At 45.1% G+C, this 266,861-nt stretch overlaps 3 protein-coding genes, 2 long non-coding RNA genes and 1 pseudogene across 11 annotated transcripts; 2 read left to right on the forward strand and 4 right to left on the reverse strand.

Moving 5' to 3' along the window:
- The first annotated feature begins 3,930 nt into the window (after positions 1-3,930).
- Shrm (shroom) lies at positions 3,931-187,528 on the forward strand. Of its 6 annotated transcripts, none has more exons than XM_076822153.1 (14): positions 15,087-15,140; positions 43,426-43,490; positions 113,979-114,350; positions 115,505-115,820; positions 116,997-117,257; positions 117,545-117,699; positions 117,905-118,768; positions 118,862-120,574; positions 175,310-175,907; positions 176,149-177,115; positions 178,151-178,298; positions 182,061-182,271; positions 182,846-183,112; positions 184,444-187,528. In XM_076822153.1, the coding sequence occupies exons 1-14, from the start codon at positions 15,102-15,104 to the stop codon at positions 184,693-184,695; spliced, it is 6,228 nt and encodes a 2,075-aa protein (XP_076678268.1). In that variant the 5' UTR covers positions 15,087-15,101; the 3' UTR covers positions 184,696-187,528. The 6 variants fall into 6 exon arrangements, with proteins under 6 accessions (XP_076678294.1, XP_076678303.1, XP_076678268.1 ...); XM_076822161.1 differs by having other exon boundaries at positions 116,997-117,239; XM_076822170.1 differs by lacking the exon at positions 15,087-15,140 and adding an exon at positions 16,712-17,053.
- On the reverse strand, positions 87,830-87,952 carry LOC143378407 (5S ribosomal RNA; annotated as a pseudogene).
- Positions 129,530-132,515, reverse strand: LOC143374520 (uncharacterized). Its single transcript, XR_013086680.1, has 2 exons — positions 131,237-132,515; positions 129,530-129,922 (listed from the first exon to the last, which is right to left on the reverse strand). It is a non-coding gene; the product is annotated as an uncharacterized LOC143374520 (long non-coding RNA).
- Positions 186,254-199,673, reverse strand: LOC143374304 (heat shock 70 kDa protein cognate 4-like). The gene is made up of 8 exons (XM_076822340.1): positions 199,472-199,673; positions 198,834-198,952; positions 197,866-198,195; positions 196,205-196,603; positions 194,907-195,278; positions 192,723-193,100; positions 187,730-187,845; positions 186,254-187,663 (listed from the first exon to the last, which is right to left on the reverse strand). The coding sequence occupies exons 1-7, from the start codon at positions 199,671-199,673 to the stop codon at positions 187,747-187,749; spliced, it is 1,899 nt and encodes a 632-aa protein (XP_076678455.1). The 3' UTR covers positions 186,254-187,663; positions 187,730-187,746.
- A 15,713-nt stretch (positions 199,674-215,386) lies between these two features.
- On the forward strand, positions 215,387-224,497 carry LOC143374536 (uncharacterized). The gene is made up of 3 exons (XR_013086684.1): positions 215,387-215,587; positions 222,843-222,971; positions 224,283-224,497. It is a non-coding gene; the product is annotated as an uncharacterized LOC143374536 (long non-coding RNA).
- Positions 224,498-232,612: 8,115 nt separating this feature from the next.
- Positions 232,613-235,335, reverse strand: LOC143368243 (uncharacterized). Of its 2 annotated transcripts, none has more exons than XM_076810769.1 (3): positions 235,283-235,335; positions 233,783-234,149; positions 232,613-233,139 (listed from the first exon to the last, which is right to left on the reverse strand). In XM_076810769.1, exons 2-3 carry the CDS (start codon positions 234,147-234,149, stop codon positions 232,712-232,714), a joined length of 795 nt encoding a protein of 264 aa, XP_076666884.1. In that variant the 5' UTR covers positions 235,283-235,335; the 3' UTR covers positions 232,613-232,711. The 2 variants fall into 2 exon arrangements, with proteins under 2 accessions (XP_076666884.1, XP_076666892.1); XM_076810777.1 differs by lacking the exon at positions 235,283-235,335 and adding an exon at positions 234,562-234,672.
- Between the last annotated feature and the right edge of the window lie 31,526 nt (positions 235,336-266,861).

The raw sequence follows: 266,861 nt of genomic DNA on the forward strand, positions 1-266,861 counted from the left end.
CCGCGTGAGTCGATCACCCCACTCTGTCGCCTACTTTAATAGCGTCCGCGACAGCGAATCGTGTGGTTGTAAGCAAGGACCTATTAGTCGCGTACCAGATAAGTAAAAAATTTTCTATCATTTTTTTTTTGGTCTATTTCAATTATTTAATTTCGATATTATTGATTTATTCGTTCTTATGGATCAAATGACATTTAAGAACATGGTGTAATAGTGTTTATCGTTTGAATATATGTATAAGCAGAACAGTCTTTGAAATTGCTACATGTGTCGGTAGGGGCTAGTTGTTACCATAAAAACTTGCCCCACCGCAAATGTATAAATTGCTTCTGCTGTGCTTTAAGATGCGAACATATGAATGAAAGGCGGAAAGGGACACGACTTCAATCGAAGTTACTACAATGAGAAAATACTACAATGTGGACAAGAGGCCACAGTAGGCTACAAGCACGAATCTCAATAAGTAGGTACCTACATACAGTTGAATGTAAGACTGATTTGTAGAGTTTTATTTTTATACCAAACATAATGTTTATGGTCCGAACCTTCATAAATAAACATTATTAATAAAATTCTGCTTTATTTCATTAGAAAATTAAATATTTCATTAAAAGGCAACTTTTATATCTTAGTAACAACTTACCCCAATGCGATAACAACTTGCCCCATAAAAGTGTAAGAAGTTCCGCTTCGATCAGCCACAAATAAATTACTTTTTATGAAAAACCTATTACAATATATCAAACACAAGCTTAAAATCAGAAAATATAATAAATTCAACAAGAAATTAGTCAAGAGTGAAGAGAGTAACTACATTATTTTCCAGTCATTTTTTATTTTTAATCGAAATCGGAACTTTTAGCCCCGGTCTCCCCTACACTTGGAGCGTTTTAGTAAACTGCCTCTTCATTTTCCCCTAAAAATGGACCTCTCGGAACGTGTGCCGCCTGGGCCATTTTTCTTAAATCCGTCACTGGTCTTCGCGATGCGATTACGAGTGTAATTTGCACATCAACGGCTTTATTTAGAGCTAGAAAAATAGAAAGATTATTGCCCGCGTGAAAGAGATTGAAAGTACAAACCTTGTCCATAATATCTCAGAGATTTAAAGCCTTGCGAAGGTTGAATCGATGCCTTTCAGACTTCAAGGCATTAACATTGTTATCAGAGGAAGTTGGATTAAATTCTTACGGTCTGTAATTTCAATATCGCTGCAGGCTTTGACGCGGAGCGTTCTAATTGCGAAGCTGGACTTCTCTGGGACACGGTCGCTACGCGCTAATGTAAATTCGTCAGGGAGCCACTTCATCTTAGTCGCGGGAATCCGATGTGATTAACGATAACATTGGATTTGACGGGGAAAAGAAATGTATTTCCTCTCGCGCGCGATACGCAAAGAATTTTTACACGCCCCTCCCGCAGCCCCGATACCGGGTTTCGCCATTAAGCGAGTTTTGCTCTTATTTATCATCTTCAATTTCACATTCCGGGATATGCAAATGAGACGTGGGTTGCTTGGCGAAACAAACGCTACACGAAAAGAAATTCCGAGTTTCGTCTGCCTTCCCTTCCTTCCTTTTTCAACAATTCGCTATACATACTTACTTCGCGGTTCGAGACTTCGCGACGATAAATTGCTTTCACTTGCGCGGACTGAGTCGAACCGGATTACTCTTCAAAATAATAAACCGAATTCAATGGGGAATTAGCTTCGCTGCAGCGGGGCTCGAAATGGAATCGGAACCTAAGTAGCTATTACACTTTCGTCGAGGTAATTTCGCTTCCATTTCATCGAAGCCTCCAAAGGGAATCGAAAGTTCATAGGCAACTACTACACACTTTCTATTTAATCCCTTATAAAAAGCGCAAGTTTCTCCTATAAATTAACAAGTTCAAGGGTTGAGCCACCCTGGAGGTCCGAAAATCATATGGAAGTTTCAAAATTTTTTGCGCGAAATTAGAAAATACATGGAAAAACATTTTTGAGAGCTTTATTCTACATGCCATGTAGTATTTTAAAAATAAATTGTAACTTTTTTTAAACAAAATGGCGTTGCTGGTGCTCTTCCATTTTCGCAGTTTTTGAAAAGAAACTCTCCACGGCTAACAGTAGAAGTCCCGTATACTTTGAGGTAAATTTCATTATTTACATGAGATTTACTACTTTGTCAAAATATTGATTGTTGTGAAAATGCTGGACATTTGAAGAGAATATCAGTTTGGGCCGAAAAAATTGGTCTAAAATTTTAAGCCTAAATTGTATCTAAAATTGCGTGTAGCAAATAAAGTGTTTAATGAATTGTAAAATCCGTATGTACTTCTGTAGATAATCTATCAGGGTATGTACTTCTGTAGATAATCTCGTCAAGGAGGAAATTTGTAGAAAAACAGGCAAAGTTGGTTGATAACTTACAAATATAAGGAATTATTTTAATCATCAAAGTATGCACACATATTGTCTATACCCTTTTGCCATTTAAGCGGAAGCTGGTTCAGGCCGGTGGTATAAAACCCTGGCGGACGAGAGTCAATGAATTCCTGGAAGGCCTGTTTTACAGCATTGTCTGAATTAAATTGTTTTCCTATTAAAAAGTTGTCCAAATTGCGGAAGAAGTGGTAGTCAGTGGGGGCTAGGTCTGGTGAGTACGAAGGATGATGAAGAAGTTTCAACTCCAATTCCTGTAGTTTTGCCACAGTCATTTTTGCAGTGTGTGGTCTAGCGTTATCATGCAATAAGATAGGAGTCGATCTGTTCACCAATCTAGGCTGTTTTTCTTTAAGTTTTTGCATCATTTCGTCCAGTTGGTTGCAGTATGTTTCTGCTATGATCGTTGAGCCGGGTTTCATGAAATCATAATGGATTACACCTGCCCTAGACCACCGAACAGTCACCATCAGCGTCTTTTGATGAATATTGCGCTTTGGAGTGTGTTTTGGTAATTCATCCTTGTCCAACCACTGTGCTGAACGTTTGCGATTGTCATATTGGATCCATTTCTCGTCACAAGTGACAATTCGATTAAAAAATGCATCAGATTTGTGACGAGAAAGCAACATCAAGCAAGCTTCCAAACGTTTTTGTTTCTGTTTTTTTTTAATGTCAAATAATAACCTGTTAAAGTTGGCAATATTCTTAACTAAAAATTTCATCCTTGCCAACCTAATATTATAGCAGATGCTATTAAAATTTCAAGCGAATCGAATAAAAACATTAAAAATTGTTCAAGTTATGCTGCTACCCAATTTGAAAAAAGTGATTCCGAGGAGCTTCACGGGACAACACATAACTCGGAAATATTTCAAAACTTCGGTAAAATATTTACACAATATTCGTTAATACATGCCCTAAACACAACAAGTATATAAATAATTTTAAACCTCACAGTATCATAAAAAAACCCTTCTAATTCGGTGCTGTTCTGAGCGTCTCAGGGTGGCGTAACCCCTTAACAGGGTAGACTGTCCTCCATATTGGCAGCAAATCCGCCCCAATCCCCTTCGCAACTATGTAGAAAACCAACATCGCTAACAAGAGGCCGTAAGGGGAGGGATAGACGACAGCGAGCAAGGTACACATACACAGGGAATAAAGAAACACAGAACGGAGGATAATAGACATAGATTATAGAAGCCGGTGGGGGCTATGCGCGGCGGCGATAGCGAAGGGGGGGGGGACGGGGAGGGACGGAAAGAAGCGAGCAGGGTAGAGCGGTCGTTTGCCTTGGATTGCCTTCGAACCGGAGAGTCCGAGAGCGGGCCCCAATCCCGAGAGGCCGAGAGCGCGAGGGCCCCGAAGCTCGATCCCGATTCCGATCCCGCCTGATTTCCGCCGCGTGCATTCCATCTCCCGGGCTCGGGCCCGCTCGGCTAGCGCCGGGATCGCCCGGTCGCGCTCGGTGCCGCTCGGCGGCGCGGCTCGGCCATGCCGTCGTGGAACTTCGGCTACAGTCGTGTGTGAGCGCTCGCGCGGAGTGGATCGTGGGATCGCGTCTCGAGTCCCGAGCTCGGCGAGATAGAATGACGGTGTCCTTTCCGCCTGTGTCACGGGACGCTGAGAAGGACGCTTGTTCGCGCGCTGACGTTTCGCCTGCCCCCTCGGCGATGTCAACGCGGTGAACACGCCAGCGTTACCCGGCCGTGCCTTGCCGAGGCAGAATTTCGCACGTGGGCCACGGCGGGGGCAGGATCACTAACCGGCGCGTCAACGTGCTGTGCGTGAAAACTAGTGGGTGTGCTCGTTCGGTCTCATTCCCTCCCGATACGTCACGCCACGTTCTGTCCTTGTTCGCTGTGTGCCTTCCCCGCGGACCACTCGTCATCCTGGATAACGCTTGCCACCGCCGGAACCAGGCCCGCGTAGCAACCGCCTCAGAGCCTAGACGCTGCCTCGCGCCGAATCAACAGGTGGGAATCTGCGAACTAACAGGTACACCTATCCGTTTCGATTTTTCTGTTTGGCCGGTCTCCGGCAGCTGTCAGCCCGCTGCCAGGTGGCGCAGGCGCGGCGACTCGCCTTCGGGATTCCTCGGGCCCGCGAACCGACACGCTGCTCCATTCCACGGAGTTGATTTTCTTCCGTTCTTCGTGCTTCGCGCGACTCCCTGTCGTTACGCTTTTATTCGTACACCTGCTCGCAACGCCGACGGCTGTGGCGTACACCTACCATCGGTTCTCGCTCGAGCACCGAAGATAACGCTGTTGACGTTAAATCGGTGCATTCGTCGGGGATTCTAGTTCGATATAATGGCACTCACTGAAGCCGCTAACTGGGGCACTTCTAGACCAGTAATGCAGCCTGTTTATTAATAAATGACCTGCATCTCCAATAGCGTTGTAAGCGATCATTTGCATGCACTTAATTCGCGCAGACAACATTATAATCGACACAACAGCCAACAACGTGTCTGCGGACCTCGTTCCCGTGTGTTACGCACCGCGTTCTCCTTTTTCCTTTCGAAAGCGCAAATCGGAGTCGCTCCACGTGCGAAGTTACGATCGTTGCATAACTCGAACCCGTAATCCCCCGATCGGTTCGTTCGGGCGTTATTAGACGGTTTCGATTACACTGGCGCGGCTCTCCCGTTTATTCCCCTCGCGCGAGGGTTGAAGGAGTTAGGCCGGCGATCGGATGCTGAAGACGATGTTTACGCGTGCACGCTGCTGCGGGAAACTGCTTGGTGAATTTTATTTATGAATTTAACGGGGCTCGCGCTTCTTTCGCAACGAGCCAGCCCCGAGATAACGATCCTTACCGGATCTCCAGCGCATTCGTGTGCTCTCCGAGCGCGATTCAACAGCCACACCGGTATCGAGAACCAGCTCGCAACGGGATACCGAGGTGCGCGAGCCGCGCGCATCCTCGATTGTGTGTACCCGCCATTAACAACACGCTAAACATTCTCAGGGAATTTTTCTCACGCACGGACCTCGACCATTTTTCCGGCTGGCACGTCGCTGCTTCTCGTTACTTTCCCTCGTTTCGCACATAATTGCTCGTAATGCTAACTCTGATAGGAAAACCCTGCTAGTTACTTTAATAGGAACGGGGGTCGTCCAGGCGACCGCACGAACCGTGTTTCTAATAATGCCGATGGTATTCAGCGCGGTGAAACGCTTTTCGAAACATGCAAAGTGTTTTCTGTTGCTCTCGCAGTAGGTACGCTGTTCGAAATAATTGGAGGATCTCACGTGTGGAGAATCAATCATGTGTAAGATAGGCACCGGGGAAGGTTTCAATGAGTAACAGAAAATTGAGGGTACCCTGTAGTTAAGGCGATTTACCATTTCGGTGTTGGAGCTCACCGCTGCTCATGTCGTTTCACCTTGCCTAAGCGTTTAGCTTCTAATGGAATATAGGTATTCCTTTCGTCCGTTCAGTTTCACATCTTCGGAAATGGTAATTCCCAGATTTAATCGCTTCTAAACGACGCCGCACGGATCGATAGATTTTCTACTAAAAAATCCACGCTCGTGTGGATGTCGCTCGCCGTGCACGCCGGCCTTGACATCCCCTCGATATATCGGCCCGAGTGCCTTGACCTTTTCCTCGATAAATCCGTGGGTAGCTTCTTCCCCGCGTCGACGATCGACGCTGCTCCCTCGGCCGCTCTTTCGACACGATCGTTTTTCGAGCGGCTGGCCACCTTGAACATCGCGAATCCACAGAACGAGATTGCGCGCGACGATTGGCATCGGTGTGGCGCTGTTTTTCGTGCGCCCCGGCCTACGTGGATCTCGGGATCCGTAATAATTGAACCGATTCAATACGGCATTGTGAGCTAATGGCAAACGCGTACAATGGGAATTAGTCTGCGTGGCTGAATGGCAAATATCGCGCGGTTCGGTCGACCTTGAAGCTGATACTTGACGGTAGAATGGAGTGAAAAATCGCCGCAGCAAGCCGCGCGGGTATCGAGGATCACAAAACTTACCTACGATTGTGCTCGTTTCCTTGGGCTGTGCGTGCATGCAATTGAAGGCCCCTCTCTCATGAATGAATCATGATCACCTTTAAGAGCCCAACGGATCCTGCCGTATATGAGGAGCTCCGTGCTGGCCATCGGTAGCTACCCTGCGCTTGTTAATTATGGGTTCGAGCAAGAGTCCGAGCACGTACCTCTCGGCCTTACCTGCGCTCCCCCCAAATCTAACGCTCGTTGAAGTACCATTAATTAATATATCGATCGAGCCGATTAGAAGCGGGTCGCGACCCCTCGTGAACGAATTAAAGTGAAAGCTCCTCCACTCGCCGTGGCTGGCACTTTGAACTCACCGGCTGTTCTGTGTTAGAACACGGAGATGTATAGGGTGATGTAGAATAAGGGTTGAAGGATATAGGTGCATTCCGTAATTACCACTACAGTGGCGCATTCAGGGTTTAATCATAAGGAGAGATGAGCTGAACGGAGAAAAATATTTTTAATGCAAATTCAATAGAATTCATTACACGATTATAAAAATTGATTTACCTAAAGGATGAACTTCAGTCTTATTTTCTTTTTACAAAGCACTTGAATTCACTTCAGTCGTAGTTACATTAATCCTTCGTTGACACACCAACTGTTACGATCAATTTTGACATTACTGGGTGGCTCACACCCAGAGAAATTTTTGAACGACTGCCATTCTCATCTAAAGAATCCAATTATTATGGAAAAAATCGTGGATCCATTGCAAGGTCTCTAGAATATATTCCAACAGGTTTTTGATTGAAATTTTACCGCAGTTTTTGTAAAAAAAATCTAGATTACCACATGTCGAAAGAAACGAAGAAAATTTTTAAAAAATTGTAACTTTTACAAATTTCAATATTAGAAGCTACAAATCTACAGAGTTGTTGTTGGGATATAATAGTTTGAGAGAAAAAATAGTTTGTACATTTGAAAATTCCCCTGAAAATTCGGCTATTTTCCGAATTTGTGTTATAACTCGGGTAAAATAACCGGATATTCAGGAGTCAATTACACCCCCTTAGAGTGAATTTGGGCAGCAAACAAAAATTGCGTTGCAACCAGGAGGAAATCCCCTACATATTCACAAAGTTTCAGAATTTTTAGAATTTTCGGGTTCGGGATCTTCCCTTGTGAATCGATTTAAACGATTTAAAGAAAAAGGGCGCATAAGCCTGTGTTCTTTTTCCATCAAATTCCTCCATTTTCTATAAATTACTCTAACGAAACTGGCTCCCGTACCTACGTGAAAAATATTCTCTATTTCACTTTTCTGTGTGACATGTGCCCCATAAATTCTCCCCTCTTTTCTTCGTTCACCGTGTGCATTGTTTATCGAAGTTACGGTTTCGTAACCGAGTAAAAGTCCCGGGCCCGGACGGCTCGCGTCGAATTTTAGATCGAAGGAAAATTTATGCGGGCTGTTACCGCAATTATGGATGTTGTGGAAAGCGACGAAAGTAGGGTAACGAAACCAATCTCTCTACGGCGCGGTTTACACAAGCGGCCAGATAAAATCTGAATTTTAAACGCTCGCGAACCGCTTCGATCGCGCCGGTTGTTGACGCGTGCTCGTCGACGGCCGATTAGCAATTCAAACACGCGGAATCGCCGAGTTTCCGCGACACTCGCCGGTAAATATTTGCGCGGTGCCGCGTGTCTCGTTACACGTTGTCCGCGGCGCGTTCTATCGGTGCGAATTAAAATTCAGTCCGGCGGACGTTGTAGTCCAGTGGCGTTCGGAGACTTGAACGCGTGGCGCGCGAAAGGAACAGCGCGGATGACGTGCAGCGCAAACAGTGCACACATTCCTCTCGTGGCCTCACGGCGACCTTATCACCGAAACGTATTTGGGTCACTACGCTGAGCATGGCTCTTTTTACGGCGGATCGTGTTTCAGCTACTTGAGGCTCTTGAATGGCGGGAGCGTTTCTGGGAAACGTTGCTGCGCGCGATAATTGAATGACTCTGCGGCAGAGCTGTGGAAATACATGCACATATATAGGGTGCTTGAAATTCCAATCGAATGGAATTCCTTCTAACTTGTGCTACATTTAAAATTTGGAGTACCTTGGTAGTTCGAGTTAGTCGGGTATGTAAAGTATTGTAGCTCCAGAGGAAAGTCGTGTGCTTTGCCAAGGTTGTTCTAAAGTTAGTTCCCGAGTTTCGTATGGATTGCTGTGTATATAAGGAGTTATTTTGTGATCGAGTTTCATTGGATTCTAAACGCTGGGGCTCCATTAGCTTTCGTTGCGATGCTAGGCTGGGACAAATACGATTCGCGAGAGTACGCGGGTAATTATTAATGCGTCAACTCTGGCTTGCGCAACCTCTACCTTTCACTTTCTATTTCAGATAAATCCTGATTTTCGCGCGAGTAGAACAGAAAAGTGTTTGAAAATAAACTGCAGCGCCGCTAAGCTTTGATACAATTGCAGCATTGCTGCTTTTCTTTTAATTGCAGAGCCTGCGCATTGTTGCGCAACTTATGGCGTAACGGCTTACGTAAGTTCGAAAAATTATTGTTGTCCTTCTAATGCGGCTATTACTCCAATAAACGAGCACAGGGACCTCCACACTCTAAAATTATCTTTCTTCGAACATACATGCAAAGTAGGTTCGACCATTCGTCGAGATCGTAATCATTGATTAATACTCTTTTTTCTCTGCTACCCTTTTTCGTCTGCTCAGCCCAACTGAGCTCTTGAGTCAATACTCAAACAGCTATTTCATCAATCGCACAGTTCATGCTTAATACGTCGATGAAGCTATACATTAGCGCCTGATACTTGTTGAATTTCCACACTCGTTGCACGTTTATCTCGACTCGATCCAGCACGCTAAATCGCACTCGATTCATCGCGATTTCTATTAAAAATATTATGCAACGCGTATGCTTTCCAAGTGATTCGGAACTACCACACCCTGAGGCGTCGCCGTTCGTTCCCCGAACGGTGGCCAAGTTCCGAGAGAAAGCTCGGGCTTCCTAGCGAAAGAGCATCGCGTACAGAAGGATTCGGGTCTAGGCGAAGGGAAGCTGTCTGCAACGTGCATAGGTGAAACGCCGTTACCTCGAAAAGAGCACGTATTGCCCAAGAGCGTGGCGCGGGAGGTCTCGCTCGCGGATTATGCGAACCCGCGGTAGTTGCGCCGCGGTAAATATAGGTTTCTGGCTCTGTCGGTTGCACCTTTTCTCACCGATTGCCGCTGGAACGAAGATCCAGTTTGACTGGAACACGTTCTAGTTTTCTCACGAAGTTAGGCGCGCATTCTGGGTCACTCGCGCAAAATTGAGCGATATTTTGAGTCCCCGGCCGGCGGCTGCTGTATTCTACAGGACTCATTACCCGGTACATCGACGGCGAAACTGGAGGAGCAGCTCGGGATTCTGCCACCGATTCATATTAGCATGATACGCGAGAAGAGTTATGTAGCATGACGGATAGCTGGGTCATTAGCGACTTGGTAATCTAGGAGCCGCTACGTGTGAGCGCAGATTTTTATGTTCTTAATAAAGTACGATACTTTGGAGCTGCCTTGTAGTTCCAGGCAAACTCTGCTGGATCCTTGCACGTATTACTACTCACTGTGGTGATTCAAAGGTGAACTGTAATGAAAGTAACACATCTTGAGAAATAGTTTCTTCTATTCGTATTGTGCAGAGTGTAGAGTGTATCACTACTCTAGAATAGAGTATTGATACAAATATGATAAATCAAGTCTAGTAGGTACCTACTCCCTGGTTTAAATCGTAATATACCCGAATTATATGAAATATCTCTTTGATAATAAATTACTGAATAATAAGAAATTAACCCTAACCCATCTCAATCTATTAAAATTCTTAAACCACTAAGTAGGTCTTAAATTTATTAAACATACAGATAAAACAAATAAAGAAATATAGATATTTCAAACGACAAATAGTTTTATCAGAACTTATATATTCCATTCCATATAATAATACTATATAGAAGAAATAATTAAAATTACACTTAAAAATGTCATACCTACTAATATAAAAAATATAAATTAATATACTAAAATTCATAGTATTATCTCATCTAGAATTATACATATAATAGGTATGTACACAAATGCATCGGTATCTCTTTGATAACAAATTACCTAACAATAAGAAATCAACCTCAACCCATCTCTACCTAATTAAATTCTTAAAACACTGGGTCATAAAATTATGAAACATATAAATAAAACAGACAAAAAAATTAGATATTTCAAGCGACAAATAGTTTTATCAGAATATTAATATAATAACATTACAGACGAAATAATTAAAGCTACACTTAAAAATATCATATCTACTAATATAATCAATTAATATACATTACTATGCTGCAATTTATAGTATTATCTTATCTAGAATTATGCGCACACAAATATACCTGTAAAAGATAGCGCAAAAATACCAACCTCGAACTTTCCCCTGGCCACCACTGGCTGCAAGGGAGCCCAGTAATTGCAATCAGAACGCGCGGCTTGTATACCACGAGTAACTTTCAAAACGTCCCGTTCCCATTGAACGCGGTGACCCTCTAATTACCTCGTGCGGCGTATGTAGATCGCGAGCACTTTGATGATCTGCTTACCTCCTATGGTCCATCGCCGAGGATCTCGCGACGCGAAACTGGTGAATGATGGTATCTGGACCGGGGATCTGCGATTTACTCGGTCGACGACGGTCTAGATTGCGTATCTCGTAGCATCTTGAGCATTTCTCCGGCCGCTTCTCTATCCGGTCGCGGCCTCCTACCGTTTCGCACGTCTGGGCCGGTTGTTGTGCGAACGGAGAGCAGCGGATGCTAGCCGGACGACGAAACCGGATGTCCTTCGCTCTGAGAAAAGGAGAGATTAAACGGGGAATAATGTTGGATAACGAGGGGAGGGCCACGGGACGAACGGTGAATGCCAAGGAAGGGAAGCAACAGAGCCGTGCAATAACTTTAGCGTTAATACTCTCGCCGGCAGGCGATGGACACCGAGGAGGAGCGTTTCTGGAGCGAGTATAACCAACGATTCGACGGTAACATCGCGAAGCGGGCAAGGTCGAAGGAGGAGATAGACGAGCAAGGATCATTGGCGCGAAACGATCGGCGATACGAAATATAATCCACTGATAAACGCGCCTTTAAAGCACTCAACGCCCCTGAATGGTATTCTAGCTTGTCGGCGGGATGTAAAGAGGCGATGAAAAAGTTAGGCGGTAATATTCGTATCTGGGAAAGCAGCCGCTCGAGATTCCTCGCGATTTCGCCTGGGTACTCTTGTCGTCAGCGGGGAATGCCAAAAGTGGCACGTCGAGTCGCGCGAACGCAAAGAAGATAAGTTATCTCGCGCGGAATACTGACAAAGGGAATTACCCGCGGCAACAATGGCGCGAACTTTTTCCCGGGCTCGTTAAATATTGTCCTTTCCATGGCCAATACGTTATCTGCTCATTTCCATATGATAGGTCAATGATAACGTTTGAGAACGGCGAGAGCGAGTCCGGGTTCCTTTCTTTCGACCGTTTGTTTCGCGCTCGAGCAAACCTGACCGGCGTCGCGGCGCGGGCAAATCAAACTTTATCGATCCCGGTGATCTCGAAAAATTATGGGAGTCCTTGGCGGAAATCAGGTCGCGCCGCTTACGGGGTCCCGGGCACATTCGCCGTGCTTTTCCCCCCGATAAATTCAACGGCAGCGCGATAATGTAGCAACGGAGCCGAGGGGAATTCTTCGGTTATCTGGGAAAAGCGTCGGGCAGAGTGTTGAATGGTTTCTGTTCGCAACAATCCGGGATTTTCTCGGAACGCGTTGCAGCGGATCACGCGCGATCGTTTAAGGCGAAACGGTGGTCGTAGGCGATAACGCTTCGCGTATACCGTTAACGGCGCAACTCTGTTTTCTCGTTCCATGGGATTCCTCTTCGACGCCTGCCGCGTAGTTGATAATCGGCGTGCTTGACGGTTGACTGCATCGAGAGTGCGTCGCTTTATTCATTAGCGGCCGAGTTGCATTGCCGATTGCGTAACGAGGATTCTTTGCCTGCGAGCGGGAGATAACGGCACGACGATCGAAAATCATTACTTATTCATAACAGACTGTTACGATAGGCCGCGCGCTAGATACCTACCCGCGAGATCGCGATTAGAGAGACGTTAATCGCTATCAATCATGATCAGCTGGTTGCACAGAAAAAAAATCGAACGCTCGGGACAAGGTTCCCGCTATTCTCGATACGCTTCGGAAACAGGGACTGGCCGGTGCGTTAGCGTGCGTAGCGCGTGGATCGAAGCCGATTTCCTCGCGTTTCTGTTAGGCTCGTGTCGTAGGCGAGCGACGATGCGTGGACGCCGCTACGTCCATTCGAAACAGCCGAACATAATGGCATTATTACTTTAATTAGTAATTACGCGAGTATGTGACTCTGGGATGCGTCGAAGCGTGCTGTTGGTGGATGGTAACGGTTAACTAGCCTGTGGCAGCTTTCGATTCGCTTTGATTTTTTTCATCATTGACGAGGTGATTCGTTAAATGGATCGTTGAGATCGTTGATGTGTGAAGACATAGTGATTGTAAGATGCGAGGCGGGAGATTACTGTGGCAATGGCGACATCTTCTCACCTATTCCTTTTCTTCTTTATGTACACTGATTAGGGTAAAGGACCCATATACCGGACGGCCCCCTATTACCGGAGACAATATTCAGTTTCATGATTTATAAAATCCAGGCTGTATAAATTAAAATATAATATTCTTATCATAACATTTGACATTATAGTTTTCTAAATAAATTAAGGTTTTTGTAATTAACGTAGGTTAAACGTGTAAAAAATGTATAGAAATTGTCATTCTAGCATTTATCAGGGGCAAACAAGGGAACTTCCTTAACCCGGAAATTAAAAAAATTCTGAAACTTTGTGAATATGTAGGGAATTTCCTCCTGATTACGACGCAATTTTTGTTTACTGCCCAAATTCACTCTAAAGGGGTGAAATTAACCCATGAAAAATCGGTTATTTTCCAATTTTGTGCGATAACTCGTTGACCACTTGGTTTCGTCAACTATCTAAATGAACGATTACAGAAAATAATGTGTAATTAATTACACAATTACAGTTCAATCGTAATTTGCAATTTGTAATTAGATTACATTTTCCCCAACTCTGGCCCTATATCCTACCTATATCTCGTTTAATAGTAATAATAATACTCGCTGTAACGATTTCTAAGCCAAGTTGTTCTGTTTTTACGGGGGATACTTGAAACTTGTGGGTGAAAGTGTTAAGAAAGTGATCTCGTAGGTACATAGATCTTACTGATGAAATTGAATTTAATGTTTTTATGACAAGTATGTCCGTGGTCAGTTAATCACACTTCTCAATTTGGTCGATTTACAGAGATAGCGAGACCTGGGTTTGCTTGTACTTGTGCTACATTTGCGTTTCAATATTCAGATACGTTACGTGTTAATCTCGTATGTAGACTCTTTTGGGGATCACCTCATTAAATCTTACTTTCTCTCAAAAACACCGAAGGCTAGTCACCTCTGTCACCTCGTAAGCAACATTCCGCACAATCTCATTCACAAAACTCCTCGATTTTCTGTTGTCAGCGAAGATCGACGCTGATTGAATGATGAAGACTAATAAACTCCTCAGGATCTTCCACATCTGCACGGGAAAGCCCCTTCACCGCCTCGGCTTCATACATCATTGCATCCTATCGAATGCCCGATCCTCCTTTTTCTTCGTCGAATAAAGAACGTCGGAATTCACGAGAAAGCTCGTACAAATTCATTAAAGGATTGTGTAAAGTCCGTTCGGCGGTTTCTTCGCGCAGACGATCGTCGCGCTTCATCTCACTTGGTTGGTCGTTGGAATCCGTCGTAATTACCAGAGCGAGAGGCACACGTTTGTTTTGCCCTCGAATTCTTCCGATGAAGCGGCGATCACGCGATTCCCAGCGGCCTCGCAGCTCCGAATCTCGCTTTTCCGCTCCTCTCGCCGTAGCTTCCACCCCCTCCCCCGTTTCTCTCAGCCCGCTCGAAGATATCTGCGCAGATAATAACAGCAATAAGGCTGGAATTAAGAAAAGCACGACGAAGCTAATGTTTCCTGCCTGTGTTCCCAGGAATTGCGCAAAGCTGAGCTCACTTGCGACAGGCAATTCCTTGAATGTCAAGCTGAACGTTCCGCGATCGGAATAGCGCGGCGCGTAATAATTCGCGAGCACCCCGGCAAGAAATTCGCGGTATATTCAGCTGCTCTGCTACGGCGAACTCGCGATAATTGTCGTCGTTTATTCGGTTCGAATCGAAAGCAACGTTTCTCCGTAACATTTATTTAAGTGATACTCCGGCGGACTGCTTGTAGAGGATCGCTATACTGTAATCCTCCCCTCTGTCGCCCGATTAGCGGAGCTGGTAAACAGTGTTCGAATACAGGAAGTAACGAATCGACGTAACTGTTTCTCCGCGCCGTGTAGGTAAACAGAAGTTTATCGAGCAATTAAATTGAGCCGGACAGAGGTGTACGTTTCGGTGAATTTACACGCGAAGGTGTCGACAGGCTCTGCACGCGTGTATCTTAACGATAAAACGGTACAGTGGAAGTTGGGAAGAGCGTTATCGAGTTCTGTGTGTTAACGGATGCGCAGCCATAAATGGAATCATCGTGGGATCAGGAATGTGTGTAGACACAGTGTACACTGAAAATTCGATTCGTACAATTTGAATTGGCATTTCAACTAAACTACAAGCAAATTCTAAAAGGAGAATATTTTGTACTACTTAGGAAATGCCAGTGCAAACATTTTATCTTCTAATTAGAGTCGAATAGGTTCGATTAAAATTACCAATCATTTCAATTTACCCGAGCATAAAGGCACATAAACAAGGACACAAGTCCTTCGACAAATACAGGATCGTCGGACTTGTAGATCTTTAATCCTCGGTTGTCACATTTATTTTTTCGAACGTAGTTGCTATACTAGGTCGATTCGAGCCAAGGTAATTTTCAATCAGCTGCTGTTTAAAAACTGTCTGCTAAATTAAGTCGCGAAAATTCTGAGATACAGATTGACCATTGTAAAATACATGTTCATCGTTGAAAATGAGCATTTAAAGTATCATAATGTTTAAACCAGTGATGGGTAAAATTCTATCTAAAAGTTTTAAGGGAAGATAACTTTCGGTTACCCTTTATTCGTACTTGTTTTTCTGAAGAGTATATTCAACATAGTTTATCTGTGAGATTTTATATCAGGAAATTCATTCGTCACCTACTGTTTATTCGAAGCTCGACGTTACGCGTATCCGTATTCGACGCCTCTATAGCGGCGAGAAGTTATTCGAGAAACCCCTCGGATAGACAGAACGAATAAACTCTCTAAACCAAGCTCTGACGGATAAAAGTTGCAGATAAAGTCTCGCGCTACACCCGTCTTCGAATAACGAACAAAAGATAGAGTAACTTTTATCTAAAACGTATTTTAATAATATTTATTTAGATAACGCCCATCTCTGTTAAACAGCTGTACCATTTCCAAGGATGCCTAAAAAATAATCAAATTGCGGATCATTTTCGCCCAATGTGACAACCGAGGGTTAACAATAAGTTGTATTTACCAAGCACTCGCGAAGCGTCAGGCATTTCCCAACATCACATTTACAATGAAGGTGGAAAACATTTCGTCAAGATCCTCCCTCGATCCCCAGCTCTGCGCCCACACTCAATTAACCCACATGTGAAGCGGGGCTGCCTCGAATCCACGATAATGGATTAGAACGCGCCCCAGGAAGTCATTAATTTTCGGTCGCGTTTGTTTGCGTTGGATGTGGCATTGTGCCGGTAATGGAAGAAAAGCGAGACGAGAGAGGCAGGTTAGCTGAATCCCCGACCCAGAGAAGTGACGAAACGACCATGAGAAAGATTTCCATGGGGCACGGGCACCCCGAATACCTACGTGGGGCACGCATTGTTGCCGAGTCGCAGGTACTCGAGCTATTGTTGACTTAGGATTCGAAGCAGCGTAAATAGAGGCAATCGGGGAATCGACAACCGGTTGCTCTCTGCATTCACTTGACGTTTCTCGGTGCCGCGATTCCGATTCTGTAGCAAACGTGCGCGGTTCTTATCTCGAGTTTGCACGACTCAGGTTTCTTTCAAATCTGTGATTTACCTGCGAATCGAAGCGTACGGAATCGCGAGGTCTTGGACTTTTAGAAGCGTCCAGGATGGTAGGAGGATTTCTTTTCGAGGCACGCGACATCCCGACATTCTTAACTCAGAGCACTCTGTTTTGTTTACTTTCTTCTGTCGCAAAAGAACTGGCCGTAATGCGAGCTGTGCCAAGCGGTGTACACTGAGCAGTTTGAGTCGCGCGATGTTTGGAACGGTGTAAAAGGAAAGCCGCGCCAGTGCAAAAGGAAAAGGGGGAAACAACGACCGGAAAGGAAGAGAATTTGTCGAACGCTACGAATTTGGTGTTCGAACGTGTCGCGATTGCTAAAGAGTTTCGACCACTTGGGCGAAGATTTCCAAGCGAGCACAATGGGTTCCCCGCGGTCTCGCGCTCGTGCAGGATGAAGTGCTAATGATGGTAAGGGCGGCGAAAATTCTTTTGCAAAAGGGAATCGAAGTTGCGGAAGGACTGTCTTTTCATCGAATACGCGTGCGCTTGATTGACAAGGGAAGATCGCGAAACCGAAAGTTCAAAAAATTCTGAAACGTTTATGAATATATAGGGAATTTCCTCCTGATTCGAACGCAATTTTCGTTGGCTGCCCAATTCACTCTAAGCGGGTGGAATTAACACCCCTGAAAATTCGGCTATATTCCGATTTTATTTTGTAACTTGCAATCTGTGAGAGGTAGGAAAAAAGTTTCAAGACAAAAGTTACTTCTTTTAATCAGGTCTATCATTTGGTAAAAAATTATTTTACAGTTCACGAGTTATGACACAAAATCGGAAAATAATCGGATATTCAGGGGTCAATTGCACCCCCTTAGACTGAATTTGGGCAGCAAACTAAAATTGCATTGTAATCAAGAGGAAATTCCCTACACATTCACAAAGTTTCAGAATTTTTTGAATTTCCGGGTTCGAGATGTTCCCTTGTAAGAATCGATCTATCACATTGCTCTGTAAACTATTATTCCTATCTCATCTCGATCTTAAAACTACTTGCAATATTACTAGGGGATCAATCTAAGTAGTCAATGATTTGCCCCTGATTAGTTGCTGGGTATCTGCGATGTCAACGCTGCATACTTAGGGTTTTCTACTTTTTTTAATTAAGTCAATTAAACTATTATTATTAATACCCAGACTTACAATTAGACACCTCGACTTAAACCTCACCTGAAATTGCAGGAAAATACGAATCAGATCATGGAATGTTCAGATAACAGAAAATAGCATTAAGCACAATTGGAAATATTTCCCGTCGGTTGACAGGAATTACTTTAATATCCTTACGATTGAGGCCACCGTGTACAGGTGTCCGATTGCGAAATGCATAGAAACGGAAGAATCTGTCGCGATAAAAGTACCGCGCATCTTGAACAGCTGATGGCGGCCTCGAACAGATTCCCTCGGTCTCGTTCCTTAGCCGTCGTTACTTAACGGTACGCTTAGAGAATCTGCGAAGCGTGCTCCTCCGGAGCTGACACAATCGGGTCGTGCTCGCTAAAGAAAAGGCCCCGGTGGATGCAGGGAGAGCGGATATCTGGCATCCGCCGCGGCGCAGACGAGATTTCACGTGGCTCGCGTCTACGATAGTCGCTCCTCTCCGTCAGCAGCTCCGTTTTTCGCGTCCCCGTGAAATTGTATCTGGATACGGGCTGTCAGGTCGCGTTACGCGGACCGCATGCGCTCGCCTCGCCTGTACGCGGGCCCAGATACGCTTTGAGCGAGTTCGCGCCACACGCATCGCGCTTTCGAAGCGACTGGTGATACGACTGCATTCCTCCCAGTTGGTATGTATACAGGCGACGCGAGAAAAGCGGACCAACGTGGTGTTACTTTACGCCGTCTTGAACGAGAAATTCGTATCGACTCGGCGGACGAAGATGCTGGAGAAGCACCGCCACTTCGGTGCTCCTTTTCTTCAGCAATTCTTTGTTTCTCCTCTTGGAGATCTCGAGAGGCCATAGTTGAATCGATTGAATCTTGATGGGTTGAAAATGAAAGAGCCTTTGCCTTATCACTTGTCAGGTATTAGCGAGTAACTGCGTAAAATTAGTTTACATTGCGTATCTATACTTGGTATCGAGATATCGTAAAGCCCCTCGGACTGTAACGTTATCGATTGCTATTCCTCCACGATTTTTCCCCTTTCATTGCCACTGCTTTCGATTTTATTTATTTATTTATTTATTTATTTATTTATTACGGGGCAAGCCCAATTTGTACAATAAATAAAAACAGTGGCATACGTACAAGAACTAGAAAAAATAAAAAGAAGGAAAAGAACTAAGTAAAGTTAAGTACTGCCCCTATCTTAATCTAAGACAATTTTGTGCAGATTGCTTTTGAATGTTTGCAATGATCCCCCGAAAAAATTGATGTGGTCTGAGTAGGAATTGGCAACGCCGACGATCCGACTTACAGGATCGCGAGCACAAAACTTAGATTTGGTGCTTGAACAATAAAAGAGTGTTCTTCCCCTTAAGTTTCTGGATGGTACCTAGAGGGATATTCCGCAAAAGGGCAGGACAGTCGATGCAACCATTAACAATCTTGAATAAAAAACATAGATCAGCAATTTGCCTACGCTCCGATAACGTAGATAGGTTCAGGGATGCAAGAATTTGGTCATAATTGTGATTATCGCGTGACATTGGACGGCCCAGGTTATAAGCGGCAAACCTAAGGAATTTGTGCTGAACTCCTTCTAGCAGTGAGACGTATTTCAACTGCAAGGGGGGCCATATTATAGACGCATATTCTATTATAGGTCTCACTACAGTGATATATAGCAATCTTAAAGTATGAATATTCTGGAAATCCGACGAATCATCCTTTCATCATCCGACGAAAATCTAGCTAACCGAAATTCCTCGAAGCAAGTACAGCCTGTGTACAGTGGAAACTATATCAGAGGGTTTCATAACCCTTGCTCCGCATTGTCCCCGCGATACGGATCGAAAAAAGGGCCGTGATCGATGCCCATCGTGGTTTAATTAGCATCAATCGAGCGGCAGCGGAGCCGCAGTAGAACGGTTATGTAAATGATCGCAGGGTTCGGATTAATGTCTCATTGTGCGCCGATAAATTTCGCCGCTGCTTTGAAGTTTCCAGCGCATATCGTAATTGATGTAATACGCTCCCCGGAGTAGGTAGCGATCTATCTCGCCGCGAGAGGGTTTAAAGGTGTACACGCGGGTCTCGATCGACGATCGAGTGACTGGCTGAACACCGGCCACAGGCGCGCGTATAAATACATAAGCGCGCGCCTGTGTCGTTAACGCGGTTAGAACCATTTAGCACTGTCGCAGCGGTGGCTCGGGAGCACCTTATTCCCCTGCGCTCCGCGCGACGCTATCGTAACTTTCTCCCGATACGCGACTCACCCTCCCGGCGCAACGCACGCGTGTGCGCGTGTTCGATTATACGCCCGGGGCTCTGACATTTGGAATGCTAATGTCGATTAACAGAATCGATAAGTATCGACGGCCGCGTGCGGGTGTACGCGGGGCTGCCCGAGTACCCACGCACTTGATTGTGCCTTAGTGGCCGCGAGGGGACGTTGCATGTGTAACGAGACTCTTAACCTTTCCTTTTGTACGCTCCGCAATTCGCGGCGTGTGTCTCGCCGCAGCCGCGGCGTTTGTTTAGCTTCTTAGCGGGAAAACGCGCCGCGTTTCCTCGGTAGAAAGGAATCGTTGGGCGAGGGCCTGCGGATCGCGAACTTGCGCGTGGGAAGTTGCATTGCAGATTCTGTCTGTTTTCTGTTCAGCTAAACAAGTAGAGGTTTAGAAGATTTCGATGGCACTGAGGAGCTTAGTTGCTGAGATTAGTGTTGTGTAAAGCTCGAGTCTTCGAAGCTTTAAGCCTTAACCTTAATGACTCAGCCTTTAAGGCTAAGGGATATGAAGCTGGAGCTCTCGAAGTTCGAGGTTCAAGCATTGAGGCTCGAGCTTCGAAGCTGAAGGCTCTTGTGTTTAATAGTAATGAAGTTAACTCCAAGTCCTTGATATTATATCTTATTTTGTGCAACCACTATTGTAAAACGTTAAAATTAAACACAGAGAAAGATGCTTTTTGATGGTATTTTTTTGTAAGTGTAGTCATTTGTAATATAACTCTTTGATAAAATTATGATAAAACACAAAAAGAACAACACAATCACTATAATATAAATTTCAGTATATTGTCTGGTCTTGTTATAATACTTGTAGCGTTCCTGCTCACTACATTCTTGGTTTGAACGTTTCTCAACATAAAATTAATTGATCACTGTCGTACAACACCAGTGTACCGACTGAGCTAACCGAGCAGATTATAAAGGCGATTTAACCGATTTTGTTTCAATCGTCAAGGGAACCGAAGTGCATTGCGCTGACGATAACATATTCACTTCACTACTTTACAATTTATACGACTCGAGCCTTCGAGCTTGAAGACTCGAGCTTTAAAGGCTGGAGCTCTCACGGCTACAGGGTTCGAGCCTTTAGAGTTTGAACCGCGACTCGAGCTCTTGAAGCTCACGGCTCGAAGCTCATTTTAACAACACTAGCTAAAATTAGTTGGTGTAGGTATTGGCAGTGTTAGAGGTTAGATTGAAATCGCGACCTCTTCCAGAAATGATATCCTTTTTATAGCTACATAGACCTACTAAGCTCTGTTGCGAGAGGACGTTAACATATGACGGAGCACCTAAACATAGAGCTGTTACTCGCATCGTAAAGTATCGCACCGCGCCATTAAATACATAGATGTGTTTTCATTAAACGATTTTCTTCATCGATGTTATCGGTGTGAAACGATGCCGTTATCCAGGATCTTACGCAACCAGCGCAACTCCTTCATGGGATAGGAATTCCATGGGATTTCGTATCGCCCGCGCTGCGGCCGGCATACGTCGCGCGTGGAAACTGCGCCCGGCGGGAATTAATATCGGTCTCCTTAACCTAATGGTCGCGTAAGGATGTCGTTAACCGGCGTGAATAAATCGATTTCGCCGCGATCGTTCTCCTAAAACACAACCTGCGAGGAATATTGCGGTCGTAAGGCCAGCGAAATTGCACGTTCCGCGTTAATCCCACCCAGCATTTCAACTGTAAAGTCGTTCCTGCGCCTACCCGCTCTCGTGTTTCGGGAAACTAGTCCACGAATAGAAGCCTATCGTTCAGCCGCGGTGTTTGTCGAGCAGCCAGGCGTTTCGGATGGTCTCATCGAGGAAGGAATTAATCTGGAGGCGATGAAAGGTTCGACGACTCGGGTCGATGGACGAAAGTGCGATGGACCATTATTCTTCCAAGAATCTAACGAGATCAACGGCTCGGACATGTGTGCACGGGGAGAGATCCGGTGCGGCGGGTATTAATATCGCACAACACCTACACGCGACGTGTCTTTAATGGGATTTACGTTTACCGCCTTTGGTGTCATAACAGTTCAGGGCCTTGACGCCCGAGCCAGCCTCGAAATTAATTTGTAACCGGAAAACGTAGGCACGTCCGATACCTGCGCCCGAGGTGCTCCGCGCCGCTCGAACGTTACGAGGGAGTGCGATTCTAATCCACTCTTTATTCCAGCCTGCAGCCAATATATCGTGGCCCCTATCTGATATAATGGGCCATTGTTCTTAGAGGGGCCCTATATTTATTCGGAACCTTCGGGCGTCTCGTTAAGGAACTAATTGAAACGATACTTTTATCCACGGCCCCGCTCCGCTCGCGAAACGGCTGATTGATCGCATTATTACGAGGCGAAGGGGGTTCATTAAGGGCCCGAGCGTTGCGATGCAAATGATAAGTGGGAAAATTGGTAGCCTGAGAGAGTTGTATGGAAACTGGTTATCAAGGACACGAGTCTGTTATATTATTAATGCCCCCCTGCGCTTGCGCCGTAGTCGTATTTCATTGTTACGCGCAAAAGGGACTTTTCAGCCGTGATTTTTTATATAAAATTCAAATACGTTACTCTCCGGGGGCCTGTTATAACGAAACAAGGGGGAGGAAGTTCGATATGCGATGAATATTTTCATAAAATGAAAGGAACGCGATAGTTAGGGTAGACCGGGTTGAATCGGATCAAAATAATTTAGTCACACACTGTCATTAAATTAGATTTGTTTAAGTTGATTCTAAAGATTTTGTTATGAAAATTTCAGTTTTTTTCAGAAATTTATTGGTTATCCGATTCGCCCCAAGTTTCAGGGCCAATCGGATATTTCTCACTTTTTGTTTTTTTGTTTGCAGAAGAAACACTTTTATGTTTAATTTTATTTTCTATTATTAATCAGCCAAAGGTGTACTGGTCACGAATATATAATAAAAAATTAGTTTTTCAATGTTTGACTAATATTTTGTTCCCGTCGAACACAAAGTGATCCGATTCGCCCAGGTCTACCCTATTATGAGCGGTTGGATTCCTGGCGATACCCTTTCTGGCGCGTATAGGAATATTCGAATACCTCAAGATCCTTCGAATTGGCCCCTCTTGCCGTTCATCATTTTCTTTCGATGGCCGCGTGGAAAGAATATTTCTCGAGAGAAACCGAAAGCAAGGCGTCCTGTCGAGAGACTGGTTGTTTCTTAAAGCCAAATCTCACGGCGATCCTAGGAAAGACTTTAGTGGTACGCTAAACCGGTCGGTTTCTCGGTTTTCTCACCTCGGTCCTAATGATTCTGTTTGGCTAAAATCGGGCTGGATAAGCGTGGCCTCGTCTTAGGAGCCTTGGAATTTTCTTTACTGTAATGAGATGGAATGTAGAAAGGCAGAAGTGTTTTCTTATATGCAATCATTTCTGCGTGGTGTTCCCTATGGTTGGTGAAAAACCTGTGCACCGATTGAACGGTTCTGAACTGATCTCTGATGTAGAGCCGTCTACACTTTTAGAGTTAGACAAGATGCCTGTGGCATTGTAGGGCCCTACATAGGCAATTCTGAGCCGTGGGACTAGATAGTACATAGCGACAGCTTCAGAATCTTAGAAATTCGTTTATGCGTGTACCAGCGTGTCCCGGTATGTAGTTACTGTGGTAACGAGGTTCCCTTGGGTCACGTTGGTCACACAAGAGGTGTTGGCTTCTAGGACTCTCATGGAACTAGGATCATTAATACTGGACTTCATAGGATTAACGTCGTCAGTGTTACTTTCCATTGGTCATCGGCGTTGCATGCCACAGGTCTAGGACCAACGCTATCAATCAACTCGACTGAAATGATTTCTATCGACTCTCTCGTGTCAGCAGTCCTTATCATCGTAGTTTAAAAGTTTATAGTTTCCCATATCGCGAACCACAAGCGTTGTATTGTCTTCTTTAGTTGCCACGAGCCCAAGGTTGATTTCACATTGACTTTCACGAGCGCTGATAGATTCGTTTCCTATCTCCGCTGATACAGCGCCGAGTGTGACCACCAAAACGCCTCGCGTATCGCAGCAAGTAACCGTGATAAAACCAGAAAGGAATGCCAACGAGCGCAGTGGGAAGTACTTTCGTGTCCCCGGAATAATATCGATAACTCAGGGGGGGGGGGCGAGAGGAGGTAAGAGTCGCCATAGTGGAAGCTTGAAATTCACTGTCGCCGGAATAATCGTATATCGAAACGCCCTCGAACCCACGCATCGGGGCCACGGAATGTGACCGGGGCCCGTGAATCATATTCAGCCGCAAATTCCACGATAATTTCCCTATCGGCGTGCCTCGGCCGACGTGAAATATCGGCGCAATAACACACCGCCATCCGATAAGGCGTCCTAACGGTGCGAAATCTTTGCGAGCGGCGCAGTGACGGGTCGCGGAAGAGCCATAAAATGATCGGTGGCCACAAAATGGTGATACACGGCCGGACGGCGATCTCTCGCCAGGATTTCTCACGTTACACACCGCAACACCATATTTCCCGTGCGGCCGATGTTCTCGTTTCCTCGAGTGCGCTCGAGGACGCGCGGGGATGCATCTGGCGCGCCGCGCAACGAGCTTTACGGCGACCTATCTCTGTATATGTAGCCGCGCCAGAGAACGGTGATAGGAAGATAGCAAGGGGTGCAGGAAATGCATCGCGTTTACGAGGAAGCAGACGACCGACGCGTTTCCAGTCGCGCATTTCCATCCGCAATACCAGCGGACGTACACACTGTTCCATATAAGAGCGTACCAACGCCCCTACCGATTTGCGACCGATCTGCGCAGCTCCCACGGATCTGACACACGCGATTGGTCGTAGCACTTTCGCGATTGGTCGTAGCACTTTCCCTGCCGGTTTACTACCAATCACCAGTGTATCCCTGCGCGAAACTAGTACGCTCTAATGTGGAACGCAGTATACCCCGTGATGGAGACACCGGGTCTCTTTATACAAATGAAAGGCTGCGGTGTCAATAAAAATCTTTATTTGCTTATGGTTAAACGTTCAAAATTAAGCAAGCGCAATAAATTACTAATATGTAAGATGATAATAAGACCAATAATTATCTATGCATCGCCTGTGTGGAGATCCACAGCTAAATACAATATCATTTTGTTGCAACGGTTTCAAAATAAGTGCCTTAGATTAGTTCTTAATAAGGGCAGATATGTTAGAATTAAAGATCTTCATGGAGAAGCAAATATAGTATGTCAATGAGCATATAATAGAAAGTGCAATCAAATTTTATAATACACAATTGAAAGTAAATCGATTGATTGGTGATATTTTTAAAAGTTATCTAATCAGATATAGGGAATCAAGAATAAAACACAAATTTTAATTTGTCAACTGAGATTTAAGTGCAAACAAATGATTACGATATATACTTATATATTCTAAATGTACATCATAAGTCAGACATACAGGTTCATAAACAGAACCTGCATTTTTAGAAAGTAGGTTTTTATAGTATTTTCCTACATAGGGACCAAAGTTAATCTTAAGATATCCTAGCTGATAGAAAATAAGTTACCGCAAGTTGTATACTTAGTAGGATATTATATTATACAATATAATACACCATAGGGAAAAAATTAGACATAATAGTAGGTAAGCTTCTAGTAAGTAGGTACTACTGAAGACTGCAGGCAAAAGTGTTAAATATTTTTACGTATTACTATGTTTATATATTTTGTGTGTATAATTGTTATGTAAATAAAATCATTAAGTCGAAGGTTCTCGTTAGATTACCGAAGTTAATAAGCATCACGGGGTGGGTACTTGGAAAAGATGGGTGAACCACCTTTCTCCCGGTGCGCCGCTGCTGCTGGGACCCGAAGGAGAGAGAGAGGAGGAAAATGATAAAGGACTATAGTTCGTTGGGCAATATAAAGCGATAGATAGGCTTCGAAAGGCCATCCTCTTTAACAGGAAAACAAAAATATAAATACATCCACATAACCCGGGTAGAGTGTGTCAACTTTATGGGTAAATTTAAAATTTTTGAAAAATTTAGAACGACTAGTGACAAAGTAATGCTGTTTTTAATCCTGAATCTGAAAGTATCTTCAGAAATTGATTTCAGTGAGGTTTAGCTACTTCAAATCACAGTTGAAAAACGTGAAAATTAAGTAAGCTTTAACTACAAACTACATATTCAAACACTGCTTAAAGTGAGTCTTGCTTATATAAAAGCATGAAAATGAAAATAAAAATATGTGGAAATTAGTGTTTATTATATTCACATGAAAATGTATGGAAACGTGTATTTATTACAAAATAAAAATATATGTAACTTTAGCAACAGATCTAGCCATATGTCATTTATGTAGTAAATTCAATGCTTCTGTTGCGGTTCATAAGCTCAACTACTAATTTTTTTGTAATAATTTTAATAATTTTCGTATTTTTCTATAATTTCAAATGAAATTGCAACTAGGTAAATAATGCATTACACACCATTTAAAGTTAGTGGTTAATTTTAACCCTGAAATTGTACCGTTTTCTCACTAGTCGTGGTTAAAATTAAAACATTCAAAAAATTGACACACCCTAATAACCCGGTAACCCGTCCGATAGGGGTCCGTTCCATCGACTTGTGTGATCTCGCGCGCCTGTCGGTGTGCTTTAGAGCGCTTGTATTCCCCGTCCGTGACACACGCGTGCATTTTGACGCCGGTGCGCCCGCGTGCCTTCCTGCTACCGTTCCGTTCGACCGTCGAATCCCGTTGCAGCAGGCATTTGCGCTCGCATACGGATGAGAATCGTGAAAAAGTTCCTTGAACCTTGGTGATCAGGTTCCTTCAGATGATTGGGATGTGAACGGTTTAGTTGTTCAAAGTACGTAGCAGTTGTTATTGGTATTGACTAGGTGAATCATTCTGTTGTCATCGCTGTTATTAAGTTCCTCGTGTAATCTAGATCTCGGCGAGGCTGCGTTAAATCAAGAACGTCACAGGCTTCGGTGTTATCGACCCATCAACTCTGGGAGAATCGAGTCCCTTGTATCTTCCTCTTCTTTTTGCTTCATCTACTTTTCAATCGGGCACAGCGAACCATGTCATCCACACATCACTGCTTCTGACGAAATAATTCGAATAGCTGCCGCTCAGTGATGGGGATCGCTCCAATTTAGAGGACTTCGCGCGGGGCGCTTGGTTGCGCAAGAAACGGGCGATTAACAGAAACGAATACCCCTCGCGTTGCAGAGACACTGTGTTAATTTAAAAGCCTATGCATCGATTCGATTCTATCTGAAAATCAATTAACTACACCCATCATTATTGTTTGAGCATAATAAACGTATCATCAACTTAACCCTTCGTGGTCACACTTTCTTAAAATCACACTGCACCCCAGTGTTACTTTTGAGTTACCATTTTCTTATTTCTGAATCTTTCAACTTTCAAGTGATAATTGTACATTCTTAATGCTCCAATACCTAGTGTTTTTCTAGAAATGTAAATTTTTATATGATGTAATATGTAATTGAAAAAATAGTAGTAGAAAGAAGCAAATTTTATAATTAAAATTCACCAAATTATTAAATTGTAATAATAAGATCTAAAAATTTACAGAAACATTGGCGAATAAAAAAATTTGTCTGTAGTGCGATACACCCCGTGTGACCAGGACAGGTTAACAGTCTCCATTTTCATAGAATCCTCGTCGCGCTTCCATTCCAAGAGAAATCCTTGGAGGCATCGACGACCACCCCGTCGCGTTATCGCGATCCACCCGCTTTTCCGCCGAGCCCCTTGAACGACCCACGCCGCGATGCGCCAGTGTCAATGGTGCGTGTCTAATCGGTAATGGACTAATCGGCCCGTTTTACCGCGCGCCGTCCCGAAGAATGGCGCTCTTTGTCTCTCGCGACGTCATCGGGCCGCTAGTCTTGTACCCGCGGCTGACAGTGACCCCGTTGTCTGGCCGAGGGTGTTGCGTGTGTCGTGTATCGATGGCAAATAAAGCGCGTGGTCCCGTCGACATTCCAGCCACTAGTACGGTATCCGCGCACTTACAACCCCTTTCGCGACGCGGCCCGAACAACCGAAGCCATGCAGAACAGCCGTTCGTCGATCTCGTATCTAGTTAGCGAGTCTCTCGAAGGCTTAGCCGTTCTGGAACGCGTTTAGCTGGCGACCGGCCGCGCAAAAAGGGCGCGACACCTAATCCGTCATACGAGCACGGGAATAAATTAGTCGCCTGGATCACGGGCGTGAGCGCGTTGTTCGCCGATTTTTCTCCGCCGGCGTACAACAACACGAGCGCGAAACCAGACACGTGCTCGCCGCTCGGAATAAATTACACGCGTTAAAACCTGTATCGCGGAGTCAAGCTCCGCTGCTTGGTCCCCGATGGAACGTATCCCCCGCCCGGCCATCGGGGAAACGAAGAATCGCGGCAAGTGGTCGCGTATCGACCTGCTATCGAATGCTTGCCGGCTGACGTCATCCCGGCGAGATGCACTCGCCGCGATCGAACCAGCTTCGCGATCGCGCCTCAATTAATATCCGGCCGCATCGCCGAGTTCAGGGACATTCGCGTTGAATTCTATCGGGGCAGATTCGCGTTACCACGGAGGATAGATTGCGAGGATGACCTTGTTTCGCTGGTGTATAGAGATCGCAGAGTGCAACTGTTCACTGCTTCGTAGATTGTTACCGAGATTGAGCTTAGTAATAGACGGAACTGAACGGGAATTGGATGGAGAATAAATCGACTTAGTTCCTAACCGGACTATGAAGCCGAGTCATACTATCTGCAAAATGTACGGAGTCTTTTAAGGAGCCATTCTACTTTGCCGGTCGAAAAAGAGGCACACTTTCATGAATTTTTTTCAAGGACTAATGCACGGATAATGATGTTTTTCTTTTGGTTAAATGTTTATTATTATTTGCTGTATAGAATCATATTTTTCATGCTTCCAAAATATAATTACAAATGTATGGGGTTAAATCGCAATCGTTTGTGCCGCGAAAATAGTGACCCAAGAAATAGCCTCTTTTTGGTCCCACGATTTTGGAACTGAATTTTGTGCCAAACGATATTTCATATTTCATATTTCATATTTCATATTTCATATTTCATACTTCATATTTCATATTTCATATTTCATATTTCATATTTCATATTTCATATTTCATACTTCATATTTCATATTTCATTGTTGAATTAGTTTTAAGTATGTTTAGTATTAGTATATGTAGTACTAATTAATGTTTAGTTTTATGTTATGGTTAGGCCAATGGTTAGGCCAACAGTTTATACTGTGGCCTCACCTTTACTCGCCTTTACTTTCTCCTTATGTACTATACCTTTGTTTTACGAATAATAAAGACGAAATAATAATAATAATAATAATAATAATAATACCTTATGGTGAAACATCAATCACAACAAATTTTCAAGTTGAGGTGACAATTATTAGTTGCTGAGATATGGTAGGTCAAAGAAGTGAAATTTCATTAACGCATCCGCCGATACGCTTCGATGTACGGACTTTTATGTCAATCCGATAATTTAAAGAATTGTTCCCAGGGGTTTTGTTGACTGATAACAACGAATTTGACCTTAGATTTTCAGAATTCACAATGACCGATTCAATATAGCAAATCGTATATAAAAAACATTCTAATTTTCATAAAACTTTGGTCAAATATTCGTAACGTAAAAAGTTATAAAATGAATTTTCGAAACTAAAGTAATATTTATGGTTTTCACAATAATTAATTTTAATTTTGTGGAAGCCGTGTATTCCGATTGATAAAATGTTTTATCGACATTCTCGCAATAGAAGTTATGAATTTTGAAAATCTACGTTCAAATTCGTTGTTAGCAGTCAGCAAAATCCCTGGGAACAATTCTTTAATTACCATATCGGCTGGTGCATTAATGAATTTTCACTTCTTTCCCCTCCCATATCTCAGAAACTAATTGTCACCTGAACTTGATAATTTGTTGCGAATGATGTCTCACCATAAGGTATCATTTGACACAAAATTCAGTTCCAAAATTGTGGGACCAAAAAGAGGCTAAAACAGGCCTCATTTTTGGGTCACTCTTTATTCGAATAATGTTCAACCGTGGAGCTCCGTTTCAACGCTCTGCATTTAAGGTATTTTGGAGTTTGCAGGGACTATTAGCAAAGACAACTGAATGAAAGACTACCAGTGTTGAATTTTTTTAATGCTACCAGGTTTATCTAAAAAATCAAACGGTACCTCAATAATCTCGATACATGCAGACTCGAGTGATCCTAAACTACGCTATGAAAATTATACCTAAATAGATGATGATTCTCCATAATTCCTAAACATCGGTTCCCATAAGCGACGTCGACTTTGCTCAGCTTCATTTTGACAGACTCGATGTTAGAGCTTTTACTGTACAGGCACTAGGATTCCTCGGTCCTTTGCATAAGGCTGCAATAAGGCGAAAGGATTCAGCTGGGACATTCGATTTTCTTGGAATCAGCCGGGATCCTCTGTTAGCGAGGGGCCCGAACGGCCGGACGCGCTTTGAAAGTTGCGAATCTGGTTTTTCTTCTCCGCGCAGCAGGACGTATTAGCAGCCGTCAGCAATTACGTGAGTCCTCGTAACGTCGACCGGTGCGAAAGCCTCGCGTCTCGTGCTTGTCGAGAGTAAATCGAGAAGGAGTCAATGCCCCGTGGCACGTTGTTATACGTACGTCCGTAAGCTCCGGGGCAAAAAGTGGCGATCGCCGGCGACGATACCACCGGTGCCGAAGATAAAGGTGCCAATGTGATATTGACACTGGCGAGAGTGGCGAGCACGCTCCTTCTCGGCCACGTAGTCGAGCCTTCGAGAGGGATACAAATTAATGCAAATTACTCGGAGATCGGGACCTCCTGACCGTCGCTGGTGAATCTGACTCATAATCGGTATTTTAAATGGCTTCCTCCGCCTTGGCGAGCGTTGGAATTTCGGCAGCTTCCTTCGTGTTGGTGGAATTCCTCACGGACCATGTAAGCGCGACATGGCAGAAGTCTGACAAACTACTTGTCGTAAAATTTATCCCGACCTTCGGTTTCTATTAGATTGGTGCATATGAAATCGTCGCCTCGCGTAGGCACGTTTGAATGAAAATATATTTTGCTTTTTAACTAATTATTTATTCAATTTCTCTGAGTTTCTGCGAGTTTTCCGCGACATTATTAAGCCGGGGATCCACCTGGAAGCTGAGCTACGCTATGCTATGATATGCTACGTCTGGCTATGCTATAAAAAATAAAAAAAACACAGCACAGCTTAGCTTAGCTTTTGGTGGAAACGGTTCCAATTGTATTCCCACGATAAACATAAGAACTTTTACGCTACCGGCGATCGATAATTCCACATGCACGACCCAATATATTATTATTCTAATTATTAATCGTCTGTATATCTGAAAAAAGCAGAAACCATGAAAATTATTTCAAGAAGTATATGTAACAACTTAATTGCCCTGTGGTGCTCTCAGCACGAAATCTGAGCACTAATGTGCCCAAGAAAGCAACCGTTCGCTCGAACCATTTGCAGCCACGAGATGCGCAAGCTTCCCGGCAGTTCTACGTATCATCGTATCGTTATTTGTACACACGGTCGCGTTCGTCCGGCACAATCGCGCCCGTACCGTTATTTAACATTATACAGAACGATCCTGAAACCCTGGACGATGCATCGAGCAGGGAATCACCTACACGTCCGTGTCCCGAATGCATGTCAGAAGCGCGCGGCTGGGTATCGGCGGTACCTATCTCCTGTTGTAGGACACGACGCTCTCGTGTCGATCCTCGCTCCGTTTTGTTCGCTACACCGCTCTGGGACCGGCGGCCAGGATCGTCGACCCGCTACCTCCACGCAGGTCACGAGGTGGATCAATCTCACGCGAGTCTCTCCCCCGAGCACGCTTCGACTGCCGTTTCGGTCGCCGAGTGTCTGACACACTGCCGTAAATATGGCACCGAGGAATGTCGCTCCGCGGCACCGTGGTTCCGGTGCGATAAACCGCTGGACTTATTATACGCTACGTCGCGAGCTACGTCGCCAGGATAGCCTCTCAGAAGTAACGACGTCACGTCGCGACGTCCCTCTGCGAGATGGCCAGGTTCGCTGCACTTTTACGTCCCCTCTGACAGGGCACATCGCGAAACGCTGTCCCTCTTGTCTCTCGCCACGAGACGAGCAGTTACCTTGGCACGTGTGGACGTCTCTTGCTTCTGATTTTATCGAACGTCACGTGTGGGCTCTGGAGAATTTCAGTTTCGACGGAGAACACGGCCGGGCGATGTTGTACGGGCTTGTTTATTGGAAAGAATGTTGTTGTGTTTGGTGATGTGGAATTAGGAATTCGTTCTGTAACGTGAGCTGAGCTTGTAGTCCTGTGGAGGCTATTGCTACACCTGGTGAAAATGAGATTCGATGGGGAGTAGTTGTTTATGGCATCCACCATCATGGTCATCATGGTCATTGATGTTCAGTGACGTGGTATCGGTGGTCGGATAACTAGTCGGCGGACATTCCAATTCATTCGCTCGCGGAGGGGACGATGCTAGGCAGCTGGTCTCGATAGCTGTCGGAACGTGATGTCGAGGAAATCACGATCTTCGTGATACGGTGGATTCATTGCATCAATCTCGACTGATTTCTTGGTCAGTTTTTTTTCCTCTGGATGTCACGAGAGGCTGATGCGGTTTAATAGAGTTTAATACTAGATAGATCTGAAGAGTTTCTTCTTCGAGTTTCACACACTTTCTTTCGCTGTACTTGCAGGTCTTCTACTGAACAGTGGGAAGATGTTTGGCGAGAAGAATTAATGGAAATCTTCCTGATTTGTATTTTATGGTTCATTGACATTTCGCTCTACTATCATGCTTATTGAAGCTGATCAATTCACCTTCTTCAGTCTTAAATGTGTGAAAAGGTGTGTCAATTTTCTTGGAGATTTGTTGTTGTTAAAATTCAAACGACCTATATGTAATTGAATTTGTTTTGAATAACTTTTATAATAATATCAAGAAGCAGAGTAGTCTAGGTGCCAGTTCTGTGTCCAGTTTAGTGACATTTTAGACTCAACTTGGTTCCACGCTCTCCTCGCTTTTTGTAAGGACGAGAACTGGCTTGAAGCTACCGGGGTGGCTTCTACCGTTCGTTGTTAAGCGGTTACGTAAGTGCCGCGAATATGACCGGAACGATTCCCAAGGCCAGGAACAGAGAAACACGATCGGTAAACCTTCAATGGTGGTATTTTGTATGCCAACCCGTTCGACTGGCCTCCGATTCTGCGGTGCTTCAAACGAAAGCTAATACTTTGACCCGCCTATCCCGCCAAGAACACGTTAAATTAGCAATGAATACATTAATAGAACTTCTACCTCTATATCTCTTATAGAATCTAATGAGGGAGTCCTCAAAGTCGTTTTTTATACAAAACAAATTCAATTACATATAGGTCGTTTGAACTTTAACAACAACAAATCTCCAAGAAAATTGACACACCTTTTCACACATTTAAGACTCATTTATCCAAAAAGCTAAATTGAAAATAAAACGAATTGAAGTCTCTAAATCTTCATTTTTAATTGTTTAAACGAATTTCCATTTTTCGAGATCTGAATGTGCATAATTATCATTGCGGTATTACACACATTTATTACGTCACCAAATTTGTAAATATATTCTATTGTTAAAGAATAAATTAAGAGAGCTCATTTTACCCCGAGGTTCACTTTGCCCGGGTCTCCCCTATTTTGTAATAAATTAATTTAATTTTCGTCGAACGACTAATTTATTTTTTTCCTGCGCCAGGGGGGAGGGTGGAGCAACCACCCTTGCCCCACCTTGACTACGCCCATGCGCCTTCTATTCATCTTTCTGATTACCTCCCCCAAATTAAAGAATCAATCTCGTCAGCGTGCCTGAATGATTCTCACCGAAACGAACGATCGTGGAATATCTCGGTTTCGGAGGACTCTTGTGCCGAATCTCAGCTATTCGTGGATCGCGCCGCTTCCATTAGCCCACCTGCCTCGCTGATTCGATTACTCATCGATAAATGGCCCTTTTCTTCCCTCCGTGCACCTGCGCGCTCACGATTTCGTGAACGGCCGCCGACAAAGTGCATTTTTGCACGTACAGCCACGTGATAAATTCGCCGAGGAAGCAGGACCTCTAATCTGCCTGCTCGTTATCTCATCGCTGGCGACAACCACGCGGCGCTTTTGGTCACTCGAGGTTGCCGCGGCTCTCTGGCTTCCCTCCCGGTCCCTCGTTGGGAATGTCGCAAAGCAGGCGCGTTTCGAGGATCCTCTGGAACAGAGACTCGAACAAACCTCGCGCTGATACTGAAGCGCGGTGGAAAGTGGCGTGGCCGAATGCAGGCGAGCATGTATTAGCGAAAAGGGAAAGTACCGACGAGCTGAAAACGTCAGAAACTTCTATATCAGTCTCGGTGCTTGCAACGTTATTTCTCCATCCAGCTCCAATTGTCTTACGCAACTACTTTATTATGTAAGGAACGATGGTTGATAGGGAGCACAGCGCGTAGGAGAAACGTGGCGCGAAGCAGAGTTCCTGCGCTCGATGAAAAGGAAGTTCCCACAGGAAACGTTGAATCGAGAGGGCTGTCCTTCCTTCGGGATCTAACTGCTCCCTTCTTCGTGGCAGATTGCATACCAGAGAGTAAAGCTTCGCGTTGAATTTTATAGCATTCTTTGCTGCTTGGCTTAGAATTAAGTACTGCGGGTTGCAGTTACGAGGAGATTACGCGTTAAGGGGCCGATGAATATAAACAAATCTCCATACCAACTAGCACTTTTAGATATTTACACCTTCCTGACTGCACTAAAGTTTCGTTTCGAATGCTCCGCGACCAAATTCTACGCATTTTAAAGCGCGCACTCACCCCCTCCTCCGTTCCACTACACGTCCCTGTTCATCGCATGTAACGCAATAGCAGAACAAATATAAGAGCAGTTTCCCTCGATTATTCTCGCGGAGATCTAGAGAAAGAAAAGGAAAAGGACGTTTCGCCGTAAATTGCGCGTCTAGCAACTCTCTGCTGCATCCCCGTAATTATCGCCGCCGCAGCTTTTCCCCTCGAGTGCGTTCGCGTCCACATCCCGGCGCGGTAATATTCTTGCCGGTCGGGCGTTCTTGAAGTTGATGCATCATCAGGTACGCTGCCTGGTGGGGAGCGTAGCGCTTCAGGAGTCCGAGGGGCGTCGAGCGGAGACAATTGAAGATCCCTGCGCCTTCCAAATGACGCGAGGTGTGCCCACGGCGCGGCTGGCTTCGCAGAATAATTATCATTAGACGAGTCCCTTTTCACCGGCTATTTTTCCGCGCGCGGTTCCGTCGCGACCTTCCCATCGCGGCGGACACATGCCGGCCCGTCATCGGCCGTTCATTTAAAACAATTTCGGAATGGCCCCGCGAGTAATCACACGCGACGCGTCCGTTCATTGAAACACGAGGGTCGGCGTGTACGCGCCCCGGCCGATTACAATAAATTGCATCGTCCCGCGAAGACAATGCTCCGTGGTGGTGGGCATCGAACGCGCGCTCGCGCGCACGAGGCCGAAGGATTCGATGGGATCATCGAGGTTTAATGCGTCTACGGGGTGGCCCGGGTATAGAGATTTTATTACGGCCGCAACGTTGTTCCATCAGCATGAAAAGAACCAACGATCCCCCCTGATTACAGTCTTGAAAATTAATCGTGCCCCACTCTGCTTTATAAATTACGCTGCTCTTAAAAGGCAATAACTATGGCAATGGTCCTTTAACGCACGTAAACGCATCTCGGCAACGATGATGCCACAGATAGCACCGAACGGTTCTACCTCCTCGTTTTGCCCGGCGAAATGGTGGATGGTGTATTAATAAACAGACAGATAAGAAGGTATTGCGAAAGTGAAATGGTTGCGGTAATGTGTTGCAGATTTAGGAGGATTCATTTTGCAGTACCTCTGTCAACTACCAAGGCTCTTTGAAGCAGGTACACACGTTGCTCTGCGTACGGTGCATATGGTGTTATGTCATCGTAAAAGTCCGAAGACGGGCGAATCTTTGAATTTATCGGCGAATCCTAGCTTTTACCGCTATGGGGCGGTAAAAGTGCGAAATACCTTATAAAATGTTTCAACTTCGGTTTTAGATCTGAGGTTGATGTTTCTTCAGACATTTTTCGTCTTCTGACATTTTTCGTCTGAGGGCAGTGATTCCCAAGCTGTGGCTCGCGAAATGTTTACTGGGGGGTCGCTACGGTTTTTTCTCTCTCTCTCTCCCTCCCCTTCTGTCTCTCTTTCTCGTGGAGGCAAAAAGGGAAGTAATGAGGGAAAAAAGATAGCTAAAAGGAATAAAGCAATCTCTCTCTTGTACACTACGTATCCTATGGCTTAAAGATTTAAAGCTGTTTCTTCTTCTCTTTGTTTAATATCATTCAGTTATAATTATATTCTGAAACACCCATTTTTAATGTGTGTTTTACCTTATCAAATTTACCTTGCCTTACACGAGGGAGAGGGTCGCAGGTTATATGAAAATTATAAAACGGAATCGCGACTCAAAAAAGCTGGCGAAACACTGCTTTAGGGTGACAATGTTTTGTGGATTATTTCGGACTTTAACGGCCACGTAGCGGTGAATGCTACGATTTATCGGTAAATTCTATGATTTACCGGTCTCCGAACTTTTACAGCCCCACACGTGCCGCACTGCTATCGGTCCGATTGCATCGACTATTGAACTGTTTCGTCAAGCACAGCGTTCGTTTGCAGAACAAACGGTGTGTCCAATCTTTGATTTGCAGCCGAGGCAATGACCTCCCCCGTTCAATTGAAGTCGATGCCAACACGTGGCTGGATTCCGCGGGACATAAATTCAAATTGCGAAACGGTTTCGGTGTAATCGCTGCGACGCAACAGTCTCCTTTTATCTCGGGCGATCGCCGTTTGCCGTGGCCCTAATTGCAAGCGGAGCGGTTTGTAAAATTATTCTAAGAACAATTTACCTCCGTAGCGGCAAGCCCCGAGCAAATTGGGCCCCGATAATTTCACTGGTTAAACGTTCTCTCACCTACCTGCCCACGTTGCATCGACAGGATGCCTCCTAAATTATCACCGACCGTTCATCAACTTCCACGAAACCGTCCGCCGACATTTCTCCAGGCCGCCTGAAGAATTTTCACGCGGACGCTCAGGGGACGCACTGTCTCGCCGCGCAATTTACTTTCACAAGGAGGTTATTACGTAACAATCGCTGGCGAACCCGGATCGGCGACCCTTGAACCTTTCCTACCCTATAGAGGCCCGATCGACGTAACGTCGAAGGCCGTCGCGCGACGCTCGAGAGGATCACCGCGCGATGGATTTACCGCGACGCGTGCGATGCGTGGGCGAGGGCAGGCGATCCTCAAGAGCCTCTTCATATATGGAGAGAGGAGAGTCGGAGGGCACGATGCACCATTTATTTACGACTGTGTACGCGCGTACGTCTCGGCCAGCGCGCGGTATCGCGCGCGTCGATCATTAGCCCCGGCGCATTTCGGCCCACGGACCTACCTATATGCCGCGCTACGATTCCAGCCGCTGCGGAGAGTTATGCGCCGGATTATTTACAGCTGCCAATTAAATGGACGGTGTAATTGGCGCCAATTAAAATCTTACGTCCCGTCATTAGCGCGTAGTCCGGCGGGAGGGATGGAGAGCAAGTGTTGCGTTCGCGAAAACGCGTCGGCGTCGCGAAGGTGTTTCCGAGAACGCTTTCTTGCATAAGGGAGGTAGATAGGAAAGCGAACGCGAGCCTGGTGCAGAGTTTCCAGAACAATGGCGAATTGGAGGTTTCTATTGTGGAAGGATATGTTTAGTAATCTCCGGCCGAATGGTCGTAAGTTAGAACGGTGGAGGGGTAAGGGTGTGAATACTGTGAATGAATCGTTTTGATTCGCGCATGATTTTGCATGGCGATTAATATCCCGTGGCACGTAACGGAAAGTGAATAGGCAACGGGCACGTTGTTGCTATGCGTTTCGAGTGCCTCTTATTTTGCGCTGCAACCGACGCACAGTGTTTCGCGTAATGCTCAATAGTCAAGAATCTAAACTGTTCGATCCGCAAATTCTTGTATCTTAAAGTGTTAATAAAGGAACGCAGGTTTTAAATTTACCCATAATTTTTCATGAATTTACCAATTTGTTGTGCAAAATGATGCTTGAAATTTATTCGAATTTTCGGTGCGTTTCTTTAAACACGTGCTATTTGCCGAATGTTTATCTGATTAATTTGATTTTTATAAGTTATGTTTAGTATTATATGACCTTCCCAGCTACCGATATTTTTTTTTGCAATATCAACAATTTGTCTCGATTTTTTATGTTAAATGTTTATTATCTTTGACTCGAGGTTTAAAAAAAGTACCAAAAAGTACCTGCGTGATTTTTTGTATATTAATTGAGGGAACATTAAACTTAATATTAACGTCAATTTCAACTGCTTGAATGTGCCCGAAACGGAGAAATGGCCGAAATCATTAAGTTTCAAGACAATTGAATAGTTGGAAGTGGGTTAAATTTGATTGCCAGATTTCAACCATACAAACATACAAACAAACATACATACAAACATACAAACAAACAAACAAGCAGAGGATCGAAGCTGAATAAAATCGTTTAAACCCTGGAACTGCCCCCTTGCTGCAAGGTCCCAAATTTAGGGGCGGAAGAAGTTCTTGGCAATTATCCTCAGCTGTACCTATTTACGTACATCTTGCCGGAATTTCGGAAGCACGAATACTTATAGAATAAATTGAAGTACCTCGGGCAAAGGAGGAAGGTAGGAGGACGAAAGCGGAGCGTCAGCTTGGCGTGCGAAAGGGGATCAGCCGGGGAAGAATTCGCGCGGCGAGCGTTCGTTATGCTTGGTCTTCGATACGGGATTATTTTTAGTGAACGCGTGGGCATAAAAGAGCGCATAAAAATGCGCATACCTGCCAGCTTGTTCGCCTGCCCGTTGGATCGGCGATGGCGTGTACGGGCGACAGAGAGGGCCAGCTGGAGAAAGAGAGGGAAAGTCGTTGTAGAAAGGATGGAAGGAGATAGGTGGCCGATCGGGAGTGGAGGAGAGAAGGAAAGCTGGAGGAACAGCCGCGCACTGTGTATACCTACGTACAGGCTCTCGCGGGTATCGGCTATGAGAGCTGGCCGACACGTTGGCGCCACCGAAGTATTTTATGCATGCCAGATGAGAGTACTCGTCTCGGTTCTGACACTGAACTCACTGCGCGACCCACGCCGGTGCAATCCATTCACTTTCGAGTGGAGCACCGAGCCGAACGCTGTAGAATTTCGGCACAAGTGGGGTTACGCAAGCGTCTTCGTCCCTCCACGGGCGGGTTAGACGACTTGGCGGGTAAGTGGTCTCGGAGCAGTCGATTGTACGGCTTGTGCGGCACCGAGATCGCATCGACTCGGCGAAGCCCTACGCCCCGTGCGTCCTCGCCACTCTGAATTGGTACAAAATGGGTTAAAACGTCGCCAGTCTTGTAAACGGATTAAGAGCTCGATTGTGAACGGAGACGCGCGAGAATGGTTATTCCGTCGTGGTGTTGACACCTCGTAAGTATTCTATCTGGATCGTTTAGGCACCGTTCTGGATGAATATTATATAGACACTAACATATTCACTGTTTAGAAGAATGTCACTGACGAAACTGGGCCCGATCTAGCTCCTCTGCGGCTCTGAGCAAAAATGATTTTTGCCGTCCTTTATATTTAATTATAAATCATTATTTTAAAATATAATCTTTGACAGAGTGTGAAATTTTTTGTAGGTATTTATTGAATAACAAAAACCTTTAGTTTTATAAAAAATTTAATATTCATAAATTACGAATTAACCAATTTCACTGCCCCAAATTTGCCGCTCTGAGCAGTTGTCCTGCTTGCGCTTCCCTAGATCGGGCCCTGCTCTGAAAAAGAACGCTCTACTACCACTTCTTTCTCCCTGGAAAATCGGCGAATCTGTAAACAGAACCAAGTAAACAATCGTAGCTTCTCAACTTCTCTCAAAGAAACACCAGAATCTTACATCTTCAAAGGAGAATCAATATTCTAATCTCGAAAGCCAACGAGTATCTGACGACGCAATTACGCGGCACGTGCTCCACGAGCGATGACTCAAAACTGACCTAGCGCGGCCGATCGTTCGAAATCCAAGATTCTGAGTCACGATCTTTTACAAATTAAATCGGGGTCAGGAAAGGGGCTGCCGGTCCGGTTCTCCGGCTGTACGAATGGGGCTTCCGGTTCACTGGGATGCCTCCGTGCTGAATCATTGGTCTCTGGCGCGAGTTAAGATGGGTTTAGTCATCCAGCCGCATCGTCCCGTCGCGACCTTGCAGCTGGTCTTATTGTCGCTGCATGGAGACGCGCACGGTGCGTTGCACTGCGCCCGCGAACCTTCATTGTTCTCACGGCGATGCACTTCTGTCGATGTCACACGCGCGTTACCCCGCCGCTACCGACGTTGAACGTCAACCGGGCAGCGTCACGTTGTAGTCACCAGGGTATCGATGCCCGCTTTATCGCGCGTGATTCAGATGAACGCTTGTCGTTCCATGTCCGACTAGAACTGATATGAGTTAGACACGGGTAATTGTCTGTATTTTCTTTTGCGTTCTGTTGTACGTTCGGCTAGGATGGTTTTGGTGTGGATGACTGAATTCGAATTCTTGGTTCATTGGTCCAATTGATTTATTGGTTCCTTCGAAGGATGTATAATGTAAGTTCCGTTTCTTTTTATCGAATCGGGGTTCTTTTCTCATCGCGAATATTTTGAGAATCATCGAGAATTCTTTCTCGAGAATTTCTCGAGCAATTTTATAATTGCTTGTTTCTTATTTCTCGAGAAATACTGCTTTTGTCGACAAACTTAAGTCTAGGAAATCGCGAACGCATACACACATCTATAATTTATAATAAATCTTATTAGTAACATTAGAACCTATGTGAATTACAATAGAAAATGTCAGGAGAGAAGATTCAACATTATTGACTGGTGAAGGTGCTCTTAAATTCTTGTTTAACAGTTTAGGAAAATTGTATACCTACTGAATTAAGTAATGATCTTCTTGTGGCTAGGAAAGAAAGAATATCGAAAAGAAGAGACAAAACTATTGTATCCCTTATAAAATTTGTGCATGGGTAAACCAGAATCTCTTCAGAATGATTCAAAAGACGCGTTTTTTTTATTTAATATCCAAGACAGATATGTATAAAACGGCAAAACAAATTCTAAGTAGCTAGACTTTTCGGGAAATATAACAGTAACCATGATTCTCCTGAAAATAGTGAAAAATTTACGGATCCTTAAAATGAAGAATTACCATTAAGAAAAGAATTGGAGTTAGCATTCGCAGAGAGCCTCCAAGAATTTAGTATCAACCAAGAAAGAAAGAAATTGATCAAGCCAACATCCACTCAAAACGAAATAAATTTTTTTACAGCTACAGATTTTATACGCAAAAAAAATAGATTAAAAAATTATTTTAAAACAAAAAAGTAATATTTCGCTTTGCACAAGTTTTGAATTAAATAAAAATCTATGATATTTAATATCTGTTTTTTTTTCATTTATACCTACAAGTTTTGTGCAAATTAGTCAGGAATGAACATAGCTAATAGTTTCTTATGTTTTTGATAAATATTATCAACATTATTCCAAAAATACACATTTTGTAATATTTTCTTTAATTTCTCGAGAATTCTCAAGAATTATGATCTGATTTCTGATTTCTCATCAAGATAAGATTCGTGGTGTCGCACATCTCCTCCACAATATTAATTTGTCATAATTCAATAGTACTATGTGTGCTGAAATCAACCGTCCCCATATTAAAAAAAATGCGATAACTTTAGACAGTAGTGCTCTCAGGATTTAATCTTGAGGGGAGGAAATCTTTTAGTGCAAGTTCAATAAAATATATGAGGTGATTCTGAAACTTTCTTTACAGGATAAAATCGAGTTTACTTTTCTTTTTATAAAGCTCTTGAATTATTTCAGTCGTTGTTACATTAATCCAGTGATTCCCAACCGGTGGGTCGCGAAGTGTTTTCTGGATTCTCGCCACGGATTTTGGGTTTTTTCTTTTAATATTATTAAGTTAGAATTATATTCTGAAATACCTATTTTTAACGTGATTTCGTTAACTTATTAAATTTACCTTAACTTATATGAGGGGCGCAGGGTATTTGAATATTATAAAAGGGGATCTTGCTTCAAAAAGGTTGAGAAAAAACCCTGCATCTCTTCAGAGTGAATTTCCACAGAAAAACAAATTCCTCCTTGCATACTCCAATATACTGCACATTTCTACATTAACACCAAGTGTCATTAAAATCAGAATTTTCGGGTGGGCAATATTTCCCCGTAAATCACCGATCCAGCAGCACCCGCGTGATCACACAGCCAGCAATCGTCCTTGCCAGCTCGGCGTGCTCGTTTTTCGAAATTCCTGGGATATCGAGGAACGCCTATAAGCAGTTCCCTCTCATGAGCGTCTAGAATCGGACATTTGGTGAGCGCACGTTGTCATTACCGCGAGGCGGCTTGATTGCGCTCGCCTTGACGTGCGTGCACGCGCAAGAGGTCGCGCGATAAGTATACACGGTCGGCGCGGCGGGGATCGCGGAGCGGTGCGCGCGGCCACGTCGCCCCTGAGAAGGTGTACGCACGTAACACGCCTACCCCGCGTCATTAGCCACGGCATTATGGCTGTTGCGTACGCTTAGCCGCGCGCTTTCGATAAGCATCGGGCCTCTCACGGGGGTTAGGGTCGCCGCTGCCGCGGGAAAAGACGAGTGCTCATCCGGCTACGATCGCAGACAGCTGGCCGAGGAGGTGGCGAAGGTCGTCTCTTGACATTCCCGCATGGCGTGTCCTCGCTGTCCAACCTAGTCTCGCCACGCTCGAGTTCGTTGATCCGCGTTCGAAGAAGTGTAACAATACTTGGGCCAGCTGGCGTCGCGAAGGCTACCGCGGCAAAAACTGTCTCGCCTTCTTCCCGAGCTTCAGAGAAACATTTTCCCATGCCGCGCACCCGGCTACCCCCTCGCCCTTTTTCCTCCCCGTTCACGCTGCAAGGACACACGATCGCTACCGATCACGCGAACAATCCCGACCTCAATCCCGTCCCTCGATTGCCTACTGTCGTCCTTTTGGAGGCTGGATCGCGTTTCTGCCTCGATTAGACGGGGCACCAGTTGGTACCTTTTTTTGCCGGCCATTACGAACACTCGAGAACGGTAATTTCAGCGCGGGTAGAGATTCGTTCAATGTTGCAAATACCTGAAATACCCTCCGACTAATTCTGTTCTTGTTTCTCTGTTCCAGGTACGTTCCAAGTGTATTTGCAACAGTTTCACCTACCACTCCGTCCTCATCTCTGAATGGGTAACGTATGTACTTACATTACGTATAGACGTCGATCGAAAGTACGAATCTCGCGTGGGGGAAATGAATTCGCAGTCAATTAAGAGGACGCTTTCCTCCCGGGTGGAAACAATCGATTATCCTTATCGGGCTACTCCGACTGGTCGGGGCAGGCTATTAATAGTTCTCTCTCTCGGAATCGGAATGTGATTCAGGACTTTCACTGTCACCTCCTCGCGCGAAGCCCGCAGACACGCGAGCCGCGGTCTCTCCACGCACGGCACAGCAGCCAGGTCCCCGTTTCCCCGTTCCTCTCTCGCGTCGCCCGCTCGATCTCAATCGAACTCATTTTTCTCGTTTCTATCGACTTGTTGCACCCTGGCACGCTCGAGAACCAGAGACACCCGGCCTGTACCGTCTCGTGCGAGCTTATGCAGATTCCGCTTGCACGCACGCGGTTGCGTGCTCGCACTTATGTCACGTCGCTCGGATCGTAATTATTATCTCCCCTCCCCCCGCCCCTCCCCCGGGAGCCGGACTTTCCTCCCGAATCAGTCATTCGTCGCGATCGGCTATGAATAATGCAATTAATTAAAATCGATCTCGCGCGACGGAAAAAGGACGCTTCGATTCCGTTCTAGGCTCTTGTATAGATCACCGCGAATCGGGGCTTCATGGGAACGAGGAAATCGTGATTTTATGGCTAGGTCTTTTTCTGATCGCCTGCGAGGATCGATCATCCCTTTTCTTTTCGGTTTAATCCGTCGCGTTCGTGCTTGCCAGCGCCAAGGACAGTCACGGATTCATTACGAGCAAGAATTAATGAATTACAGCCGTGTGAAAAAGGACCAGCTGGGCGATTTGAATCGTCCCAGATAAATTGAATCGAAGTGGCTGAGATATGGTAATTCATGGTACCGCGTTAATGGCGCTCACTGATTTATAAGGGGACGCGTTTCCGCTAGAAACACGCGAAGCAGAATTCTTTTGCGTTGATTTGTATGTTGATCGCTACGAATCTAATTCCTCTTCTATACTCGTCGTTTTACTTTCCTCGTCTAACATTTCTTCTCAAAGCAAGATACCGAGGCGTTCAGAGATTCATGGTAGAAACTTTTTCTGTAGGCGCTGATATCGATGAAATTTTCAGCAATTATACAACTTGAATCTAGAAAAGGGATTTTTAAAATTTCATCTCAGGCTCAGATAAAGAATTGAAACAACGACCAAGAATTTAGTATCAACCAAAAAAATAAATTGATCAAGCCAACATCCACTCAAAACTTTTATCGCAAAAAAAAGAAATAGATTAAAAAATTATTTTAAAACAAAAAAGTAATATTTCGCTTTGCACAAGTTTTGAATTAAATAAAAATCTATGATATTTAATATCTGCTTTTTCATTTATACTTACAAGTTTTGTGCAAATTAGTCAGGAATGAACATAGATAATATTTTCTTGTGTTTTTGATAAATATTATCAACATTATTCCAAAAATATACATTTTGTAATATTTTCTTCAATTTCTCGAGAATTCTCAAGAATTATTATCTGATTTCTGATTTCTCATCAAGATAAGATTCGTGGTGTCACACATCTCCTCCACAATATTAATTTGTCATAATTCAATAGTACTATGTGTGCTGAAATCAACCGTCCCCATATTAAAAAAATGCGATAACTTTAGACAGTAGTGCACTCAGGATTTAATCTTGAGGGGAGGAAATTTTTTAGTGCGAGTTCAATAAAATATATAAGGTGATTCTGAAACTTTATTTACAGGATAAAATCGAGTTTTCTTTTCTTTTTATAAAGCTCTTGAATTATGTGAGTCGTTGTTACATTAATCCAGTGATTCCCAGCCGGTGGGTCGCGAAGTGTTTTCTGGAGGCTCGCCACGGATTTTGGGTTTTTTCTTTTAATATTATTAAGTTAGAATTATATTCTGAAATACCCCAAGTGGGTCGCGAAGTGTATTCTGGAGGTTCGCCACGGATTTTGGGTTTTTTCTTTTAATATTATTAAGTTAGAATTATATTCTGGCTCAGATAAAAAAAAATTGAAACAACGACCTTCACTATTTTCTTCGCTATTCCGACTAATTGAAATTTTGTTTAAAACGTCGAAAGACGTCACCTATAGTAAATTAATCTTTCTAGCTTCTCAAAAAATTCAAGCCGTTTGGACCAAGTTTAAAATACTCATTCTGTTTTAAAGGGTGTCCCAATACTTTTGTCCACCACTGTACCTAGTTGAAAGATAGGATTACTTGAGAATTTTCAACATAATTTGAATAAAGAATCGTCCAGATTTTAGTAAGAAATAATTCCTCAGAAAAGCCTCCATGTGTGCACTCTTCCTGCATAAAAATTGTGCAGTAATCGGCCAGAGATAATTCGCTAAGAAACCCTTCTTCCATTCCGTGTTGCCAGGTATTACGTGGCGGGTTCGCACGATTAAGCGCGCAGCACACGTAGATCAGTTTCTCCAGGAGAAACTAGAATGAAACTCAGCGTCGCGGCGCATTTAAAAGAGAAACGAAGGCGGACTTCATCAGCGTAGGCATGCGGTAATCTGTAACAGCGATTCCCCTGTCGTCGGTGTTCCACGACAGAGCAGAGCGACTCGTTCCCTCTCGCTTTCTAACTCACGTTCGAAGGCGTGTGCGTGAGAGAGGATACTCGAGTGTCTTTAAGCAGAACGCGTATCGGTACGCTGGATCGTTTACCAGGAACGCGCGATTATTCCGCAGCGTCCGGCCCCTCGCTCGTTTCCTTTTTCCAAATTTTTCCCTACGCGTTCCTCTGGCATATACCAAGAGGTCGCGTGCAAGCGTGTCGTTTCGAGTGTCCGATCGAGAGTCCACCAGTCGAGAATATTTAATGTCCTCGAAGCACCTCGCAGAAGGTACTAGGAAGGTACCTGGAAAACGCTGGGCCCGAAGGCAACGCGTTCGAATCCACGATTTACCAACTAACAGAGATTACCCAGTACCGATAACGTACGCTCGTGTTCCCTCCAACTTTATTGTACGCAGAATGTCATCGTTCGCGGCTCCGATTCGTGTCCACCAGTCGTTTTCCTCTATCGAAGGTTAAAGCCCTTATCGGCTCGCGCTGCCAAATAGCCGCCGTTTAAATTTCCTCGGCCGCGGAGTGATTTCTGAAGGTTGCCGGGGCGTTTTCGATCGACGTTATCGAGTCGTTTATGCGAAAGCCGTGTACCGAAATAATCGACGAACCCCGGTATCGGCCGGGTTGCATCAGCGTTATCGTACCGCGAGAGGACCGCGAGATAAAAGCCCGTCGACGCGGTTTCGTAATCGTCCGTCGATCCGCGAAAGTAGCACGAAGACGATGATGCCACACGTGAGCCAGCGGGGTCGTGACAAAACGAGCGAATAACGCGCGTCTCGCAAGATAAATGGACGAATAATGGTCCAGGTGTATTACACCGTACCCCGGTGGCCCTAATTCCGTCGGCGATTCGAGTCGACTGCGCGAGCTGTGTAATCGCTTCGATACGAAGCCCACAGTCAGTCACGCGAGTGCTCGCGCATCCTGTACGGCGGTGCACGGGGTGCCGACGTGGGCGACGAGCTTTCCCAGCATCTTTGGCAAGTCATGCTGAAGGAAAAAGATGAAGTACACGACGGGTGTGTTTCCATTCGTTATTGAGATAAACACCGTTTAGTCTTCTGATGTCGAGTGCTGTTCATCCTTAGGCTAGGTACTAGGGCGGAGCGGAAAGTTTAAATTTGAATTTTCGGTTGGCCTGGGTGCGGGATGGTTGTCTTTTGATTGGCCAAACACAGCTGTAAAAGGATTTTCGAGGGGTATTCATGTCTGCAGGTTCGTTTTTCTCCTAAGAGTGGTTCATGTAAATCGGACTATTTTTACACAAGCAATTTGTATTCCTTATGTAAAAGTAGTCCGATCTGCATGACATTTGGTATGATTGTAATCGGGAGAACGCCAGGAAGCCATTGGTGCCACTTCCATATCGATACGATAAAGAATAAAGAATTTCTTAATGCGCTGCAATGAATATTTCACATTTTCACCCTGGACTGCGGGGCGCCATCCCAATTTGCTGCAGTCGGCCGAGGATTCATACCTGTTTCAGAAATAAAATAATTCTTTATTCTTTGTCGTATCGATATGGAAGTGACACCGCTGGATTCCTTGTGTTTTCCCGATGAAAACCATACCAAATATCATGTCAATCGGACTATTTTCAACGAAGTTAGCTTGAAATTATGCAAATCAATTTTTCATGTAATTTCCTTCATTATGCTCTGAATTGCGTCGTTCTTGGTGTTAGTTTCATCGGCGAAACATAAGGAATTGATTGGCACCGTTTTCGCAGAGATCTGGTGAGAAATGCGGAAGCGGGACATTTCGCACTTCTTAATAGGTACTCCAAGTTTTTCTGTGGTTTTGCCTTAATATCGGTCTTAAAATGTGACGTAGTCCGATTTCGAAGCTGTGATTCTTGTTTGTTGGATTTATACTTTCCAGTGGAACCTATGAAAATAAAAGTTAAATGAAAATTATAAGATTGGTGCCTGAAAAACGGAGATTTTTCCGAGAAAAATTCGTTCTCGTTTATGTGCTACTAAGAACCGGTGACTTTTTAATCTTCTTATCAAAATCTCGAATTTTTATCGATTATATTAGAGGTTCCACGTGGAATGGCACATGCTTTACACATTCTGTAATTTTTTCAAGTCGATTTGAACCTCCGTTCATTCGCAAATTCGGCAAAACCAAGAGGAAAAGATATTCGAGAAAAACGCGTCTAAAGTTTCTGGGCAAAGACGACGCTATAAGTTACCGCTTGACCTTTTTAGCTGCCAAATCAACAATTTTGCGAATTTTAATATAAACCAAACGGCATTTTATTCAGAAAAGATAGTACTTTCGGAAAATGCAACAAAAAATAGACTTTACTACTGCCTAGTCCCCTGAACTGAATTAGTACCGAGGTCAATATTTCGCTGCTTCCAACTGTACATTTCGATGTATTTACTGTAGGATAAAGTTAGTAGCTTTCAAGCGAGATGAAGAAGAGAGTCACTATAACGGCGTTTCGTTCTAAAACGTCATTTAGCGAGAAGCTACTATAGTGGCACGTAGAAGCTACAGCTAACGGCTTAAGTATCCTTGCTTTACGACGTACACAGCATTTTTAAGAAAACTGAGTTTCTTTCTATCGCCGAATGTCAAATACTACTTATACTCCTACATATTCACGATAGATAGAAGGAAGGCTTTCACGTAGGAAGGCTCACAATAGAGGAAGGCTTTCACGTAGAAAAGAGCTGCAGCTCGATCCCGTTTCTATGATCACTCTGTATCGTGTGACTGACTGTATGAAACGCGAATATGCTCGAACCACGTGTCGCGAGATCGGTGAAAGTCTGCGTTTACGTATCGCGGAATATGCAGCGTGTATCATAAGGCACCCGCGACACGGGACTTTAATTATCCTTGCGTGCTTCGGGGCGTGCAGCTATTTCGGCTTCGGCGAGCACAGGAACCTCGACGATCCGTGGATCGTCGCAAGGCTTTGGGAACGGAAACCAGTTTCCTTGAAAAAGGGCCTTCTGCCCTCCTCTTCTCTCTTACCCTCCTGAAGATGCCACTCGATGACCTCTATTTCTGTGCTCGAGTTATTACGCTCGATTCTGTCAGGTTAATTGTCTGACCGCGTCGTGGACACTACTCAAGTAGCTTGTTCCCTTGCTGGGTCATGGGTTTCGTAAAACTACCTCGCATGCAATTTACCTACTGCTATCAAATTGTGACCTGAATGGGTAGAGGTACATGGACTCTGCCATGAATTGTTTTTCAGAAGATTAGGATTTAGGTACATTTGTCAATGTAGGAGATTAAAGATGAAAGAGAAGGGTTGATCAGGTTGTGAACCTTTTATTCTTGGGATGGCTACTATAGCCACTGAGCTCTCAACTCTTTCTACTCTACCTAGTCTATCTAGTCTATGTGCTACCGAATCTGATCGATCAAAATCCCTTAAGCTTTAAATGAATCTCAGCAGTTCAACTTCAGTCCATTTCTAGACCAAAATCTCGCTTAGTCCGAGTCACCTCAAAATCTACTACTTAAGTATAGGTATTTCTGAATTCCTGGGTGTCAACGAAATTCTTCAACTCACAATTTATACTCAGAATCAACGCTGACTCCTCTAGCAGACCCACCCACTACACGTTTCAGTCGTGCGTCTCAAATTTATCAAGACCTCTTGCCCTTCCGCGGGGACGCGTAGGAGCATACCCGATTACCTGGCATCTCGAATTCGGTGCCCGAAGATTTAAACGCCATTCTCGAAACTCGTCTATTGCGCATGCATACGAGTTCCTCAGCTAGGTGCAACGTGCTGGGGTATCTAGGTTATATTGCACAAGCGACGTTGTGTCTGGTGACGTGTCTGCCGAGCAACCATTCTCAGCGTGCATAGCAAACGAGATCCTCGGTTAGCTCGGTGCAACGACTGATCGAAGTCTCCGGATTGGTCAACGGGATCGGTAACCGGTATTTAGAACGGCTCCATTGTCTCGTCGGATAACGACGGATTAATCGCTCTCGCGAGCGGTCTGAATCGGCCGTCAGGAACCGCGGCGTGATGCCGAGCGATGACGATGATCGGTACGATGGATTGCGCGAGATATCGTTACGAATGGGCCTTTTCGACCGTAGAAGTTTCGTCACGACGCGAACCCACGTCTCCCCCTGCACGGTTGCTCCAGCCGATTCATCAACTTTCCTTGGCAAATGTGATCGTGCCACGAATATGGAGTATCTTCGAATTTTTCTGCTTACAAAGAGATATCTCCGCTTAGAGTTGTGTTAACGCAAGTAGCTTCAAATGCAGAAGTCTGTGAGCTATTTTTTCTGCTTACAAAGAGACATCTCCGTTTAGAGTTGTGTTAAGGCAAATAGCTTCAAATGCAGAAGTCTGTGAGCTATTTATGTAAACGTGGTAGTATTTTCGAGAATTTATTTTCAATTAAGGAGTCCAGGAGTTTTGAATATAGATTGAAGTTCTGTGTTTTTTTTTCTTCGAAGGTTTCAGTATTTGGGTTTCGAGTTACCTACTTTCGAATTGATTCTTCCACTTTACAGAAGTGTGAGTGGTAGACGTGATAAACCCCTGTCATCTCAGACGGTTCGATTCTATTTGATTTGTGCTTCTTCGACGCGTTTTTATCAAGCCCTAACAAGCTGTCCAAACTAGTTATCTGCTGCGCGTCGGTAAATGCGAGCATTAAGGTCTGTCATTTCTGAGCGGAAGGTTCATTAGACGAACAACATAATGACAGACCGCCCTCGATACCGGCCATTTTTCCCCCGTTCGAAACGGAGAAAGAGCGCCAACGAGTAAGAAAACGGGGCCCGATCTTCAGCATTCGAATCATTGAAATCGTGTACCAATCATGTTCTTGCAACGAATCAATCGGGCCTTATTATCCTGTCGAGGAAAAACGTTTGCGCGGAGCGTGCTCATTAGTATCGGCAGTCTTTTCTTAGCGATTTTCAATTGCCGCTTTTTCTGCGGTTATTAGCGAAACGTGTTCCCACGTACGAGCCACGAATAGTCAGAGACGATTGTCGATAGAGGACGAATTTCATCCCCAACGCGCGGCTCCTTTCGTTTCTTAGTGAAACGTAACGAAGTACACGCGAAACACAATGCAAAATAAGAAACGAAGCAGATTTGCAAATATTATACTTTAGACCAGAGATGGGGGAAAATTTTATTTAAATCAAATTTCGAATATCGAATAAAAGTTCAAAAAAATTATTCTTAATTCCTTCGGTAACCCGTGTTAACTGTATTCGACACGTGACGACTAATTTTTTAAACTGTTATTCAGTATTCGAAATTTTATTTAAATAAAAATTTTGCTCACACTGCTTTAGACCGTTGAAATATCTCGGTTGGTTCGAACTTTGGCCGATAAACGAAAGTTTCAACTCTAAATAGAAGCGCACAATTAGATCCTCGCAAGAACTATTTAGCTACCGTCAGTCTAGCTCCAGAGTCTGCCGCCATTTCTGTGGACGCGTCTCTTTGTACGTCCCTTACGTAAGGAAGAATTTTACTGATTTTCGTCGAGGCAGATATTCTCCTTCAGCATCGGGGGGCAGCGTACCTTTGAGGAGGGATTTGGACTCGGTAATTGAAGTGGCTTTTGCCGCAGCGACGGACAGCGAGGGCAACGCGCACAGGAATGAGGGGACAAGAAAAGAGGGATTAAGGGGAATACATGGTGTTGAGCCCGAGGTTCCGTACGTGAGGTTACTACTAACAGTGAAACGACGCCGTTTCCCTCGTCCTCCTCTCGGTTTCCCTCCACTTGATCCCCGTATATTGCTCCCGCTATATCGTTATACATCGGCGCGGTGCACAATGGCCGCTGTTTATTATGCCTGGTACCCACTCGCGACTCCTCGACCCTACGGTCGCGGATTCTGAGTAACCGCGAAGAGGATCCTCGTGTATCTCGAAAATCTCGCGAAACGTGGCCTCCCTGTTCTCCTGAGCGGCTGCCAGGGCGGCCACGGAGGCGACGGATGCGACAGGCCGGAAACAGTTCGTGGGGTTTCTGACAGGCTTTGGATTACAATTTATCGATCGTCGTTCGCCTTGAATCAGCAGACGTGAGTTCGCAGGTCCTCTCCTTGAACGTCCATTGGTGCTTACCCATAAGTGTAAGAGAACGAGGAGGAAATGTACATCGATTAATCCTCTCTGACTACATCGTTGGGGGATCACCGTCATTTGCTTCTATAAATCCATATTCCTGGACACTAAACGAGGTTTTAAGACGCCTAACCTGGTATTAATCGAAGGGAAAAAGGACGACGAGGGTCGGGTAGACGGGGCTCGATACAGTCGTCTGGCTGGGAGTGTGCGAAAGCCGGGGCAGGTTAATCGTAGAAGCACGGCGGATAGCCGTTGCATGGGAACGTGAATTATGCATATGCAGCGCGCCTGCCACCTTAGGACAGCGTACGAGCCTAGATACAGATTAACCACCGTAAATTCCCCCGAAGTCATTCGCTCCCCCGGCTCCATCGTCCGGTCGACCTCGACGTGGCGCAAGATAGAGAAGAGGAGACGAGAGACGTTTTGCTCGAGCGTGCAGCAAGTAGCGAGGCGAGGCGGCGTGATCGAGGAGGATTCCACGGGATAATCCTAGTCGGTAGCCGACCTTGGCAGGGATCCTTCGCATGGCCGTGCAAGTCGCGTGCCCTACGCGCTGCCCCGGAGCTCTGACGTCATTAGCTGCCAGAGTAGCATCGCGAATAAAACGACACGCATCGATACGAGCCTTCGCGGTATTTAATTCCCGCCGGGGGAGACGAGGCCAATCTTATTCGACCACTCGCCCGAGCAAAACGAATATTTATCCAAGTATTTATGGAAGGTGTTGCAGCCTTTTTGCCGGGTGCCGATGGTCCGCCGCGGGAAGGGGGTGAGGCCACTCACTGGATCGTTTCAATTCACTCTGGAATCGAGAGTGCTTTCCAATGGGAATATCAGCGGAATGCCTGACACGAACGTTCCGAGCAGGTAGTCGTACATTCCTCTGCTGTTCATCAAGGCGTATTTCGAGGCTTTTCGAGGAAACGCGTCTTTTGTACCATAATTGCTGCACACCTGTGCAGCCTAGCCTGCGATTCAGTTCGACAATTGGCGATACGTGCTTTCACCGTATCCCCGAGTGCGTTTGCTTCGGTTTGCTAAGTTGAGTCACGGGTAAAGTCTGCGTGGACCTGCTTCGATTGTGGCGAGTCCATAACGTTGAAAAACACCAGCCTGGTGGACGTTGCTGGTTCTGGCGCGACGTTCAGGAAGGATTTGTGCCTCATAGACCATGCTGAATTTCAGAATTGAAGTATGTAACCATTCTACACTTTCGTTTGACTACTACCGCGTGTTACAGTCGACTCGCCTGTGGCTCGGAGTGAATGGAACAATGTAGGTCGAGGAATCCTCGCCAGCTTTTAAATATTTATCCAACGTACGAGCGCTCGGGTATTGTCTGACGATATTCCGAAGGAAGGAGTTGAAACAGGGGCGTGTCTGGTGGATCTAGTCGGTGCCCTTGGCAACGAGCCTTGCCCTCAAGGTTTTTTCTACTTCTTCCTTTCTCTCTATCGCTGCTTTAGAAGCTCATCGTTGAAGTATTGGGAACAATTTACCACGGTGACGCGCTTTGGAAATGCGATTGTCGCGTTCAGGCTCTGGGCGTGAGGATCATCTGCATACTGCAGGGTGGAGCAGACAGTGTCGCTTTGCAGTCGAAAGTATACTTTGAGATAATCGATCTTCCTTTCTACAAGAGACTCTTCGATATCTGCACCTGGAGAAATGTATTCAAGGAATATTTTATGATTATCAGACCTCCTCGAAGCGACACGAGATATCATCTGTGATCCCATGGAATTTCTTTTCGCGAATCAACAGTCTCTACCTCCCTCTACACCAGCGTTCTCCAACCTTTTTATACCTGCGCATCGGCGAAAATAGGAGAAATGTTTCGCAATAAAAACCAATATACAGGGTGTCCCACTAAGGAGTGGACAGCGCGATATCTCTTAAAGTATTGTCGATAAAAATATAAAAAAAATAGGGAATTGCATGGTTCGAGGGGGCCCATTTATTAGCACGAACGAATTTTGTTTTCGATTATTATTTTAAAAGATACGATGGTCAAGAGATGATGTAGATAGTATTTTATTTACGAAATCTAATGTTATAAAATTACAGTTTATACTTTTAATACCGGTTGAACAACACTGCTCTACAGTCACCATCAAAGATTCAGCATTCTCTAATCCCTACTTCAGATCAACATTTTCCCCTGCAAAAACGCACGTTCCTCGCGTAATCGAACGTTCAAATCCAGCGATGTTTGCATAAGCCAGATAAAAGGGAGAATCTCTGGAAGGAAAAGAAGCACCGCGGAGATAAGAAGGTATGGGCACGAGATCGCCGAAGCTCGTACAAATCTGAGCATCTCGAAACAGTTCTAAATTCCTTCCCGCGAGAATCCCATAGCGGTCGAGTTAATTAAGTCAACAAGCGATCCGCGCGTAGGGATTTCAAGAAAAGTTTCTCCGTCGGCATGCGCGGCATCCCAATTACTGGCCGCGAGGCACGCCGAAAATAGCAAGAGCCCTCGTTCCCCGAGCTCGTTCGGTTTAATTTAATAAAAGTGGGCATGCACGGAGGAACGGGCGCATCGGCCCATGGCTGACGGGAATTCCGCGGAGTCCGTCGATAGCGATCGCGGCGGGTTACGTGATCGCGCGAAGCGGCTAGACAGGCCGCGAGGAATCCGCGCGCGGTCTGGGACCCGCGCGCTTCGCGGCTCGGTGGAAAGGGAGAGCACGTGTGTGGTCGCCAGTAGACGATCCGTTCGAGTGTCAGTCACCCGCGGATGGCATGCGATGCGAGTCCAATCGGTGCTCATAACGCTGCGCAGTTGATATCCCGATCACCGGAGGAGATTCAATGATCACCGCAGACATGATATCGCCTGATCGCTTCCTCGCGTTCAAAAGAATTCAAACGGGGTCGATGTCTCGCAATCGCGAGGATTCTTGATCATTCAATTATTTATCGGACCAGAAGAAGGTTCCGCTTAATGAAAACATGCCCCGACCCTCCCGATTCTTTGGTTGGAATAGTTGATACTCAAACAAAAATACTCGCGATGCGTTCTAACCCATCACTACGTTCACCAAATAATGCCCAATTCGGAGCATACGAGTCAATAACCAAGGAAACGCTTCGTTAGGACGATTCTCTGCTGAATCTTCAAAGTAGATTTTTCATGAAACTTCCTTCGTCCTTCTGTAAAGTCGCGAGCCACGGTCTCGCGGATGGCGTTCGCTCGTATCTGACCTTACCGGCCGCCTCGTCGGTGAGACTGGTCTCGATCGCTAAGGAAAGTAATGACGAGACAGGCTGCGTTAACCGAATGATTCATTGCCGCACCGAGGCGATCGCCTGGAGGGCTCTCTCCTCGGTTGCTCCGCGAGTTGGCTCGTTTGTGACGGGTTTAAAACGTTGCTGGTCGGAGCGCTCCGCGGGCGGAACGATCGGGATTATTGCTGCGAAATTGTGGAAACCGCTGCGGCGATTTAACGGTAAACGCGCCGTGGTTCTGGTAACACGATGTTGCACAGGATCGCCGATTCTTTTGGTCCTCTTTCAGTCGCCGGAGATAAGTGTCCAGTGGCTTGACGTGGATGTTGCACTGGCGCGCAACGGTGCATAGGGGAGCGTGTAACGTTATTACGGCGAGGCGTACGATAACGTATTGCCTATTGCCGGATAGGGCACGCGGTCCAGCGAGTCCGTCCGGAACGTTTATCCTTACGTAATAGGCTGAACGAACGAGCGACAAACGCGGGACAACACGGTCGTGCCGAACAAATGACCGCGATCTATCAGCCAGCGATCTCGAGCATATCCCGTGCGCGCGGTTTTCGAGCGTGCCTCTCCGGCGCGGAGGGTTAATAGCGCCATGGTCTCCTCTCTCTGTCTCTGTTTCCCTCGTAATATCGGATCACTTTCACGGAGAAGAAACCGTGAAACGAGGTCGTTGGCTCCCACGGTGTTACATCGCGGATCCCCTACCTCTCGGTTTCTTCGGCTCCTTCCCCGCTTGCTTCTCTAGTTAGTGCTGGCATTAAACGGTCAGAGCCGACACGGCAGCGAGCCTACACGGAAACTAGCATTGTTTGACGTTCAATCAGCTCGATCCTTCCGTATCAAACGTGTGTGTATACCTTGGGCGAACAGCGAGGAGCCCGCGTGGGCGTGCAAGTGCAGCGTCCCACGGAAACGAGTTCCCCTTGTTTGCTGAATACATGAAACGTGTTTCGCTCGTGTTCTCCGAGGTTTCAGCGAAATCCTCCCCGCGCCAAGGATTCGTGGTTATACGTTTCCAGAAATCGTTTAAGCATCAAAAGTTGGAGTCTGAAAGTAGTCATAGCTTTGGCAGTTGACTCTATGCATTTGGATCGATGGGATATTGAAAATTTAAAGACAAAATTAGTCATAGTTGGAGGCGAAAAGTAGTCGTAGCTTTTTCAGATAACTTTATGCATTTGGAATTTGGATCGATGGGATATTGAAAATGTGATAACAAAATTTGAAGGAGAAAATTAGTCATTGCTTTGGCAGATAACTCTATGCATTTGGATCGGTGGGATATTGAAAACTTAAATTTTAAATCGGAGGAGAAAAGTAGTCAAAGCTATCGTAGATAACTCTATGCATTTGGATCGATGGGATATTGAAAATTTGATGACAAAATTAGTCATAGCTTTGGCAGACAATTATATGCATTTGGCTCAGTAGAATATGGAAAACTTGATAAATTTTGAGTTGGAGGAGAAAAGTAGTCGTAGCTTTCTGAGATAACTTTATGCATTTGGAATTTGCATCGATGGGATATTGAAAACTTGATAACAAAATTCGGAGGAGAAAATTAGTCATAGCTTTGCCAGATAACTTTATGCATTTGGCTCAGTAGGATATTGAAAACTTGATAAATTTTGAGTTGGAGGAGAAAAATAGTCGTAGCTTTCTCAGATAACTTTATGCATTTGGAATTTGGATCGATGGGATAGTGAAAACTTGATAACAAAATTTGGAGGAGAAAATTAGTCATAGCTTTGCCAGATAACTTTATGCATTTGCATCGGTGGGATATTGAAAACTTAAATTTTAAATCGGAGGAGAAAAGTAGTCAAAGCTTTCGCAGATAACTCTATGCATTTCGATCGATGGGATAAGCTTTGAAAAATTTATATTACCACCCTAAATTTTTAGGCATTTAGTCAGAAGTTCAAACGGAATTGTATTGAAACCGATTATAGCCTCGAACGTACCTACAGTAGTTTCCGCATCTCGTGTTATTTGGTTCACTCTTGTAGCAACAGATAGTTTAGTTATTTTGAACGGTATACTAATGTTTTGTAAGATGATGCTGCAGCTCATCATCATTAGTTCTTCATGAATTTATGTAGCTCCCCAGCAGCCTGTTACGAAATCAATCATTGCCTTGAACTTCTCACGTTCTTGCATTCCTGTTGCTTGCATGCTGCTGCCTTCTAAGGTATTCTGTTATTTCCTATTTGGCGCAGATGGCAACCGCAGTGTTATTATTTCTCTAATCGCAGAGAATTTGTATCTTACGTCGACAGTGGCCCATACAATATTTAACCCCTTAACCACTTTTTGTTGCCCAGTCTTCGCACATTTCTTCCGCGAATTCTTTTGTATCAAAATCCTCCTCATAGTGGGGCGCCGCGTCTCTAATAGCACGCAGCTAAAAGACGGCGTGACGAATTAAATGGGAGAAGGAAGCATTGAACGCTGAGGCTTCTGGAAGTCATATAGCAAACGTTCTTCTCCACTGTGCCTAGCTATTTCCTTTCAATGTACCGCTACGCCGGACGAATAAAGTCTGGAAATTCTCTGTATCTACATGTACATTACACAACGGAAAAAGGCCGCACAAACATCGCTAATTATTTCATCAATCGCGTCCTACCGATATCCTTTCGTCGCCTAATTACCTAGCAGCGAGCGCATCGTGCTATTAACGCAGAAAATTATTAGACAAATACAAGGTATCTTCTGAAATATGGGCTTCCAATACCCTGCTTACTATCCACCCAAGGCAATTACGGGTCGCGGGCACAGGAATCCATGAAATAATCGCTTTTAGTCGGTCGTTAAATCGCTATATCAAAAGATTAGGCTCTGCAACATTTACGGTCTGTTCCGCTACAATTCTGCTCGCGTAATAGCTGTTTACCATTTTAAGCGAAGGCTAACGATCCAAGAGTAACGTTGTTTAGTAACATTATTCGGAACGCACACGCGATAACACCATTCCTCGCGTAATCCTCCTTGCTCGACTATCGAACGATCTTCGTCGTACCAAAATCTTTTGTCGTGTAAAAAAGAACGCGCCAAATTGTCCCATCCTCGTGTTTCATTTAGCGGAGCTTGATTTTGAACGCGACGTTTGTTCGACGGGAAAGGAGATGGGAGAGATGGAGGAGCTGGAGGATCGAAGGTCGTCGTTTGCCCATGGGGATAATTTCCATGAGCGTCCACGGGCAGCCGCTCGGCCAAGGAACGCACCAGCACGCACACGGAGTTCCCGTGCGTTCGCACGCCCCGCGTTCCTAGAACAAACCCCAGTTATGGGTTTCTGTAAACTCGAACAGGTAATTCCATTAACGGCGACCGGGAGTGGGTGTGTTTGTGGCCGCGGGCCACGTGTGTTCGTTTGCCCAGCGCTTTACAGTTAGCCGAGGAATTTTTCTGGGAGAGCCGAGGCGCATGATCCCGCGGATCACGTTTTAGGGACAAGTCGTGAGTTACGTGCCGCTTGCACGCCAAATACGGTGCACCACTCGCCGCCGCTTCAATCACTTTCGTTTATTGCCCGGACGTTTTATGGCGCGGCCGGCGAAAAACACCGATGACATTTAGCATTCGGATCACTCCGGGAACGTGACTCCCTTATCGCAATGGACCTTGCGAATGAGGGAATGAGCCGCGGAGAAAGTGGCTAAAGATTTCCCTTCCTCGATTACGAGAGACTCTTAATCCTTGACACGCTGACAGTCGAAATTGATGTCGTTGCAGGATCGAAGAGTTGTTTGCATGAATCAGCGGAAATATACGTTCTGTATAAGAATCCACAAATAGTTTTAATCCTGGACTTGACCCAGACCTAGAATTCTCGTTGAAAGTTTCTGGGGTTCTTTACCGAACAGAAATCGTAATCTTTGGGTGAAACATCATGAATATTTTGATTTAATAGAGTCGAGACAATTTCAAAATTAATTCAATATGGCAACCCACATCTGAGTCATTGCTAATTCGTTATATGAAAAAAAGTGAATTGTTTTTAAACTTGTATCAAGCCTCTGTGTTTAAAACTTTTTCAATTTCTTTCGCTCAAAATTTGACGCTCCCCAAAATTTATTTCCCCTTAAAATTTGTCACTCCCCGAAATTTATTGCCCCTCAAAATTTTCAGTTTACCAAAATATATCGCTCCCCGAAATTTGTCGCTTCGCAAAAGAATGACCCAAAAATGAAGCATTTTTTAGCCTCTTTTTGGTCCCACGATTTTGGAACGGAATTTTGTGCCAAATGATACCTTATGATGAGATATCAATCACAATAAATTTTCGAGTTGAGGTAACAATTAGTTTCTGAGATATGGGAGGTCAAAGAAGTGAAAATTTGTTAACGCGTCAACCCATACGCTTCGATGTACGAACTTCTATGTCAGTTCGATAACTTAAATAATTATTTCCAGGGGGTTTGCTGACTGCTAACAACGAATTTGAACTTAGATTTTCAAAATTCACGAAAAAAAAAAAATAAAAATCAAGAAATAAGGTAAATGTCTGTGTAGTGGGTGTTTTTTTTAAATATATCGTCCTCCATATTGAATCGGTTATTGTGAGTTTTACTGACTGCTAACAATGAATTTGAACTTGGATTTTTAAAATTCACGAAAAAAAAAATCAAGAAATATAAATATCTGTGTAGTGGGTGCTTTTTTTAATATATCGCCCACCATGTTAAATCAGCCATTGTGAATTTTGAAAATCTAAGTTCAAACGCGTTAACGAATTTTCACTTCTTGGACGTCCCATATCTCAGAAACTAATTGTCACCTCAATTTGAAAATTTCGTGTGATTGATGTCTCATTACAAGGTATCGTTTCGCATAAAATTCAATTCCAAAATCGTGGTACCTAAAAGAGGCTATTTTTGGGGTCACTCTTTGCCGCTCCCCCAAATTTACTGCTCCCCAATATTTATCGCTCCACAAAATTGATCGCTTCTCCAAATTTGCCGCTCACCAAAATTTGTCGCTCCCCAAATTCTATCGCTCTCTAAAATTTGCTGCTTCCCAAAATCGTCGTTTCCCAAAATGTGCCGCCCTAGGCAGCAGTTTACTCAGCCTACATCAAAATCCGCCCCTGATTACGAAGGTGTCAAAGAATCCTGTCTCACTCACCGCGATACGTCGCATTTCATTACCTCTCCTTGGCTATCGCGACGACAAAACGACGGGAAATCGTAATTTAACCCCGTCCCCCCTTATTTGGCGATAAGCTTGATTCTATCGGTGCACTACTGGGTTCGCGTGTAGGTATAATTCGAATACTCTGTCACGGGACAATCGTATCGCGCGTCGGCCGGCTGACATTTCTGTTGAATTGCGAAATTGCTGTCGGCCCCTTATTGTTCCGCGGTTACGGTCTATCGGAGTGGTTTACGGTCGGTTTCGGTGCACGGCAGAAACGAGAGGAGATCCACGGCTCCGCGGCCCAGGATCCTGTGTAACGCCACTGTCCTTGATCCGAATTGAGATGTGTATCTTTTGCAATTAAGAGCGATGGATCGGTGGATGCACGGTTGCCGGCGCGCGGTGCTCGCCGAGGGCGCCCCATTACAGCTAAGCAGTTTCTTTCTGCCAGCCGAAACGCAGCACGATCCTTCAATTATCGTAAGAAATGCCGTTACGGGAATAATCGCGCTCGTGATCGACTCGCTTTATGCCGTTTCATCCTTCGCCTTTCTTTCCCGTTAACGATTTTGCCGACCGTTATTTTCGCTCGCGCCCCGGCCGCTTCCTCGGAATCGTAACCTTTGTCGCGGCTCGTCAAATACATTCTTCGTAAGTGGCCGTCCCACGAAAAACTTGGTAAGCCAGCAATTAAGACAAAGGAGTCCTGGGGTGCTTCTCAGACCACGGAACGTATAGACTCGATCCTCGTCGCGTACGGTTCTTCTTAACGAGGATACGGTGGCTAAAGTGGTCGTCGGAGTGTTACCTTTCTACTCTCTGTTACTTGAAACGTATGTACATATTCGAGGACCACCGCGGAAGGCTTGAGATTCCAACGATCCGAAGCTTGTCATAGCTGGAACCGAACGCAGCCGGAGGAAATCGCATTACCACGGGGCGTCGTTAACGCCGTTTCGCTGTCGGGCCTATTACGCGTCCGCTGGCTCCGGGTCTCTCCCGTTGGCACCGAAAGGACAAGGCGAGGAGCGCAGAGTCCCCGGCTGAAAAGCACCACGGCACGCCTTGGAAACGGCATTCGAACCATGCAAATCGTCGTGATGGCCTCTAAGATCCGCGCGGCATCGGGGTCGTGCGAACCGTAAACTCTGATACGGACGTAAAGTAAAACTGCTTTTCGAGCGGGCTTTAAAGACGTCGTGCCGTGGCCGACTGACGAAGGAACGAAGGAACGGGTCAACCTTCTCCGATCTGCAAATCGGCACGACTCGTAAAACTCGTTCAAGCAGCGTGAACGCCGTGCCGACCACGAGAGCGGCTCCAATCCCGCGCGGACCGTAAATCCTAATACACAGAGACAGAGACCGCGGAGGAAGGGGTTAAGAGAGACGAGGGGAGAGAGAAAGAGAGAGAGAGAGGGAGAGAGGAGCTGTAAGGTCGTCGTAGGTGGCGAGACGATTTCTTTGTGAGCTCTTCCGACCAGCTTCGTGGCCGTTTAAGTCCTGTTCCTCCGCCGCGCGGCGGCGTTCCTTCTCTCTGCGGCCTAGCCGCGGCCACGGCAGATCGCCTTTGATTTGCGAAACATCAATCTTCGTAATTTATTGCCGGTCGCCGTGGCGGTGTGGCAACTCGGCCGCCGATCCACGCGAGAACGCGATCCTTCCGCGCGCAACAAGCTGAACACCGGCCACCGAGCGCCGCGCTCGATTCCATGATAATTTTGGAGCTCGTTACGCCTGGTAATCGTTCGGCCATTACGCTCCTCGAGCACCGCCGCGGCCCTGGTGTCGCTCTGCCCTCGCGCATTAGTTAAGTAAATTTATTCAACGTTCACCGTTGCTGCAACTGTATTTTTTCCACGGGGGCTCTTCGAATGGCGGAGATTTCGAGGATGCGCTCGAGGGCCCTCCCTTAACCTTTCGGCTCTCCTGCATACCTGGTCGCAGAGGCTTCTCGGCTTGATTTCGAAGGAGTCGATAATTAATGCGTAAAAGGAAACTACTTGCGATGCAGGTGGCAAGTAAATGCAGAAATTGTTATTCAAATTAGTTTCATTCTCCTGCTTTCGCTTTATGTGAACGGTATAAGGTTGCGTTGCTGCGAGGCTTTCTATGACGTGGTTCCAAGATTATTTTGGGGCCATTCGGATGGTCGAATTTTTCGCAAGATTCCTCTGCTCGGTTTTCCTTCGCCGGCCCGGGGAACGATCCTCCGGCAGGTCGGAAGAATTTCGGGGACCACGAATGTATGTATGTAATTCCTGGCTACCAGGTGGTCCCGAGGATGATGCCTCGGCCTTTACATTCGAAGGATCCAGTCGCGGCCAGCCTCGCCGCTTCTCAGCTTACCACCCATACATCTGGCTGCCTCTTGTATACGAGCTCCGCTGTGTTTGATCGAAAAATGTGGAACTTCGAAAAAAGAAGGTCTGCGGGAGTAGTTGGCCGGCGGGGCTCGTTAAGTCACGTGGAAACACGGTGTCGAGTTTCGAGATATTTTGAACAGGTGGTCGGACGAACCTCTCCCCTGTCTTGGCAGAAAATTGTTTATCGAAGGACCCAAACCGGTGTCCCAAAACCTAGTTAAACTCAGAAGTTCGGGACTTCCTCCAAAGCCATGAAGTAGGTACAAACCGCGAAGAAATCCTCCGACTTCTCCTATAGCCACTTCCCAGGGTTGGACAGAACGCGATACCTATTTCGATTTCAAATCATCTCGCAGTTATCCGCCGTTGGTCCAGGCCAGCGTCACGATTCGATCCGCCGCTCGGCAATTCTCCCCCGGGGAGAAACTTCCGGATTCATCTTGGTGTCTTGAGCTTTCGCTTTCTACCTACCTCTCCTCACTCGCCCTGGATTCTAACCTTCGAATTTCTTCGGGAATCTCTGCTGGCTATCGAGCCTGACGGAAGGGTACCGAGTTTCTCGTTGGCGAGTTACCTGTCGAAGCTGCGGCGCCTCCTCTTTCCCTCTCGTCCCTCGTGATAGTCTGGCGGGTCTGATCGCTGGAAGATACAAACTCCTCGGAGTCGAGGAGGAGAACGGGAGGGGCAGTCACGAGAGCGGTAGTGTTGGCCGGGCGGAAAAGAGATTGGAAATCTGGGCTAGACGGCTGATGTCGTGGGAGGGCGAGAGGAATTTCCTTCGTGGCTGGTTGCCTGCACGCACAGCTTCATCGGGGTACGATTCTCTGTGCAGAGTCGTGCCGGAATCGCTGGTCCCTTCTCTTCCTTGTCCCTCTTCCTCTTTACTCGCGGGTTAGGTCGGCCTCGTGTTTGCTACTTGGCTGCTGCACCGTTACCTAACCTCCGGCATCGGGACGCGCGTATCCAGCCACGCACGCGTCCTCTTCATCCCGATCGAAGCGTGGTAAACGCCGCTCTGGCGAACATCGCTCGCTGGACGAGGAGACGGTAAGCGAGCAGCTCGGCGGTTAGTAATGTATATACGCTCAAGAGCTTCCAACCGCTTACCTTGAACCTTGTGCGCGGGTTCAAGTGGCCAGACGCTATCCACACCGCGAACGGCCCCCATGAAGTGGCCATCATTGTGATCAAGCGTTATCGCCTCGATGAGGTCACGGCACCCGGTACTGGGCCAGCGTAGTCAGGCTATCCGCGTGTGGATTTATCTGATAATGCGCGGCTATTATTGGGTGTATTGTTGTTCGCCAGAGCTGACGCTGGGGAGCAGGATCCTGCTGCCTGTTCAATGTTTCAAATATCAGATATGGTAGTCAGTCAATGACGCGTTAAAACGAGAAAACGGAGACTGCGACTTCTTGGGACCAAGTACTTTCTCATCTACTATTCAAACTTTTAAATATTATCGCAGCTTCGTACTGATACAGATAGGTACGTCATCTTGTCTAAGATGGATTGAGTATTTCTTAGATCTACTACTAAATCAAGGATAGGTGGAATCAATCTTGCAATTGCGAACTTGAAGCTAACGACCTAACTTAAGTTCTTAAGAATTCGGCGGCTTGAACCGGAATTATCCGGGACCAATGTAATATTAACTTCAGAAAAGTAAAAAAATTACGCCAAGTACGTGAAATCAAATAAATCATAAAAAATAGAAGATAATAATAATTATAAAATAAAAAAAGATGTGAAATCAAAATGAGCTGCACGTACATAAAGGTAATGATAAATACAAATAAATATTTAACATTTTATTCTTCCTACCGCGTCTCTAGATAATTAGAAGGGGAGATAAAAGAGGGTGGGTGTGATTACTGGCTACTAGTGGGCAATGGAGACAAATGATCAGTGGTTAAAAGGGGTCAGTGAGGAACACTGTGGACAGGGTGCCATCGCTGCGATCAATACTGTTAATAACAACCGAATCGTGGATAAAGTTGAACGAAACTCGAGTCTTTCCGGTAGGAAGCCAGTTGATTCTGGTTGCAACAGTTTCCAAAGCTCGAAGCATCGACCAAACGGTAACAAAACCTGGACGGGAGCGTGTATCGATCGTTTCGGTACCTGGAACGATAACCTTTGCCACTTGCGCAACATCGCTCGCTATTATACAATCGCCGCGGATTACCATACGCAATAGACGCAAATGTAATTACATGGGCCACGCAGTGGCGTTTCAGAAGTCGACGTCGCGTTCGATTGACACAGCATTCTATCTCCCAGGGGACAATAGGATAGCCGAGCCGAAAGTTGCGTAACGCACGGGCTGCTGCTGTCGCTTGAATTATATAATTAATGCATAACTGTTCTCTGATCTATCTCCTTGGCATCTCAATTGACGGGTAGAAGTTTTATCGATTCGGGACACAAAGCAGCCGCATATATCTCCACCAAACATTTCCCTATATTTCCATACCGAACTTATAATAAAAAAAATATATCAGTCACTCGCAATGAGAAGGTCGAAGCTATCGAAGATTGCATCACGAAAAACTATGTGTTTTTTTTTAATATTTTCAGTTACAATCGACTAAAACGCTGACGCGTCAGGAAAGCAGCTCGCAGCCTTGCGAATCGCGGCAAAAATGATTGCTCGATTGTATCTGCGAATCGATTGGCTCGTACCTTGCACCGTTCAGGGTCGCCTCGGAAATTGCGCAAGGATCCAATATCCTATCCTTTCCAGCCACGATTTCATGCATCTCGATAGCAGGATGCTCCGAGCGCGTTGGCTGCGCCGACTCGTGCCGGGCCAATTTAATTTCTGTTCTCATTAACGTTTCAGTTATTAGAAATTTATTCGATCCAGGCCCAGGCTAGGCTCGTACGCCTCTGACGAGCATGGATAATTAACCGTCTATCGCGTTGAATTCGATAACGCGGCGAGCGAGCCAATGGATCGAAGTGCTATTCATAAAGCTCCGAGCAGAACGGTTTAGCCGCGGTTGGCTAATTGCATCAATAATTCTATAATGGCGGAATAAATAGCCCGGCCGGCGCGCAAGGTATTTTAAGCAGAGCTCGGATAAAGACGTTCCCTATCGTTATCGATGCTACCATAATTTCTCCGATTAAATCCTCAACTAATTGGATAGTTCACAAAGGGAACTTTCGTTTCGCAATACGCGCGGTCATAAAAGCAGGTTCTGTTCTTAATTTATAGAGTCAATCATGGGGAAATTTTAAATTCACCGTTTACCGCATCGAATATCGAACATTGATAGACAGCCTAATTAAATTTCCGATCGTAGACGCGATTTATTGTCAGTCCATGAGCAGGGTTTAAATAACGCTGCCAATAAAGTACAGGGAGAATATACTCGAGAGGGAAAACCAGATGGGGAAGGTTTTTGGCTTCAATTATCGTTCCGAATCGAAGATTGGAATTTCAAATCATTCCTCGGTCCCTCTTCGTTGCAATATTTGTAAAGTTTTGTTGGAATATTCCAATCATTCTTCCCTCTGTTACTCTTCATTCTTTCTGTGCTTTGATTGTGTTGAGGGTAAGGTTTCCAACGACATATAATTGTAGACCAGCTTTGCTCCACAACTGCAGCCAAGGAGCAATTACCTTCTTGTCTCATTTATTTACTTGTTACTGCAACATACTCTTCCCTGCAACGAGGACGTGTTATTATCATTACTATACCAAAAGTGGGTTCTATTGGTTACGGCAGACTGCCAGAAATAACCTACCTTTTACAGAGTACCGAAGAAAATATTGGGAGCACCATTTGGTAGCTTGACCGTGAGTAAAATATCTTGAACACTTCACTTGAAGGTGTATCCTCCGAAGTCTTTCCAATGATGAGTGCTTTTAATCATTTCCTTTATTATATGAGGCATTGAGAGCAATAATAGACTAACCTTAGTACATACTCGGTAAACAGAGAAATATGCTATCTAAAACGTATGGTTTCAACAGTATTTTGTTTTTAATTTTTAATTTAAATTTTAATTTAAATTTAAATTTAATTTAATTTATGTATATATACGGGTAAACCCTTTGGTACATGGAGAATAGAAATCAGATCATACTTCTTGAGAATTCTCGAGAAAATGAAAAAAATATTACAAACGCGTCTTTTGAATCTTTTTGAAGAGATTCTCCATTACCTATGCAACAATTTTATAAGGGATATAATAGTTTTGTCTCTTCTTTTCGATATTTCTTTTTTAATAGCCACAAGAAACTCATTACTTAATTCAGTAGGTATACCATTTTTCTCAATTGTTAAATAAGAATTTAAGAGCACCTTCACCAGACAATAATGTCGAATCTTCTCTATTGAGATTTTCTATTGTAATTCATATAGGTTCTAATACTACTAATAAGATTTATTATAAATTGTGGGTGTGTTTATACGTTCGCAATTAACTAGTAACATACAATTTGAAGTAGCTGAATATTCAATTCCGAAAATAAATGAGATTTATAATAATTTTCGCACACTTAAGTTTCTCGAGAAATTATAGTATTTCTCGAGAAATAAGAAATAAGCATTTATAAAATTTCTCGAGAAATTATAGTATTTCTCGAGAAATAAGAAATAAGCATTTATAAAATTTCTCGAGAAATTATAGTATTTCTCGAGAAATAAGAAAAAAGCATTTATAAAATTTCTCGACGAATTCTCGAGAATTCTTTCTCGAGAAGGAACACTATGTTCACTTCTGCATCTAAACAGCCCCATCCCATGACTTCACATCCTCTGGAGCTTCCGGAACATATCTACTTATTGCACCCTTTTCACTCTTACCCTCGGTACAATTTGGAATTTCATATTGATTAATGACACTGACTCACTAATACATTTGAAGCCCAGCTCCAGGGAAAAGCCCCCCTCGTTAGTAGGCTGTTCGCCATTCTGGACGGCGGGCGTTCGGCGTTCTCTAGGCCGTCTCGAGCGCCAGGTTCGCACGGGTGCACCGCAATTATTTCCGCGCTTCAAGGGCAAAAGAAAAGACCGTCCCCGTCCGACGTCCTCTTTCGTTCACTCTTCCATATAGTGCCCCGTTCGGTTTCTTGCCAACCGTCCTGCTCTCTCATCCCTGCTCGAGGAGCCGCGGTAACGGTAATGGTAAGCGGCGGGATTTACGAGCACCAATTCGCCGTGGTAACGCCATCGCGATGGGGGTTTCGTGGAAATCGCGCGAACGTCAAGTTTCGAGAGGTTTTGCGAACGGTGCCCGTCGCCAGCAACGATCCGCCGATAGGGACAAACGTTAATTAACCGTAAAATGTTACTGCGCGCGCGCTACCCGCCGCCGATGGGCCCTCGTTCCAGCCGTGTAATTATCCGGGACGTGTAATGGATGTAAGTGTTGCCGGTGCCGCGATAACGTTGAACGAATCATCGATAAACCGCCACTGCCGCAGAAACAAAAGTCAGAAGAAACTGGTAGCAATTTGTTGATTACCGATCGCTAATGCTAATCTCTCGCGGGCCCTGAGTCTGTGCCGGCCGACCATTAAGGTAACGAGTCATTTGCAAATCATTAGCGTGAGATTTACTCCACCGTTTACCCTTTCTTCTATTTTTCCACCTGCTACCGAAACGCCTGCCCTTCGGTTCTGATTCTCACCTAAGCGATTTCAGAACTCAATTCCGACTCGGGCCCAAAATTTTCGCAGCTCCTACCTGTAACCTAATCATTCAATCTTTTCTGCACTAATCTTAAATCAAGATTTTCCCCTGCTCTTTCCGGCACTGTTACATATTGAAAATTTGTGAATTTGGGAGGGAGATCTGCGTCAGTCGCCTGCCGCGGCGTCTCCGCAATGTCGAAGCCTCGAAGTTCGTAGATTATCTACGGGTTGAGGTGACTGTACGGTACTCGCTTTTAAAAAGTATACTGACCCAGTAACACGTGGGAACATTTAGACACAGGGCTGGCTCGGTTCTTCACGGATGCATCTACTGTTTCTTTGTTTCACGCCCAGCCGTGACACGGTGTCGTAATGATTTCCAGGATTTCTCAGGCCCCTTTGTGGATTGCGATACATTTTTCACGAGCGAGCGGGCGCCTCCTTCTGTCTATTCTCGTTTGGGTTAATTGGCGTGCATGTTAGCAGCGTAGAATTAGCGCGCGTTGTGTCATCCTTACGGTACGACCAGGTAATTTCTCTTCGCGCGCTCAAGAATTCCCTTCCACCGCCCCTGCTTGATCTTTCAACCTGTTACACGCGACGGATTCAATTGTAAGTCTTCTCGGAAACTCCTTACCTCCTTCAAACGCATTCATCTCTTTCATGAATGCGCTTCTGGGAAAAGTGCTCCCAAGTATTTCTGTCCATTCACCTGCCGAGATATTCGATGGGAAATATAAATGCTCCGTCCATTACCACCTTTCCATAACTTCAATGTAAATAACTAGCTTTCATCGATAGGGATTTAGAAACCAAACATGTACTAAGTGTCTTAAAAATTAAAAAAAAAAAAAGAAACAGAATCATCCAACAGGTTTACACGTTGGACACGTTAATAAAAATTCAGCTTTCCCATATCGTTAATAATTTCCCAGACAACATCCGAAGGATAGTACTTGGAAAGCCAGGTACACGCTGTACCATAGATAAGAAGCGAAAACTCGCTCTCCCCTTTCATCCGTTTTACAATCCAGCAGAGTTTCACCGAAATCGCCGAACGTTCCTCATAACTTCGCCACTTCGATTGACAAGCCAGGTTTCATTCTGACTGCGTATCCGAAGATGAACGAGCTGATTGTCGATTCTAATCGTCGAATTTCTTTCGATGATGCGTGAGAAACGAAAGCTTCCGCGAGAGCCACGATGCATCAAGCATCGCGCAGCTACTCTTGCACGAGCACTACGAACAGCCAGCCCCGCACGGTTCACCGGTTAGTAGAGTTATCAGCGGTGCGCAATCTCCGTGAAATTAACGCCGGACTAATTAACGAGAAAGATTTCCTTCCTGCACTCGCGACGCGTCGCCGCGAAAGGCGGAGCGCCGAATAGGAAGACGCCGCGGCGACATTATTTACCGTCCTCTACGGCCAGTCTATTACGGAGGAGCTAATTTACTCGCCTTCGCTATTCACTTATCTGCTCGCGCGGCGGAACGCGGCATTCCAGAAACGTGGAAAACGTCCCCGCGACAGAAGGCGGTTGTTTATGGCAATTACCCGGCGAATCATGTACTCGCGGATTCCTTCCCTCGCCGACGTCATCGCGGATTCCTCGTTTCACGGGTAACGATCTTCATTAGAATGCTGATTCTATGTACTCGATTCCGATTACTGGCGAGTTTCATCGAACTTTGTTTTCCGTTGAACGCAGGGAACTCTGGGTAACCAATCGTATTGGGTACATACCGCTGGTTGTAAAATAAGAATAATTCCACTGGGAGTAATTTCGGATTGTCTGTAAAAAAGAAAGGAAATTCAGCGAGGATGGAGGAAGATTTGGAAATTCAAACTGAAGGGGTTAATACTAGTCAGGCGGCCAAAAGGAGGCGAATATTTGTGAATTTTTTTTGAAGAAGCGGAAGCGTATATTTTTACTAAACTTTTTGCGCTTAAAAGAGCAACATTTAAAGAACATTTGGTAATTTTTTCGTGGAAAAATATTTACGTTTATAATAAAGTAACAACCGATATCCGGGAAGCATTTTTTACAAATTTGGTTTTGCGGTGAGCACTGCCATTCGGAACCAGATTATCTAAAATCAAAAAACAAAAAAGATTTCGTTAGTATATTAATGTATCCTCGGGTTGGCGGAGAGAATTTTCCGAAATATTAATTTAAAACAAAACGGCAGCTATTTAAAGTTGAAATCCTGATTTTTTTCGCGTGATTTTTGCCCGAAAAATTCAGGATTTCAACTTTAAATAGCCGCCATTTTGTTTTAAATTAATATTTCGGAAATTCCCTCCGTCAACCTGAGGATACATTAATATACTAACGAAATCTTTTTTGTTTTTTGATTTTAGAGAATCTGGTTCCGAATGGCAGTGCATCTGTCTCGCAATACGGCCTTTTACCTTAGTTTAAATTCGACAGATTAAGTTCAGAGGTGCGGGATCAGGAAGCCCCATAATTCGACATTGCTGGAGTTGGTTAGGCGGCTGACTAATATACGCAGAGGATTCGCAGATCGCGTGTTCAAGCCCTATCCCCCGAGGTCCTCTTTTTCCTTGGCGCCCGAACACATAAGAATTACAAAACCTCTTCCTACAGAGGGAAAACTCAGCTATAGTCTTCTACAACTACTGTTAGATATCAGTATTAAATCTCAAAGATGTCATCAAAGCTGTCCTTTCCACACTAGACCGCATAGGAGCCGAGAAGGAGAACTGTGTAAACTATTAAACTTTCCCCAGAAGCCGATAGAATACTCGTTCCAGGCTCGTTCCCTCTAAATCTCGTCGATCGCGACTACCGAGCTACCTGCGGCGTAAAAATCGGTGCATTCGTCATCGACCTGCTGGCTAGCCGTGACGTAGGTCGATGTAATCGAAACGGAGCGGTCGTAAAACTAAACAGCAACGCCTTGGACGGGGTGTCGTTAACTGCCCGTTCAGGACAGCCACTGGGGAAGGTCGGAATGCTGCTGACATCTCGCCGTGTGTCTTCCTCCCGGGATAAGTTGCTCCTATTCCTCGACGCTCCGCCTGAAAGGATCGCGAGCGGCAATGAATGTCACCCGTGGCGAGCGCTCCAACGCGCCCGGCTATCCCCCTTTAATCGATCGGACGTCTGGACGCGTCCCGATCGATCGATGGCCGCGGCCGATCTCGGGGACGATCTGACCTTCGTGGAACACGGGGCATAGGTACAGCGTCGCCAACGGTGCGGCAGGGAGGCCCGCATTTCCGCTTTCTTCGCTGACCTCGCGGAAAGTCGAGACCGCGAGCTGGTCCTCGACGCTACGTGTCGATTTACCGCGGCGACGAGCGTTCCACATTCCTCGCTCCCGTGCCCGACACCGACGTCCCATAACGCCGTTCCGCTGCCGGTCCAAGGAATTCGCTAAACGGTCGAGCGTACGGGAATCGTCGCCCCGAGACGCGTATGCGGGTCGTTTCGCGGTGAAACATGGGCACAGGATGGTTGTTTATCGGGGACATTGAGGGAGTGAAGTGTGATGTGGAAGGCAGCTGCAATGGGGATAGTATTCCCTGGATGGGTGAGCGTGGCTGTGGAAGATGCGTTGATGATTTTAAGGAGTATCGAGGAGGATGCGGTTTTTAAGGTAGTGTGGAAGTAATGGCGTGTTCTCGTGTTTTAAAGAATTTTTCGTAACCCTGCTCGTTACTCTTCGGCGACGGTGGGTACCCAGCGAGATAAGCTAGTGGTGAAGAGGATCGTCGACAAGGTCGAGTCCGGTTCGCTTTAATATTTCACTGTCATTATCAGTTGAAATGGAGGAACACAGGCGCGTGTATATTTGCGCGTACATTGTTTCTCGCGAAGCTAGCCCTGGAGCTCGTGATTCATACGCTGCTTTCGTTGAGAAGGTGAAACACGCGAAGCACACAATTTTCTCGCTAAATACGGAGCCGGTAGTTTGCGGTAGAAAGTAAAGGGAAAGAAAGCAGAACCCATGCACCATAGAAATTTCAGACTCCGCTTCTTTGACCGGAACTAGTAGTTCACTCCTGTCCCGTATTCGGTCCTGGCGATCCCTATCGCTCTGTCTGCTCCACCGATTGAGCCATTCGAGTGTCTCGAAGCAAACCTAATTCAGATCTAACTCGCGCATAAAAAAGAACTAAAGCCCAGCTTGACACTTCCCTCTTGTCCCATACTTTCCCTCTCTGTGTTTACTTTTCAATTCACTCTAGAACCTCCAGCTTTTCCTTAATTCTAATGTTTAAAAATATTTGCCAGGTCTGCTAACCCTTTCTCACTGTGCCTCGATCATCCACCATCTTCCCTTTCCCATGTCCTCGCGAGAGGAGCAGTCCGCTGCCAGGAAACGTAACGCGTGCGGTTTGTTGGTGGCTATCGATTGCACCTATGGCTTACCGATACTGCTTATCGATTTCAAGCGTCCGGTTAGGGCACGCCACTCCCGTGCAGTAATAATTCAATGGATTCTAGAGCCGTCTAAGCGAACCCGTTCCATCACTCTCGGTTTTACGATGGAAGCTAACAGCTGGCGAGGAAAGCTAGAAGTGCAGTCATAATCCCCGTCAATATTGGCATTCACGACCAGGAGGCTTCACCAAGCAGCTACACGGTAACCTCTGTCAAATATCCCTTCAACCGGCGCGAGTAGTATATTCCGCGCGAGTCATCCTCGCGTGTTTCGCTCTATCAGACGCCATGTTTTCTTCTCCCCTTAATTGCGATACGTCAGACGAGTCCGTGGGGACCCACGGACGGCTGCAGCGACAGAGAATACATATCGCGGTGGTATCGAGCGGCGAGAGGTTTACGGTCACCGTTTCTTCTTCCCCTGGCACGAGTGGTAGGCTGGTTTTTTCCACCTCGATGCAGAGTCGCGAAACCGCGGACAGAAGTCGCCCTTGCGCCACAGAATTTCGCGGCTGCCTCGGGGAACTCCGGTATAAACATTTCGAGAGCCACGTCCGCCTGGCGCTGCGCGTTACTTCACGAGATTGCATGGACGGGCCCGGAAACCTTGAACGCCGGGCCCGAGCGCAGGCCAAAGAATAAACCCCCTCTTGACGCCGTTTTATTGTAGAAACGCGTAAACGCGTATCTCTATGTGCATACGAATCGCCGTGACCCGCCTACACCTCCGCGCCGACTGGTTTACACGGCCAGCCGGGGAGAACTTGAAATGGGCAAACCGGAACAAAAGCGAAATTGCGAAAGTTGTTGGTAGAGTGGTTGGCTGGCGAGCTAGTTTACTTTTTCTTCTTGAACTGTTTACTGTGGTCAAGTGTGAGTTTGCTATTGGGCATCCGACTTGGAAGAGCTGTTTGGGGTTGGTCGTTTTCGAGCGTCAGGGGCGTCAGACTTTTTGCAGTGGCACCAGGGCTTGAAACCGTTATTATAAAGATTTCGGTTCTTGAAAGAGTTATGAAGAACCTTTATTCGGAATAACCGTTATAAAGAACCTAAATATCAGACTATATAAGTATAAGTTACGGTTCCTATATAGCTCAATAACTTTTATTTTTTAGGTTCTGTAACTTTTATTTTTTAGGTTCTATAACTTTTATTTTTTAGGTTCTATAACTTTTATTTTTTAGGTTCTATAACTTTTATTTTTTAGGTTCTATAACTTTTATTTTTTAGGTTCTATAACTTTTATTTTTTAGGTTCTATAACTTTTATTTTTTAGGTTCTATAACTTTTATTTTTTAGGTTCTATATAAGTTACAGTAGCGGTTATAGAACCGATTCTAGTAACGATTGTGCAGAATTTTACAGTAAATGAAATCACAACATATTACAACTATAGATTACTCTGATCAACTATAATTACTTATTTATAATAATTTTTAAACAATTTGGTTACACACAGTAATCTATAGTTGTAATATGTTGTGATTTCATTTTCTGTAAAATTCTATACAATCGTTACAAGAATCGGTTCTATAACCGCTTTGTAACTTATATAGAACCTAAAAAATAAAACTTATAGAACCTAAAAAATAAAAGTTATAGAACCTAAAAAATAAAAGTTATAGAACCTAAAAAATAAAAGTTATAGAGCTATATAGGAACCGTAACTTATACTTATATAGTCTGATATTTAGGTTCTTTATAACGGTTATTCCGAATAAAGGTTCTTCATAACTCTTTCATTTTCGAAACCTATTCAAGCCCTGAGTGGCACACTCGAGATTTAATCTTGGGGAGAGCCGAGTTGAGCGGATAAAAATATTGTTAATCCAAATTCAGTAAAATTAATTAGCTGATTATACAAATTTCCTTGAAGAATAAAATCCAGTTCTCTTTTCTTTTCACAAAGCTCTTGAATAACTTCAGTCCTGGTTACTTTAACCTCCTTCTCCTTTTTTCTTTAAATACCCCATTGCATCTTTGTGAAGCGGTTCTTTTACTTTCACGTGATAGATCTCCGAGCCACCCGATAATTTCCGACACCCCAGCGTGATCCATTTCCATTAACCAGTACCTACCCAAGTTGTAGCTCACATTTCATTCAAATTTCGCGACATCGATTACAGAAAGAATGCGACAGGGGGCCCAGAACTTGCCAAGCGTAGGACTGAAAGTCTATAGTCAAAACTCCTCCGCAACAATCTAATAATACACCCCGCCAACGTGTTCGGTATATGGGTCAGGAAGTTGAATTGTTCGAGGAGTATGAAACAGACGTGAATCGTTGGTTGTCGGTCGCAGACGGTTGGTAATTTCCAATGGACAATCTTCGTCTAAGTATGCCACTCCGTGAGCGGGACACGTGCTTGAAACGGTCGTTAACGAGGCAGTCCCGCGACAAACGCCAAACGCGTCGGCCATCGGAGAGGCATCGTGATAATCTATTTTCATTTAACGAGTCCTATCGGCTGGCCTCTCCCCTCGCTGCGCTCACGCTTCGCGGATAATGCCCCCCGAGCAGCGAATGAACGTGACGCCGCTAAAGCGAGTAACGATTATCAATTAAAGACCGATGTATAAACGGAGCCTTTCATTACCACCATCGAAACCGGCCACTTTACACCCCTCGTAATCGCGCTCGCTTATTTTTTCGCCGCTCGCTCGTAAAACGTCCCTTAAAGCCGCGGAGCGACGTGCCGCGACTTGACGTGGCAGCGAGCGTGCCTCCTCGAAAAACTATGATGCACCAAGGTCGATCCGCTTCTTGTCCCCCCGCGCGGACCTCTCGCCCCCCCGTTTCCTCGCGCAATTACGCTTCGTTAGCGGCCGGCAGCGCGCCGCATTAATACGTTGTGTAAGGGCCCGAAGAAGAGCGCTGTTGGCACATATTTTAATACCATATTTCTCGGGGGGTCATTATCGCAATTATCGTTACTCCTCGGACCAGTTCCTCCTCGGGAAACGCAATTATAAAGTGTTTTACAACTCGCCAGAAGTGACTGCGCTCGCTGGAGGAGGGGGACGTCGAATCGGAGCAGCCGCTGGCGTTCAGAGCCGGGCGCCCTCGGAGCAGACGCGCGCGTAATCGCGTTTCTTTCCCCCCGTTGCTCAGCGGAGGGAACGGGTGGCTTCTTCGGCAACCCTTTGGAGAATTCGCGCCCGCTTCGGAGCTCTAGCGTCTAGCCTGGTTCTCTCGAGACGGTCGGACGGTGTCGTGAGAAAAAGCCGGAATCTCGGCGGAATTAATTGAAATCAGCATAGCTCGGCGCCGCGGCGAGCGTTCCTTCGTGGAAACGCCGCGACGATTAATGGCCAGGATCGTTTCATTCATCGCCGGATCGACCGCGGGGAAGCGGGGCGGGTGGATTAAACGCGGAGCGCGGTGTTAAAGGTCAATGCCGCGGCGATGCGGCAAGCCCCCCAACCTGGTGTGGGAAGAATTTCCGTCCCCCTTTTCCCCTTCTTCTTGTTTGCTTCTCGTTTTTGTTTATCGACGATCAACACAGTACGATATGACGGAATTATACCCGGTTATACTAATTGGTATCCGCGCGGCGCGGGTATCGCGCGCGAGATCGAAGGATTTTCGATCGCCGCGTGGGAACGATACGAATTTCTTCGCGCTTGCCTTTGCATTCTTGCCAAGAACGGTGCGTCGGGTGCTGCGCGGACTTTAAAAGATGGAAAAATTTCAATGCTCTGACGAACTGCAAGGGTATCCGTAACTGAGTTTCAATATTCCAGTTCCGGACCAGTCTTTTCTGTTACTTCAATTCTTTTTGTAATTGGCTTGCAGGTAACACGATCATTATAGGTGTATTTAGCAATTTTTTCTTCTAAATAATGAACTCACTGTCAATAGAAAATCTGATTAATGGCATCTGTTGTGTGGCAACGCCGATTGGCGCGTCAATTGTAAGGGACGCACCCCGCAGCGGCTCTAAAATCGCCATTTTGCTGGAAAAAATAAACAAATTCTTTTTTCTTTATATTCAAGAGATGCCATTAACCTTTAGAGGACCGGGATTTTTTCATTGAAATTGTAAATATTATTTACTTAATATTTATGCATATATACCACCAAAATGGCCGGCAAAGTATCCATATTCTTAGGTGGCCACTATAATGGCCAGCCCGGCCCTCTGAAGGTTAATCAGATTTTTTATTCAGTTCATTATTTAACCCTCATCCATTCCTTATTTCGCGAACTGAATCTGTCCCTCGGTATCAAATTGACACAGTGGTAAAAGATCGATGCAATGGCGAGGTAAACAGTTATTTTTCGATATTTTTTTATTATTAAATGGATGAGTTAACATTTACCTCTCAGATTTTTCACAACTTTCATATAAAATAAAACAATGTGCGGGACATACTGCTTGTTTACAAGAATCACAAATTGTTCTTGTTCTGTGGAACAGTACAACTTATTACAGGATAGCTGTGCCAAATTTACACGAGGGACGGATGAGGATTAAAAGAAAAAAATTGCTAAATAAACCTCCCCCTCCCTAAATGTAATTCCATTCACTGGTGCTCGGATTTGGATGCTTCAGCTCACGTGTTAGCCTGTTGACTGGTTCGTTTCTCGACTATCAACGCTGTCTACATATTTGAACATGATTGCGCCATAATCAGTGGTTCGGAGAGCGCCGTTGTTTCTGTCGGAATTACCACGAAGTAATTGGAAGTTTAACTGTTAACATATTGCTCATAAAAGCTACTGAAGCTCAAGCCACGATTAACAGAATCTCGCGGGTGCCTCGAGACTTGATCCCAGTGCAAACGGAAATCGAGCATCTCCTTAAGATTCAAGGAAAGGTTACTGCAAAGGTAATTGCCTCCATTGGATACGCACACATAAGTTTCTCCGACGGCCTCGCGTTAGCAGGTCTTCGTTACAACTCACAGGTCAATATTCCGTCGAGCTGCACCGTTTAATAGCGCATGATTGCTCGTTGCGAGCGTTTAGCCACACCTGTACGACCGGCGCACGAACTTCGTTCCCAGGTCTGCCAGGCTCGATTTTTCACGGTGCGTCGAGTGTCGATGGGTTACCCGGAGGTGTATTGCAACTGCTTCAATTGCCGTTGCCATTGTGTATCGATGGACGCGTGCGTCTGCGTATTATGGTGCTTCGGAATGGGAGAAAATTGTCAGCAGTGGTCGACGAAGGTTGACGAGCTTGCACATTTATCGATATTATCATTGAGTCTGATTTTGAGCAGTAAGGTGAAAGGGAATACTATTATCAAGCTAGGCTCCCCCCTATAGGCAAAATTAGACAGCTGCCTAGAGCGTAAAGTTGACAAGGAGCGCAAAATGGTATTTTCATTGGTGCCATTTTTTAAAATAAAGTTTAAATTGAATATTACGATTTGTATCATAAACATTTTAAGCTACAAATCACAATTCAGAGTAGGGTCATCGAAAAGCTCAAATAAATTGTATTATACATAAAGGGCGCAATTTGGCCAGTTCGCCTAGGGCACAAAAAGAACTCGAACCGGGCCAGACTATTATGGTATTGCGAGGACTTGTAGCGTCAGAATTGTATGTTTTGAAAACCATCACGTAGCTAGTATTCAGCGGATCAATATCTGAATCAGAAGCTCTATCATTGCGAGCATTCGCTTATTGAAAACGTCACAATTTCCAAGCCACCTACGCGGGACATTGATTGAAATACAATGTCAACATCCTCCCCATTGTTCCACTTGCAAGATCTCCTATGAACGCAGATTCGGGACAGTTTCTTCTAGGATCCCGCGGAATGGTACCCCTGAACAATCCGCGTAAGGACGCGTGGCGGTAAAAAGCTCGCCTGAGTGGCGTTCGAGCGTGGTGCACGGTCGTTTCGCAACCGAATAAATTGAAAAAGGTGATTAAGGAGGAACGAGCAGTGCCGTCTAAGCGGCCACTGCCGGCATACACGAGCTACAGAGATTTATCGCCGAGCAACGGACGTCTGTCATGCGAAACGTTTTCGCGGCGGAGGCATTCCTTCGCTGGAACTTCACGCTCCTCACGAGAAACGTTCTTCCGCCTCGCGACGCTATTCCATTTAATAAACAAGCCGACCCATTTAACCGTCGCTGGCACCCGTGGTGGATCGAAACTCGCTCGGAGGACGCGTTCGAAGTAACCGGGGGACGAAAAATGACGGCCCCGTGAGCGCGCGATTATCCGTGAAACGGTTTCTCCTCTCGGACAGTGTCTCGGGCGGAGGGACGGTTTTCTCCGCGAGACTGGCAAATGACACGGGATGGCATTTCGTTCGCTCGTCGATTTACGACAATTTGTACGCCGTCGTGTCCCTGCCATTTAAGCCTCGCGCCGTCCGGGCCGCGACAGCACCTTTTTATTTCCACTTCGAGGCGACGTGCTTCACGCTCCTCGCGCCGTGGATTATCGACGAGCGTCCAGGTACCCTCGGCCCGCAGCCCCGGACAATCGTGAGCCTACTCGCGGTGTAGTAGACGGAGCCGTGGATCGATCGATCGAAGGGTACTCCCACGCGTGGATCGCAGCCGGGAAAAAGTGCGCGCGTCGCGCTTTCTCTCCATTACCATCGGCGATACGTCTCACCTTGAGGTTCGTCAGGAATTACGACGTGCGGGGAAACATGGGACAGGGAATAATCGGGGACCAGGCGCTGTGCCTGATCGACGACGCGGTGAATAAATTCGGTGTAATTGACTGGGGGGGCTTTTATCGAGCTGTTCGTCTCTGTCTCTCTCCCGGCTCGCTCGCTTTCGAGGAAATTAATTGACTCGAAAGTACTGCCCCTGTTGGGAGTACGGGACAGGCGACTCTCCAAAGTGTGGGTTTCGAATTCCAGTGTATGCTTTTTCGAGAGATACACGCCTATTTAGTAACGCGGTAGTTTTCGAACCTGACGCGTTTATGGGGCTGAAGAATTATTGGGTGATTTGGGAGTGCGATGTGCTGGAATTTAAAAGCTATAGATACGACTAATGTTAGATATAGTTAGGGTTCTTTGGGTTTTATATCCTTTCAATTTCTAATCGCCAGAAAGGCTGGCAAGGAAGGTAAGATTAGGAGTTACCTTGGTAGGTTGATTGTATTTTACAGGAATGCGAAAAGGAAAAATTAAGGGGTCCTCCTAGTGTGACGGATGAAAAAAATTAAATTTTCAGGAATTAAAATAAAGAAGCCTTGTCCGTATGATTTTACACGTTTGTAGCTTTATTCTATCGCCTTCTAAGACTATAAAATAAATTTGAAAGTAAAAATATCCATTTATAGCGGAACCACTCACCTAACACTCCTAGCAGGTTCTGCCTTAGAATTAGACGCGGAGGATGTTTAGAGAGAGGACGAAACAGGTACATGTATCTAGTAGGAATCGGTAGTTCTGTCAGAAATAGCGAAAGCTGTAGCACAAAATTATTCCACTGTAACGATGTACATACCGTAAACTGCGGTGACTTTGCCCACTTTTGAACTTCAAATAACTTTTTTAGCACTCCTAGTGCATTCAATTTTTTTTGAAAAATACTATTATGCGGTAGATTTAAATAGGCTTTTAAAAAAAATCTTTACTTAAACGTACGCTTTGAAAATGCCAGAAACATGGTAGGCAAAGTTACGCGTTCAGTTAGGGTGTCTTTGCCCACGTCAAATTTTTCAGTGCCTAAAACTCATTATTGAGTTATGATTGAGCAATCGTTCTTATTCTAATGGATACATAAGACTAGTATTATCAAAACATATGTTTTAAAAAAAAAAATAATAAAAAAACCCTTAAAATTCGCTCTAGGTATTTAACCCCACGCCGAAAACACGCCTTTTTCGTTCCCGGGTCGTCGCTAAGATTCGTCTCGTCGTAATTAAGTATGTTCGCTTTCGGGACGCCTTCCAACGTTTTCTCTAAGTGGTCAAAATATTTTACAACCGTCTCGACACCAACAGCCGCTCTCGCGCGAGAAATATTTAGACACCTTCTTTCGATCAATTCCGTTTTATGTCTTCTCATGAAGCCTATGTCCTGGCCGGATATATCGTTAACGAATTTAACAATATTTTTCCCAGCCCTGTCCCAGCATTGTGTAACAATTTCGTAAGCGATTTTAAGGTTCATTTTCTCTCAACAGCACAAAATTCGGAGATCACAAAATTCATTTGGAAAAAAAATTTTCTTTGTGTAATTTTTTACTCTAACTGAAAAAATCACCATATGATTGAATTCGCTATTGTTTTTTTCGTTCTACCTTGGAGAAATCATTGCTATCGATTACAAAACACCATATGTTCTAATTACGTCACAATAAAATAAAATAAAGTATTTCCGAAAAGTGGGCAATGTCACCCGGGCGGGCAAAGTCACCCCAGTTCACGGTACCTACGTACATACTGTACTGGCCAAAGCATTTCTATCTGTACACTAATCTAATCTGTCACAACCATCCTTCACCTCATAATTCGTCGACGATGTTCCATCCCCAACGAACTGTGTATCCTTCGATGCAATTCGTGGAGGCCGCTTTTGACGAGCCACTGATTCGAAGAATTCGAAAAAGACCCGGTCGCCGCGGCGCGCGGCGTTCGAGCGGAGGGAAAAATATGGGCATCCGTCGACGAGATATCAGGCAAGGCTCCGTTCCGAGAACGTCGCGCCTCGTCTTTGGCTCCAGAACGGGAAGAAACGAGGAAGAACGGCGCGGTAGCCCGCAGGATCAGCGGTCGGCATTCCACGGAACGACAGCTGTTCTCAACTGTTCCGCGTTCTCGCCGCGAAGGAACTGCGCGCGGCTCGTTTTGCCCCGTGGCTCGCCGGTCGCCGGTAATTGCGATCGATACCGAGTCGTCCGCCGCATCCCCGTGTCTCCGAGGCCTCCGTCCTCTTCGAAATTAAATGACGGGCAGTTTCTTTCGTCGAGGACGAGGCAGACTCGCGGCCGCTCTCGGCCACCGGTCGAAAAACTCGCCGCAGGCATGCGCGAGCGTGCGCGCGCGCTCCGCGGCATGCGAGCGCGGCTCGATAGGACTCCCATCGAACCGGCGTATCGAGATCCGATCGCCGGGAATTCGCGCAATGACAGAACGCTCATAACATCATTAGTAACGTGACCGAGCTCCGCCGCGGGAATTGAGGCGGAACAAATTGAAGGAAATAGAAGTCAGCGACATGCGGAGAACTGGTCGGTAGAAACGGATGGGGCACTTTCGTGCGTCCTTTACGCTTAGTTAGGCTCGAGTGTTCGTTGGTTATAGGGAAATCGATGAGCCTCCAGAAATGTCGAGCTGGTGACTGTTAAGGGGACATTCTACTCTCTCGGCCGAAAAATCGGCCACTTTTTGGTGATGGTTTTTATAATGAAATACAGTTAACGTTTTCGAATTTCGGGGGGTATATTTTACCACTCTTGAAATACAAGAAAAACCGCCAACTTCACTGCGAAATATTTATATAAACAAATGAAATAAACGTACGATAAAGATTTTTTTTTTGTATTTCAAGAGTGGCAGAATAACCCCCCAGAAATTCGAAAACGTTAAGTGTTTATTTCATTATAAAAACCATCACCAAAAAGTGGCCGATTTTTCGGCCAACAGAGTAGAATGTCGCCTTAAGGTAGGCTATCCTATACGCGACTGGACGGAACGTCAAGAATTTCAAAGTCGATTTTCTCGAAAACGAAGCGCGATAGCAAAAAAAGTTACTCTCTCTTTTCGACTTGTAACAAGTAAATAAGTCGAGCAAAAGGAATAAAATTTTTTGATACTGCCCTTCGTTTCCGAGAAAATCGACTTAGAAATTCTAGACTTTGCGTTCTGTCGCGCATAGGGAACCTACTCAGGTACCTTTACCTGGAAAAGTGACCATAGGCGGTGTTCTGTGTTGCAGGTTGGAGTGATAAGACTCCTTTCTACGGCGCGAGATATTTTTGTCAAATCACCTTCTCCCCGAGGATCGTTAGCCCTCTCCGCGACAAGTTATGCGCCCCGCCGCCGCGGGAATAGGCGCGCGTGTAACCACGCACTGGCCATACGTACGCGTCAGTGATAAAGTCACCGTGGCGAGTATTTATCTCCGGACAGAGGTATCCCTTCTTAGCTCTAGACTCGGCCCTTTGGATCGGCGTCCCGCCGCGAAAAAGAGGGTCCCGCGGGCCCGCGCCGCCGCGATAAATCGTCGTTCATTCTCGCTCGCGCGAGAATCGTCGGCCCGGAGGGGCAACAATGAGCCCCGCGACTTCCCCAACTGCTGGAAAAGGGGGAAAAAGAGCGAGGGAGCGCTTCTGTTATACACCTATCTGATAGCTCGAGCCGTGAGTTATTAGCGTATAGCGTAAGAGCCGTCGTAAAGGAGCGCAGGAGCGAACTCCGAGCGGCGCGGACCTTGAAGTAGCGGCGCGCAACGCTCGCCAGATCCGACGATAGCTGCGAGAAACGACGTGAAATTACGGCAACGGACCCTTTGCGGCGATTATAATGGCAAGCACCCCGGACACGCTTTGATAACGTCCTCTTTGTTGTCAGTATTAATCGCTGTTTTACTACCCTCGATTATCTGGACTCGAGATCTTCCGTTGTGAAAGATTGACCGGCGAGTGACTCGAATTCGTGATTCGCGGACGAACCCTGCTGCTGTAGCGCGAGTAGATGCGAGGTAGGATTAATTAGACGCTTTTAGACGTTTACAGTGATTTTGTTTGGGAAGTAAAAATTGAAAGGCGACTTATACGAGTCTGTGGTACGAAGAGTATTAATGTGTTGACGTGAGACGCGAGTTGTGTCCGTGTTGACGTCGCACGCGGGCGTAATCGTAGTGTGGTATCACTCGTAATGCGTGTTACACAAGCGAAAGTCCTAAAGCCTCGATTGACCTACATATCGTTCGGTCTTCTCAGTATTTAAATGTCCTCAAAGTGGAATGCAAATATTCGGAACTACCTACGGGGCAATTATTTTTCAAATTTACAACGCATTATTAGTTCATTAAGCGACGTCGGTGATACATTGGAACGTTTCTTCGCCAGAAGCTGCGAACATGTTTAACTTGAAAAATATAGACGCTTCTCAGGGATCTCAATTCTTCAAACAGTCGATCTTCCAACATGTGCTGCAAAAAAAGAGCATCCCTTATGCCGATCGCCATCCGACAGATGTTATAACTGAAATTACTCTGCCCGTATCAGCGTCTTTTGCAAGTCAGTGGACGTCTGCTGGTTAGAACTCGAGAGGCAAGCGATTAATCGGACGTATGTCGCTCAAGCCGAGCGGTCCAGTCGGTATCGATTATACCAGGCAACCTACAGATCTAGTACTGTTTCTCTCGTCGTCGATCTTACATCCGCGACAAGGGCCAAAAAACTCGAGTGCGCGTTGAACCCGTTCCGTTTGTCATCGGCGCTCGATCGAGGCGACTTCCCTCTTTTCGACCTTTCTTTTTCGTCGTGGCGACCGATCGGACAGGTAGAGCCACTAACGAAGCCCAGCGGTCGTATCAATCTGAGCACCGATCGCCTCGTCGCGTCGGCCACTAAAATCAGCGTCAACGCGCGTTAGATTACACCGAAGACAAGCTCTACTCGGCGGTACAATCCCTGCACAATAAGGGAGTTTTTTCCAGAACATCGGTCCGTTCCATACTTATTTCCCAGACACATTTTGTTTCTTCCATATTTTGTATTATATAATAAACAAAATTCTTAATTATTTGTGGTGCTTTTACTTTAAAATAGACCAATTAACATTACCACGCGTTTCATATATATACCGTTGCATATTATACATAAAAAATATTGGTGTTTCTCGTTAATTTCGTATTTTTGCGTTTGGTTCGAAACTTATTGCCAGGGGTTGTACCACCGATAGCTCCCGCGACCTGGCAACGAGGCAGCGAGGAATTTTGATCGAAAGCACGATGTACGTAGCAATTACTTTTTTTTTTTGCCGGGGTGGCTGTCGCGCGGGCTTTTTGCGACGGCGACAATCGGGGTGACGTTGAAGACTCGGGGGGGAAAAAGCACGGCCGGTGCTATTTTGAACGGACTGGCCGGTGACTGGCGCGCGAGCAGACGCCTGGCTGCGTTTTTATTTTAATCGGCAGACGCGGCGCGGCGTTTTTCCCTCCCCGGTGCATTTGATTTCTGGAGCAGCACGTGTCGTGGCACGAAGCCGACGAAAGAGGTGTCGCTGCCTCATACGGCCGCAAGCGGGTACGGCCGGTGCTCGGGAGACCACTTCTTGCCCAGCTGGCAGCCGTACAAGGGCCGAAAGGCCTCGAAACGAATCGAGAAAGAGACGTACGTCGCCGATTACATTCTTGGCCTTGCACAGTGACGGCAACTTTTTGAAATCCCGGCTCATAACCCCCTAACCCACTTGACCTCTGGGTTAACGGGTTGCCGGCCACGGTGTTGGCGAATATACATACCTAATTGTGAATGAAATAATTGGACACCCTATTCGCCTTCCCGGGAGCATGCAAACAAGCGGCGGTAATTTGCGAGCGACACTTCGCCGTGTTCGCGCGCCTTTATCGCGCGCCAGGCGTGTCGTGATTACGATTTCGAGAGCGACCGAGGCAAATGAAAGTTTCGGTTGTGGAGAACAGGGGCAGATAAACGAATAAAATTGAAGGCCGTAAACTTTACAGGCCGACGCGCATTTTGGCGAAGCGCGACGATACGAAGAGAAAACAAGAAGTTTATAAGCAATTGATGGCCGAAGCGCAGCGACAATTAACTGGTTAATTGTTATTAATCTGTTCGATTCGCTTCGCCGCGCCGCGCTTCGCCAAAATGCGCGACGGTCTTAATTTAAGGCTTAAACAGTACCTGGCGTGTCTTATTGAAGCTGCATATAAGCTGCTGGATAGGTACCGCGCACATTTTAATAGACTGTAATTAATTATCGTGGGAGAAATAAGAAGAATCCGTTGTTGGGAGGAGCGCGGTACATAATTGCCGTATCTCATAGTTCCAACCTGCGCAATGTTTCAAAGGGGTTAATCAAGGCCGTAAGCATGGATTCATTGTATCGGGACGGGATAAAATCCTTTCGGTTATAATTCGCAGAGGAAATGAGCCACTACTTGATGAGCCCCCGGCGTAGCCTCTCTGTCAGCTATCGATCCTCGTCGACGTTAATTGCAAATCATACAGGACGCGTACTTTTGTTGCCCCGTCAAGGTTGCCGTTCTTTTATTCGTCCTGTTTGCTGAATGGATCGCACGAAGAAAGATATCGCGAGCGCCCGAGAGGGCTGACAGAGGCAGGTGGCTCGTCGCCGTGGTATTCGGAGACTGAAACCGATACCGTCGCATTAAAGTCGATGTCCTCAGGTTGCCTTTTTCCGCGAGGTTGCCTTGGCCGATGACATCTGGCCGACGGTCAGGAATGCCGAGCAATAACCGGTCTCCCTCGATACTTGCACGGTGTATTTCTGCCTAGGTGAAATTCCTCAACAACGAGCGCGAGCGCGTCCTCTGCAAAACTCGTGCAAATCCTCGAGAGCTGACGCGCGGACGGTCTCGCGGAGGAACTGTCCCGCAATGTCGGTCCACTAAACTGCGTACTATACGCTCTTAACGAGAACTTGAGCAACAACGCTAGGCCTGGACAGCGTTACGGTGTTACTTGCGGAGAAGCTTGCAATCCATGGCAATCGTAACCAGGTTGTTTGTGCCAATACCAGGCGATAATAACCTTAGGTTGTTTTACAGCTTCATCCGGTACTCATTTCCTCCAGTAAGACGACTTTGATTAGCAAAACGGTGGCTCTCGCAGGAAGTTGGAGAATGGAGGTGCAATTTTGATACTTATATTATACAGTTTCTCGATTCTATCAGTGGAATTGGGGCTAATTGGTTTGAGGAACTACTCTTGTGATTGTTTCACGCTCTGAGTTGTAAGCTTGGTATATTCTTATCTTAAATGGAGTAAAGAATCGAGTAGGAATCATATAATCAAAAAGGTGAAGGACGTACAAAACGCATTTTTCATAGCTATAAACAGTAAAAATGGAATGGTTAGAAAATGTAGGGGAATTTATTGGTTAGCGAGAGGATGAAGGTACTGAAGAAGCATGCGGGTGGTCAGTAGTGGGATAAAAATGTAAGAGGCACTGCTCCTCAAATATCATCGCGGACCGCCTCACACTTTTATCCTCCCTCTTCTTCGTCTCGCGATTGTCAAATTACAAGATCTAAGTCGTCATCGAGGCTCTGCTAAATACGTACTAAGACTAATCTGCAGAATTTAAAGCAAACTTCGTTGAAAATAGTGTTTTTCGTAGCGTTTCTCGCGAGGTAAGAGTGGGGTGGTCCAGTATTTTGCTCAGCGGTGTAACAGTTTCACTGACAAATGAAACTTTATTGTCGCCAACGATCATACTGCATCTGCAAAACACCAGTTCCCGTCTAGTAGGTTTTTAGTATTAGTTTTCCGACATAATAATGGATATCAGTGGCAATAATACCGTACCTGAATTTATACATCCAACCGCAATGTGTATACGCTCCAAAGAAAAATATTATATCTGTGATAGTTGTAATATTCGCAAGAGCTATAAGTTAAGAAATATAGTACAACATTTTATGGTCTGTTTAAATTTTTATATATGTTAATGATATGTAAATAAATGTTCTCGAAAAAAAAAATGAAAAAGATCCCGTCTGATCGCTGCAGTTAAGCGACGCTAGGCGCGGTTAGTACTTGGATGGGTGACCGCATGGGAATACCGCGGATTGTGTTGGTAAATTATTTTTTATTTCCATTACTTTATGTTAATTATTTTCTATTTACATTATTTTTATTTTATTACAAAAAAAGCTGTCAAAAAAAAAATTTACCAACAACACGCGGTATTCCCAAGCGGTCACCCCCATCCAAGTACTAACCGCGCCTAGCGCCGCTTAACTGCAGTGATCAGACGGGAACTGGTGTTTTGCAGGCGCAATATGGTCGTTGGTGATAATATAGTTTGATTTATCGGTGAAAAAGGTACACGGCTGAGTAAAATACTTGACCATTCCACTCTTACCTCCACGAAGGGAGAAACGCTACGAATAACACTATTTTCAACTAAGTTGGCTTTATATTCTGCAATTTAGTTTCATGTGTAATTTCGTTAATTATAGTCCGAATGATGTCGGGATCATTTTGATCGGGAAAGCACAAGGAATCGATTGGTATTGCGTTTATACGGTAAAAGGAACGAAGATCATATGAGCTCTTTCTCATTTTTTACCGTGAAAACGGTGATGTATAAGTACAAACGGATTTCATGTACATGTGAAACCGGGCTCACTGTTTCCGCTGCGTAACGTTCAACTGCGACCGCGAAAACCACTAAGTAAGGGAGGAAGAATATAGGGAAAGAGTCTCCCTCGTTAGGACACCTGGTGGAAGGTCTAGGTTAGGTATTCGAAGGTCTGCCAAGTTTATTCTCTTTTTTCTAAATAGGATATTTCCCCTGTGACCCCTTTCCGTCACACCTGCGCGTCCGTATGTAAGCGACAGGTGGGATGCAAATTATTCAATTACCTTCCAAAGGCCTCGCGGGTTCTGCTAGCGATACGGTGGCACGGATGAGTCCTGTCGTCGCTGTTCGTATCCCGAGGAGACGAGAACCTCCTCGAAACGTACTCCCAGATAGCGTTGACACTTTGATTGGCAGTTCAGGGTGCGTATCGGTGTCGAGCCGTACGAGGAAGTGTCTCTCCTCGAGAGTAGCGTCGTTTATCTCTCGTCCAAGATGTATGGAGGGTCGATCGCGCGGTGCTCACCTTTCCGCGCGCGTTTTTCGTGCCACGTTTCGCGAGGATCACGCCAATTAAGGGGGGACACCACTGTGACGGCCGGAAAGTAAGCCATTTTTAAGAATTTTTTTCAGGAATAATTTACAGTTTTCATAAAAAATTGTTGTTACCTATCTTTAGTACGCTGTCTTAAGAGACTATATAAAAAAAATAAATAGAAAAACATGCATAAATTTTAATATATTAATTAATCTTCTAGACCCCCCACGCGAGCTGGTCGAAGGTGTAACTATGCAACAGCATTTCCGAAATTAAATTTCGTTTTTTTTTTTATAAACTATATGAGTGTAGTTTTCATGGCTTACTTTTCCGGCCGTCACAGTGGTGTTCCCCCTTAAGGGAACTCTTAACTCTGTACTCATTTTTCTTTGAAGAAAATAACACGAAATACTGGTTCTTGACTATGAGATAAAAATATGTCTCACATATGAACATCAATATTGTTCCAAAGCTACCCTTGCCTAAAGTGTAGTGGTCCACGGTGAGTGTTCCTCGCCCGGAGCTATTAAATTCAAAATGAAATTCCTATAGTTCGAAGCAAAGTCATTACCACAGAAAAGAACGAATATTACAGCCCTCCCGAAGCTGCCTCTAAGCTCCGAAAGTGTAACGCGTGGAGCCAGCGTGAAACGTATCATGCGCGGCCAATTAACGGCCCCGTTCCCTGGGTGATTTAAAACGCGGCATAATGGTGCGTTACGAATACGGTGAAAGTGTTCGTACGCGTCGGCCGAACGAAGGAAGGATCCGTGTCGCGTTACGGGGGCCGCGAGATTCCATCGGGACGCATAAATCAGCGGGCTGGCTGATGTAATTGCCGTTAATTAAATTACCCCGCACGGTAGGCAGCGCGTCCCGCGTTCCCGTTACTCGGATCACCGGCTATCCGTAATTAGTAATTGCACGTTTACCCGATCGCTGTCTGGCGAGCATCGTCTTCTCGCCCCGCCGCCGGTCCGCTAATTTGTCGCCGATATTTATTGTGTCCCGGGCCATCGTCGTGCGCTTGACGATCGGCTGGGTGGCCCGCCCGATTTTTGGCGATGGCGACAGCGATCAGCGAAGGAGCACCGGGAACTTGATCCCCGTACGGGCTGCTCGCATGCACGCCGCAAGAGCGACGTCGCCGGCTCCGAGACGCGTATTTCTTTCGCTGATTTCAATCTCCGCCGCGAGTACCGTAAACAGGCGCGAAAGGAGCCGCTTGTTTATCTCTTTTACTGTAAATAGTAGGTAGTCGGGATGGCCACGACGCGTGCGTGACGCGCCGCGCGCCATACCGGTTGCCGAGGATTCGATTGTGCCGCGGGAACAGGGTTAGGCTCCGCTGCCAAGTACGACAGTTGTTGAACGTGACCCATAATCGCGGATAGATGGATCTGTTTGCCTAAGTCCTCTCAAGGAACTTGAAAACTTCAGGAGGTCAAGGAGCCTTCGACTAGGTGGCATTGCGGTTACCCTTGGCGTGCAACCTCGATCCTTTCATTATCGGTCGCTGAGATTCCACCTATGCTGATGTATCTGCAATGTGATTTGTCTAGTTAAATGGGACGGTAAATATGTAACTGTGGAATTTAAGAGAGGCTCTATCGTCAACGAGTAGGGAAGCGCTGAGGTTTGCAGGGTCAAAAGTGAATACGTAGGTCCTTAAGGTCGTCAGGCTCTATGTAAATCACGCTGCACGCATCCTTTGGGTTTAGAGTTGCTCCCACTGCTGCGATAGCCATGGGTTCTCTGAGGGAAAAGAAGGGAGGCACGCGGAGACACATCCAGGAGATGCAAATGCCGATCCATCAGTAGATTACTCTTCGTTGACCCAGGCGATCGTCGTTGGCCGATCTGAAATCTAGGCGATAGTGGTAAAAAGCACGAGAGGAGGCCTGGACCCCGCGTAGTGTCTCAGTTGTCAACGAGTGACAGCGGTTAACAGTATCTGGCCCCCACTTCGCGTGAATTATATGCGAGCAACGAGTGATTCACCTCTCTGTCGTCGTCGTGGCGCAGGTGGGTGTACGTAAGTGCTGGCCCTCTCCAGCGAGTCGCTTGTCAGTCGCGCAGGACTAGCGGCTATACAGGGTGTCCCTGGAGGTACTGATAAACTTTTCCAGGTTTAGCATGTCTGGAAGGTCGTCCTGGACCAGAAAGGTCATGTACACGGTGGGGTGTATTTTGATGCGGTACCGAAAGAAAGTTTTTTAGTCTTCTGATGTCAAGTCTATTGACGAAGGTGTAGAGTGTGCTGTGAGATATTGAGGTCTGCTTCTACTTTCTCAACAGTCAACCCCTATTTCCTGTGCGCGATGCGTTGCGTGTCTTCAAACTGAGAAATATAGTGTTTCCAAAGTTATTCAGAGGAAATACAGTGCTTCTAGAGTTGTTCGGAGGAAATCTAGTGTTTCTAGAGTTATTCAGAGGAAATCTAGTGTTTTTAGAGTTATTCAGAGGAAATCTAGTGTTTCCAGAGTTATTCAGAGGAAATGCAATGTTTCCAGAGGTATTCGGAGGAAATGCAGTGTTTCCAGAGTTATTTAAAGAAATTTCAGTGTTTTCAGAGTTATTCGGGGGAAATGCAGTCTTTCCAGAGTTATTCAGAGGAAGTTTAGAGTTATTCTAAATTTCATAACGAATACAAGATTTTGAAAGAAACTGCTTTTTGTATACCTGCGTTCACCTTATGGATGAAGCTCGCGTTACCCACAACAATTTTAACACTATCCACACTTTCCACTGTGTAAACGCACCATTTATCTCGATATGGAATGGTATATTTAATTCGCAGTGTCCTGCCCAGCCATGCGTGACTAAAAAAGTGAACAGCTTACCTGAAAGGACACCCCGTACACGAGCAAGGGCAGTCCTCGTTCGCTTGACAGCCGTTGACAAGAGGGTGGTGGTCTAACGGCACTCGGTACACGGACGTTCGTCTGCTTCGGAAGCGACGATCTCCTCTGCTAGCCGCGTGTAGGTGGCTTCAATTACCGTGACCGTCCGCTCGAAAGACACTCCGATCCCGTCGCGATTTACCGAGTTACGATGATCCGCGGAGAGGCGGCTGTGGCATCGATGAGATCTCAGCCAGGATTTACGGAACATCCATTTTCATGAGCATTCTTACGATCGTTTTCCTTTATGGCTGGCAATGGCTCCTCGGTTATGTAATCGAACACGACGGGACCTTATCCTTATGCTGATTCCGTGGGACTTCTTTTTATCCCGCTCGCCGTGCACCTACTCGCAATGCCGTCCATTTATCGGGGCTCATGAGGCTTCGATAGTATCGATGATACGAAGGGGAAGGGTCGCGGGGCATTACAGTTACTCATGCATTCATCATACGCTTATGTAATGACACACGTACACTCTCTGCTTTTTGTGGGTGTGCGCGTTAGTATCGCGCGAAAGGGTTCGGGGTTAATGACCCGATGTGGAGAAGGAACACAAAGGGAGGTGGTCGGAGGAGTACCTCGATTCCGTGTTTCCATACGTTCGTATGGAGCACGCACACTTAATGGAGCTAACATTAACACCGGTTATATCTTATCAGCAATTACTCGGCTCTCGTGTAAGACAGACGCGTAATTCCAGATCAAAGACCGTGATAAATGGAAACAAACAATAAGTCGAACGACCTTCGAGCGTGGCTGATTCCACTCTGCGAATTCTCCACTCGCTTCGATTCATACCCACACCTACGAAAGTCGAATGAAAACGACAATCACCTTCGATTTTTCCCCAGTCTCGCCGCCCGCATTCGATTATCCTCGTTCGAGGCGTTAACGAGAAACGTGGCTCGCATTAGAAGAGTGCCGCGATTACGGGAAAAAGTGCGGGGCTTCGATTAGCACCCACGCCGGCTCTCCTACGCCAATGGGAGCCGAGCGGAGCGAGGAGCCGGGGCCGAGGAAGGACCGGTTCTCTCTCCGGTCGTGCGAGGTCCCTTCTACTAGCCGTAGGCTCGGACCGCGGGGCCTCCGCTGGCCCCATGGACCCCGCGTTGCATCCTCTCGCTCGCCCGGTCCTCCCCAGCCAGTGCACTAACTTTCGAGTGGAACGGCTTCCTTGCGAATAACCGCTGCGCTCCGAGCAGCTCATTACCGCCGACCCTCGCGAGCGGACCAGTGAACCCCCGAGGATCGAGCAACGTGGCGGGCACGCTCGTGTCTCTGGAGATTTCAACGCGTGGCCAGGCCGGGCACTCGGCCGCGTGGCTCGCTGGAGACTCGAGCGCGCGATAGACTGGAGACTTCAACGCACGCTCGAGCGGAGACTTGAATGCGCGGTTGGCTGGCTGGTGACTTCAACGCGTGGACGATACCATCGATTCGCACAAATAGATATGCCCTGTCTGGATGTCTCCACGTCCGCGGCCTTTTAGAAAGTTTCAGTTGCGGAATCTACAGCCGTGCTACCGTTAATCAAAAGTCACCGGGGAATTACAGGCAGTACCTAACCAAACTCCAGAATGTATTCTATAGTAGTAAGGGAGAGTTGCCAATATCGTACTGGTCGCCTAAATAGTTTAAGACGAATAAAAAATTACAGCAGAAGATGGGAACAAATAAACTGCATAATATCCCGGTTAAATTAGTAATTCCAAGTGCGGCATATAACGTAAAATATTTTAAGTGCTACGATATAGGCAACTCTCCCCTATTATTCACAGGAGATTTTAGATTCTCCAGGAAGGTACATTAAAGAATGCGATATTTATAAGGGTACCCACACATTATATTTATTCCTTCGAAGCATCTAACCTTTTTCTTCCCAGAGAGGTTCCGATTGTACCTAGATATCCCTCTTCACGTTTCTGCATTAAAATTCCAATCCCCGACCGATGGATTGCCTCATAGAGGCCGCGCAGTGCCCTACGAATCCCCAAGGTCTGCCTGAATGAAAGTGCTCGCCTATTCCGCCGTATCGAACGAAGGAGAGCATCTGTACCTTGAATCGCGTCGGTCGGATTCTTACGTCAGTCGTTCCGCGTGATTCAGCCCGTAAATGATTCCCCGGGCACGTTGGGCGCCTGGGCTCGGCGTTCTGGCAAAACGAAGCCCCGGAGCAGCGGCAAGGCGTCTTGGATCGTCCGTACGAATCGGCGTTCTTTGATTAAGGCCGCTCATAGAAACGCGGCCGCCGTAGGAGGTGCGCTCGTTGCCTTTCGCCTCCCTTCGACTTGACGCGATGAAGCACGCAAGCGGTTCGATAACTCGCGGCTCCATAGTTACGCAGCGGGGCGATACCGATCGGTCGATACGTCATCCCCGATAACTCCTTCTCTCGATAAGGAAGCGCAGCCGCGGCTTGCACCGGAGGCGAACTCGCGGCGTTCCAGCAATTAATAAATTCACTCCGCATCTGCGTTCCCGTTCGACTTATTTTCCCCGAGCGCAGGGCCCCGACTCGAGCCGCGCCGCAACGCCGGACACGCGGTAATAGCAATATTACTGTAGACACGCGTCACTGCGTGATTTCACGTCTTCCTCTCCTTCCACACCGTCTCCCATTGCCGCGCGCGGAAGTCTCACGCTGATAAACTCGATTAAGTCCGTTTCTCGGCCGCGTCCCGTGTTTACCGAAACGATTAATAACGCCCCGCGGAATGTTAATGCACCGCTCCGCCCCTCCCTCCTCTCGCCTGCCGCGTCAACGTGAAAAATCCCAAACGCTCGCCGTGCCCGGACGCGGCATTATTCTATGCACGCGCCGTTGCGTCATCGCGCGTGTACCTGCGATACTTTAGGTACGCCGCGTGCGAATACCTGCAAGGTCGAACCGCTCGCGACGCCCGTCCGCTCGCTCCTCTTCCATCCGAGGCCCTCCAGGACCACCTCTTTCCGCGTTAATTAATCAGCCCCCCTTCGTTGTATTCCGCGAGCGTCGCCTGTGGCGTAACTCGAGACGCTGGTCTGTGGCGCAACGCGATGCCTCCACGTGCACGATCCATCGATACGAGTTCGACCGAGCAGCTGCACCGGTTTAAGTCTATTACGCCCTTCGAACGGAAAATCGATTTGTCTGCTCGTTAATTAGCGCCTTCACCTGGCCGCGCCGATCAACGAGCTCCGAAACGCGAGTCTGCGCGGCTACCTAATGGAGGGTTGTCCCACTAAAGTTAGCACCGAGAGCGGATCGCGAAGGTGACGTTTATCTCACCGGTGTAAGCGTCTTAAGGGGTCGTTCTACTTTAAACGGCCGAAAAATGAAGCTATTTTAAAGATTTTTTTCTCAATAAATACAACATAGGGTAAACTGTACAATGATTGGCACCGTAAGCGGAAATCCCAATTAGAATGTCTATATTTTTTTGTGAAGTTTTTATATGGTCCTAATTTTCAGTTATTATCAATGATTATCGATTTCTCGTTAAAATAAAACATCTCGAGTACCTATTAAGTCTTTTATTTTGAAAGTATTCAATGAAAAACAAAAATAAGCATAAAAGTACAATTATTGGCACTCTAAAATTTGAGATTATATAGAAAAACATGTGTAGTTAAAAACAAAGTTTAAGAAGAAAAAAATTTTAATTTTTTTCAAATGGTTTGTTATAGCGTCAATATGGCACCCAAAAAAAGAGGTACTTTCGTGGCGCAGGTGATTTCCCGGCTGAGACTTATCTGAAATTTATGTTATAAATTCGAAAAGATTCTTAATCTGTATGGGTGTCTCTATCGCCGTGGCTTAATTAACAATTTTTATTAAGAAATAAGAAAATGGCGCTGGTTTGAAAGAAAAAGTTCCCTAAAAGGGTATTTATTTGAATTTAATAGTGGAATGACTACCACTTTATTTATTTTATCGAATAAAATCGTAAAATATAAAAAAAGATTATTAAATTAGGATTATTATTGTAGCCTATTCTTTATACGTTACGATTTTATTAAATAAATTAAATAAAGTGGTAGTAATAGGGACACCAGCAGAATTGGAACATCTATTTTATAGAGAAATGAGAATCGGTAGTGGCTCTTCCAGTGTTTCGTCGATGTGGGGAAGATTTTGAGACTTTCGAGTATGTGCTGAATACAGTTGTTTGCAGTGGACAGAGATAGATACATCGCAGGTGGCTGAGCCGCGCGTTTACGCGGATGCTCCTTTCACGTGGCACAGCGATCCGCCCGCAGCCGGATGCCTCAGCGATACCGATTCGTTGCCTCGATAATCGTCTCGTTCTTTTCGTGTTTATCGGCACAGGAGCAGGAAGAAGTCGAGCGCGCGCGTCCGCCGTTGCTAGAAGAGAACGCATCGGGGCCGTTACTCCAGGAAATCCTACGCGGCGTGTACGCGTTTGCAACGGGCGAGCGAAGCTGTTGCGTGCGTATGTAACGTGCCCTCGCGGCCGATTCTTTCCACGCATTTGCGCGCACGCGGCAGATAAGGCCTGCGATGCGACCGTGGGAGGAGCGAACCGCTGGGATTCCATCGGCCTGAGAGCCTTTCCTCGTTTCCAGCCGCGACCTATTCCGCGGGACGAATTTATTCGATCCGCCCGATCGGCTGCGTTCCTTCTTCCGGATACGCGCGTTACCGCCCGGCAATTGTCGGGCGTGCGGGCAAAACTCAAGGTGAACTACACTTTCGCGCTTCCATAAAACAGTTTTGTAAACGTTGTGGGGATGCTAGAGGAAGAGCCAGAGATTCACTACTTAGGATTCGTTTTATTACAACTGAGTACAGGTAACCATATAATAATAATAGTAATAATAATTATGATAATAATAAAACGTCTTTAATACATCAAGAAACAGATAAATATAACAGAAAAAAATTAATGTACAAAAGAAAAAAAGTACCGAGTAAAAACAAAAATACTCGTGATGCGTTCGAATCTGTCGCTACTTTCACCGATTAACACTCAAGTCTGAGCTTCTAAACTATCAGCTAAGGAAAGAAGTGGGAAATGAGCAAATAAATGTACTAAAGAAGAAAAAAAGAAAAAGGTAGCACCTAGTGCAAACAAAAATACTCGTGGTGCGTTCGAATCTGTCGCTACTTTCGCCGATTAACGCTCGAGTCTGAGCTTCTATATTATCAGCCAAGGAAAGAAGTGGGAAATGAGTTTCCTTTACTGAAGCCTACTTCGAACATGCAATGCGCTTTTGGTTCATTAAAAACGTGCGCTCGAGATTAGGTAGACGAGATCGGTAGATAGTGAATCGCGGAAAAGAGCGTTGGAATGAGAAAAATCGGGCTCCGGCAATTTGTTATTTACCCATTCCCCTGGCACGGTAGCAATTATTCCGCGGCGATGGGATTCGATAGCACGCGGTCGGGTGCACTTTCCATCCGGCGCGGCGGCGTGCAGTTTTACGACACATCGAATTGCACGTCCATTTGTTCCCGCGCAGATTATCTATCTGCATATTTCTTCGGGGCCCGCGAGATCCCGCTGATACTTCAAACGATCGGTTGGATCATATATCTACGACGCGCGGTGAAAAAATCGGACAGCGCTCGCTGGTTCGATCGATCGATCGCGTGATAGGCCATTGTGTTTCTCTAATTCGCTCCTCCAAGCCCCCGCCTCGTGCTCGATCTCGATCTCGCTGAATCGTGCGCGGATAACGTTGACCTTGTTTCTTCGAGTCTCCTTTGATTCCGTGTTTTCATCAATTCGAAAAAAGGTAATGCCTCGTGCAACGATAGGTGAAGAGGTCAGGAGTAAAACTATTTGATACGAGGCTTTAGTTTTCGCGATCCATTAATCACGCTATCTTCAAAGATAAAGGAATATCTCGGCATGTAAGCACTCTGCTCTCCTTATTTAAATTTTAACACTTCGTAGGGTGCGCACCACCCATTAGCTAATTTTGACGCTCTGTACCTTCTATATGCAAAATAAATACCTTTTCTCCAAAGCCAACTACCAAACTATTTTTTCTCTCAAAGTATTATATTTGAACAATAACTCTGTAAATTTTTAGCTTCTAATATTGAAATTTGTAAAAGTTACAATATTTTGAAGATTTTCTTCGTGTTTTCTCGACATATGGTAATCCAGATAATTTTTTTACAAAAACTGTGATGAAATCTCAATAAAATCAATTGGAATGCATTCTAGCGACCTTGAAATTGATCATAACGATTGGATTCTTCAGATGAGAATGGCAGTCGTTCAAAAATTGTTCTGGGTGTGAACCACCCAGGTACGTCAAAGTTGATCGAAAAAAAGTGGTGTGTCAACGAAGGGTTAAACATCCCAGAAAACTGGAGTTTTATCATTTTCTATGGTCGTTCCTGTAAAAAAGTAAATAAATTAAACTATTTCTAAATTTCTACGAAGCACGTTCAGTTTTCTAACTTCACTTAAAAGGTAGATAAAAGACGTGTGGAACTTGAAATAGGTATTTCAACGTTTCTTAAAACATGGAAAAATGCTAAAAGTGACATTTTAAGTAAGGAGGGCAGTCCTGTTCCGCCGTTCGCCACGCGGCAGCTTGGAAACTCATCGATTTCAGGTAGCTCCCATGTCTCTCGCGCTATTAGAGCTCCCCTCGATCCGTGGAAACTTGCCGATTTCGCCACTCGTGCACGTAAACCGCTCTCCGGTAGCTAATTCTCAGCCTTCGGGCGGAATGGTTAAGAAACGAGCGAGGATCACCGCGGAATTGAATCACGATCGGCGTCGATCGCATTTCACGTGGCGAACGCGAGAAATCGGCCGATAAGATCCAAGCCGTGGTCCCGAGCGATCCTGGTGGCAGCGATCACTACTGAAACCCGAGTATTTCGACGAGTTTCACGATCGCCGGTGTTAGGTTCCGTATTTACGGCGAAAACGCGTAACGTAAGCGCATCACCGCGAGATAAGTCGACGCGGCGGTCGTGCGCCGCGCCGTGACGATACTAAATTAATTCGAACGGTCAGCCGTGTTATTGTTGATTCGTTCGAGCGCGTCCTCGGCGTGAAAGTACGCGTTAATCAGCGGATGTAATACGGGCTTAATGTTTCATGCATAACCGGGCGAACCGAACGGGCCTCGCTCTCGAGTTATGGCCACGACTTTCGAAAGGGAACACGAGCCCTCGATCGCCGTGGACCAAACCGAACAAACTTACGATCCGTTTCTCCCCGTTTGACCGCCGCGAGTCCCGTCGTATTTCACCCCGTCCTTTCCTGCCGTCCCCCTCTCGCGGCCCCTTCCGCGATCCTTCGCTTCCCTTCACGAATGATCGCGTTAATAAGGGCAATAAGTATCTCCATCCTGTACCGCGGGGAAGAATACCAAGTATTTTACTTTCTTCGCGAACCATCGTCCAACGTCCACGCCGTGGAACACTTCCTCGGTGTCTAATAAATTCTAGAGATTTTACGCGTAGGTACCCGAGAACACGCGAGTGAGGTCGGCACAGTTTTTGAGAGAGATTGTGAAAATACTTTCAAAAAGGCGAAATTTTTATTTATGGAGAGGATATCGACGCGCCACCTTGTGCCACTTAGGATTGCTTTTATAGTTTAATTCTGGGGAAGTGGAGCTTTTAGTCACACATTTGGTTTAACTCATGTTCGAGGATTATACGGAGGTTCAGTTTCGCTGTGAAGTGGAGGGGATCATTTTCTTCTTCCATCATACCTACATTTATTGCTGCGGCTTGTGCAGATTCACTGTCACTGATTGCATTGCGCCAGGCTGACCACTGATTTCGTTGCGCTAATCGAAATAGACCGAGGAGAAGCGCAAACGGCGATTCAATGCGCGAGATCATAACCGTAATATGAGGCTGGCATGCAAAAAATGGATTAGCAGAAGTAGCATCGGGCGAATTGCTCGTTGCTAGAGCGTTCGTTGCTTCATATCGTTTTTGCTGGACCATGCTTCTATTTGATAAATGCGCGATATAAGCGTGAGTCATGTATGAGAGCTAAAAAGGCAGATTACAAAGTCGAGGGTTTTGCGTTCGAGCCGACACTGATTGACCTCCATGTACGTAGGTTTTGAAGCATTTCTTAAAAATTTATTTAAGGAGTCTTTCCACTGTGACACCCTGATAAAGTACCGCTGGTTGGGACTTTTTTTGCCACAAAAAGAACGTGTTTACTAAAGTGAGGTTTTGCCTATCTATTAATACGTGTTTTGAGAATACAAAATTATTTTTTCCACATTTTTTAATGCTTGTTTGCGCTAAAATAACTGGATGTAATATGCGCTGTAAAAAAAAACGCCTCGACTGTGGACTCGATTTTCGAGGAACCGTGTGTCTGAAACAAAAAAACCAAAAGGATTTGTAATCAGTATGACTGTCGCTATGGCCGAGACTAGAATAACATAGTTTCGTTGCTTGTTTCTTATTTTTTGCGTCGCAGAATGATTAAAAAAGTTAGCTAATTTCGATAGTTCAAATTTGGACGTCCGTCATTTTGTCAATTCTTCATCAATCAAATTAATCCTAGTCTCTGCCATAGCGACAGTCATACCGATTACAAATCTTTTTGGTTTTTTTATTTCAGACACACGGTTCCTCGAAAATCGAGTCCGCAGTCGAGACGTCTTTTCTTTTACAGCGCATAGTACACCCACCCATTTTGGCGCAAGCAAACGTTACAAAAATGTGAAAAAAATAATTTCGTATTCTCAAAACACGTATTAATAGACAGGCAAAATCTCACTTTAGTAAGCACATTCTTTTTGTGACAAAAAAAAGTTCCAAACAGCGGTGCTTTATCAGGGCGTCAGAGTGGAAAGACCCCTTAATTAACTTGCAGCAAAATGGAAATTTAAATTTAAATTCAACGAGTCCCAACAAGTATTCAATCCCCTTCTTTCTCCGCCGACTCTAGCATTCAATTCGTATCACATGTGACACAGCCAATCTCACGGTTTCTCGCCTACATAACTAAAATCTAAATTAAGCATCAGAGTTCAAATGTTGGGGGAGCCTTTCTCCATACTTCTCGGCACGAGTCCCATTATTTTATCTTGACGGAAGCAGCGGTGTCTAAAATTGTGTCGAGTGGCGGTGGAAAGCACGAGCGATAGTTGAAAGCTCCGCGTTGCATCATCGTCTGCCCGATGGACGAATGTTTATCGAGTGACGTTCACGGATATATCGGCGCGATAAAACTCGACATAGCTTGTCGATCAGCCGTCGGCCCATTTCGCCGGCGTAAAAATCCCGACCAGTGTTTTTACACGGCTGTCGAACGGCCGTCGTTCTCACGTGCAAATATGCGTGGCACGGCTGCTGAAAAGTCCGCTTTATCCTCGCGCCCCAGGAGCCCGATGTGTGGGAGAGAACACAGTTATCCTGCTCTCACGCGGCAGCCTCGAATTCTTCCTATCGACTGTGCAACGAATGCGCTCGGTATCCCTTAATTAATTGTTATTAATACGCGCGTTATCGTCCGCCGCTAACGGGGTCGCGATACCTTGATAAATGGTCCCTGGATGCTATCCTTTCGTGTATCCAGCCCACATTTCTTTCGCTTCCCAGAATATCGTCGCGGCACTCCCTCGAACAGCAACAGTCGAGCCTGATGGCAGCTCAATCTTACAATTAACGGATCGTGAATTAATAGTAGCCGCTCTTTCCACGTAGGCAATTTCACCCTCGCGCCGTCTACTACTCGCTTGCTTTACAAGCACGATGACTAGGATCTCCTATTATTTATTACATATCGTAGTGGGAATCGCTTCAGAATCAAGCTTCAACGCATACATACCCCATACGTGGTGCACCTTCTAAAGCGAACACTCGCGAAGATATTCAAAGGGTCGTGAGATCTGTCACGGCATCTTAAGAAGTCGCAAAAAATCCCGGGGCCACCGTGGAAATGTAAAGCCTCGATCCATCGTATCAGCGTCCTACGCCAATGGGCATGCTGCACCATTTCTAAAGGCTGTTCCGGGGAACACCGGCGGGATGCACGCACGGGCTGCATTTTCTAGAAACGTGGCACGATCCCGGCTACCGTGTTGCAAGGAAGCTGACAAGGGCCCACGCAGTCTCGCGTCGCGGCCCTCCCGCCAACGCTCGCGCCACGAGGCTGGCTCATAATTCCTGGCTCGCAGGAAGAAGAAAAAAAAAAAGCTCGAATCGCGGCCAGATTTCCATTCCGCGGCCCACGGATTCCCGTGAAACGCTTCCTCTCCGGGCCCCTTTCGCACCCTGCTCCATTACTTTTCTCCTTGGCCTGAATAAAGATCGCAGGGAATCAATGAACCCTGTTCATCTTTGCTGGATGCGCGTGTCTCGAGAGTGGACTTACTTTCCGCTTAACGACCACTTAACCACTCCTCGCGCTAGGAACTCTAACGACTTTTATCCCTTTAATTAGTGCCGTTGCTATTCTCCGCAGCGAGCGAGGGTACGAAAGAGTTTCGCGCTCTTGCGCGGATAGCGAGTCGCCAGGTGTTAATGCTCTCTTTAATCTCAATTTACGATAACGAATGGCTGGCTCGTCTTCGATCCGAATGGACTTAACGACTATAAAATGAGGCGTTCCGAGCCTCTAACTGCGTCGTTCGATGGAATTTATACGCGCTAAACTGCGCGTATAAGTCGGGTGGCACAGCGATTCGCGGGGAGTTTTTAAACGGGCGTCTCGTGACGTCGCCCGGGATTTATCGGATAAGTGCGTAAAGTTTTAATAAGGTGAATAACTTTGGAGGCAGTTTGCTATTACGCCCTGCCACGGTTGTATCAATAAGAAATATTGTTTCCTCGGTAATTTAAAGCTTCCGTAATGGCGATGAACCGGGGGATGCCCGAGCGCAGAAGAATTTCCGTCCCCGCGGTCTGTAAATTTTCCTGCCCGTATTCCAGTGCCGTTTGTCATCGCGGCGAAGGCCCCTTATTATCTGTCGATCTACCTTTTTCGTCGTCCCTCGCCGTAATCGGCTTCTATCCTATCGTTTTGCTCGCTCGAGGACAGGGGCCCGCGTTGGATTTACCGCTCGGAGCGATCGAGAAATAGACGCGGCCGCGATAAGCCCTCCCGTACGTCTTCTCGCATTCTACGACCGGCCGTTTAACCCCCGTCCCGCATTCCTCGTCAATTTCTTTTCACCGAGGAGCGCCGTCCACGCGAGGAACGCGACCCGCCACCGCTGACCTTCATTGTTTTTCCATCGGCCCCTTTGCTTCCTTCCTTTTACGATACACCGTGAATCGCGCCGGGAATTGCGCCATCCTTCCATTCCGAACCCTGAATCCGAGATCCTCCATCGTCCACCAATTATTCGAGATCTGTGGACTCTTCGCGGCGAACGGTGGTCGAATCGGTTAGATAGCTAGGTAGGCAGAAAATTTCATTTTTCCCTGCTTCTTTACCCTTCAAATGCGCAATTCTAATGAGCCCATCTTCGACGTGATACTCAAACACTTGAAGCTTCTCGGTATCTTTTACACTTGTTACCAAATGGCTTCTAACTCTCAGCTTAGCCCAAAGGAAGAATAATTCGTGCAGTAGCGTACTCAGAATTTGTCTGAATTAATCTTGGGGGGACGAGCTGAAGGGATAAAAGTATTTTTAATGTAGGGGAGACCGGGGCTAATAGTTCCGATTTCGAGAAAACAGAAAAAATGACTGGAAAATAATGTAGTTGTTCTCTTCACTATTGACTAATTTCTTGTTAAATTTATTATATTTCCTGATTTTAAGCTTGTATTTAATATATTGCAATAGGTTTTTCATAGAAAGTACTTTATTTGTGGCTGATCGAAGCGGAACTTCTTACCCCTATTTGGGGCAAGTTGTTATCGCATTGGGGTAAGCTGTTACTAAGATATAAAAGTTGCCTTTTAATGAAATATTTCATTTTCTAATGAAATAAAACAGAATTTTATTAATAATGTTTATTTATGAGGGTTCGGACCAACAAAAATGTATTATCTTTAAAAGAAAACCAAAACGATATAGTAACCATAAACATTATCTTTGGTATAAAAACTATAATCTACTAATCAGTCTTACATTCAATTGTATGTAAGTACCTACTTATTGAGATTTGTACTTGTAGCCTAATATGGCCTCTTGTCCACATTGTAGTATTTTAATAAATCTCGATAGAATCTTGTCCTTGGCAGATATTGAATTCTCTACCGACAGTTTTTATTTATCTTTACGCATAACTTCGATTGATGTCGTGTCCCTTTCCGCCTTTCATTCATATGTTCGCATCTTAAAGCACAGCAGAAAAAAATTTTACATTTGCGGTTGGGCAAGTTTTTACGGTAACAACGTGCCCCAAGTCAAGGTAACAACTAGCCCCTACCGACACATGTAGCAATTTCAAAGACTATTCTGCTTATACATATATTAATATGATATTATAATCTATAATATCGACGTTACATAATTAAAATAGACCAAAAAATAATGATAGAACAATTTTTACTTATCTGCTACGCGACTAATAGGGCCTTGCTTACAACCACACGATTCGCTATTAAAGTGGGCGACAGAGTGGCGTGATCAACTCACATGGAAAAAATAATTTAAAGTACAACGCTCTTTTTATTTTGAAGATAGAGCCGTCGGAACAACTTACCCCCGGAACTTTTAGCTCCTGTCTCCCCTAAATTCAATAAAATATATTAGTTGATTAAAATTTTTTTCTTTCTACAAAGCACTTGAATTACCTCAGTCGTGGTTACATTAATTTCCTTTTCCCTTGTTCTTTGGAGAGTGCCAGAGTCCGTTGGTCACCCCTCTGGGTTCGCCACTGAATTCGTGCAAATAGCGATGGTCGTCCATCAAAAGTTTGGTGAGATCATGTGATTAGTCTAGCACGAGCAGTGTTCTCAGCTTCCTCACCTGCTACTGTAACACTAACTCACTCCGCTGCCCCGATCACCGCGATCCTACAGCGCAACCGAATTCATTCGAGTTCCCAGTTGAATCCCAAAGAAAGGGTAACGCGTATAAATAGCGATTCTCTTCCGTCGAAACTTTCACCCGTTTAATAGCGGAGTTTATGTTGCACGCTCGCCATCATTGAAACGTCTTTATCTTCGGGCAGTTTGATAAATGCGACCGCAGCACCATTAATTCCGCACCACTCGCTATTAAAATAGCGCGCGGATTACCGGAGAATTAAATCCAGCTCGGTCACGGTGGAAAACCGGGCTGTGCGCTCTATCGTTGCTCTGAATTACACGAGTAAACCAGTCGGTCGAACGCGCGGCGCATTAATTACGTGATGTAACGCGAATCGCGTTCTCAAAGCTCGCCCATGCTGCTCTCTTTCTTTCTCCCACCCGTCTCCAAGCGGACTTTCTGATCTCGTCTATCGCCAATCAGCTCCCCTTCGCTCTTGCGCCCAGTGGCGATCGACGAAAGCCGGTGTCGCTTCCGGAAAACGCGGGGATAGTTTTCGAGCCGCACTTGTTAACCGGCCACGAAACGGAAGACAGCGCGGCAATAGATTCCGTACACGTCCGCCGCTGGACGTAAATTTATGCGCCTCGATAGGGCGCCCGAAGCTGGTGCAAGGGGAGCTGATATCGCCCTCTCGACGACGTTACGTAAGAAAGGATTTACGGTAATTACGAGACTCGGAGCGACGCTGGAGCCGGAAACGACGACAAAACATCGAAGAAAGTGCAACGAATAGAACACGAGGGTATACAATTTAATTTGTGATCGTTTAAGGAGAAAAACCACTGCAGGGGAATATCTGTCGTACACAGCTGATCGCGTATGATCACTCTCGGATTACCTTAATTAAATCTGAATTACTGTTCTTAGCGTGAGTGCGTAATGATTTCCTAAAACAGTTAGCAGGGCTCGGGGAAAAATGAAGAATATCCTGAAACAAGTTTGCGCCTTGATTATTTTCCTGATTGCATCGCTGCATCCATGGATGTAATAAATGTGGATGGTGTCTTGGGAGGCTCGGCGGTACAATCAAGTTACGCAGCCCCGTAACTTGGAAATCGTTTACTTCGTTAGGTACATCAATCGGTTCGAATCAGTGTAAGATGCAACAAACCCTTGATCATGATACTTTGCTTGTCTAAGGCGTCCCTAAATCTATATTCCCGTGCATTTCAGCGATTATTCCCATCGATTTCCAAGTGTCGCTCGACGTACACCCTTTTTAGGTACGCAGGGGAGACCGGGGCTAAAAGTTCCGATTTCGATAAAACATAAAAAATGACTGGAAAATTATGTAGCTATTCTCTTCACTATTGACTAATTTTTTGTTAAATTTATTATATTTGTGATTTTAAGCTGTGATTAACATATTGTAATAGGTTTTTCATAAAAAGTAATTTATTTGTGGCTGGTCGAAGCGGAACTTCTTACCCCTTTATGGGGTAAGTTGTTATCGCGTTGGGGTAAGTTGTTTCTAAGATTTAAGAGTTGGCTTTTAATGAAATACTTTATTTTCTAATGAAATAAAACTGAATTTTATTAATAATGTGTATTTATGAAGGATCGGATCAACAAAACTGTATTATCTTGGAAAGAAAACCAAAACGATATAATAACCATAAACATTATGTTTGGTATAAAAATAAAACTCTACAAATCAGTCTTACATTCAACTGTTTGTGGGTACCTACTTAGTGAGATTTGTACTTGTAGCCTACAGTGATTTCCTGATCAGATTGTAGTTTTCTAATAACTCTCGACAGAGTCAAGTGGCAGATACTGAATTCTCTAGCGACAGTTTTTATCTTTATGCATTTATTTCGATGGAAATCGTGCCCCTCTCCGCTTTTCATTCGTATGTTCGCATCTTAAAGCACAGCAGGAACAATTTATACATTTGCGGTAGGGCAAGTTGTTACAGTAACAACGTGCCCCAAGTCATGGTAACAACTAGCCCCTGTCGACACATTTTACAATTTCAGAGACTATTCAGTTATTTCATATATAATATGTTTAAAAAGGAGTTCCCTTCCTTAGCAAAAACACTAGGTTGATTCGTCTAAAAATAGGGATTTTATTAGTATTTACGTAAGTGATTATTGCATCCTTCCCGCGTGCTACACTAACCTAAATATAGGGAATCAACAATTAGATGTTCGTGCTTCCGTACATTATCTTAATACAGATTCCTGCAGAAGATCTGCATTTGTAGATTTTATATCTCAAGATCCCCAATTAGTAATCCACTCACGAACCGTTAGTGCAGTTATTTATATAATAATGAGTCCAACTGTTTCTCCGTATAACTATATGGGTATCCCATGCGACTTGTCAAGTCCCGACCTCTGACGAGCATCTTCTCCGGCCCACCGAAACATACACAAAGCTTACACATATATTGAAACGATAAACACTATTACACCATGTTCTTAAATGTCATTTGATCCATACGAACTAATCAGTCAATAATATCGACGTTAAATAATTGAAATACACCAAAAAATAATGATACACAATTTTTACTTATCTGGTACGCGACTAATAGGTTCTTGCTTACAATCACACGAACCGCTGTCGCGGACGCTATTAAACTGGGCGAGAGAGTGGCGTGATCAACTCACGCGGAAAAAATAATTTAAAGTACCACGCTCTTTTCATTTTGAAGATAAAACCGTCGGAACAACTTACCCCCGGAACTTTTAGCCCCGGTCTCCCCTACCACGCACGATCCCCGTCCTCGCAAGCGACAAATTTCACCAAGGACGCCACGCAGCACCGCGACGTATCCTTCACTGGTTACCAGCGTCCTTCTTCAGCCTCGAAACGCGATACCTCGGCGATACCTCGCGCACAGCCACCGATTCCGCGAATTTATCGCGCGGCCGCGTAACAAATTCGCTGACAGCCGTTCCTCACCGGCTCGGATGCCTCCGCCGAGGTTCGCGACCTTGCAATCCGAGCAGCGCGATAAACCTGTTCGGAAAGAAGGTGAGGAAAGACGGAGCGGCGCGCGTACAGGGGAAGAACAACCCCCGGCTGGAACGCGTGCCCGCCGCCAATGAATTGCTGCGAATTTATCACGGTGAAACTCGAGGCGACCGCGGAGATGCCCTCTTCTCTCGCGAGGCAATTAACGCGCGGGTGATTTAGGAGCATACGGGCCGAGTTTTAACGCGCCGCTTCTCTTTTCGACTCTCGCCTGCGTAACTCCGCGGCCTCCTATCGCAGCCATCTTGCTTCGTTTCCCTTCTTCTTCGATCACGACGCTGGCGCATCTCCCGATACCTCCTCCTCCTCCTCGCAAGCCTTTAATTCGTTCTGTTTAATTCCCCTCGCGTGTCGTATTTTCTCCCCGTTCACGCCGCATTCCGCTCCATCCCGGTCCGCTGTGTCTTGTTCCATTCAGATCGCTCCCGTCGTACGCGCGACTTCATTTCATTCAGCCACGGGGTACCTGTGTGTGTGTGTGTGTGCTGCTCGTTTTCGTCGGGCCTCGCAACGATCTGATAATTTAGGCTTGCCTCGCGTGCACGCGCGGCTTGTTTTGTTCCGCGTCCCGTTTCGTTTCGTTTCCTTCGCCCGCGATGAGTTTATTAGCGCTAACCCTCGCTGTATTCTGGTTTATCGAGCATGTTTCCACTTTCTGCCGCTGGTTTTCAGTGTGCGACGCGGTTGGAAAGTTTCGCGTCGCGTGAGAGAGCGTTAGGGGGATCTCAAGACGGGTGTTCAAGTGTAAGAAGATTTCAGAATTAATCGATACGTTAACTTTTAGCCAAAATGTATTCTTAATTTGAAATTAATCGTGTTCTTCAGGCTTCGTAAATTACCCCGTGTAGGTATTCAGATTTGGAGAACACCTTTCTGACGATCTGTGGAGGTTCTTTTACAGTGTAGCACACGCCTTCCCAAGTAGGGGAAATGCACTCCTGAAACAGATGTTTCGGTTCTCCCTCCACCGGTGCGCCTTCAGCTAAGGTGGGACGACTCCTACAACCCTCTCTCGGAGGAGATAGTAACGTCGCTGGGAAGCGTGTTGGGCGCTTTAGGGCGAAAGTACCAAATGTGTCAAATTTTTATAGGAAATTTCATAATTTCATAGCTTAAAAATAGTAGGAAAAATTTTAAACTAGTTTAAATTTTAATTTAACAATCTATGTAATACATTTTTTGTAATTCTTTTTACGTCACTTTGAAATGCTAGTTTAAATTTTAATTTAACAATGTATGTAATACATTTTTTGTAATTCTTTTTACGTCATTTTGAAATGCTAGTTTAAATTTTAATTTTTCTTACTATTTTTAAGTCATTATGAAATTTCCTATAAAAATTTGACACATTTACTGACGTTACTGTCTCCTCGAAGAGAGGGTTGTAGGATTCGTCCCACCTTAGCTGAAGGCGCACCGGTGGAGGGAGAACCGAAACATCTGTTTTAGGAGTGCATTTCCCCTACTTGGGAAGGCCTGGTGTAGCGGAACGATGAAAACAGTGTCCAGGATCGTGTTCGCGAAAAGGTCGGTCCGGGAATTGCAGGGTGGTAGCGGGTACTTCCCTGATGTTAAAAAATTGTCGATCATTACCGACGCGGCAACAATGCTGGCGGGAAGAAAAATAATCACGTGCGACGTATTAGCACGGCATCGAGCGAGGAATAACCGCGCGCAGAGCGAAGGGATTACAAGGTGCGCGGGCATTTTCGATGGTTCCAACGTCGGAAATTACACGTTACGACCGAGATTTACTTACATAATGTAAAGTGCACACGACCTAAAGACACGCACCGAAGAAGCACGGTCCTCATTACTTCCTACCTAAAGCGTTCTCCATTTTAGAAACCCGCTGAGATTCAGTTACAAACTAAACGTAAGATTTACCAAATCTCACGACCAACCGGCACAAAGTTACGATATCAACGCATCCCATTGAACATTTCCTCTACAAAGTGTACCCAGATTTAAATACTCTGAAGCGACTTCGATAATAAATCATCGGTATGCTATTTTCCCTTCACGTGACGTGGATTGAAAACTGTAATAACGAAGCGATATTTGCCAAGAGATAAAGTCAACTTCATCCTGTACATAAAAAAGCAGGCTATCCTTTTTCATGGCTTTCAAAGGATCATCGATCCCATTAGCCTTATCTTTCTAATTCTCCTAATTCGAGTCGTCGTCTCGTTGCGAGTGTTGACGGTTCCGACAGGGGAAATTACACGTTCCGCTGGAGGGTTGCGTGCGCGCGCGGAGAGGGTTCAGGTAGGATGCGATTACCGCTACTGTTATTAAATTATTACTAAGAAGCACCGTGCTGGAGCGGCGGGCATTTTGTTGTCGGTCGTAATACAACTCTCGCGCCCATGCGGAGGAACCGCCGCGGATAATTAGCCTCGTTCCAAGGGGCGATTTACGTGAGAAGAATGATCCGCGACTGCACGCAGTCCATTGATACGTAAATGGACCGGCTTGGTCCACAATTCACTCGAGAGGGGCAGAGGAAGGATACCGCTGTGGCTCCTGTGCAGGGGAATCGTCGGAACGACGGAATTCCTCGGGTATTACAAACCACCGGGTATTTCAGTCCTCGGAGGATCGTAAGTCTGTCCCGCGTGTCTATTCAGCCTCGTTCTTATTATGCAAAACTACGGCGCCGACACGCCCACTATAACGAATCCAATTTAACGCACGCTAAAGATCGTGAGTTCCTAGCGTATGCTGGCCCGATAGCGTGCTTTTATATTCAATTTACTAGTCGGGAAAGCGACTGCACCGATGCGAGAGGTTTATGCTCGCCTCTGCGTCAAATTCGAGGGTTGTCTTCGACCGGAGCTCCAGCTTATTAAGTATCCTTATCTTATTACGACGTGTCAACGTGCACTGGGCGTATTTACTACCCCTGCGCTTATTCATTAGCCTAACCAGAGAGTAGGCTCTCGAAGCCGTTGTTTATTACCTATAGTAGGTACCTACGGTCTGTATGTCAACCGCGGAGCTCCGAACGCTGCCAGTGCATACTTTCCCTCATTACAAAATCATACGCTTACACTTAGCAGCGATTGAACCGGTGGAACGCGTGTACAGTCCGAAGGGAGCCGGGATTAGGACGCTTCGTAATGGTCACGTGTATGTTTCTCGCAACGGAGGATCACTCGCTCGCTTCTCCGTACAACGTCGCGGGGAAAAATTGCTGGGTGTACTATTACCCGGCCGAAAGAAGATCCCCAAGAGGCGGGCTCGAGCATTACAGTCCGTCGCTATGACGATTGATCGAATCACCTATTTGGGCACATTTTTAAAGACGCGGCACACGTATTTTGGTTATTGGCTGAAGTAGGCACATACATTGTCGCACCGCGCGACGAAGAGAGCGAACAAAACACATCGAGATCGGGTGGAATAGAGCGATCTGACCGACGAGCGCCAAAGCAATAGCGTAGGCATCTCAGACGGTTAACCATTAATATATAATAACATAAAAATTTCCTTATTTTTCACAATATATTCAGGAAAGTATTATCATTGGTTTGGTTAGATTTTTCTGATTAAAATAAACCCAAACGCAATGTCGCACAGATTGTTTGAAAAATAAGGAAATTTTTATGTTATTATATATTAATGGTTAACCGTCTGAGATGCCTACGCTATTGCTTTGACGCTCGTCGGTCAGATCGCTCTATTCCACTCGATCTCGATGGGTTTTGTTCGCTCTCTTCGTCGCGCGGTGCGACAATGTATGTGCCTACTTCAGCCAATAACCAAAATACGTGTGCCGCGTCATTAAAAGTGTGCCCAAATAGATGATTCGACCAATCGTCATAGCGGCGGACTGTATCGCCCGAGCCCGCCTCTTGGGGATCTTCTTTCGGCCGGGTAATAGTACCTACTGTCAGCTTCGTGGGCTCGCTGCAAGCTCTGAACTTGCAGATGCACGGTTGCATATGCGCATACACATAAATATACATCGTCACGAGGAAGGTTTCGCCGGGCTATGAGACAGCGCCGAGGATCTTCTCCCGAGGCAGCCACGTGAATGCCTCATCTCCCTTTCACGTTTTCATTCGCAGCCCGTGTTGCTGTCGGAGTCGGGATCGACGGGAACCGGTGGCCATAGAAACCCTCCCTCCCGGGCGAAGACACGGCGGAAGGATCGCGGCCCGATGCCTTCTGCTGTGTTGTCATCGATCTTGATCGTCCGGGGCGTAACGACGCCCGATTGTGCTCGAACACGATTGGGCCTGAATAAACGCGGAAGAATCTAGGACGGGCTATCGGTATCTCAGCGATCGCAGGATGTGTCGTGATAACTCGATGATATACGGCCGATTGTTCGTCGAATCGCGAGTCCACGGGGGCATTCGAGTGACCCACATCTCCGCCGCCCGAATGACGGTCAATATGACGCCTTACCGTTCCGTTTCAATGATAACGTTCCAGAAAAATCGTATATGAGTGACAGTACTGACAGTTCTCTTTGAACGACAAATGAAAGCAATTTGCTCTCGCGGGGCTTTGGGGCACAGGAATGGGAAGGTGTAACTCATCTTTTCTGACAGAAAGTATGCAGAATCTAGGTGATACCAGACTCAACAGTTTAATCATCTCTAAACTTCTTCGTAACACTTAAAGAAACTAGGTAGCTTGCGGTATGATCAAAATTCATTCATCTTGGATGGTCTTGATTTTTGACTTTTGTCCCGCTAGACGATCAATACCGACTACTGTGGGACGTTCAGATTGACTTGAAAAAATTACAGGATGTATAAAACATGTGTCATTTCCCGCCAAACCTCTGATATGGTACAAATTCGAGATTTTTCTAAAAAGAAAATTAAAAAGTTGCGGCTGTTTAGCAGCGCACAAACGCGATCAAATTTTTCTTGAAATAATCGTCGTTTTCGGCCACCTATTTAATATTTTTTTCAAATCTGTAATAAAGTCACTAATAACTTTGTCAGTATATGTTGAAAATAAATTTAGGCTTGACAATGTGAAATTATTAATGACGAATCTGTGAGACTCCACGTCACCGTATGTGTCACAAAGTGGGACGCCCCCGGTTAAGGGTTAACAAATCTTTAAATTCAGATTACCCACTGGAACCTGCACAGCCTTCCCATTAATTGACATGATTTGCACGAATATTGATAGTAGGTAAGAGAGATTTCACCGATAAAATCGATGCCCACCCGCAGGACATCGATTCTCGTTAGCAAGGTGTCCAGGAGACACACCCTCTCCCTCCTCGCAAGTCATTATACTCGTACATAATTCGGGAACGAGATTATCAGCGGCGTCGATCTCCGCGATAAGCGGCGGCTGTTAGCGCGACTCATTACACCTGGATCGCTCCTCTAAACGCGGCTAAGAGGTTAAACAAGCGTCGGTGAGAGGTTTCCTCGGATTTTATCGCGTCTTAGGACACGCCTTAGCGCTCGATTCCACGAGCTCCTCGCGCCTACTCCCGGACAATGTACTTTTCCCCGCGAACAAATTGATTAGTATAATGCCGGTCGTAAAGGCGTGCGCTCGCACGCGATCGCTCGCATCGTTCGCGGGAGATCAGCCAGATCTCGAGGGATCTCGGCACACCGACTCGCGTGCTCCGGGTGAAAGCAACAGCCGAGGCGCAATCTCGCGAGCGCGTAGCGCCGCTCGATCAGCCGCGATACTTTTCGTGGAAGAAGCACGGGCCAACGCGGATCGCTTCGCCCCACAAGCCATCCCGACTAATGATTTTAATTTATACAAAACCGCCGCGCGCTACATGGCATTAAACCCCGTCGGATCGGTATCTTAATTAACCTTTAGCTCGATCAATTAAAACGAGCCGTTCGATTAATCTCCGCGGCTGGAAAAACGAGCGCGCACGATTCCGCGGGCATATCGATAGATTATTCCCGGGAACACGATGCTCGCCTAACGATCGTCGAATTTAATGGCCCCAGGTAACGCTAATCTATCGAGAGCCGCCGTGTTAGGCTAAAAGCGGATGACGCGCACTTTTACCGAGAGATGATGTCAGCTGAACGCGGCTGACGTAACGGAGATAGATCGCGACGATGGGAGAGTGCGCGTGCAGCGGAAAAACTTGTCGGCGTCTCGAGAATCCACGGGGGATTTCGTGCGGTAATTAACGTGCTAATGAAATGGGAGGGACAGGGAAATGTGCTTGCTAATGCAAATTGCTGTGTGAATCTGTCGATGACCTGGACGACTCAATTGCCAGGGCAGCCGCGTGGAAAACAGAATATCCGGCCACGGTGGTCGAACTTGGCCAGCTTCTTTTCGCCGCGCAATCGCTGACTCACGGACGGTGAGAAACGTCGAAGCTAATCAAGCCGTTTTTGCTCGATTTCGCAGGTGTATCCCGGATGGCGGGGACGTTGGTTACACGATGACGGAACTGCAACCGTCGCCGCCAGGATATCGAGTCCAGGATGAGGCCCCGGGCCCACCTTCCTGTCCTCCGGGCCCCTACAAGTACGCGAGTCACGGCCACGGCAGCGAGCCTACCAATTTCAAGAGCGCCTCGTCGTATACTCAGGAAGGCTATGGCCTTAAGCAGAGTCCGTCTCGGACGGTGCCTCCTAACGAGTACTATCGCCGCAGAAACGACGGCAGGAGGTCCGCGGAGAACGAGCACGAGGCTGGCAGCGCGGCCAAGAAAGCCACGGTTGCCGGTTACAACGAGAGTCACAAGAAGAATACTGCTGGCTATAAGAACGACAGCGGGTACGCAACCTCCAATCCACTTTTTCAACATACAATTCGTCTTACCATCCCGCGTTCCACTCGGTCGTCCCGGAAAAATGGAAGCTTCTAGCGTAGGATTGTTCTCTGGAAAACTTAGTCGTCGAGTCTCTCTCCTCACCTTCAGGGGTTTGACAGATAAATAAATTCACAGGATCTGGGCGGAGTCAGTGTTTTCACCAGTTACGTAACAAGTGTTTCAACCAGAAATAGACAAAAGTTTTATTCAAATAAAATTTCGAATATCGAATAAAAGTTGAAAAATTATTACTTTACTTATAATAAGTAAAATACTTTTTTTTAACTTTTATTCGTTACTCGAAATTTTATTTAAATAAAAATTTTGCCCATCCCTGGTTTCATCCGACTCGGAGCTAGTTGAAGATTCAACCCCTACTTCGCAGTAACGAATCGTTTGTTCGATTAATGACAGATTTTCGTGGTTAGCGTGAATTCGCTAAGATCGAGAAGCATTTTTGTTTTAAGAAAGACAACAGATGTACCGTTCGCTCGGCCAATTAGTGGTAGGTACTCTGTATTAGTACCGACACACTTAGATTCCGGCGATAGACCGAACGCGGCGTCTCGCTGTGTCGGCTGATCGTTACGAACGCGGTGGCCAGGATCGACGTTGCAATTATAGCCCGATTACACCGCGTTTCCAGTTACGTTGAACTTGTTGACTATTCCATAAACTATGCGGCAGCGGCGCATCCTGGATAATAAAGTGGTTCAATGACATCGCGCGAGAGAAAGAGAGAGCCACCGAGGGCTACCGGGATTACCGACGTTTTCGCGAGTGATTCATCGCGTGGCGAGCGCTAATAATCGCCGCGGTTCGCTCGCGTTCTCGCGTGTAATTGCTCCTACACGGCGGGACAGGCAACGTTTCCGAGAAAGATCGCTGGGAAAGATGACGGTGGACAGCGTGTGCCGTTAATCGGTTAACTTGGCGCTATGCTTCATGTGGTCCTCAGACTTTAAAATAGTACAAGTGGTACCTTTGATTCTTCCCTAAACGAAAGTGGCAAAGGTACCTGTTTAAGAATTCCACACTCGTCACTGAATCGCGCTCCATTTTATTGCCATCGAGTTCAGTGCAGCCGATTAAAGGACGCATTCCCCTGTTTGCGCAGGTACAGCGAGAGCCTCGGATTCGACAGCTACACGTTGCCCCTCAGCGAGAGAGACGAAGCCTCGCCACCGCCAACGCCGCCGGTCAGAGATGCGTCCAGCCTCAAAGGCGTCTGCTATGGGCCAGGCCACGAGAAGTACCCTTCGTGGCCGAGCGCGCCAGAGCGGCATCCCGACGAGGACGTTCACAGTTCAGGCCACAGCGGCGGATCCCATCGTTCCAAGTCCTGGACCGATCACACCAATTATCCGAAGGAGAAGCCTGCCCAGTACACCAGACCGCACACGAAGAGGCCCAATCCCACGTTCACGCAGCAGGTGATATATCTTTCGCTCCTATGCTCCCTGTGATCTTCTGTGCTGACTAAAATTGTAAACGTAGAACGTAGACGCTCCAGGAGAATCCCTGGCAATTTTTGTCAACTGATGTTCCGCACCTGAGGAATATAAAAGCTGCTGCAGACAATTTTTCCCTTAGCAAACGCATAAGAAAACGCCAACTACGCAGGGGTGATGCTGTGTACTCGTTACTACGCTTTAAAATATGTACCAACGATATTACGCGGCACATAAATCTGCTCTCCCCGTTAAAGGGCTTAACAGACGTACCGTAATTCGTCCAGCACGTAGACACGTCGGCGTGGCGAGCATTCCCTTACGTGTCGCGGCAGTTACGAAATTGAAAACTCATTTGCAAGAAGGCGAAGCACTCTGGACGGTGTTAACGAGTCACGAGCGAGCGGAGGAGAGCTTATCTGCGCCGTTTTCAGCGGGCCCAGTAATCGCCGAGGAAGTTTCACGACGACGATGTCCGCGGCTGGCAGCGAGCGGAGCGGCCGAAGGGAGCTTAATTGGTCGAACGTGTCGCGTTAAGCATCGGGAACAGCGTAGGTCAGAGCCTTGGTAAATCGTGCTACGCCCTGAAACGACACACACACACACACACACAATTAATCTCCCACACCCGCACCCTCCTTTCTCTCGGTGACATAATCGTCGACGTGGCCACTTCCTCAAAAGTAGGCCAGCAATTTCGCGTTCGAGGCGTTCCTGCTCGGGGTCGACCCGTGTTTCCCTTGCTTCTCCTTCCGCCGTGTAACGCGAATTCCGCTCCCTCCAAGCTAGAAGAACACTGGGAGCCGACGTTAGCGCGCCCAGCAATTCATTCGACTTTCCTTTTGCTCAATTTAGGACTTCCTTATTAGCTGGACGTGCTTTTTGCCAGCCTCCGCAATTAGCTCGTTGGCTTTGAGGGTTTATTTTAAACTGGAGCGCGCGATGCTGGTAGGCTCGATAGGATGGGAGGTTCGGAAGGGAGAGAGAAGGAGCAAGCGAGATTTAAGTTGAATTGCGTATCGCAGTTAAAGTAAACGTATGTACGGACAGACTTGCCGCGATTACGCAACGAATTACGCGGCGTGCGCGGGGCGATAGATACCAGGGAACAGTTACCTGGAATGGCTCTCAGAAAGAACAACGATTTTCGCGTTGCAGCTGAAGACTGTGATGGAACGCTGCGAGAAGATCCCGGCGGAGACTTTCGAGTCGCGCAATAGGAGCAGCGTGGAAGAGGAGCCGAGGCTGTGGCCCCGCGTGGATCGCGAGGGCAAACCTCTGGGGGATGCGGAATACGTGGTGCCGTCGCCACCTGAACGGGAACAGCAGACCGCTCAGACTCTCAGCCATGCCGATCTGGAGGCCTACGTTAGGAGCTATCAGGACCCCCAAGTGTCCCAGGTGACGTCTAGTTATTCAGTCAGTGTCGGTTCCTTCCTTGACAACTATACTGGGCGCAAATTGAATTATGTCACCGATAACTTCCTCTTTTCTCCGTTCTTAACTACCTTGACGCGAGCAGTGGGGTACAGAGTACGCGAAGTATACGTGTAGAGAAAGGATAAGGGATAGCGAGGCAGACTACTCATTTATAGGATTTATTGCTCAGTGATCTTCAGTAGCAAATGGAATTTGCGCCGAGTATAGTTACCCAACCACCCGTTTAACTGGCAGGTCCGTTTGACGTTATAATTGGACTCTTTCAGGTGGACATATACCGAGAGGCGACCCTGACGCAAGCAGGACTTGAGGAATACACGAGGGTGCAGCATTCTCAGCAGGCCAGCTACGCACAATCCGAGGGCTACCACAGCTACGTCTCCAGCGTGGACTCCACGACGAACACCCCGTTCCTCGACAGGTAATCAATCAACAGTCTGTATCCAATTTGTTTCTAACTGTACCGTTTAAATCGTAATATCGAACGGATTCTATTGAAAAAATAGTTAGACGCAATCTCTGGGCATGCCCCCTTCTGAACGCCTTGTAAAACGAAAGAATATCTCCCAGCGCATCCCGACCCTGTTACTCTAAAAGAACGTTCACATATATAATTGTGATTTCAGGTTGAGAAGAGACAGCGAGGCTGCGGCGCAGAGGCCAGCTCCGACCTGGGAGGATACTTCCAGGGAGGGCAGAGACAGCGTGGTGACCACGTCCAGCGGAAGTGCATCCAGCAGCGAAACCCTCAAGTGGCATGGTTCGATGTCGGATGTCAGCGTGTCCAGCGGGCTAGCAGCGCGGCCTGGTGCATCTGACCGATGGCATCACGGCTCGATGTCGGACGTTAGCAGCGTGAACGGTGGGATCCTGACGCAGAAGTCCAGCAACGGCTGCCACGACAAGTGGCAGGGTTCTTTGAGCGACGTGAGCAGCGCGGGCTTGTCGCCGACCACGAAGGGCAGGCGCAGCGAGAAATGGCCAGACAAGTGGCAAGCATCGATGAACGATCGTAACAAACAGAGCCAGAGCAGATCCAGCTTGCCAACCGTGATCAGCCATTGCAACTCGTCGACCAACGTGGCCGATGTGTCGACGGTGCGGGAGAGCAAGTGGCAGGAATCGAACATCGACGAGGAGTCTCTGACGGACAAGTCGCAGACGAGCTCTCAGTGGGAGAATTCGGTGAGAATCGAGGCTGACAAGTATGGGTCCCTGACGCAGCCGATGCCCCAGAGCCCGATACGCCAGATGGGTCCGTCGAGCCCTCAGAGTCCTGAAAGTTGGAACCCACTTCATGGATCGATGTCAGACGTCAGCCAGGTAAATGGTCTTTCATGTAGCAAACAGCTGATTGCTCACAGTGCCAGAGTGCAGACACCGCAGAAGCATCACTCCGAGAGCGTGCTGTATCTAGATCGCGAGCGGAACAAGCGAAAGCTGTACCCTGTCAGCACCACGCAGCCTCAGGAATCTACGCAGTCCTCGAGGTACCAGCATTTCCATGAATTTACACCTTGCTTCCATCGTGTATTGAATCTTTATTACGTTTATATAACGTTGAATTTGTATGTTTCCTCCAGAATGGCCTCAACTTTGGCGCAGCCGCCGCAGATGTCAGTAGCAGAGCGCATAAACGAGCTAGAGAAGCAGCAGCAACAGCAGATGCGTTACACGTACTTGGACCCAGAGAAACGACACAGGGTCTCCGACCCGACATTGAAGGCAATACAGAAAAAGGCTCTACTGTCCTTTTACGAGAGGCACCACCAAGCTTCCTGGCGGTCCGAACCACAGCTAGCCCAAGGGACCGCTCCTACGCCTCAGAGTCCACCACCACAGCCACCACCTCGACCCAGACCTCCGTCGTCGAGACGAGCCAGCTCTGCTTCCGACTATGCCAGCGGTACTTGGCGAGAGAACGGTACCAGGAGTCAGGGTAACGGGGACCTACCGAGTCCCAAGCATCAGCACAGTAACAGCTGCGGTAGCCTCTCCACGGATTTACTGGGTCCTGTGATCGTTGGCCCAGCCATATCGATCGACGACTGGGTACCAGAGAGGCCGCCCAAGAAACCACACCTGAGGAACGTGTACAACGATCGCGTGCCTAGCCCTGACTTGCCTCCTCCTTCGCCGCCAACGGTCACAGAGAACGAGGTCCACGATTGCGACGATCCACTGCCACCACCTCCGCCTGAGTTAAGCGACGATTCCTTCACGGAGAATCAACGCAAGCCCAACAACAGCGTTCACCATCAGCCAGAGGAGACGAAAAGTCGCGAGAGATCTTGCGACAGACACAAGCTGGAGAGACACTCGGTGAGGAGATCTAAGCACGCCGCTAAGAGGGAGCACGAGAAATCGTCTGGCAAGTCCTCGCCGAATTCCTCGACGATAACTGTGTCCCAGGACCAGGATCAGCACCAATTCGTGAGAGCCACCGTAGCGCTCAAACATGCGGAGTCAGAGATGGTTCTGGAGAACGGTGTCTCCGCTGGATTCGCCACACACCGATTGGTAGCTACTGGACGATCCAGCCTGAGATACCCGTCCACCCAGAAGCTGATGGTGAACGGCAGAGTCACCCCGTCGAGAAGAATATCCGACGAACGACCTTTCTCTAACAGACCCCCAGCGCAGCTGCCTGATCTCATATCCCAGCGTTACAGCGACTCTGGCAACCAGAAGCCAGCTCCTCAGGTGCCCGTGGAGCCGAGGATCATCCGGCAAGAGTCCATGAGAGTGGACGGGAGCAGGCTCGACGTCTCTAGCTTGCTCAGAAACGACTCCATTCAGAGGCTAGAGTCCTCCGGTCAGAGGCCACAGCCCCAAGTGCCCAAGAGCGTTGACAAAAGTGCCTCGAACGGTCAGTCGAACCAGTCAGCTAGACCGAACTACTTGCCCGCCTCGGAGAGCTCGAAGGCCACTTCCAAGTATCTAGAAAGCGGGAGTCATAGCTTTTCAATCGGCAGTCCTGTGAAGACCGGCTACGAGGCCAGCTCGAAGATGTTTCCCTCGGAATCGAGTCCCCAGAAGTACCACGAACCCCCGAAATACGTGCCGAACCATCACCAGCGTCACGGAGACGCAACGCAGAGGAACTACTACGCCCTGCCGCCGAAGTACATCGACGCGCCGAAGCAGAAGCCTCAACCTCAGTGCCCCACGGACAGATTCGCTGGCCCTGGCTCGCCCAGCTCTCCTCCACCGCCTCTCGCGCCGCGGCAGAACACTCCCGGCAGGAAGTCGCTGCCGCCACCGCCCCGACCTGCTCCTCCACACACGCACCAGGGGTAAGTCCGATGATTTTCAAACGAATATCGCCCGTTCCGTCACGCTCGTTACATTATTCCTCGCGACGTTTATTTCGCACGGTCACGATACGGCGGCCTATTAAAAACCGCCCGCTTGGCTCCCTTTCCGTCAAAGGTACCGCGCGAACCTTTACGAGACGGCGGTTTTCGCGTGGCGTTTCGCAATCGCGCGAAATCTCCCCGGTAGTTTGTTTTACGGTCGCCGATTAGAGGCTCCGAGACGGTTGTCGCTGAAAGGCAGCCGGTATGCGATCTTCGAGCAGTTTCAGCCACGGAACGCACACGGCCCTGTAATTGCGATGTGACTGAATGGTAAATGGCCGTAGCGGCGTACCCGCTGCGAGATGTCCTGTCGTACGTTTCGCTTATCACGCGATCGATCGGCAGGATTAGAAGGTAATTGTGGGTGGATGGAACATAGTTAGGTACTTAAAGCCCACTGAAATGGTAAGCGAAGCGATGTCCCCGAGATACAGCCGGCTGTGAAGTTTTCGACACTCGTTACGGGGTCCAAAGCGTCTGTTCGCTTTGGTGCGCTTACGCGTTTAATGTATCGGTATCGAGGAATTATGCAGAAGGCGAACGTTATCGTCCCCACCCCCTGCTGCTTTTACAACCTGGCTGAATACACCTGTACCGTCGACAGGATGATTATTGATGACTCGGGGAGATCGATACATCGGAGGAGAAATTAGCGTGCCTTCGCCAAAACTATCAGGTGCTCTGTAAACGCGTCACTTTGAAAGAGAAGGAAAACAGGAAATATCGGCTTAGCTTGATAAAGTACGTTGTAGGGATATCGAAGAGATATACGACATACATGCGTGGTTTTAATCTGATTAACATGCTTCTCGGCATGAATTAAAAATAGTAAACTGTCCCGGACTCCAGCTGGGAGTATGGATGATCCACCAATCCCCTGATCCAAGACTATGGAATCGTTGCCTGTCGGAACATTGAATCAGAACTACAGACAGATTATCGAGGTATAACACCGAACGAGGCTCGATGTTCGTTTTTGCTCTGGTTTAAGACCGTAAACCTCGTAAATCCCTGGGGATCGGGGGAACGAGCACCGATGCCGATAGTTCGTCGAACTCGAGGGGTCGTTAATTATTTTCTGGTTCGCTTGTCTCGACCGAATCCCATGCATTACCATGAGATTATCATTGCAAATCTAACGGTGACCATTACCGCACTGATTTACGAGCGTGTGACTTTCCCTGAATCGCGTCCAGCGAGAGTCTTAAATGACATCGTCGTCGCGATAAGAGATAGTACCCCGGAAGGAACGTTTATCATCACCGTGTAAATTAAATCGCACTAAACCCCACATTAAACTTTAAACTAAACACACGAAATCTTCATTTCATTCTGTCTCTGATTCGGTTCCAGTTCATCAAGATGTAAAAGCTTGCAGTTAATAATAATAATAATAATAATAATAATAATAATAATAATAATAATAATAATAATAATAATGATAATAATGATAATAATGATAATAACGATAATAATAATAATAATAATAGTAATAATAATAATAATAATAATAATAATAATAATAATAATAATAATAATAATAATAGTAATAATAATAATACGTCTTTCTTACATTTCCATCTGCATACAATTAACGAAAATAAAATTTGAAGGTTTTTAATTTTCACATTAAAGTTTCAAAATAAACTCCCCAGGGTGCCGATATGTATTCCGCAAATCTGAGATTCAATAATGCAAGAATTTAGCTGTATCGCAGAAAAGCACTCTGTGCAGACGAGAAATATCCTCGATTCAAAAGCAGAGTAAAGAATTGCTACGCCTCTTCACCGGTCCGTGGTTTTTCGGATCACGAGACGTTCTCCCCCAATCGCAAGGAATCAGATATCTGAGCGGGAGGGTTCGTCGACGCCAGCCAGCTCATAAAGAAATTACCGATGGATTAATAATAATTGCACGGCCGCGAGAATTCGCTGGCCGGCTCTCCCGACGAGGATACAGGATGTAGGCTCGATCTCACGGCGCGATAAGTCTTTTCACCTTTCTTTTGTTTCGTTCTCGCTCTGATTGGGTGGACAGCTGGCTTCTGTGACGGTCGAGCGGTCGTCGGACGAGGCTCCGACCTCGCGACACGGTTCGGGGAGCAAACGTTCGGCTTGGCTTCGACCTTCGACAGGAAGAGGCGAGACAGGAGAGATCTCCGGAGGAATCGCATGGAACCGTTTGCTGCCGATTCTCTCTGCTCGTGTCCCCTTTGCTCCTCGCCTTCTAGCTGGTTCGGGGCATTCAAGCCCGCGGAGGCTTAACCTTTCGGGTAAACCGAGCCACGAGGTAGAAATGTCAGAAAAAAGGTTACCGCGTGGCACCAGGGGCGTGTTAGCCTGTGCTTCGGCCGCTCGATTATGTTCACCGTGCCCCGTTCCTGCACGACGCTCAACAGTTGAACGCGTGAGAATTCGTCGGCTATTATATTGGGACCGTTCAACAACACCTCAACGAGACCGTTTATCGCAGTAGCATTGTAAAATTACGTTCATTAGGGTCCACATTAGGGATTGCATTTTCTGCTACCTCTTCTCTCGATATCATCCGTGGCATGAAAGCTTGATCCTTTCAACGTGTAGCAGAGGGTATGGTGAAGATAGATCAAGAATGCGAGGCATGGTTTGTTAAAAATTGTAGCGTTATTTAAAGCGAGGTCCCATGTCCTCTTGCCAGACCCAACCCCGGAATTCAATTGGGTCTAGTTATGCAGAAAAAATTAGTTAAACGTATATCTTTATTTTGCAAAAAATTACCAACCCATAGAACAACTCTTACATTATACAATTATTAAAACTACCAAGCCATAGTTCCATTTTAGGCTTAAAAATAAAAGCTACAGAAAATTTAATGTGATATTAATTATACTACTTACTATTAAATAACCTATTAAAAAATATTGCAAAACAATAGCAAGAAATAAAATATACCCAATAGCGATAAAGCTACTTTTCTCTAACAATAAAAATTTTCAAACTAAATTTACTCATTTTCAGTTTTAGGTCATTCAGGGTTGGTAGTTTTCCGGCATAACTAGGCCCAATTGTCAAACCTTGTACGCTCGAATTTCTTTTGACAGATACCCACAGAGAGCGCAGTCAGCGTTAGCGAAGAAATCGCGTGATTTACTTTTCCCCGATAACATCTACGTTCAGCAAGGCGCGCGAAAAATGCGCTGATTCGAATCAGACATCCTATTCGATCGGGGTAATCTAATCGCGGCGATTGCCGACCGATTACTGCTCAGGCTTGTACCTAGCCGAGTGCACAGGAATGCATTTTCACTGGAAATGTCTCTCGGAATACCGTCTGTAATTAAAAATCCCCTAGGAAATTCAAGTAACCTGCGTTTCTGCCACAATCTGCCGTAAACGCGCCTCGAATTTACGCTCGATCCTCGCCGAGAGGAATTACCCGACATCCCGCTGCGCTATCGCTGATTTTCACGAAGCGAGTATTTTCACTTTTCGTCACGTCGAATTTTAATTGGCCCGCGGATCTCCGCCTGCAGCGCCAGTGGTGAAAGCGTGGAAGAACAAACAGTTCTTAATTTCCAAATAAACCAACAGGCTATTGCGTAAGGCTTGTTCCCAAAATATTCCATCGAACTCTCGTAAAAAAGAATATCGCGTAAACACGAGCACGTAAATGCTTCTCTTTCAGGTGAAGGTGTACACAGAGTTCCGCGTGTTTACGAAGTTAAGGCAATTTGTTCGCCACCCACGCTCGATGAGCGAAATTACACGCGTTTCTTGGAAAAAGAGTTGCCTGCAGTGGCTTGGCAACGCGTCGTCGGATCTGGCACGTGATTGACGCGCGCGCCTGATCTCGTTCTAGTCGCGGACTGTTTCGATAAGCAGCGTTTCAGATTCCAAAGGGATAGGGGTAGAAGCGGTGTCCAGCTGATGTCACCGCGATTGCGTCAATCGACCTAGGTCATCCGATCCCACCAGTTCCCTTTGTTTCGTCTTCAACTTCCTACCACTCTTTTCCTTGATCTACAAGCGGGCAGAACTCGTTTCACTCGACGCTGTCACCTGCGACTGTATGGAGGCAAGACCGCGACCTCGGCAGGGTAGCCTGACGACTGCGGCAGGTATCGTTTAACACCGGTTGCCTCTCGTCGTTTCTCGTCCCTCGGCCAAGTCGGATGACACCGCGTAAGGATATAGCTACAGAAGAAAAAGAGGTGCACGGGTGTATCGTATTATCGCGCGATGAACACCCGTAACTCTTCCGATTTCGTTGCAGCGCTGCCTCGGGCATTGTCTGCGTAGCATGAATTAACATGCTTTTCATTCTTCATGACCCAATGATTCTCTGCTGGCGAGCAGATGCAGACGTTCGATAAGGCTCCCTGGGAATCTTGGATTGATTGGATGGGGAATGTTGGGTGATGTTGGTGGATGTTTGGAGCTTGAAGCTTCAGCACTGCTGGCACAGTGTTAACCCTACGGTGCACACGTGGGGCCTGACAGGCCCAAGTGAACACTTCTCATGATGTTGGAAAAGAATCAGGTAAAGATTAGTCGTAGTGCTAAAGGGATATTTGTTCAGTATTTCAGTATTTTATTCAATATTTTTGTTAAAAAAGATTGAGTACAATACATTACGCGCAGTCTAAACATAGTTTTCGCAAAATATCCATGCATTTTTAGATTTGAAAATAGTCTAGATTTTAATTTTAATTTACATACGTGTGCACTGTAGGGTTAAACAAGTGGTGCACGTGTTGTCATGTTATACACTTTTTTTTTGCAATGCTTTTAGTCAGTTTTTATTATCAAAGGTGAAGGTAGATGTCTGATGAGGAGTCTTGGAACTGCTTGAATCTTTTCGTGTTTGAAAGACCTGGTGAAATGGAAACGTACTGGTTGTAATCGATCATTCCTACTGGAAACATTGATTGCTTGTTCATCCAGTTCGTTTGCTTCGCCGATCACACGACGATTGATAAGCTGCTTCGAAACTATGTAAGAATTTTATTTGTTGTCTGAGAAAGGTATCGCTGTAAAAAAATCGCCTGTTTGATCGTGGAAATGATAGATTATCTGTAAAATATGTACAGTTTATCGAGCTTACGATTAGTTGTATTTATCAGTAAACGATCTCGCGAGTGGAAGCATGAAATGTGGTAGCAAATAATTTGAGCGCGATACGTTTTCATCGAGAACAAGGAAAGAGAGAACAGTGCAGATAATCAGTTCGATTAATCTGGACTTTCGAATAAAAAATATTAATTTTCGAATGATAACGCTTTAGTAGGGGAGAGTATTCGAATACTTGGATATTCGAATAGTATTCGAATACTTGGATATTCGAATAGTTTTCGAATACTTAAATATTCGAATAGTATTCGAATACTTAAATATTCGAATATTATTCAAATACTTAAATATTCTAATAGTATTCGAATACTTGGATATTCGAATTGTATTCTCCAAATAATTCAGCAACTGAAGTATTCGAATATTCGAATACCGAAAAATTCGACAAATAGTCCCAGCCCTACACTCAGTACAATAAAAGAGACACTATACATATGTAACTGCGTAAAACAAACGTTTTGGAAATGTTTGTGGAAGAGTGGAGAAGGTGTGTTACTTCCATGGCGCCGTTACGTTTGTCCCCGCTCTCCCCTACACACTGTTTCCTTGATTTATATTCCAGTTTTACGTACTTACACCGTGATTTGCTTCAGCGTGCAGAGAAATCGAATAATCATCTTAATTACCACAATAAAATTAAAATGATATATTCCCACGTGCTCGATCAAACAAAGGAAAGTATTTTAACCTCCAGGAAAAGAGAATAATATATATCCAGCGATTCCTGTTATCTAAACACATAGTCTTCTGACTTTGACAATATTTACTACTTGTTCAAGCGTTCGCACGATTATTCTTAACTCGAGTACATAGATAACTGTGGAGCAACGGCACGGGGCAGCGCACCGCATCTGCTAATTATCAGCGGCAATTAAACCGGGAACGAGATGCGGGGCCATTCGTTTGAAGCAGAAGTACTATCGTCGCTCAGAAACTCGAGCGACGCACAGTGCACTCCTTTGAAGCAGCCTTCTCCAAGGCGTGTGTCGTCCTCCTCCCGTGCGTGGCAAGACTCGTTTGACGACTCGTTAAGAAACCAGGTCAATTGCATGCAATCCCGACTAATTCAGAGTTTAGGAGCGATAGTGGTAATACTAGTAGCGTACGCCTTCATTAACGAGGCGATTAACATCCGACGAGAAGAAAGTGTTTTGCCCCGGTTCCGAATTTCGTAACCACCACCCGAGAGCAATCGACAAATGAGAATTGCCATTTTTTGGCAACGGTGTTACGTACATGGTACACACTTGTGCTGTTTGTGGTTTCACGATGAACACTTGTCGTTTCGATACTAACGAACTGGGAACAAAGAATCCGTTTCGCGTTGAATTAACGTGTGTAAACAGCGATAAACTTTTACGGTGGACAGCTACGCCTACCGCGAGCACGGCTAGTGTTCGATTGATAACTAATTGCAGCTGATGTGTACTTAGTCAGTCGTTAACTGTAACATATGGTACGTTTACTGCGCGACATCGCGAATAAATAAACAAGTAAATATTGAATTGGCCATTTGTACGAAGAGCAGATAAGCTGAGGGAAATTAGCGAATAAGAAGCTCCTCGCGAAGTGCTTACCTATCTTTCAATTCTAAAAATATTAATTATCCTACAAGTAGTACACGCGATGAACAGCTCATTAATTTACAAACTGGTTCGCAGGCCTGTGTTTACAAAGTCTCTTTCGTTTCCCCTTATGAGTTTCATTACACAGGTACTTAAGTAGCTTTACAGACGCAGTTCTGAGGCATCCTCGTATTAAGTGTGCTTTAATTTTCTTCTAAATTGGACACGCTGGTCTCTCTGCTCTGCTCCTCCCACGGTCAATCACGCATACTGCTACTGAATTCGCGCAATTTCCGACCGCGATCGCGTTCATTGCAGACATTTCACAGTACCGTACTACACTGCAGCGTGTCGCAACGAAGTGCATACTTCGCTAGCTCCGACGAGCTTTCTCCCTTCGACTTCGACTTCGTTCCGACTGAAGTGTCGCGATCGGCGGCCACGGGGAAACGCAAGGAGCCGTAAGAACGAAACGGCGCGGGACAGCAATGACAATGACGGCCAAGACAATGGGCAGCGAGTCGAGAGACCTGCCAACACCGGACACGGGCTCACGGGAGCGTCTCGAGGAACGGTATCCGCGCGGCGACACTCTATCTTACGAGTAAATGGTTAAATTGCTCGACATTATTAACCAAGCGATTTACCGTTAGAACGCGTGGCGCAAGGGATCGCCCGACAAAACGCTGGCCGTCCAGCAGCCGTCGCTCTCGGAACGGATCGTTTTTCCTCCGTTCCATCTGGGATCACGGGCTACCTTCCGTCAGCTTCTGGCAGCGTGAAAAGCGACGCCCTTCTGCCGCTCGCACCTGGATAAACACATGTGCCACCTACGCCGTTCTGTCGACGACGCTCTCGTTCCATCGCGCGGACGGTTTCATTCCGACGAGACCAGTCCGGGTTCGCTCGCGTCCCATTTAATTGGCTGCTGCGTCAGATCGATCCACCGTGCTATCTTAAAGATGTTTTGCCTTCTGCGCGCTTTCACCGAGCCGATTTTACTTTTCCTCGCTGATTATTCTTGGAATTATTGTCGGGGGGCTGAGGTTACCGCGAGGAAAGTTTAAGGGTCTGGAAACCTTTCCTTCTTTTCCAGCTGTTCCCCTTCAGCTCCCGTCGAGCAGACCATGTGTAGTTTCTAACGAAGGTTCGCCGTTTTTTCCTGGACACCAGAATCGCCAGACGCGAAAACGACTTGGCTCGCGATCAAGCCTCTGTTCGGCACGTTTTCAAGGGACCCGAGGTATTCTCGTCAGGCACGTGTCCCGCAGCCGACGACTTTATTATTGCTCCGGGTGGTCCCTGGAGCTGGAAACGGCGGTGGAAAAGCAGGCCTCACCTCCGCACGTGCTTCCGGGGCTCGCGGGAGGGTTGTTCCTCGCCACGTGCAACTCGATCCGCGCGAAACTGCCTGGCAATAAAGGCCCCAGCTCGTAAAGCTTCCGCGTGGACCGACGCGGCAGCCGTTCCTCCTACGAGCCGACGTTCCGCGACAACGACCGTCGTAAATAACCGCCTCGAACGCGACGAACTGTCCCCGCGCGGCCAGTCGCGACCCCGCGCGACACCGCCGAGGAAAATCGTTGACCGTTGCTCGCTGGAAAATCGCCCGGGGGTCAGTGACACCGGCCACAGTAACCGCGACTCTTACGCCGGCAGGAAGAGCGCACGCGAAACCGCAGGCTGGCAACCAGCGCAGGGGGATTCTCTTCTACCCTGGACGCGGTCCGTGGTCCGCGATGTGAAACGCTCATGGGGATCTGGCGATCGCGACGAGTGATATAAATAGGACGTGTGCTGCAGACGCGCGTGTTGCCGGAGCTCGCATTCCCAGGGAATAAAGTTTAATCCGAGAATAGCGGGATACATATGCGGAGGGAATGGCTGTACGTCAAACGCTTTCGGGCGAGATGGAGCCGATAGGATTTTCAGGGGCTGCGAGGGGCCCTTGGCATTGTCAGTCCCGATACCTGACACGGGGACATTTGCATCTGGCCTGTCGGAACCTCAACGTCGAATGCCTACTAAAATATTGGCCGTGTTCAGAACCGATAACAATCTGGCAAACAGATGTGTCCATTATAGCCACCTTTTCGAGCAAATCAACCTACCTGCCCTCGAAATTAGCGTAGGGGAGAGGTGCTATGAAAGGGGCAATTTTGTTTAGTGTCTATTTCTGACAATATCATTATAGGTATTTAAAAAAACAAGTACCTATCTACATTAATAGAAAGTATGTTTATTGGCCTTCGATAAAAATATATTGCAAACTCATTAATAATAACAGAAAATAAGGAAATCGATTTTCAAATAAGTCGAAAATGTCCCTTTCACGACTAGGTAAGTAGACACCAGTGTTGCCTTAAGTTATACCTAGGTTATACCTAGACAGGTGGCGGAAAAGAGGCGAATGTTTGTGAATTTTTTTTGAAGAAGCGGAAGCATATATTTTTACAGAACTTTTTGCACTTAAAAGAGCAACGTTTAAAGAACATTTGGTAATTTTTTCGTAGTAAAATATTTAGGTTTATAATAAAGTAACAACCGACATCCAAGAAGCCTTTTTAAAAATTTGGTTTTGCGGTGAGCACTGCCATTCGGAACCAGATTATCTAAAATCAAAAAACAAAAACGATTTCGTTAGTATATTAATGTATCCTCTGATTAACGGAGGGAATTTCCGAAATATTAATTTAAAATAAACTGGCGGCTATTTAAAGTTGAAGTTTAAAGAAAATGTCAGTCATATATAATAATAATTAATAAAGATAATTTCAGTCATATATAATAATAATTAATAGAGATAATTTCAGTCATATATAATAATAATTAATAGAGATAATTTCAGTCATATATAATAATAATTAATAGAGATAATTTCAGTCATATATAATAATAATTAATAGAGATAATTTCAGTCATATATAATAATAATTAATAGAGATAATTTCAGTCATATATAATAATAATTAATAGAGATAATGTCAGTCATATATAATAATAATTAATAGAGATAATGGAGAATCCATTATCAAAGTTGATCGAAAAAAGATGTTTGTCAACGAAGGGTTAATAGCACCCTTACCTACCAATGATAAAACTCCCTATGAAACGTGGCAGCGCAAATTGTCGAGGAAGTCGGTACAAACGCCGTGTCCATAAAGATCGCGGCGGATCTCGGTCCCATCGACAGCGCAGCAGGCGAGCACTGTCGCCGTGGAATTGCGCGGAGCGCCTTTGGTGAATTTATTAAAGCGCGCCGACAAATGAAAGGACGCGCGCGAGATTAATGGACAAAGAGGAGCGTGTGATTCGCGGTTTGTTTTTCCTCGTCTCAGCGGCTGGCCTGTGGCAGCGTTTGCAAGCTCGTGTCCGCGGCAAAATCGAGCTTGCGAAACGATCCAGGGTCGCGGGTATAGGAATAGCGTCCGCGGTACATACGACGGCTATATCGGCGGCATTACCGATGTCCAGAATAGCGAATGACATCAGCCGACAAATGTCGACCGTTTACCTATGCGAGCTGCGAAACGAGGTTTAACGACGTTACTCGACCGTTTGACGATACCATTAGCACTCCCTGCTCGAGAATATTTTGCAAACCTCGGTCGTTTCCCATCGACGCCGTACCCCTCGAGGTATACACATACCTGCGGGTTAGATAAGCGATTGTGGCGGCCAGAAATTGCGACGAACCGGCGCGAGGATCGACCTTCGAGCGGTGCAAATTTAAGTACCTACGCCCGTCAGCGATAAATTCGCAGAGAAAGCGTTTGGATCGCGACGAACTCCGCAAACTGCGCGATAATGCATCGAAGGTCGTCGCGTTTCTTCGAGCGCAATCTTAAGCGCGGAGAAAGTCTTTCTCGGTGTGTATTTCGATCGGGGCATAAGGTGGATGCTGACGTTACTTTAAAAGCGGGTACCTGCTAGTTGATGAGGAATCGTTGCTTCTCGGCCAGCGTGGGTGTCCACCAAGCGGTCGATCCGCGGCGCGAACTTTCCCCGCGGCGGAGGCGCCGCCTTCGACTGCCGCGATAAGAAAAATTATCCGACGAAGAGGTACCATTGCCCTCGTTTTCGCAATCTGTCATTCCGCTCGCGGGAACGGGCGCGATGCGCGAACGCACTTTCTACCCGGCATTTTTCCGCGGAAGTGCACCGATAACCGCCTGCTTGATAAATCGGGGCGACGGACTAGACTTTGCAGCGACCGGCGCGGTTCAAGTACAATCGCGTTTGCCGTTTTCCTGGCGTTTTGTAAATCTTATCGTTCCTTGGCAGCTTTGCGCAGGATATTTTCTAATCTACAGATGCAAGATTGTGCTCGGGGATGCAACCTCTTGCGACCGATCCACGGTGAAATTGGAACCGCGGTCGGGTTTCTGCCTAGACTTCCGCGGAACGCGAAAATCACGGAAAGCCTGACTCGCATTTCGGACGGACGCCGACATTATGCACGGTAGCGACTATTTATACCGGCGCTTTGTGCGACATTTAAGCATTGAATGTCAGCGTAACAGCACGCGTCCGCAAACGTCTCTCTTTGGCTGGATGGAGCGTTAGGCGAATCATAACTCCGCGGCGGCGTCTGCCGCTCGGTGACGAAGGTGAAAAGTGCGAGGCTCCGTTTTGGAAAGTTGCCCGTCCGAAATGGTCCGTCTGCTCTCTTCCGTCTCGGATTCGTCGAATCGCCGCCCGTGGCGCCAGAATAGAATAGGAGTCCAGGCATGGCCGAAGCTTATCCTCTCGAAATACGCTGAGGACTGGCCCGGCGCGACCGAGAAGGACGTTTTGTTTGCTCGCCGGTCGAAATCGTACCTCATCTCGTTTCGGCCCCGTATCGTTCGGGAGAACGTACGATAGAAAGTAACGGTGCCCGGTACATGCGCCTCGCGTTGTATTACTCATCGCGTCGCATGCACCTTTTGCCCAAGAGCGACCATAAAAATCAGGTGAAACCGGCCCGCTTTGGAGCGCGAGCTTGTTCCTTTTCTGCTGCCCCTCCTCCGTCCTCGTCTTTCTTCTCCCATCATCCACCGCCGTCCGTGGACCCCGCGATGTTATCGTGCCGACGCGACGCTCCGTCCCCGTGAATTCCATTCGTCATCGAGAGATCCTGGACGCGATCCTCGCACACGCGACCGTTCGCAATCACGCGGGATAAGTGGAAGTCCTTAGTTTGATTGGTTCGGCTCGCAGCATTTCACCCGATCAATCAAAACCGGGGCTCTCCGACGCACAGTGGTCTAATTCGCCAAAAGGCTGGCCAAAATGCAACTTTCAAAGTATAAAACAGCGTTTTGCTACTATGGCACATTTGTTGTATACGTTGCAATGTAACAAATACTGTTTGAAAAATTAGAATACAGTAATCAGTTATTATTATATAAACCTTCAAAGTTGGCTTAATTTCTTGGTCCTTAATGTCTTGATATTTCTATCATTTTTAATGTATCACGCAAAGTTTCATTGAAGGAATTCATTTGTGAGATGTTTTACCATTAAAATATGTGTTATAAACATTAAATTTGCATAGCAGCAGTCGAAAATATTTGTACATTTACCCGTGTATTTCCCTTCCCAATGTATTGTACATCTTAGTCCTCCCTTAATAAAGAACGAGGGAAAAAGTAATGTTGTACGCTTTTATACGCAAAGAGAAGAAATTCTTCATTTCAGGTACACTGCCTAGAAGGATATGCAACTGAGAAATTTTGCTATAATTTGCTACCCTATAAGATATTTACATTTAAAGTGCTTAAGAGAGTCTTCTACAGTTATAGACAATTTTTTGCATTCTCCGGAATTTTTTTATAACGAAACTATGAAACTTCTTCCATTGACGTTTTTTTTACACGTATTTGTTCATTTTTCAACAATACTTACAAATTTTTACAATGAGAAATAATCAAAATTGGTGGCAGTACAGAGCCTCGTACGCAAAAGGGTGTACCGAAAGGATATTCTCATTGCTCTCATAAAATCTCGAGATCTACTTAACCGATTTCATTCAAATTTGGTGTGCATCTTCAATACACATGTTGCAGCCCGTACTAGAATGAAGTCAAGATTATTATTTCTACTTTTCTTTACTCTAGAAATGTTAACAAAAATTTCGAAAATTGGTATTTCAACTTCAAAATACCACTTTTCTAATTGTCAATGTTTAATGAAAACAATTTTTCTAAGCAAAAAATATGCCATTTATCGCCTATTCGAGCGAAAACAGAGAAATCATCTCTTTTGACGAAAGAAATACGTAAAAAACAATATTTATGCAAGTGGTATTACATCCTCCATTATGAATTTTATATTTTCGATGACACATTTGATATCAGCGACCACGAAAACTCTAAAGTACTAGGTGTCTGTTAAATTTTATATTTTTTTCAGGTACTCAACCACCATTTGTTTTCTTTTTGCAATTTTGACTTCAGATTCTGAATCAGCGATCTCGAAAACCCTTGTATACCAATTTTTGTACAAATCGGAAGATGCCTTCATATTTTGGCCAGCTTTTTGGCGAATTAGACCACTGTGCGACGTCTCCGGCGATGCTCTCTCTCCCCCCCCTCTCTCTCTCTCTCTCTCTCTCTCTCTCTCTCTTCTTCGTCCCCCGTTCGGGCAGCCGAAAATCGTCCGCGGGAGGATGTCGATCGATCGTGCGCGGAGATCGCGACGAGGAATCACAGCTTATTTTCCGATCGATCGTGCACGAAGAAGAGAGGAGAAAGAGAGGATCGGTAGGGGAGGTTGAGGGGTGAGAGGGTCTCGGGCAAGTATTCAGGCACGTTGTGCGTCAAACTCACTTACCTACGACAATCGCCCGAGGCTGTGCCGGTTTTCTGTCTTGGGACGAGCGGGTCCGGTCGATCCTGGCGGGCAGACCTGTTATTACACGGGAATGCGAAAAAGGAGGACCGGACCTTCGCAGATCGAGGAAACTGTTAAAAGTGTACGGCCGCAGCTGAACACGCCTGACCGCCCTTCGCCTCTAATAAACGTGGCTAACGTACCGAGGAAGAGCAGACGTGCCACGTATATAGAAAAGAGTCCGCGCGCTGGTACGTGGACGAGATGTCGATGGAAACTTTATGACGGAAGCCTGCTCCGCGATCGGTTTCTCAGAAGTAGGTGTATAACGATCCCTGGATCCCATGTGGCACGTGCGCCGGACTAATCGATCCGAAAGTCTTGAAAGCACGCAGAGAACCCTAAACGTCAATGGAGACCTTCGAGAGTTCACGCTTTCTTCAGAAACAGATTCCTCATAATCGTGATTTAACCCGTCGAAAGCAGCCAGAGGACACCCATACGCGGTACCAAATTGATTTGGAGAAAGCTGGTCAAAACACTGGTCCTATTACAGCTGACTTCCTAATAACGGTCTGGGACCGGGATAGTGGTGAAGAAACCTTCCAGTTTCTTAAGATTCCAGCACATTCAGCTGGTACGAGATAACTCAACGACCTGTCCATGCGCCGCTGGAACCCCACCGCCTCCGATCCTCCCTTAACTCAACCCCCCCTCAGTGTCGACGCGCGTAATCTCGCATCGCGCAAACGCATTGTCGAAGATCGGAGATTACGGGACGCGCGTTTATAAATCGCGTGGCGAGTGCACCAATACGGACGCCGCGCCGCGCGCCCGGACTCTGTCCGCGGAGATTTAATCGCGGCCCGAATGAATACTTGGGCCATGTTTATTACGCGAAAAGGATAATCACGTAGCCGGTTACAGATCGACGTGAATGACGTTTACACAGCGTCCTCGCGGGCCCGCGGACGCGCCGCGCCGCGCCGGCGTCCTTTAAGCTATAAACTCTCGCTTCGTAACTTCGGCAGTTGTAACGTATAAATTACAGCATCCGCGGCTACGGCTTTTGACCACCGCGGTCGTAATTTAAAAACGTTGTCCTCCTAGGAGGACGAGTTACGGCTGCAGATGTTGCAACCCGCGAATCACCGGCTGCACCGTGTAATAATCTTCGAGCCAACCGCCCATTTAGGAATTAATTCGTACAACATGCCGTGCGTCGCTCGGTAAACACGATACAAAGTAGTCTTGCGCTTTTATCGAGGTGGCGGAAAATTATTGCGCCTGGTGGCATTTCCATCGCGTGCTCCAGGGTTAGGGGGAAACGTATGTAATTTCGCAGGAGTTCTCCAAAATCACAGGTATTGCTTGCTCGCGCTGCAGGTTGAGTGATATATAGGGTGGTACGTGTTTCTTATTTGCAGTGGGTAGGTACGTCAGCTCCCACTTTAGCTGACAATGATCTGCAGTCGAGATTAGATAAATCGGGAGGAGTATACACGGTGTACGAGAACTAGTGTTGTTAAAATGAGCCGTGAGCTTCAAGAGCTCGAGTCGCGGTTCAAACTCTAAAAGCTCGAACCTTTAAGGCTCGAACCCTGTAGCCGTGAGAGCTCTAGCCTTTAAAGCTCGAGTCGTATAAATTGTATGTAGTGAAGTGAATATGTACAAAGCTCGAGTTTTGGAAGCCTTAAAACTTAATGTAGAGGTTCTAAGTCTTACACTCCAAGCTTTTAAAGTCTTAACTCAAGCTTAATAATGCTATTCAATTAAACTGATTTGCAATAAAGCTATGATAAAACTTTGTCATACAACTTAAAAATAACGACACAACCACTATTATATTAATTTCAGTTTGTTATGAGCTTTTTTTTATAACATTTATAATGTTTCTGCTCACTATATTCTTTCTTTAAACGTTCCTCCACACAAAACTAAATGAAAATCGGTTAAATCGCCAACATTTTATGTTCAGAAACGTTCAAGCCAAGAATGTAGTGAGCAGGAACGCTACAAATGTTATGAGAAGATCAGATAATATACTAAAATTTATATTATAGTGATTGCGTTGTTCTTTTTGTGTTTTATCATAATTTTATCAAAGAGTTTTGTTACAAATGACTACACTTACAAAAAAAATACTATTGTATAGTTTTGTACTTTTATTGTATTATTAAAACACGGATCCAACAAATTGGTGGAACCATCAAAAAGCATCTTTCTCCGTGTTTAATTTTAACGTTTTACAATAGTGGTTGCACAAAATAAGATATAATATCAAGGACTTGGAGTTAACTTCATTACTATTAAACACAAGAGCCTTCAGCTTCGAGGCTTGAGCCTCAATGCTTGAACTTCGAACTTCGAGAGCTCGAGCTTCGTATGATATTAGCCTTAAAGGCTGAGTCATTAAGGTTAAGGCTTAAAGCTTTGAAGACTCGAGCTTTATACAACACTAACGAGAACTGTAGCAGGCAGTACTCGTCGCAACAAGCAAAACAGGCCCCTGATGTCTTGTTTACGAAGCAGTGTTCCCTGTTTATTTTCACGAGCGCTCCTAAAGTTTGGCAACAACTTTTTCGCACTTTCTGCACACCCTAACCCGACGAGTTGCTTTAATTGAATTTCCAGTAACCGACGCGTCGGCTGGCGTAACAGCGATTCTAGGACGTTTACTCGTTTCTTTGTCTGTTAGCGGCGCCCGACCTCGATTAAATTCACTGCACCAGCGATAAACGGTTGCTCGGGAAGGACGTTGCTCGCCGAACATAATTTCCAACTTTTCCACGCTGTCTTCTTGCTTTAAATCTACTCGTGTGATCTTAATAAATCGTAACACGCAAATGGTCACCGTCCATATTTGCAATTACCTTCAACGGCCATTATAAATTTATACTGTAGATTCTTCTCTAATTTACCAAAGTTTGAGAACGCCTAATATAGACAGGGCACGTGTATCTTAGCACATTATCGGATCACGTAACATCGCGATAAAAGAAACAAATGCTTTTAGATGTAATGCATACATGCAGGTCAAGGATTATTCCATGTTCTCGGTCCTGGTAGATATCTACGTATCTATGTACATTTAAATTAAGTATATACTCGTGCATTCTGAGGTGCACCAGTCTACGCAGTCTGTCACCAAAGCCACTGAAAATTCCGTGTAACTTTTCCCCTATACTTGGTAAAAATTGCCCACAGTCAGTGTCAAGTTTACATTGGAAGCGTTACCTCGTTGTAATTTTCTTTCGCTCTGCTGCAAGTGCACTCCCGCTTAGACGGGCACCCTCGTGCTCGGAACAGCCGCGGTGAAACGAAAGGGGACCCAGAAAAGGTCGAATCACACGTCTCTGGGTTTATTAGCCGTTCTCCAGACATCAAATTAAACCGGTTCCCTGGGGCAGATATACGTCTCGTGCTGTTTCCACCGCAGCACGGTAGTGCCAGCCGGGACCTATCAACATCATTTAATGTGATTCAGGGGTGCGAGCATCAGCGTTCCCCGCACTATTTACATGCGTACAGTTTGCCGGTTCAGATCATAGGGGAAGATAATGAGACACGTTGACCTGTCGCCGTGTTCGTCCCCCGAGCGGGCCCCTCGCCCTCGCTCGGTCGCCGTCGGCTTCGCTCGTGGCAGCCGTCCTCCTCGCGCTCACCCCCACCAGCTCTAGCTGCCTCTCGCTCGCTCGCTCAACCCCACCCTTGCCGCGGCGTCGACGATCCGCGACCCGTGCTCCCCCAGTCATTCCGTTGACAGCGTCCGCGGTGCTCGCATCGGAACGACCTCTCCGGCGACATTTCATGACAGCTGTCATCAACCGAGACGGTTCCGTGAACGTACATACGTCGCTCGGGCTGCTCGCGAACAGTGCCGCGCTACTTCTGTCTCTGTCCCTTTCGCTCCGTGACCGTAATCGTAACGTGCTTGCGCGAAGGATGTTGACAAATGTGTGATCGGTTTCGCGGTGCCGGGACACGGGAGGCAGAAACACGGGCAAGTGGTATTTTCGAGGGGATACGATGGTCTGAGGTGTTTCCACGCGGCGGCACGACGAAACGGCTGATGGACAGATGTTGAATCTGAGCATTTACAACATCGTGGGCAGCATCAGCACGATGGTCTTCGGGAGCAATAAATTTCGGATACGGAGGTACGAGGATTTGAATAATGCTTCGGAGCGCCGGCTACTTTTTCATTCCAATTCCCGGGGACCGTTATTTAGAAACGCGTGCCTGACAGAGCCCGGTCATTAACAATTTGTCCCACACGGTATTCGAGGCCCGTAGAAGTTCTATCGTAGGAGTGGGTGGGTGGGGACTGTTTTATATTACGCTTAGTTTTACCCATTAGCGTCTTGTAGCTTGCTAGAATATTAATAGATTTCCAGTGACAAGATAATTTATCAAGGAGATGAAAGTTTCAAGAAAAATTTGACCGTTAATCCGTTATGTGAATAGGCGTGATTCTCTTTTAAACTATCGGAGGCTCGAAAGGAATTGAAATATGATATTCAATATATTGCGAGATTGCGCCACCTTGTCGCGTGTTCTTTTTTTTTTAAATGATTTAGTGGATATTCCCATGAATATACATAGCGTTTATCATATTATTTTCGGTATTCCTGTTACGGAGTATCGAATTTAACCTTAGCATAGGAATATCGCCGGTAAACAACGGAAGAGCATTCCTCTATTATACTGGGTGTCTCGTAATTTCCGATACCACCTATATAACTAAGAAAATACAACAAAGGCCAGAAACTTTTATTCAGGAAAGAATTTCGATCATTACCTACGTTGATTCTGTAGTTTCGCTTATATAGAAAGCAGCATTCGTTCTCCTTCGCGTACAACTTTATCATTACGTTTCGTACTTATTGCCTTCGAATTGATAGGTTATCGAGTTACGTATCGCCAGGGCTAATCGATAATGTCGAGTTACCCCGGTGGCGATCGCCGGCTTAGCAATCTAAAATTTTACACTCCACTTCTGCGGCGCGGCGGTTTCGAAAACCGCGGTCGACCGCTTTGCGCAACCCCCGCCAGCGCTGGCGCGTCCCCGGGACTCGAAAGAAACGAAATTCGGTCGATACGCTTAGGAGACCCGAGGGGGGAGGTAGAGAATGTAAAGCGTAAGGTGCACATAGGAAGCGGGTTTCGGTTCATTGAAGCGCAATTGACGGGTATCGAGTGGCCCGTTGCTTCCTCTCTCATTATCTACGAAAGCATATCGCGGTTGAGGAATGTCGAAAGGGGCATATACGGGGTGTCCCGCCGGGCGATGTCGAAAGATAACGCGACACTCGCGCGTTACCCGTGACACTAATTTTCACCTGCTGGGAAAAAAAAGATACGCGCCCTCTCCACGCGGAGGTTCTATCGGAATATTTGCTCGTACACGTTGTGCGATAAATAGAAAGTTTATCTGTCGACGAGCTTCCCGTTTGACAGTGATGGATGACCGCGTAGCAAGTTGTTTTTTTTTTAATCGCGAACGATGATACGCATTCGCCGCGTTGCAAGCGGAAACGGCAAGTGACGAAATTGGCGAAACGGTCCCAGGCACCTTCGTCTTGAGATTTCGCAGGGGGTCTCGTGCGTGGCGAATGGCCGTCGGGAGAAATTATCGGACGTCCGACTCTGATCGACGATTTCTTCGCTCCGAGTGTTCGCGAGCGGCGATCGAAAGTAGAGTCATCGAAAAAATATTCAATGTTTTCCCCGAGCACCGGATGGCACTCCGAAAAGGAACAGCCACGACTAACGCAGTATGCATGATACTGCGACGAACGTCGAGGTGTGCTTAAAAGCTTCGCGGCTACTTATTCTTAGAGAACGCCCAATACACCGGAGAATCGTCTATTTGCCGAGCCTGCCTATCGAAAAGTAATACGTCGAGCGTTCCTTCGCGCGCGGCTGCGTGGAAAACTACTTTTTCCCCTCGACAGTGTCCATCAAGGTGGCGGACAAGCGAAATTACCCCGGCGGCGCGCGTACACCGCCGGCCGCTCGAATTCTATTTTACCGTCGACGACAATCCACGCCTAAAAACGCGAACGCGCGCTGGCTGGCGTGTCTGGCTTTCCGCGTGTGCTCGTTTTAATTAACCCATCCGCCGGGCGCGTACACTCGATACGGTCCGCGGGTATAGGTATAGGTCGGCCAGTTTCAGGGGAATCGGCTTACGTAGCCTAAGAAGTAACCGAGCGAGTGAAGCCTGGGAACTTATCCGCTCGATACGGCCGCAAGAAGCAGAAAGAACGGCGAGCCGACGAGAGCGGTGTCTCTCGGCTCTCGTTCGCCCGCTCCTATCTTATTCTATTTGTCTTGCCTCGTGATCCTCGTCGCGGCGAGCAAGGACGCTTTATTTATCGGGCGACGATCGAGATTCATCGCCGAGTTATTGACGGTTCGCGGTCGAAACGCGAATGTGTACGTGCCCTATTATATTCGTCGTATTCAATAACGGCGTGGTTGTTGCTTCCTCTTGTATACTCCTCCTTCTTTCTCCCTTTCTCTTCCTTTCTCCCGTGCACGCGCGCGCTCTCTCTCTCTCTACCCCAATCACTTCCCGCAGCTACATTGCACGTACTCCGCGGTGGGTTGTTATTTAACTGCTGGATCAAACGGACATTTAACCGGTTAATTTAACGTTTACACGTTACGATGCGACAGCCGTACTTATTTCCGCTTCTCGCCGCTCCAGCGTGCGGTGTTCGCGTATCAACTCGTCGTGGCGCGTTTTAAACGTGTAACTCAAACGCGCTTATCTGGCCATTCTCTCTTTTTTTTCTGTCGCGATCGTTTTGCTCGTTCCGAATCATACACCGAGGGGCAATTAAGGGAACTTTATGCACGCTTCCATTTCGTCCACTCTCCCGCCGGGGTACGCGCTGCGGCCTGAAATGCGGCAAGAAAGGTGAAATGTCAATGTTGCGGCGCTTCGTTCAAATTGCTACGTCCTTTCTAAACTTCTCTCTCCTCCTGTCTTTCGCGAGCGTACACTAGGCGCTGATTTTGTCAAGTGTAGGTACTTGCATACATTTGCCAGTGCTAGTTCAATTTTCATGTGAAACTTTCCTCTGGGAAACCTTTTTTCTAGGAAAATTTATATGGATCGAAAGCACGTATCGAATAACGTGCAAAAATAACGAATTTGAGTTTAGGAAGATATTCGTTGAAAAGTTATGAGGCGAAAAAGTTGCAGAATTTTCACATATTTTCTAACCTTTATTGTGAGAGTTACGGTGGTTGTTGCATATGATTCGTTGTTGGAGGTTGAAGGGGTTGGAGTATGTAGTTTCTTTGTTTTTTGAAATGGTTACATTGAGGGATTTCGACAGCATAAACTGCTTAGGGTGTTTCGAAAATACTTTAAAATACTTTTTTTAGATTTCGAACAGAATTGTCTTTTTATGTTATATATTTAAATACTGCACTCCCTCCCCTCTGTACAGTATTTCCGTTGACTTGCTCCGAAACAACGCATTCCACTTTCTAATTTGTCCAGGGTGATATTAGTATAGCGCAGGGCGCGTAAAGCATGATAGCGAACCGATGTGAGTTTAGGATAACCTAAAATAATTTTTTCCCTAGGAAAAGTAAGGAGAGGGTGCGTTTTTAGTATCTGAGGGTCTGTGATTACACTCACCAATGCGACTGTGCCAGGCCCGTGGCCTACGTTGTATAGTATTGGTTAAAAATAAAAGTATCCATTGAAATTAAAGCATAATAGTTGGTCACATTAGGGGTTAGAATATACATACGTCAAAATTTCACAGTCCTTTTTACTTAATAACTTTTTACTGAACAGGTTCCTAAACTCAAAATTGTTATTCTTGCATGTTGTTTGCTACGTGCTTTCTGTCCACATAAATTTTCGGTGAAAAAAAAATTTCCCAGAGGAAAAGTTTACCCCAATTTTCAACATATTTCGAGTAGAAAGGTGGCGTGACACGATTTTATTGAGAAATCTTTGTCAACAAAATGGTGCTTTAAAAGAAGATAACACATGCTTGGATATTTTCAGCGCTCGTCAGAATAATATTTGAAAATGTAGCTAGTATCCCTTCATTCTACAGATCTTCCAACGATTTTCCCAGAAAGTCCCCTTTTTCTCACGTTCCAGTTTGACGATCGGAAGAGGGAAAACTTCGTGCAGGCCAATGGTGCCCTTTCGGATCAAACTATTCCCCATTTCTATCTCTCAATCAGCGCTCTGGCGTCTAGGAGAGTTTACTCCCGACGTCCCTGCCACGTCCGTATCACCGATCGCCTTCCTCGTGGCTCGGCGGGCAACATTATCGACGCTCAATTACCGTGCTACGAACCTCTAATTGCGCTCACCTTGCTCGGCTTAATACGTATCCGCCTACCGATCTGGTTTCGCTCAATCGGAGCCACCGACGCGCGCGGCCGATCGGTCCAATTAATAACAATTAGAATCGGCCGGATGGAGCCGCGGCATCTCTCTTGGGAGCGTCTCTGCTTTTCCGTTTCTCTCCTTGCGACACGGCCCGTTGTGTCGGACATAATGGACCCGTTGTTCTCTCACGAGCGAGTCGGCTTCGACGGCGCCGCAGCGCGCCCCGTTCTGCACAGATAAATCGACTCTGCGCGTCCTCCTCGCGGTACAAGCTCGCAACGCCGGGCGGGCAGGTGTGACGACGAGATTGAAGATTTATTTCGAATCCCCTCGCGCGTTAAATTAATTCGCCGGTGCCTGTATCGTTCCAGTGGGGATTACTAGTTAACACCCGAGTCGTTACCCATATAAGTTCCTAACGCTGACATATCAATCACACTGCGATCACAGATAATCAACTATCTCTCTTAACTGAGATAGAAATCAAAGCAGCAGCTAGGACTCTGGGTGTCGACAAAAGATCACGGCTTTGATAGTTTCTGATGTTGGACAGGCTCTATGCGTGTGTGTAACTTGTACCGAACTGCTGAGTGATTACAGTAGCGTGGACGTTCTAACGCTGCCTCTATTGCTATACTTAGATTGAAAATGAGAGTTTAAATTGGGAGTGAGAATCAATCTTCTTGAAGTATGGTCTGTGTCTATGGTATGTAGCCCGAGTGCGTGCTCTCGAGTGTAGTTAATTTTATCACATCAATGATTAATTCATCCTCCCCACTGGAAACGTTCGATTCGAGTAATTCGAGATACCGCAATATCGCCTTCGACGCTGCAGAAAAACAATATTATCCGTTCATTAGATCCTCTTAGCAACTGCGCAGGCGGGTACGTCATCAGACAGACTCCACCTCTCGATTCGCCGTGCAGCTACGTTCATCGTTCCCCGGCTTTCCATCGGAACCACCCGGAGCCTTCGAAACGAGACGAGGCATCGCGGCGATTAGAGACTCCAGTCAATTAATCCGACATCCTTCCGAGAGTACAAGCCCGTCGCGGTGCTTCGAACCGTTTCCAGGAAAGCAGAACGCTTATACAAGAGTTTTCCGCAGGCTGCACGCGGGAAGCATATTTCACGGGGGAATTATTCGTTGGTGGAAAATCGTCCTCGTCGCCGGTGGCTGAAATCAGATAGAACGCGTGGTTAGCGTCCGCGTGCGACGAAACGGTCCGCTATCTCTGCAGCGGGATCGGCCGCGTTGGAGACGAGAAGATTTCCCTTCGAAGTGAATCGAATCAGATAGAACGCGTCGTTAGCATCGCAAACAATGCGTGCGACGAGGCGGCCAGACGCATCCGCTGCTAGACTTTGAGCGCGAGGTCTTTGGAGCCTGGCGTAATGAGCCGTCGCTCGTTTTCTGCCGAGATCACCGCACCGGATCATTACCTTTCACGCCGGGATTCGGCTTGAAAGCGGCGCTCAGCGTATTGGCCGGGCTTTAAAGACGAAATCGCGTGTGCTGGCTGGGATTCCTTTAATTCTTCCAATGCCACGTGTTGCACAGGGATGAATAATATATCTAACGTGTATATGGATTAGATAGCTTACGAGGAAGGCGGCTTTTAATCAAGGAAAACGCGAAAGTCGATACAGGTCTGAGTCGAAGACACGAACTGATTCGATTAGAGGCAGGAGAAGAACAGAAACTGTGGAGATGAAGATCTTTTGTAATTTGTACAGGGTAATTATGTGTAACATGCCACGCTTTACGTAAAATTGTCACCATGTCTTAATTTTGCAATGGAATTTTTTTCGAAGGATAGGTATTATTAGTTGAACATCTTGTGCTACTACTTGCATTTACGAAAATCACAATTGGGGGCTCGAATGCAATAAGGAAAATGCGAAAAAGTATTGTCCAAACGCTAAGAAATATTGAAAAATTAAATGTTAAACTGTATTTTAAAAAATATAGCTTTGTAAAGCTCGTCACGATACACATTTTTTAAATTTACGAGTTTGTTAACTTATGTTTTGTGCATACATGTTACGGCTTCGCTAGAGTTTTCTGAAGTTATGTTTTAAGTCTTATAACGATCCCTTAATATTTACTCATAAATTATCGCAATTTATGTTTAAAGAAATAATGATTTTGGACGATGAAAACATTTTTGTTTATAATTTTTAGCTCGAATAGTAATGCTCCGATAAACAAACTGTAAATAGAAAAAACATGTGTCGTGACGAGCTTTACAACGCTATATTTTTAAAAATACAGTTTCACATTTAATTTTCCAATATTTCTTAGCGTTTGTACAATAATTTTTCCCATTTTCAAGCGCTAGCCCCCTTATTGCATCCGAGCCCTCAATTGTAATATTTACCACCCTTAAAAAATTGAAACTAAAAACCTTACTTTCTTGCAGAGTTCGGCGTCTCTCTCAGTGCGTCATCTCTCCCGTAATTACCCTAAACTCATTGATTAAATTAATCCTTATCTCCATTTTGATCCTATCCATATCCGTTTCGTTTGTCTATTAATTGACTTCTCGTATCGCAATCGTCCCCTTGGCCACCATTTTAAGGATTCTAGGGGCACCTAGCCGGCTAATTAATTGGCTTCAGTCTAGCACGCGATCTTTTTCGACCGCTTAATTCTGCTTTGGCGAGCGTTTCTCCAATTACGCCGAGAAACCCGCTAGAATCGAACGGATGATCGAGCTGATCCTATCGGTCCCGGTTATCCTGTCGCCCCGCGTCACCAGCTGTCCCGCGGAATCGATCGCGCGTCTCGAACGCCGAGCTAATATTGGCAGGGCGAGTGACACGGGGTTCACCGACACGGACACGCGGCGACGATGAACGGCCACGGGGAATGTAAATGCCGCGGAGCATTTTATCGGCCGCCTCGCGTACTTGCCGCTTATCGGCTAGAATGCTTTCCATAGGCCACGAGGAATTCGGGGCACGTGCCTGTTCCCGTCAGTCACCGATAAACACGCGCCGATCTCTTTTGCATTTCCCTCTTCTCGATTGCCACGCGTAGGTAATAGCTGTCCATTCATTATTCCCGAGGTACTTTCCACGCCGCGTAAACCCACGCTTCAACCTGCTACCTGGATTACTTCTCGATGAAAAACACGTCCCCTGCTCGAGTGCACCGGATGCATGTCCTGACGGAATATCGCTCTGAATTATAGCTCGGTGCTCGTTCAGCGCGTCGATAGATCAGCGAACGTCTGATCCCTTGGAGGTGGATGCAACGCTGGCGAAATGTCAAAGTAGAACTCCAAGGCAAGCTTTACAGAGGGAAGTCTCGAGAAGCATAGCCTGCGTCGCGGAAGCTTTAAATACCACATCTCCGTGCTCGATCATTTGTTCTTATTTTGGAATGTGTTTACTGCGTAACCTTGAACGATATTGCGCAAGAAAATTTCGAATAGAGCTACGCAGGATTAGCGGGCTCCAAACCTCCGGGTCGAAGGAAATAACTGTACACAATCCGCGATAAGGACGATGATCCCGGTCATAACAGAGAAATAACACGGGGCACATTCTAACTATTTCCGAGTAAAAGAAACGTCCGCTGTAAGTGGAGATAGAGACCCGATGGTTACGAAGTTACGATATCGATGCCCGACCATCTGTTTACCGTGCTGGCGGCGAAGGCGCGTGGGCGTGCATCTGGCCGGAGCTAAATCAAGGATGCGCTGAAAAATCGCCTTCTGGACGGCATTTGCGATGTCCATGCGCGAAATAAAACGGCGCGAGGCGTGCAGCCGGGTTGAAGGGAGAAGTTGATGCCGCGCCGCGTATCGGCAACCGGACGTGGAGCGCGCAGATAGAGACGTCCCGCGATTTACGGCCCGTAGCCTCCGCGCCGGAGCGTCCTATGACTTCCCGCTTGATTTATGGAAGCTCCGGGGGCCGGCGATCCACGATCCCGCGAGCGGTAATCGATTCAGCACGGGGTAGATCGTGCCGGAAAAGCCGACGCGTCGGATCCCCTCGAGGAGAGAGCGGAATCGCGCCGTCCCTCAAACGCCTAAGAAGACGCGAGTCGATGATTAATTGCACACCCGTAATTAGAGGATTTCACGCGACTTTGGGCCGGTTTCGCGCGACCTCTGCCATGGATACAGCGACGCGGAAAAATCGGTTTAACCTGAACCTCCTCGTCGAAGCATGAGTCAGAAGATGGATGATGTGGGTGGTTTTAAGGGTGAATAATGGTGTTTTAATTATATTGATTAGCTGGCAACGGACCGCGTTTGGGAAACGTCCGAGGTGAGACTCGGGTGCTTGGGTAGAGGAGACCGGGAGTAGTTGACTAACGAGGTTAGTTGACTAATTCCCTTTAATTGTTGCATTGTGTTATAAATTATGCTGCGATTCGCGATATTGAAGCATATGGAATGACCAGCTTGCCATTTAATGTGTCGCCGTGACGAAAACTTGCGGGTTCTATCAGTGAGAGTGAAAAATCTAAAAAGGTCGGCGGGAAGTAGATATTTTTCTTTCGACTATTTATGAATTTTTGTCCACTAAGTATTGCTTGATGTTTTTTCATGAATATTTCGTGAAAACGTGATACATTCGCTATAAGTTAGGGGATTTTATTTTATCCGGTGTGTGGAGGTTTTGTACGTACGACCCTTAACACGTTGACAATGTCGGACGGGGTTACTTGACTAAAAAGGGAACATCCCGAACCCGGAAATTCAAAAAATTCTGAAACTCTGTGAATATGTAGGGAATTTCCTCTTGATTACAATGCAATTTTAGTTTGCTGCCCAAATTCAGTCTAAGGGGGTGTAATTGACCCCTGAATATCCGATTATTTTCCGATTTTCTGTCATAACTCGTGAACTGTAAAATATTTTTTTTTACCAAATGATAGACCTGATTAAAAGAAGTAACTTTTGTCTTGAAACTTTTTCTCTATCTCTTACAGTTCGCGAGTTATAACAGAAAATCGGAAAATAGCCAAATTTTCAGGGGTTAATTTCAGCCCCTTCGAGTGAATTTGGGCAGCAAACAAAAATTGCGTTCGAATCAGGAGGAAATTCCCTATATATTCATAAATGTTTCAGAATTTTTTTAACTTTCGGGTTCGGGATCTTCCCTTGTAAGCATAGGAATACCACTAAAAATTTCACTTTTTATCCTCAAGATGCAGTCGAGGCAAAGAGTTTAGCTGCTCAAATCCACTTCCCCCACCACAAATCCCTCCAAACTCACCCCTACCAGTTTTAAGTGATTAGTAGGGCCTACTGGAATACGTTATTGCTTCCAACTCAATTTCGAAAAAAAATGTGGGTTCGCAGGGTCCGTGTTGATCATTGAGTCCGTGTGAATCTAAACGATCTTTTAGGAGCATAGAAATTTATCAACTCGAGGAGTTGGGGGCGATTTATTTATTAAAAATAAATTACCGAAACTACCCCCTTGCACATGTTTCGAATTTCTTTGACAACAAATTTTAGAGCGCTCCAAATTTCTATTCTGTGAAACGTACTTACATACCTACCACACATACTTAGAATGAAGACCTTTCAATCACCTGTACATATCCACCCACGTTTTTACCAGTGTCACCTCGCGTAAGGACTAATTCCTCGTTGATTGAGACTAATACCAGCTCGGTCGCGTAAAACAGCCCGCCGAGCGGATAATCGTAAACGATACCACGCGAAGGACACTCGGCCAGATGATTATCAGTACACTGGTCACGATCTGTTCCGTTGCCGGTGAACCTATCGGAATCCAAAGGCACTTTACCTTGAAGCGAGCGCGGCGTGCGCGCGGTAGCCGACTCGTAGGCGGAAGAACAACAAGCCCCTTTGTTTAGGCGAAGCTCTCTGGAACGAAGCTTCTGGGAAATCGGTCTGCCCCGTGGCTCCTAGCGATCATCGCGGCCTCTCGTTTTGTCATTACCGCGGAATGCCGGGCGAGAATCATTTTACGGCGTGGTAATTGCCCCGGCGAAATTGAGTTCTCGGACGAGATGGAATTAATCGAGAACGAGTCGCCGACACAGGGGCGGTGACACTTCTGTCTTCCCGCGCCTCTCTCACCCCCCGCGGCTCCCTTTCGTCGCGTCTCCTTCTTCATTTCTCTCCCCCTCTCGACTTCCGCCCCCCAGGCGTTCACAGGAAGCAGCCTCGATATAAATTCGTTTATTGCGCTGTAATTGTACGATTTGCCCTTTAATGGCCGATGCTACGCGATAACGGCCGATACGAAAGTTTTATTTAGTAGTCCCGGAGAACCTCGAGCGGTCATTTAAGTTGGCTGACGAGTCCGCCGGGTGGCTTTTACGATTCGTCCTGATCGTTCTCCGGCGACTTAACGCCGCGAGCATCCTGTTAAAACATAATGGACGCTGCGACGCGAGTCAGGAGTCACTTGATTATCGACATTTTTTTGCGCAGCTCTTGAATAGCTCTCGTTTGGCAATTTAATCGGTTTTTAGCTGTGGAAAGAATGCGGGCCGATTCGACTGGTTGGAAACAGATAAAATAGGAACAAAGCTATCCTCTTGTTTAGATACCCAACGCGGTGGTCTCAGATACTGCTTCGCTGCCGATTAGAGTTTCACTCCATTTAGACGGTCGGAGCGCGCTATTCTTTCCAAGACGGTGTCCCCGCGGTAACGTTACGAGGCCAAACGGACCTTTAACACCACGAACCGGGACTTTTAAGGCGTTGAACACTATGCCCTTTCGCATTTCAACCGTTAGCTGCATCGGATTCTTTTTCTCGCCTGATACTGTTCGCTCTCGCTTCCTTCTAGCCGCTCCACCGACTCCATTAACTGCCTTAAAAATCCCCGTTTCCGTTATCCTTTGTCTTCCGACGCCTCGAAATGACTATTTAGTTCCCACCATTCACCTTTTTTTATTTCGCTTCATTACTTTTCCATCCGCGGCGGTTGCCTCGCAATCTCACACCCCCGTCTCTCCTCGCCCTTTTCTCCCCCTCGTGCATTTATAATCGTCGCCTTTTATTACAGCTCCTCGCTGCCGTCTGAATTTCCATTTACATTCGTCAGTTGAAAAATATTCCCGGTAATCTAAATCGTCCGCTGACAGCTCAATCTATCCAAGTTAACGTCCCAGAGCGTGTCTCTCAATTAGATACCCCCTTCTGCGCCGTAACGGCCGGCATCTATACAGCGCGTTACAATTCGACCTGTGGACAATACGCGAGCTAGAACTCCAATTTTCTCCCTCCTAGATTACTCTCGCGGTGTGTGCCCCGTGGCCTCCAATACTATTTGCGCCGCGTCCATTCATCTCGCTGGGCCTCGTTCTTATAATTGCCCCTCGTTATCAGGCGATATAACCTGGATACTTGTAGCATTCCCGACAAACGATCGTAGATACGTCCCAATAGCGATAGCGCCATAAAAACCAAGGCTGTTCTTCGAAAGAACTGTACTACTCCCTTGTAAGGGAATCGAAAACTATGATCGTCGGTTGCGTGTTGAACAGACGATTTTCCGTCGATCCCAACGCCGTTCCCGCTGGCCGTGCGGCGTGAAATGCGACGTTCCAGCGGTCGGACGGTTTCCTAATTCGTTCCGTGCGGCTTTGTTCCGAGAAAATCGTTAATACGGCGAACCGTTCGACGAGCCCGGCAGCTCATCATTTACGTTACGCCGCAGAGCCGCGCGGCGGCAGCTGGCCGGCTGCGATTTAATCGCCGCGGATTCCCACGATTGGCAGAACCATTTACAATTAGTCTTCGTCATCCGGTTCGGCATTAATTTCTGGAACGAGCGCGCGCCGCACGATCCTCCGTGCGCGGAGGCATCGCCGTGAATTTCATGCCTGTCACCGCGGCTCGCAGACGCTACAATTTCTCACCGGGGTAGGCCAGCACGCTCCTTTTATCTCCGGGATTATTTCCGCGTTATCGGGCTGCCGTCGGGGCGCACGTACGTTCACACGACCCTCCACCGCGGGCCATTAGCGATTTGAAAATTTCGCGCGGGGGGCTGCGAACGTGTCTCTGCGAAGTTAAATTGGAATCATACGCTTCTTGCGCGAGGTCTCCGCGATGCTGGCCACCTCTGCTTGGATGCGCGAATTTTTCATATAGGATAGACGCTTAACAACCTTCACCTATGAACTTCTGTCTATGGTGCAGCTGTGCAGCTTCGAAGCAAGGATTCCAACACTGTCGCCAGCGTTAATGGTATTTATTCGGATTTAGGGTCGCGTCTGGCCTGTGATGTTTGCTCAGCGCCTTGGGAATTTCTGATGAAATGACAATCTGACAAAAATCTTTGCTTCGGTGAAATTAAGTCCGTTGTGGTAATAATGTCGCTACCGGCGGATGAGGAAGATAAATAGTTGCATCGCAGAATCTACACTGCGTTCCGTATAAGAGCGTACCAACCAGGGCTTGAATAGGTTTCGAAAATAACTGTTTCAAACTGTTAGATAAAGGTTCTGACTGAAAGAGTTATGAAGAACCTTTATTCGGAATAACTGTTCTTAAGAACCTAAATATCAGACTATATAAGTATAAGTTACGGTTCCTATATAGCTCTATAACTTTTATTTTTTTGGTTCTATAACTTTTATTTTTTTGGTTCTATATAAGTTACAAAGCGGTTATAGAACCGATTCTTGTAACGATTGTACAGAATTTTACAGTAAATGAAATCACAACATATTACAGCTATAGATTACTCTGTGTAACCAAATTGTTTAAAAATTATTATAAATAAGTAAGCAAATATATATTATGTACACGTACAATCGTTACAAGAATCGACTCTAAAACCGCTTTGTAACTTATATAGAACCTAAAAAATAAAAGTTATAGAACCTAAAAAATAAAAGTTATAGAACCTAAGAAATAAAAGTTATAGGACCTAAGAAATAAAAGTTATAGAACCTAAAAAGTAAAAGTTATAGTACCTAAAAAATAAAAGTTATAGAACCTAAAAAATAAAAGTTATAGAACCTGAAAAATAAAAGTTACAGAACCTAAAAAATAAAAGTTATAGAACCTAAAAAATAAAAGTTATAGAACCCAAAAAAATAAAAGTTATAGAACCTAAAAAATAAAAGTTATAGAGCTATATAGGAACCGTAACTTATACTTATATAGTCTGATATTTAGGTTCTTTATAACGGTTATTCCGAATAAAGGTTCTTCAGAACTCTTTCAAGAACCGAAATCTTTATAATAACGGTTTCAAACCCTGGTACCAACGCCACTACCGATTTGCGACCGATCTGCACAGCTCCCACGGATCTGACACACGCGATTGGTCGTAGCACTTTCGCGATTGGTCTTAGCACTTTCCCTGCCGGTTTACTACCAATCAACAGTGGATCCCTGCGCAAAACGAGTGCGCTCTAATGTGGAACGCAGTGTAGAAGCACACGAACCTCTTCTTTATCACAACTTACCAAACCTGCATTAATCCTACCAATAAATGCGTCTCCTCAGGATTGGAACAGAATAAACTGAAGCATAGAATGCGACTTACGTTCCATCTCAGCTGCAGCTTAACGCCACTCAAAAGATGGCTGTTGCCTGTGAACCCAGCAAATCGTTCCCCGCACAGTCGAACTCTAGTCACGGCTGCGCCGGCTTCCATACGGTACCCGCGGCAATTAGCCATTTACGAGTTATCGCATTCCTCTCGTTAGACTCTCAACGTTTCACCCTGTTCGTCTTGAGCCGCGTGGTGTATCGTTACCATGCATCTCCGTTCTCGTTCGAATCCTCGCGGGACCTTGTGTCCGCTCAGCGGACCATGGAAAATGAGAGTTACCTCTTGCGGATCGCTCGCGGCAGTTTGTTCCCCCGGCTGCTCAACATGCCAGCCAGAGATCGCTGCCCCGCGACAAATACTTTCCACGTGTTCCTTTACGCTCCGTTCTTCTGGCCTGCCGGTTTCCTGCGGTCCAGAAAACGGGCCAATCTGCTGACACTGATCTCGCCCGCGGAACAATGTTGCGGGAATCCCCTGTCGATCCGAGTGTCCGTCCCGGATCGACCTTATTCGCCGCACCGCCGAATTCGAATCGGCTCGGAGCAAGCGATGTACACACGCGAGGCGTGGGTGTCGACGCGGAACGCGTCTCGTTTTGACAGCCGTTCCGTTGCACTCGGCTTCCTGCTGTTTCACCTCCGGCGGCGTAGGTGATTCGTCAAGCAGCCTCTGAGGCGGACACGCGTCGGTCGGCTTTATTATTCCCCCTGGAACTGTTTTCAGCCCGTTCGCCGGGATTTTATGATGCCCTGTGACGTTTATTGGACGATCCAGCTCGTTACCATGCGCACGGACTCGCTTGTTTCCTCCTTTCCCGTGTTCTGCCGCCTGGGCTCGCGATTGTAGGAGTCGTGGCGCGATGGGCATGCTTTTGTGCAAAAGCAGAGTCAGCGGAATAATATATTTGAAGCTGAATTTAATGACGAGACTACTTAGCCTCGAATGTTATATTATTACTCCAACGTCGTTGCGCCGGCGACTCGGCGCTATGTCAACGTCAAGATGACTGAGCTGCTCGGTACACTTTTATACATCTGGGTTACTTCCACACGCTCCTGCGAGTCACACGTCTCGCAACCGATCCAATATGCTAAACACCCACCAGACCTTGCTCCCTAAACACTCATCGCTCACCTTCGACGCGCGCAGAATTAATTCACCCTGCGTACTTTCCTCTCCCTCTTCCACGCGGCTTGCAGCCATCCACGGCTCGAAAAAGAACGCTCGCATTTGCATTTCAGGACAGAAGTAATTAAGTATGCGATAGGTTCGCGCGTAATCCCTCTACTTACCAACCCCGTGTCGCCGCGGACTCAATATCCGCTTCATCCGCGCTGCAACATCTACTTGTTTGTTTACCGCGCCATCAGCCACCGTCAGCCGCGTCGTTAATCACTCGCGAGCGTTCGTTGAGATCCATCGCTCGCAGAACGTATCGCGATTGCACGATTTAATTACAGAAACGAGGGCCCCGCGAGCGGAGCGTTGCGAGATCGCGCGGGGTGTGTGAGAGGGAGAGAGACGCTTCGAGGTGTCCATTAAAGACCGATTAATCCAAAGCGTGGGAAAGCAACACGGCTCCTTCCAACCGAGACTTCCGCGACCGTAGACCGCGCGGGCACGCGTTACGTGTCGTCCACCAATTAAGGAGTCCATTACGTATTAATCGACGTCGAAAACCGTTATCGCGAACGGACGGGGGCCCCGCGGGGTCAGGCATGAATCACGCCGGGGCCCGTTCCACGGAATACGTAACCCTCAGCCCGGCGGACCGTCTTCGACGTCGTCGACTCTTCATGGTCGTTCGCACCTCTGCCAAGGACGCGGGACCGATCATCGAGGCTGTTTACTCTGCTGACGCGACGCCGCGAATTTACGTGCAAATGAAATCGACCCGAGACGAAACGACGGATCGCTCGAGTCGCTTCGCAAACACAGCGGTCTCACACGGTGGAACTTTTACTATCCAGCACCTCTGGCAATCGTTATCGGGCGCAGTACGCTGCGATGAATCCGTAATACGAGGCGCTCCAAATGTCATTTGAATATTATCGGGATATTTTAAAGCCTCGGCTGAGATATAAATTCCTGAGTGCTTCTGTACGAGCTATTCTACGTCAAAACGAATGGATGAAAAATTTAGCTTCACCGATTCTCTTAAAAATTGCAGCATTTGTCGATAACCTTGCGAAAACAATGTATACTCAATTTCAACGGCCTATGTCAATAGTTTTCGAAATATTTAACGTTAAAGTTTCGAAAATTCAAACAAAATTGGCTGACGCGTCATCACTTAAACTGTAATATCTCGATCATTTTTAAAGATAATGCCACCGTCTTCGGTTCATTTTAAAGCTGAAGGAATTCTTTCTCAAACCGTATATAGAATATTTTGTTTATTGTTAATAAACTTAACAGTAATGGATGTCAAAAAAAAATAGTAGGAATATCTGCTACCTACTATTCCTAATTTTGTATATGGTGAGCAGATATTCCTACTATTTTTCTCGAGAATACTGAAAACACTGAAAAAAAATTTGTTTTAACCAATTGTATGTAACTACTTACCTACGCTAGGCTATTATATTTTGAAAACGCGTGCGTGCGGACTGACCATGGGATCCGTGTAGTTCCAAGCGGTGTGCACTATCGTAAGTTTTATTTTTTTGTTAACTGTTCCCAAAATCTCTCCACTTTTTTGAAAAAGCCATTTATTAGTTGAAGACTTAATGAATCGAATGGTATTTTTTTCAAGCCGGCCCGTGGGTGGGAACGATTTCAAATCGCGATTTGAACCTTTGACATCGATTACTGTTAAATTTATTAACAATAAGTAAAATATTCTATATACAGTTTGAGAAAGAATTCCTTCAGCTTTAAAATGAATATAAGACGGTGGCATTATCTTTAAAAATGACCGAGATATTACAGTTTAAGTGATGACGCGTCAGCCGATGTTTTTTAATTTTCGAAATTTTAACATTAAATATTTCGAAAACTATTTGACATAGGTCGTTGAAATTCAGTATACTTTGTTTTTGCAAGGTTATCGACAAATGCTGTAATTTTTAAGAGAATCGGTGAAACTAAATTTTTCATTTATCCGTTTTGACGTGGAATAGCTCGTAAGCGGCAGACACTTTGGTCTTATTCCTTTTTATTAGTGGAATTTGGAATATTACGAATATACCCGCGAAGGTATTATGTACTCTCGTTTATCTCCTGCAGCATTTACGGGGAAGATTAGGAAATCCTCGACGAGCATAAATGTTTAAGTATTCCGAATCGAACGGTTCGGAACGATCGATCGCTGGCTGGTAAAGCGTGAAAGTCTCCTGGGCACGTGTTCGTATTGTGTACTCGTTCCCTTGCTCGTAAACACGCTTTTTGATTACAGAGAAATGCGCTGCAGCTTGCCCCGCGACGATGGTCGAATTACGTAAAGACCATTACGAATTTATTCGCCGGCGAGCGGCTTCGTTACGCTACGTTTGATGATATAATAAGGAAAATTGCTACTGCTCGTAAAGCAAGGCTAGTTTTCGCAGTCGCGACGAATATGCGTGTCAAGTGCACGGTTTATCGTCTTGAATCGCGGATCGTTTGCAGAGGCACATATCCTCGTTAGAGGATCGTTACGTTCGTGGTCAAAGCTTCAAGTGAATAGTTTCGGTATGCAGGAAGGAGAGTTTCTCATTCAAGTCCTTCTCTTCTTTCTTCTCTAATCGGTGACTTTATAATTTGAAATAAGAAAACCAAATCTAATATCACCCCCCTTTTTCAGAACTCTTAGTTAGCGATATGCTTTCTAAATACATGCTTCACAAATCCTTGTCGTAATTTTTCTCGAACCTCCGTGTGCCTTCGATAATAACCGCAGCAAAGACGTCGAGCCTATAGGTAGCGCGCATGTTAGCCATGTTCCTTGCAACATGCAGTCTCGACTGCTTCCTTTACTTTGTTCTGTTAATTCATGACCGTTGTCATTTAAAGTACGGTCAGCCTATATCACGCGCAATTAAGAGGGAGACACTGATCCAGCTCGAACCGTGCACTAACTCTTTGCACTTTTTTCCTCCGGAATTTCCTGTAAGGATTTCTCTTGCCCGTGTACCCGGGTATCAAGGACGCGACTAAATTAATCGAGGCCAGTCAGCGCGACGGAAGGACGATCGCGTTTATGACCTCTGCTGCACGTTTGCTAGGGACGCTCGCGCGAGGAGAACCAGGTGAACGGTACGCAAGGGTATATAGGTACTATTTAAGTACATATGTCGTATGATAATTGAGAAGTTGAAATGGTAAACGATGTAAGTGCCAGTAGGTAAAATTTTCAGTAGAAACCAAAAACGCACGTGTGTTCGTTTTGTCACCGGAGTCGTTTGTCACTCGTTTATCTCAACTTGATCGTTTATCGGTATGGGCTTTCAGCGTATACCAGCTTTACAGATTTAGAGGGAAATAAAAGGATTAGAGCCGTGACGACAATCAATTATTCTGAGTATAACTTTTGCCACCGTATTCCGCATGGAATTCACATCTTTTTCCATTAACATAATTATTTCTTATTTTATTGGCACTTACATCGTGTATCATTTTAAGTCCTCGATTGTAAAATCAGTTTTTTTTTGTCGAGGAATAGGCTGAGGAATCATAATCTTTTTTACCTAACCGATATCTAATCTGAACAAATTCAGTGGCATTATCTTTGTAATTTAGAAAAGACTATGAATGAGGTAGAAACTTTCGACAAAAAGGCAGCGTTTGGATTGTTTACAAAGAGGCTGATTTTACCATTTTCCAGCAATATACAGTGCCATTCGTAACTATTAGGATACCTGCTGTATTTGCAGAAAATGTGATATTTGGTACGGGTTGAATATTTTCCACTGCTTCTAATTTAAAACACCAAAAAAAGAAGTAAAATTTGTTAGAGTTCTTCCACAAATTTGCAATGTTTTTCACAATAATTATTCTGTACAGAGAATCTGTATTAATACTTATGAATGGCAGTGTGTGTGTGTATACATACAGCCACACACACATATATAAACCTACGTCGAATCTCACGGTAAATACATTAGTAGCGGCGAGTGTAGTACCTGCGATAAAGGCGCGTTAACGTTGCAATGCGGGCATGATAAGCGGATAACAGGCCCTCTCTTCCCACGCCTCACCGTCCCTTATCGATATTACTACCTTTCGCGGAAACAATGGAAATGGCGCTCGAAATATCGTCGGTGTTATCTGTCATGTAGCTTCGTGATAGACTTCGTATTACTTTGCTACCGTAAACTGGGGGAACATTGGCAGGTTTTCGAAACATTTTGTTATATAATGTAACAATTAACACGTTTACATTTGCTTCAAGTATCCTATAATTACATTGCATCTTCTGTGATTGTACTACAAGTGTCAAAATGCATAAATTTTTTGTCCTTTTCCTTCTTTAATACATGTTAAAAACGTTACCGTACCGGGTAACATTGGAACATCATATAGATAGCATTAACGGGTTAAGTTTTTCTAATCTGAAGTCAGTAAGATACATTGACGCTTAAATTTGTTTATTTTATTTTTTACGTCTTAACTACAATCTACTCCTAACACTGGCACATCATATTAATAGCATTAACAGGATAAGTTTTGCTAATCTGAAGTGAAACAATGTAATCCCGGCCTATGCCAATGTTACCCCAGCTTGCGGTACCAGTTTATTTCTCGAATTAGGTGTAAAATGGCACCGATTGTCACTGTTTTTTATAGCAGAATATTTCTACGTGTCACTGATATTATTGGGGTCTAGGAAATTAGCGATTCGAGAACAGTATGATACCTGATGAACGAGAAACGCAGGAGGGTGCACCTTCAGGTGCCGAAGAGATAGTAAAACTGCTTGCTGAGGATGTGACATGATTTCTAGCGTTTCCCTGAACTTCCTGGGAAGCATCTGCGGTGTCTTTAAATAGAGTTTTATGCCTCGCAGCCATATGCTGTTCTGCAGCCTAATCTAGTGCACCTCTCATGTTCCTCGAGTCGTGTGCTCAGGCTCCTCCAAGTTTCTCCAATGCATACTTTCCCTCGGGGCATGGAATCTTACAGGCACGGTACATCTCTTTAATTGATTAGCTGCCGAGTGAAAAAACTTTACTCTGATGATTACTGATTCGTGACACAAGCGCGGGCATTATTCAAAACAGTACATTAGTATGAATATATCAGTGTGCCTCTAAATTAAATCCTTGACAGAACTGGCTGCGATGTCGAAACATTAGAATATCCGTCCGAGACGTAGCTCGCACCCAAGTAGAAATCTCTAGTACCTACTCTTTCTCAAAAGTAGATAAACTTAAAACTACACCTCTTTCTTAACAGCGCGAACGCCACAAAAGTCGATTACAGCGAGCCAAAAGATTCCCACAGAAAACGAAAACAGGGAGCCGTAAGTTTTCACCTGTCAGGCCCATAAACGCAAGTGGGAATGAGGAGTCGAGCGCTCGACCCAAATTTCCACCGATTACGAAAACGCAGGCAGCTGCTCCCTTCGCCGTGGCGTCCGTGCGCGTATTATAATCGCGCATTGTCGCGCCACCGGCGTTATTATGAATGCAACCGGCGTGCAGCTTATTCATACCTCGCGCATATTATATTTCATAAACGCGCGTGATTCACGGCCGCCTTGAATGGAATGATGCGACAGCCGATCCACGAAACCACGATCGAGTGCATTCTTTTTTACCGCGACATTAGCAAGACCTTGTTCATCCTTAAATTGCTTGTTAGAGCTAAAACAAGAGACGATAACGGCACTGACGCAATAACTCGGTTCGAGCTGCTGAGTAAAGATTACAGGGGATGACGCAAACGATCGACGCATACTAACCAGCTAAACGCAGGATCTATGAGCGCACGTGCGAATTCTAACGTAAACGGTACGTGGCGTAATTTCGATCTTTGGAATCAGACGGTCCGCAAGCCTTCGCGAGTTAAGCGCGATTCCTCGGCGCGCACTTATTTACGAACGGTATGCACCTCGTCAACGCGGCAACCATCTGAACGCGTTCCCCGCGTTGCCTGGAATAGTTGATCGTTAATCGCCAGATGTGATACGCGTAGCTAGGCTAGGAAAGAGAACGATTACTCTCGGACCGCGATGAGCGGTCGAAACGAAGGACGCGACCTCCAGCTCCGTCGCTCTCGACATCCTTCTCGTGACAGCACTTCCATTTAGTCAGATAAGAATGCAGTTCTCTTCGATGTAATAATAGTACTCGGTATATTTTATGTAATTCGACATTGTTTAGACTTCGCGTTTGATTTCTCCTTCAGAGCAGAACCACTGTGCTTTGGACCCCTCTTGACCCTTGATTTACGTTCGTATCGTTCGCTCTTTTACTTCTTTATCCAGGGAATCAGGTAGCTATCTAGATGTCCCAGTTTCTCGATGACGCGTTTCGCGATAAGCAGTTGTTTTTTTTTTTTTTCAAGTGGGCTCTGTCACTAACTGGAAGCAATTTTCGAGGTCGCTTGATTTCGATTCGAGCTCTTCAAAGCTTTAAGCCTTAACCTTAATGACTCAGCCTTTAAGGTTAATATTATATGAAGCTCGAGCTCTCGAAGTTCGAGGTTCAAGTGTTGAGGCTCAAGCCTCGGAGCTGAAGGCTCTTGTGTTTAATAGTAACGAAGTTAACTCCAAGTCCTTGATATTATATAAAAAGATTTCGTTGGTATATTAATGTATCCTCAGGTTGACGGAGAGAATTTTCCGAAATATTAAGTTAAAACAACATGGCAGCTATTTAAAGTTGAAATCCTGATTTTTTCAAAATCAGGATGTTATTTTATTATAAACGTAAATATTTTTCTATGAAAAAATTACCAAATGTTCTTTAAATGTTGCTCTTTTAAGCGCAAAAAGTTTTGTAAAATTATACGCTTCCGCTTCTTCAAAAAAAATTCACAAATATTCGCCTCTTTTCGACCGCCTGACTAGGCATAACCCCTTAAAGGTTCGAGCCTTTAGAGTTTGAACCGCGACTCGAGCTCTTGAAGCTCACGGCTCGAAGCTCATTTTAACAACACCAGCTCAAAGTCTCGAGTTTCTATTGTCTCTCAGCACTGCGCTTCTTCGAACATATCCTTGAAGCCTGAGTAGTTCTCTTCGGAGACGACATTGGTATTCCTAGTTGCTATTTTTCACCGCGAGCGTGGATACACCGAAATCTTCGTTCCCGAGACCGTCTCATAAAAGCAGAATGAAAGCAGCGGAAAGTTAGCAAAGTTCTCTCTTCTCCATCCGTTTCGCAGCATCGCGGAAGCTTTAATTGCAACAAAATGGCCGTAACAAAGAGTTGCGCCGCGTCATCGGTAATCGCCTCATCGCCAGGATCCCTCTAACGATGACATAACGTGTTTTTCGTGAGAGAGGCAGAGCCCGTTGCGTTGAGAATTCGTGTGGTACCCATGATTCATTTACGATAGCTGCATGCCAAGTGTCATGAGAAAATCGTGAAATACAGGCTGCCTCTCCGGTGGCTTTGCCAGGCCCGTTGTTCAGCTACTGCCACTCATAACAGTACTCTCCTCGGCTGTTCCGAGCTGAGTAGGAGGATAGAAGACAGGCGCGTTGGCCGTAGAAATGTCTTCCACGAAGCCGGGGTCGAAAACCGTGGCTCGCCACCAAGGTCGAGCGGAGAAAAAAATCGAACGATTCGAATTAAAATCATCCCGCCGGCGCGGAAAATAAATATCCGTAAATTACACCTTATTAAAGCTTCGCGTCAGCAGTTTCCGAGAAAAAAAAGAGAAGCTAAGCATGTCTCCGGCAGTATCGCAGCCGATGTTTATTCCCCAGCGAGTTACACGTACTTTCATCCGGTATCCTCAAGTCGGAACGCATTTTTCGAGATGGCAAGTGAACGAAGGTTACCTACTTTCTGGGCAAAGCGAGTAACACGAGGTTTCACTCGGGCTATCGCTGTTTTCGTGGCCCGTTCACGGTTGCGCCGGGGGCCATCGCAAGCCACGAAACGGCACCGCGTAAGTGAGCCTTAATGGATCACCGCGGAGTGGAATAAGGGAATCTGTTTGCCGAGTTCCGCTGCGAACACGCTTTCGTGGCGGTTTAATCCAATCTAACACTCGTCAACCGAGGGTATTCGGATGCTTTGAGCGTCTCTCTTCCCGGATACGACGAAAGTGACGATCTGGAAGCTTCGAAGGTCTACAACACCTCGTTTGGAAGGCAAATGGTGACTTTTGTTTTCACTTTTTGACGACCTGGGTTTCCATTCGCTTTTGATGTGCATGGCTGACGAGGAACAATGTTGGTGTCAACACAGAGAGGGTTTAATTAGCTTTTCGTGTATCGAATTGCTTGAGGGATCACCTGGCCGCTGACACCGGCGACGTCGGGCCGAAATCAACGTTGAAACGCGTGCACGGTTGACAATGCTCGCATTTACATACGCATACCTGCATAGGGTATCGCGGCTAGGTTTTGAAACACCGATGTGTCTTTAGTTACCATTAACACCTGCGGCACGCGTTTAGACCGATACGCTCGCGAAAACAATAGGCCACGCGAGACTCGGTGCGATTACGTTACAGCGTCAGGAGCTGGCAGGCCATCCTGGAAAACAAATTCCTAGGTGGAATTGTAGAAAGCGATCCGCGCGACGCCGGGGAACGATGTGGTCGATATTTTGTAACGCGATTTCGTCGAATTAGCCACCGCTCGCTGCCTCGGATTGAATTCGCTTTACCGTTCTACGGCTTCCAGGGGGGAGTGTTTCCATTGCTGGCCGAAGCCCTCGAGTGCGAAGTATGTGCTTGTAGAAAATCATTTCAAGCTTTCGTCACCGATTCAGAGAGGAGCGTAGCGGGTACTCGGGCAGGCTTTCAAAGTTGACCGTGAGGAGGCAGTTTGTGGTTGAGAGACTTAATTGGTGACGGGGGGTTGTGTAAATCTGAAAATTGGATTCGAAGTGTGCGGTATGGGTGAGGCATGAAATGTATTGTGGTCAAGGGGAGGTGGAAAAGAGGGACGAGGTGATGGAAGGTGGTGGATGGAGAGGTAGAAGAGGGTATGAGAAAAGGAAAATGTGGGACTGATGGAATAGTGAGAGGTAAGCAGGGGTAATTGTAGGAAGGACAAGCAAAGGTGACGGGAAATGGTAGTAGAGGCAAAGTATGAAGGAAATACTTTGGATTGGATTTGGAGTGGAGACTATTTGATGGAGAAATAGAAGGTTAAAGTGAGGGGAAAGTAGAGTAGACTATTAATTGGAGGTTTAAAAATGAATATAATTTACGTTGAATTTAAAGAAAATTGAAGATTAGATAATTGTTCTGATAGATTATATTGAAATTTAATTGAAGATTTAAATGTTAATATAATCTATGTTGAATTTAATTAAAAATTAAAGATTAAATAATTACTTTGATAGGTTAGGTATATTGAAATTTAATTGAAGGTTTAAAAATTAATATAATTTATGTCTAATTTAAATGAAAATTAAAGATTAAATAATTAATTATTCTGATAGTTTATATTGAAATTCATTTAGAGGTTTAAAAGTGGATATGATTTATGTTGAATTTAAATAAAAATTGAAGCTTAAATAATTATTTTGCTGGATTATATTGAAATTTAATTGGAGGTTTAAAAATTAATATGATTTATGTCTAATTTAAATGAAAATTAAAGATTAAATAATTAAATATTCTGATAGATTATATTGAAATTCATTTGGAGGTTTAAAAATTAATATAATCTATGCTAACCAGCTAATGGGAACGCAGAAAGATTGAAACAGGAAACGTAGGAGCCCTGAGGATGGCAGATTGTTGGAAATAGAAGCAGAAGAAGTCGAAGTAATTATATACACCGTCAATATATTCTTTCTTTCTCAATTACATTTCTGCAATTATATTGCTCAAATCCTCACCCACCAAACTTTCAAATTTAGCTGAGGTTGAACAATAAAAATTTAAAAAAACATCGTAAATCGAAAGCCCCCGAATAAAATAGCAATATTTCATCTCTCATGAATAACTGTAAGTCAGCCTATGGACACGTTCACCTTTCCTCTTCGCTTCGACGCAACTTCGGAAACGCCAAGTGGTATTGGCCTGCCGCGGTCAGACGTGCACCTGCGCGTTACATCGCGCAATGTGACACGTGAAGTTTACTGCGTGTTCCAGATGATCCGCTGGAATCGGCATCCTCTAGTGTCACCGGATACCACGCTCGCCGCCGACGATCCGTCCGGACAACTAAACTGTTGCTTTAACGCTCTCATAAATATTAAATTGTTGCACTTCCCATTCTCTCTTCCGTCTCTGTTTCGCCAGCGCGGCCAGCCAGCGTGTCCGCGGGTGCGGGACGCAGTTACGCGTGATCAAACTCAGTTTGAGTTAATTAGCGTGGCTGTCGTAATAATCGATCGACAGGTCATGATCTACCGATATCTATTAACTGCAATTTTATCTTTACCCGATGGGCGTAACCAACGAAATCCTGGCATTACTTTTAACGAGCCTGCAATTCGGTCGGATATTTTACGCGGCTCATTGTCTCGTCAGGACTCTCGTAACTAGCAACGCTAGAATTATCGCAGAATTCAAACGAACGTTGCTTCGTTTATACCAAAAGTTTCACTCGACACGAGAACTATCAAGTGAAACATATCATAGCTTGTATTTCTGATAAGGATTAGGTACTGGAACGCACAACGGTGCGTTTTCGGAAAATCTCCACGACTTTTATTGGAATACTAGAATCATAAAATCAATGAATTTCTTTTCCCCGTTTGCTTTATTTTTCTAAAGACATATAGGTATAGTGTATCTACTTAGATATCCTGCTCTGGTAGATATACTTAAGTAGGTACATATTCGTTAATCGTTGATGATTCAAGTAGTAAATGAACGTTGAGTGACGTAAGTGATAAGTAAAGCGAGGTCTCCTTGACGTTATCAGTGTTTAGTGTTGCAACACACTGACCACCGACTTGCTCGATGTTCCTTTAAACCGTACATTACTCCGTTGTTGGTATACTATTTCAAGGGGTAGGTACTATTTGCACAAGGAAGACGACACCGGGATCTCAGAATTTTTAAGTTACCATTCCGACAAGAAATCCATGAGAACGCGCGAGATACTCGTTCCGCAAGATCCCTTATACTCTCTATCGTTCTTACTTCTGCAGGCACAGCGTAAACGGCTAATTGACTAAAAAAATTAATACACACGCTACCACGCCCACGTGAGATGCATTAAACGAATAATTCCGGTTCGAGGAGGCTTACAATTTCCTTGTAACTGGACGCTTCCAAATAACACGGCCACCGCCGTGCACGCGTTTTAATTGGACCAACGCGTACTAATTTACGTCCGAGTGGCTCGATTACTTTTGAGCGAATGCGAATTCCACGCCGGCCGCACCGCGAGCGCCCAGCGACGTTTATCTCCGCGAACGAGGATCCGTTTCTGTGCTTCGATACGCCACCGGTATTTCCCTGGAATTTCATATTTCTCGATCGAAGTCGTGCCGACGGGAAACAAATCGACGCGTGAGGGAATGCAATTGGATCCCGATTACATAAACGCCCGGCCGATCCACTCGAGCCATGTTTAACCCGGCGATTGGCGAAAAAACGGGCACGTTATCAACGCACCTAATTGCGGCAGATCGAAACGATAGCGCCTGAAAGAGTCCCACACGCGGAGCCGGAAGTCCGAGGGAAAGACGGCCACGAGTAATCGACGTAAGTCGTAATACCTGGACAAACTACTCAAATACAAAAATTCGAGGTACGCGGAATCAACGTGCTCGATATCTTCGCGATTTGAAAAATCAACTATGGACTTTCCACCTCGCCTGTCTTTTATCATCGATTGCAAAAGAAGGAAGAAATAGCACAGGTGTTGCTTTAAGGGAACATTCTCATCAAATCGCTCAAAAAATCGATCTCTAGGATTTTTTGGGGAAAGAAGTATACAACTTACGATAAAAAAAACTTGATGTACTTTTCATTTCTTCGTTATTCAAGGATGTGAAAAAAAATTCATTTTTATGTAGTGGTTCGATTTCTACGTGGCGCCAGTGCACTGCTTTGTGGCCACTTTAAGGTATTGTACCAGTTTTGGTCGCTTCTTAAAAAATATAATATTTTTCCGGGTAAGCAGTAAATGTAACCTTACATTTCTGGCGATATACTAAACAAAGTATTTATGATGTGAAATTCTCCAGATAATAATGATCTGCAGTTTAAAAATAAGATAATTATGCACATGGCCAAAAACAGTGCAATGGACAGAGACGGTACATCTACCCTAACTCGACGTAGAATTGTCTCAAATCAAAATGCCAAACATATTCGTGTATGCTATATCAATCGCTATCGTATCAGCCTTTGCGAAAACAAAGAAAGTAAGGTGACGATGTTTGGTGCACGTTCGAACGCAAACATGCTAAAAAAAAAATGTAATTTTACGCCTATAAATGTTAATAGCGAAAAACTATGACCTCTGAAATTTATGATCGAAGGCTGATATGATAGTAAATTTAATTACAAAGAAAATTCCACTAAGATTTTTGGAATCATTAGCTTCATAATTTCTTTTGTTATGCTGGCTACTGTTCGGAGGTCGACTCGCTTCTATCATTGTAAAATCTATACTGTTACGAATTTCGTTTTGTAACTTTTACTGAGCATTCTTCAGATACTATACTATAGATAAGGTAATTGGGGGGAGATGCCTAGGATTTCTTATTACCCTCTAATTACCTTATATGCAAAAAATCGATTTTCTGAAAATTTTTATTGAGAATGTTCCTTTAACATGGAAAATCTAACCATAAGATTCTAAGGCATAGAATTTTGTGGCAAGCGTGATCTATGAGTGTAGCAGCTGCGTGTAACCAACGTTTCTCGTTTTCTACCATAAATATTGATTTCGCGGAAACAGTAGGTAGGAAATAGTCATTTATAGCTTCAAGAATGTCTGGGTTGCCTTAACTGGAGCTTTGAATTTTAACATATCTACGAAACACGAAATCAATGAAAAGGAACTCGAGGTACCTATCCCAGAAATCCTAAAAAATACGCGAGATATAGCAGTGCCCCACGATTTCCTAGGATGTACCATTTTCAACCTGAATATTCTCCGTTATAAGGAGGATTTATAGAGACACACTAGTAGCTCCAAACACGAGCCACTCTGTATAATATCTTATCAATCCATCAGGGACTCAGTGTTTAACCGCGGAGTGCAAGTCAAAGGTGTCCGCCTGATTCCTAAAAAAAGAGGGTCAATACGTTTGCTGGAGCCTTATCGACTTCCTCGGGACTGATAACGGGCTTACAGATAAATGCCTTCCATTTATTCGACGCACAAAACCGGCCGTGAAATACTGGCCGTCAATTACTACGATATACCAGTTTGTAAGCTGGCTACTGGTTAAACGGTGGTTCGATATCCCTGTCGACTCCTCGACTTTCATCCTCCAATCCTTACAAATCGCCATTCGCCGCGCTTTTCCCATCTACCCCGCCAAAACGCAGCCCTAAGCCTGAGGTTTATCGGTGCGTTTTCAGCTAATCAGCCAAGCGAAGCCGCGCGCTTTACGCAACAGCCTTTTTAGGGATTTTATTGGCAACTCCGCTGTCTTCGACCGCAGTGGCGAAAAACTGGCGCACAGATTGAACAACGCTGGACGTAATTGGCGATGAAGGAGTGGAATTCGATAGTATCGTATTCAGTTTTTTACCACGCACAGGGAAATCTGTGGCGGAGAATTTGGTACCGATAATGGCAGAAAACTCCGAAGTGCCTCGGCACGAGAGAAACTGGTCTAATAAAGTTTCGAAATCCCTGGTATTCTTTTGAGCCGCGCCTGCAGCCAATAGTGCCATTTATCTCGGCGAGGGAATCGATAAATTGTCGTTTTTGGGGGCATTCCGGGGCTTCATCCCCCTCTCGGGAGATTTGCATAAGAAGGCAACGGTTTAACGCTTGGGCAGTCTCTTCCGCGGTCGCGCGCGCGCGCTTAATTAAGCCCTCGATCGACACTAATATACGAGAGGGGCGCTAATACCTCTCTGCCCTCCAAAAAACTAAATACATCGGCGCTGTGCATTCGCGAGCCTCGCGTGTGCATTATCCTCGCCGATAATTATCTTCGCTCGGCCGGGGAGGAAGCAGGGAGAGAAACACGTGTCGTAAAAGGAGTCTCGTGCGTGTACACTGTTACGTACGGTCGTTACTCGGAGTAACTTTTAAGCCTCGTGTTCGCCAAACAGCCTGCGATACTCCGTCCGAGCAGCGGGGCCGTTATTTATTTCACGGACGAATCTTATTGCCGGGCTCGCTTAAAAAAGCGCGGTGAGCGTACACGCCATCTCTTAAACGTTTGGGAACACTTAGCATGTTTGCACTTTGCTGGGCGGAGATACAGAAGGCAGAGTTCAGCATTTGACCGTGTGTGAATTCTCGATCGTGCACGTTTCAGAATTTAACGATTCCTCGATGCACGGGTCATCTTATTTACATTCGAATTCGGGTATCTATATTTCTCTGTTACTTTAAAATTTTATGGCTTATGCCACTGGGGTTAGTATTGAATTTCCTTACCCCTTTTTCAAGCAATAAATCTTTGGTCACGTTGACTTTCCTTGTCAAGTATTTAAGGGGTCATGCTCAGTCAGGAGGCCGAAAAAGGGTGGTCTTTGGACATTTTTTACTCAAAAGCTATAACACATTTCTCAAAAAGTCTTTTTTATTTTTAAGGATTACATCTGGTACCGTGCATCGTAATTTTTTTGTTTAAAAATATTTAGCAATAACTAAGTTATTGTCCATTACTCGAAGGTGCTGTAAAAGAAAAGGCTTCTGCGGTGACCACTGCTGCTCGAAAGTCGATCATCTGAGATAAAAAATTCAAAAGAATTTACTTATTATATTATATTATCTACTATTTGAACGAAGGCCTTTTTAATCCGATGCTTAGTTTTCTTTTAATTGACGAAAATCAGACACGGTTTATGATACAAATTGAAACTTTTACTTTAAACATCGGCCATCTTTTCCCAAATCAATATTTCGAAAAATCCTTCGTTCAAATACTAGATAATATAATATAATAAATAAATTCTTTTGAATTTTTTATTTTAGATGATCGATTTTCGAGCAGCAGTAGTCACCGCAGAAGCCTCTATTTTTAGAGAACCTTCGAGTGATGGACAATAACTTAGTTATTGCTAAATATTTTTAAATAAAAAAATTACGATGCACGGTGCTAGATGCAATGCTTAAAAGGAAAAAAGATTTTTTGCGAAATGTGTTATAGCTTCTGAGCAAAAAATTTCCAAAGACCACCCTTTTTTCGGCCTCCTGACTGAGCATGACCCCTTAAACACGTTTGAGCAGCTCCGAGCAATTTGCAAAGCACTTTCTCTGACACCAACTTACCCAGTCCAAACCTTTCCTTCCGCTCATCGGACATCTGAAAAGTGCATAGAAGGATTCCTCGCGGTTCGAGTCAGGCCACTCTGGAAATTAGTTCGCAGTTAATTACGGAAGAATGCTCCGCGCGCGAGGAATTTGCATCGTCGGACAGGAAACCGTGGTCGCATACGGTCGCCAGACCCTTGGTTCCTTCGTCCACTTACATAATTGTATATACTTATAAAATTATATATCTAGCGCTATCTCGCCGGGGGTGTTGCGCAACACGACCGTGTAGTAACACGCTGCGTTGCGCAACCCGTCGCTTTACAATGAAATCGTTTACGCTAAGTAGCCGCGATTTAGCGGGCGATTAAGCTGGCAGAAACCAAAAAAAAAAAGAAGAACCGAAATACGCCAAATCGAAACGCGAGCGGCGCTCTGCTCGGCTCGAGGACAGGCGGAAGTGATTCGCGTGCTCGAAGATCCGGGACGGCTGATTCTTTTTATTCCTCGCTCTTTCTCACGCTCAACTATCGCGCTTCGGAAACGACAGAGCAACGGGGTTCCATTGACACGAGCCATCTCGTGAGATCCCGGTTTTTCCTCGACCCACCTTTCGATCTCGTCGTTGCGAAATTGCTTTTGCATTTTGCTGATTGTTGCGAAAATCGAGGATGATTTTTGGCTTTTTGCTAGTTGTTTTCTTTTGACAAGTAGCCTGAATGCTCCACCGTCATTTTGAATGGTATTAATCTGAAGCATGCTTTTTGATTGTGTGTCACAATTGTGTCTGATATCAGGTTCCTTTGTGGTTCAACGGGGTGATCTCGATGTAGAATAGGATTGGTGTTACATGATTGTGGAGTCTAGTGGAACTTTGATGCAGTGGCGTATTTAGTGTAAACAGTGCCTAGGGCAAGCATAGAATTGCGCCCCAAGGGCCCTTGCATTTTATTCCAATTCCATCTTTTCTCTTTTACTTCTTTGTTAAAAGTGTTCGTCATACAAAACATTTTATTCAGAATTTAGATAATCATTTTAAAGAAAGTGGAACTGAAGGGCGCAAGAGACGAAAGTTGGAGGCAAATGAAGCCGAAAAGTGCAGCAAGTTTTTTTTCGAAGCTTCTCTAAAGAGGCAAGCGAAGTACACGAATAACAAGCGTAAACTACTAACATTAATCATCCAAATAAATTTATTCAAGAAACACTATTGGGAAACCAAGAACTTCGATACGCTAACTAGTGACAGAAAATGGTACTACTGAGAGTAGGCCGAAATCCGTCGAAGTCCATACGATTATTAGTGTTTATATAGACATGTTGTGAAAAACAAGTGTTTTAAATTTTTTTCGAACACTAAAATTTTCTTATTCGATTAATAAATATTTATTCGGAATGTTTGGTGGGATCCGAGTCTACTTTCAATAGTTTGCCAACTTACCACCACAGCGCTGAAATCTAAGCCACGCCTCCACTTGGTTTTCCAATTTCTTTCGGCTTTTTTGCGCCCCCCACCCTCCTACGAAATTGCCGCCCAGGGCTCGAGCCCTACTTGACCCACCCTAGATACGCCTCTGCTTTGATAACGATTTATCAATGCATTCAGGAGTCCCACATGGCCCCACTGACACTATAAGCACTGAAGACGTCATTCTTCTTCCGAAAGAAGGAGGATCTTCCTCACCTAAAAGCCTCTGACGGCTTTAACAACGAGAACTCGAGCTGTGAAAGCCTCCAGGATCTTATTATAGCGATTGTCGAGAAGTTCGTGTGGCGGCTTTGAATTTGACTGATGGCGTTTCACTTGACATACTTCGTCGCAAGTCCGAACTATCCAATATCGTCCAATTACAATCACCGTTCATCGAAATCGACCTAATTTTCTACGCCTGGACACGAAAAACTCCGTATTCTCACTAACGAAAGCAATTTACCTCAACGCAACCAAATATCACGAGTTCTTAGCGGAAAGAGAAATATGGCAAATGGTCCTTTGGAATAAAATTGATAATAAATTTCTACTATATATTTCAATAAATTTCAATAATTGCTTAAATTTATTAATGTAAATTAGCATTGTAGCATGCAGTAGACCATTTTTGTTACGGAATAAAATATTAGGTACCTACTTTAAAGAACAGTCGCAGACGCACATGTGTTTAGTTGAAAAAATAAGAAAATTATAAAGACGCAAAAATTAAAAACGGTCAAAATGGCCGGTGCGACGGTTCTAGTGTTAAGCAATAATCTAACCATTGAAACATTCTTTTTCTAAAAGCATTCTAGGCACTTCAATTCCAGTTGCTCTTGAGCAACTGGAGTAGTGGACGAAGGAAAGGGAAAAGTCGAACGGTTCGAGGGTCAAAGAAATAGGTTCAACTCGGTCCTCGCTGAGCCCGTTTGGACAAAAGTTATGAGGAGTTGGCAAGAGGTCTTGTCGTCGAAATTGTGCCGACCTGTCGGCGTGATTAGAATCGAGACGCGAATTTTACTTTCGTCCTTCGCTCGGGCCACCTCGTTACGGCAAAAACTTTCTTTTCCGCCGGTAGGCAGGCATATGATCTGGCTGGAGCGCGACAGAGATCGCGAGTAGAGCACTCCTGTGCGAAACAGCCGTGTGAACCACTGGCAAGAAAACTCCGCGGGGAACGCGCTCTCTAAACGCGAATTCTCGAGGAACATCGCGCCCAAAACGATCCTCCAGCGATAACTCATCGTTTGCAATTTTATTTGACAGGCACCGAGATATCGCGTTGAATCATTAGGGTCAATCGGCGGGCTGCTATCCTTATTAGACAGATGAGGGAAATATAATATGGGAGAAAACAGTGTTTTTGTTGTCAATGCTAATCACGATCAATGAACCTGCAACGAGTGAAACTGCAGCATCTAATAGCACGAACTGCGCGCAAGTTCGCAATGTAATTGAGAATCTTGCAGCAGGGGGTGCAGCTTCGTTTTTGACAGTTTTTGAGTTATGACGTGTAATATGTGTGAGAAAAAATCGCGATATCCGATAACAAATGAACGATTTCTTTTAAATAAATAAAAATATTAATATTAATATTATTTTTATAATTTTTATATTAATTTTTTAAAATAATATTCAGCAATAAACAAAATATTAATATTAATATTATTTTTATTATAAAAAAAATTAATATTTTTATAATATTTTTATTTTTATTATAGAATATTTCGCCAAAATATAAATAAAAACTTATCAATTACTACATATCGCGCGAAAACATATTTGTCAATTAGTGTTCTCTCCTCAATGCTAAGTGAAAGCAATAATTTTATAAGCAGCTTTTTCTAATTTATTTGAAGGTGGTTAATGTGGAGCTGCGTCCCTCTTGCTGTAAGGTCCTCAATTCATTGGAGTATAGAGCAATATGCAGCGACCATTGTTATGGGAGACGGAAATCTAATATGCAAGAGCAATCGAGACTGTGCTCAATTCAACGGTCGTTCCTGATCGATGGATCGAGGAAAGTAATCGAAGGCGCAGCTCATTTGACCGAATTTCGCATTGTTCTTATTACACACGCGCGCTTCAAAGCGTGCCCGCACTGGCCACCACGAATCTGGCATGCGATGACCATATTCGAACTTACATGGCATCGCAATGTCAACCCATATTCGATTAAAATAGACACCATTTGACATGGATACTTGCGCTTGGAATTAAGATCTATCGCGTGTTTTTGATTAGCTCGATGCATTGTTTCCTGTAATTGCTACCAATTAATAATAAATCATCAAGGATAACGATCCATGGACCTCGGTCTCGCTGGAATAATTCTAGGGAGTTCGAAACAATTGCGGCGAGGCTGATTGGCATCGTTCTAGAATCGAGGCACCGCGGAGGATTTAAAAGACGAAATTGATAGCTGACTCAAACTTTTCCCTTTTTTGGCTTATCTCTGTCTGAAGACTGTTTGAGACGTGCATCGATAGCTGAAAGTTTGTGAAACATAGGACAGTGGTGGCGAACTTTTTATGTCCGCCTGCCAAAAATTTATAAATAATATTTATCGAATTGCTGACGTGTCGGGCAGTTTTTAATAGAGGCTAAAAATTAATAGAAAATTAATCACTGCAGAATTTTATTGAGTATGCATACCAACATATACCAAGTTAGGAGTTCATTCTTATGAAATTCTGTTACTTATTGAACTTGCCTCAATAAAATTCTGCAGTTAAATTAATTTTCTATTAATTTTTAGCCTCTATTAAAAACTGCCCGACACGTCAGCAATTCGATGAATATTATTTATAAATTTTTATATATATACTAAAATATTTTTGGCCAGCTTTTACTATAATTTTAATTTTATAACCATATAATAATTATTTTAAAACAATAATAAATATTCTTGCCTAAGGACAAAGTACAATAATAATAGAAAGAGAACATGAATGCAATACGTTATAAAATAAAATACAAAATGAAAAATATACAGTAATGTACGGTATATATAAAAAATATACGATAATGTATAGATATTAAATTTTTGTACGTGCCACCTCTGGCACGCTTACATAGGACATATAAAAGAGCAGTAAATTACCGTGAAACATCTTTGAACCACGTGCGTAAACATTGCTTAGTTGACGCACAAACTGTAGTCTGCGATCATATAAGTGCCGTCATAGAATTAGAGAGTGGTCGCCGAACGTACGAAAGATTTATTCTTTTCACTGGCACAGGGGTAAACGCGTATGTATCCAATAAAACGTTTCGCATGCTCGAAGCAGCGGATGTTACACTTATCTCGCGGCTCGCATAGATCCGCGATGACTTTCGCACGAGACGCTTCTTACATAACCCAATCCGACGCACAAATAAATTGGAGTGGGCTGCTCCTCGTCTCGCGGATGATCGAATCGTTTTCCACGAGGCCGGCGTAGATGGAAAAAGCTTATGGGAAAGGGGCGCGAGTTCCCAGAAGCGGAACATCGTTAAGATTCACGTAACGCGCGCATCGAGCATCGTATCCGGTCTCGATCCATCGTCGCTCGCATCGTAATACGTCCAGCAGAAGGGCCCGACGCGCACTTGCGCCAAAGATCGGCGATTAATCAATCTGCTCTCACGATTAATCATCGAGGATGCGTCGGTAGTATTTCGCAAGCCGTTGCGAACAATGGCCTCACTTTTACCCGGCCGACCGCCCTGGCAAAGAGCACTTTGTTCCGTTCGAGGAATCGCGATACGTTCGACAAACTGCACGCCAATCCCATCCACGATTAGGGATATGGAAATGAATTATATTAAATAAAGGGATGCGAATGTAACGAGGCAACGTATCGCGTTTCTATAGGCTCGGCGTGATGGCTGGCCATAAACATCACGTTCTACTGACTTCGTCAGTATTCTGACTGTAATTGCGGGTCAATTAAATAGGCGCTGAAATGAATATATCGTGGCAAGTTGTAATGAATTAATGGGCACAGAGGAGCATTACAAAAGGATTTGCATTCGATTATTTGGGGTTATTTATGCGCTTTTAAAAATAATAATAATAATAATAATAATAATAATAATAATAATAATAATAATAATAATAGTTTAATTGACAGAAATAAATTTTACTTATACAGAGAAAAAATAGCAATAAAACTCTTGACATCGCAGATACCCAACAACTAATCAGATCAAGTCGTTAATTACTTAGGCTGGTCCCCTTAACATGAACATAATTATAGATTTAAAATCGTACATTGCGGTTTTTAGAGATTTTTGTTGATGTTTATGGTTTGCGTGTGTAAATACTCCATCCCAATGAATTATTTTTTATGACATCTGTATTAAGTACAGAAAGAAGTAAAAGTTGGAGCAGCCAACTGTACCACTCTTAATTTCTCTTGCGCCCATGGATTCGATCAGGCTGTTCGAGAGTGAACGCGGTTGGTTCGACGAAAACGCAGCTTCTTGGAAGAAATTGGTTATTCCCGGGCGCGTTCACTTTTGCTTCGAACAATTTATACATCGTTGTGGAAAGTTCACGTGCTTACACGCAGGCGTTGTGTCCACGACGCGGTTTTACGTGGCCTGGCATTAAAATCGAGCTTAAAAGAAATATTACCGCCCTCTCGATCCAGCTAGCCGCGACAATACAGATTCCAGATAACGATCAATTCAGAGAGAAGCCGCCTGCCGGGCGGTGCCCATACGAATGAACCTCATAAAAATTCGAACGATCTTGATCCCCGCTAGTAGCTGACTGGAAATTCAAGTACAACCTTGCTGTTGCGCGTCAACTTGCCCGTCCAAAGTGGGCAGATGTAACCACTTATTTTTGGACGATAGAGTGCGGTCTCCGTCGCGTCGCTCTATTTTCGTGCACTTATTTTTGATAGCTGACGAGCAATGGTAAATTTAAGCGTGACGCTGCGTTGGAAGTAACTAATGGAGGTGTCATTGGGGTTACAGATGGAAAGATGAGTGACGAAGGATTAGGAATACAGAGTAACTTGCGTTTTATCCTGTCAGAGGGTTGGGTGAAAGCTATGTGTGAGTTGATTCGGTGTTAGGGTAGAGGGCCAAGTCCAGTTGAGTCCTGAAAATCCCTCTGAGATTATAACTACAGATTACATCTTGGGTGGGTTCGTTGCTCCTTAAATATTGAACTTGCAACCAGGGAGTTCACGACGATGCTAGAGATGCTAGACACTCTTTGAAATCAACCTTTCGATTATTAAATTATTCACAATCCCATCTCCCCAAGCTGATCGCCTCAGGTATCTAAGTTTCGATGAAAAGAAATAAAAATTCATCCACGTTCTCATCTTCATCCCTTAATCGTCGCCTGGTATTTCTTCGTTTCAGAAGCCAATCGAAGGCCTCCTACTTGGCGTACAGGAGGGAGCGCGGGGCGCCCGACAGCGAGGGCAGCTACAAGAGAACGATGTCACCAACATCCCGCCTAGAGGACTGGCCGCCACCGCGGGATCACGACGATCCGGTTCTTCTGCGCGTCACGCCTCATCATCCGTTGCAGCATCATCACCATCACCATCACAACAATCACCATTCGCAGCAGCCCGAGCTTTCGAAGTCGCACAGCGTGGACGCTCTTCATCATCGGCTGGAGGAGCGGTCCACGCAACAGCAACAGCAGCACTCTGCGGAGGTGATCGGAAAGCTGTCGCACGAACTCAGCAAGAAACTCCAAGCAAACGACGCGAGATCGCGGACCAGCGAGAATAATAACAACGATAATCTCGAGGATCGACATCAGCATCACCACCACCATCATCATCACCATCAGGAGAAGAGGCAGCAGGAGAAGAGGCACGATTACGAGCAGCGCAAGGAGCGTGTGTCGCCCCAGAGCGTCGAGGTCCTTAACGACAGGAACCGACAGCTGGAACGCGAGCGCAGGAAGTTGGCTGCCAGTTGCGAACCCCTACCTCAGAACAGAGAGGTAACGCTTCTTCTAGAAATCGTTTTTCTGTAGCTTATATCCGCGACCTTTTTTAGTTCAGAGGTAAACACTGTTCATGGGGTGCGTAGTTCGATTGAGGACACTTTTTAATGCTTCCCGAACCCTTGCTTTCGTTCAATAAGAAATGGAATAGGGGATCGCTCGTACTTTTGTATTCGTCTCATTCGATATCCCTACCTCGACAATCCGTTTACCATCAAATTTGTTTTTGTCCACTCAGAAACAGCCCCGAAGCGTGGACACCCCCTCATCGATGGAAGAGGACTTCTTCCGCGAGCGGAGCGCCACGATCGAAATGACCTCGCAGAACATCGAGCTCCTGAACCGTCGTAACGAGAAGAGAGTGAGCGCCACGTCCACGTCCACCAGCACGATCAGCACGTGTATCACGACATCGTCCACCTCGACCACGATGACGATCACGAGTGACAGTTGCTGGCCACGTGGACGCGAGTCGCAGAACTCCATCGAAGCGTCGCCTGTGTCAGAGAGGCCGCCTCCGCCAACCAGTTCACCACCCAGGTCGCCCGACCAGATCGAAGCGGAGAGTCCAAGAGGAGCCGTCCCCAGGCGGTCCGGAAGCTGTTCCAGTTCCTCATCCTCGAGTAGATCCTCGGACCCGCGCGTGTCGCCGCGAAGCTTGTCCAATAGCTTTTCCAAGACCGAAAGCTCGCCGATTAGCCGAAAGGTGTCGAGTCCCACCCAGACGGACAACACTGGCTCCTCAGACAGACTCTGCTCCCCGGACCAAGTCCGTTCGAACCAGACGAACGAGATAGAGCTGAGAGTGGACAGGTCGTCCGCCAAGTCTAGGTCCGAGGGCAGGTCCTCGACGTCCTCCATCTCGAGCATCTCCAAGGCTTCCTCCTCCTCGTCCCCGAGGAACTCTCCCGTCGACGTGGACAAGTCTCCTCTCCCTGCATCGCCGTGCGTGTCGCCTCAGCCAGGCATAGAAGGACTGACTCTGGTACAGCGTACCGAGGTTGTCCTCCGAGTGAACGCGACTACCAGCGACGCCGCCTCGCAAACTGACAGCCTCGAGCCAGCGGAGGTCGAGGTGTGCACCAAAAGCCAAGAACTCCTGCCTCTCTGTCGGAAGAAGCTGCCGGAGGAGATCGAGTGCGAGGAACTCGGGCGGGACTTGGCGAGCCAGCTCAGCCCGAACGACAAACTGGTGCCACTTCTCGGTGAGTATGTTCAACGTCATTCTAGACGCGAAGGACATGCGTAGCTGTAGATGTGTCGCGCTGGAGAACGAAACCAGATTAAGATTCACGATCTAAGGCGGAAACGGTTATGTGTAGGTATGGGGTGTTCCATTTCTAAACGGAAGGTTTCGTAAGCCGAGTTTAATTGGAGTGCTGGATTGCTTTGGAAGGAACGAGGTTAAAGAAGTTTGAGGGAAGCATCGTGATATGTACCTAAGAGGGAGGTCACTTAGTGGAGCTGTCAAAATCAGTTTATAGTCCCTAAATTGTAACTGATGACATATGGCATTCAAAAGAGTAAAAGTGCCTTCGTAGTAACCTTGACATCACCCCTGAACGCTCAAATGTCCTCCTTTGATGTTCGTTGACCACTCAGGAGCAATTCCTCCCAATTAACCGTGCTTCCAGACCCACATAGATTCGCAGATTAGAGTGTTACACCCCGTATCGTGCGCTCCTCGCGCAGACTTTAATTACCGGTTCAGACTAATCCCAGATTACCCGCGTTCGCGTCGATTACGTCTAATAAAAGCCACGTGGCCACGGGTGTTATCGGAATTCCTCGTTCCTCAGCGGCTTACCGTAATCCCACGGATTTAGCGTTGCTGATGTCGTCGTCTGATCCCCGGCCGGCTTAATCTACCTGTTCGAGGCTTTTATTGCTCTCGCTGCAGCCACCCCTCGAGTGGCGCGCACGCGTGCGACTTGTCGCGGCTGACGACACGCTCCGGCGCGCGTATACGCGAACGTCGCGCCGCGCCGCGTCGTTTGTAGCTGGATGGAGAGTAGTCAGTGGTCGGGTCGACGACCTTTTATTTTAATAAGCGCTAACTCAATCGACGGGCCAGCAGCGTTATTCAATTATGCGCGCCCGGTGCACTGTCGCGATATTGAGCGCGTGCGTTATGGCTTCCAAGGCGGTAGAGAGAATTCCTGGAGCGTAAGAACTGTGAGGGAAAAAGGGGGGAGCACAGTGTGTGCGCGTGCGTGTCTGTAACCATTTGTTCTTATCAGTTCCAGCACCGGAGCACAAGAAGCCCACCGACTACGTTTCCGGTCTGTTCAGGGTAGAGGCGACCTTGCAGCCGAGACCGAGGCGCCGACTCTCCCTGGAGGAGTCGACGACCCCGTGCTCTGAAAACGGAGCTGACGACGAGAGAAAGTAAGCTTCGATGTCAATAATATTGTAATTAAAGTAATCTGCCTTTGGGGAATCTGATGTTAAGAGAATTCGCGTGTCACGCTCCGCGCAAAACGGGATTCCGTTTACGTGGGAGTAAAAGATTGACACTGAAGGCTTGCATTCGGATGTGGGGGGTGGCGTTGATTAACCATTCGTTACTTGATCGGAGGACGAAACATGCTGCAGCGAGTTTCTATTTTTGTATCACCCGAGTTACCCTTGTTTTCTTATTTAATCAGAATTGACATAAAGCTTTAGATAGAGGTATCTTAGGATTAAGAAGTACTTGATATTTTACAGGGAATTATCTGGAGGTAGGATAAGGAGAAAGTTGATATTGAAAAGAGCTTAAAGTAAAATTCGAGTATTTTACCAGCGAGGGTTTCTCAAAGTTTCCAGGGTTTTTAGAGCAGTTATAAGGATACTTGTGGGGTAAAGTAAGACTTGAAATCTTGAAAATACAGAAGGCTGCGCTGAACTCGGAGCTTTAGTTATAGGATTTATTATTCGTTACTTGATCGGAGGACGAAACATGCTGCAGCGAGTTTCTATTTTTGTATCACCCGAATTACCCTTGTTTTCTTATTTAATCAGAATTGACACAAAGCTTTAGATAGAGGTATCTTAGGATTAAGAGGTACTTGATATTTTACAGGGAATTATCTGGAGGTAGGATAAGGAGAAAGTTGATATTGAAAAGAGCTTAAAGTAAAATTCGAGTATTTTACCAGCGAGGGTTTCTCAAAGTTTCCAGGGTTTTTAGAGCAGTTATAAGGATACTTGAGGGGTAAAGTAAGACAGACTTGAAATCTTGAAAATACAGAAGGCTGCGCTGAACTCGGAGCTTTAGTTATAGGATTTAGAGAGTTCCATCAACCTAGCATTATCCTCACCATGCTACCGTTCCCCTACTCGAGGAACTAATAGCATTTCCATTTCCCTTGTTCAGCTATCCGCGCCGTTTCTTGTCATTATCGTTACATAAATGTTAACTGATCGTCCCGGACGATATGGGACGTCGATATTTCATACGGGTTGCTCCACTCGACGCTTTGACTGGCACTTTCACCGAACAGCTTCGGACACGGGATTTATCGATCGCAGTTTCCTCGTGTTTTCAATGCCTTTACGTCAGACGTTCGTTATTACAACCGTCCCAGCGAACTTACGCCGGCCCCATTAAATTTTCCTGCTGATCACGGGCAATTGCCGTCATCGATCGGAGCACCGTCCCCCTGGAAACGGTGCCAAGGAGTTTTCCCTTTTTCGCGGCGCACCGCGATGAGGAGAATCCCCGACACGTGGCTAAAGAGGTCGCGTGCAGATAGTCTCTCGCGGATATTTAATATCCGATGAGTGATGCTTACGTGGGCGTAGATCGTTAGACTCCTAAGGAAGGCATCATTAACGAACCTCCATTACCGTCGGGATTTAATTGTCGTTTTTTGAACCTTGATAAATGATCCCCGCAGTCAATCAACGACACCGCTCGACAGCTCAACGAACTAATATGATTGAATGCTCTTGACATTCGACATTAGTGTTCCTGTTACTTCGTACCCTTCACGCTGCATCGAGCGATCCAGTGGGACGAAAAGAATTTCAGATCCCCGGATCGACGCGATCGGGCGCGATGGCGCGTAAAATCGAAAACCCTATCAGTCGGCGACAATATTTCCGCCGGCACGCGCCAGGAGAAAGTACCAGAGGCGCGAGATTGTTGCGCAACTGCTAACCATAAATGATATTGTTGGGCTAGTTGCTCGGTGGTCTACGCATCATTTTGTTCGCCAGTCTGTGACGGACGACCGTTTACATCGTTTCGATCCCCAGTTCGCGTGGAAGAGCGCGCGACTATACCGAACACATGGAGACGGTGCATCGGGAACAGAGGTACAGCCAATATTATCCCTATTCGTAGCTAATCTCTAACCTGCTCTAAGTGGCGCGGTCGTTCGTCGCGAACGATTTACGCGCGGCCGAGGCTCGTTCCGGCGTAACCTGCGTCGCGTTGAAAGCAGCAGTTAATGAATGTTTCCCCCGGTGAACTTCGGGGACTAAAGAGCTTCCTGCCGCAGCCCGCGGACCTGAAACTCGCCCACTTTCGAAAGCTTACGTCCGCGCGCGCGGCTCGTGAGATGTGCGCGTAAACGGCGATAAAACGCGCCCGGCGATCATATTTACTCGCGGCCTCCACTTCCGCTTTTCATTAATTACGCTGTCTAGCTTCTTGAGCCGGCTGCGGCACGTAATATCCTGGCGATCAGCCTGCTCACTTTTTTCAATCGCCTCCGGTGCGGTCACTCTACCCCGCTTTCCTTTTTTTTATCACTTTCTCCTCTTTTATAGAGCCACTCGCGAGGCCTGCTCTCGGCCACGCATGCCCTGTCGATAACTATATCTCGAACGGACGCGTTCCCTGGTAAATATTTAATTACGACTCGGGTCCATCGTCTCCCCGTTTCCACGAACTCGGTATCGGAACGATGAAATGGGAGGGAGGCAATTGAGCGATAGGGCATGTCTCTGACGTGTAACCCACACGGGTGGGTGGATCTTGATAAAACTTCTTGTCTTGAGGGTTACGCGAAGGTCAACGACCTCTTGAAAGATATATATGGTCTCGTTTGTATATTACAAACACAAAGACACACGCACAGAGGGTGGAAATCTGTGATACTATGATCTTCGTAAATTCTCACGTTGATTTTAAGGGGTCATTCCGGTTAGACGAGTTGAAAACATCGATTTGTTTTTTAAACATTTTTCGAAAGTACATATGTTCAAGAATGTACTGTTCAATTTTCGTGGAAAAATTCCGATTATTTTTGTTTCTACAGAGACATTTTGTAGGGAGCGCAGAGGCTCGGCCTCCGTAGATGAAAACTTTGAATGCGATTTTCTAGATAAAATCTCAAAATCTATCGAACCGATTGCTTTATAAATTTGACTGCTTATTCTGCACACCTATGGCTCTCGCAGGGACTGCAACCAAGTATTTTCATTGAGTCTGACCTGCTTTTTAAATCGAAAATAGCAAAATGAAAAAGCCGAAAAACATTTTTCTTTTATTTTGCCCGTCGGTTTGCTAATTTTGAAGATAAATCACTGATTAAAGCCCGAACGATAGCGACAATCATACTCATGAAGAATCTGTTTGGAATTTTGGGTTCAGACAACTCTAACAGTTGAAATCGCCTTCACGAGCGAGGCATGAATTTTTGAACATGTCATCAAGACCGCTTTCAAAAGCATTTTAAAAGCAATAATTCCATTACTTTTATATTTTATATTTACTGCAGAAATGTAGTTTAACAAATAGAAAAAAGTTATAATAAATTCCTAAAAATCTCTGAAAGAAACACGTTCTCGTATTATTTAAAGTACGTAACGAAAATATTAATGTAATCTCGTTAGAGGGGACGCCTTGTAGAGTCCATTTCAAATGGAGGCAAATATATCACTTCCTTCGTTCGAAGATAAGAATCATGGGGACATCTTAACTCGTCCTCCTCAGTACAAGGAAGAAGATACATCCGCAGTATCGCGATCGTAAATCATTTCAGTGCCGTTCCTTTTTCACCGAAACGTGTATCGATCGATCCAGCCGTGAGTCACTCTAGTGATGCAATCGGCGTTGTCCACGATCACGAATTACCGGGGCATTCTTTCTTGCATCGGAAATCGCGAGGATCGTGTTCAGAGGAGCAAGGATTCAACGATGGAAATCACTTGTTGCAGGCACGAAACGGTACCTTCCACCCCCGTCACGCCGTTGTCCGCTGACTCGACCAGCCCTCTGTCTCCGACGTCAGCGTACTTCACCACGTCCGAGGGAAAGGCGAGGTTCCTCACGAGATACTCGCACGACGTGACTGTCGAGGGTCTGACGCGTCAGGAGGATGCGCCGACGGTCATTCCGACTGACAGCCTTGATCTCAGGCAGAAGAAGGTACGTTTGCGTTTTGTTTCGAGTAGTAGCGCACTGAGGATTTAATCTTGTGGAGAGCCGAGTGAAATGGATAAAAATATTTTTAATCCAACTTCAATAAAATTCATTAGGTATTTATAAAAATTTATTTAAGGAATAAAAACGGGGTTTCCTTTCTTGTCACAAAGCTCTTGAACTGCTTCAGTCGTGTTTACATTAATCTCCTTTTTCCTTTTTCTTTGGGGGGTGCCACGGTATTTGGCTCCCCCTCTGGGTGCGCTACTGGCTTCGAGTGTATAAAATTTTGGAAAAATCTGCAGTGATTTGTAATAATAGTAGTAAGTGGGAATATTAGCCTGTTATTTAGGGCATAACTAGATGTTGACTTCAGTTAGACTTCATCGTGGTTGAAGATTGATCGACCTTCTCTCTAATTCGTCTTAATACCTCTGCTAACCCCAATTGCTTTTGAATCCTCTTGCGAGTGCATTCTGTATACTCCGAGCAATCGCGCCAGGAAACCATGAGTTGGTGAAATTGTGCATGATCAATTTCTCTCACAATGAATAGAGACTATAATCGATTTTCTCTGCAGGAGGAGCTGATGATGAGGCTCGACAAGAAACTGGTAGTCCTCAGGGCCGAGCAGGAGGCGGTGCGAGAAGAGGGTGAGATGAACGAAGCTTTGGGCGCGCGCGTCTCCACGCGGATATCTGCGGTCGCTCGGCCAGCAGAGTCGTCCAAGTATCGACTTCACGTGGAGGAAGTCGGGAAGATCACGAGTCTTCTTCTTGGTCTCAGCGGCCGACTGGCTCGAGCGGAAAACGCCTTGTACGGAATGCCTGCGGATCACGCGGAAAGAGTGAGTATGAATGCCAATTTCCTCGCCATTTTCGTCGTTCGAATGTATAGGGTACTTTTATGTTGGAGCTGCGATAAACGATCACAGCGACGATAAGAGCGAAACGTCGAAATACATTATATTATTTTATAATGGAAGTGTTTACATTTAAGCAACGAGCAGATGTACGTTTTCTAATAGATGACCAACGATAAAAGCGTCCGATTGACGATCTTATAGTTTCTTTCATAGCTCCAGAAAAAACGTACCCTTATACCAAGAATTTCGTAGCAGAAAGATATTGTGGAATAAGAATTTTGGCGACACATCTTGAATCCTTGTGAGCTTCAGAAACACTTTTAAGTTTTAAAAAGGATTTGCGATTCGGCAAGTAAAAACATTTGTAGTATTATTGCTAGGCCGGTTCTAACCCAAATTTTAGTTTTGAGGGAGGGGGAAATTCAAATTTGGATTTGAAACTTTTCGAAATTATCTATCAAACGTCTATCGTACTACTTTGAACGTGTATTGAACATCTATCGTACCACTCTGAACGTGTGTTGAACGTCTATCGTACCACTTTGAACGTGTATTGAACGTCTATCGTACCACTCTGAACGTGTATTGAACGTCTATCGTACCCCTCTGAACGTGTATTGAACAGATAGATGTTCAATCTATGTTCAGAGTGGTACGATAGATGTTTAATACACGTTCAAAGTGATACGTTAGACGTATGATAAATAATTTCAAAAAATTTCAAATCCAAATTTGGATTTCCCCTCCCTCAAAACTAAAATTTGGGTTAGAACCGGCCCAGCCATACTACTAATTGTGTACCAAGAATGTAAAACAAAGAACTTATTACCATTTTGTATTGGATTGTTCCAACACTAGTCACTTCTGTATAAACAAGCATAGCTCCAGCTGGCCTTCTACGTGATTCCATAATTTTTCCTTAAACCGTGGAATTTCAAACGAACAGAAATGGTGATTGAGCGTTTGCGCGATTAACTGAAAATTTACCCGCCGTCCTTGGAGTCCAACGCTGGCGCAAAATAATTTATGGTTGTCGAACGGGAAGGCCAAAGAGTAAAGATATAATTATTTGTACGCCTAGTGGAAAGTCGCGTTGATTTATCGAAGAAGTCTTACGCAACATAGTTGTAGAAACTTGGAAAAGGACAGGTCTTAGTGCACGCGCAATAAATACTCACTTTCGCGCAGTTAGAAGAGTGAAGAAGTGAAGAACTCCTTAATTAACTTCTCTTTATCACACGACTACCATAACACTTCTCTTCCGCTTGTTGCTTCGAACCCCTCGCGAAGTACACCTGATCCATTGATTGCAGAAAATCCTCGAGAGCAAGAGGGACAAGCTGATGGACCAGCTGGAGGAGGCGAAGATCCTGAAGAGCAACATCGACAAGCGGAGCGTGAACGTCTCGACGATCCTGTCCAAGTACCTGAACGAGGAGGAGTTCGCCGACTATCAACACTTCATCAACATGAAGGCGAAGCTGATCGTAGACGGGCGCGAGATCCTGGACAAGGTGAAGCTCGGGGAGGAGCAGCTAGCCGCGCTGAGAGAGGCGATCGACTAGTCGTAACAATGAAAATGATCGCGCGAGGAGCGTGTTGATAGTGCGTTTAAAGGCGCGCGAGGCAGGGCTGCTCTTAGAAAGCAGGTATCTTTTAAATCCCTCGTTCGACGGTAGAAAAGCTTCGGCGGTAGAATGATCCGAGAATACAGAGGAGCACGCGCCCGACCACGCTGGGTTCCATCGACACCACTCGTTGAATCCTCTAAACGGCTCCGCGCGTATCTTCGAATCGGTGAATGGAAAGTGATAATATCCCTAATCGATAGGTTATCGGTAGCTTAAAATTATTTTATAAACACACGCGTTCTTTGTACATATCCTTCGAGTCCTAGACGGACGGAAGCGTCGAGGAGACTTTTTCTTTCGCCCACAGAGAAAATTGTACCCGTTCCCAGTTCTTGCGACCAAGAGAGTTTTTATATCAGTAGATAGGCGCGCGTCGCGCTTTCCTTGGAAAGCGGAGTCGCGGATCTTGGAGATCCAAGCGCGATCCAGGGACAGCCTTGATTGCCTAGTCGTTGCTGAGCTCGCCGTCAATTGTACCGCGTTCCCCGTGATCCGCGAACGGAACGATATCCGCGCGGTGATCGAGCGTTGTTGTTCGTGCTGTTTCGCGAGTTTCTGTTTAATTGTTGCCTCGTTAATCGTCGCGTGCGCGCGTTGAAATCACTGATTGGCGTGGAAACGTTCCGCGGCACGCGCGTTGGGTGTTTTCGGGAGAATCAAAATTTCTTAATATATTCCGGGTGAGCTAGTTGTTTAACGGATTTGTACGTTTACGGGATTGTTTCGCGTATCGGTAACGTTTTCACGGCGATGAAAGGTTACACCCCGTGGCGCTGGGCAGAGAGAGAGGGGAATGCCTTTCACGCGTCGCGGCAGTCGTTCTGTTTGTGGTTGAACGCGCGGGACGGACGCCGCTGAAAGCAGACACACAGTTGATCGCGGGCGTGTACAGCTTACGAATATGTTTCCCTTTACCTGGTTAGCATAATGTTCGTTCATGGGCGGCGTACGTCGCCAGACACTTGACCTAGAATTACTTCTGGTGCCTTCTTATATACGATGTATGTGATATAAGGGTTAAGGAGTCACGTGGGTCGTGAGATATATATCTGAACGATACAGGCAACCGAGCGACGTTGTAACGTGTATATAGATTAAAAAAAGGAGAGAAAGGTAGTGTTTAAGCGATGATAGAGCTGTAGGGAACGCATACACATACGCAAACACGTGGACACGTACACACACAGTGACACTGGTGCGCGAGCTCGCACGAGAACACGCGTTGAAAACCATTATACATGCTCACGTATACAACGATTACTATTTTTTACGTTTTGTTCTAACCCCAGGGGCTCTCGTGAGCCTCTATGACGCTTGTGATCTTACTTACTTCTTGTACGGCCGTGCCAAGGACTCTCGAAACCGAGCACGACAGTGAAATCAAGACGGGTTTCGAGCCTCCATGGCGGTCCAGCGAAAAATTTTATGCCTCGGTCGTTTTACGAACAGTTCGTCGCTCCTGTTCCCGCCCACACCTCCTTTTTTTCGCGAGCTTCCCCTGTCATCACCGTTGACGACCGTCTCGGCGGCGATCCAACGCGGTCGGTCCCGACGACGAGCCTGGAAGCGGGTAAGACGCCACGGGCGAATCTCCAAGGGAAGGATCCTCCGGTTCTTTGAGCTCGGTAATGAGATATTTGCGCGCAGCTTCAAGGATCCCGAGACGGAATCCGTTTTCTTAGGCGTTCCGGCGAACGGTTCGCGGCGTGATCGAGTTATTCGCAATTGGTCCTAGCGGAATTATAGTAAACCACGCGAGGATATTGGAACGTTTTAAATTTCTTAGTCGCAGCACACTGGAAGCAGCACTCGAGCTACTTTCACGCATGGAACTTTAATCGAGAAAGTAAATCTCGATAAAATATTTTGATACGTATCAAACAGTCGGAGTCTTTCAATTTTCTCAAGAATACCTAGTAAGGCAAACGGTACAGCAGAGTCAAGTTCCAACAGTCTTGGTCCAGTGACCAACGTATTTAGTTAAAAAAATTTATCATCCAGTTTGTTGAGTCGGTGTTGCTATAGCTAAAGCCAAATACGTGGGTGACTGAATCCAGCGAGATCCGCCCGCCGAGCCGTATCGCGAAGAGCGAGAGCGAAAATTACAGCGAATGTGAAAGACTGAGAGCAAAGGGCATAAAATTTTGCGACACGATATAGTCAGTTTCTGTTCCTCGTTTTGTTTCTCGATGTTCGCCAGATATCGCGCCGATATTACGGCGGCGACACTGTAATCTCGCCGGCCGAACGACCGGAAAGCACTAGCCGCGTCCCGTAACGTGCTTGCAAGCAGCGTTACTCGTCGCGATCCATCACGGTGGCTCGCGACAAAGGGCGCGGAAGAGAATTGTACATAAGGGAAGGTAAACATGTTCATTCGAAGATGAGATGGGAAAAACATGGTGCTCTGCATAATCTATTTTTTACGAGAAGAAACGTTCCATTAATTGCGTAGGCTACTTCACTATAATCTAAGGTCATTAATATTTAATAGTGAACCCCCCCCACTGTGTACATACTCTCTACAGCATACATTTTTTTTTAATTTTAACGTGATGCGAGGAGGACCCGTTCGAACAGTTTTTACACGCTGCATACACGCTCATAGGCGCATCACTCAGAACACAGACACGAACACGCGTAAGCGACGGCGCTAGGTCGTTGATAGTCTGACAATATTATCGCATATTTCGAATGTATTACGAAATCATTACGATAACTACCTTTCCCAAACTCGCTTGCAATAAATAACACGTTGGAAATTAAATGCAGCTGTTTATTTTACAGTTCACCAATCCTATGGATTCTCACTTGTATCATACTTTTTAGCATAATCGTTGATAGTGACATCAAGTTACGGTGGAACTGTGAGAATGTTTAAAATTTAAGGATTGTCGGTTTACTGTAAGACGAATTTTGAATTTCCCACCATACTGTAGGTTCAGATAAAGGCGGCACGCGGCGTTACCAATCAAGAGTGTCCACTCAGTCTAGTTCCTCTATGGTAGGACCGTCCGGGAGACTTCCGGGTGAGACTTTGCTACCATCGCTTTCGTAAAAGTTTGTCATTATTGGCTTACACACCTGAAAAGATTGTAGTCCGTTTTACTTTTCTGTGAAGCATAGAGAGTACTCTATTATTGTAGGGTAATTAGTAATCGTTAGTTGATAAAACTGGTGTCACAGATTCAATACATTTTTCTGCCCCAGGTTTGACGATTCCTGGTTATTCTTGATAAATGTAATTTGGAATACCTTAGCAAGGAATTGGAAGTTGGAATATTTCAGCGAAATGCTGGAACTGATAGGATTCTGTAAATTTTAAATCTCTACTTCAGCACCTTATTGAAATATACCCAGTTCCAATTCCTTGGTGAGGTAATCAAAGTTACATACATCTATCGAGGAGGACGAGGATCCCACAAGTGTTTGGTCTACTGTGTATACTACAGACGAGGTATAGAACTATTTACTCCTTCCTTCAAATCTCAGGTGGAAAAATTTTATTAAAATCCCTGGCAGTCTAGTCAATTTTTTACTCGAGCCCAAAACTGAACCGAATTAGCGTGAAGGGTTTTCCTACTAAAATGCTACCGATGGTTTAAGTCCCTATTCTAAAAAGTCACGTGCATTTCCACACACACACACATTTTCCCTTTGCCACCAACGCTACATCGGGCAATGGTTCTTCAACTGATCATCGTTCATGAACAGAGGGCACTGCAATCAGTCTCTAATTTCTAGATCGGTAAGGCAGTCAAAGTAGTGTCTCCACAGACGAGGTATAGGATAGACCTACCAGTTTATGGATGTTCGTGTCGCCACCCAATCTGTGTTACCGACCCATAATTTGAGGTCTGAATCACAGACGAGGTATAGAATAGACCTATCACCTTATGGGACTTCGTGTCGCCACCCAATCTGTGTTACCGACCCATAATTTAAGGACTGAATTTAGCGACCTCTGTTCACGAACAGCGTCCAACTCAGCAACTACTCTGAAATGTGTTGAAATGCTGAAAGGTGTTGCGTACTTGTATACGTGTGACTTGTTTAGAGAGAGAGTTTGACATAAGAGGGTAGGCTTTTGTTACGGTATGCTTTGGCTCGGTTGGTCAACGACTCACGCGGATTTCTCTCCGAAAATCCATTTCGTGGATCAAGACACTATGGCGTTCAGAAATGGCATTTCTTCAAAGCCCGTGCAAGCTATAAATTGCAAGATGACATTGTTTATTAGCACTTTGCGTACCCTTGCGAACCCTTTCACGTATCGTGCGCCGAAAGAAGTATTAAAAATTCACGCTGTTACTGATATTCCCACAAGTTTCTAATGCACTGATTAATCATTCCAGTGAAGTAATAATAATTGGATTCCGTTTGCCCCTAATATTAGTTTACCGCCAACACTGAAATTTACAGTAAAATCTAATTTTAAAAGTCTCGCAGAAAGTTGCATGATGCATGAGTGTCTTAAAAGTTTGTCTAGCCCTGAGAAATTCATGGCATAGTGCATATTATCTCGTGATTTCTCAATTCGCGCATCAATTTCATCGATTACTGGACCATGTGGGAGGCCTTTTAATTTAACAGGATTCCATTCAGATATACCCGTTACTTAGAAGACTTTTTCAGAAACTGAAGTATGTTTAAAAACAGAAAATGATTTTGTAATCGTGTGCAACGCGATTGTAGAGTCAGTGCCTGTGCCTGCCAAAAAGTGTTTCACAGAATACCGTGCCTCTACGTGTTAGTGATGCGAACGCGAATTCCCATAAGGTGATAGGTCTATCGTTTTAGCCTATACTTCGCCGATGTTAGTAACTAAGGGGGAGAAACAAGTATCTCACTCATATTTCTCCAAATACTCCTGCAACTATTCACTTACACTCAGTTCAACTAAAACGTATTTATACATTATAAATAATACTACGTGATATGTATAAGCATTAACATTAATGTATCGAACGATTAAACATTGAGAATAAAAGAGAATTCAGTCGGCGCAGAAAATCATTTGCAAATCCAAGGCCAAATGTTACAAATTGCTTGATATCTCGAGTTCTATCGATTATAGTTAATAATAATTTATACTGGGCGGTTAGTGTAAATGTTGTTAACATTATTTGTCACAGCAATAGCCACAGGAATGGATATTTTAGCCGAAAATCCATTTTTGCCGAAGAATTCGCTGGATTTCGCAATTGTAACTAACCGTCGACCTTGTTTTGATCGGGGGACATCATTCCTCGAAGTCTACATAAGGAGCTCACAGATCTTCATGTACTCAGTCGTCGTCGGTCCTCCGGACTTGAAGGACCTCCGGGAACCCTGGAGCTGCCGAGCCACCTGGATCCACTGGACTTCCTGGGGACCTGGTTCTTCCTCCCCCTCCCCCCGGAGCTGCTGAACTTGCTGGGGACCTGGTCAGGATTTCAACCCTAGTTCTTCCGCCAGCCTCTCGCCCCTCTGACCTGGGTTCGTTTATTCGCTTGGTGCTGATGAAATTTTGGGGTTCGGTAAGTCATTTAAAATTTTATTGTTTTGCGAATGTCAAATCTGATTTCTTCGGTCGTTTTCCAGCATCTGTCCTATTTCCATGCATACTTTCGAGAATTTTGCGCGAGTCGTTCTATTTTGTGTATTTCTTCGATGGGTTTGCATGATTTATTTTATTTCATGTATTTCTTCGATGGGTTTAAATGATTTATTTCATTTTCGTGAATTTCTTCGATGGTTTTCTCTGATTCATTTCATCTCGTCGATGTCTTCGATGGTTTTCCCTGATTCATTTCATGTCTTCGATGGTTTTTCCTGATTTATTTCATCTCGTCGATGTCTTCGATGGTTTTCTCTGATTCATTTCATCTCGTCGATGTCGTCGATGGTTTTCCCTGATTCATATCATCTCGTCGATGTCTTCGATGGTTTTCCCTGATTCATTTCATCTCGTCTATGTCTTCGATGGTTTTTTGTGACTTCTGTCACTCTGTCATGCATCTCATCGATGGGTCTACATTCTCTGCTCTTTCCTTCAAGTACTTATCTCTGCGGTGGTTTTGCATGCTCGTGCGTGCTCTGCTGTTGGTCGAAATTATCTCGATCGTCTCCAACTCAATAAGCTTTTCCTTAATTTCTTTCCAGGCCGACCACACCGTTACTAACATATAGTAGTTGATTGTTTCAGCTTTTCAGGTTCACCGTTACTCGGGGAATGGAGTTAATAACACGATATATTTAAAAAGAAACTAGTGAAAAGTGATAGTGAAAAGTGATCGTGCAAAGTGACAGTGAAAGAAGACATCTAAGGAAGCCTAGGCTAATTTATTATAGTATGAAGTATTTAAGGTCCCATGTAAAATTGCCAAGCAGTCACTAAATCATTAACTTTGTTGTTCGTTTATTGGCTCCTCATCTGTGATGAGGAGGTTACCGCTGCTTCCGTTTGCGGAAGCAAGTGACTGAGCATGGAATCGGTATGGGTGGATCAGTTTCATCCCTTGGTGTTCTTGTCCAAAGGAAAAAGTTTCGGGCGTAGGGGGTGCACCTTTTGGTACACTGCCTGCGTAAGTCACCCGGTTCGATTACCCAATCTCCGTGTTAGACGGCTTGAGTCAGGTCAAGTGTTTGCTCCTGACGAGTCGCATCGGAGCAACAGGAATCGTCTGGGAGGCGCCGAGAGCTTTTCCCTTTCGACTTGGACAGCAGGGTGGTAGGAACTGCGCCGTCTAATACTTGTTTCACGCTTACCCTTCGCCTTTCCTTCTTTCCTGAATTTCTTTTAATCGAGTGATTGCTTGGCAGTTCCCTAGATTCTATATCTAAACCGAAGGGATCGATGGAACTTTGTTTCCATCCATCTCTTTGGTTTAGTAGGCTTCATGTACAGGGAGATCGATGGAACTTTGATTCCATCTATCTCTCTACGGGTCTCCAAGAGCAGCAACCTCCTCGCGGTGAGACCTGGTAATCGGTGAGAACCGAGCCGATGGCTGCAATTGTCAAATATTCTAGTCGTATATAAGAATTTCTTTAACTTGAAATACTATGGTAGAATGTAAGAATAAAATGTGTAACTTAAAATGTTCGATTGTTCCTACCGAACCCCAGAATACGAATATAGTGTTAAGATGGAAGAATAAGTGCAAGTTGGAATATTTCAGCGAGATACTGGAACTGTTGAGTTTTTCACAATTTTTAAAGTCCTCTCTGCTTCAGCATTTTATTGAAATATACAAAGTTACAATTCCTTTGCGAGGTATTCCACGTTACATCATGAAAGCATGTCTTCCACAAATAATGTTGTTGTTTATATAAATTTGTATGTTAAATAAATTTGTTTTGCGTTAAATAAACCGGAATAGGACAGCAAGGTTAAAAGACGAATGTGATATCGTTTTATTTTCTTCCTCCGTTCTCTTCCGTTGAACGGAATATGTTCATAAGACGATTTTTAAATTGTTACTCTAACATAAACATTTGTAAATCGCGGGCATTGACTCTCAAAACATAAACTAGTTTTACTTGTGCTTAATTCTAGTTCCTACCACGCGTAGCGTTACAATCTGTTTCGAGACTTCACCGGTATCGTTGCATGCGACACTAAATTTGTAAGGGGGTCCCCAAACCGGTGACAGAAAAATGCATTGGTTGATAGGTCTATCCTATACCTCGTATGTTACCACACGAATGCGGTTGCATTACCAGCAGCAGAAAAGCAAGAGATCTGTTGAAGGTAAAAGCTATCGATTTACCGAGTTCTCGACATAGTTGGGCCCAACAGTGGCGCTGCCTGTCGACTTCCGGTAGGAAGAAAAAGTGTGGCAATTTCAATTGCGTATATTGCTTATCATGAAATTCGATGCTAAGAAATAACATTTTTCTGCTTTTCAATAATAAAGCTGACCACTGCGAATTTCAGAAACTGCTCTACGATAAAGTAATTAGAAAGAATATCGCACCTTTTCAACATCCTTCAGCATAGCCTCGAACTCCTCCTTAGTGGCGGCAGCGTTGCCATCCATCCACTTGATGATATCATTACACTTGTCACCAATGCGCTTCCTGTCACCCTCCGCGATCTTGTCCTTGACCGCCGGCTCCTCGATCGTGTTCTTCATGTAGAAGCAATAGGACTCGAGATTGTTCTTCGCCGCGATCCTCTCTCTCTGTGACTCGTCCTCCGCCTGGTAGGATTCCGCCTCGTGCACCATCCGCTCAATGTCCTCTTTGCTGAGGCGACCCTTATCATTGGTTATAGTTATCTTGTTCTCATTGCGCGTCGACTTCTCGGCCGCGGATACATTCAGGATCCCGTTTGCGTCAATATCGAAGGTCACCTATTTTTTTTTATTAAATCAAGCTTTACACGACGTAGCATTATTATTTGCACAATAGGAAAGAAAATTCCAGTACATCGTGAACAAAAGCACATAGGTACTACAGGAAGTACGTTTAGATGAGAGACGCTGCCACAGCGATAGTCAAGACAATCATCTGTTGAATGACAATGAGAAGAACAGTGTTTGCTTTCGATGCGTGTGCGAAGTGACTTCCTAGCAATGGTGACTAAATATCGTTCGTCGCCAAAGAACAAGCAGCGAAACGAGAAACCCAAAGGCCCGAGCGTTCTCGGTGGTTTGCTCGACTGTACGCGGCAGACGGCCCGGCCTCTCCTTTCCTCGGTTCTGTTCCGCTTGCCCGTCCTCCTTCCGTTTCGATGCTTATCCGGACGAGCTGACAATTCCAATAGAGCCCCGTCCGACTCGTACGCCGATGGCAACAGGCGGAAAAGAAATCTCGAGACACGGGATCGCCTGGAAAGGATCTCTCCACCCTGTCCAGTCGCAGCCCTTACCCTCGTCCTTTCCAACGGACCTATACATCCTTGCAAGCGACTCCCTTCTTCGCTAGGGCCGCCGTGTCTCGCTACCGATCGCTCGAGATCTATTCCTTCGCGGAATTGTTTTCTTATCTCTGGCCTTGGCTGCACGAAACGTTTATTAGTGGGCCCAGCCCCCGGCCGGGGTCACCCTCCTTTCCTCTTTTAATTGCTGATCGGTAATCATTGGAGTGGTCGAGTCGTTTCGGTGAAACGAGTTCAGAGGCTACTGGCTCGAGGGTCGAGTATCGGGGTTAGATTTCTGTATCAAATTCCTGATGAATGCTGTGGCCAGTTTCGATGTTGGCGGAAATATCGTAAGCTTGAACTACTTGTCTCGAGGGGAAGCATTACATATGTTATGCTAGTGAGAGCTAAATATTGACGGAGATTATTTTACATTTGATTACTTAGCTGTTAGGAAACTCATTCAGCCCCCACAATGATCTTCACTACCTAAGTAAATTCCCAAAGATGCGGTATTTCTCGACTTGGCCAAGTAGTAGACGTAAACCTCTGATATGGTATGTAAAAATTCGAGATTTTCATAAAAAAATCCGGTGACTTCTTAATTTTTTTATGAAAGTCTCGAATTTTTACGGACTATATCAGAGGTTTGCGCCGAAATGACACATGTTCCACACATCCTGTAATTTTTTCCAAGTCGATTTGAACCTCAATTCGCTCGCAATCAGGAAAAAATGAAGAGAAAAAAATATTCGAGAAAAACGCATTTAAAGCTTCTGGGCAAAGGCGACGCTATAGATATTGCCGCTTGACGTTTTTAGCTGCCAAATCTACAATTTTGCAAATTTTAACCAAATTTTACTATAAACCAAGCGGCATTTTATTGAGAAAAGATAGTACTTTCGGAAAATCCAATAAAAAAATCGATGTTTCGACTGCCTAGTCCCCTAAAGGGGGTTTCATCCACCGCCGCAACGCACTGTAATTTGACCAAAAAACTTGTGAGTATAACTGGAGAAAATTGGTCAGATGTTTTCTTAAGAGATTAACAAAAACTTGTGCTGACGAGAAGCAAAACCCTGCGAGTGATCGATGCCACTGCATGCAATAATTTTTTTTATGAAATTGCAATTACGTTGCGGCTATGGACGAACAGCCTATGACATCTGAAATCTCTGCAGCCTCCTGTTTCGCGTATAGCGAACCTATATTCGCCGATTCAATTATCACTGCACCGCGTCACTGTACTCTGCCCCAGCTATCTGTCAATTAATCTAAATCGGGCAAAAAGCCTTACTTCAATTTGGGGTACGCCGCGAGGCGCTGGCGGTATTCCAGTTAGCTCGAATTTCCCCAGGAGATTGTTGTCCTTGGTCATCGCCCTTTCGCCCTCGTAAACCTGGATCAGAACGCTCGACTGGCTGTCCGAATAGGTAGTGAAAGTCTGCATCTGTTTCGTCGGGATCGTGGTGTTGCGTTTGATCAGGGCGGTCATCACACCGCCGGCTGTCTCTATCCCGAGGGACAGGGGAGCCACGTCCAGGAGCAGCAGGTCCTGGACCGCCTTGGACTTGTCGCCCTGCAATATGGCGGCCTGCACGGCCGCGCCGTAGGCCACCGCTTCGTCCACGTTTATCGATTTGTTCAGGTCCTTCCCGTTAAAGAAATCCTGCGAACGGAACGAGGAGGACTTGGTCTATCGTTTATTCATCGATTCATCTTTCGCTCGCGGATTCCGTCTTCTAGGCAGAGAAACTTATATATTCCGCCTCTCAAACGGAGGGAGTTGCGAAGTTCTTAGATCGTTGCGAGTGAAATCTCTGTAAAGAGAATAGACCTGTCGATTTATAAAGGAGTGATTTGGAACATCGAAGGCGTCGGTCGCACTAGCACCCAGCGCTTGAAAGCAGCAAAATATCTCAGTACACTTGGCTACTCTTATTTCAATGACTCTGATGATTACTAGAAAGGTACACTTTGCAGAGGAACGTTAAATGTCCCCCGAGCTCTCAGTGCCGCTACCGAAAGTGTTACATTACGTTGATCAGTTCCCAAGTCTGCCTAGCCGTTAATTCCGAAAGCAATTAAGATTTATCGCGCCGATCGCGCTAGACGGACCAGGGCTAATTCAATTACGATTATTGGCCCGGACGATAAAAGTCGAAACCCTTCGTCGCGTTGGAGCCCATAAATATATGCGAGCAGGCCGCGCGTTTAATGGCACCGGTAACGCAGCGACTATGAATGTTGACTTTGTCATCGAGCTCATTAATTTTGTAACGCTCGCTGGGGGGATCCCCGGCGCTGTTCGTGCCTGTACCCTCGCTCAGCTTTTCGAACCCCACTTAAAACGCTCGCGTCACTGGGGTCGCGGCGCCCGGCAGGAAACGTAATCAAATTTTAATGCGTTTTATTATCGAGCCTGCTCTATATCATCCTCGGGGTCGTTTTAACGAAGTGACACACGGTCGAATGTTAGTTCAGACTGGATGAAAGCCCGTTCCAACTCGATCCAGCCAATTTTGTTTAAAATCTGCTGCACAGTCGGAACTGCTCCCCCAGAAAAAGTCTGTCTTTCTAATCAGTCAGAGTCACCTGAAGAAGTCTCTGTATCCGCGGGATTCTGGTGGAACCACCGACGAGCACTATATCGTGAATCTTCGACTTCTCCATCTTGGCGTCGCGCAGAGCATCTTCCACGGGCTGCAGCGTGTTCTTGAAGAGGTCCTGGTTCAGCTCTTCGAAACGGGCGCGGGTGATCGACGTGTAGAAGTCGATGCCATCCAGGAGAGAGTCGATCTCCAGGTTGGCCTGCGTGGTCGACGACAGGGTCCTCTTCGCGCGCTCGCAGGCTGTCCTCAGTCGACGCAGCGCCCGTTTATTCTGCGTCAGGTCCTTGTTGAACTTCCTCGAGAATTCTTGGGCGAAGTGTGTCACCAAACGATTGTCGAAGTCCTCGCCTCCTAGGTGGGTGTCGCCCGCAGTTGATTTAACCTGATGATGAAGAACAGTGTGAGCATGTATCGTCACCTTCCCGTCTGTTTACTTCCAAGTAGTTAACATCAAATTAAGAAACAGAGGGTGAGCAGGAGCACATGGTACGTAGGGGAGACTGGGGCTAGTATTTACAATTTTCAGTTTTTTATTTTTTTTTGCATTCCATATTCAATACTATCAATGACTCTCATTTAAAGTACGTTCTTTCCTCTACCGATGACCGCTATCGCATGTAATTAAACGAGAACCATGACTTTGAAACAAGCCATTTTGAAGGTCGAGACATGTTGTATCAACGTGCTCCAAGTAGGGGCTAGTTGTTACGCAATACGGGGCAAGTTGTTACAGGATTAAATTTTACGAAACGAGGCTTATTTTGAGTAATATAATTATATTTTCTTGGACAAAAGTAAATTTATTAATGGTAAGAATGTATGACAATAAATATACAATAAAAATCTATTTTAAAAATAATAAAATACTATTGAAATCAGTTGCACTAATTATCGTCGTCCGTTTCATACGGGGACTCGTGCCTATTATTTGTGGTGGTTTTATTTGTAGCTCGGAGCAACGTTAACCGATTTTGATGAAATTTTAGGCACGCATACAACTTACTGCAATCTACAAACGGTTTTTTTTTAATTTTCATTACAAGCTCACAAAAAAAGTTTAAAAATCGACCTTTACTATTCTTTTCGCTATTCCAACCAAATACATTTTTTTTCAAAACGACCACATACGTCATTTAGCAAACTAATCCTTCTAACTTCTAAAAAAAAATCAAGTCTTTTGGACCAATTCTAAAAAAGTTATGCGATTTTAAAAAGTGTCCGAATATTAATGCGAGTCACTGTACATTTATCTGTCTGTTCGGCAGAAAAGATTGAAGTAGAAAGAGAAAAGTTACTATTAGTACCGAAAACACAAAAAACTGTAATAAAGTGACAACGCGTGAACCGACTACAAACAAACAACATACACAACCGTGTATGGTTGAAACATATCAGCCACTTCATCGTCGAAGTGATGGTCCAAGCGAAAGAAATTTAAACTGCTCTGTAACAACCTGCCCCTGTAACATCTAGCCCCGGTCTCCCCTGATAGAAAATTCTATTTCACGCGACTACTTAGACTACGTTGGACCTCCTATTTCCTGTTGCTCGGCAGGTAGCTCCATCTGGAGAGACTCCAGCTAGCAGGAAAAGCACCGGCGAGGAACGCAGGCAACCGTCGCCGAGCGATTTACACAGACTCACCTCGAATATGCCATCGTTGATAGTGAGTACCGATACGTCGAAAGTACCGCCGCCGAGATCGAAGATCAGAACGTTCCTTTCACCGCGTCCCTTTTTGTCGAGGCCGTATGCAATAGCCGCCGCAGTCGGCTCGTTAATGATCCTCAGGACATTCAAGCCAGAGATAGTACCGGCGTCCTTGGTAGCCTGACGCTGCGAGTCGTTGAAGTACGCTGGCACCGTAATCACGGCGCTCGCGATCGCCTTTCCCAAATAAGCTTCCGCGGTCTCCTTCATTTTCGTCAGCACCATCGAGGAGATCTCCTCGGGGAAGAACGATTTCACCTCGCCCTGCAAGCAATACGCGACGGAAAATTGTCCGAGGGAAATAACGCCAAGCGGCGGTAAACAGTCGCCAGCTGTTCCCCCTCTTTTCGCTTTGCGGAGCTTTAAAAGGCTTTTAAACTGCCCAACGACTTTCGAGGCGATTGTTTTCTTCGCGAGAGGAAAATAATTTGCCGTTCTTCTTTGGCATCTTTTTTTTTGAACAGGTAATAGTCGTCTGACCGAGAATCAGACAGAGTAAAAGGAAAAGTCTCTGTGTTCTGAAATCACATTAATGAAGATTGCAAGATCATCGATTCTTCTTTACATAACATGTTTTATAGTAATTCAGAGATGCAGGTAATAAGATGACGATATTAAATGAAGCATCATCTCATAGAAAAACCATCAATTTCCTCGAAATCCATTAACATGGCCACGCGAGGAACAAGTTTTACTACTTAGCCCCTGATATTTCTCTCCTCCAGGTAAACAAATCCTTTTACAGTCATTTTATCGGCCACTCGAAAAAACCCCCTGACATCCTATAGTCAACGAAATGAAACAGCATCGCGCACGCATGACGGCAGCAATTAAATTTGCCCGTGGAAATGTCAAAGTTGACGTCGGCCAAACATCCGTTCCCCGTTAATCGGCCAACTTACTTTGTGCTGGACGTGAATTTTCGGCTTCCCTGCGTCATTAATGACGGTGAACGGCCAATGTTTCATGTCAGACTGGACTGATGGATCATCGTATCGTCTGCCAATCAGCCTCTTCGCATCTGTCGGACGATTTCATTTAGGCTTCGTTAGCCATCGATTACCGATCGATACCGAATGCTGGCAGCGGAATCACGTAATTGGCCGCGAGCGGGCCCGTGCGCCAACAGGAGGAACGATCTCGCGGCCGCGCTGTTAGCATTGCGAAACGGGGCGAGCGTATTCCAGGCTCGTCCGCGGGCAACTACGGATTCCGAAAGCGGTAAGTCGATTTGGCAGCGGTGAAACGAGAGCATTCTCGACTTTACAGCGGCATCCGGTCGCGTTTCTTTCGCCGACCATCAACCGCGCCGGATGCCGGGCCGGGGGCCCGGAAGCGGCGGTGATTCTTGTAATCCTAGCCGCGCTGCCAAATCGCTCGGCCACGGCCGCGATTATCGGGGATTCGATTCCGAGAACGCTGCGGTTTCTATTTCGCGCGGTCTCCGGATAGAAAACGCTGAAGGGAGTCGGATGTGTCGCGGCAGTACTTCTCCTTTCTCTCTTTTTAATTGGTTCGGTTCGTTAGGCAAACGCCGTACCGAAAATCGTGTTCGCGGGATTCATGGCTACTTGGTTCTTCGCTGCGTCGCCGATTAACCTCTCGGCGTCGGTGAACGCCACGTAGCTCGGCGTGGTGCGGTTCCCTTGGTCGTTGGCGATGATCTCCACCTTTCCATTGTGGAACACCCCGACGCAGGAATAGGTCGTGCCCAAGTCGATGCCAATCGCCGGTGCTGCCATTCTGAACCTGATGAAATTTTGCCAGCCAAAGGCCGAAACGGGGAATGGGGCAGGGTGAGTCGTGGCTCGACTGTTTCGACCGTCGCGCCTCGGCTATTGTCTCTCTTTACTTCCAGCGCCGCGCAAGATCCCGCTAAGTTACGCGATACGAGGATTGGAAAAACCCGGGCCAGAGGTGTTTAAAGATCTGGACACACTTATCAGTTCCGTGACGGATCAGGGCTGGCGTGTAAGAAGAAGAGGGACGGAGAGGAGCGCTTCTTCCTACCACTGGCACCCGGCACTGATTTGTCACGGAACTGATAAGTTGTGTTTAGACTTTTACACTTTTCGTTTCTGATATTCTTTCACTCTTCTGTCGATGAATGTCAAGGCACGATCGAGGACACTTAATTTAAATTATCCTCTTAATGGGGAATCCTATTTTTTTGGCTAAAAGCATATCGAATTTGGGGTTTGTTTTAAGAAACTAGCGATTCAATTCATCTGAAATTTGGACCATGTTTTTATGCTTCTTTGAAGAAGTAGCAGTAGTAATATGCGCTAGCTGTAATTGGGCAAAGAAACTTGTAGAAAGTAGAATTCATAAATATTCAGAATTTCAACAAACCTTTCTGTAACACCCCCACAGAAAACGTCTTAAATACACACAGCAAATAATTTAAATCGCGATCTTGCGTGTGCAAAGTCATTTGAGAGATGTATTATCGCAGACCATTTATATGTGCTAAGGAATGCCCCACTATTTAGGCTGCATAAACATTCTACTAGTTTCAGCATGAACAACTGTGTTGGTAGACTGTGTAGAACTTCTAATTCTGTTGCGCATTTATTAGATTTCTTCTGCCACTCATTATACTCTTTGAAGCACGCTGCGAGAAAGGCGGTTAATAACTCTCGTTAACTCCTATTTATTTCCATTGTATTTTATCTTATTCCTTTTGCTAGTCCTCTATTTTAGCACTATTTCATTTTGGCTTTAGTTGTTCTTTTTTGTGTTTTTTGCGATTCTATTCTGTACGTACCAAATGAGTTTTCCCGTATATAAAATATGTAGTAAAGCAGAATCCCTGTTATTTGTAACAGGGAGGACTAGGGTAAAGGTACCAGTAGTTGACCATGTATCAGTAGTTGACAACTTTTCAGAAAAACGTGAAAAATAAGGTTTTCAGAAGTGCAACTATCTCTTTTCAACAGCGCGCCGCTTCTAAAGCCCTTATTTTTCACGTTTCTTTTTGAAAAGTTGTCAACTACTGATACGTGATCAACTACTGGTACCTTTGACCTAATAGGAGGCAAGAAAATGAGGAATCGAACGGCACGCGGAACGAGACATAAATTAAAGGAACGCGCTTCCGTGACAGCGCGAGTTTTACGAAGGACAAAGAAACACCGCCGGAGGAAAGACGTAATCGCGATGGCTTCCGAGAGGCATCCGGGGTTGTTTGCCAACTTCGCGCTACTCCGAAACGACGTTTCCGCTCGGTCGCTTGATCATCGTGCAATTACATCGGCGATCAGAGAGATCGAGCCGGGGTCGTTCGTAAATTTCACGCGATGCGTTCGATCGCGACGCGTCGATTCCCCTTCGTCGAGGAAGGAACGCCGGCGTTCGTGACCAGGATTCCGAATCGGCTCGACGTCGATGATAGTCCATTCCTGGCGTGGCGGGCACAAAGGGGCAGGCTGATACGGCCTATCCCATTTATGGTCCCGTAATAAACTTTCTGTCCCGAGCGACGTTGCTTTTCCTTCGAGGATGATCGATAACCGAGAACTGGAGCGCTGTGCGAAACGAATCTCGTGCACTTTCCTGTGCCTCATTGATTCTCCAATGGGATTTATAATTGCTAGAATTTCGTTTCACTTGCCGCACAGTGGGTTGTTACTAGTGACTATAATAATTATATTTAATTATTTAGTAATTAGGGGCGTGAAAATGTGGGAAATTGATTGTAGCTTCGAAATGATACTCGACGTCCACGCGGGGGTGGTTTATTTCTGTCCGCGTGTAACGTAATCGCGGGAGATAATTTCACGGTGTACCTGTAGGTGTATATTGAAAAACTTACCACGGCACTTACCACTTGTGTGAATTAATTCAGCGGCGTGTGTTCTTATTGGAACTAGAGCGGGAGCGCCTGTGCATGCGGAGGATGCCCGCCCCAACGTGGTCCATGTCGTCGAGGAGGAGTTCCCAGCGCGACGGTGCTCGATAAATTTAGCTCGGTGGGGAGTCACGACCACAGGATGTAATACGTTAATTTACTTATCCTTTCTTCAACTCCTGGGAACACAGCTACTGTGGGCGGTGAACGTTTGAGATATCGAGCCTGGTAGAGAAAGAATCTGTCGACAGCTTGAATAACCGAGAAGATAGCTGGCCCGCGAGAGTTTATGCGAGTTGGAGACGGATTGGACAGGATGCTTAGCTGCCGCGGCGGTTTGCTATTGTAAGCCTACATATTGGATAGATGCGGCAACAAACGTACAATAAGAGAAGCAGCGATCCAATTGAGTACATCGAAGTTTAAATATGGTTAGTGTTCCTGATTTCTCTATATTTTTTGTTTCTCGAGAAATCGGAAATTAGATCATGTTTCTTGAGAATTCTCGAGAAATTGAAAAAAATATTGCAAAAATTATATTTTTGGAATAATGTTGATAATATTTATCAAAAACAAAAGAAAACTTTTACTAAATGATTATTCCCGTCTAATTTATACAAAACTTGTGTAAATGAAAAAACAGATATTAAATGTAATTGGTAAATTTATTTATTTAATACAAAAATTTTACAAAGCGAAACATTACTTTTTGGTTATAAAATTTATTTTTAAATAGCACAATGCGTCTAATGTGGCGTCAGCGAATCTAATTCTTTTTTGTGGCAAAATCTGTTACCACAAAGTTTGAAATAACAGTCGCATGGACGCTTGACGAATACTGAACACGGAAAAGAAGCTTCCGAAGCAAACAGACAATAACACAAGGTGTCGCTGTTTCGAATTCGCTGGGGCGACGTCAGACGTGAGAGCTAAATTCGAATTTAATGTTCCTTAACACCATGCAGTGTCTGTTTCCACAGCATCCATTCGGTATCTACAAGACGAATGACGGTCGAAGCCAAACCATACAAGTTGGTTCAGGTTGGGGAGCTGTTTCAAAGAGAATGAGCTGTCACTGGCGAGGATCCCCGTCGTAGCCTACAGCAAACAAGTAGTATTCCACTTATTACGACCAATAAATTCAAGACAAAACGAACAGAGGAAATAACAAACGCAACGGTGTAAGAAGTTTCTCCGGAGAACAGGGTCGTCCTCTAGGGGGAAAGTAAAAACGAAAGGAGTTTGCGCTGGGACGCAGGGGGTGCGATGGTGAGAAGGGGAGGTGATGGGGATATCGAGATTGGATCGGGGAGAGGGAGGGCGAGCAAACCTCATAAATATGTCGTCAGGCCGGTAAACAAGGGCACGCGAAGTCTGTACAAGCCGTACGCTCGTTCCCAAGCCGTATACACGCGTGTATTATAGAAGCGTTCGATAGCCGCGGTCGTGATCGCGGTCGTGGCGGCGGCCGCGCCGCGACCGGGATTTAAAGCTGGGAAATTTATCGTTCCGCGAGGAGGCGGACAGAAGCGACGAAAGGGATGAAACCGTGGAGGTAGAAGGGGGTTGCACGAATGGATGTGGCGAGGAAACGGGGTGGCGAAGGAGCGAGCGAAACGCTGAGAGGGATGGCAGGAGAGGAGGAAGGCAACGGGGCAACGAAAATCTCTGGCAGACGACCGAAAAGTAGTCGTCTCGGATCCTACTTCCCCTACCCGATCTGGCCACGATTCAACGACCGTTCCGGCCCGCTCTTTTCACCCTGGCTACCGTTCTCACTATCCTCGATGCGTCGTATACCGACAGGGACCGCGGTTCTTCTACGAAATCGAGCGGGGCATCGCGAAACCGCCGATCACCTGCACCCACTTTACTCTTCGTTTTCCAATTTTACGTGCTCCCATGTTGCACTGGCTTTCTTACGGTGAATTTGTTACGTGGCTTTTATTATGTTGTTTGCGTAGGGTGAAGGATCTAAGCAGTGGCGGATTGGTCAAGGTGTCAGCCTTAAACATCAGATAGTACGTTAAAAATGTTAAGGACGTTCCAATATTATTAGTGCATGCAACTAAAAATTTACGATTGAACTAACTAACTTTTACACTAAAATTTATAGTTGCGGGCGAGCCCCATCTGGCAATCAATAATTTTAGACCCAGTCCGCCACTGGATCTAAAAGGGTGCGTGTAAAATATCTTTATCGCTGTTGAGTAGGTACGCGGAAGTGCTGGTGAGGTTAGTTCGAAGATCTATCTATCTGTATAGCGATATAAAAATGTTCGCGCCATGTTTGAAAGCGCAAAACTCAAAAACTACTGAACCGATTTCGATGAACCATGTAGGGGAAGGTGGGGTAAAACGGAACGCTTAACTTTGGAGGGTGATAACTTAAAATCGGGAGGAGAAAAAGACACAAGACTTCAACAGGAGTCTTCAGTGGACCTTAGACTATGGTCTATGGTCTATCACAAAATGCTATGAGGACCCTTTGGTTCCGTGTCACGCGATACCAACTCATTCGCAGCTCTTATCTAACAGAAACATTGGTGTTCCGTTTTACCCACCCGTTCCGTTTTACCCCACTTTCCCCTACTGATGAATCTTTGTTTTAATGGGACTGCTATAACTTGCAGAATAGTTTCAAACGCCACGTGCAGAGGGCGCTGTTTTTACTTTTAAAATTAAATGTTAAATTAAATCCCACCGACAGTACAATCAATTTCGTAACACAGCAAGGGTATTTTGCTGTACATTATACATATTTCTGGAAGAGGCAAATAGAGTAATATAGGGAAAGTTTGCTTTGAGGTACCCCACGCTGCATATCGTTTAAAGATAATACGACGAAGAGCAAATGCACCCTGAATGTGCATGACCTGCTGCAACTCCAGACTCGATAGAATATCGAAAGCCCAATTACCTATATAGAAACAGGCTAGAGTTCGATTTCCCTTTGTCCGCTCGTGTGTTCCCGAAAGCCCTAGAAAGCTCGAAAGACAGGCTGTAAACGTATTTACGGATCGAAATGCAGGAATGTACGGTCCAAGTAGGAAACCTCGAGCGAAGTATTATATATATATATATATATATATATACCGTCGTTCGAGGGCGTCTGACGCGAAACAGCTTCACAAGCTTCGTAATCTGCCGCGACGAGCAACGACTTCTGCCGTATTTCTCGCTGGATAATACGTATCATAAATAACGAAGCTGATATTGAATGAGAGAAAAGTGGGAACCGGTTACGATATTTTCAGTGGATCGGCGGGGTTCGCGGCTCTCGAGGCGCTGCCCGCCAGAGGACGAAGAGGAGGCGAGGAGGTGGACGCGGCGGCGGAGGAAAGAGGGAACAGCGTGCCGCAACATTTCGAATATAAGTTAGCCGGATATTGTCCAGCGCGGGACGAATGGTAAGGGGCTTAGAAGCTCTCGCGCAACGGCCAATATGGTGGTTACACGAGGATGAAACGATATAAATCCCGAAACGCTTACAGTTATTGCAAATCCAACGTAATATCCACTCGAACGCTGGCCGGGCTGGTCGGTTTACGCGGTAATTCGCCGATGACAGCGTCCCGATAAAATGAAATCGGTCCGCGGCTTTTATAACAGCCTCGACGCGCTAAGCTTCCCCTAAAAGTTCACGCCCTGCTTGTCCGAAACTGAAATCAGGGGCTCAAAGAGACGGTAGAAATACACTGTCGCTCATAAGTATTTGATCATTCCTTACAGGTATCTATCCTTATGAGAAGAAAAAAAGAGAGGGTTTCTCCACGTATCTGTGAGTCATCGTGGATATTTCTTAGCTCGTAGCAATCGTTTCATTTTATTCTGTTATCTTAAAAGTGCTTTTCAAACCATAATTCAATTATTATTATTGTTAGAATTGGATGATAATAGCCAGTTGTAGTTTTCTAGTTTTTGAGATTTAGGGGAGACTGTTGTACCTCGGGCATAAGTGTACTTTGAAATATTGTCTATTACTGGATAGTGGTGCTATATAAACAGTTGAAACTCATTACAGGTTGTAGAGAATGCCGCTAGGTAACTCTAACGGAAGCGCTATTTGTTTATGGTGCAACACGTGTGTGTAGTGAAATAAACAAGTTTTTAAGCGACAGAAGTAAATTTTTCGTTTCTGTAATTTTATTATTTAACAAGGACATTAAATTGTAACTGTGGCCAGTATTACATACATTATACTCTACATCTCCTGGTGAGTAAATAAACATGTTTACTTCAATAGTTCTAGTGAACATGTAAATTTTGCAGACATTGGTATAAATGTGCACCCTCTTGTACCTTGACACGCACAGCATCCTGTATCATGGTCCAAGATACACGATGCCATTTTTTTTAATTGTTTTTTTCTTCGAATAATCATGCCAGGAAGTAAAGAGGGTGTTAAGAGGCTCCAATTGATCCAGATGTTTTGAAGAACGCTGTTCAGGCGGTTATGGCTCCTTCAGCGACTAAAATATCAATTAGGGAAGCATGCAAAGTATAATGTTATATTAACCACTTTATCAAGACTACTGGCAAAATTCCGGAACTCAGGAAGCGCAACTTTTGATTATAAACCAAAATTTGACAGTGTTCCATGGTACATGACCATGTTGTACCATGGAACATTTTACATGGCACTGACATTATAATTTTTAACTTTCAATATCACTGTATAACACAAAAATAATTACAGAACGTTGTAAAGGAATATTCAATAATCACCATCATCACTTTGTAATTAAAAAATATTCTAACCAAAAAATAAAAACGTAAAATGTAAAAAGTGTTCCATGGTACAAAAGTCTCCCCTAATTAGGTATCTTTTGATTTTTCTGGTTCAAACGTTTCCTCGGTAGCAAAACAATTACAATTACGTTATAGCGAATCATGAAATGTAACTTTACCAGCATTCAAATCTGATGAAACAATTTTCAAGTGAAAAACTGAATATAAGTTATTAGAATCTGAACAGTTCAATCATATAAAAAGCAACAATACCTAATAACCACATCCGTAGATTAGCGTAGCAATTTAATCAACACATGCAAAAAAACAGCAATGTAATTCTTTATTCTATTTTCTCTGTTAAGAAACTTAACACGCAGCAAGTGATGACATACTTTCGAGCGGCAGTGTCCTCTGTAGCTTTATTCTCTCCAGCTTTAGTTTCCTCATACGTATTTGAAGTATAAATAAGAAATGAATCATCTGAGTATGAAAGTACAATGCGAAAAGACGTTGAAAGATCTGTAGACAGGAACACGATCATCGCCAGCCACGAATGACTATGTTTACCCGCGCAGAGGGTCAAGGGGAAAAATCACGTAACACAAAGAGACATTAATTTCCCCCCTCGGCCCTATGCAACGCGTGCACGGATATAGTCTACGACTCTACGATGATCGAACAAAGCAGCATCGAAACGGAACACGTACATATTGTATGTACGCAGAGTCGCGAGGAACGGGTCGAGCCGCTTCTCGCAGCCCACATCGTCGCGTTCTCCTTAAAGCCGGCCATTATTCTCCCGTTTCGTTCTCATAAGTCATAAATAATGCCCGACGATCAAGTTTTCGCCGCACACGCGGCTCCATCGAGGTGGATATCGGTGCCGCGGCTGGCTTGGCAATCCCCTCGCGAAAGACGAAACGGCCCTCGACGTTCGAGATCCGCCGCGATCGTATCGAGTGTCGCGCCTGTACCGAAGATACACGTCCCGACAAATCTCATACGGTATTCATGGGAACTGCGTATTCATCAATGAGATGATCGCTGCTCGTGGGGATAAAAATCTGACTCGCTCGTCGAGCGTGCCGTTACTTCAACCCCCTCGAGCCCCACGCTACCCACCCCGACTGGCCTTCCCCGCTGCAAGATTTCAGCTCGCAAGAAAGAACATTTCCGAGGGGTGCCGAGCAGACGTGGGTGTACACACGCCGGTGTGTATGTCGTTCGAGTTATTTCACACATGGCGGCCGATCGATAGGCATCGCATTGCATTCGGTGAGTCCTCGACGCCTCTCCGTCCCTTCAGCTTCCACCACTCAACTTCTCGCCACCTTCGCGACGAACGTGTCTCGCGATAGATGGTTACACACGTCTTTCTGTCCGCCAGAGTGTACTCCTAGTCGTGCGCGGTGTTATTAGGCCACAGTGGACACGCGGACACGTTCTAAGTAGTCGTGTGTATTGCTAGATACCTACTTCGCGACTTTCCGTTTTTCTTACACGTCTGGTCATCGCCACCCTTTAAGACCCTTAGCCCCTTCCGAGCGAACGGGACTTGTCTGTAAACAAGCGAATTAGGCCGTGGGTCCTAAGGCCCCCTTCCAAAGAGAAAGATAAAGTTCTGTCACCACCGAACTTTCTTCAAAACACCTCTTACTCAATGACCAATCCTAGCTCCATTTTCCACACCCTCGCAATAGAAACTACCTATAGGATTCTCCGTTGTGTCCACGTTCTTTTCTTCCGTACGTCTTTAGCTGCAGATCTCGCTTGTACATCGCACCAGCGACTTGTTCGAACTGACTTGTAATAAAGGACATTTTTATACAAGTATTTGTATTTGCATTCTCCCGGGTACGAGCTATTCCACGTCAAAACGGATAGGTGAAAAATTTAGTTTCACCGATTCTCTTCAAAATTACAGCATTTGTCGATAACCTTGCAAAAACAAAGTATACTAAATTTCAACGGCCTATGTGAAATAGTTTCCGAAATATTTAATCTTAAAGTTTCGAAAATTCAAACAAAATCGGCTGACGCGTCATCACTTAAACTGTAATATCTCGGTCATTTTTAAAGATAATGCCACCTTCTTGGGTTCATTTTAAAACTGAAGGAATGCTTTCTCAACCCCTGTATAAAATATTTTGTTTATTGTTGATAATCTTAACAGTAATCGATGTCAAAGTTTGAAATCGTGATTTGACGTCGTTCCCACCGGCGGTCCGGCTTGAAAAAAATACCATTCGATTCGTTAAGTCTTCAACTAATTAATGCCTTTTTCAAAAGAGTGGAGAGATATAGGGAATTGTTAATAAAAAAATAAAACTTACGATAGTGCGCACCACTTGGAACTGCACGGATCCCATGGTCAGTCCGCACGCACGCATTTTCAAAAACTTTGACATCGATTACTGTTATGTTTATTTTTAATAAACAAAATATTCTATATAGGTTTTGAGAAAGCATTCCTTCAGCTTTAAAATGAACCCAAGACGGTGACATTATCTTTAAAAATGACCGAGATATTTCAGTTTAAGTTATGACGCGTCAGCCGATTTTGTTTGAATTTTCGAAACCTTAACATTAAATATTTCGAAAACTATTCGACATAGGCCGTTGAAATTTAGTATACTTTGCTTTTGCAAGGTTATCGACAAATTCTGTAATTTTGAATAGAATAGCTCGTACACGACAGTATCCTTTCGACACTGACGCTTCATGGGAAATAATTGAAGGGGTGGAGAAGCACGTGAATGCAATCGAACGGTAAACTAACCCCTCGTAGTAAATATTATGTTCCTGGAACATTTTAGCATATACCTTAATGCATAAATTCTTGAATATTATCATGCACTTTCAATCCTGTTCTCTGTATTCCATTTCCAGTCGCCGCGAATAAACCGCGCAGTACAAAGCCCGCCTATAATACAACTCTGTGACGATTTTGTTTTTCCCAGGACACATTGAAACCGTAAAAGCATTTAAACCGCGCAACAACGTCCTCGCATCGATTCCATAAAACTGCCCCACTGAAAAATGAAAAAAAAAATGATCCAATTTTCCTTTAATCCATTTGCTCGCTAATCCGCCTGAATCCCCGCTGAATTCTAACCGAGCCTTCATTTCACGCTAGCCGATCGTGTCGCGGGAAACGCATTCGCGGAGCATCATCGCGATCAAACGCTGCGATCGTCCGCACGTTAAACTGCAATGATCGCGTGGCCGAATTAAACGCGAAAGAAATCCCATTTAACGTACGTTATCCATTCGAAACGCTGTTCCCGCGGCCTCGCCAAATGAAAATACGACGGCTGTCCTTTACAGACACGCCGGACATCCGGCTGGACGTGATACGAGCCGGTATAATTAATCCTTCGCGAACAAAGCGCGCGTTATTGTGGCCCGCAACTTGTGACAGTAAATTACTCGTCAAGTCTCCCAAAGAGCAAGCATTTCCCTCTGCTGGCCCCACGGTGCTGTATCATCGAATCGAAATTGCACGTCTCCGAGGCCGGGGACGGCCATCCTCGGGGCGAAACGATGTATCTAAATAAAGTGTCGACCCAGCGATGCCCCTATTACACAGAGCAAATAAGATTCCTCCGCTTAATCCAGGGGAATTGTGGTCTTTTGCGGGTGGCTGCGGTCTCCAATCTGAAAATGGGCAGAGAGAAGAATTGGGACACCGCGGGGGACGTTGTGTAGTTTGCAGACAAATTGTTCGCCGAGGTTACGAACGCCGTGTAGCCGGCTCAAAGGGAGCGAGCGCGAGTGGAAGTCTTCTTTCACCTGGATTAGATGCTCGGTAACGCCGCGCGTTATCTAAACCAGGCCAAACTACGACCTGTGACGTGCCGGGGGGAAAGAAAAGGAGAGAAAAAGAAGATCGTTCGCGTCCTTTATCCGGAGCCACCTAATTGGAGTCATCAATAAGGCTTACCTAACAAGCTCAGCCTTAGACGCTGCGGCGATTTGGATGTGGATGGATTCCCTGTTCGAGGGGATTTACTGCCGGAGGCGGAACTAGCAGGAACCTCTCGTCGCCTGTAACTTATAACCTTCGGTATCGATGGCACGCCGATAGAATCGAGTGGGACGCTGTTTAATCCGAAAATTATACGGAGCCGAAACCGAGCGGATGAACAACACCCACGGTATAATCTCTGAAAGGCCACGTGCTTCGAGAGCGCGCCATCAAATCGTCTCTTCGATCTCCTCGATGCTCACAGCGACCCAACAGCACCGTCCCCGACGAGAGCAGCCTCCGAATCGAATCGCGACGCGATTCATCTTTCGGGAGGGTTGACTCGGCGCGACGCTATCAGAAATAATGCGTGCGTCGCGGTGCAGGGTAGACAGAAGGCTGGCGGCGGGTGGGACGAGATGTATTCGAGCCTCGTCATCGATTCTGTCTCGCGGCCGCGATTTCGCAGCTCCCATCAGACGAGCGCGCCCCGCGCTGGGAGCGCGTCCGCGTTTATCGGCGGGGTCAACCAGTCGAGGGAAAAGCAATTTGCAAATAGGTCCGACAGCGTGGCCGCGCAGGGGTCGAACGGCGTCGTATCGGATTCGCGTTTACCCTGACGCGAGCGCGGCTCCATCGCGCGATACGCGAGATCCCGCGTGTCCACGTCAAAATACTAATTAGTTGTCGGACACTGCTCGTTCCTCCGCTGTCGCCGCGCCGCCCCCGTCGGGCTCTCCTCTCGCGGGGACCGCGTTTAAGTATTCATCCCTCCGCGATGACGCATCGATCATTGATTACGACTGCGGATCTGATTTTCCAGCCGTTTCGTCCAGAAATTGGATTTTCCAGTTTCCAGGGGATCATTGTGTCCCGAGCAGCGAGGGCTGCGCGCTGACGGGGGCTGCAACCGATATTTCGTTAAATATTGAACACCGCGCGGGGTAGCGCTACGAGCGCAGGCCTCGCTAATGAGTCGGGCGTGTAACGCGATGCGTTCCTGCGCGCAATGAAATTTCACGGGTGACTCGTGTTCGATGAAGTTTTTCTTTGGAAGCGGTCTTTGAGGTAAATGAATTGTAAATTTCAGGGTGATAAGGAGAATCGCGAGATAATTTAGTGTTAGGCTCACATTAGATCCAGCTGAACTTCCTGTCTTTCTTTGTGAGGTCATCGTCTATCTTCTCACTCCTGCCCGTAAGTTTTTTCTTCGCCTCCATCACTTTTCTTTTTGCGTCTCTCCCTGCCAATTTCGGCAAGACCATTTCATTCACATCTTTTCCCATTCTAGCTATCTTTGTTACCTACTTTATCCCTCGATCCTGCATTAGTATCCTTTCCCATAACTTCTTCACTTCCTCCTTCACCGCCTTTCCCTTAACCTCCGTATTCCTTACTGCCACCTTATTTCTTCTCCCCTCTCGCTCCTTTCTGTTTTGTTGTAAGGGAGAGTGGTGTAATTTCGAACACCTAAGCAAAAAAGCAAACAAAACGAAAACTATGTGAGACATGAATTTGCTTATTATTTAGAAACACACTTAAACTATTCGTCTATAAAGTACTGGGACGAATTTTTGAAGAATTATAATAAAAATCAACAAATCATATTATAGTAGAAAAGGAAAACCCTTGGTGTTAGTGATTCCTCGAGTGCTAAATATCGCAGAAGTCGCACAGAAAGTGCAACTTCAATGGTCAACCCATATAAAATGTTGCTACAACCTGTACCTAACGTTTTTTTTAAATTCCTCTTCTTGTGCGTTAGAAAAAAATTGCAATTAGTCGGAATATCGAAAAAAAATAGTAAAGATCGTTGTTAAACTTTTTTTCCTGAGCCTGGAATGAAAATTCAAAAATCCCTTTTGTAGATTTAAGTAAGTTTTATACATGCTGAAAATTTCATCAAACTCGGTTAACGTTGCTAATCTCGAAGGTTCGAGATTACCTCATCCGATTTATTCGTCAATACCCCACGACATCAAAAAATAAAAAAGAATTTATTTCAGAAGTTAGAATCATGAGTCACGCAACGCCTTGGTAAGAAAATGTTGTTAGAAAAGTGCTTTATTTCAGTTTAAAAAAAAACAATTGTATCATTAATTCAACAGTAATTACATGCAATTGAAAATGGACAAAATATTACTTGAAACATGATGAAAATTATAAATTGTGTTTATCTTGAATATCATGAGCGTTCTGTATTTATTAATAAACTATTAGCTAGTGGAGAGGGAACATCGTTTTTATTTATTAAAACGCCGTAACCATCGCATTCGTGATTACCCTGCGTTCGTGTTTACCCCGCTCTCCCTTACCTCTATTTTTCTTATTCTTGTCCAACGTTCCTCTACTTCTCCTTCTTACTACCCCTTCCTTCTTTTACCTTTTCCTTTTCCTTTAGCTTCTCCATCATCTCATCAACTTTTTCTCAATACTTTCTCTCCTCGCCTTCTCCTCCCCATCTCCTCCTTTCTCCTCCAATCCCCCGTCACCCCTCTTCTCTCCTACCTCTCCTTTCACCTCCCTCACATTAGACTATTATAATCGGAATTAATTTTCAGAGCTATAGAAGAAGCTGCACTAGCAGAATCAAGGAACCATTCATGGGTGCGCGCGTAATGGTGGTTCTAATGTGAATCATTGCGCCGATTTTGCGCAACGTCCATTTATCTCCGCCGCGGAATCGCCGCATTGTGAATCGATGTTTTCGTAACGACGATCGAAATATCCGGTAGCCGCGGATTGCGTAATCGCCGAACGCAAGGTGCAACAAAGAATCGTTACCCGAATAAGTGCATGTGTCGGCGCACTTAAGGTAATCCAATAAGGTCGGTAGCGAATCGGTAGCCCGCGCCCTTTGCACGGATTTCCAGTAATAATACTGGAAGGTCTGTTAAGCGATCGCCTGGGAGATTATCCGTAATTGCTAATAGCCCGAGCAGTGGCCCGGTGATATTAGGTAAGTACTTACCTACGTTTACATTGCCGCCGACAGTAATACGATGAGAATGGTCATTGTAACGGTCCGCGGGATGCCGCCGTTTCGAATATCATCGATACGTTTCATGGAAATTGATAAATTTCAAACGAGCCCGACCCCGTCGTCCCTTTACGCCGCTCTCCATTTGCCCACGAATTTTCAATCGAGCCGGGTCGAAATTATTGCAAAAATTTCATGCCACGGCTCGCCGAATGCCGATGCGATAATCTTCTACGCGATACGGCTGCCCCGTAATTAAAAACCACCCAGTTTTTTTTTTTTTTGCTTCGCTGAAACCGATGCCGATACAGATTCGCCGTTTTATAGGAGTTCGTTATTTTGTAACTAATGAAATCGGAAGGATTTCGCGAATTTCTGTTACGGTGGTTCGTTTAAAATACTGTTTGGAAATTGAAAGTTGAAGCGTGATGCGATAGCGAGCTGGAGAGGATTTCAATGAAGACTTTCGGCTTGCCAGCGGTAAGATATTGCTGGAGGCTGAGGCAACGTCGATTCTAGAGATTCGAGGACCTGGAATCTAGGAAGCCGAGGCGTCTGCTAGACGACTGGAGCATTCTACTGACGAATTGGGACACGGAGTTCCCGGCGGCGCGTAATCCACGAGAGTTACGCTTGCGGTATCCTCGCGAACGATAATCGTCTGGGAAAATGCTCCGACGCGATTACGCAAGCATGGCTCGTGTTATTCTCTACGATCGGGATCGAAGAGTCTGGTCTCGACTTTTCGTCATGTCGGCAGGAAGAACAGGAGACAGAGGAGCTGAGGTTGAATTGGAATACCTACTTGATTCTGGGAAATTGTCTTTTCCACGGACGAAAATCATTTCCCATCGTCCTGTTTATACTTGACGCTTCAGTGGAAAATGAAGGGATCGATATCGCTTTCGCGACGAGGCTGTTACTCTGAAATAGTGTTATATATCTCTACGATATACTTGAACTGTGACCACACACGAGTCTAAATATCGCTCGTTCTGATTAAGACGCGAGACTACTCGGACTATTTCCAACGAACTAAATTCATCTACTCGCTGGCGCGAATGACAGGTACCTGATATACTTGCAATTAGACTAAAGCAGAACGGCAGGGTACTGAAGAAACCATTGCTACGCTATTTCGACGACACCGAAGTCTGTCCATCGATAACAGTTAAGCACACGCGTATAACTATTCACATATACAGGGTGTCTCAGAATTGAGGGACATCGCGGAGCATGCAATATCTTGATGCAAAGTGACATCGAAAAGTCCTTAACCCTTAACTGGTATCCTGGCGTCGCTCGTGACCCCAAGCACCCAAAGTTCGATGTACAATTTTCGGTTGCCTAAGTTGGTAAACTGAATTTCTAATTAATTTTATAATAATAGTTTAACTTTCTACGCTTCTATTATTTTCTACATTACCTAAGATGAAAATATTCATAGTGGTTGCTCTAGTGTCGACTTTACAAATTTCTGTGTCCATTTTTATTTGGGGTCTGCCACGACCCCAGTATACCAGTCACGTTTGCCAAAAACAGTATACCAGTTAAGGGTTAACCGTTTTGGGATCCGGGATTTCGTTTCTTTTTCGTGTACTTCTAGGCACGCTGTCTAGATCGATAGCGCAGTTAGAGAGGAAATGAAATACAGCGAGCACGCGCAGAGCTCGCTGGTGTCTGGCAGAAATCGGATTTTTATTCTCCTTTATCGCGGTTCTCATGACCTCGCGCGGCCTTATCCGCCGCTTTCAGCCAGGAGATGATTTCTTTTAAAGTCAACCGGCGAGCGAGCCCTCGTCGCTAACTAGCGCGGCGCCCCTTAATTGCATGGCTCGACACACTTCTTACGAGTTAATTGCGCAACGTGCTACGCCATGGCCGCGCGGCCCGCATTTACGTAACTGCAGTTTCATTCATGCTTCTCGAGCGGCGCGTGAGCGCAAGGAGACCGGCGTCACGCGCCCAACGAACACGGCCAGCAGGTTGCAACCCCGAGACAACGTGTTATGTATTTTTATTTCGTGTTTCTTCGCGGTAGTCATCGATGAGCCGCCTTGGAGTCGCGTTGCCGTTGTTCCCGTAACAACCAGGAAGTGCGGTTTCCTTTCATGACGAAGATGAGGTCAGTTCTCCAATTAATCTCTCTAGCCTCGGTTTAAAAATAATCGCGCGGTGTATGTGGGTTTTCTACGGCGAGGGTGTTACTCCTGTACACCCTATTCCCATATTACCTCAATTCCAAATTCCTCTATTCCCTTATTTCTCTATTTCTTTATGTCCCTGTTTCCCTGTTTCTTCAACCCTTTATGCCCGCACTTCTCTACTCCTTTATTTCTCTATTCCCCCATGCCACTACACCCCTATTTCTCTAGTCCTATATCACCCTATTTCTCTAGTGATATACTCCCTATTTCACTAGAGTTCTCTATACCCATATTCCGCCATGTCCCTATGTGCCTCTGTGTCTATACCTTTATTCCCCTACAACCCCCCGCCTTTATTCCCCTATTCCACTCTTCATTATCCCTAAACATACCGACACCCTTTCCAAAAGACAATAAACATCAAATCACGAATCAAAGTCTATAAAGTTTCCAAGCAACCTCAAACCCATGTGTTCGATAAGAATGAATACCAGAGCGGTACCAGAACACCCAGCTGCAGTCCCGCGTCCGACACGAAATCGCATGACCGATTGCATAACGCAATCGGGACATTCCATGCGAACTCGGACAGATTTCGGAGTAAGTTTTCGTAGATTGCTGAAATTGGAATGCGTTGTAGTCTTTAGTGATATTTAGACGTACCTCAAAGGATTTTTCAAAATTTTTAAAAATGTCGAGTTTACAGCTGTTTGAACTTACGTGCTACCTTTTTTCAATACATTATAGCTATGGAAGTAGTAAACGGATGGAGATGAGCTTTACAGTGGTTATAGAGAAGACATTGAAGTTTTATGAAAAAATTATTTCAGCTTAAAGAAAAAAAGATTGAACCAGTTTTGTGCAATTATTTTAAACAAATGCAGGTTTTTAACATCGGGCGCGATTTTAAAAATCTGAAAAAGGAGAATATATTTTTTTTTTAAACTAAAATAATTTTTTCTTAAAACGTCAATGTCTTCTCTATAAGCACCGTAAAGCTCATCTCCATCCGTTTACTACTTCCATAGCAATAATGTATTGAAAAAAAAGGTAGCACTTACCTTCAAACAGCTGTAAAATCGACATTTTTCAAAATTTCGAAAAATCCTTTGAAGTACGTTTAAATATCACTAAAGACCACAACATATCCAATTTTCAAGAATCTACGAAAAGTTACTCCGAAATCTGTCCGAGTTCGCATGGAATGTCCCAATCATCTTTTGGAAGAGGCGTAGTGGAGCGATCGGGCGACCGGCGGACCGGTTTCCTCGTCGCTGTGACATAACCGTTGCGAATCAATTACGCCGTGGAAGCCCGTCGAAATCGCTTCTGGCGTGTTCCGTTCGAATCAACCAGCGACATCCGCCGTTCTGACGCCGAGTCGTCGAAAGCCGATCGCGCTTCGGCGTACACACTGCGGCCCGCTTGCACACGCGCTCACGTACCAATACGCCAGATTGTCCTCCGGAAATGCGCGCGATATCCTTGAGCGGAACGGGGCACGGCATACTCGCCAAATATTTACCGGCATATTTTGGTGATCGTTAATATTGGCACTCGCCAATGCCCCCCCGTATCGATTTCACGTGAACGAGCCGTCGCGTAATTCCAAAGGCCGTATCACTTTGCGAGATTATCGCCGATTTTCCGCGACCCTCCGCTCCCCGAAATTGCCTGACAACTAACCGCGTCTCACTTCCGTTTGCTGTTTTAATTCACGGTTCATAGAAATGCCGCGAAGTGTAAACACTGATCCACGCAGAAAATGAAAATCCGCGAAGGCCTGAAACGGGGGCCGTTATATTACCTCATTGTTTGCAACAACCTGCGTGTATGCATTTTTAATTCATACCTCGCGTGCGTGTAAATATCGCTGAAAGTCCTTTTCATATTTCAAAAAAGTGTGATTTCAATTTGGGAACGTTTGAAAGGGGGATCGTATCGGTACATCGAGCGCCCCAGAAGACGAGCATCTCAAATGGTATTCGTAGAGCAGGGGAATGCCAGAGATTTTCTCGACATCCACTCTGTCCGTTACGATTAATTAGCCGCCAACCGGATGATCTATTCGTGTTCCACTGCGTCCCGAAGAACCCTGAATGGGAATCCTTGCTTCATTAAGCCAGGCGGTGTGCGATAATAATTCACCTTGAAAACCCACCCCCGTTACCGCCGCCAGGATAATATCCCGGGCACAAGAGAAAAAACAAAGGAGAACTTGTAAATACATAGCCGGGGCTCATTAAACACAGTTTCGTTCCTCTCGTTTAATACGTTTTAATAACCGCCGCCGCTACGCAATATGCTAATCGACGCTAGAAATTTGCAATTACGTCCCCCCTTCCTCCTAATTACCAGCGGCGTTCTGTCTACTCGAAGCCCCCCCGCTCCGAACTTAACGGCATTAAAAGCGGAAGTTTATGCTCGCCTGCAGCGAATCCGCGGATTCTACGCGCCAAACGACAAGCCATTTGTCGGGGGCATGTGAGCGCGCAACGTTGCCGAAGCGGTTCCAGCATTTTTGCATTGTCTAATTAGCCGAAGGACGAGTCCGTGATTCCGTTACCGCCGCGCGATCGGCGCAACGGGAAACACGCCGCGAGCAGCGACAGCAGCTTAGAAAGAATGACCAGGAAATCCTCAAGCTGCCGTGCCACTAGTTCCCCGATACTTTATCCCGCGGTAAAGCGAACGATCGTCATTACACGTCGCATCCGTTGCCGTGGATATCGAGGGTGCGCGTGCAAATAAGCTGGCGGAGGACGCGACCTGCACCCCTGACTTCCGCAGGCAGTCACGCGCTAAGGAATTCCGTCCACCAGCGTATCGCGGCCACGTAACCCGTCATTACGAGCTATTGTCCATGTCAAAGAATCACCTCGAACTTCCAGTTATGCGCGCCGGCTATGAGACTCGCTTTTCAATTTGAAACTTTCCATTCTCCGAGTAAACACTGCCCTTGGTATTTGATTACACGATCGAAGGTAAGACGAGGGTGGGAAAAGAAGCAACGAGTAACGAATGGCGGAACTTGTGTTACGCTGGTATTTTTTAGCCAACTGGAATGTTACAAAATTCAAAATCTATTTCATCTCTTAAGGGGTTAAGTCAGAAGTGCAGAAGACAATATTTCTCAGAGAAATTTCATCAGTTTTTGAATGATTGAAAACAAACTGTGGCTTTTAAAAATAAATCTGGATGATAAAGATTAAGTAGATATTAATGTGAAGAATAATCGTGACAAGTTTCATTCAAATTAGTTCAGTCGTTTTTGAAATATTGTCACCGATGCATAGTGTTACGTGTGGATGGAGAAAAGTCAAGAATCCGAAGTGTTTGATCCATAAATGTTAATAAAGGAACGTAGGTTTCAGTGTTACCCTTAACTTCTGCTGAGTTTACTAATTTGTTGTCAAAAGTGATACTAGAAATTCATTACAAATTTCGGTGCATTTTTTCAAACACGTGCCATTGGCAGAATGTTTATGCTTTTCATTTGGTCTTTATAAGTTGTGTTTAATATTGTCATACCTTCAAAACTGCCGCGTTAGTTTTTTATAATACTAACAATTTGTACTAATTCTTTATGCTAAATGTTTATCAACTTCGATGGGACTTTTAAAAAAAATACCAAAAAATACCTGCGTGATTTTTTGTATATTAATTTAGGGATCATTAAACTTTATATTAACGTCAATTTCAACTGCTCGAATTTGCACGAAATAGGAAAAATACCCAAAATCATTATTAAGACTTCACCGCTCTGGCCCTTAACGCAGTCGCTGGGGCTCCTCTCGTACGCCCCGCGAAGGCGTAAGACACTTATGTTAGTCTAAACATTCGCCTTTTCTCATTGTGCATATAATTTAAGTGTCTTTTAGTGTTAATTTTGTAACCTTTGCCCGAAAATCCATACGCTCTAAAGTCTAAACAACCGATTCAATTTTTCACGCGTTCCCGATAAACTGACAAAAATGTTTTTCAAACAAAAGTTAGTCAGTAATCATGTGACAACAAACTGTAACCGAAGAAATTGGCAAAAACCTTTTTATTTAATAAAAAATTAAGATCGCTTTAATTTTTTAAATGTAATTTTATTTTTTTCATCAATCCATGCATCTTTGTATCCTCTTTAAAAAAACCTATTACAGTACCTAGGTCGAAAACTGATTAATTCAGAAGTTATGAGTTTTGTCCCGGCCGCCCATATACTGCGACACACTGTGCGACGTGGAAAACATAGTTCCGAGAAAACAGCTCTTAAAGTTTATGGTATAGGTTAAAGTGAGATAATTCTTTTGGTTGAACTTACAGAAAATCGTCGATTCCGGGGCTACAGAATCGACCTTTCTTTGATGTTACAGCGTCTGCGAATTCTTTATTGGAGAGATCGGGCTTAAAGTTTGCGGGATATTTGCAGTCGTAAACGAGAGGCGCGTTCACACGCCGCAGCGCTGGAATGAAATTACAGTTCCGCGTAACCCACGATAGAAGAATAAAAGTAATCGCTACGGAGGGTCCAGTGATTTCTAATTGCCGAGCGGAGACGATGTTCCATCGCGATGCACGCCGCGGCGGTTAAGATAAAACGGCCCCGCTCCCGCCGCCGGAAACGGCGGCAGCTCCATTTAAATTCAATTATACAGGTGTTGCCGGGCGGGCGCGTAAAAATCCACGTTTAAACGCGGCATAAATTACGAAATGAAAGCGCGCCCGCGGATAGTGGGAGGGAGGAAGATGAGTAACGAGGAACGCTAAGTTCGCGGCACGCTGAACAACGAGTGCGGTGCACTTTACGGGCAGTAACTAACTCGTGACATTTATTTCGACGAGGTGTATGACGGTTTTATCCGTCTTTTACGGGCGTGCTCGTTCACCGTTGCTCTTTTTCCTATTTTCCACCCGCCGAGGGCGAGAGGGTCCGCGCTCGTTTTTCGTCGCACGCGCCACCGCATAAATATCGACACAGATATATTTATTTCCCACCCCCGTGCGGCCAGCTATGGAATATTTACTTAGGATTAGTCGACCAAGGACTCCTGGTCACTAGTTTCGTCGGCTGGATTCGCGCCCGTTAATGAGTCCGGCATTCCACGCGTGCCCGCGCGGCGAATAAGCGGTTTTAAACGAGATACTTGGCGAACGAATTCGCCAATTAGACCGCTCTATCGCTTAATCGTTCGGCGGCCTTTACGGGCCAACTGTGAGCTTGACATTTTACTGTATTAGGTATAGGTACGAAGAGGTAACTGAAGTTTAGAGTAGTGGCGATTTCAGACGGTCACTATTAAGCTATGTGGTATGGTAAGAGAAGAAGAAAGAAACGATTCAATCTTTCCGAAATCCACTGTAGGGTGGACCACTTTCCAGTACATTTACTATGTTACGACTTTCCTCACTTATAATGAGAATGACGGGCAATTTGTACACTAAATAAAATTATCTTCAATAAAATTAATTTAATAAATTTACTTTTAAATCCAATTTCAAAACTATATTAAAATAATTTATCCAAAATTTTAATTCAGTGTAATTCATGAAACCTATAATAATCTACATTTTGACTTGAATTATTATTTCTATAAAATATTACAAAAATAATACATCAATAAATTCTTCAAACAGCAATACATAAAATTTATAATAGTTACTCCTATCGTGGATTATCAATTAATTCACAAATTCCTCTAAATAAATTATAAAGCCGCCACATTTGTTAATTTTAAGGACCAACATTTATTAGTCAATTCAATTTAAATCACTTCTATAATAGGGTAGGTATCTAATCCTAGTTTCTAATAAAATTTAATAAACATTAGTTAAATAAAATTTAATATAATAATTAAAAATATTTCACCATACTTTAATCAACTTAATTAAATATATTTATTATAAATTCACCAATTCAAAAATTATATAGATTAATTTTCAAATTTAGTTTAACCGCTGTTGCTGGCACTAAAATTACCATTATTAAAATTAATAACTAATTCAAACTTTCATTCATTATAAATTAAATCTCTATACATTATATTTAAATTACTATATAAGCAATTTCAATTTAAAATCTACATTTATAGATCAATTAATTCAACTAATCAATTAACTGAAATTAAATTACTAAATTTGACCACCCCCACTTTAGGGAATAAACTAAATTTTAGAAAGTCTAGGAATCAGCTACCCTCCAGAAATCGGATTCCAGATTTTCAAATTTTCAGTTCTAGCCAAAGCTTCAGATCAAAGAAATTAAACTATATCAATTAAATTACTGAATTTGACCACCCCCACGTTAGTGAATAAACTAAATTTTAGAAAGTCTAGGAATCGGCTACCCTCCAGAAATCGGATTCCAGATCTCGCGATGTCGACATCAACAGAATAATTTAAGTATCGACTTCGCGTATCGAGTAAATCGACCACCTTCGTCGAGCATTGCGTGCCATAAAAAGCAGCGGAAACGGTGATTGTCACTTATTAGCCGTGCGTCCGACTAAGCGGATACCGAAGCACGCATCGTCCGTTAATGACACAGGATCAGAGCACGTCGAGCAGGAATTTTCGATTGTTCGCCGCAAATTCATACTTATCCGCGCCTCGCCATTTATACGTGCTCGCACGAAACCATGTGCGCGTAATTAATTACGAAACCGACGTGTGTGCGTGCGTGCAAGCGAACGTTTTGTAACTTGTCCCGCGCAGAAATGTATCTGCCTCGCTTCCCTCGGCGATGAGATGAATCCCGGAAACTTCACGCTCGTGGGCGATGCTGTATTTCGGGGGGCTGGGGGTGCTGGACGATTTCGTTGGATAGTTAACAGCGTTACAGGATCCCGAATTGTTCCCAGCGATACGTATCCTGCGTTGCAACTCCAGCCGCGGTCTGTCTGGTTTCTCCACATTGGCTAACGTAATCTGCGTTGTCGAACATGTGCTTTATAAATAGAAAATGATTGTAAACGGGAGCGGACTATCGATTAAGCAGCTGGATGGTTTGAGAATTTTATTGTAAATCGATGTCGCTGTGCATTGATTCCGAGTAATTTCATTGACGCAAGTTCTGCTGTTCTAATATCAAAGGTTAGCCGTAAGCTATATTCAGAGCTCTCTATTCGATTCAGCATTTAAGCTTTCCGTTTCGGAGCACGCTGCGAACGTCGATTAAGGCAGTCGACGGTTTCCACGAGGCTACTTTTCACCGTGTACGGTATTACACGCGTGTTCTCATTACAGCTGTCTTCTTAATTGTTCGGGCTCCTTGGAAGGCAGCGTTGGCGAAATAGAAGAATCTTTCGAGTTAATTGGGATACGTGGTCGATAATTGCGAATGCTAAAACGATCTTCGGAACAAAGTGTAGGTAGGTTAAGCAGGCCTATTACAGAGCTCTAACTCTTGCGTGTCTGAATAAGAAAAAGAACGTAGGCAGAATCCGTGGAAACTTCGTCTTTTGGCCTGAAAAGGATCCTACATCGACGCCTGCAGATGTGATCCTTTTAATGACCTAAGTACGATGACTGTCCATCACCTCCCAACATTAAAAAAAAAAAAAATACCTAGTAGTGAAATGCATACCTACGCGTAGAATAATAATTAAAATCTACTTATGTTAGTGTTGCCAAAGAGGAGACGATGTTGCACCATCGGTAATGCATCACGGTGAAATGTCAATTGCATTTTAATAGCAACGCAATATCATCGCGTCGGCTATCGCGACTACTTACTCCCAATTAAGTGGCTGAACCTTGCTGCCAATGATAAATATTCCCAAAGAAGAGAAAGCCGCGTGGAAGGAACGGAGTAAGGGTAGTTACAAGTAAGCAGTGCTCTTGGCGAGTGACTAAGCTTTCATCACTAGCATGCTACTTCGACCAGCGAGATTTATAAATCTCTATTACCGCGGCTAGGAGCGCGGGTTAACCAGCGTCGGGGCTAATGCTACTCTATTGCCGGCATTAGAGTTATAAATCCGTTGTCCCCTACAAAAGGAAGCGGAGTCCACCCCGGATAATCCCGTAATCACGCGATACGAATGAATTTAAGGGCGAAATCTGAATAAGCCCTCATTATGATACCGTCTTTTTACGACTCGCCGCGGATGGACGCCGGCAGGCGGAAGTAACCACTGTTGCGCCTGCACCGAACTTCCCTCGCCGCTCTTTTTCTAGATGCAAATCAGATTTATCAGCGCTGAATGCCACTGGAATGTTTGAAAAATGCGGATCTCCATTCACTGAACTCTGTTTAATTCTACCATCAAAGTAGACATAAATACGGACAATTATTATTCGCACGCAAGGGGTTAAATCTGTGTAATACTGAACGGAGTATATGTGAAAAACAGCGCTGCACCGTTTCCTTTTTCTCACGTACAATTGAAACCTACTGTTATCGCGTGCAATAAGCTTTGCTTTACCTCAAGACCTCAACGCCTCGGCGCCGGAGATGGGCATTTTTCGAATAAACTTTTATTCGTACAATCTTCGAATTAATAAATTTTTAATCGAATAAATTTCATTATTTTTATTCCGAATAATGCCAAACGCTGCTCAGCGCAGCGCAACCTAAATCCCCGAAATTCAGCAGAGCTTCCGAGTCCCCTGATCCAAAAGTTTCGGACCAAAAGACTCTCAGCAGGGCTTATCGTGTACATTTTTGTGTGCTCGGGTCGGAAGAGAGGCGACAGTAGAGGAAGACGGAGGCTCGAGAGGGCTAGGCGATCCTTTCCAGGCAGGGTTAACGGACGTTAATTAAGGGAGAGGTAAGGCAGTAAGGCGAGAGTCCCCTCTTCGCATCCGTCGTCCGCGAGCAGCTGGGAGCAGCGAACGCACCCCTGGCCACGTCTTTTTCTTCGTGGTTCCACGGCGGCGTTGCCTGGTTACTTTCTTTATCGCGGCGGTGCCTTTGCGACCCGCGATTCGTTATACCGGCGTGGAACGAGCTGGAATAATAATATAAAAGTACGGAGCACAGATTCCTGGGGCGGCCGTGCTCGCGCACCAGCCCGGGGAAACGAGCGACGACGATAATTGCTTTGATTCATGCAACTATGCGGCCGTTTCCGATGCGCTCGCGTATCGGGTCGCGGCGAATACACCGCTGCGCAAAAGTCTTTCAGGCCATCTGCCATGGAATCGCCTGGTATCACTTTACAGGCGTGTCCACTAACACGAGATTTCGTACTAGCTTCGGCGTAAGAGGTTTGCCGTGTTTGTCACGTTATGTTAAATGAATAGTAATATCGACTTCGGTGGAAGCGTACCATCTGAGAGTGAGCTTCTCGGTGTCGTTTTCTGACATTGTAAATTGTTATGGACAGTTAAAGTGTTATTGTAAAGATTTATGGAATGTAGGAAACGACGCTCCCACGTCCCGTCCTGCTGGAAAGTGATCTAAAGGGTGTGGATGGCAAAATGTCTTCAGTCTGAGGGCATGAAGTTTGCAGTAGTTCTTTCGTGTGGTCGAGCATTGTCATGCAGAGGAACGATTCCCTCGCAGCGGAGACACTTTTCTACCTCTTTCTTTTAAACCCTCGCTAGACAATTGAGTCGTCAGCCACTGAGGATACCTGTCTCGCCTGAAATAGGCTTAAGATACTTTTACAGTAACGCAACTGCAACAGCTTTGCCGCAGAACAGACGGCGCACAGCTAGACCAGCTATTAACTGCATTCTCTTCCATGTTCCGATTTCGCGGCTAATTGAACCGCTGATTGATGTATTATCTTCCGGGCGAATCGTTTGCGCAGGCAGCTCGATGATCATTTCATCGGTTTCAGTGGCGTGTCGAGATGCTGTTTGCGGTGATCTTTTTTACGATTCTAGAGGCTGGCGAAGGCCCCGCGTGGTGATTACTACGAGATTCTTCGTCGATAGTAGTTTATTCGATGTAGAAATGATAGGTATACCTCATTTTCTTTAATAGCACCAGGAAAAATAACTCGAGAAAAAGCTATTAACCAAAATGCAAATCATCATTCACCATTAAGTACCTACACTTCTCGTGTCAAGTAAAAGCCATTTGCACCATTAGACTCAACTTAAAGTACTTTGACGTCACAGGTAACTCAATGCTCATCTTTACCTCTGTTTTGTTGATCCATCAACCAATCCGTCCTTTCCCCATTGGTTGCGAGAGGAATTACCCAAGTAGTTGTAACCTTCAAATTTGTTAATTTAAATAAATAAACAATTTGTGTCGATTTAAATGAATTTTATTATCCATAAAAAATTAATTAAACAAAGTATAAAAAATATTGCCTGACAGTCCATCATGGCATCATTATTTTACAAGAATATCATTTTATTTTTCAGATCCATTAAAGGAGACATCATGTTGATCATTTTTTCTGCAATGGTCTAAAGAATCTCAAAAATCATAAATAAGTTAATACAAAAATTATTGTAAATCAATTTGTCGTGTACTTTATGGACTAATAAATCATGTGTAATAAGCATTTTGTTTTATTTTCTTTACTAAAACCCCTAAAAAAAATCCTAAAATCCTTCATTTTCGGCGCGGCTAAATGTATGTAACCACTTAAAGGGTTATGCCTAGTCAGGCGGTCGAAAAGAGGCGAATATTTGTGAATTTTTTTTGAAGAAGCGGAAGCGTATATTTTTACAGAACTTTTTGCGCTTAAAAGAGCAACATTTAAAGAACATTTGGTAATTTTTTCGTAGAAAAATATTTAAGTTTATAATAAAGTAACAATAAATAACAAAAATTCACAAATATTCGCCTCTTTTCGACCGCCTGACTAGGCATAACCCCTTAATGGGCTTGTCCCGTAAATGAATAAATAAATAAAAAAAAACCCAAACTTCACTTTCCCTTGCGTCACCATTCGTCCCAAACGAAGTCCACAAAATTTTCCACCCCTCTCCCCCAAGGTGCCCGACCAAGGGAAAGAGCTGCGAGCCGCATTGTCGCACCACTCGTGATGCTTATTTCGCAGCCACTCCCGCGAAGCGTCCCTCGAGCACCTCGCCGGGCGAGTGGAGCGGCGCGTATTCAATCTGAACGTGCCACGATCCCATCGTTCCCGAGGAGGGCACGTCTGCGTGGTCGCCACGAGTGTCTTCCCAGCAGCCGAAAGGAGGATCCGTAGTTTGCATTTTTATTGGCACATTACCGTTAACGCTCTGTCCGGCGGCGCGGCGTCAAAACGATCTTCGAGTTCCGCGCGTGCACGCGACCTCCCCCGGGGATTCTCGAGTCTTATTGGAAATTTCACCGATAACCGGCGCTCCATTAAGGGCGGGCCGCTCGGCAGGGAGTCGCGCGGGCTCCTGCATTCGATGCACGAATTAATGGATCGACATGCTTCCTCACGTCTGATGGATTCGGTTATCTGCAGATTGCCGGCAGAGCGGAGCGCCACGCTGTAAGATAGGGAAAATTGGATTGATTACCGCCGCCCGACCATACCCTCCTTGTCGTCCCTCTGCCGCGCGCCCGCCAGAATCGGGGCGAGAAACTTGCAGATTGTATCTAACAGTGTAATATACCCCGGCGACAGTTTCTTGGTGCGGCACGATACGGGCGCGATTACGTATAGAGTTATCGGGCTAACAAGCAACATCGCGCAACTGTTACACGCCGATTTTCATGAAACTCGGCATACAGGTGGAGCACCTAAGAACATTAGATACAGGTACTTACCTAAGGTTTCTTTTTACCGGTGGGAATTCATGTTTTGGGGTGAACTTGTCTTTCATTGCTGGGGGTCGGAATTCTATTTAGACCAATGATGAGCAAACCGAGCCTGCAATTGTTTCAATTGTAAATTATTATTCTCATTACTATTATTATTACTAAGCCTACTATTATTACTAAGTCTTTATTGCAGAAACAAAATGAGTAAGAGAAAAGAAAAGAAGAACAAGACTGTCGCCTGGCGAGGTTCAATATAAAAAATATTTTCTAACCTAATTTAATATTCCCAGCTAACCTGATATTCCAGCCTAACCTAATATTCCATCATAATTTAAAATTTCCAATCTAACCTAAAGCTATGTCAGAAATAACAAATTCACCCCATAAATTAAAATTCTTTGATTAGTTTGATTTAAGTACTTAATATTACAGCTCGCGTGGAGTACTACCTATTAGGTTTCCACTTTTGGCCCACTACGAGCCCTGTTGATGACTGAATTAAACGAATACCTCGAAAATAACTAGGTACCAATGCAAAGTGGGGTATAAACACTATAAACAGCTTCAGTTTGAGAAGGTGGTGCGACTTTGCTGACGCTATCGCGGGGGATATTCATTCCCCGAGTATTCCGCTCGTTAAAGACAGACGTATTGTTGGGGGAAATAGAACTTGGGAACGCGCCGATCGTAAGAGGCACGTTGCTTTGTCGTAGCTAGCGTAGTTACTCAAAAATACATCCGTACGTCGTAGCGAAGGTTAACTTTTCTCATTATTGAAATAACGATACGCGTGATGCATGTGCGTCGAGTACGGGCAGGTTTACTGCAGTTCCCGCGATTGAATGTTTCTTGCCACGACGACGCTGTTTCCTCTGTCTCTTATCTGAGGCACGCAAGAATATGCACAGGAATAATGAATCGAGGAGGTGCTACTATTATAATTGTAGTACAATTATGCACATTCTGCTCGCCTGTACGACGGCGAATTAAAAGGACGTGGGAGAGCGCCACATTCTGGGAAAGGGAGCGAGAATTTGAAACTTTAATACTTATCTCAAACTCGCAGGAATGATCTTAAGCGGGAAGAAAAGGAAGGGGATGCGTATAATCTAGCGAAATTTAATTCCATCTTGATATTAAAACTTTTATTTCTCACGATTGACGGTTTACCAGTCGCACGTTTTGGAGGGGGGTAATTCTGCAGGTGGGTTGAAGCAGGACCGATGTTCAAATTGACACTTTTGACTAAGTGGCGTCAGAAATTTTACAGACACTTTATTGTCGGCGCCAGAGCGCCGGGGATTAGTTTATGGTACCTATGTATGTCACATTGGGAACCTTCATGGGATGTCGGCAGTCGGCGATACGGGTCTGTGTTTTCTCAGGGCGCTGAGTGGAACGAGTCGGCCGTGCCTAACTGAGATCACTTGTGTTGATTTTCCGGGGGTGCGTTCTGGTGCGCATTGGGAAAAGAAGGCGGTTCGAAACTGCATTCTGTAAAGGGGCCTCCAGACGTTGGAACATATTGCGATGCGTGCGTCGACTCTCAGGTTTCATGAAACTGACATCTTGCTCACCCGTCAGGACACTATAGGGTAGATGTCCCGATTACCGTGCCCTGTCCCTATTATCGTGCCATTATGCTTAAAGAAACCATACAAAAAAAACTCGCATAAATAAATAAGGATAGACATTTTTTTAATTAAGTTAAACTATTAATGTATATGTTACAAATGAGAAGGTTGCATTTTTAAACAATTAAAGCATAATTAACAAAATTTCAAAAATGCTTATGAAGATTTCGATGGATTTACCTAAATCCTTACCGAACACGGTAAGGAACACGTACTTTACAGAACTGAATAAATTGATAATTATCATGATTTGCACTTATATAAAGTGTTTATTATATCATAAAAGGTCAAAATTTTATATAAAAAAATAGCAAAATCAGCACTTTTGAAACGTTTTCGTATTTTTAATGTGAATCCGGTAATTGGGACAGGAATTTAACGTTTGTCCCTATTACCGTGCCCGTCGGTGCCCACTGGCTCCCTCTGTAACTGCTAAACCTAACCTTACTTTCGCTTCTCAGAATGGGTGAACAGAAATTTATATTTGCATATTTTTCTTTTGTAATGAAAAAGTCACATTAAAATTACATAAAAACACCTCTCGAAGAGCAAAAAAATGTTTTGAACAGTTCAAAGTTCAAAGACATAACCTAACCGCAGGAACGCTATTAAAAAAAAGAGCACGGGAATAGGAACAACGCATTTTTCAGGGCACGGTAATTGGGACAAAAACATGAATTTTTATTGCAATTAAAAAAATATGAAAGATCAACATTTTCAACCCGAAAAAATGCCTTATTAAAGAGAAAAGTTCAAAACACCGATATAAAGTTTCACCAAGCAAAATTAAAGTAATAGAAGTCAGTAATTAATTCCTCCGTGAGCAAGTCGGCGTCAAAGCACGGAAACCAATCTACACACATAGTAACATGTGTTATGAAGCCTGAGAGTCAATGCATTGCAACGTGGTTCATCGTTTGGAGACCCTCTTAAACAGAGCTGTCCAAATTTTTATTTAAACAATATTTCGAGTAACGAATAAAGCTTTAAAAATGTATTCGTCGTGTTGAATAAAGTGAACTCGACTTAACGAACGAATAAGGAATAATTTTAACTATTATCCGAAATGTTATTTAAATACAAATTTGGCCGATCTCTGTTTTTAGAGAATCACCTAAAACATTAAAAGCTATTTCTTTTGAGTAACACCAACTCTGTTGTCAAGTTATTTTACGCCCTCTACATTATATAAACTTCAACTTCATTTAACTCAAAACAGCCAAACATTGAGATTGGACCTTCTTCATCTCGCCCACAGAATTATTCTACTCCAACCCTTCGTTAAAGAATCGATCCCTCGAACCTACATATCATTCTCATATCGCCCAACACAGTTTTTCATCTAAAGAGGCAAAACGCCTCGTCCCTGTCCGAGAACACGTGTTTATTAAACGCGTCAGTTGCCAGCGCACGTATCTCGACCAGTGATATCTCCTGATAATCGCGGCTCGCGCGATGCAGTGCGCGTTTCCTGCCGTCCAGCGTGGAGGCAGGCGGGCGCAAAAACTGTAGCAATCTCATTAGCAACGCGGACGGCTAGGGAAAAAGTTTCAGCCTCGCTGAAACGTGACCAGCATCGAGCGATTAATAAAAATACCGCCTCCGAAGCAGGATCGCGCGTTCGAGATCTCGTTCATGCCGGAAATGTCGGTGCCGATATTCCACGAGCCCATGAGTCACCACCTCGCGACATTTTAATTACCGCGAAGGAGAAACATATCCTCATTGAACGCTGTTTTTCTCGGGACCGCCCGTCAGGCGATCCTGACTCCTCTCCGACGTAGAAAGGTATGCTAACACGAATGAATCAATGAGTCAATGGAACAGGCGTGAGTCGTGTGTCGAACGGTGCTCGATGATGTCACTCCGTCATTATTCGAGATGGAGATCCAGAGAGAATCTTTTCACGGATCGTTATCGTTCGTCGACGCGGATTTTGTGTACAGCTTTTAAATTCGCAGCAGCGAGCGTCCTCGAAGGGGGCGGGACTCTGGCAAGAGAGACCGTACGAAACGTGACATCATCGGTGGAATTTTAAAAAAAAAAGCAAGGAAACGAGTCGGCTCGAGGCAAGATTTCCTATGATATAACGTTTCCCGGCGTTGAGCAACTCTGAATGCACGTACACGCTACATACGGCCGCACCACGTGTCTATAGGTCATTCAGAAAATGCGTGCCTCCTCGATATGAATCATCTTTTACTACACGCCGTAAAACGTTACACAACCGGTTCCAGAGCCGAGCCCTCTCGGCTTTTTATCGCGGCGTAATTGCGGCAACTGTGTGACTAATAAACTGTTGTGTTTTTTATTGATCACAATGGACGCGCGAGTGGAAGCGAGAGGGTGCTGCGCGAGCAAATGCGGCTCAAAGGGACGTTCGGCAACCCGGAAATTCAGAGAATTATGAAACTTGGTGTGCAAGTAGAGTAGTTCATCGGTAACGCAACCCTATTTTTTGTTGGTGCCATAGTGCAGTTTTTGGGGGTGAAACTTTACCCCTTGGAAAGAATGCAGAATTTTCTTTTGTTGGAATATCTCGAGAACGGTGAGAGATATCGAAAAGAAGTTTAAACAAAGGTTGCATCCTTTTTTTATATCTACAAAACCACGTAAATACAATTTTCAAAAATCCATATTTTTTAAGTTCCAGTCCCCCCACCAACCCTTAAAATTAAGTTTTTGTATTTTGTAAATATATGCTGAAATATCTCTGGATAATCTCTTTTTATTTATATAAACAGTTTACGTGTTATATTTTTTTGTTGCAAACAAATAAACCCTCTATTACGAGTTTGAAGTCCATTTTAGCAGTTTCCAGTAATAAAATGGTTTCTTAAAGCAATATCTAAATTATTATTTATGTAAAGTTTAGACAGCTATCAATTATTTAAGCAAGATCGTACGTACCTAAAATTGCTTCCAAGGTAAAACTCATTAAAATTAATCAATAACGTGCATGAATCATAATAAGTGTTATCTTATTAGGTTATTTTGGAAACCACGCGATAAATAAATAATACGTGAAGATTTACAATGTCTTTGCAAAATATATATGTTATCATTAAAGTGGCGCAGAATCGCACTGATGCCGATAACCTTGTCGAACCTTTCGATTTGCAGAATGTATTTCAAGGTTGAAGCCACTCTCGTATGCATTATAAATTTCTTCAACTCCGACAGCTGGGATGTTGCACTTTACGCGAGAAGCAAACAATTCTGCGATATTTTTGATGTTGTCAATATCTTCCAACGTAAATTGCGTTCCGAATGTTGCATAATTAAACAATACAGCATGTACAAAAAGAGGCTGCAAATGTTTAAATGAAAACTGCTATAATGTTATAATTAAATTTAATATGAATAAAATTAATGTAATATTAATAACTTTAATGGAATATTACAATATTTAACTGTAATATTATATATATATGTTATTAGTTGGATAGGTAAGTAAAATACATTTACAATCATTTAAAATTCATATACATATGCGTTATGCAAATCGGAAGGTTGGACAAGGTTATCGGCATGAATGCGATTGGGCGTTATTTTAGTGATAACATAAATATGCTGCAAAGTCATTGTAAATCTTATGTATCGTGTGGATTCTAACTCTCTGTGGGAATTGAATGTTAAATAACTCCCAGCTTAATTTTTCATTTAAAAACTCGACGACTTGCTCAATAATAATTGTGGGAAAAGAGAATACAAAAGAGAAAATAATGTCAGAAGTGGAATGCTCGATACAGTATTTATTACTTTATTTTATACAAATCGGTCGCCACTGTTCAAGTACAAGTACAACAAATCTAAAGTGCAAGTGCCAGTACAACTTTGGCCGCCATAAGCAGAGGATAGTATCCCCTGCATTCCGCGGAAAAGATGCCAGCTTGTTGAGCCTCCTGGACTACTTTCGCGTAGTGCTCATTGGAGCGGAAGGATAAATATATTTTCTCGAGTTCAAGCTTGTTACACTTACGAATAAAATCGCTGTACACATCGGAGTTTTGAAACTTCTCCTGGAACCGCTGCTCATACTTCCACACAGGGACTAAATTCCTAAATGCGATCGCAAAACGACTAAATCCGCCACATTCTGCGTCCTCGGAATTTGCCAGTGGCGAGACATGCTCGAGATCCAGGAAATCGTTCAGTCTCTTTTGCAGAGTGATATTGGCAACGCCAGCCTCCTGTACGTACTTCAGCAGGCTCTTCAGTTCTGGAATTGTGTCTGCATCTGCGACGAGAATCAACAAGCGAATGTTTAAGAGGAGGTTCAGGTCTAAAAATTGATTTTTTTTTATTTCATTTTTCGAATGTTCACCTTTTTAGTAATACGTGTTTAAAAGAATTCGTTGAAATTCGTACAATTCTCGAAGTTATAGGCATTTGCGTAGCGACAAATGCAAGGGTAACAACCGGCCACTCCGCGCTCACGTAAAACTTTAAAAGCGTTTTTCTCGAAACAGTGTTCTCAAAATCGGTGGGACCTGTATCTCCAAAAGTTATTATCCGATTCGACTGAAACTTTTTTTATTTTGAAGAATACACTTCTGGCTAGGGGGAAACCAGAACAAATTACAAATAATTAAAAATGTATAATTTTTAAAGACATTGAAAGGACGAAAAATATAGGAAAATGTGATTTCAAATTTGAAGTGTCGTTATTTAAAAAAAAATGTCACTTTTGTAATTTGTTCTGCTTTCCTCCCTAGCCAGAAGTATATTCTTCAAAATAAAAAAGTTTCAGTCGAATCGGATAATAACTTTTGGAGACACAGGTCCCACCGATTTGGATGAATTTTCTGATGCCTCGACTTTAACGACTCCCCAGTGCTGTCTGCAATGATTAATTATAAAAGAAAAAATATATTTTTCACCTGCAGAAGCTTCCAGAGGCGAGATGTGGTCGAGGTCCAGGTTATCGGTCAGTTTGTCTTTCAGGGTGTTGATGTCAAGACCAGCCTCGTGTACGTACTTCATCATGGTCTTTACCTCTGGAATTGCTTCTACGTCTTGGACGAGCAGCTTGAATTCGTTGGATTGCAGAATCTTCAGGGCGGCGTGGACATCCGTTTCGTTGGCCGCGTATGACATGAGGATGGGCACCAACTTATCAAGCGGTACCAGATCGAACACGTACTGTATCTCTTTGGCAAGAGCACCTGAGCCTGAAGCTGGGAGCTGGAGTGCGGACAGGGGACTGGCCACGGCCAGGACAGCCAAGATTGCTACAGCGAATTTCATCTGCAAGGAAAGTAGAATTCAATGAATTGTAATTGATGGGCATTACGAAATGTTGCTATCGAAGATGGTTTATTAAAGACTTTGTATCGTAGATAAATCTTCAGTGGAACTGATGAGCACTGTTTAAAATTAAGCTTTAGCATCTCGGTCCCGGTGATTAGTTTCAGGAACGCTCGCGTTTAAGTCGACTGGATTGTATCTTAATATACTGGTTTTATTATACACTATGTACACGTGGTTATAATTTCTATAATTACCTTGAATAAACAAACATCACCTTAAATTTGCCTTAGTCTAGCGATGTAAAGCAGCGGTAATTAAGCGCTCGGGAATGAGTGAGATCATTAAGCGATTAAGCGATCTGCGATTTAGCGCGTTACTGCAGAGGAAGCGACAGTGAAAGCACACTTACTGCGCAAGACAAGGTATCCGTATAAAGTGAAAGGATGCGTAATCGGGGAGATTTTCAAAGAGAGTGATCGAGGAGACCGACGTCGGTTTTCGGGTAGCGAGATCGAGTCCCTATCGGCGATGCCCCGGAAATCGCCAACCGATGGAAGGGGCGGGTGATCGACGCTCCACATGAGCAAGCAGGCCGTGCAGTGAATCAGCGCAAGTCGGTGCGTTTGGGGTCGGGAGATGGCGCGGTTATGTCGATTTCCCGAAGAAGCAATTTAAGTGTTATATATAATTTTTATTTGATATTGTATGAAACTGACTTATTGTTAGGCTCAACTGCCTTTCAAGTGATCCAACTATTTTGAATTTCCGAATGAAAATCTAGACGCTATGGAAGTGTGCAGTGTAAGTTTAATTAAACGGGAGGTTACATTTTAAAGCCGAGTAAACGAGTGTTTGAATTATTCGAAAAACGAGCGCAATATTAAAATTGTCATTTCGCAGGCTTATATAGGTTTGATTTATTCTCAAGTATTAGCGAAACCAAAATACGTTTTTACACCACCTGTTTGGTGGAGAGAATTCTGCCCGTTCGTTGTAAGTTAAGCCAGCGTACCAATAAAACGCTTTGATTGATTTGACACCGATACATTGAATTTAAAAACTGATTTTACTGAAAAGTTCCGTTCGAAATGGTTTCATGGCAAAGAAATACAGGCTGTTTCAGTACTTACCTTTGAGTTGCTTGCGACACTACTTCTTCCACTCACGGTAGAACTTGAGGAGCTAGATGCTTACTTATATAAATTTTTACTCCGACTTATATGTATATCTACTGCCTTCATCGCACCCAATAGACCATAGATTAATGTCGATAAGATTCTGTCAGACAGATCTTAGTGAATATAGAGATATGGTGCTGTATCACAAATTGAAGGAGTTCTTAGAATTATGAAAAAATTCACCAGGGATACAGTGTTCTTTCACGAGAATTCTTCCTCGAGAATTTCTGGTTGATAAACGAAGAAATATCAAAACGCAGAGATAAGACTATTGTATCGCTTATAAAATTTTAGCACAATCCAGAATTTCATCAAAAACATTCAAATGACTCGTTTCTGAGAATCCTCGAGAAATATGATCTGATTTTTTATTTCTGGAGAAACGAAAAATATCGAGAAATCAGGAACACTATTCAACACACACATCTGTATGACGTCTAAGTTTCTTCGGGGGCCGCGCCACCTACAAATGGGTCACCATCGCGGTTTTATTTACCTGGTGAGGTAGGATTTTACTAAGTTTATACAAGAATACTTAACATTAACGATATGCACCTATATTATGATTAATATAACATAAACAGATATAAAATTATACAATTTTACAATTATTTTGCACGATAATTTCTAAAACAGTCCAAACATATTTTCGGTGTGTTTAAACATTTAGGGCAATATGTTCCAGTCTTCTTGATATTTTCCTCGTTTCTTGTCGACTCAGGGAATACCTGATTTTCTCATAGCAATGAACACATTCGCCTCGTTGTTGCTGTCTGACAAGGAGAGGTTTTCAGGTGTCCGCTTCCGATTTCTTTGGTTTCGCATATATTTTAAAGGCCCCAAAAATAACAAATACTTACGTGTTTTTTTATTTTGGCCCGTTTGCATATTTAGAGGGTGAAATCACTTCTCAAAGTTCATACGAGGAGCATACAACAGTTAACATTGTTACCTAAAAGAATATTATAACATTGTGTACCTATATCAAGTATTTATATCAAGTTTTATTCAACATGTTTATGTTATGTTAATCATATTATATCGTTACTGTTAAATATTCCTATATAAACTTCGTGCTGTGAATCAGCGCAAGCCGATGCGTTCGGGATCGGGAGATTATGCTGGCAGTTGCAGTTGAGACTTTTCGTACTTGCACCTGAACAGTGGCGACCATTTTTCTAAAATAATGTATAATAAATACCTACTATATCGAGCACTTACACTTCCGACATGATTTTCTTCTTATTCCATTGTTTCCTCTTCTCCCACAGTTGCCGAGCAAGTCGTCGAACTTTTAAAGGAAGGGTGTCAGATTTAATGTTTCAATGTCCCTTTAAGCTGCGAGTTATTTACCTTTTAATTAAATAGCGGCAACAACTTACGTGGTTTCACTCCCTAAATATGCGTGCCAAAGTAAAAAAAAAAAAACAAGTATTTCTTATTTTTCGGTTTTCCGAAACGCGTAACCGAGACACCTGAATACCTATCCTTGTGACCTTTGCCCTCGACTCGCAGAGACCCAATATTCAAAACCTGCGGGACGTTCGTTTCTTCCTGAAAATTGGATGCCAGGGTTCCAGACAAATTCCGTGTAACGGTACGACTGATAAATCCCATCTAATAGCCGCCATAACAGTAACGCAACGCGACTGTAGCCGTGACTACGCTTGTCGAAGGAATCTACGTAGTATTCAAATGTCGCCCATTCATAGTCGAATAAATTCCCAGCAAATGTCAGCCGCTTACAATCCTCGAATTCCGCGCGAGTCTAAAGCCGCGTATTCACCTGCGCATTCGCCCCGAATGTGCATTCGGCGCGCACCGATTTTTTGCTCGTCCGGTGTTCGGCGCGTGTTCGGGGCGCGGCGCGCATTCGGGCCGATCCGCTTGTTGGCGGTCCATCAAAGCGCGCATTCGGGTCCGAACAATACCATGAAATGGACGCCGCAAATTTCACTCAACCCCGGACGCGCGCCGAATGCGCGCCGAACGCGCGCTGAGCTCCGAACGGGCAAAAAATCGGTGCGCGCCGAATGCACATTCGGGGCGAATGCGCAGGTGAATACGCGGCTTAACGCCGCGCGATCCCGCCACGTCCCCCCTATCATTTTTCCTCCCCTTGGCGCGAGTTGCGTAGGAGCGCGCGCGAAATCCAACGAAAATCTTGGATGACCACCGCCGTTTCTACCTTAACGATAACCGCGTGAGCATTGGCCACGGGGAAGCGTTATCTTTACAACGCGTACACACAATCGCCGCAGCAGTCCCGACCCCTTTTTCCATTCCGCGGAGCGCGTCGCCACGCCGCCTCGCTGCTCGTCTGAACGAGCGTTTCGCATTCACCTCGCGGGACGTCGCTGCGCGGAGCAAAAAATAATCCGATTGTTTAAAAGTGGGACCCGCTGGCGATATTACACCGGTGCCGCTGGGGGTCCTTTGAAACCTCGTATCGGGAAACTTCCGCGCGCTTCCTCGGACACGGCTGTCTATTTCCGAAGAGGACAAAAGTGCCGCGCTGCGAACCTCAACTTCGGCCAAGTTTCTTGACAATTCCGTGTAACGCGCGTCGAGTGTGCCTGGAACACTGAGGCGCAGTTTTTTCCCGCATCTTTAGAAAGCCTGTATCGATTTCCTGCTGAGAATAAGAGTTGGACTGTAATTGGAAGCACGGAATGTTGTCTGACTCTCGGGTGATACAGCATTAAGAAACGAAGGAACTTATAGGTACGATTCTCTGGCGGAGCTGTCCGATCTACCTGCGGAACGGGAATATTTGCGGGGCAGCTAACACGAGCCGACTATCGACGCGTATTTTCCCTAACTGTACCGTCGCGTATCGCGCGGCATTCGCGTTTCAGCTACCTACGTGGGTACGTATCGGCTGGAACAATCGTGTGCTCAATTATCGTAACGTTCCGTGTCTTATCGCGCGGTACTTGACACGTACGAGGCGAGATTAAATTGCTCGCTAAAAGTTCCTACGCCGAAACGGCTGAGATTATCAAGGGGCTCTGCTCGTTGAGTAGTTTTCCTCGAGCGAGCGACGGCGACTAGCCTAGATTCGAGGGCCACGGCGATCGCCGCGTTCCTTATATTAACCTCTCGGCGCTGGATTCGCGATCAATCTTGCATACTGACCTTTTCGGAAACGGGGCGCTTTTAAATACGATCGGCATCGGTTTAGACGCGACGGTTTTAGAGCCGTCGCTATCGAACGCTCGCGATATAGGGGTAAACAGTGTAGTTATTGGCCACCTGGCAGTGATTGGCCTTTTTTTTTTGAAAACATGAATATTAAGAAATAATGTACATTATTCCTTTTATAATGAACATATTCAGATACCTTATACTTTCATGCGTCGAATGCAATCATTATTTTGCTACTCATTGTTATACTACGTGTGAAAAATAGACAGCTTGAAATCGATGCTTGAAAACTACAGTGATTGAATTGAATAGCTATACGGTTACATCAGGCAATTCTTAGATAATTTAATGTATTTACGATATATATATATATATATATTTGCAATAATGTATAATATTAATGAATAAATAATCGTTTTGTTTATAAAGTTTAAACCTTTATTTGTCTATATAACAAATATGAGAGTTATATATATATATATATATTTATGTTATATATATATATCGCTCGAGGAATACTACTCAACGAGCATATATATATGTATATATATATATATATATATATATTAAGTGGTTAGGTTTTAAAAGAAAATGCTTTTAATACAATGTAAAGCGCTGTTAAAAGAAGGTGCAATACTGGCTAATATAGAAACATTTAAGTAGGAAAGGTATTATAGATTATATATTTTAAATTTAATAATATTGCATTACTCATATAAAATACACCCATTTTTAAATAATAATTTAAATCCTATGTTTCTAACCGAATCAATTCATTTTTCTTTACATTTACATTATTTCATAATTAGGTAGGGTATATGTCACATATAGGTTATGAAATAGTGGCCAATAATTGCCAAACGATCGGCCAATCACTGCCACCGCCTGGCCAATAACTATGTTTTTTCGTAGGTAACGTAGTTTCTGTAAATTTTTGTGGATCCTTCTACTCATTTCTTAAACAAATTCTATTTCTAGTCTATTAGAGTCTTTTTACAGCTATTAATACTAATTGCGTTTTTAAAGCTATCAAAATAAGACTTATAATTAAACGCTTATGTGAACCTCTGACTTAGGTGGCCAACAACTACACTGTTTACCCCTATAAATTTCTGCGAGCGCAGGGCATTCTAGATACGCGAACGGAGTTTCCTATGCAGCATCGAGGGCCGCGGTTCTGTTGGCCACTTATCGAAGCTTCGTATGCCGCGTACACGAACCGATGGCACGTATTACGAATTTCAATGCCGCATCGCCGCGATTCTCTTTCGAAACGGGCATCGCCAGGCGAGTTGGCCACTTGCTCCGCCGTTCTGCCGTGATTCATGCGCGAACAGGACATCGCTGTCGTCGATGACGACGTACGGAATGGTTCGCGTGCGAAGGAAGAAGGAAAATATTTTGCGCTCGCTCTGTGTGTAGAATTTTCGCTATTCAAGGATTCTACGTGTAGGTGTGGACTTTTCAAAGAGTATCGGAAGCTTTCGATAATATAACACTGCAAAGCGTTAATTATCCAAACTACTTGGGACCGACGTGGCTCGGGAAATCAAATTGTTCGGAGAATGAAGCAATATTGTAGTTACCCAATTTATAACTATTGGAATTAGGTACACCTAAAATTACTATTTAAATACAAGATTAGGTACTACTGCTATAATTTGAAATGCAGTGTATAGTACGAAAAATATATGTGTAGGAAGAAAACGAAAAAACCAGAAGAAATCACAACCAGTGTTTAGTACCTAAAAATCAATAGATCTCTAAACAACCTTTTCGCATTTACCCTGCTAGCTATGGCTAATTACGGACAGAAAGTGTTTTGTTTTTCTTTCAGAAGATGATTTGTTTATTAAAGAATCTATAATTCTTTGCGTTGTCTTTGTAGATAATTAGAAGTCCAATTATCTATCTACGAAGTAAACCTGATTCGAGCAAATAATTTGTTTCAATTTAGCTTCTCCCTCAAGTGTTCGTAATTCCCCTACTCTCCCCTATCAATCGGTACAGTTATACTGGTTCCAAGAAGCGATGGAGATGATGCAACACTGGTTCGGATAATTAATTAAGCTTTGGATAATTGACACTCTACTGTATCCTCTACGCTACTATTAGTATCGATTATTTGCAGTATTCCAAGACGATACGTTTTATACCCAGATGCCTCGAGCGCTAGAAACCAGAGCACAGAGAGCCTTGAATACCTTAATCAAGAGTTTTACGTCCAGTTCATCTCGAATTTACCTCGACCTGCAACGCGCGGAGACGCCAGGGACAGAAAGTTCCCCAGATCGACGCGTGCACACCAAGCTCAGCGAGTCGCGTTAATTCCGCTGTGGCGCGTTTAAAAACCTTTTATCGCTTAATTCGCGTTTACGAGGCCCGTTAGCGGATGTGCGAGCTTCTCCGCTTCCGTCATTTCCCGTCATGGAAGCGCACGAATGTCTGTTCCAACCGGTTGCTCCTCGTACTACTTACTCGTGCCTGGCCTAAGAGCACGCGAGCGGATTTTCGCGTTCCTCCGCTCGAGGATCCGACTGGAAGCGATAGATAGGAAGTGGCCGACGAAGCCTGAATTCAGACGTGAACTACGACCAGGACTACTATCTCTCGCGTGTATTGGCTGCAGCGATTTCGCGCGTGGCCATCGGAGCGTGGCAATGGATCGAAAAACGTCCCTTTCCTCGTTGCTTGTCCCAGCGGCGATGGACTGCGAGTTTCTCGGAACTGTTCCCTTTGGAAGCGGGCTTCTGTCGCGGCTTTATTGGTTACGTGTACCAAAGCCCCTTTTTGTCGCGGAGGAATCGAACGACACGGGTGCCATTAATATTTTATCGTGGCTCGCGCCGGCCAACGAGTTTCACTTTTTCCACGGTGAAGTGGGAGTTCCGTCTTCCGCTCTATTGACTCGTATTCCGCGTGCTCTGTTTCCTTTTTGTGCCGATCGCTAACAATGTACGTACCCCGGTCGTATCACTCGCCCACTCTTCTCCTCCTTTGTTTATTTCCGTCGCTCATTCGTTAATTGGTTTCTCTGCGCGGGGTAAATATTGAATCGCCCGCTGTTATCGGGCGCGAGGGGAGAGAAACAATTGCGCTGAAAGTTCCGTTACTAGGTCGATGTGAAAGCATTATTTGGTTTTACGAACGATCAAACGCCCAGCTTCGTCGTTGCCGCGATAATGCTCTATCCTCTGTCCCGCGGTCCCGTGATGCCACTGTGTGATCGAGTTGTTACGCAACACGTAACATATGCCATTGCTTTGCGAATGTCCCTGTGTCTGCGCGCGATCGGTTGGAGGGGGAATGTCACAAGGTAAAATCGAACGGTTTTAGCCTCCCCATATAACGATATCATTGTCACGCAGTCAAGAAACGCAATGGCACTTTCTTCCTTAAGGGGTTATACCTAGTCAGGCGGCCGAAGAGAGAAGAATATTTGTGAATTTTTTTTTAAGAAGCGGAAGGGTATATTTTTACAAAACTTTTTGCGCTTAAAGGAGCAACATTTAAAGAACATTTGGTAATTTTTTGGTGGAAAAATATTTACGTTTATAATATAATAATAACCGACATCCAAGAAGCATTTTTAAAAATTTGGTTTTGCGATGAGCACTGCTATTGGGAACCAGATTAACTAAAATCAAAAAGCAAAAAAAGATTTCGTTAGTATATTAATGTATCTTCCGATTGACGGAGAGAATTTTCCGAAATATTAATTTAAAACAAAATGACGGCTATTTAAAGTTGAAATCCTGATTTGTTTGTGTGATTTTTGCACGAAAAAATTAGGATTTCAACTTTAAATAGCCACCATTTTGTTTTAAATTAATATTTCGGAAAATTCTCTCCGTCAATCGGAAGATACATTAATATACTAACGAAATCTTTTTAGTTTTTTTGATTTTAGATAATAAAATTTTTAAAGACTTCTTGGATGTCGGTTGTTACTTTATTATAAACATAAATATTTTTCTACGAAAAAATTACTAAATGTTCTTTAAACGTTGCTCTATTAAGCGCAAAAAGTTTTGTAAAAATATACCCTTCCGCTTCTTCAAAATAAAATCACAAATCTTCGCCTCTGTTCGGCCGCCTGACTAGGTATAACCCCTTAAACAGAACCCGGTACTCTGCAACGCTCTTACGCGCGTTTATTAACACCATTATCACGTTCGCGAGCAGGCAAGTCGCTTTCTAATATCGCAAAGTTGGAGAGGCCTCGCGATCGGTACCTACGCTTCAACTGAATTGAATGCAAGCAGTGCCACGTGCACCGCCACGGAATTCCCAAGTCGCAACGAGATATTCGATTGAGAAATGCCCCAACTATCGGAACACGTTCCCTGGATAGGACTCGACGCCTTTATCCTCCCGACGCGGGCCAGCTTCCCCCTACGCCAACGGGAAAAGCATTGTTACCCTTTTCCTCGTTCTCCTGCGCGCTGCGTGACCACGCGTGCATACCGACGCATCTAAAATTACTCACCGGATGCTACGTGCGGCACTGCCGGTTGCGCAATCGCCGCGCGCATTTACACGACCGCACGGCGCACGTACGTGTGCGCTCGCGCGCGCAACGGATCGCGGGATCGCGGGACTGCGCGCGCGAATGCAAGTTGTCGTTGTCCTCATGGCGATCGTCATCCTCCTCCTCCTCCTTCCCTTCATCCCCCTTGCCGCGATGCGACGCGATCGTGACTCAATCGCGAAGGCACGTACGACTAATTGCTCGTTTGCATGAGAAAAAGAGGTTTCCGGTGCTGGCGAACCGGCGCGAATCGAATTCACCGTTCGCGGTGAACGGCAGATCGGCAAGGTTCCCTCGAGTTATTAATATGTAATTGTTTTTCCCACCCCTTCTTCGTTTGTCTCGCCCCGCCGCAACGGTTGCCGGCGTGGCTGTGGAAAAGCACTGGGTGGGAAATATTTTAATCGGAGGCTTTTCTGCACCGTAGAGAGAGCAAGCTTAGGGGAGATCGGGGCAAAGTGAACCTCGGGGTAAAATGAGCTTTCTTAATTTATTCTTTAACAATAGAATATATTTACAAATTTCGGTGACGTGATAAATGTGCGTAACACCACAATGATAATTATGCACATTCAGATATCGAGAAATTTTAAAAATTGAGAATGAAGTTTTAGAGACTTCTAATTGGTTTTCTTTTCAATTTAGCTTTTTGGATAAATGAGTCTTAAATGTGTTATTTTAATTCCAATTTTTTCTGCGTGTTTATGACAAGCTTATAAACATGCATGTACACGCGTTTGAAAAAACATTAATCCTAACATTATTAAATAATTAATTTTCCACTGAGTACACATTCGGGGCAAAGTGACCGGGGTGAACTGAGCTGCAAAGAAAAGATGCGCGAGTGATGTGCGCAATAACCTAACCTGTTAGCTAGCTGGGAAACTGCGCGGGGTGCTGTAACAGAATCTAACCTCTAAAAAATGGAAAATCTGCCAGTTTTTGACAACCACGATTAAAAAAAAACAGAAACTGACGTGCTACACACGTCATCTCAGTGCAAGGGGTTAATAATTACCTATATCCTTAATTAAAACTCGAATTTTATTTCAGCTCACTTTACCCCCTATATGGGGTAAAGTGGTCGTTTTGGCATTTTCTTTTCAAGTTGAATTTTAATATACTTTAAGTTTATTTGAAGAATTGCTATTCGTCATTTATCAACAGTAATGTTCAAATTATATTGTAAATCTATTTCTACACATTTTTATTGAAAGGGAATAATTTTATTCGACTTCAAACTTTTTTCGCGTCACTTTGCCCCGGTCTGCCCTACCTTTTAGCGTAACGGGGAATGTTTTTTCGAGCAGGTGCACTGTTGTTTTCTTTCAAATGGATAAAGTTGGACTGGATTGTTGAGTCGCAAGTATTTTGAAAGGCTGCTGCGCTTTTTGGAGAGGAGGAAATGACAATTTGGCGAAAACAAACGTTGTCCGTTTGGGCAGCGGAAGTAAAGGGACAAAGTTTTTGGTCGTGGGAATTGGATTCTGGAATGTTAAGAGCGGACGCTGATCAAACGAGTTTCGCGATGCCTTTGTGATACCTTCAGTTTCGTTGAAGGTTGAGCAGCGTGTAACTGTAATGATCGGCGTCATTTAAATAATAACGGAAGGGAACGCACGATTGAGCACGTACAAGTACGAGATTAATGAAGCTTTCAATGCTAATGAATACACAATTCTCTCGTACGTCGCTGCGCGAGGCCTGAATCTGAAAGGAGAGCACTGTGAAATCAGTTTCATAAATGATTCTCTCGTCTCTCCTTTTTGCGGCGCAAAAGAATTGTTCTAAATAAATTTCCGATGGAGGGAAAGAAGGGGAGAAACTAAAGTACGGTGCATTTGTTCACATAAAATATCCACGTGGAACGATCTAACACAGACCACGACAGAGGGTCCTAGGATTCCCAACCATATGAAAATATATGTATAGTATTGTACTATATTTTTGTCTAATGTACTATATACTGTTAGAAAAAGAAACAGTATGGAAAAATACTGTATTTCTGGTACATCGATGAAATTCTACAATTTTTCCTTATTTTTTTATTCTATGGCAACACCAAAAGTTTAATTTGCGAAGTAAACTTTAAACTTTTGAACGTGACTTAAAGAAGCGTTGTCTATTATCTGTTTGTTAAAGTTTATATAATCTAATTTCGTTCATTTCTCCATTCCCGCCACTTCAGCTTTTACAGAGAGGATTTTTTCTATAACGAATATGAAGTGGCGGGAAGAGAGAAACGGAGCCAGTCAATCTCTCATAAAAAATGAGCTCCTCACGTATGTTAATTTGGACTTTCAGTGCAATCGAACCCTTGGCAAATTTGTTAAAGACAATAACTTAACTAATAATGCAAAATGCACAAAAAATATACAATTAAAAAATAAGATGTCGTTGTTTTAATGTACATAGTTTTGTCTTGTTGTACTTTCCTCTGAAAAGTACTATATTTTTCCACAACGTACTATATTTTTTATCACAGTTGGCCGTAAAGTAGTATAGTTTCACGAAAAAAATTGGCAACCCTAGAGGGTCCACGCTAGGGAATACAATCCCGGCCATTATTTACTATCCCGGAATTGCGAGATTTATTAAAGTCTATCTCGGGATTCTGTGACTAATTCCGGGATTGGGTAATAGAAAATTTTAGTAATTAATATGATTTATTATGTGCTAAAATTCTAAATCTTTCTTTAAAGTAAACAAACCTACATTCTATCATTAGTCTGAAACATAATCTAAAATCATTTTTCATAATAAAACAGTAGAACAATGAAGAATAATAAAGTCTCAATAAGTAGATAATATCAATAAACCATTATGAAGATTTTTGGAATTGCGAACGAAGAAATAGCAATGCACCTAAAGTACGTACATGTCTACAATGTTTCGACTTTACGTGTTCAAATAAGTTGCGATTTGCAACTCGCGCGATTTCGAAATAGCGGAAAGTGAGAATATCATTGTAAAAATAAATACGGTGCAGTTAGTTGTACGCGAATTAATATTATTATCTAAATAAATCATTATTATTATTATTGTCCTTATTATTATGGAACGACTATGTTTATTTATTCTGTTTATTTTTATATTTTTTCAGGTGTTCATACAGTGATTCGCATTTTTAAAAAATCCCCAAATTCTCGGGATTGGTCGTATCAAATCCCGGGATTTTTGGAATCCAAAGAACAGTCGGGATCGCGGGATCCCGGGACTGTATTCCCTGGTCCACGCACAGACTATAATTCGTCTTACACAGTATAAATATTAGCACGCAGGATGCACAAATAATCATTAAGCCGAGGGATCTCGCCCCAGCGCCCCCGGTCGCAACAATACATATACTAATTAAGCAAACCCCCAGCAGCGTTAATTACCACACCGCTAAGAACCCACCGGATCCTTGCTGTTTGTCAACAAAGTGTAATGGAGGGGGTTTGCACGCAATTATCGAGATTCCACTGTACACCCGAATCGATTAGTCCCACGTCGCGTTCCCACAGCTGTCTTTCCACCAATTGCCAGTTCAAGACCAAACGGAAGCGTCAAACGATAACCCCCCGCGAGCGTTCCGCCCCCACCCCGACCGCCCGACACGCCGAGATTTCCTCGCGCCCACGCAGGCAATTTCATATTCAACATTATTATGCGACTGGTATTCCCGGCGCTACTTTCACGCATGAAATAATCACGCAGTCGAGCGGTGCTTCAGTTGCATAACTCGGTACGAGCGCGGGCGCGTCGTAATCCTTCAAATTTGCGACGGAACGGAGAGAGCGAGGAACCGCGATGCAGGGAGACAAGGGAAGAGAGAGAGAGAGAGAGAGGCGGATGAAAACGGGCGCAGAGAGAACGAGGTCAGTGACCCACACGCGAGGGGGAACAAAGCAATCGAGCCCGGCCAGCCGAAAACGCGAATCATAAAGCTGCGCGAGGTATGCAGGGGGATGGCAAGTATTCATAGGCGAGCGTCGTGTCGTCGTCTCGCTTGCAAAACAGGAAAACACGTCACGCGGTTGACGTTAATGTGATTTGCAGTAGTCGCTCGGCGAGTTACACGCGAAAAAAGGCGGCCAGAGGGGAGCTCGGCTTGGACGCGAGCAAGGGCGCGGAAGAGGCTAGGGCGAGACTGGAAGGAGACGCGAGAAAAGAGCAAAAATTCCTGCTATTGTTGCCGCCGCGCCAAAGACAGATAGATGAAAAGAGAGAACAGCGTCGCGCTGGCGTTGGGGGGTGGTGGAGCCAGGACGGTCGAATTTTAGCGCAGTGCCGCCGCATTTTCCAAGCCGCTACTCGAAGACAGACGCCACATTGTCTCCGAAGCATGTGAAGCCAAGTAGAAAGGGGGGGAAAAGTGTGTCTTCGGGATACCGGGACCGTGAAGCGATTACAAGTAAGCTCGTACGTCGCGAGCGTCGTCCTCGTTTCGCCGGAGGGGGATGAAAAAAAAAAAGGCACGAGGTAGGAACAAGGAGAGGACAAGGAAATGGTTCGAGGAGGGGTGAAATGAAAGGGAGGAAAATGAATTTTCCCCCGGCGGGGAGGGCACCGGCGCGGCGATCGACCATACACCGCATATGCAGCGGGCGCGGCGCACGTGCGCCAGTCTGCGGGGCTTTTTCGTTCGACTAGAGCCCGCGCGTATGCACAAAACTCGACGTTAACCGGTGCCAGCTTCGATATACCCTGCACGTACCGGCGATGTATCGTCCGATCGTGTTTCCAAAGCGAGGAGAAAACTTTTCACCGTCGGGACTTCATCCGCCGTGGCCCCTTCCATGTCGCGTTTCCACCCGCTGGAAACGGACCGCCATCGACCCGTAACCTGTACGTAACGGAATCCCCTGTTTTTCCTCGACAGTGTCGGGGCTTGTCCTGATTCCCCGCGCAACTTCCACCTGCCCGGATTACAGAAGTTTCGCTCGAAAATCTAGCCGCCCCTCTGCGCGTTACGCGACAGCGACGGGATCCCTCGCAGCTATCAGCGAGCGGAGGTGTCTGTTGCGGGCAACTTCGATCTCCTTTGGCTCCCGCACGTATCGTAAGGAGGAGCTCGCTGAATGGAGCGCTGAAGAAGTTTCGCGTAAATGAGAGAATCCAGCGTTTCTTAAGGTTTTAATTTATCTCTTGGAGAACGAGTGTACCTCAAAGACGCAGCAGTGGCGTTTTACAAACCGAGCGGTACTATTTCAACCGTTTGATATAGACAGAAGTTAAAAGACATCGGATCGACAAGCGGCACTCCATTTACATGTTTCGCCGCGGAGTATCGGTTGAAGTAAAGGAAGCAGAGAAAAAAGGAACGGCGGGAAAGCTTCGGGAACGGTTTTGCGCGTCGCGTCGCGGTGCCAGATGGTGGAGGGGGGTAGGTCTAACCATGATATTAAATAAAAGAGGAGCACTCTAGTGGAGCACGAAGCAAGCCGATTGTCGATGGATTTCCACCTCTTCTTGTCGCTGGCACACGTACGTTTATTATGGTGTACGGCCACCAACACGCGTCCGAGCACCCAAGGCAAGAGCTGCTTGAAAATGCACCACTATTAAAGCGCGCACCCCCCCGCGTCCTTCCCGGCACCGCGCGCCCGGTATTCGTTGATATGCAGACGATGACACGCTTTCCGGTTCCGGCAGATTTCGCACTCCCGTCTCGTATACCGCGAAGCTCTCGGATCTTCTCGCGTAAATCCTCCGCGGGCCGCTTCTAGACGCACCGGTCCGCAGCTTCGTCCATTTTTCATCGCCCCGCGGAATATACGAGCGATCGTTATCGTGCGGCGAACAGAAGAGGGGAAGCTCCTACGGAGCTCGTGTTAATAAGCGAACTTTCACACTTCCTTTCGACAATTCACACTCTGGATAAGTATTTACGATAGTAGGTGCGTATTATATCCGTCAAATGGAAAGAAAGTAGAGTGATTCCGGTAGAGATGGGCCAGGTAAGTATTTTTCAAACTATTTATCAAATGCGAAACGTGTCAGTGTTTCTTTGTTACCTATAGCGATTGTGGTCGAGCGTGTCTGTGAATTTTACATAATAGTTTTACAACATTTGGATGTTTGATCGTTACATGTCCTAGAAGAGATAGTTCACTACAGGAACTGGTGAGTCAAATATTCGATTGCAGTATATGTACCAAAAAGGAACAGACGCGTCTAGTTAACACGCAGGAACCGCTGTTTCGGTTTCGAACAGCGACCAGTGGATTTTTATTGGCGGGCTGGTGGCCCCGATTCAGGAAGCGCACTCTTGCCCATTGTTAAGCAGATTTATACGACGCAACGATGACTATCGGAAACCGCGTCCACGGAGCCCTGCGCTCTCTCTCATCGTCTTCCCATCTTCCTCCCGGTCCCCTCGATACGCCTCCAGCCCTTTTTCTTTCGCTGCCTTTGTTTCCCCCTGTCTACTCTCGCGCCCCCGTTTCCGCGTGCATATCTCGCCTTGCTCCGGTGATCGCCGCTCCTCCGACTCGCAGCTTCTCTTCCGGTCAATTCGAGCGAGCCTTTCGAGTGACCCAACTCACGGATTTTCACGGGGCTCGTTTCGCCGGGCCTCGGACCACCCCGGCGATTCGAATGGAAAATTCGTGTTTTTGTCCCTCGCCTGTCGAGAGTTGCACCCTGTCTCGCGGATGGAGGAAGCTCGGGCGAGGAAGATTTATATGTTTTTACGCGTCACGCTGTTCCGGCATGAATCGGCTTACCGAACGACGCGTGTGCGCGTATAATGCATTCGTTTGGATGCTGCGCTGAGGCTGGGACTCGCGCTTGAACGAGCATTGTGTTGGTCAATGGGTAGCAAATTGATGGAGACATCCATCGAAGTCCCTATATGTACTATAGGACGTGACACTCTCTTTACGGCTGCTCGAAGAAGTGCAGTGAGATCATCAACGCAGCGGGGGGTGAGGATGGTAGCTCCTCTAAGCTCACCGAGTATCGAAAGATCGTGTAATACCTTTCATGTAGATTTTTGAAAATGGAGGTGAAGGTGACTTGTAACCAGAGTTGGGAATTAACTAAATAAAAAATTATTTAAATAACAGATGGAATAAAAGTTACTTTAACTTTAGATCATTTGACGAATGAAGCTACTTTTTTATTCGAGGAGTATTTATTCGAGGAATGAAGTTAATTTTTGTTCGAATTGGGCAAGCTCACTTACCTATCAACTTATTAACTGTGTCTTCTATGGCGAGCGGTAGTGAAGGAGCCACCGCGAGTTCAACCGTTTTGTGTAACAAGGACGTTTGATAAATGTACAGAGAAGTAAACCAAGTATACATACGTTTGTAATAAGTTTGATTAAGCGTCGTTCACGTAATTATCCATCAATTTTTTTATTCGTCGAGTATTTCAACTGGAGCGGTGAATAAATTTTTCAAATTCAACTTTAACATTATTCGACACGTGACGAATAATTTTTTTTAACTTTTATTCACTATTCGAAAATTTATTTAAATAAAAATGGTATCCATCTCTGCTTGTAATAATCAAAGTACCGTAAACTGGGAGAACATTGGCATCTACTTAGCATCTATTAAAGGGTTATACCTATTCAGACGACCGAAAAGAGGCGAATATTTGTGATTTTTTTAAGAAACGTTTTTTAAGCGCTTTTTCAAAAAGAAATCACAAACATTCGCCTCTTTTCGGCCGCCTGACTAGGTATAACCCCTTAAAAAGGAAAAGGAAAAAAGTTATGCATTTTCACACGTGTAGGACATATAATTTTTATATTATATAGCAAAATGTTCCAAAAACATGGCAATGTTCCCCCAGTTTACGGTATTCTATGAAATTTCATATAGTGTATGAAATACGATGTTAAGCGGCGTCTCGGCGATGCCCTTTATTTCTGAATGTGTAAAGTAATTTAAATTGAGAGCAGCGGCAGAAGAAAACGCAGTAAAAACACGATTCGAAGTCGGCAGAATGTAGGAGAACTGCGAAAGTTTAGGATAAGACTTACAAATTCCGCAATCTTCCCGCGAAGAGTAACTCGAGAGCGATACGAGTTACGAGGCCAGAGAACAGCGTCCTCGAGGAGCTTTATGGCACCGTAAGTTTGGCAACTAACAATTTCTCCTGTATGCGCTCCAGCGCAATAAGAATGACTTACCGTTCCCCCTCGTTGAAATTCCACGCTCATCGTTTGTCTATATTTCGAAAGCAAACTTCTGCGAAGCTTCGCCCGCTGAATCTAATGAGTCTTCTTGCTCTCGCTACTGATCCTTTTTTTGAAGTCCCCCGTCCTTGCCAAAGCACCGTCGGCTCTTAGCTCGAACGATACGCATCTTGATTCTCCAACTTTTAGTAACTTGTACCCTCCGCTAATGACCCAAGGTTTTCCTCGGTTTGCCAGCTTTTCGTTCGAATTCAAGTGTGTCGCGCAACAACCAAAAAAAAAAAAAAAAATCATTCCACGTGAATTAATAATTGTAATACGAATTACTAAGAATTCCTAAGTAGTTTGCAAATATGTTGCAATTTAGAACGCTTCGCGATTCTGTTCGCGATTGAAACGAAGCGCTGGCAGTCCCATCGCGTCCTCCGCTCTATTAACAGTCCGATCAGAATGTTTCGCATTCCCAACTAATTCCGTGATAAATGAAGAGCAACGTCTCGAGGATAAAGTGTATTACGTATACCAGAAATTCCTCCTCCGCCAGAAGGAGCGAATAATTCTTAAATAAATTTTTCTTCCCCGTGGCCCGTGCTCCGTGAACGGACAATTAACCTCGGCCACGGAGGATACAGAGTTCCTTGAAGGGGTCCGTCTTCCCAGCGCGTAGACGATCTTTTAATCCAAATTAATGCTTTTAGTGAAATTGCATGAAAGCCTGGAGCGCGTCTGTCCTTTCCACGTGCTCCTCTTCCCCTCGCCGCTGTCCTTGCTTCTTTCGCCCGTACGTCTCTCTTTACCTCTCCCCTTGCCCCCTCTGTTTGTCCCGCGATCGATAATTTTATTCCGCGCTGCATTCTCCCGCGGCCGACTGAATTACCCGCTTTGTGAATCGACGGTAACGCGACCCACTTTCCGGGGCCTAATTTCATCAAGGGAGGAGAGCCGGGAGAGTGGTGACGGCATCCCTTGCGGTTATCGTCAGAGGACTTTCCGTCGGATCCTGTTCTCAGAAGTTCTTGCCCAGCCATCGATTCCTGTGCTTGGATCCGGCGCTCTGCAGTCTAACGTCCGCGCGCGCCTGAAGCGGGGTCCGCCAGGTAATCCCATGAAGAGACTAATACCCAGCAAGCGCGGGATGAAACGTGATTCTTTCTCACCCTCCGATCACCACGACCTATAACAGTCTCTATAGAAGCCTGCTTCCTAGAAATACTACATCCCATGGCTGTCAAGTACGTAGATATACCTGAGGAAGTGTGACGTTCAATATCAACTCCACCATTTCCCTCGATTAATTTTCAAATCCTTATACCAACGAAGAACGAACAGGCGCATGCGTATCGACCACTGAGGTTATAAGAATATACCCAAGCAAAGCAGCTCGCAATTGCAAGATTGCCCTACGTGCGAGTAAGATACGAAGATCGTTCCGCAAGTTGAGCCACGCTTATCAGCGGCTAGCGGCATCGAAAGAGCGGGACGAAGAATTCATTGAACTCCAACTGGCACTAGAATGGAGCGATTTAGCTTGGCCAGCCCCGTGCAGTCGAAACGCGAATGCAGAGAGACGAGCCCGTCATTTCCTTCGATCAAGAGACCGTGCTTTCATCCAGCTCATTCCGGAGATCGTTCGTTTGGCCGTCCCTAATGCCGGAGCAATGACCTTGCAGCATTTCGCCGTGCAAACTGCAATTCATTCGGTTGCCTCCCTCTCTCGCCGCTCACCCCGTCTCGCTCGCGCGCCCGATACAAACGTGTACCCTCGCAGCAGAGATACACTGCCACGGTCTCTTGTGCAATCTGCAACCGTTGCAACGACCACTCGAGTGTGAACGCAACGGGGATCGGGCTTGATCGTTTTAAAGATCCAGAGACGGGCTTAAAGAGGATATGCCGGATTTGCCCGCGCCCCAGCTACGTTCTTTCGGCTTTCTTTTTCCAGTGATTCATAATCTCCAGGTCGGTTTTATTCAAATCGGAACGATTGAAAGTGGATGCGAGCGAGGTAAGATAAACGCGGAGTGGAAGCCGAAATTGAAGGTGTCAGCGTGAGGACGAGATGGGATCCAGATCGTTTCAAAAACCGAACTCGAAGCGTTCGTTTCCCTAGACTCTGTCCTCAAGATCTAAGGATATTAGTGTCTGTTAAGGGGGTCCATTTTTTCAAGTATAAAATGTAGGTAGGTTTTCCGTAAGGTTGCTTTTGTTCCAAACATGCTAACTAACACCTTTGAAAAATTGGAGCCTAATCGGACAATTTTTGGAGGTCGCTACGATTAAGGGGGTAATCCTATTCTTTGGGCTAAAACATACCAAAATTAAGGATTTTTTTTTAAGAATCCGGCGATTCGATTCATCTGAAATTTGGATCATGTTTTGATGCATCTTTGAAGAAGCTGCAGGTTTTTTTTTATTAATTTTTAACCATAAACATAGAAGTAATGCATGATCGACCACCACGCTGCGCAAAATTCGTCGTCCGTTGATGCGCATGATATTTATCTACCAGGTAATCTGAAACAGAAAAATGAAACGGCGTTTTATTTTATACAAATGTAGCTTGAAATTTATTAACCAGCAAAAAACAAAAAAAATTATTGAACGGTGTGGATAGTGTTCAAACTGAAAGGTCTGAACTTTTAATTTTTGCGATCCAATTTTGCGCCAATTTTTGTATGTAACAAAAAAAGTATAGAACTTAGCGGTATTCTGGTTCATCAAATTGAAGCTACATATGTACAAAGTAAAACGCAGTGTCATTTTTCTGTTTCAGATTACTTGGAAGGTAAATTTCATGTACACCAACGGACGACGAGTTTTGCGCGGCGTGAAGCATAACTCCTATATTTATTATTAAAAATGGATAAAAAAACTGCAACTTCTTCAAGGATACATAATCGAAATGCTAGTTTCTTAAACAAATTCCTAAATTTTGCTATGTGTTTAGCCCATAAAATAGGATTCCCTTTTAATCGTTTTTAGAGGCACGGGAAAGTGTGTCTGTCTGTTATCCAATTCACGACTGTCCTTGTAGATTTGGGGGTACTAGGGTTTTTATACCTGTCACAAAAACAGCTTTTTACGCTATTAAGGACTAATATATACTTAAATGGGTAAAATAATGTTGCAAATCGTAGCGACCTGTAAATACAGGTTCACAGGGGCTAATTTTTTATATAAACACTTCTTTTGGTTTAAGGAACAGAAAGAAGCCTGTGAAGAGGAACAAAGAATAAAAAAAAATCCCATGAGGCCGTGTACCACCACGGTCTATCTATTTTACTAAATCCCAGCACTTTTTTCAACAATAAAACTGTCAGAACCCCCAAAAATGTCACCTTCGCTAATTCCGAAAAGAAATTTACTTAAAAAAAGTTAGAGAAGAAAATACATACCTACCTACTGCTTGTGTTTGTCAAAGACTATGGTACGATCACTAGCCAACCTAATCGACGTTGATGCTCCTCTTCGGAAGTTCCCGCGAACAGCTGACAGGCGGATGAAATTTGCATAAGAGAAAACAGCTGAACAGGTAACACGATTCGCCGGCGGTGCAATCACGTTTAATCAGCCGATGTGACGGCGGGCGTCCCGCGGGACCGCGCCGTCTTTAAACGGAAGCTTTAAGCGGCCGTTGCGCAATGGTAGCGGCGCCGGGCACGTTTCGACGTTTCATTTCGCGCAAGGGAAATCGCGAGTAATCGCGGGAACGGGCGCGATTATTTGCGGAACTCGCGACTTGATGAATACGAATTCCAGGAGATCGCTAGCAATCCCCGTGGCGCCCGACAAAACAGAGATTGTGATTCCAGCGTGAATCATCGCTGGAGCGCGCTCGCGGCCGTAAGTTATCGACCACGTGGCTGCCGAGGATTGCATTCCAGCAACTTCGATCGGTTTTTGCCGCGTTAAGCCGGCTGAATGGGAGAGCCGGGATACCTGAGCTGCACGCGTATCCACCAATCAAGCTTCTTGCCGTCAACGACGCCTTCCCAGACGTCAGGGATGCCCGGGCAGAGAGGATCCGACCGGGCCTGCTGCGAGTCTGATTACGAATACAACGGGAAGAAAAAGGATGGGGAAGGTCTGGCAGAAAAGGAAAGGGATCGAATGATTGTAACCCTAGGTGGACTTGTGGGCTCTTTGGTTGACTGCCCAGCGGATTAGCATTTGCAGCGAACACTATTCGGGGTAAATATTGACAAAGGGGATCCAGTCACAATAACGCTGACGGCGCCAACTTTTGGGAGATGTAAGGTACCATTATTTTGCAAAAAATTACCTATCCATAGAATAACTTTTACATTATACAATCGTTCAAACGATCAAGCCATTTTAGATTTGAAAAACAGAAGCTACAGAAAATTTAAAACAATATTAATTATACTACTCACTATTAAGTAACCCATTAAAAAATAGTGTTCAACAATAATAAGAAAGAAAATATACCCAATAGAAATAAATCTACATTTTTTTCAAAATTAAAATCATCAAACTAAAAGGCAGTGGCAGATCATTGAAGGTTGGAAGCTTTCTACGTAACTTAGGCCCAATTACAAGTATAATAAAATTATAAATAGAATAATCTTCGAATGGAAATTTCGAATAAAATGAAGTTATTCGAGAATGACGAATAAATTTTTATAAATCTATTCGACTAACGCCCGACTCTGGTCTGGTTCCATTCTATCCAGACCACGCTGGTGTCAGAACCGAAGATAAAAACGAGGCAGAGGATATAATACGAAGGGAGCTAAACCGAAGGGGAATCATCCCAGTCTGGGGAAGGCTGTTCGAGATTGCCCCGACGTCCTCCGGCTAGCCCTTAACGAACCTTTAATGCCCAGCCTGGCATGGTGACGAAGGGTGCCACGATCCCGTAGCCGCGCCGTCCGAAAGCGACACCGAATTCCCCGGCGTTTAACCCGGTGCGTTAACCTTTCTGAAACCGAAGCAATTGCACTCATTGTCCGGGAACGGATAGCTAAACGGAGAAGAGCACAATGGCGTAAGACGTAGGGTGAGAGACAGAGAGAGCGTGACGGGGGTGGGAAAGGGACGAGGTGGATGGATGAGTGATTCAACGTTTAATTGGACGAGTACTTTTTTACCAGAGCCGTTCGCTGTAGGGCACGCGAGTGTGGGTGCGCACGCGGCGGTCAGGGTGCCAGAAAAGAAACAGCGACGAGGGAGGAGGATCACGTACGACATTTGCCCTTTTCCATGCCTACCGTTCCGTTCTACGCGGCTGCCGGGAAGCAGCGGCGAAGGTATGCGCGTCACGTGGCACCCGTGGAAGGTTAACAAACACGGTCACCGCTAATTGACTTTTTAACCGCTAATTAAGCCCCGCGACGAGCCCGACCGCGCACGATCCCGTTGCGCCGCTGCGCCGCGCGAGGATGCTAGACGCTTACGTGCTGCCGCGCAGTTTTTCAGGATTTCAAGAGAGCTCGCGGGTATCTGGGACAACACAGTGCCCGGGACGAACGACGGCGTCGCCTGTCCCGCGAGGGACAATGATTCACGGACCGCTTTCACCTATGGTCGCGGCTCTATGGGATCGAAATTGGTGGCTCGTATGCCGAACGCGTTCCGAGCAACGCAGGAATCCTTTTAACTTCGCCTCTCTCCCCCCACCCTGCTCCAATCATTTTTACGACTTCGCGGTAGTGAGTCAATGGACGAGAGTTGCGTCGCTGGGACATTCCATGCGAACTCGGACAGATTTCGGTGTAAATTTTCGTAGATTGCTGAAATTTGAATGTGTTGTAGTTTCTAATGATATTTAAACGTAGCTCAAAGGATTTTTCAAAATTTTGAAGAATGACGATTTTACAACTGTTTGAAGTTAAGTGCTACCTTTTTTTTCAATACATTATAGCTATAGAAGTAGTAAACGGATGGAGATGAGCTTTACGGTGCTTATAGAGAAGACATTGAAGTTTTATGAAAAAATTATTTCAGCTTAAAAAAAAAAGATTGAACCAGTTTTGTGCAATTATTTTAAACAAATACAGGTGTTTAACATCTGGCGCGATTTTAAAAATCTGAAAATGGAGAATATAGTTCTCTTTCCCCTTGATGGACAAATTTTAAAAAATATGGACATTTTAAAATTGGCCCCGTAAAATTTGCCAAAAGTTGACGCTGCGAATATATAATATTCCATTTAAGAAACTGAAAGTCACCCTCGTTTCAAAGAAAATATTGCAAATAACAAAAATTGAGATACCATATTATGTTGAATATAAAAAACAGTAAGAGTTTTCCTCCTTCATTTTTTTCAAATACTTATCATTTTCGAGAATCCTGTATAAGAATATCAGGTATAGCCGCTTGACCGCTGCGAGTACCGCGGTGCTGGGCGACGCAGCGTCAACTTTCGGCAATTTTTACGGGGCCCATTTTAAAATGTTCATATTTTTGAAAAATTATCCATCAAGGGGAAGGATAGAACTATATTCTCCTTTTCTCAGACTTTAAAATCGCGCCTGATGTTAAAAACCTGCATTTGTTTAAAATAATTGCATAAAATGTTTCAAATTTTTTTTTTAAACTGCATTAATTTTTTATTAAAACGTCAATGTCTTCTCTATAAGCACTGCAAAACTCATCTCCATCCGTTTTCCACTTCCACAGCTATAATGTATTAAAAAAAAGGTAACACTTAACTTCAAACAGCTGTAAAATCGACATTTTTCAAAATTTTGAAAAATCCTTTGAGGTACCTTTAAATATCACTAAAGACTACAACACATTCAAATTTCAGCAATCTACGAAAACTTACTCCGAAATCTGTCCGAGTTCGCATGGAATGTTCCCGCTGTGATGCAAAGCATGGGTAAGGGGTTTTGGAGCGACTGGAGTTGAACCACGATTTTGAAAAAGGGAGAAGAATGATCTGTTTTAATAGCTTGGGTGGTAATTACAGTGATTAAAGGGTCACAAGGTAGCCGTTTTGGCTTCAGGTAGGTACCTAGGGGAAAATGCAGCGGTCGGATGAATGGTAGTAGATCGCTGGCGGGATCGCGCGCTATCAGTAGTTTAAACTACACTCGATGGTTGGAATTTCGTGGAAATCGTCACGAATGCCCGGCGTCGATCGCGATTGGCCCCGTCATGGAGCGACCGGTGGCGTCAGCGTTCGGTTTTTTTCCCCTCCAATCAAATGCGACGATAAATATCGGGTCTCTCTCGGGCGGCGCGCTGAATCGTGGCCACTGACACGCGGTACTTTCGATTCGCGTACTTGAGAATGTGGGTTAATGGACGCGTCGATCTCCCTGCGGCGCGGCGAGAGGGAGCCCGCGCACCGGCCGCGCTGTTTTTCGGATGGAGGAGAGAAAAAAAGATTCGCACGGTCCAGTTGCCTCAAGGCGACCTGACAGGTCGGGACCGAGAGGTGCACAGGTGCACAGGTGCGCGGTAATAATACACGAGTCGCGGGAGTGACCTCGTTAACGGGGTGCTACGTTCGTGCACGCGCTTTCGCGTGTGCTCCTACACGCCGACAATTATGTATGTGGAATTAGCCTTATAACAAAGGGAAATAGAGCAAGCGTCGGTGCGAGTGCTTGTCATCGGTCTGCGATGCCTTCCGAAAGAACTTATATCTACTATTGGAGATGATGGAGTCGTTCAATGCTCATGTGTTCATTGCTCAATAAAGAACGTCACAAGTTCCTATTCGTTAGATCTATTAATAAATCAGAAATTGCATCGAATTATGAATAAACTAAAGTGGGTGAAGCTCTGAATTTCTTTTATTAACCACGGAATCCACTTGGAAGCTAATGCTATTCTAATTTTTTTAAACTTAGCATAGCGTAACATAGCTAAGCTTCCAGGTGGATCCCCGGCTTAGGGATCTATCGAAGCTAATTTTTTAGAACTTAGAATAGCCTAGCTTATGTTAGTTTTCAGGTGGATCCCCGGCTTAATTTTTTGAAAACTTAACATAGCATAGCTAAACTTAGCTCCCAGGTGGATTCTCAGCTTTATTAACATTCGTTCATGTGTCACTCGCAATGCACAGGTAGGTAACAGCAAATGGCCAATAATGTGGCCGTGCTCGCTAATGGGGACATTTGCCTTAGATCGTTGTCTCTGTGATGCAGTTACGTTCTATTAGATTCAGTTAGGTAGCATTTAACTCCGACCAGTTGATTCCCGAATCAAGACACTTCGGTATACGCAAAGTGCGCTCGAGATAGGCACTTCCAAGCTGACAATTTGAAATTACATGCGGATTTTATAGCTCTTAGATACAGCTCCAACGATGAACGCTGCTGTAGGTACGCAACGATGCACACCGTGTACAGAAGTCATAAATTAAGCCTCGTCATCCCTAATTCGTCCGATTTGCTCCGTAAGCGGGGCGTCCCATGCTGCGTGGCCGGCTTCGACACACTTAAACGGTCATTCCTGGCGGTCTTCTTCGGTAATATTACGTAATTACCCTGCTACTCGCTGATCCCAGACCCATGAGGTAAGGAGGGCAGCCTGAACGGCCCAGGGTGAATCGACTCGGTGAGTCAGCCGGGCTTAGAGCAGTCGTTTAACCTCGGGTCACGTTACCCGCAATCGTTACACCGAAAAAATAATTACGCTACTTATGCGCTCCGGGCGAGGCGAGCCGGGGCGGTCAGTTTTACTGGTCTTCCGTGTGTAAACGCGCGGCGGGTGTGACACGCGCGACCTTTATTTTTAAACCGCGCCGTAACTCGCTCTTAATTGCTTCAATTCGGGTCGTTGCGTCTTAGGAGCCCCCGTTAGCCTCTTACGCTGCACGTAATTCCGACAATGTGCTCGCTACGTGAGCCCGGATATTTTCACTTTGCTCGCTCGTTCCCTCATAATTGACGACGGAGCACGAAACGGTTCCGTGGCGATTCCGCGCGGATCGTTCCCCGATGGCATCTGCCAGCGACGACGGCGACATACGCGGCATATAGAATTAAATAAGTCGACTGGTCACGGAATTCGGGGTGGACGAATGTTGCTATACTTGCGGCTTTAACGATGTCGAGATTGGAGCAGATAATTGAATAATTTAGGGGATGAATGATCGGAGCATTAATGTGTACAAGATTTTGGCTGATGGCAAGTTTTGGGGAGGGGGTGACAAATTTTCGGCGGAAGAAATTGAAAAAGCTTGAAACACAGAGGTGTGAGAAAACTTTAAAAATAATTCACTTTTCTTTCATCTAGCAAATTAGCAATAATTCTTTTAAATTAAAATATTTGATGATGTTTCACGGAAAGGGTGGCAGACGCTTGTTAGCCTAGCGGCGCCAAACCTCCAAATCCACACCTGATTTCAAGAGTTACGTTGGAAAGCGGAATCCCACAATATGTAGGTCATTGTAGGTGACGATGAGAGCAGATTTACTACAAATACATACCACCAGATCGTTTAGCTTCTGTTTCAGTAAGTTTCTGTTTCCAAGGACTGCAGAGAGGGAAGTGATTCCAGAAGCGTCCACCAGCGATATCAGACGCGTACAAGGTTTCCTTTTATTTATTATTTTCGCCGAACAAGCGTACCGTTTATCGCGATTCGCTGTCGCGTAAATTACAGCGGGCCCTCTATCGCGGCCCGAAATCACGGAAACCGTACACCACGGGCACGGTGGAACGGCTGCAGGGCTCGGGGCCGGGGACTAAGGGTGACTGGCAGCCCCGAAGGGTTAGGGTAAGTGGTAAAATGAGATTCGCGTGTACATTTTTTCTTATCTGTCGGGTGGGACGCGGGAAGACTAGGCAGGAGGGGTCCGTGGCATTGGGGGCGGGATGGCCCCCCGAAGAGTGGCGGCCTGCTCGCGCGCTCACGAAACCGTAAAATATTTCGGTCGGCGAGATATTTCAGGCTCCGGCTTCCGGTTCCCGAAGAAAGGAAAAGTGAGCGGCTTGACCGAGCTCCTCCGTAGGAGGGTGTAGAGAAGACGACGCGAGAGCGCACGGAGTGCGTGGGCTAGAGCGAGAAATAAAAGACGGACATCGCAGAGAAAGAAAGAGGCAGAGAGAGAGAGATGAAAGGAGAGGGAGAGAGTGAGCAAGGGCGAGAAAAAGAGGAAGGAGACAACGTCTGGAGAATACAGAATTGGCCGTAACATAAAGAAGCGGAAGGTACGAGGATGGCAACCCTCGTGAAGGGGAACCTGTGATAACGTGCTTCGGATATAAGTACCGCGGGGAGTACGAACGTAACTCCTCGTCCTTGCACGGCTGCGTGAGTGTACGCGGCTGCAACTTCCCGCAAGGATACGGAGCCACGAACGCGCGGCCCTGCCACGCCGCGTCGGCGAACGGCTCTCGTCCGCGTTTTCACATTTCCGTGGACTGAAACTTTATCTTACTTTACGACGAATCAAAAGCCACGCTTTATCATCATCCCCGGCCGCCCTTCTTCCTATCTTTTATACCCGGGCAACTTCGCCGGCATTGTGTGTCCTGGCCACGGATGCTCCTGGCCATGGTAAACGAGTTATACGTTGCTCCCATCCCTTTTTTCCCCGTCGCGGCTAGGATCTTCTACTAATCTTAACGAGACGCGGTCTCTACTTAGCGAAATTAGATGTTCCGCTCCCGCGGCGACCATTTTTGGTACCCGTAATCATCATCCCGCGGCAGATAGCATCGTCCCGTTAGAATTAGCGTTAGGTAATCGCGTGTCTCCTTCGGGCGACTCCGGACAACACCGATGTCGGAGAAATTAAAAGTGGCCGTTGGAGGAATTTTTCAAATTGAATTTTCACATTCCCATTGAAATTCTGAATTATATTTAAAGATCACCAGCACCTCGAGGGCGAAATGGGTTTACACTATAGACACATAGGTACACGAGACAGATTTCAGAGTAAGTTTTCGTAGATTGCTGAAATTTGAATATGTTGTAGTTTTTAGTGATATTTAAACGTACCTCAAAGGATTTTTCAAAATTTTGAAAAATGTCGATTTTACAGCTGTTTGAAGTTAAGAAATAATTTTTTCTTAAAACTTCAATGTCTTTTCTATAAGCACCGTAAAGCTCATCTCCACCCGTTTACTACTTCCATAGCTATAATATATTGAAAAAAAGTTAGCACTTAACTTCAAACAGCTGTAAAATCGACATTTTTCAAAATTTAGAAAAATCCTTCGAGAAAATTTCAAATTCCAGCAATCTACGAAAACTTACTCCGCAACTGTCCGAGTTCGCATGGAATGTCCCCTATATACGTGTATTCCTACATTTCGAGTAAGATTCTATCCGGAAAAACGGTGGTGCAGGTCGCGGCGTCCTCTGGCCACGGAAAAGGGCAGAGGATAATCCGCGGCTGGTCAAAGGTAAAGCTGAGAATCCCTGCAAGAGCAGGATACTCGACCCAACGGGACCTCATTCCCGGTGTACGGAGAGGCGTGCACTCAGCCCGAATTTACGTGCGAGTGTTTACGGGGGAAGATGGCGCCAGGTTGTCACCCTTACGTGCATTAACGGCGGCCTGAGAGATAGTGGCGCGCACACCCTCGTCTTCCTAGACAATGGGGACGATACTGCGCGCGGCAACAATGCTCGCGAGCCGAGCGAGCCCCCGCCGTCGACGTCTCCAGCCCCAGGAAAGAAGGACGCCGCCGACGGGGAAGGAATCAACGCCGCTGCCTGGTGACACGAGCAGGTTCTCGACGATCATCCTCCCTTCCTGGAATCACCTACGATTCACGCGCCGCCGAGCTCCCTCGGACTTCGTATCTCGCAATCACGCCGTTGGGATCCGACGTCTCCCGATACGGACGACCGCGGGGGTTTTTAGAGCATCTATCTTGACCCGCGATCTAAGTCGGTGAAATATGGAAGCAGGGAAATTTTCGTGGAACGAGACTAGCCGATTAATGGTGGTTGCTGCTGGGATGGATTACTGTGCGTGGTTGCTGAGTAATTGCCCGGGCGTGCGGTGTACTTCCGAGCACCCTTGCGTGGGTGGGAAAATGAGACGAAGAAAACGATCTGTAATTACAGAAGATTTTTAATTCAGAGGATCTTTTTAAAGTGGAGTGAAGGATCTGTAACGATTTGCAATCGTAAGTGGGAGACTTCTCATGTCGTTGCTGATCTTTGGATAACTGATGGCAGATCACCAATGGTAGATTCTTCCTTCAGGTTCAGGGGTTACGTATGTACGTTTAGCTGCGGCGAAAATGAATGATTTTAGGAATTGTTTTAGGGGTGTTATTAACCCTCATCCGTCCCTCGTGTCAATTTAACAGTTTTCCTGTAAGAAGTTATACTGTTCTATTATTTCTGATTTTTGTTGACAAGTGGTATGTCTGACACATCGTTTTATTTTATGCGAAAGTTGTGAAAAATCAAAGATGTAAATGTCAACTCATGAATTTGGATAATAAAATACCGAAAAATAACTGTTTACCTTGTCATTTCAGCGATCTTGTACCACTGTGTCAATTTGACACCGAGATGCAGATTCAGTTTGTGAAATGAGGAACGGATGAGGAAAATAGTGCAATATGATCATTTTTGATACTTTGTTTAATTAATTTTGTGTACACGATTATAGAGCAAAATTTTGCATGCGGAAAATTGATTTATATTTAAACTGCCATAAATTGTTTATTTTGTGTAGATAATTAAAAACTTTGGCCCGTCAGCATATATAATGGCAACATTATTTTACAAGAATATCATTTTATTTTTCAGGACCATCGATGTTTGCAGCAGATATCATGCTGACCATTTTTTCTGCAGTGTTCTACAGAACCTCAAAAATCATAAATAATTTAATACAAAAATTAATCAAAATAATATTTTTCTGTGCACTTTATGGACTAACAAATCATGTGCAATAAGTATATCGTTTCATTTTTTTTTAATAAAACCCCTAAAAAATTCCTATTCTGCTAAGCGTGCCTATGTAATCTCTTAAGGGGACTAGGCAGTCGAAAAATCGATTTTTCTATTGCATTTTCCGAAAGTACAATCTTTTCTCCAAACAGAAAATCTCAAATTGCCTAGTCCCCTTAAGTCTAATTGTACCATTTAGGGGAGTATAAATTGAAACCCTCGTTATTCCATCCCTAATGATCCAAGGACAGCGCGCGATGCTCCAATTTTGCCCAAGCTCAGACTAGAAGAAAGTCGATCAAAACGGCAATGATTACATACTCGAAGAATCCACGTTTCATTGCACATACCTGCCAGGCTCGATATAAGTCGTGGCTAATAAGTCGCTGGCAGGCGCGCGTCAATGTACATCCTCCGGGCACCATAATCCGTCGGATGGACTGCATAATTCATTCCCTCCGTCATTGGTAGGCCTCCAAGTCCGATGACTCGTTATACCGCGGCGCAACGGCTACGATGATCGAATGGTAATGGCGCTCAGGCGCATACTTACTGTTCAGTTTGGCACGTAACTCGGCATGGCTCGGCTGTAAAGCGACGCTGGCTGCAATTAACTTGCCCGATTTGTCGCCTAATTTCCATCGCCTATGGCGCTAGTCGAGAATCTTGAGCTCTTTCTGATTAATTAAAAGCGCCCGGCTGACCACGAGGTCGACGCGCGTCCGTGATCGCGTAGATCGCCGCCGTATTGATCGCAGACTGGTTGGCGAACGTGTATTTTCTTGGTAGCACGGGGGGTCTCTTTGGCGATCGCTGCCTCGCGCCAATGCGTGTAACTTCGAGAAGATTACCCGCCTAGCGTGCATCGAAATTGCGAGCGCGTGCAGCCACTTTCAGAGTGACGTTAATTCAATTTCCTGGGAAAATTGAAGCGGTGAGATAAAATCGTTCGGTTCGAAAATACCGTTCATCCCGCCGAGGTCGTAGTTTCACTCTGGGGGCGCAAGAGAGTGTGTGCTGTGCGAACCCGCGTCGCCTTTAAAATTATACGCTTAAAGTAGTTTAAACATTCTGGAAACGAAAGTGGATGTTTTTGAAATGAGGTTCTGGGAATCTTATGTCGTCCTCGCGTCATGTTGTAAAAGTAGGTAGGTACAAAAGAAAAAAGAGGATTAAGTAGTAGTTATTCTAATAGTAACACTACAATAACGACACTGTTTTTTTCGCATGTTTTTTGCACGAAAAAATTAGGAATTCAACTTTAAATAGCCGCTATTTTGTTTGAAGTTAATATTTCGGAAAATTCTCTCCGTCAACCTGAGGATACATTAATATACTAACGAAATCTTTTTTGGTTTTTGATTTTAGATAATCTGGTTCCGAATGGCAGTGCTCACCGTAAAACCAAATTTTTAGAAATGGTTCTTGGATGTCGGGTGTTACTTTATTATAAACATAAATATTTTTCTACGAAAAATTTACCTAATGTTCTTTAAATGTTGCTCTTTTAAGCGCAAAAAGTTTTGTAAAAATATACGCTTCCGCTTCTTCAAGAAAAATTCACAAATATTTGCCTCTTTTCGGCCGCCTGACTAGGTATAACTACTCAAGGGATTAGCTTACTGTGAAAGGTTCGAAAAATCGTAATTGTTTTTCGCTAAAATATTAGTTTGAAATCTCTAGAATGACATGCAAAAGGTTTGAAATATAAATGTACCTTAGCTTTGGAGATACACAGCCGAACCCACACTCGAATGTCTGCGCGCCGAACGATACTTTTCAAAACGGTGTAGGTACATAATTTCTCAATCTGTATTGATGCAATTGTGATCAAATTTTTCAGACATCTTTCTTGTTACATTCTCTAAGCATTAACTGACCATTTTTTGAAAATTCCTTTTTTACGGGAGTTACAGACGAATCGTCGCGAAAATCGGCATTCTTTTCTTGAACACGCTGTTATTCAGCGAATTTTCAAAATATTAAAAACCGGGTCCGTTAATGCTTAGGTATAACATCATACTTAATAGACAACTTTTGTCTTTTTGTTATAGACAATCCAAATTTGAGTTAGGAGCTACACCGTTTAAGAAAGACCATCAGTTCGGAGCAACCTCGTGACATATATCTATATATATTTTTTTAATTTTTATAATGGATTTTAATGCTTTACAATATGCCAAAATCAAGTGCTAAACCGCAATTTAATCGGCTGCTTAGTTTCTCTACAATTTGCATCAGAAGATTAGGGGAGACCGGGGTAGGTTCTAACACGGGGTAAATTGTAACATAACTAAAATCTTTTGAACGACAAATCTGGTAACCCGCAGATTACTCGAAAACACTTTCGAGAAAAAACTGTGAAAACTTTTTTGTTACAATCTGCTCCGGTCTCCCGTACCTATTTTTCTAGCCGTCACCCCCTTAACCGTTGGTACAATTCTTGTACATATTCTTTCCTGGTTAAGTCTCGATTCTTTACCCCGCTGCCACTTGCACACCGCGAAACTTGTACACATAGACCTCCTTTTGACCATACTCCGAAGTTTGGAGCTCACGAAGAAACGCTTGACCGCCGAGCGCCATTAGCCTGACCTCACAGCCAAGTTGCACCAACTCCTCACCTAATGGCACCTAATATATCATACTTTTTTCAGCTGTCACCCGCGCGTCATCCATTTTGCGGTCGCGTGCCCGTTTTTACCGAGAACCTGACATTCCATCCATCCTCCGTCACCCCGTTTCTGCCGTTACAGCTTCTTACAACCCCCTCCCCGTTCGCCGCGCGCCTTGCCGTTATCTTCCGCGACTTCGCTCCACCCCCGTTTCTGCCAGGTACGCAACATCCGACCGGCAAATACAATCTCCCGGTCGATAC

The sequence above is a fragment of the Andrena cerasifolii genome, chromosome 1 (genome assembly GCF_050908995.1).
Source record: "Andrena cerasifolii isolate SP2316 chromosome 1, iyAndCera1_principal, whole genome shotgun sequence".
Taxonomy (NCBI): Eukaryota; Metazoa; Arthropoda; class Insecta; order Hymenoptera; family Andrenidae; genus Andrena; species Andrena cerasifolii.

What these genes read in the sequence shown, in the direction of transcription:
- Shrm (XM_076822153.1), top strand. Translation starts at nt 15,102, where the DNA reads ATGCGCAGCCATAAATGGAATCATCGTGGGATCAGGAAT. An exon ending in CTCATCTCTGAATGGGTAAC is followed by an intron (nt 43,491 to 113,978) that starts GTATGTACTTAC and finishes TCGATTTCGCAG; the next exon opens with GTGTATCCCGGATGGCGGGG. An exon ending in GAATCTACGCAGTCCTCGAG is followed by an intron (nt 118,769 to 118,861) that starts GTACCAGCATTT and finishes TGTTTCCTCCAG; the next exon opens with AATGGCCTCAACTTTGGCGC.
- LOC143374304 (XM_076822340.1), bottom strand. Translation starts at nt 199,673, where the DNA reads ATGGCAGCACCGGCGATTGGCATCGACTTGGGCACGACCTATTCCTGC. An exon ending in TCCCGCGAACACGATTTTCG is followed by an intron (nt 198,953 to 199,471) that starts GTACGGCGTTTG and finishes ATCGTCCGACAG; the next exon opens with ATGCGAAGAGGCTGATTGGC. An exon ending in GGATACAGAGACTTCTTCAG is followed by an intron (nt 195,279 to 196,204) that starts GTGACTCTGACT and finishes TTCCGTTCGCAG; the next exon opens with GATTTCTTTAACGGGAAGGA.
- LOC143368243 (XM_076810769.1), bottom strand. Translation starts at nt 234,149, where the DNA reads ATGAAATTCGCTGTAGCAATCTTGGCTGTCCTGGCCGTGGCCAGTCCC. An exon ending in GCCTCTGGAAGCTTCTGCAG is followed by an intron (nt 233,140 to 233,782) that starts GTGAAAAATATA and finishes TTCTCGTCGCAG; the next exon opens with ATGCAGACACAATTCCAGAA.